The sequence below is a fragment of the Gorilla gorilla genome, chromosome 2 (assembly GCF_029281585.2).
Source record: "Gorilla gorilla gorilla isolate KB3781 chromosome 2, NHGRI_mGorGor1-v2.1_pri, whole genome shotgun sequence".
In the NCBI taxonomy this organism is placed as follows: domain Eukaryota; kingdom Metazoa; phylum Chordata; class Mammalia; order Primates; family Hominidae; genus Gorilla; species Gorilla gorilla.
In genome coordinates this window covers 129,334,855-129,623,212 of record NC_086017.1, presented here as the reverse complement: position 1 = coordinate 129,623,212, position 288,358 = coordinate 129,334,855, and the positions used below count along the sequence as shown (strand labels likewise).

General features: G+C 38.5%; 3 long non-coding RNA genes across 4 annotated transcripts; 1 reads left to right on the top strand and 2 right to left on the bottom strand.

The window, feature by feature from the left end:
- Window positions 1-63,522: 63,522 nt before the first annotated feature.
- LOC129532756 (uncharacterized) lies at window positions 63,523-254,574 on the top strand. The gene is made up of 5 exons (XR_010132698.1): window positions 63,523-63,581; window positions 80,539-80,624; window positions 101,847-101,927; window positions 212,020-212,124; window positions 254,293-254,574. It is a non-coding gene; the product is annotated as an uncharacterized lncRNA (long non-coding RNA).
- Window positions 118,174-122,547, bottom strand: LOC129532755 (uncharacterized). Its single transcript, XR_008678667.2, has 3 exons — window positions 122,373-122,547; window positions 120,274-120,427; window positions 118,174-118,365 (listed from the first exon to the last, which is right to left on the bottom strand). It is a non-coding gene; the product is annotated as an uncharacterized lncRNA (long non-coding RNA).
- On the bottom strand, window positions 249,716-274,214 carry LOC109026186 (uncharacterized). 2 transcript variants are annotated; one of them, XR_008678666.2, is made up of 5 exons: window positions 273,977-274,214; window positions 271,278-271,462; window positions 269,202-269,468; window positions 266,407-266,469; window positions 249,716-249,820 (listed from the first exon to the last, which is right to left on the bottom strand). It is a non-coding gene; the product is annotated as an uncharacterized lncRNA (long non-coding RNA). The 2 variants fall into 2 exon arrangements; XR_002005149.4 differs by lacking the exon at window positions 249,716-249,820 and adding an exon at window positions 255,504-256,136.
- Between the last annotated feature and the right edge of the window lie 14,144 nt (window positions 274,215-288,358).

The following is a 288,358-nucleotide window of genomic DNA, read 5'->3' as shown; positions in this document are numbered from 1 at the left end:
AACACAGTACATTAGAAATTATGGCTACTTTTTATGCAACTCCTCCTAGAAATAAAAAGATTATCTTTATAATAAAGGAGCTATCTTGAAGATAGTGTTTTTTAATTTTTAAACTTAAATTTATTTTTATAGTTTTAAGGCAAAAAACAAAAGAGCTCTTTCTGCGGAGAGCTGCATGAAAAACTGTTTCTCCATTTCTCTAAAGCCCTTTCACACTGAACATTTCTAATCTTTCACTACAAGTGCATTCTTTCTGAGAGATGGCTCATCTCTTGGACTATTTGTCTGGGAGATTTGTGAGAGATTTCTGCTGCTGACTGAGGCAAAAATTTGCTTTTGAGCTTTTTCCCACTCCCCATGTAAATACCAATTTTCTGTCACTTTGTGAATTATGTTTCATCTCTCTCTCTCTCTCTCTCTCTACCATAGTGATATACATGCCACATAGATAAGTTCTTCAAACCTTTACATTCCAGGTCAAAAATTATCCTTGGCCCATATGGTTGTTTCCTTCTTTCCTGTGTTTGAAAATAAAGCATAATGTAAAGGGGATCATTTGGGAAGTAGACCCAGTGTCTGGTGTCATTATAGACAAAATATCAACCTAGGTCTTCATCTATTTCATTAGGGAGTGTGACATTAATTTTGTGTGTCAATCTGACCAGGCTGTGGAGTGCTGAGACGTTTGGTTAAACATTACTCTGGATGTGCCTGTGAGGGTGTTTCTGGATGAGATTAACATTTGAGTCACTAGACTGAGTAAAGCACATTTCCCCCACCCCGTGTTAGGTAGGCCTCACCCAATCTGTTGAAGGCCAGAATATAACAAAAGTCTGAATGAGGAAGAATTTGCTCTCTCTGCCCATCTTTGAGTTGGGACATGGGTTTTGTCTTGCCTTTAGATTCTGACTTGGCCTGGGATGTCTACCATAAGCTCCCCTGGTTCTCAGGCTTTCGGGCTCAGGTTGGAAGTGTACCATTGGTTCTCCTGGGTCTTCAGCTTGCCAGCTGCAGAGCTGGGGACTTCCTAGCCTCCATAATTGCGTGAGTCAATTCCTTATAGTAAATTTCTCTCTCTGTCTATCAATCAATGTAACATATATCTATAATTCGTATCTACATTCTTTTGGTTCTGCTTCTGGAGAACCCCCATACAGGAAGCATATTTTAGAAAGTCACAGAAAGCATTATTGGTTCATTTTGATGAACTCATTTTGATGAATCAATTCAGTTCATCGGCTATTTATTAAGCATCTGCTAGATTCAAAGCAATGAAATGTGCTAAGTGCTGCAAGGACCATAAAGATAAAGGAGTGTCCAGCTTTACAGCAAGTTTTTAAACTTGCTCTTAAATTATCATAAGGCAGGGGGTTTTAATAGCCTTGAAAGGGATGCTACCCAAATGTTTGGAAGTTTTGGTGGAAGGGAAAGAGACTTTGGTTATGTAGTGTGGGGAAAGCTTTATAAATTAGGAGGCAGCACAAGTAAAACTCAGTTCTCTAATGTCACTCAATTTCCCAACTATTGTCCTTCTTCTCTTATTTATAAGCAAACAACCCTGAACTCCCCTGGTTGGTATTGCAGGACATGTTAAAATCATGAAGATACTATTCTTAATAGATTTAATACTCATTCAATCAAATAACATAGCATCAAAAGAAACAGAGCAAAAACTATCAATGGGAAGTAGACTGAAACATATTAGTACAAGTAGACTTTAAATAGCTTTCCCCTCAGTGCATCAACAAATTAAGTGGACAAATGAGTAAGTAAAAATGCAGAAGAGCTAGAAAGCATAATTAACAACGTAGCTCTAACTGATATAGCTACATCAATCTACAGTGCACCATACCCTGAAAATAGAGAAACAATCTTCTTAACAAGTACTGTGAAACATTTACAAAAGTAGAATTATATTAGGCCCTAAAGAAACATTCCAAAAATTTTTAAAACTATAGAAAGCCATCTCAGAATCTAACACAATAACATTAAAGATTAATTAACAAACCAGAAAACAAAGATTTCTGACATTAGTAAACTAAAATCTCTTTCTTAAACCCTTTTTAGGTTAAAAATGAACTCAAAACTGAAAGTGGAGAATATCCAGAAAATTAACATAATAAAGAAATTGTGTATCAGAATATGAGGAATGTAATTAAAGCTAAACTCATCAAATTAAAAGAAAGCAGTCTTAAATATTTATAGTAATGCTGTCTATGAAAGTAGAAAAACTGAAAATACTAAAAACCACTAAGTAAAACAGAAGAAAAGAACTAACAAAATAAGTTCAGAAATTAAGAAAGTCCTAAGTGGAAGAATTGCATGAGCCCAGGAGTTTGAGACCAACCTAGGCAATATAGTGAGATGCTGTCTCTACAAAAAATAAAAAAGAAAAAATTAGCAGGGCATGATGGTGCGCACCTGTACTCCCAACTACTCAGGAGGCTGAGGTGGAAGGATTGCTTGAACCCAGGAGCTGCCGTGGGCTGCGATTGTGCCACTGCACTCCACCACTGCACTCCAGCGTGGGTGACAGAGTGAGACCCTATCTCAGAAAAAAAAAAAAAAGGAAGAAAAATAAATTAAGAAAGTCATAAACAGAAAAACAATGGAACTAATAAATTCAAGAACTGTATTATAAATAAAAACATTAAAAATAACAATCAACTAACCTGATAAAGATACGCAGTAAAGAAAATACCATTTGCGAATATTTCCTTAAGGAAATACAAAAGCAGGTTCTGCAAAGAGTGATGCTGCAGGTTCAGTTTCTAGGGTCTGTTTTTTTGCGATGTTCATTACTATGGTTTCTTGTTTTGACTTGCAGCCTTTACATTGTCTTCCTTTCAAATAGGTGACACTATTTCCTCTTGTGAATGAAGAGATTGGTTGTTCATGCAGCACAGGAATTGAATTGTGGATCTTAGTCCCTGGGGGCTTCAGGAACCATTGTCTACACTCTCCTCCTGCCTGTTCCTCACCTCTAACACTCCATGGTGAGGGTGACATAGTGAGAAGGCCCTGGATTAGGGATCATGCTACCTGAGTTATATTAATAATTACATTTCTGCTATGAATTTGGGTATTCTCAGGCCAAAGCCTCTTGGAATCCCTGTTTTCTCTTCTGCAAGACAATGAGTTTGGATTTGATAATTTCTTCTGAAGTCTCTTACAGAGATAATATTTTGGATGCAATATCTTTTGATTGTTGGTGTCCTGTTCTCCATAACTTCTGTAGTTACTAATACTTGGTTGCCCTGCCCTCTACTGTCTTCCACCTAGGGTAGTGTCATGTCATCAGCTGGAGTATGCAGTGACTTCAGATTTTTTTGGCAACTTTGCCAATACTAGTTCTCAAAATTTCAGCAATTCATTTTCTCCTTGAACATCTGTACCAAAATATTTTTTATTTGGTTTTGTTGTGGTGATTGACAGTTCAATAAGAACTAAGCCAAACTCTTAAGCACTTCCTTTTCAAACCAGGAAATATATATATATATAATTTTTTTTTTATTGAATCCTACTTTAGTCAGTCCATTTTCATCCAAGTTCAGAGCTACCGGGATTGATCAGAACGGCCATCCATTCCAGATTGTGTTTTTGCCATATCTAAAGGAAGGTATTAAATATATTATGTATTTGGGGTTTTCTCAAAGGTAGTTTACAGAGAGTAGATACGCTACCAAAAGGTTTATAAAAACAAAATAACCATGACCAAAAAAAAAAAAAACCCAACCTTCCACAGCACCTCTTCTCTCATATCCATAAAAATGTTGGGTAATTTTTGGAGGAGGCAAATTTTGCTGACATTGATCTACAAAGGAAGTAGTTCTTTACAAGGCCAGAATATGCAGTAATACGTAACAGCTCTTCCCCACCGCCCCCCTCCCCATCAGGTCTGCTTACTTGGATACTTATTCATCTGCCTGTACTAAGCAGCCTGCAACCCTGTCCTATTATTATTACTGATGCTAATCAGTCTCTACTGAGCACAGGTCAGAACCAGGACAGAATGCTAGCTCCAGTCTGTAAGGCATCACCTTTTGTGAGCCATTAATGAGTGTTCATGAATTTTAAAAAAGCAGAAAAAAGAAAGGAGAACTCAGTTTGCATTTGGAGAGTGAGATAGTAAATAGAGAATAGAAAATAATTTACATACATAAAAAAAGAAATTATAAAATTCATTCAAACTTACATGCTGAAATTTTCCTTTCTTGTTCTTCCTGACTGGATGCAATGTCAGGGAGTGAGTGATGAACTAGGCTTTGGGGTGAGGCTGTTGTTTGCTCAGTGTTGGAATTGCACTTTCCTTTTTCTTTTACTACCTGTGTAAGTGCAGCCACATAGCTACTTAGTGTGAGTGAAGAGGGGATGGGGAGACTCCTCCAATCAGTAATGTCCTGAGATTGTTGGTATTGAGTTTTCCTCCTGAGTGACACAAGTTAAGTGGCTCTTGACAGGAATTTTCTTCTTGATGACAATTGACTTCTGATTGCCTGGACATCTCACAGCCATTGGCAGGAGAGACTGGCACCTGCAAGGAGAAGCTCAGAGTGTCTCCAGCTCCATTGCAAGCTTTCCCCACTGGGATGCTCTTACACTGCCTCCATGAGGGGCCAGGTGGCAGCAAAGGAGAAATGTTACAAAAGAGGCAGGCCTGTTTGCTGTGGACCTTTGATCCAATCAGCTTGGCAACTCTGGAAATTCCTGATATGTTAATTGGCTTATCAGCATCATTATCATCATTATCCTTATTATTATACTTTGGGATGGGCCTGTATAATCCCAAAGATATACAGATGGAAAGTGAAAATGTTTTTAATCATCTGAAGAGTTTGCTTGCGGGTCACTAAACATGAGAATGACTGATGAATCATGCTTCATTCTGCCCATTTTCATCCAAATTTAGAGCTATTATGTTTAATAAATAAACATGAGAATAACTGATTCAAATGTCTGAGTGTTATGCAAAGTAGGTTTTAGATACAGATTTCTAGACTGTTGACTAACTGGGGAGAAGGAGCAGGGCTCTGAAGACTGATTTCCTTGACGCTTCTTGGCTAGGATAGAAAAGCAGAGATTAGACCATCGGGAACATCGGAGACCCTCTTTGCTTTACTTTTTTGGACAAGACAATGAAAATATTTACTTATAATGTGTACTTTACTTTCAAGGAAAACTTGAGGCAGCCCAAATTGAAACATGCAAAATAGTAGAGTTAAAATGTAGACAGAGAACTCAGAAATTTAGATGAAGAACAGAAGGAATTTTACTAGAATAGTTAATGCAATTGAACACCAAACTTGGTTCTGATCAAAAGTCAACAATAATAGTAGCTATAAAGATATTAATAATAGTTACAATTACCTTGTAGCAAGTGTTTTTATGCATTATTTCTAATCTTTGCAACAACTTCACAGACAATAACAAAAAATCCAGAGGCTCAGAAAAGACAAATAATTTGACAAGAGCCACAGACACGGTAAGTGATGGAGCCAAGATTCAGATTCAGAACTCCCTGAGTTCAAAGCCCATATGTGATAAAACATATCTTTGCAGGACATATTCCTGGCCTCTACAGGGCAAGTTACTGAGATATAAGATGCCTGACAGCCCTAGTAAAGGCCCAGTATTGGAAAGAATTACGCAGTCCTACAGCCACTCATCAGTGAGTTGCCTTGGAATGTTGATTGTGTGTTTGTCAGAGGAGGATTTTTGCTATGCATACTGGTTCAATTTCTGAAAAGCCCCTTAGGAAACGAGCTTCCAGGGTCCATATTTCTATTGCAGAAACTGTTAGAGCCACCTAAAATATAGCCTTTTTTGTTTTGTTTTGTTTAACCACTCCATAAAGGAAGTCTCAGTTGCTCTGTACTAAGATGGGAAGAAAGGCTCATAGTTTGACTCTGGCACAAAGACCTGAGCAAAAGGAAGCTGACCCTGGCCACCTGATGCCACCATCCAGATGGCATGGCAGACTCAAGCTCCTCATGCTAGAAACTAGGATTATGGTTAACTAGGAGTCTGGGACTCTTGGTGGCATCTTTTTTTGTGAACAAAAATATACATAAACGGTAAGTATATTTGTAGCCATAAGAGTCTCTACTCTGTAATAACCATGTTAATGTTCTCATAAAAAGATATGGGGCAAGAGCAAAGTGACAGAAAGGCTGATTAGCATTTTATGACAGAATTAAGCTGCATGACAAATAACTCGCTGGTTTTATGCCCTAGCAAATTCTACTTTCAAATGCTGGAGGTGCTGGGATGTTTTTGTTCGTTTGTTTGTTTTTTATATTTAACCATGAAGCCATTCAGAGCAATTTGTAGGAAAATGGAATACAATAGTAATAGTAAATATGATTAGTGCTAATATTTATTAATAATCTCTTTTAACATTTCTGTAAAAATTACTCTTTTTTTTTTTTTGCTACTGGATTTCCAAACATATATTGGTTTAGAAGTGGAGGAAGATGTTCAGACCACTACTTGTCAATCTTTTCATGTGATACATTTTCCAAAATTCAACAATTTTGGCATTAGTTCTCCCTACCTGTGGGGAAACCACACTGAGGCCATTAATTCTGTGAGTGTTAAAGGGGAAGTGACTTCTACTTTGTCCAAAGTACCAGATTCTAGATTGAGAACTCCCTCTATACTTGCAGTTTTGTTACAGATAAAGAAAGGGGGCTGGGCATGGTGGCTCACGCCTGTAAACCCAGCACTCTGGGAGGCCAAGGCAGGTGGATCACATGAGGTTGGGAGTTCGAGACCAGCCTGACCAACATGGAGAAACCCCATCTCTACTAAAAATGCAAAATTAGCCGGGTGTGGTGGCATGCACCTGTAATCCCAGCTACTCGGGAGGCTGAGGCAGGAGAATCGCTTGAACCCGGGAGGCGGCGGAGGTTGCGGTGAGCCGAGATCGCGCCATTGCATTCCCACCTGGGCAACAAGAGTGAAACTCCATCTATTAAAAAAAAAAAAAGAATGGGGAAAGGTGGAAAGAGGCAGAAGAGACACCTTGCTCAATTCAACGAAGCATTAGTTATTGTTGCTTGGAAATGATTCAACAGCTGGTTTTCTCATCTACAGATGAGAAACAGCGGGTTTCCTTAATTGCTGGTGCTGGTGGTAGATGATAATATTCGTTCTCATTTACTTCATTAAGAGTATAATATTAATATATCAAAATTACCAACACAAAGTAAAAAGATGAAAAAGAAAAATAAAGAAATGTGCTGGGCAGCTGGAGATGCAAGAAGACAATCTAGTCCCTGACCTCCAACAATTCAATCCATTTGGAAAGCCAAGATGATTGAATGAAACTATTAATGAGCAATGCAGGGTGATATAATAAAGTGCTTTAGGATGTGGATAAAAATTATGTAGTCACTGTGGTCTTGATTGCATCTGTAATTTAGATTGATAACATTTTATACATTCTAACTACTGACAAACATTTGTTGGATTGAGAGTCAAGGGATGCTAGTCTGGTTGCCACTTTGTATGACTTTGAATAACCTACTTAACATATATGAATATATATGTAATAATAGATTATAATATATAAATGTATGTTTTATTAAAATATTTAATTATATATATATTTCTGGATAAGACAAAGAAGATCAGATGATCTTCAAAGATCCTTTCTGTTCTAAAATTTTATGAGTTAATGATTCTGGCTACTATCACTAAGATGATTTCAGTTTTTTCCATAAAGCCTGGGAGGTTCAGAGACTTGCAAAGTGCTTCTCCTCCAAAGTAACAGTGTCTGTCAATCTTTTCTGATAAGTAGGGTTCTGGGGCTCCAGTCCTAAGGGGTTTTAGAGCCTGGCCTGGATAAGGGTGGGGGCTGGAATGGCCCTTTGTTTCAGAGTGTACAGTGAAGGCACCATCCCAGGGCAACATTGGAATGAAGAGTCTAGGAGTTTGGTCAGCCGTAGTATCGATTTGCAGGGACTAGACAGAGATAAAAACTAAGTGAGGGGCAAACTCAGAGACAGCAAAACTGAGATGAGAGTCAGAAACAGAATCTGAAGAGATGATCTGAGCTTGAAAGTATAAGCACAGGGTGAAGAGGAAGCTATTAATTTAAGGACAGATGACAGATTCTCCTTCACAGGCTCACTATATAGCAGCCGTCTTCACCCACTACTTCATATGAACTTGGCTTTCTCCTGTAAGGGTAAGCCCATGAATTCCTTTATGTTCTCTTGCCTTATCTCTTCCGTGGGCAAAGGCAGGCCTTTGAAATGGTAGTTGGCTAGGGCTGAGGATATAGCTTTGGTATGAAAACTTCTCAACTGTCCACTGCAGGTCTCTTTTTTTACTCAATTCACCCTCCATTCTACTATTAGCATAGTGATTTTTCTACAGTATATTATCTCTGACCTTGCCACTCCTCTGCATGGGAACCTTGATAGCTATCTTTGTCAGAACTTAAAACTTTGAGATCTTCTACAATATGGCTTCAGCTTGCTTTTTCCACTGTATTGGTCACTTCTACCATAATTATGCCTCTTGATGTTTCTCAAATATACACTATCTTTCCCCACTATCGTGCCTTCATTCATGATGATTCTCTTTCCTGGAATACCTTTTCCCTGTCAAAATTCTACCTAAGCTCCAATCCAATCTCAGTTTACTATTAGAAACCTCTTCAGAACATCTTCCATCAGATATAATCTTTCTGTCCTTTGAATTTCCATGGCCAATTTCCCCCTCTTTTTTGAGTTTATTATTTCTACCTTATATTTTGCTTATTTCTATACTTATCATCCCTGTACTATGAGGTCGTGGCCTCTTTTGGGGAGGAACCACGTGTCCCCAGCACCTCACATAGTGTCTGATACATGATGAGCATTGATGAGCAGACTTAGTTGTCTGCTGAGATCCTGATACAGGCTGGGGAAGTGGGTAGACATTAAAAAAAAAAAAAAGACAAAAAAAATCATGTAAAATCAAGAAGTGTTTCTACTCTTTTTACTTGGCATTATACATTCATTTATGCAACATACATCCCCTCTCCATCCCGCTGCCAAACATGCTATTGTTGCCTATGAAACATAAAGCAGTATAGGATAATGGATTTTATGATTTTTTTTACAATTATGAAACATATGCAAACAAGTGCAAGCCTATCTTGAATTGTTAATACTTTAATTGGAATAACTCATTTAAACTGCCTAAGCAATTGTATTAAAATCCATGTGCCCATTTCAAGCAAATTTCTGGAATGCAAGGGTTTCAAATGGATAAAAATATACCCTCCTTTCTTCTCTTTCTCCTCCAGGGAGATACTCCATTTTATTTTTTCAGCATAAATAAACCAACTTGTTTAAGTTAACCTCATAACTCTCGTTTTAAAGACATCTTTTTTTTTTTTTTTTTTTTTTCCCGAGATGGAGTTTCATGGGAGGCTGAGGCAGGAGAATTGCTTGAACCCGGGAGGCAGAGGTTGTGGTGAGCCGAGATCGTGCCACTGCACTCCAGCCTGGGCAGCAAGAGTGAAACTCCATCCATAGAAACAAAGAAAAAAAAAAAAAGAAAGAGATGGTTTCTTTTTGCCTAGGCTGGAGTGCAGTGGTGCTATCTTGGCTGACTGCAACCTCCGCCTCCCAGGTTTAAGTGATTCTCCTGCCTCAGCCTCCTGAGTTGCTGGGATTACAGGTGCGTGCCACCATGCCTGGCTAATTTTGTATTTTTAGTAGAGATGGGGTTTCACCATGTTGGCCAGGCTGGTCTCAAACTCCTGACCTCAGGTGATCTGCCTGCCTTGGCCTCCCAAAGTGCTGGGATTACAGGCGTGAGCCACCAAGCCCAGCCTTAAAGACATCTTTCCTTCATCTTTGTGGCTTTTATTTTTGGCCCCCATGCTGTATTCCCAAGTGTCCCAGGCAGTGTGATGTAACTATGGATAACTTCTTTAATCAGACTGGCTTCAAATCTTACTTCTGCAGGATTACTAGCCCCGTGACCCTCCACTAGTTTGTTAATCTCTCTCTGCTGTATTTCCCTATCTGTAAAATGAGGATGATGATAATTGGGTTGTGGTTGAATAATGAAGTGAGTTAATGTCTGCAAGGCACTTAGCACAGGGCCTGGTATGTAAGTATTGGCCATGAGAACTCTTGTTGATTGTTAAGCTTGGAACTGAACTAGTCTTTTAAAGGTGTTTAAACTCAAGTGCCACGTGGCTATTTTCTGGTTAAACTGAGATCCATGCTGATCTCTAGACTGCCTTTTCCAGTTTTGCCTACACAGAGCCACCTCTCTATCTTGTATCTGTGCAAGGTTTTGTTTTGTATTTTCATTCCCTGATGTACCACTATCTCCTAGTTCACACGGAGACTTCATTAGGCTCTGGCGGGTAGCTTCCTTTATTGTCTTAGCTTGAGAATAGTAATGGCTAATATCCCATGTTGTACTTTGTTAGAGGCTGAGAGGAAAATTTCCACCATAAATGGCACTGTGCTGTTGGTTAGAGGCATATTGAAACTTTTTACCTTTCCCTATTGCATTCAGGGAGAAGAGGCAGGGCCTGGTGGAGGAGCAGTTTGATTTGAAAGAGCAAATTCTAACAACAGCAGAGAGACTGAGGGAAGAGCTGTTAGGCAGCCTTCCAAACATACCATACTGTTGATTCTAACAGTAAAGGGGCTTTCTTCCTAATCACTCACTTTATATTTCCGAGCCCTCTTGACAACGGCAGTGGAGATGAAGGCTGCTATTACAGATGTGACTTGTGCATTAGAGTTAGCCAACTTGTAAACTCTTGAGATTAAAAGCAAATTAGGAAAACATGTATGTGACTTGTGCTTCTTGGGAAGCTTTTTACTCCTGTCAAGAGATAAAACTAGTAAAGTTAATGCATACTCTTTTCTTTGATTCCAGTCAAGAGTGAAACCAAAGTAGATTGGAGGCTCTTTGTACCTTTGACCCAGCACAGAGCTGAGCCCATGCTGAGCACTGAATAAATGTTAGTTGACTCCGAGATGCCTTCCCATTAGCCAGTTGGATTGTCCGATGCAGAACAATTTTCTTTCTTTTATTTATTAATAGTTCCCAAGTTGTCACCAATTCAGTGTGCATTCTGGTACAGTTTAATCAGTTTTTAAAAGATAAATGATCATTTGCTTTTTCCTGGACACAGTCCCTTTTCTTATGTAATCAAAACAGCGACAAAAAAGCAGTGGCCCTTTTTGTTAGAATATCATGTTGAGATTTCATTTCTTATTCATATTTATCACCGACGTTCAATCTTGTCTATCACTCCCCAATCCCTTTCAGCCTATTTTTCATTTCCAATGAATATTTGTGTTTTGGAATAAATTTTCCTAAGATGAGTATATCTTAGTTTGTATACAGTTGGCATTTTTTTCAAGTTCAAACTCTTCTTTTGTTTACACATTTAAAGCCTTAGGACTTTGTTTTCCCTTCCTAAGTTTTCATCATGTGCAATGTTTTCCCATTCAGTCTCGTCAGCATCACTGATTAATAATTTCTTCCTATTCCCAGATCATGTAACTCTGAGCACAATCATAGGCTCTGAGAAAGCACTTGGCAAATACTTATTAATTTATTGAGTCGTAAGTTGAAGGTGTTATTAGATTATTTCCACAGTGAAAACAGTGCAAATTTTCAGATGCAAACTATTAAGAAGGTGGTACTCTGAGAACGGTACCATCTGCCTTTATTCATTAAAATTCATAGTTATTATTCATTCTGATTCTTTTGCAATGCCATGATGCCTGCTTCTGATTTCTGGGATTAGGAAGTGTGAAAAATGAGTGAAACTTGGTGGAAAGAAAGAAGGTTTGAGATGAATCAAGGTGCACTCACAAAGAGATGAGGGGCCAGGACTAGGGTCAGTACTTCCAATCAAAAGACTGTTCAAACTAACAAACTCCACTCATTCAGATTGGCCTCAACAGCTTGGCAGAGTAGGAAAGGAATGCTTTTTTTGTTTTTGTTTGTTTGTTGTTTTTTTGGAGACAAGGTCTCTCTCTGTTGCCCAGGCTGGAGAGCAGTGGCTCAATCTCAGCTCACTGCAACCTCCGCCTCCCAGGTTCAAATGATTCTTGTGCCTCAGCCTCCTGAGTAGGTACGATTACAGGCATGTGCCACCACACCTGGCTAACTTTTGTATTTTTAGTAGAGATGGGATTTTGCCAGGTTGCCCAGGCTGGTTTTGAACTCCTGACCTCAAATGATCCACCCACTTCGGCCTCCCAAAGTGCTGGGATTACAGGCATGAACCACCCCAACTGGCCCAAAGAAGGGGTTTTAGCTGAGCGTGGTGGCTCATGCCTGTAATTCCAGCACTTTGGGAGGCCGAGACGGGTGGATCATGAGGTCAGTGGATCGAGACCATCCTGGCTAACACGGTGAAACCCCATCTCTACTAAAAATACAAAAAAATTAGCTGGGCGTGGTGGTGGGCGCCTGTAGTCCCAGCTACTTGGGAGGCTGAGGCAGGAGAATTGCTTCAACCTGGGAAATGGAGCTTGCAGTGAGCGGAGATCGCGCCACTGCATTCCAGCCTGGGTGACAGAGCGAGACTCTGTCTCAAAAGAAAAAAAAAAAAAAAAAAAAGAAGGGGTTTTAGAGCCAAACTGCTTGGATTGCTGTATCAGCTCAGTAACCTATTAGCCATATGGTCTTGGACACACAGTTAAACTTGTTTTGCTCCTCCCTTGTCTCCTTCTCTTCTTCTTCCTTCTCCTTTCTCCTTCTCCTCATTTTCTTTTTCTTAGGAGGGGTTCTTGGGACCTAGCTCATTCATAAGCAGACTATATGTGAGTTGTTGTGTGTATTTTTAAAAATAATGAGATATTTCAACCATAAAGAAAAGTACACTGATACAATAAAATTCATGGGCACTCCAGCTACTTTGTTTAATTTTAACATTTTGTATGTTTGTTTCACATATTTTTTTTTAAAAGAAATAAGACATAACATATTCAGTTTTAGTCTACTGTGTCCTCCTCCCTGATCACATTTCCTCTTCCTTCCTGAACTTTGCATTTATCTCTTTTGTAGTATCCCTTCAGGATTCTATAAAAACACGTAGTGTTGTTTTACAAGTTTTAAGCTTTGTATAAATAATATATTGTACATATTCTGCTGAAACTTGACTTTGGCCCAGCGTTTCTGAAATTTGTCTTTATGCATGTAATTGTAATTCATTCATGTTACCAGTTGCATAGTATTCCATCAAACCTTAATATGTCATTGCATGCTGCTGGTGCTGTACACTTGCTGCTTATAGTTTTACTTTTTTAATCATTACAAATTTGTGCTATTATAAGTGTTTCTGAATATACAGGTATGTATACTTGTTTAACAGTTTCTCTGAGACATACACCTAGAAGTAATGTTGCTAAGTTGAAGGTATGAATATTTTTAACTTTATTAGATTTTGCCAAACTTTTTAAAGTGATTGTACCAGTTTGTACTTCTACCAATTATGTAAGAAGTTGTTATTGGTCCGCAACAGTTGATAATAGTAAGAATTTTAAGGTTTTACCTGTCTGATAGTTGTTAAATGGGATACCATTATTGTTTTAACTTTCAATTCCCTGAATACCAACAAGGCTGAGCACTTACTCATATCTTTATATATCTTTTGCCTTGCCTTTTTATGAATTATCTATTGATATAAACAATGTGCAATGGATTTTTTTAGTGTAATGTGTTCATCTGTCTTTTCAGTTCTATTCCTTCTATAATTTTCTATATTAAAACTTTTTAAAGCACACAATATAGCATAACTCAGATACATTTATTGTGATTAATAAGGTAATTGGTTTTATTTCTTCCATCTTATTTTTTATTCTGCTTTCTCTATGCTTTTTTCTTTTTTACTGCCTTATGTTGGTTATTATTTTTATTCATTTTTCTTCATTTACCATTTGAAATTCATGCCTTCTGCTTTCATCTTTTAAAGATCAGCCTTAACATTTTAACTTGCATGTTTGGCTTAACAAGGTCTTGATTGTGTTCTTCTAAAGTCTTCTTGTGTTCTCCTGAACAACAGAAGAAGCTTAGAATGTGTTTTTTCTCTTTTGTACATTTTTATTGTTGAATATTTAAGATTTGCCTGGATTAATAGTTATCAATTATCATCATTACTGTTGATTTTATAGTTAATTACTATCTAGATTCACCACACTTTAAACAATTTTATTTGATTATCATTTTTTCATATGTTTTAGCCCTTTTTTTGGGTTAAAAATTCTTTCTAAAGTCCATTTTTTATGACTTTTTGAGCAAGTGTCTGTTAGTGAAAACTCTGCGACTGACTTTCCTTGAAGCGGTCTTTATTTCAGTCTGACTCGTGTAATGGTCTAGATTTGTAAAGAATTAAAGGTTGACCACTGTTTACTTTCAGGACTTCAAAGATATTATTCTTTTGTCTTCTTTTTCTATGGATGCTGTTGAGAAATCTATAGTTAATCTAATTATTATTCCTTAGTAGGTGGCCTGGATTTTCTCTCTGGATACTTTTAGATCTTCACTTTGGTGTTTTGGAGCTCTGTAATGGGTTTCTAGGTTTGGATTTATATTTACTTATTTTGCCCATAAAATTGTATATTCTGAATTACAGCTTTGTTCAATACTTGTAAATCCTCTGCTGTTATCTTTTCAGCTAATGCATCTTCCAAACTTCTATTTTCATTTTTTGGAACTCCTATTAGACATATATTGGGCCTACTTATTCTATCTTACATATTCTTTGACACTGTTTCACATTTTTCATCTCTTCAATTTCTCTAAAAATTCTGGGTAATTTTCTCTCAAATATTTCCTTTTTTATTTTTAATCTTTAATTTTTGTGATTTCATAGTAGATGTATATACTTATGGACTACATGAGATGTTTTGATACAGGAATGCAATGTGACATAAGCACATCATGGAGAACGGGATATCCATCTCCTCAAGCATTTATCCTTTGAGTTACAAACAATCCCATTACACCTCTAAGTTATTTTAAAAGGTACAATTATTATTGACTATAGTCACCCAATTGTGTTATCAAATAGTAGATCTTATTCATTCTTCCTGATTTTTTTATTCCCATTAACCATTCCCACCTCCCTCACATCCTTTTATGTCTATTAATTATCTCTTTAGTTATGTCTAATCTGTTTAACCTGAGTTTAATTTTCTATTTTTTATTAACTGTTTTTAAAACACACAAACAATATAGAGAATACTGTAGTGAATGATTAGGAACTTACCATTAAGCTTCGGAAATAAAAACCTTATATCTTTTGTTGATTTTGTTTCATTTACTTCACTGAATTTTTATTAAAGAATGATGTTTCACTGTGTTCTTTTGAAACTTTTCTGTTACTCATTTGTAGTGTCTTGCTCATTTTTATAATTTCTATTCCTTTTATGATTAGCCATTTAAAATATTTATTCTGCAATTTTCCTGACAGTTTTATTATTGGAAAGTTTTAGGAGTTGAATACTACTATTTGTTTTATATGCCAACTCTTGTTTACTGAGGAGATTTTCCTGATGTGTTTTACAATTTTGGATTATAAGCTAATTTAGCAGTGCATTTTCTGTTTGAATCATGGGCATCCCGAGTTGAGGGTGTGCCTCCCCTAGAAAGTTTATTTGTTTGTTTTTTCCAGGTATCCCAGAGGCATTGACAGGCCAGAACCCATTTTTATAATTCCTAGAGATTGATAGTGATAAATGCACATTCTACACAGAGTGTACTCTCTATTCACAGAGACACATTCCTAGTTGCAAGCTCCTAAAGTTAACTTTCTTTCTATCAGTGCCCAGAACATGTCAAAAAATTTTTTTTCCTGTTATTTTCCTTTGCTAGTAAATAGTTTTTTATTTTTGTTTACTTTTTCACTGAATTTATAGCCCTGTGAGATTTCTGGTTTGGTGAGGTGTCTTAATTCCAACTCTGTTTGTTATTTCATCTCCTGGTCCTGTCCGGGCATAAAATTCAAGGACCCTACATTATGCAAACCAGGAACCCTCCCCATGTTCAGGCTACTGCGGCTTCCACTCTTGGGCTAACTCCACATACTCACTCCTCTGGATTCAGATCCCTCTTTGTTTTTGGTCTCTGGAGTTGTCTTTCAGTTTGTCAGATGCTTTGCGCTTTAGCAGGTGTTTATATTATTTTAGCCCATATTTCAATGTGGTTTTTGGTAGGAAGGTTTATTTGGTTTTCTGGTTTCCCAAACAAAACTCCCACTGAAGTTCTTTAAGGTATTTCTTTTTATTTTTAAAATTTCAGTAATAATACATACTTTGCAGCTTCGTATAAGAACTGAAAATAGTATGTGCAAACTATCTCTCTGTGTCTGGCAATGTCTAGCACATAGTAAATATTTGACTAAATAGTTGTTACTAATTTTATTTTTTGTTAGCACATGAATAAAACATGAAAAAATAAGCCATGAAGGAATATTTTGGATTACTTATTATCATTAAGGAAACACTTCTGGGAATTTTCTGTGGAGTAATAACTTGGATCAGGGCCCAAGTTTTGATTAGATTTTATAAAACATTTGTTGAAGGCCTACTGTGGGCTTAGGTCTCTGCTGTATTCTATGGGTTCCTCAGTTCTAGTGTGGGAGATAGTGCCATCCTGCTTTTCTTGAAAAAAATTCCTCAAGTTTACGCTGAATCACAAAGCCAATATTAGGGACACCAAAGGATTTAACTTCATCATCTCCCTATTATTTTATCTTTTAGCCATCTGGCAGCTGTATCATCCCCCACTCACTTCACACTTCCTTTTGCCAATTCAATAAAAAAATTGAGTATTTATAATGCCTGCTATGTACACATTGTTCACGGCATTCTGAGAAATATAGATGTAGTATAAGAGCATGTTCTTATCCTTAGATTACTTAGAATCTGTTTAGAAACATAAGGTATCCGAAATTATAAACAAGAACAACAACAAAAGTCTGTGTAATAACTTCCCAGGATTAGCTATGTAAATAATAATGCTCTGGGATTTCAGAGAAGGGAAAAAGGCAAACCTAGGTTTGTGAGTAGAGCTTGAGTGAATTTACTTATGCAGGAAAGGAAGAGAGAGATCATATTACGAAAGCTAAGAAAATACCATGAGCAAAGGCACAGAGGAAGGCACCATGATGCCAGAGAAAAGAGCTAAGAACCTGGTGATAGAATACTTAAGAGTTCTGGCTGAGTGACCTTCTGTGTCCTAATCTTCTGTATGAGAAGTTCATCTTCTTTGTCACTGGGACTGTCTCGGGGTGGGACATACCAAATGTTTTGGGTGATACATCAGTTAAGATAAGAGAGAGAAAACCCAATTCAGCTTAAGAAAAAAAAAATATATTGTTTACTGAACTGAAAAGATAGAGGGTCACTTTTCATAGGTGTTTTGATCCAGAGACTCATAAAATTCCACCTGGATCTGGTTGTCCTCCATCCCTCAGCTCTTCTCTCCTTCATAGTTGGTTTCAATATCAGCTTCCATATGATGGCTGCTAGTACCACCAGGACTCCATCTTCTGAGGTTCAAATGTAGCAGAAAAAAGATCACCTCTTTCTTTCAGCAGATCCAACCATGTAGAAGAGCATCTCATTAGTCCTCATTGGGTTACTCACGTATCCCAAGGGAATGTGACACTCGGTAGGCAGGCCTCAGTCGTGAACTAGAGATGGAGTTAACTCTACTTGGAGCACATGGATTGAGAGAAGAAGAGGGACTAGATGAAATATTTCCCAGATGAAATATTATATTTGATTACTTAAAAAAGATGTAATTGGGTTCTGGCAGCCAAAATGGCAGAATCCACTGTGAGAGAAGAGAAGTTAATATATGGACAGATATTAAAGCCAGATGGGTCATTTCACATCTTGGGCAAAAGTCTCAGTCTTTGGACAACTTGGTATTCATATCTGTAATGGTGCCTACCAATAGGATTACTTGGAGGACCAAGAGACCTAATGAGTGGGAAAATGCTTTGTAAATTACAAAGTAGTATAAAATCATAAGGTGTCTGCATGTTACCTGAATAAAAATAAACATATAAGAAAATGAGGGGATTTGGCTGGACTTTGAAGGGATATGGGTGGACTGAGGCCATGCTAAATAAATGTTTTTTGAGGGGGTTTCTGGGGAGTCACTAAATATTTTCTATGTAAAAGACAGTGCTATATTTATGTCCCATGGTTAATCTCCTTAAACTTTGACCTGTTCTCCTTTCTAGAACCTCTGTGCACACTCTCCTCTTTCTCCCCATGCACAGATTTCTTTTTTTTTCATGAGAGTATGCCCTAAACAATCATTAGGGGTCTAAACAATCTTTATAATTGCCCCAATTTCTCATAGCATCTTGGAATGAGTAAAGGACAGGAAGGGAATAGCCCTAGGTTTCCAAATTCCTGTATTCTTTTCTTGTTGAAGTTGAAGATGCTGACAATGGCGCCTATATTATTTTACGAAAAGCGGATTTTGTCCCGTCCTCTTCCTGGCTTTCTCTGCCCTATCTCTTCTTTGTATTGTCTGGATTATCAAGTATTTCTAGATATTCAGGGGGCTTAAACGGAATTATCTGCTTGACAACCGTTAACAAAATCAGGAAATCAGGTTATTTCTTTGAACAGTTTTCAGAGGAAACAAACCCGTGAGCCAGGTACTTCAGACCCTGAAGTCAGACAAGTTGGATATGTATTTTTTTCTGTCTTCAAACGTAAGACAAAAGTTGGGATGATTCCATTGAAACAATATTTTTTCTCTGTGCTGTTAATATTTTATATTGTTATGCAGCTCTGCCTGTGGCCATTCTGATACTTTTTCTCAGTCTACAGTAGTGCTTCCTTCATTTTGCATCCTGTGTCCTCTGCTCTTTTAACCATCCCTTCCTCTCATCCAGATCAGCTCTTTATTCTGGTGAGAAGGGAAAGAATTCCACCTTTTCTACTCAAGAGTTAAGAAAAGCTGAAGGGCTGGCTTTGAGTGGTGAACACGTTTAAATCACAGGATGAGTTTTCAGGCTGATTCTAAGCCTCTGGTTTGGAAAACAAACACAACAGAATAATTCTTCACAACTGAAACAACATATGGATTTTTAAATGGAAAACTTTGCTTCAATTTTGCTTTATATGGCTAAATACTTGATTATATTGATGATACAAAATATTGCTGGTGTCCACTGACTCCCAAAACACTAACACTGATTGGCTCCATGAAGACAGAGCATGGCCCCTCACTCATGGCTGATGTAGGCAAATGGAATATTAAGAAAGAAAATGGCACTGATCTATGGGTCTTAACATTGAGGTAAAGATCAAAATGCAATCAGAGTTTCCTGACTGCTGAGGTGGTGGCTTTAATCATGTGAGTTGGCAAATTAAAGCAATATACATGTATTGCCTCAGACAGACAGATAGATAGATAAATTTTTGCCAAATTTCTATCCTAAGACCATCCACTTGCCTAGTACGTAGAAAGCTCATTGTTGATGCCCATCAGGCTTTCTTGCTAGAATTCTGAAAGTTCCTTGTTGGGCTTGGGGTCCCTTGAAGAGAAGAAAGCTAGGGATTTTATTGGTCCTCTACCACCTAGACCACAGACTTTGCTTTCTCAGTGATGTGGTTTGGCTGTGTCCCTACCCAAATCTCATCTTGAATTGTAGCCCCCATAATTCCCATGTGTTGTGGGAGAGACCCCAGTGGGAGATAATTGAATCACAGGGGCAGTTTCCTCATACTGTTCTCGTGGTAGTGAATAAGTCTCATGAGATCTGATGGTTTTATAAGGGAAAACCCCCTTTGCTTGGCTCTCATTCTCTCTTGTCTGCCGCCATGTAAGATGTGCCTTTAGCCTTCCATCATGATTGTGAGGCCTCCCCAGCTACATGGAACTGTGAGCCCACGAAACCTCTTTTTCTTTATAAATTACCCAGACTCGGGTATGTCTTTATCAGCAGCATGAAAATGGAATTAATATACTCAGGTTTTCCTTTCTGTAGTTTCAGTTACCCACAGTCAACTGTGATGTGAAAATAGGTGAGCACAGATACTTTGAGAGAGGCAGAGAGAAGGAAAGAGAGAGGGAGACCACATTCACACAAATTTTATTATAGTATATTGTTATAATTGTTTTATTATTAGTTGCTGTTGGTAATCACTGACTCACTCATTCCACCCCTTCTCAGCTCCTGGAAACCACCATTCTACTTCCTGACTCTATGATTTTGACTACTCTAGGCACTTCATATAAGTGGAATCATACAATATTTATCCTTTTATGGCTGACTTAATTCACTTAGTATAATGTCCTCAAAGTTCTTTCATGTTGTTGCATGTGTCAGAATTTCTATCCTTCTTAAGGCTGAGTAACATTCCACTGTCTTAGGAGAATTTTGATTGCAAGAAGCAGAAACTAGCCTAAGAAAAAGAAAATTTATTTTGAGCTTGATCATACCAGGCATTCAATGATAGAAAACAGAGGCCACAAGAACACTGAGTCTAGACTGTTCTAGCATATCATGGAGGGTACTTCCTTTGTCTCTCATCTAACTGGACTCTTTCTGTCTCATTGTTTTAGAACTCCATATACAGGTCAAAAAGTCTGCGTGCTTTGGCTTACCCTGGGGTGGGGCATCCATTGGTTCAAATGTCTGAGGAAAGGTCAAACAGGTTACGGACATTTAAGTAAGGGCAGCTTCTCTGAAGTAAATTTCCTGATTACAGGCACCTTTGATGAAACCGGTAATCATCCAGATTTTACTATCAGGTGCCTAGTTTGCAGAGTTGTTAAGATTAAATTACTATATACATACAAAATTCTTAGAATCCAACACATAGTAAAAGCTCAGGGCCACTCACTTTCTTTGTGCCTTGGGCAAGTTAGTTCCTTCTTTCAGATCTCAGTGTTCCATTATCTGTAAATGAGGGTTTTAGACTAGGTCCTTTCTAGTTCTACCATAGAGCATGGTCTCACCTGAAGATCAGTGGATGGACTAAGTGACCAGGGGTTTCTTTGTTTCTTCCTTATCTTATTCAACTTCCTAGAGTAGGCTCCATTGCTGGGCTGCTCATTAAGTTTTTTTTCTTTTTACTGGTGTGAATAATTAATTGCCACTATCATTAAGACTCCTAGCAACCAAGTTCTGTCCCACATCTCCTGTGGTGCAGCATGTACTTCCTGGGCAGATGAAGAAATAACAGTGTGTGAGAAATCTGTTAGCAATTAGTATGGCCAACTGGACTTCCTCAGGAGGATACACAGCATCCCTCTTCAAGAACAAGGATTCTGCTCCTCCACACCAAAGAGAACCAACTGATGTGTTCAATATTTAATAAGTGAACTGAAGCTCTAATGAGGTGGAGGCATTATACATGGACAGTTGTCTCCTGAGGGATTAGTGGGGCAAGCCTCCTCCTGAGATCGCATCAACTGTGATCAACTGTGCCATTATGATTTAACCAGAGGCCTTGCCTCCTCCAGCAGGGGGGAGTTCACAGCTCATTTTTCACCTGTCTGGCATCGTCTAGGATTTGCTCACCTCTCCAGTCTTAGTTCTAGAGTCTGAGCATGAAAGATGCAGCAGGAACCATTACCCTTTCTCCATGGTTGTTAACCTCTCTGTGTGAACTTAGTAATTCTCTCTCAGTGGGGAGTAAAAAATTCCATGTGGGTCAATGAGCACAGGGAAGTTAGGTTATTAAAAAACTTCAAAACCCTAGTAATGGTTTGGGGATGGGAACCACACAGGGTCATGGATAACTGGTGAGATTTCAGAAATTAGAATTTGAAGGGCAATGGCCATTCAAATGATATGGGTCAGCTTGCCTTACTGTAACTTGGTCACTTGACATCTTTTCCTACAGGGAGGGCTATGAGTTCCAGGGACATATTATTATACCTGCCACTTTCTACCTGCCTGTAAAGGCAAGTAAACATGCTGACTCTAGAACATTAAAACTTGAGGGACGCTGAGAAGGGGTCATGTGGCCCTTTCTAATTTTTCTTTTTCTTGGTTTTGTTCCATGTTCTATCTGTACTCTCCATGTTCTATCTGTACTGTCATGTCCAATTCTCTCAACTGCCTTTGTCTTTTTTTCTTCTTTTTAACCTTGGACTCAATCACTAAAGTCTCAAGACACATTTTACTATCGTACTAGCAATTGTCATTAAGAAACCATGACCTATTTTTCTGAGAGTTATAGCAGACAGTTGATTCTCTTGACATCAGAAATGGTGGGTATGAGAAAAAGGAATATTTTCTAAGCAAGTTTGAAGGATCACCTTTCTATGACTGATAGCTTCTGTCCAAGTCTTGAGGATTTTACATGAAATGCTTCATGCCAGTAATAGGAGTGGTAATGAAGAATATTCATGTGTGTGCAGTCAGGGCTGGTGGAAAGGAGGGTAGTTTGTGGACAGTGGGGGTGAAGGGATAGTGGAGTTTAAAGGTTGCTTATAAGCGTGGGAATTACTTAAGATAATAAACCTTTGTTATTGAAAGTTTGGGATTGAAAAGGGAATAATAAAGCAGTACTCAAAAATGTACTAAAATGAATTTGATGCAAATGAGATGCAGAGAGTGCCCTGGATGTGTTGGAAGAGGATGTCAGATAATTGGAAAGCGTACATTCTGGCCTATGCATGGCCAGTGCCAATCTCTTCAAGAATTCTCTGGAGCCTCTGATGCAAAACCATTTTAAGTTGAACAAGGACATTTTCTTTTCCTGTCAGTTAGAGAGTTGTGAAATTTTATCTATTTTGGTATTTGTTCTATTGGGAAATGGACAAGTTCTGGAAAGAAATCAGGAACAAGCCTTGGCAGACACTCCATACTCATCCTGGGTTCAGCCAACTCACCTTATTCCAGCAACGCCTGGCATGAGAGAAGATGTGATGGTTTATGTAATAAGGAGAAGGGAGGTATGTCTAGCAAAGACCAAACTCAGGGCACCCAGTCCACCCAGAATCCTAACCTTTGCTCTGTGAATGAGAAGATGATTTCTTCAACAAAAGAGAGCATTGGGTGCACAGAGGCAAGCTGTTCAACCCCTCTACTCCTACTAGACCATTCTCTTTCTCCAGCTCCTTCCTGGTACTGCCCCATTAGCCCTGTGGAAAAGGTACACCTAATCAGACTGGTCAGATTTCTAAACTTCTGCTCGCAGTAGGCAGGGCTTAAGCCGTGCAGCTATGCACTCTTCTCTCTTCTTCTCCTTCCTGCCATGAAGCTAGTTGGTAAATGGAGTTTGTCCTTTTCATGGGGCATTCCATCTCTTTCTGTCTCTGCACACATGCCATTGAGACAAGATCATCCATGTTTTCAGGTAGAAGTGTTTAGATTTTAGACATGAGGACAAAGATTTTAGACATGAGGAGACTTCACTGGGCCCTAGTGCTCAGCCTCATGGTTCAGCCCTGTTTTTGCAGAAGGCTTGTTTTGCAGCACCAGGCTCTTACCATTACAATGCTTCTTATCTGTCTGCTGATCCTTAGGATCCTTTGAACCCTCCCAAGGGCTGGTGGGTACAGGTGTTTGGCAAAGCAGAATCTTTCACGTAGCCCCCTTATTCTTCCTATAGGCCTGGCAAAATCACAATCCTACTCCTATTACCAAAGGACAGAAATGTTGTGAAATTTTCGTTCTCCAAAAGGATTAAGTCACCCTAACCTGAAATTAGAGAGGTTGAAGTATGGTTGGGTTTTAGATATGATAATGTGCTATGCTAATGTTTATCTGGACAGAGATAATAAGCTGAATGGTAAAGCCGTGGGAATAGATTTGCGAGGGGAACAAAAAAGGTATCTGAGACTCAGAGGAAGGCTTGCGGTGCTGACTAGGGTGGTTGTGGACCAAGAAGAAGGAAAGCCTGGCTGAGGGAGATTTTATTGGCAGTGTCCAGGGTGGCTGCAGTCATGATTTGTTTGTACAGAGAAATGGAAGGTAAGTTTTACTGTAGAGGAGAGAATGTTCTTTTCTGATGACCAAAGAACCTGGGCCCCAAAGGAAAAGCTAGAAGAAGAAAGAAATAAGGAAGGGAAACTGGAAAAAAGATCTGTTTGGGTGTCTGAATCTTTAATAAACCAAGATCCCTCCCACTAAAAATAAAGTGCTTTGTGCACTTTAATCTTTAGGGAGCAATTAGTTAATATGTACAGAGTCAGGGATGTGTTATCCAAAATAGTGGAGCAGCTTGCTGGGGTGAAGGATGGAAACCCCAGGAGCATGGTGTCGGGGAGTGAAAAACATACTTTTGGTGAGATTTCAGAAGATAACTTGAACTGCAACCACTGAGTGGTGGAAAGAATCTTAAATGGTTTATGGGTTCAAATTGTGACTATGCCAATGACTAACAATATGACCTTAGGAAGGTTTCATTCCCTCTGTGTTAATTAGTTCCTTGTCACTAAATGAAGAGCTGGTCCCATAACTGCTAAGGTTCCTTTCAGCTCTTCCTGTGCTCTTGTAATGTATGATTAGGAACTGTCCTGGGCTATGCTTTATCACAGGTATTCTGTGTCCACTAAGCACGCTATAGGCCCTTTTTTTCTATTGTCAGTTCAGAAACATTTTTGCCCCTTCTGAACACTCACAATGTTAAATTAAATAAGCAAGAGGCCATTGACCTGAGGCTGTCTTCATACTTTGAGCCCTACTGAAAAAAAGAAAGAAAAAAGCAACCTAACATGGTACATAAACAAACTGAAAACCTAATCATGGAGTATAAAAAACAACCACATCTCAGCCAATCACAAGCAGCAGCTAAGCTTCGGCCAATCACAGGATGCCAGTTGATCAGACCATGTCCAAATAAGGCAAACTCTGAGCTGTAACCTTTCAAGCTATTTCTGTACTTCTATGTTCTGTCTATAAATACTCACTGCCCACATTGCAGGGTGGAGCTCTCTGAACTTCTTCTGGCTCTAAGTGCTGCCCAATCCATGAATTGTTCTTTGCTTAAATAAACTTTGTTAAATTTAATTTGCCAAAAGCTTTTCTCCTAACAACAGCAACTGCTTGCTCCCTCTGCCCTGATCCATGATTCAATTTTTTTACAATTACGTTTCCCATATTCTCTTCTCAGCAGATTGTGTGTCTGATTTGGCTAATGATATCTACTTATATAGGACTTGGATGCCTAAAAGAAAAAAATAGCATGCGTTTCTGAGGCAGCTATGGGCAGGTGTATAGGCTATACCAAAGGGCAGGCATAGGGCCATGCCAGTGGCTTCTGCACATTCTCCTGAGAATCACCTTCTTCACTGCTGCAGGCAGCTGAGATCATTAGCAGTGACTTCCCTGTGATTCTTGTATTTCTAGATTTTCTGAGAGCCAGCAGCAGTCTCCTTGACCTTTGAAACCGCAAACTTTTAGAGCAGTTGTGTAAATTTCTAATTCTTTATATTAAATCTCTTCCTGCTTGAAATATCTAGGGTAGCTTCTGATTTTTTGACTGTGTTATTCAGGGTTCTCCACAATAACAAAACACATAGGATATGTGTTTGTGTGTGTGTGTGTATACAATAAAAAAAGGTTTTATTATAAAAAGCTCATGCAATTATGGAGGCTGGTGAGTCCAAAATCTGGTAGGCTGGAGACCCATAAAAGTCGGTGGTGTAGTTCCTTTCTACAGGCCGGTGGCCTGGAGACCTAGGAGAGCTGATGGTGCAGGTAAAGTCTGAAGGCAGTTTGCTGGTAGGCCTCTAGTTTGGGCAGGATAGTCTTATGGTTCTAGTCAGAACTTTAACATAATATAGATGAGGCCCACTCACATTATAAAGGGCAATCTGCCTCTCAAAATTCACTAATTTAAGTGTTAATATAATCCCCAAATACCTTAATTAATCATCATATTGACCAAGCTCTCGTTAATAAGGTTTTTAGTATCAGTGTAGATTCCAGGAAATACAACCTTAAATATGTTATACAGAATTGGTTATTTGACTTAGTTAGACTTAAAAATGGAAATGACTTCATCACCAGGAAAAATTGGAATACTGGTCATCTATGGCATGTAGTGATAAAATTTAGTCAAAGTTTCATTTACATTTGCCCACAATTAAGTGTCTATTTGACATAAAGCTTTGGGAGACAAAGTGGCTATTGTAATAGAATATTATGGAGGAATTGATTAATTGTAGGACTTTGGGATGGATGCTTCTTGGTGCCCTGGGGAGAATAATGAAGGCATGTGATTTCTAGGATTAGAGTCAGACATTTGGATGGATTCTGCTGAATACTTGGACCTTGAACACCAAATAATTCTGAACTCCTTTGTTAGAAAAATGAGTCCCAGTTTCATCCATGTCCCCACAAGGGACATGAACTCATCATTTTTTATGGCTGCATAGTATTCCATGGTGTATATTTGCCACATTTTCTTAATCCAGTCTATCATTGTTGGACATTTGGGTTGGTTCCAAGTCTTTGCTATTGTGAATAGTGCTGCAATAAACATACGTGTGCATGTGTCTTTATAGCAGCATGATTTATAGTCCTTTAACTATCGCAAGAACAAAAAACCAAACACCACATATTCTCACTCATAGGTGGGAATTGAACAATGAGAACACATGGACACAGGAAGGAGAACATCACACTCTGGGGACTGTTGTGGGATGGGGGGAGGGGGGACGGATAGCTTTAGGAGATATACATAATGCTAAATGACGAGTTAATGGGTGCAGCACACCAGCATGGCACATGTATACATATGTAACTAACCTGCACATTGTGCACATGTACCCTAAAACTTAAAGTACAATAATAATAAAATAAAAAAAAGAAAATTGGAAAAAAAAAAGAAAAAGAAAAATGAGTCCCTTCTTCCATCTAGCAGGCGGTTTGTCTCCTCATTCTTAAAAACACTACAATAAAATTACCCAAAGCAATTAGGAGAAACAAATTATCCTCAAGGCTCACTCCCACCATCTCTCATTGCCTCCAGGCCCAAACTAATATAGGATCTCAACAGACTCCAGGTATAAGATAACACAGTCTAAACTTGGAGGAGACAGCATATTCATTGAAAGAAGATTTTACCAATAGATTCTAAGGGTGTTGGACCAAAAAGTAAATAACACAGTATTGGATTGGCCTGAATTTATCAAAATTAGATTCAAAGTTTTATCAGAAACAAATGATATCAATTCAAATAATTACTCATTTGGTGGACTTAAACCTGGATTCAACTGTGGATTAGGTTAAATAAAGTTGAGAAGCCAGGCTTTCCTATGTAAAATGTAGAGGAATGAACCTGAAGCCTTTGCAAGAGAGAAATGTTGGATAAAGTTTATCACACATGACCCGCTTCCTCACTTTGTTAGGAGAGCCTGGATAACATTCTTTCCACTGAGGCATGGAGCAAGGCATTGGTGAGGGGGAACACTGCTGTCTTTGGAAAAACTCTTAAATGGCTGTCCTCTACAGGCTGAGAGTGGTGTTGGGAAAAGCCATGATTGAAATGGGCTCCTGTAAACAAATGGAGATTTGTCATCCTGGGATAAAAGAGGACAAATAGTAATGCCTAATCACCAAAGACAAGGGATGTATAGTTATAATCATGAGATACAAGTCCAGAACAATAATCAGAATGATTTTGCCTGCAAGGATATGGGGAGATAAGTAGTTAGTCTTGTTACCCTTAGGACTGAAATAGATGGGCAGCCTAATAGAGCCTTATTTCATCTGAATAATTGAAAAACTGTAAGTCTGGTGAGCAAAGGGCCCCAACTTATGTCACAAAAATAGTGATTTAAGTTCTCTCATACAATATTCAGACTGGAACTAGTTCACAGACCCAAAGATGCTTGAATGAAGGAAAGGCAGTCTTCCCTGGAGGAAGAACTCAACAGTGCTTCCACAAATAGTACATTGTAAGTAATTGTCCTAGCCTTCCCAAAAGGCTTGTGTAGCCATTTTCTAAGGCTTTTACACTCTTGGAAAGTGAAAGAACACTTTTTTTTTTTTTTTTTTTGTAATTCCTAGACTTTAGCTCTGAACTGATGATACATTTTGGGAAGTCATATTTTACCAATTGCCCCAGTGATTAGAAAATATTCTAGATGCCTTCATCAGCACATGTGTGTAAGAGGGTAGAACTATCTCACGTGAAAAGTGTAGGCTCATCACCTTAGAGCAGTTATAGAAGTTCAGTGGTCTGGGGTGTTGAGTTATCCCCTCTAAAGTCTTAGTAAAGTTACTGAATTTTGGATCGCTGATCACTTAGAAAGAAGTACAACACTGGCTGACTTCTTTGAATACCATAATTCAATGTGATGTTTTGACTCATTTACCTAATAACCCATAAGGCTGTCAGTTTTAATTAGAGCCCAGAGCAAGAGAAGGCTATACAACATGAACAACAAGGTACTCTGTGACTTGAACATTATAAAATCAGGTGTAGCAAAATGTTTGTGACATACAGGAATATTTCCTTGAATCCCAGGAAAATGCTGATTAAAGAATCCTGGTATACACCTCTATGGTTATAAAGTAAAGTCATACCCTGGTGAAAGCAGCTCTAAGCTTGCTAACAGGCCTGGTAGAGACAAATCCCTGACTACTGGACAATATGTGGTCATACAACCTGAACTACCCATCATCTACTGAGTATTATGTATTTAACCAAACCATAAAGTTAGCATGTGCAGCACATTCCATAATCATGTGGAAATGGTATGTATGAGATTGGGTTTGAGTAAGTCCTGAAGGAAGGAGTTTCTTGAGAAAGCGGTTTAGACTCTAATGGCATCTACTTCTGTATTTCTGCATCCCCCTGATCCCACACCTGTGGCATCATGGGAAGCTATTTATGATTATTTGACTAGAGAAGAAAAAAAACTGGGTCCTCTGATTTATAGATGATTCTGCATGATGTTCTGGTACCAGACAGGAATGGATTGCTGCTGCATTGCAGAGGTAGCTCTAGAGGACAGTAAGAAAGAGAATACCACCTACTTACCTATGGGAAGAATTATAAGAGGTAGCCAGAAGTATAGATCGATATTGGGAAGTGGCAAATACTTTGGCTGGATGGTCAGGGGTTTCATGAGTTTCAGATTGGAGGTGTTGGGACAGGGAACTCAGAGAAAGAGGTATGTAGATGGACCTTTTGGAATGGGTGTAGAGTTAAGGATAATTGTTACCAGGGGGACTGCTTACCTAAGGGGATCTGCTGCAGAGAAGACTCTCAATAATCACAGAGGCTAGATGACTTATTCTGTGGATGGTTTCAGCTTCTTTATCCAGCCACTCCATAATCTGCTCATCAAAAAAGTGGCCATGTTAACAAGAATGAATGTTATTCATGAGCTCAACAACATGGAGTTCTTCTCACCGAGGCTGATCTGACTGCCACTGCTGAGTGCCTGGCATGTCAACATGTCAACGGCAGAGACCAAAGCTGAGCTCTCAATATGGCAACATTCCCCAGGAGGACCAGCCAGCCACCTGGTGGCAAGTTGATTACATTGGACTCCTTCCATCATTGAGGGGGCAGCAATTTTTTTTCTTCCTGGAATAGATGCATAATATGGACTTGGGTCTGCCTTCTTTGCTGGCAATGCTTCTGCCAGTACCACCATCTGTAGGCTTATTGAATGCATTATTCACTGTCTTGGTATCACACAAAATATTTTTATTCCGACCAAAGGATTTTATTTTGTAGCCTAAATAAAAAGAAAGTTACAGAAAGTGTCACACTCATGGGATTCACTGATCTTATAGTGTCCATCATTCACTCAGAAACAGGATGCAGTAAACATTCAAAATTAGGAACACATATATGATACCATGTATCTCATTGTAAATAAAATATATGGGTCTAGAAAGCCAATTTTTGCATTCTGGCCCCACAACTAGAGTCTTAGTTGCTACATGAGAAACCCTTTCACCAGGGTTCTACATTAGTCCTTACTGAAAGTTGAGACAACAGTTTGGCCTTTTAGGAGTTTCTCATACCACTGAACCAAGAAATAGAGAAGAGTTACTGTATCACTGGTGATTGATTCTGATTATGAATGGGAAGTAGGGTTGCTATCGCATAAAGGAGATAAGGTGGAGCCTAGGGAATTTGTGTTGGGAGCCTAGGGGATTTATTGGTATGCATTCCTTATGCAGGAAGTTAGTGGAAGCATACAGCAACCCACTACAGGCACCTTCAGGAGTAGAGATTTGAGTTATTCCAACAGATAAAAAGCTATGACTGGGTTAGATGCTGACTGATTGATTGTAAAGGAAACAGAGTGGGTTGTAGAAGAAAGAAGTTTAAAGTCTAAGTATGGCCTTGTAACTGCTTGCAAAAATGAGGACCATGTTAACTATGTATTGTTTCTTGCATATGTACGTACATCTTCTTATCTTCTCTTTTCCATACAGAAGTTTGTTAGTTGTAATTAACTTGTAATTTAATTTTTAGTTTACTGATTATCAAAGAAGGACTGTGACTAAACTAGAAGGAGAATTAACACTACCCAGAGATGGCTACAGTTCTGAAGGGAAACTTTGAGTCTCCACCTTTCCAAGAGTGGGTGAGTGCATCTACATTTATATAAGAGCAGACACATCATATTAGGCAGACTCATTAATTTGTTGCTGGTGTTGGTTAGAAGCTAAATATGTGTTGCAAGGATTTTGTGGGTTTAAACGGGAAAAGGGGTGGATTGTGCTGGGTTATCCATTATCAAATCAGCTGAGAACTGCATTTCTCATCATTTCTTGTCAGTATAATTCCAGGTCATATTCTGCCAATGAGAGGCACTCTCGTGAGATTCGCAGAGGTAGAAATGGGGAAGCCATTATTCCCTGACTGCAGCTGTGGGCAGGGGCATAGACACAACAGTTGCAGACATAGGGTTGAGCTAGTACTTCTGGCCATCCTCCTGGGAATCACCCAGGTGGTGCTGCAGGCAGCTGTGGCCACTGGTGACGGCTTTTCTATGAATCATGCTGTTCTGTGTTTTCCAAAAGATGGCAGTAGCCTCCTTGACCTTCACTCTCTCATTCCTAATGAAAATTGTGTTTTCTCCTAATTTACTTAAGAAATCCCTTCCTATTTACAATACCTTGAGTGGCTTCTGTTTTCCAGATCAAACCCTGGTATGCTAAACCCAAGTTTTCCTCTCTCTCCTACCAAGAAAATCTTGAAACCAAGAATGAGATAGGTAAAGCAAGGCTGTCTCTCTAGACAGTTGTTAATAAATGAAGCCATTTTTGAAGAGTCTGAAACCTCTTCAGGAATGTCTGAAATTAGAAACAGTTGATTGTCCTCATTGGAGGAGTTTCCATCCAGAGGGGTAAGGTTCCTGTGGATGTCTTTGTATAACATTAAAGATTAGAAATCCTTAAGTACACCAGCCACTATATTTAGAATAAATTAAAAATAGAGTAACTGCACAATTATGTGTTTTTTTCTCTCTGTCTTAATTCCTTCCTCCCAGCATATATAAGCACACAAACTTTTCATATTGCTGTGTTGGTTAATAACACACAAATTTATTTTTAAAACATTATTGATATTTCCTAATTTTTGTCATCTTAATTTTTTTTCTCAGTAGTGAATATAAAAGGTATGCCTATTCTTGATATGGGTACAGTGGCACATGCCTGTAGTCCCAGATACTCAGGGGGGCTGAGGCAGGAGGATCACTTGAGCCCAGGAATTTGAGTCCAGCCCAGGCAACAACATAGTGAGACCTTGTCTATAAAAAGAAAAAAACAAAAACAGTATGCCTATTCTGAAGAACAGATGTTTGAAATCTTTTGCCTGTAAAAAAGTTTTCCCATATTAAAATGGTTGAGATCTGCTGCCTTCAAGTCCAAAATACCCATGCAGTTTTCCTCCCATTCTTGAGCTTGGTTTGGAAAGAGCATGGCACTTATAGACAGAAAGGCTGGAGTTGAGTTGTGTTTCTTGCTTCTTGCTGACTATAAATGTCAGGCCTCTGAGCCCAAGCTAAGCCATCATATCCCCTGTGACCTGCACGCACACATCCCGATGGCCAGTTCCTGCCTTAACTGATGACATTCCACCACAAAAGAAATGAAAATGGCCTGTTCCTGCCTTAACTGATAACATTATCTTATGAAATTCCTTCTCCTGGCTCATCCTGGCTCAAAAGCTCCCATACTGAGCACCTTGTGACCCCCATTCCTGCCCGCCAGAGAACAACCCCCATTTGACTGTAATTTTCCTTTACCTACCCAAATCTTGTAAAACGGCCCCACCCCTATCTCCCTTCGCTGACTCTCTTTTCGGACTCAGCCCGCCTGCACCCAGGTAAATAAACAGCCTTGTTGCTCACACACAGCCTGTTTAGTGGTCTCTTCACACGGATGCACGTAAAATTTGGTGCCGTGACTCGTCTTCACATGGACACATGTGAAAATAAAATCTTGGATAAGTCACTTTTTCTTTCTTTCTCAGTGACCTCTTCTGTTCAGTAGTAAAGAAAATAGTTGTTAGAAGTTGTAACATTACAAAAAAAAAAAAAATTAAAACATCAGGTAATGTGAAAGAAAGTGTTATAACACAGTCAGCTGATCCTAAAAAGTTCTGAGCCATTCATACAAATACCACCAGCACATATGTAAATCTACCATCAACACAAGCATACCTTTGGCCCACCACCGTAGACTAAAAAAAAATAAAAAATAAAAATAAAAAAATGTATCTCGGGCAGATTGTGTACCCCTTATTGATCTATTTGCCTTTTTAAAATAACTGATTCCTTATCCAGTCCCTGTTGTACTAAAGTTATTTTGCTTATATCCTGAGCTAGTACAAAGGGATAATTTATCATAAGGATATGGAGAACATCTTATAAATCCCAAGGACAGGGAAACAGTTAGGCTTTAACTAGGACCTTGAACTAGGAAGGGAATATTTTCTCTTTCTGAAAGCCTCTTTGTTTTCCTCTCAGACCTGCTTCTGTGGTCCACATGATGGCGTATGGTTTGTCATAGCTCCTCAGTTTATATGTTACTGTTCTAGCAACTGACCTGCAAAGAGGTAGACTCTCTTAGCCTCAATTTCAAACTCCGAGTTGTAAAAATCGAATGAAAACTTATTGGGTCAAATGTCCATCTCTGGTCCAAAAAAATGTGGCCAAAATGACCAGTTCATGGGGTATAAGCAAGGCTGCTGGACACCCACTCCAATGAGTGATTCCCAGTAAAGATAGCCAGTGTAAGAGCAAGACCCCAAAGTTCTACATATTCAAAGGATCTTTGAGTGGAAGATCACCCAAAGGGTAGAGAGACATAGAGGTATTTCCTGAAACACCAAGTCCTGGTACCTTACAGGCTAAGCTTTGTATTATGTACTTGCACACTTACTCATCTATTTATGTATTTATGCAGAGATTGCCCAGTGTCAGGCACTCTTGTGGGATACCATCATGAGCTACATATAAACTCTGCCTTACAGGGTTTGTAACTTCACTCTCACTCATTTAATTTTAAGCCACACAGTAATGCCATGTTTTAGGCATTTTCATTCCTATTTCATAAGCAAGGATATGGAGAAGCCAGCTTTTCTGGTATGACAGCAAGACCTTTTTTGTTCCACCATAGATGATGATAATTAACCTGATATTTTGTATACTAACTTTTGATGTACTAATTATAAATCATTTTTGTCACTGCATCACATAATAGATTCTCCTAGGCAATTCTTTTCAGAATTATTTTAGTTACTGAATATGTTTGAAAGCAATTAAAGTGTACTTTAAAAAAGTATCCCATAACTGGGCTGGCCTTCTCCCAAGTTATTTAAAATTAGTGAGGTCATTACTAATACAACCAACTACATTAATAAATCCATGACTATTCTTGTATATCTATTACATCTAGCAAGCTCTAAGCTAAAATCAGATTTTAATATTTTATAGATGGGACAGGATTTTAGCTCCTAATTACTCATTTGCCATGTTCTCTTGTGCTGGGAGAAAGAAGGTTTGTGTACTGTAGTGTTCAGTTGTCAAGATAGAGAAGGAAAGCAACAATAATGGCAGAGTTGTGATGTCATATGTAAGCTGGGAGTCCATACGTATTGTTTCAGGTACTGTTATTTGTTAACTTTTCATGCATATCTCATTCAATTCTCACCAACTCCAATGAAGGATTATTATCCACATTTTACAAATTGGGAATTTATTGTTCAGAAAGGTTCATACATTTGGTTAAGATCAAGGAGCCACAACATGTAGCCAGATCTTTATCACTACAGTGCTCGTGATCTCTCCACTACCCAGTTCTGACCCTAAGACCCGCAGTTTTAGTGTAGCCTGTAAAGAAGATGAGACTCCAGCAGCCAAGCCAAGAATTTGTAAAAGGCTTCCCTCTGATCCAGAGTTGCCTTAATCCTGTATCTGACTATTTCTATAATGGACACTTCTTCACTGAGGAGTTTCTAGACTTAGTTAACTTACATGGCAGAATGTTAGGACTCTCTTAGAACCCAACTTGAACTACCTAAAGCAAAAATAAGTCTCTTGAAAGACAGATTTCATGAACTCTCAGAAACCTGAGGACCTGCTGACTGGAGCTAGGACTACACTCTCCATATCTTTTCTCTGCATCAGTCATGGAGTTTACTTCTTTGCAACTTCCCAGGCAAAGAAGAAAGGGGGCTGGATATGGAATGAAGTTTCTCTCTTCCAACTCTAGTTTTATAAGTCTTTCAGAAGGCTTTCGGTGGGTCTCAAGTCCTCATCTTGGCTTGAGCAATGGACTGGGGCCAGGGGGTGGAGAGTTGACGTGTCTAGATCCTGTATCCATGCCCATGGCTAGGAGGGGAGACTCTATTGTCAGAGGGAGGGGAAATGGGTGGTGGGTAGGAAAAGTGGACATTCACTGTGAGAACTAAGAAGGGAAAGCTGTGTGTTCTTCCAGCTTCCAAGGAGTTGTCTTTGGGTCAGGGAGAACATGATTAACAGGTCACGTACCTAATCCCCACTGTGTGGGACACATTACAGTTTTCTTAAATACTGAGTCAGAGACCAGACCTTCAGCATTCACCTGAATCCATGCTTTCTGGAGTTTGGCTCTACCCTTTTCCCAATCTATATTCTCTCTCCAAAGACCTCGAAGTGTTCTTAAATTATTTTTTAAAAACTACAATTAAAACAAATCTGTTTATCTCCAAAGCTTGTTAGTTCATTATGGATTCAGAGAATAGTTTTCTGATTTATTTCCTCTGTTTGGGCTTCTTCTGCCCTGCTAGTGGAATTTGAATCTAATCTTTGTGATCAATTATAATTAATTAGGCAGTATTCTTCCGCAGTAAATGGTGACTATAGAATGGTTATGGCGATCTGTGTGTTTCACTCTGAGCTGTAAGTAGAGATGTGTTTGCTAGATTGCTGTTAATTAATCGTTTAGTTTGTCAAAACAACACAATGGGCTTAAAAATACATTTTGATAGTGCTGCTGCTGACTGCTACTTGTGAATCTCTGCTGGCACCAAGAAAAAAGAATGATGAGAAGGACAAAGCTTCCTTACAAAGTTGCTGATGTTGGTGTGTAAATCCTTGTCACTTGCTGGGAATATGTGTGGCTCTGAGACTATATATTTATTTTTAGGACATATGTGCACGTGAATATAACTGATAACTCACGAGGACAAATTTACCATCTATAATTTATTTCAAATGGATGAAACTGGCAAGTTGCGAAATGGCTGTTCTTCAAAGCCCTGGATGATATTCATAGATTAATACAAAGACTTCATTTTAACCAGTAGTGTCAGCCTTCTCTCCAATCAAACTTGTAGCTATAATGCTAAACAATGACCCCAAAATGCTCTATTTTATATATTTCTTTCAGTCACATTCAGCTTTGAGAGTGGAAGTGCAAGAAATAGCCCCAGTACTGGCAGAAGTGAGGAGAGGTCAAGGAAGAGGCTCTAGGCTTGGGCATGGCTCAAACTGGATTATTGGATAAGAGAATAATGGCATTAAGTAGATTGCTTTCTCAACTCTACAAGAGGAAAAACGGCTGCTCCTGAGTGTCAAAGCAAAGAAGTGAAACTTATGCCCCCTGTCTGCTTTGGACAGGTGTGTTTTGAGAAGCAGAGGGGAGGTTTTCATAGGCCATTATCAAAGTGGTACAAGTCTGTGGGGGTGCAGGGCTAGAGAACTTCAGGAACCTGCAACTGGAAATGGACATGACTCACATCATTTCACTTTAGGGAACATGGGATGGAAAGCTACTCGGTAGTGGGGAAGAACTATGCTCATTAGCTCATTTTTTGATTCAACTTGGCCAATCAGCTTTTTAAATACAGGATAGGTGTGTCCTACAGAAAATCTCTGAGATATAATGAAAGCTTGATGTTTGGGGAAGCAAATATCCTCCTCATCCAATTCCAGGATTCTCTGATGTCCAGTGATCCCTGATCCTGCCAGGGGAAGCGGAGAAGTTATTTGCTTGTTTGTATTAGTTTGTTTCATTTAAAAATTTTGAATATTTCAGTCTTAGCTTTATCTCGGATTGCATGATGATAAACATTGTCTCTACTTCTAGAAATTTCATTCTCTGCTGAGGGAGTGTGGAGTAGTGGTTAAAAGCCTGGACTCCTGTGCCAAATCACTTTGATATAAATCAAATTGTCTTGGCTTTGAAACTTGTTCATTGAGTGCAGAATATTTTAACCCTCTATACTTATTTTCATGCTACTCTAAAATACATTTTTTACAATAATGCCTATTACCTAGTTTTGTTCTGAAGATTTAAAACAAAATGTGGAAGGCTTAGACAAGGTTTTGGTATGTAGCCAGTACTGTATGCATCAGCTAGAGAAGCAATACGTCAGAGTGATTAAGAGGGCAGACCCTACTAGTCAGACTATATAGATTTGAATAACAATCCTGTCACCTACCTACTGTGTGGCCATGGGAATGTCATCTAACCTCTCTGTGCATCATGTGTGTCATTTGAAAATAAGAATAATAATGCTAGCTACATCTGAGAGTTGTGAGAATTAAATACATGAACATACTTATATGTAACACTTAGACCACTGCCTCAGGTATAGTAAGCCTATATGTGTTTATCTATGGTGATGACTAAATAAATATGGGAAGAATTCCTTGGGTTCCCAAGATTGTGTCAGAGGTGGCATGATAATGGTGAAAAGCCTTCGTTCTGGAAATGACTGCTCTCTACCTTAGTTTCCTTATCTGTGAAATGGGGATTAGAATAGAATAAAAATTACAGGTAAGTGGTGAGGATTAAATGAGGTAACACAAAGAGGGTGATTGGCACCTAGCTGGAAAATGAATGCTAGCTAATTTAATTTATTGCTGGCATAATTACTGTGAAGGCAGCCACCTGTTCTTTGTACCCACAAGGGAGTCCTGAGAGTCTTCAAGTAGCTCTAAAGCTTACCATACCTAAGGGTCCTCCCATGTTCCAATACCAGAGCATGGCTGTCTCTTCATCTCACCTAGCAAAGGTCTTCTTGGGCCCTCCTCTCAAGTTTTCCATGCTGTTTCTTGCACATGGATATTTGGGACTATGTTTTTTTTTTTGAAATTAAAAAAATACTTCCATTGGTCAAAACAATTTAGGGATGCTAGAAGACATATGGACTGCTAAAAAGAGTAAAAATAACAGTAACTACTAAGCACTTACTGTGTGTCAAAAGCTGCAGATATGTTCTTTTTCAAAATAACAACCTTACTGAGATATAATTTAAATACTATGAATGTCACACTTTTAAGGTCTACAATTCAGTGGATTTTGGTATATTCACATAATTGTGCAAAAATCCCTATATCTAACTTTAGAACATTTCATCACCCCTAAATAAACTCTGTATCAATTGGCAGTTACTTTCATTCTTCCCTCCCCTAATCCCCTGGCAACCACTAATCTATTTTCTGTCCATATATATTTTTCCATTCTGAACATTTTATACAAATGAAATCATATAATATGTGGCTCTTTGTGTCTGGAATTTTTCTCTTAGCATAATGTTCTCAAGTTTATCCATGTTGCAGCATGAATCAGACCTTTATCCCTTTTTATTATGGAATCATCTTCCATTGCATGTGTATATCATACCTTGTGTATCCATTCATAAGTTGGTGGACATTTGAGTTCTTTCCACTTTCTGGCTATTATATATATATTGCTGCTATGAACATTTGTGTACAAGTTTTGTGTGGGCATATGTTTTCATTTCTCTTGGGTATAAACCTAGGAGTGGAATCACAGAGTTGTACGGTGACTCTATGTATATAATCTTTTGAGAAACTCCCAGGAGGTGCTCTTTTACCTACATTATCTTACTCAACTGTGGCAATGCTCCTCATTTTACACATGAGAAAGCTGAAGCTCAACAAGTTTAAATAACTTGCCCACATTTGCAGAGTAAGTGGGTGGTGGGGCTAGAGTCCAATCTTTAAAGAATCACTACAAACTCCTGGTGTCTCCAGAAAACTGTTCAGGTCTCTCAGAAATTTTTTACTGTATTCATTCTAAAGGAAATTTGAGGCCAGTGGTTTTCAAAGACAAAGGATATTGGTAATGGACAGGATGTACAATAACATAACCCAATCCCAGGTAAACTGATTGTGAGAAAAATTAAACCTGAGTGAGTGGAGTTGTGGAAACTAATTTGCGGTGATATCCATGTGGTTAGGTTATTATTTGGAAAATGACCAGCAGAACATAAATGGCTCAATGCCAGCATTGGCTTGAGGAGTTTAGTGTAGAATCTGGGCATGAACACTTTGGTGGTTAAATATGTTGGAAATAACTTTTCCCAGTTAGTGTTTATCTTGTAGCTTTCTTTAAGGTGTCTTTTGATGAAAAGTTTTTTTAAATTTTAATGTATTCAGATTTATAAATCTTTACTCCAGGGCACAGATGTCGGAGCCAGACTGCCTGGACTCAAATCTCAGAATCTGCATTTGTTAGCTGTGTGACTTTGGGTAAGTTAATTTAGGTCCCATCCCTTCAGTTTTGTCATCTGCAAAATGAGGATATTAATGATGTCAACTTTAATGGTTTACAGGGAGAATTACATATGTGCATGTAAAGTAATGAGAATGATGCTTGGCCTATAGGAAATACTATATGGAGGCGATACAGAATCAAATTATTTTATTCTTTATGGTTTTTATTTTAGAGTTCTGTGTAAGAAAACCTTCTTATGTGGAAGTCATAAAATTATTCTCTCTCTGGCAGTTTCTAATCCACTGTTTAATTTACCCTTACTTAGAGGATTTTTCATCTAGTGGTTGTTTTTCAGTCTCTTGTTTTCCTTCTTGTTTTCAAGTTTATCTTCTATTTCTAAGGACTTAATAAAATGTAAGTAATTTACGTTCCACATTTAAAAGATATCTGAAGTGTTTGTTACTGTGTTTGTGGGCAGATCCTTGTGTATTTCCTCTAGTCCTAAGTCAAGGAGCCTTTTCTTTTGTTTTTTCCTCTGTTGTGAACTTTTTATTTATGTTGGGAATTTTTCTATAAGAATTCTTTTAGGCTTGGGTTGAAATTGCGTTCTTCCAGGTAGGATTATAGTTATCCACCCAAGGACCTGAAGTGTCTACCAATCTGGGATCACTTTAAATCGTATTATCTGAGTAAGGTTTTTCAGATAACATGAATATGGACCAAAACACCATGAGGACTGGCTTGTTGTTACAAATTATCAGGTAATGTTTCTTCACCTCTATCTAGTGCCAAAATTTTGAGGATTTGTAATTCTTGTTATCCCCTTCTGTGTAGCAGGGGTTATTTCTCATTCATCCTCTCTCTGAGGGGAGCCTTCAAGGGCTTGGGATTTTATCCTCTGTTCTCTACACCCAGAACTCATATTGCTGATACACAGAAACATAGAGTCTTTAGGGTTCAAATGAAGCCATTAAGGAAAATCTAGTTGTGGTGCTTATTTTTTTCCCCATGATTTGGGTTTCATTTCAACTTTTGGAAACTGTGGATCCTTTTGTGCCAGTTCGGCAGTGTCTCTAAAAATGCATTTCTATACATTTTGTTATCCCTTGTTTTAGTTGCTTCTATCAGTAGCAGTTATTCAGGGTATTTAACTTACAATATTTCCAGAAATAGATGCCTCTTATCCTTTCTCCTCTCCTTCCTCCTCTCCTTGTTCTTTCTTTCCCTCCCTTCTTTTCTCCCCTCTTTTGCCTCCCCTCCTCCTTTCTTTTCACTTTCCCTCTCCTCCCTTTTTAGCTTGCCTATAATGGTTCAGCAAAACAACTCTTACCCTAGAAAAAGGAGATATAAAGAATAAAGGCCTTTTGTATAGGTGAGGGGACTTAACTATCTAGCACCAATTTTTTGCAGCCTTTATTTACTGAATTATGTGTGAATAATGTTCTAACTCCTCTTAGCAAAGAACAGTGTTTTATTCATTATTATATCCACAATGAACTGAAAAATTATCTTAAGCCAATACACACAAACTTTCCTTTAGGGTATGTATAAAAATATGTCTCATTTACAGGAATATAAGCTGCATTAGTTAACCCTGTCTTTATCCTTAAGCCTTTTGACCATATTCAGTTCCACCCCCACAGGCCAGACTTTGATCTATCTAATCTTTGATACTGCAAAGATTCCTAGTCAATTCTGAAGCCTGTTTTGTTAGAATTATTATAAATCTGTTATTTAAAAGTCCTAACATGTTTTATTATGAAATCTCTACATTGGCTCCTACCTGCTGATCCACTTTCATCTCTTCTTTGGGAATCAGGGATGATCATGATGGTCTAGTCTAGTTTGAACTTCAGTGGTTGAATTGTAGTGTTTGTAACCCTATGTTGTGGGTTTCCCACAGAAAGACTATCTTGGTAGTGTTGAGATGTTATCATCCAGAAAGAACGGACTGATCTGATTTTCAGAAACCATTCAGATAAATTTAGCCTGGAACTAGCACATGAAGTTTGTATGTCATATATTCACTAACATTTATAAAACACCCACTATGTACCAGGGATTGAGATTCTGTACTAGCGACTGGCAATTTAATTATGAATCAGACAAATTCCTTGGCTTCAAGGTATTATTGGTTTAATAGGAGTGGCATGTAGGCCTCTCTGATACTCTGTTAGAAGAGATACCATCTCACCATCTCCCTTCTCCTCCACAAGACACCCAAACTGTAGAGGAATGATTGGTTTAATATGAAATATTTATAAATGTGATGCTAGTAGTGCAGCTCTGGTCCTAGAATAGTTTTGCATTTTTAATCTCAAGACCTAGAGGTACATTTTGATATTTATTCAATATCTCTCTTAAACACTAAGAATGATCTTGGAAAATTCTATTAAATGTTTTGTTCCATACTATTTTCTAACCCTCCAAACTCAGTCTCCTACTCTTTTTTCTTTTTTTTTTTTTTGAGACGGAGTCTCACACTGTCACAGGGGCTGGTGTGCAGTGGCGCAATCTTGGCTCACTGCAACCTCTGCCTCCCGGGTTCAGGAGATTCTCCTGCCTCAGCCTCCCGAGTAGCTAGGATTACAGGAGCCTGCCACCATGCCCGGCTCGGCTAATTTTTTCTATTTTTAGTAGAGACGGGGTTTCACTATGTTGGCCAGGCTAGTCTTGAACTCCTGACCTCGTTATCCACCCGCCTCGGCCTCCCGAAGTGCTGGGATTACAGGTGTGAGCTGCCGCGCCCGGCGTCTCTTACTCTTTTATGTTCCAGACCCTCTATCTTGCCTATCCTCATATGCTGCATTGTTTATTTAGTTCTCCCTCTCTCCCTTTTATGCATACAACTCCTCTGGTAATTACAATTATTATCCTGATTGATTTTCTTGTGATAACCCTTCTAAGCAGCTTTGGCTCTTTCTGTTCAGAGAGTGAGGCTGGGAGAAAAAGCTAAGTAGGTAAAGGGGAAATTTGTGAATACCAACATGTTAAGTTTTATCTCAAGGTATCTGCTTATATGAGTTATCAAAAATGCCAGTTTCAAGAAGCTAGTAAGGAGCATCTTGAGACTAGAGTTAGTATGTTGGCCAACAAGGCAGGAGGGAAGGAAGTCTGAATTGTTACCAGGGAGAAGGGATGCCAGTTCTGGAAGGGTGGTCTGAAAGAAGGAAGGCAAGGACCGAAGGGGCATAACTGATACATAGTAGGCATAGAGAACCCAGAAAAAGAGAGACAAGATGAAGGAATTGTCTGCATGTGGAAATCACATGGTTATGGACTCTACATTTCTTTTTATTTCGAGAAACGGCTGACTTTTTCTATAGCATGGCTTATGTCATTTAAAATGCATCTTAGTTCCTGACCCTGGTGGCTTAAGTCATCTAGCATGAAGCAGATAAATTTCACCATCTTGTTCACATAATGGAAATCTGATGGGGTGCAGGCTTCAAATAGCTTAAATTTTACTATGTAAAATGAACTTTGCAGCAAACTGACATAACCTCAAATAGGTCATGTTTTGGTGGTGGTGGGCTATGAACTTGAAGCCATCCTTTTCTTTTTCTTTTCTTGTTTTTTTTGAGACAGAGTTTCACTCTTGTTGCCCAGGCTGGAGTGCAATGGTGCGATCTTGGCTCACCGCAACCTCTGCCTCCTGGGTTCAAGTGATTCTCCTGCCTCAGCCTCCCTGGTAGCTGGGATTACCAGCTTGCGCCACCATGCCCGGCTAATTTTGTATTTTTTATAGAGACGGGTTTCTCCATGTTGGTCAGGCTGGTCTCGAACTCCCCACCTCAGGTGATCCACCCGCCTCAGCCTCCCAAAGTGCTGGGATTACAGGTGTGAGCCACTGTGCCTGGCCAAAGCCATCCTTTTCTATATTTTATCACAAGATTGTTTTGACATTTTCATCAGTTTGGACCTATATTGGATCCTACCAGATGCATGAAATTCCCCCAGAATGTTAGGCCCCTCCCCTTGATTAGGTGATAAGGGTTTCCTCAGGGTCCTTTAAGAAGAATTTCTGCAGTATGTGCTTGCTGTTAATATTGATTGGACCCTGGAGGACTCATTTGTCATTTTAATTGTTTCATTCCCTCAAAATATGAAGAAACCACATTACCTCCGTGTTCTCTGGTCATCAGTCGAATGATGTTGACTTCTCTGTCAGCCCCAATATTTGAGGATATTGCATGTCAACTGAGAATTCAGTGTCCTATGATAGGTCTTTAGCTGAGATCACATGAGAATTTCTAGAAAATGTTTTGAAGAAAAGTAGTAAATGGGTTTAGAACAATTAGGGAGCCACATGTAAAACATAGAAATCATCCTTTGTATATCGTCTCATGTCTTGCACCAAAATAAATATGAGACAAATTAATAATTGTACATGTGATAAACAAAAAAGAAACTTGAAACAGAGGAAATATTTATTGAATTTCTGCATTGGAAAACATTTGCTAACCTTACAGTTGTCAAAAGTAATCACATACAAAAATATCAGTAGATTTAACTAGATAAAAATGTTAAAATGTATGTACACCAAAATACATAATATAGAGAAATAAAGGTTTGCTACCAAGTGCAACAAATATATACATAAAAGGTAATATTTAAATATATAAATAATAAAAGATAAATGATAAGAGAAATATAAAAAAGGGTAAAAAAGTATGACTAAAAAATCATGAGAGTAAAGTTAGTAGTGGCTATTAAAATTTGAATAAACCAAATGTTAACTATTACTAATTACCACAAAATTATACCTTAAAACAAATATGAAGTTCTACATTTGCCTATCAAATTAGGGAAGACTTAACAAACAGTAATACATAATACTAGAGAGAACATGGTATAATAAAAAACATTCCATATGACATATAAACCTAATAATAATTGATACACATTTCTGAAAGCCAATTTGAAAATATGTACTAAGATCCTTTGAGGTGATTTTATACTTTGCTCCAATAATTGCATTTTATGTGCTTTATCCTACAGAAATAGTAAATTTTAAAAACAAAAGATTACGGTTTTGGGAAGATGGAGTAGATACATTTTTTCCTATTCCTCTTGCTAAGTACAATGAAAAATCATGGACATTATATATAAAACCAAGAAGACTATTATAGGTAAACGAAGAATGCAGACTTTCTAGGGACCTCTGGACTCCAGGAATGTCATGGTGATGTGTTCTGTGGGTTCTGCTTTTGCTCTACGTATCTCAGACTTGGAACTGAAGACACCAGTAACTAGAACGACCAAAAGGCACAGACCAAAAAATCCTAATGAAAGCCTACTCTCATAAGCTAAAGGACTAAAAAAGGGTCAACCTACCAAGACAGAAAATTTTTAGGTACGGTTTCACTCAAGCCAAACACCACAGAAAAAACTGTGGTCCCAACCCCACCCATGCCAGCAAAGGCCAAATGGGAAGCCTAAACATCCACCCCTCGTCAGGAAGGCAGTCCACCTTCTCCTGTCACCCCCTACCAGGGCGAATACAGAGAAGATGAAGTAAGAATCTGGGTTGGTAACCAACTCCCCTTGCCCAACCTGTGATGTCAGTGGAGACCACATGTAGATTCAGGAGTTCCACTTCCACTTGACACTAACAAAGCACCCTTCCCATTTCCAACTAGGGTGGTATCATAGAGATTAGGACTGTTATAATTGCCCATTGCTAACAAGGTCACCCCCCTGTGGTGTCAGTGGAGTCTACATGAGGAGCATTAACAAGGACTTTTATCGCTCCCAGCCAGGGTCATATCAAGAAAGGCCTAGTGGGAAAACAGAACTCTCAGTTCTGCCCAGAGGTAATGAGGAACCCATCCACCTAAGGGTCACTAAAGGCTGAGTGGGGTACCTAGACTTCTAACCTGGCAGTAACAAGGTGAAATCTATCCCTTCCCCTGCCACAGCAGTGCCAAAGAAAGCTAGCTAAAAGAGAAGTTTTATGTAAGATCCAAAGTTTCATAATACGAGATACACGATACACCAAGCTTCAACATAATAATCAATTATCATACCAAGAACTAGGAAAATCTGAACTTAATGAAAAGATGATGCATAGATACTACTGCGAAGATGACAGAGATGTTAGAGTTGTTTGACAAAGACTTTAAAGTGGCCATAGTAAAAGTGCTTCAAAAATAATTAGAATAAACTTAAAACAAATGAAAAAATATGAAGTATCAACAACGAAATAGAGTTAAAGCAAAGAAATAGAAAATACTAAGAAGAACTAAATGAAAAATTTAGGAATGGAAAATACAATAACTGAAACAAAAATCTCAATGGACAGGCTCCACAGAAGAACGGAGGCTACAAAGGAAGGAATCAGTGAATTTGACGATAGAACACTATAAATAAGTTAATCTCACCAACAGTGTGAAAATATCTTAAAAAATGAACAGTGCCTAAAAGACCTGCCAGGTTACAACAAAATTTCTAATATTTGTATTTTTAGAATCGTGGAAAGAGAGAAAAAAGGTTGGGACTGGAAACATTCTCAGAGAAATAATGGCTGAAATTTCCTAAATTTGGTAAAAGACTAACCTACAGATTCAAGAAGCAGAGTGACTCTAAAATAGGATAAACCCAAAGAAGTCTACACCAATACATATCATAGTCAAATTTCTGAAAATGGAAACAAAGGAAAAATCTTGAAAACAGTTAGAGAAAAATGACACTTTACTTATGGGGGAAAAAACTATTTGAAAGACACCAGATTTCCTACTGGAAAACATGAAGGCCAGAGGAAGTGGCATTATATTTTTTTCAAGCACTGGTAGAAGAGACTTGTCATCTCAGAATTCTATATTCAATGAATATATTCTGCAAGAATGAAGGGGGAATCAAGACATTTTCAAATAAAGAAAATAGAGAATTCATTACCAAAATACCTAGTTTATAAGAATAGCTAAGAGAAGCTCTCTACAAAGAAAGAAAATGATTAAAGAAGGCATCTTTGAATGTCAGAAATGAAGAAAGAACAATGGAAAGAGGAAAAATATGGGCAAATATAATAAACTTTCTCCTTTTGGGTTTTCTGGATTATGATTGACAATTGAAGCAAAAATTATAACATTGATATAATCCTAAATATATAGGGAGAAAGTATTTAAATCAATTATACTATAAATAGGGAGAGTAAAGGGACATTATGAGAGGTAAGATTCCTAAACTTCATTTGAACTGATAAATTGTCAGCACCAGTAGACTGTGATTTTTTTATATGTGTGTGTGTGTGTGTGTGTGTGTGTGTATGTGTGTGTGTATGTGTGTGTGTATGTGTATATATATATATATATAAAATGTCATACCACTAATAAAGCTATACAAAGAGATATACCCGCAAACACTATATGTAAATCAAATGGAATTCTAAAAAATGTTTGAGTAACCCACAGAAAGACGGGAAAAAGAAAACAGAAAGAAATGAAAAATAGAAAAAACAAAACACATACACAAAAATGGAAAACTTAAGTCTTGACATATGAATCATCACATTAAATGTAAATGGTCTAAATGTATCAATTAAAAGACAGAGATTGGTTGAGTGGATTAAGAAACCACATGCTGTCTATACAAGTACCACTTGAAATATAATCATATAGGTGGATCAAAAGTCAAAGGATGAAAAATATATATCATACAAACTTCAATACAGGACTAAATTAATTGACTATATTAACATCAAACAATTGTTATGTAATGATAAAAAGGTCCATCTACCAAGAAGACTAGGCAATCCTTGATGTGTGTGCACCAAATAATATAACTGAAGAATATGTGAAACACAAATTAGGAGAACTGGAAAGATAAACAGACAAATTGACAATTATAGTTGGAGACTTTCAGATCCTTCTCTCAACAATCGAGAGAACAAGTAGACAGAAAATCAGCAAAGATATAGAACTCAATAATACCATCAATCATTAGGATATAATTGGCATTTATAGAATACTTTAACCTGTGAAAGTAGAATAAACATTATTTTCAAATGCCTGTGGAACATATAGCAATATAGAATTATCCTGGACCACAAAACAAACTTCAATACATTTTAAAGAATTAAAACCACACGGAGTGTGTTCTGTGATCATAATGGAATCCAGGTAGATATAAATAACATGAAAATAATAACATTTTTTAAACACTTGGAGACTAGACAAAATACTCTCATTTGTCAAAGAGCAAATCTCATGGCAATTAAAAAAATGAACTTCATGAAAGTGAAAATAGAGCACATCAAAATATATAAGAGAGCTGAAGCAGTGCCGAGAGGTAAATTTACATCTCTAAATGCTTAGATTAGAAAAGAAGAAACATCTCAAATCAACCTAAGCTTCCACTTCAATAACCTAGAAAAAGAAGAGCAAAATAAACCCAAATTAAGCAGAAGGAGAGAAATATAAATGTAAAAGCAGAAATCAATGAATCAATGTTTAACCAATGAAGATTAAAACAGAAAAACAATAAAGAAAATAAATGAAACAAAAGCTATTTAAAAATCTATAAAATTGACAAACTTCTAGAAATACCGAAAAAAGAGAAAAGACACAAATTACCAATATAAGGAATGAATATCACTAGAGACTCTGCAGACATCAAAAGGATAATAAAGGAATACTATGAACAATTTTTCAAATAAATTTGACAACTTAGATGAAAATGGACCAATTCCTTGAGAAGTACAAACTACAACAATTCACCTAATATGAAATAGATAATTTTAATAGCCCTGAAACTCTTAAAGAAATTAAATGCATAATTTAAAGACTCTAAATAAAGAAATCTCCAGACCCATATTATTTCACTGGAGCAATCTACGCCAATTCTGAAATAACACCAATTCTATAATATCTACACAATCTCTTCCAGGAAATAAAATGGGAGGAAACACTTCATGATTTCTTAAAAAACAGAAACTACCTTATAACTTAGCAGTTGTACTCTTGGGCATACTTCTAAGATTAATGAAAACTTATGCTGACAAAAATTCCTGTGCTTGAATGTTCATATCAGCTTTATTTGAAATAGCTCCAAACTGGAAACAATCTAAATGTACTTCAGTGATACATGATTAAATTAACTATAGTAAATCTATTTCATGGAATACTGCTTAGCAACATAAAAGTACAAACTATTGATGTATATGACATTTAGATGAATCTCCAGATAATTATGCTATGTGGAAGAAGCCAATCAGAAAATGTTACATACTGTATAATTTATTCTTAAAGTGATGGCATTATATAAATGGAAAACAGATTAGTGATTTCCAGGGATTAAGGAGGGTATATATGGGGTGAGGGTGGAAGTGGAAAGGAAATGTGTGTGGCTATAAAAAGAAAACATGAGGGATCCTTGTGGTGATGGAAATGTACAGTATCTTGATTATATCAATATCCTGGTTGTGATACTGTACTGCAGTTCTGCAAGATATTATATTTGGGGACACTGGGCAAAAGGCACACAAAGTCTCCTTGTATTATTCCTTATAACTGTCTGTGAATCTACAATTATCACAAAATAAAAAGTTTAATAAAAAAGCAAGTACTCTTTATTACTGTATGATTTATAATAGAAAAAATTGAAGTAATCCAAATGTCCAAAAATGAGGAATGTTAAAGTAAATTATAAGAATAACACAGAACATTATGCAACTTCTTAAAATGATTTCAATATGTTACAGAATATTTCAGCTATAATGTGAAGTGAAAAAGCAGTATACAAAATTGCTTATACCTTATGATCTCAATCATGTTTAACAATTGCATTGGAAAAACTGGAAGACATAGTATTAGTGTATGAATAGAAAAAATAGATTAGTGTAATAAAATAGAAAGTAAAGGATCTGTTCCATATACACAAGGAAATTTAGAATATGATAAAGATGTTATCTCAAATTACTGGGGCAAAGATGAACTTTTAAATAATTGATGCTGGGACTACCTGTAGCCACTGTGAAAAAGATAATATTAGACCCATACCTCACAATGTACATAAGAACAAACTCCAAATGGATTAGAGATTTGTTATGATCAGTTTTGGGTGTCAACTTGACTAGATTAAAGGATATTTAGATAGCTGGTAAAGCACTGATTATTCTCAATGCTTCAGTAGGCACTGAACGCATCCCTCTCCTGCTGGACAGGAAACCCAGGTGCTTTGGCATTTGACAGAAAGATTGGTCTGCTCTAGATGTGTGTCTGTGAGGGTATTTCTGAAGGAGATTGGCATTTGTGCCAGTGGACTGAATGGGGTAAAATCTAGCCTCAGTGTGGACAGTAACCATCCAATCAGCTGTGGACCCAGATGGAAAAACAAGGAGGAGAAAGGGCTAATTCTCGCTCTCTCTTCCAGAGCCAGGATGCCCGCTCCTCCTGCCCTTTTATAGGTCAACTCCACATTCTCTGACTTATGGACTCTGGGACTTGCACAAGGGTTCTCCGGCCTTTGGCCTCAGACTCAGAATTACACCAGTGGCTTCTCTGGTTCCAATGCCTTTGAGCATGGACTGAGCCACTCTGCTGGCTTCCCTGGTTCTCCAGCTTGCAGGTGACATGTTATGGACTTCTCAGCCTCCATAATCAAATGAGCCAATTTCCCTAATAAATCCCTTGTCATATATATCTCTTTCTCTAAATATATCCTATCATTTCTGCCTCTCTGGAGAACTCTGACTAAAACAGAATCTAAACACAAAAAAATAACCATGCAAGTGTTAGAAGAAAATATAGACAAATTCCTTTATAATCTTGGTGTGCAAAAGGGATTTCTAACTATCTCTCAAAATTCAGCGGCCAGAAAATAAGACTGATCAATTTGTCTACATAAAATTGTAAAAATGCATGTCAGAACACTAAAAACAAAGCTAAAAGACACATTGCATGCCTGTACCAAAACATCTCATGTATCTCATAAATACACATGTCTACTATGTACCCACAAAAATTAGAAATGAGAAAAATTTAAACAATCAAAGTTAAAAGACAACTGATTGGGTAAAAACATTTACAACACATACCATGGACATAAGTTAATATTCCCAGTATATGAAGATCTTTTAAAACTTGACAAAGGGGAAAAAATAGAAAAATGGGAAAATGCATAAACAGATAACTCACCAAAAAGTATATATATCTCCTAATCATATAAATATGTTCAAACTCATTAATAGAGAAATGCAAATTAAAACAATAGTGATTTATTATTCTTGGATATGTATGTATATATATCCACACACACACACACACACACACATATATATACACACACATAATAAAGTCCTTTGTCTCTAATCTATGGGTTTCATGTCCTCTATCAGCAGCCATTAAACTGTGGAACTGTGGTACCTAAATGCCCATATATAGGATAGTGGTTAAATAAATTATGACACATCTGTCAAGAACTGTGAAGTGTCTGAAATTTTACCCTATCTGCAAGTCAAAACACTGTCACAGTTTTGTAGAATCTAACAGAAGGCATGAGACTCCTAGGTCAGAGATGAAGGAAAGTTTATTACCTAGAGTAAATGTAGCCAAAGTATGCCATTTTTGGCACCAGTTTTATCAGCCCCAATTCCCACAGGGTAAAGCAAATAGTGGCAGATACACCTTCATATAATCTGTCTGTACAATGATTAACTTCCTGTACGATTGAGGAATTCTGAGATTAGAGAGTGCGTATCTTTGATATTAGACAGTAAACATGCCTGCCCTTTGTTCTGAGGAAGATGCTATCTCTATATTTCAAGACTGTTGGCTATACAAATATGCCTGAAAAGATAGTCTGGAACAAAGGGCAGTCAGTGTCTTGCTCAAAAGATGTGAAGAAATGCAAACATCCCCAACAATATCCATACAATGAAGCACTATATAGCTGTTTAAAAAAGGGAAATTATCTATAAATTGATTTTTGTAGAACATATGGTTAGTTGAACTCAGCAAAGTGAAAAAAACCCCAAAGTAACGATAACATCCAAACAAAACAAAACAATACAAATACACACAAACAAAAACACAAAAACCAGCCAGTTTACTACTTTTAATATTAGGAAGAAGACGACTTAACAAAATACTCATACCTGTGCATTTGTGCACACACACACATACACGCACCCCTACACACTCTAAAACAAACAAAACCATAGGAAAGTGGAGGTAGAAATTATTAATAGTTACCTACAGGGAGTGGATTGGAAAAGGGTTATAAAGAAAGGACTAATGGAAATGAGACAGTAGGGATAAAGCACTTTCCTGAATATACCTTTTTGTTTAGCTTTGACATACCATGGTAATATTTCACATTTCCACTCACCCTCCCCACAAATAATTAAAATCAACCAGGATGTGGGAAAATTACAAAATAAATACATCGACAAATGAACTTAGCTGTATTACAAACAAATAATATAACCACAGTGGATGGGATGGGAAGGAAAATAAGTAACTTTGGAAAGTAGTATTTTGACTGGATACTATAAGGCTAAAGACAAAAAAATCGTACACAAATACTATACTCTAGTAAATCTGTTTTTCATGTGGAGGAGGAGACATGTTTTAGCAATTTTGTGACTATTTTATATGTGTGCTAAGACTGAACAAATTAGTGACTATATTGTAGTTAATGAGAGCCAGTATCATCTTACTGTTGGAGAAAGAAGTAACAAATAAGGAACGGGCAAGGGCCTGAAGCTAGAACAGAATGGACATTATGGTGTCACATTAGAGTATGTAGCTCACACATACAGTATGCTTAATATATATGGGGACAGATATAAAAATAAATATTCATAGGTGTGTATGCACAAGTTATTGTACATTCATGCATTTCTAAGCTCTGTCTGCTGAGAGGGTCTAAGATTAATCTGCTCTCTACCCACTGCAAACTTTCATAGGCACAGGACAACCAACACTATGATGCTAGTTTTCTAAATGCCATTTTTCAATAAAAGAAACCAGAGTTCAGCAAATGAGCATTTGATTCCAGGGAAGGGTCAGGGAAAATAGAAGATGAGCGTTGTAGTACCAGAACTGTTTGAAAAGTGATGGAAAGCATGTCCGAAGAACACAGGCGCCAACCTCAAGGAACTCCCACTGGCCAAAGCTGAAAAAATTTGGCTGATAAAATAAATGATAGTATGGGATTATAACTCATAGAATAAAATAAATATGGAATCATATTGATATAAACCTATAATTCAATACATAAATAAATGTGAGATAAGTGGCAGCCCTTCCTTACAGAGGAATTCCAATTAATAAATATAGAAGGAATGAGGAAGTTTTAAAATTAAATAACCATTAGGCACATATCACAGTAATAATTGTTGCAGACGAAATCTACTGATAGTTGCCACCATCAGTGTGTGAGGTTTGAGAGGAAACACGATGTTAGTAGTCTTAAAGTATCTTATCCAAGATATTTATCAATTACAAAGTTGGGGATAGTAATTTTACAGGGAAAACAGGTATCACCTTAACCTAAGTGATCAAGGTTGCCATTACAAGTAATAAGACTATTAATATCATGTATCCCCTGAAATGATGCACCAAGCAGGATCCAGCATCATTTCTGTGGTACTATCATCAAAAAAGGCATAATTTCAATCTAATCATTAGAAAAGGCTAGAGAATCCAAATTGAGAAGCCTTCTGATGAAAAGTATAAGGCCAAGAAAGATAAATAAAGATTGAAGAACTGTCACAGATTGGATGAGACTAAGGAGATACAATAACTAAATGAAGTGTAGCATCCTGGAATAGTATAAGGGCAGTAGAGAAAAAACTGGAGAAATTCAAATAAGGTCTATAGTTGTACTGATGATATTGTACCAATGTTAACTTCCTGATTTTGATAATTGCACTAAGGTTATGTAAATTTTTGACATTAGGGAAAACTGGGTGAAGGGTATACATAAACACTTCCTACTATTTTTGCAGGTTTTATATAAGACGATAGTTATTTCAAAACAAAATAAAAAAATCTGGATCAAAATAAAACAATGTTGACAATATTATCCTTTATGTAATAATTCATTTATTTATTACACTTTTAAACTAGTTTCCAAATTTTGCATTGTTTTATAGTTTATTTGAAAATATGAAATATTTTTAAACAAACTAAAAGTTAAGACTACAACAGACAACCATACCATCCAAATTCAATGATATTAATATTTTGCCATACTTACATCAGTATTTTTATGGGTATAAAATGTTACAGAGACATTAGAATACTTTTTTCTTGATCTTGTTCATCTTCCTCCTTCTCCTTTCTAGAGGCAAAGATTACTCTAAAATAGGATATATACACATATATATCCTATATAGACACACATTTGACTACAAGTAATGCTTAAAATTGTTCAGTGTGTTTTAAAATATATAAATATTATAGTATACATATTCATCTACAACTTTTTTCACTCAATATTATGTTTTCAGGATTTATTCATGTTCCGTTCATTTTAAATTCTACGTAGTATTTCTCTGCATAGGTATAACAATGCATTTAACCCTTTGCCATTGAAAGAACTTATTTTCTTTCCTGTCTCCCCTTTTTGCAATTACAATGTTGTAATTACATCATGGGCATAATTCCCTGTGAGCATGTGTGAGTTTCTGTAATAAACTTTGTAGAAATATAAATTCTGGGTTGTAGGTTGTGTGCATCTTCAATATTATATGTTGCCAAATTTCTTTCCAAAGTGGTTAAACCAATTTGTACTTCCACCGGCAGTATATGAATTCCTATTTTTCCACATGCTTGCCAATACTTCTATCATTAGACTTTTAAAATTTGCCAATCTGATGAGTGTGAAATGATATTTCATTTTTGTTTTAATTTGCATTTTCCTGCTTAGTAATGAGGTTGAACATCTAATTTTGTTTGATTCATGGTCATTCGCGTTTCTCATTCTTAAAATTACTTTTTCATTACCAACTAACTTTTTATGATAACTTTGTATGTACTAGTAAAAAAAGAAATGAACCAAGCATAGAAAATTGACTGTATCACAAATGATACAGTGTTTGATTGTATTGACTGAGATATAATGTCCACGGTCTTGGAGTGCTGCATTTTGTTCCAGATATCTGTCTAAAAAGTGCTAAATGGAATAATGAAGAATCTTGAAATAATGAAATATGAGAAATGATTGCAGTACTAAGGGACGATTTTCCAAAAGTGTCTTATGAGGAATGTGACATCTGTTTTTTAAAAATTTGACAGGCTCTCCGGAGTCAGAGGATATGTATGTATTAATGTTGTTTCAGAAGTGCCAAGGCCCATGGTAGAAATTTCAAGGAAAAACATTTGAACTCAAGATCACAGAGATTTTTTTTTTGACCACTAAATTTATTCTGGGATGGAATTAGTTACCTGATCCCTGAACTTGTTCCAGCTGAGGTTTACAGGCCCATGTATTGGGAATGTAGTTAGATTCATCTGTAGGGGAGGAACCTAAATGAAATAATCTCTATTCCAACTAAAAAGTCTATGTTTTTACATAGTAACCAATTGATAGAATGAAGTTCTAGGAAATCCAGAAATGAGTCATTTTTAGTGTTCACAATTATGATGGCTCAGTTATAACATTGCTTGAGGTAATGGTGAGTCAGTCTTTGATTTTTCTAAAATTTCTCAGTAAAACAAATATGCCTTAATTGGCTAAACCAAACTGGAATGTTAACTCTGAATTCAAACTTGATTTTCTTCATGGCACTTTAACTTCATCCCATCCTCACTCCTACTGCAAGTGGCCCTCTGCCTTTCTGGTCCTGTGATTCCTGTAGCAAGATAATGTATATATGATTATGGGCATACCCACTAATACCATTATATCTTTTGTACCAAGAAATATGGAAGCCCAGGTTGGTGAATAAAAGACCCTTTAGGGAAAGGAGAACATTTCTATCATTAGGCAGACTGTAATGGAGTTGTTTTTGAGCAACCAAGGGGTCCTTTATAAATGGATTTGGGGGGCAACAAAAAGAATTTTAGTTAGAGGGAGAATTTTCTGTTAGATTTTCAGAAGATCTTAATGAGTGTTAAGGTGAGTTGAGGAATCTTTTATGAAGATATTTGGTGAGAGAAACTTACTCTATGTGATGGTGATGGCTTAGATATTGTTCTCCTTGAAACCTGCTCTTTGGTGAAATGACCTCTGAGATGTCTCATCAAGGCCTCATCATTCTAAGTGGCCTCTAACACTTGAAGCTCTTAATTTTCTAAGGATCACAAGTGCTTTCCCTCTAGGCCGCCCCATTTGGAATTTTAACTAAAGGGCCCAAGTCCAGTGCACTGACTCTTGGGATATTTATTGTTTACGAAGTTGGCCATGAAGTCCCATATGCCCCTAAATGTGCTGCTGCGCTATTAGATCATGTTTTCTCCTGTTATTTTCTCTTCCTGACCAGATGGAGGCTGGTCCAAGTTGTTTATTGGTCCGCTAGAATTATCTTATGCATTGGGCTTTGGCAATGATGCCTGGTACCCTTGTCTCAGATAGATATTTGAAAGCCATTTCTTACTTATTTTTCCTCTCTGGCCAGGACGCTGAGAGGAAAAGCCAGGTCAGAAGAAATTGTCAAGCAATTTCTATCCCTTTCCCAACTGTGACCCTCACAAAATTGCTCCACCCTTCATATTTCTATATGTCTCTGAGAGAGCAGTGAACTTGTTTACAAAACACACAATTCTAGTCCAACCTCTTTCTTTTACGGCTGAGGAAATGAGAGCCCAAAGAGGCTGAGTGACTTGCCCAAGACCACACAGTACAACAGCAGTGCAGCCAAAACTAGAATTAATTTGAATGCCACTCTTCCATTAGAAAAATCTTTCCCATAGATTCCTGAGGGGAAGCTCTCTCCTTAGCCTTCTAGATAGGCCTAGATAAATTAGGATGCTGCTGTGAGCAAGGTTTAGACTAAGGAGGTCAGTGCCCACTCCCAAGGGGCTCCTGAAAATGAGTAGATGTTAAGGATTTTGCAGATATATTCTGGGTTTAGGGCACATAGTAGTTGAAGGGAAAATCCCAGAGAAAAGAAAAGAAATAAGAACCAGCTGGTAAGAAATGTAGATGATCAGGAATGCCATCATCACCAGGAGGAGTGGTAAATTAAAAGGATTGAGTGAGGAAAAAAAAAATAACTTGAAAATTTATGTAAATACAGTGAATCAAAAGATGGCTTTGAGAAAAACATTAACATAATTATGATTCTGAGAGTGTAAGATTTTGGCTAGATCATTAATTTGGTTTCACTGGCAGCAGTAAGTGAAGAAGCTAGGAGGAAGTTTGCTGAATAAATGTGCCTGGAGTTGACTGGAAAGTATGTATCTGCTCTGCCTTGTTCTGTAGCACACACATGCTCTCTTTCTTTCTTTCCTGTAAGGAGACACTTGTATGTCAGACACTGTAGGCTCAGAAAGACCTAGAAGGCACCAAAACTTGAGGATCTGCCTGTTTTCTCCTAAAAAACCCAGGAGACATTTTTTTTTCTTTTGCCGTTTATAATGATTGCAAATGTTCAAAGAAAGCAGTTAATAAACATGAAAGGATCCACAGAAAGGACACTAGGAAACAGAGAAGTCAGAGAGATGACTGCAGAGAATAATGTTAAGCAGCAGCAGCAGTGGCTATCTGGGAAAGGATTACCTTCTGGATTTCTGAGATGATTGTGTCCTGGATGTATATTGGACCAGAGTCTGATTTTAAATATTCTGTCCTGATTTTAGACCATAGCAAACAATAGAAAGCCTTGCCTTTTGGATGCCACCTGATAAGATTGGGAGGAGTGTAAGAAAGACACTGCTATCCAACAGTGCTTCCCATGGTGGATCGATAGAATGTCAGAATGGAGAGGGAATTAAAAAGGATCCTGACCTGTGTTCCTCAACAGGGGTCATAGGCATTTGAGGCAATGTAGTTTTTCCCTGCTTATCATAATGACCCAAAATTGTTCCACCCTTCATATTTCTATATGTCCCTGAGAGAGCAGTGAACCTGTTTGCAAAACACACAATTCTAGTCCAAACTCTTTCTTTTATAGCTGAGGAAATGAAAGCCCAGAGAGGCTGAGTGACTTGCCCAAGACCACACAGTACAACAGCAATGTAGCCAAAACTAGAATTTATATCCACTGCTTCTCCCACACGTGGAGCTGTACCCGCAACTATGCTCATCATTTCACTAACAGAGAGTCATTCTTTTGGGATTCGGTTTTTAATTTCTAGCAATCTTCACCAATGTCAAATAGTTCTAGGAAGTATGAAACTTGAAAAGATCAGGACAAAGAAATGTTGAAAGGAAAGGAGAGAATGGAACAAGAGGTAAGTTGAGTTCTTCTCAGGTAGGACAACAGAGAATGGAAGGCCTGGAATGGCCGCTGCTGGGGTGTGTGGGGTTATTCGGATGCAGGCTGCATTCATAAATGATGTACCACAGCCAGGTGAACATGTGGCTATAATGCATTGAGCCTGGCTATCAGACACAGCTCGAGAAGTCAGTCTCTTGACTTCAGTTTATAGTCATACCTCATAGAATTTATATCACGAATTCATCTTTGAGGCAGCGTTTTTCTGGCACTCTTGTTCAGTCTGAACGTATTTCTGGCTTCTCAAACTCAGCCCACTTATGTTCAGGATTCCAGCCTGGCTCTTCAATAAATCCCTTCTTCACCTGAGACAGTTTGGAGCAAGCACTCGGAGGAGCAAGGCTTGACATTCAGCCAGAGCCATGGCTGAGTTTCAGCCCTGTTGCTTCCTAAGTTGCTATGAGTTTGGGCACCTCTTAACCTTTCTGGGGTCTGTTTCCTTCTCTGTAGAATGAGGTAGTGGGAGGATTTCCAAAAGTGAGTGTGTAGTGTAGTTGGCACCTGGTCAGCACTAAACGTTGTCATCTACTCCTCCCTGCCTAATCATAAATGATCTTCTCGAATAAAATTCACTTTCCATTTTTAAAAATCCTATAGCTTTTCCAGTCTTCTCAGCCAGTTTTCCTGTTGTTCTTTAAGTGCATGCAAAGAGCCATTTTGTTTCATATTACAGAATCTTCAGCAGCTTACATACATATTCAAGTGCATTCGAAGGAGCTCAGTTTGTCACCGAGCGTCCTGGTTTTTCTATTGCCACTAATTCTACAAGATACATTTGCACAGGTTGCTCAGAGACCATTAAAGCTCCTTAAAGCCCTGCAATCACATGTAATAAGTGTTTGGTTATACCTTCCCAAATTTACAGGACACTGCAACCAAATTACTCAGCTTGTCCAGTATGAATTCCTTATGAGGCTCTGCTCTGCGTAAAACGGAGACCAAGTCCTTTCTTTATGCCCCTTTCCTCACAGAAGTCATAGTCCATTATGGGGCAGCCTGGAGGGATCTATTACTTTCAGTGAAAGGGAGTTCTTCCACAAGGTTTTCCTTAAGGACTTGAGTTTTCGATATACACCTCTGCTTGTGAGAAGGGCCACTGATGAGCATCTGTGTTGTGACAGCGTGATTATGCATGTTGTGAATAAACATACTTGTGTACGTGTGTGCTGTCACAGCAATGAGCAGCATCCAATAAATACCGGGTTAAGAGTATGCCAGCATCTTCCTAACAGCTGGCACTGCTGAAAAACTCGCCTGCCTTATTAACACTCCACTTATCTGGAATCTGCTCACTGAGCAGAAACAACTTCATAAATTTTTGCAATTTGCATTCCACCTCACTGTTGCTCATTACCGTTGACCTCATCCCTTCTCTGCTAGAAAGGACCGGCCTCTCATGGCCCCGCCTGCTAGATGTCCGTTACCTCTGCCTGTCGACATCAAAGGCAGAATCAGGGTTAAGGCTTGTTGATGCTTCCAGGGCTGTGAAAGAATAATGGCATTTCCCCCACTTCATTTGGGAGAAAGTGACATTCCCAGAGTCCCTTCTTCCTCTTGTCCATTTGTAACCTCTTCTTTCTGAGGAACATTAAAATGGAGAGGTCCAAACTTTCTTCCAAATGGGAGGAAAAGAAAAAAGCAGGCAGCAGTTTGGTTGTCCAAGAAAATATTCTAATCCCCTCTCAGTGTCTTTCAGAGATTAGTCAATTGTGTTCACAATGCATGCCATTTTCTCACTTAATCATTCTAATCTAGTTCCCCAGCCTTTTAACCTTTCTCTCCTTTGCCCTGGCTCTTTTATTCCATGTGGTGTTTTCAGCTGTTTCATTAGCCACAGTTCACAACTCATAGCATCCAGCTAAATATATTGTCAGGCCAGGTACCTTTCCTTATTGGCCTGTGTAGTAGGGGGAAGCTGATTCCTTTTCCCTGCTTCTATCTGCTCCTCTCTCCTCAGTAAAACGTCCTTATTATCCTTGATTGAAAATGGTGGTTTGCCTGCTGTCTCAGGTGTCTCTGAAACAGCCCCCGTCCCAGGGTGCCAGATCCTGAACCCCTGTGGACTACAGAGGCAGCTCCTGAATGCAGTAGAACCTCTGAGCAGTGGCTTCATTAAAAATCATATCACGGGCTCAGTTTTATATTTTCCCCTCCCTGACTTGATGAAAACGAAACAAGAAGAGGTGGGGAGGGGGGAGGGAGGAAGGAAGGAGGAGAGGTAGAAGTGAATTGTTTAATAGAGACAGTCTGAATATTTAATATGCTGATTTTATTGAATAAAAGGTGAAAAAGTGGTTCTTGTTTGTTGCTTGCCTGTCAAACCATGGCAAACAAGCATTCTTTTCCCTGACTGGAGCTTTTTATTACTGTATGGATTCTAGAGTGTAATTATGCCCTATATCTGAGCTGCATTATACACACAATTACAATTCCCCAGCTGAACTATTTATTTTTTACCAGAGGAGATATTTGTTTAGTTTCCTTGGAGGCTTTTTTTTGGGTGATGGCTCTCATTGTCTTGCCCTTCATCAAGACGGAATGTCCAGGAGCAGCCCCTTGCTTTGAGCTCCTAGCTCATCTGTTGATAGCTTGGATGAACTTCCTAGCCACATTTATTAACGCTGTTGGAGACAAATGCTGGGCAAAAGAAATTTTAGGGCTATAAATGTTTAAGAATGTTTACACTGTTTTCAGAGCTTTCATGGGAAGGACTTTTTATTCTAGCTATTATCATCTTATGAAATCTGATTTGAAATCATTTAAGAAAATAGCTTTCTCTAGATACAGCCTGCCTGCCTAGCAGTTCATAAAGAAAGAGCCTACAGCTAAATAGAATTCACGTCAACAAACATTTGTTGAAAACCTTACCATAAGCCAGGCACTGTATGGGCAAGAGGGCACAGAGATGAAGAAGACTCAGTCTTTATCTGGGAAGATCTTATAGTTCATCCTGAGAAACAGGTCTGTAATTAATTCTGAGAAATGTAACAAGTACTGCAATATTGGTTCATTCAATCATTTTAATTTTCGCTGATATCATACAATGTCCAAACACTGAGCAGGGGATGTAGATATATTGGGGAAAACAGGTAAGGTCTTCACCTCTCAGATGTGGTCTCATTATAGAAGGGTGATGGAGGACCAGACAGATAATATTAAAGTAAGCAGATAAATAATGAAGACAATTTTTGATACTTATGATTACCGTGAAAAATAAAACAGGAAAATGTGATTGAGAACGTGTGGAGGTGGAAAAGGAAGAGATGGGGGTGCTTACCTCAGAATAAGTGTACAGTAAATGTTAGCTCTTTTGTCTCTGAGCAGGTATCATTTGAGCTGAGATCTAAGTGGTGAGAGAGTTTGTCATGGATATACTAGAGAATGTCTTGGGGAAAGAGCTCTCTGGATAGACAGAACAGTAAGTGCAAGAGCTCTGAGGCAGGCACGGCAAGAAGAATGTGTGTGGTGGGCCCATAGTGAGGGAGAGAGCGGAGGGAGATGAGGATGAGTAGGTAGTTGGGACTGGGTCGTTTATATCCTGCCCGCTGTGGAAAAGAGTTTTGGGTTTTATTTTAATTTCAGTGAGAAGTCACTGGATACATCTGATGGGATTGTAGTAAGGAGCTCCACACTTCTTTAGCCTACACTCAGACACAACTTTCCAAACCAGACCAATCAGATGTTTTCTTCCTGGAGCAAAAGGAGAAAGTGAATAAAAATGACTACGATCCCTCACTTTTCCTAGCACAAGTCTTATGAGGGTCTCTGCTTAGCATCAGGTATCTTATTTATCATCTTGCACTATCTTGGGTCCTGCCATTTTCAAGACTGGTTTTCCAGTCTTCTGTTGATTCTGTGAATCTCAGAATTACTTCTAACAAATTCTTTTTGGACTGAGTTAACCAGGCTTTGTTGAAACCAGAGGACTCAAACTGAGACAAGGAGATGTGTAGTGCCTTCCTACCTCTTATGTGGGCTGGCAAGGCAAGACACGTAGATCCCTCTCAAGCTCACTGCATCAGCCTTGAAGGTGATGACAAAGCATCCCAGATTCTGGCTGTAGCATATCCAAAGGCATTGTTTTCTGGTGTTTCATGCTTTAGTATTTTTTCTGTGTCTTTATTATTATTTTAGTGGAGATTGGAGAAAAGCTAGATGAAGAATTTTAAACTTTGGGTCAAATTTACCTGCATGTAGTGATCAAATTAGCCAGGAAATTATTAAATTTCACTTATTTCTGCACTATTTGAGATCAAGTTGTCTCAGGTAAAATTTTGGTCTACCTCCCAAAACTTGCCTTACCCAATGGAGTTGGGCTACAAAATTGAATCATTGAGACATTTTAGAGAATCCTGACTGAAGGCAATTCTGATGTGGCTAGAGGAGAAAAGAAACATCTTCAAAGATCAGATTTTCATTTTCTGTCTGTCTTGTCTCTTAACTTTTATCTCCACCCCATTCCTTTGTTAGGTCTCTGGATTCAAACATTAATGGCTGCTTCCTAATGATTTTCTAATTGTTTTATGTATTTTTCATTTCTGTAAAAATATGTCCAGGTGGTCCCAGAATAATGTTTTCATTGCTGTATCTTTAAAGCTCAATACTTATTTGTAAATAATTTGTTAATTTACTCTTTCTATGTCTAGATACCCACTCTTCTCTTTCTTGGAGTCTCTCAAATATTTCTTTCTTTCTTCTTAGTCTCAAATTGATAATAACCTTTTTGAAATATGATTACTTTAAAAATTATTAAATTAAGATTTAAGTACATTTTTTCCACTTGAATATCTTCCCTAATATTTTTCTTTAAGATGACATGACATACATTTGCAAATAGGTTCTCATCATTTCTCTTATTAATTTCCCTATTTAGTTTGTCAATAAATGCACACCGTGGAGTCCAAAGACAAATACTCCATGAATCTTTGGTGCTCCAAGTGTCTTTTTTCTTGGGGATTATTTTTAGTCAAATTTGTGTCAAAATAATAGACAAGAAGGAAAAAATGAATATAATTAGCTGTGGGAGTATGTCTACTATGAAGGTCATGACATTAATGAGAATTTTAGAAGTGTTGTAGAGACAAGTAAGGGCTTTTGGGGGGTGTTTTTTTTTTCTGCCGCACCTTTAAAACCGTTATTTTGAAGGCTGAATTTATTTATTTTTTAACCAAAGGTAATTAACTTGTTCAAAAATCCCAAACCACGAAGAAATAATCTAAAGCTGTGCAAAAGATGTTTAGACCAGCAACAAAGACTATGTCAATGGGTGGTGCTAGGTAAGAAGATAGGAGTTAGAATACAGGTTGATAAGTGATATTATAATGGGTTAAGCACAAGATGCATTGGTAGAGAAGGAATTTCTACTCCAGTCTTGTACAGGGAGTGGTTCCCAAAGGAAGGGGTTTGAAGGAGACCTGAAGGAAAAGTAAGAGCCAAGCAGAAGCACACTGGAAATTTCTAGGCAGAGGTAACTGTTTACCTATGAAGGCCTACAGAAGAGTTCATGATGCTTCTTAGTACCCCCGGTATGGCTGGAGCAGGGCCCAGTGAGGCATGGTGATGGGGAGGGAACTGGTGGTATGATATGCATAAGGCTATCATCATGTGAAATGTAGATTTCTTGCTTTCTCTTCCCCAGCCATCATTCTGGCTATAATTCCTGGCTTCTCATCATTCTAGAGTAAATGCAAATTTCTTGACAAAGCTGGGGACAAGACTAAATGAGGGAGCATATATGTGGTACAGAGGATAGTATGGGTGTGGTAGGGAAAATTGCATGATTCTTTCTTTCACCCAAGATTTTCTCTCCTGTTCTCCTGAGCTGTAAATAGGATGAACTATCACACCTATGATTAAGTCACATTACATCACAAAGGAATTTTGCAGATGTGATTAAGGCTACCATCAGTTAACTTTGAGTTTATCAAAAGGAAAATTTTCTGAGGGAGCCATGTATAATCATAGCAATCATTTAAAAGCAAAGCATTTTCACTGGCTAGTAGCAGAGGAAGTCAAAAAGAATCTAAGTGTGAGAAAGAGTCAGTGTACCATTGGTGGCTTGATGATGGAGGTCCCCAAGTGTCAAGGAATGGAGGGAAGTCTCTAGAAGCTGAGAACAGACTGTGACTGATGGCTAGAGAAGAAATGGAGACCTTCATCTCCCAGTCTCTAAGAACTGAATTCTGCCAACAACCTGAATTAGCTTAGAAGTGGTTTCTTCCCAAAGGTCTCCAGATAAAAACCCAGTGTGGCCAACATCTTGATTTTAGCAGAGGACTTAAGCAGAGAACCAAGGTGAGCCCACCTAGATTTCTGACCTACAGAACTGTAAGACAATAAATGGGTGTATGTTTGTGGTAATTTTTTAAGTAAGCTAATAAAATGGGATTAAATATTTGGTCCACTTTGGGTTTAGACCCAAATTCAAGTCTTTAGTTTTCCACTCACCATTTCTATGATTATGGGAAAGTTACTTAACTTCTCTGAGTTTCAGATTCCTCATCCATAAAAAGAAATATAATAGCAGTAGTATTTGCCTTATAGAAGTAGTAGGAAGACCAACTGAGGAAATATACAGAAAGTGCTTACCTCAGAATAAGTGTACAGTAAGTGTTTGCTGTTTTTAATATAGTTTTTATTACTACCATTTCTATTGTGTAAAATACCTAGCAGAGTGTCCGGCACATAGTAGGTGCTTAAGCGGTGCTACAGCCTTTCAGCTTTGCCTCATCTTCCCTCAGTTTCTTGGCAGCCCCCAGTTCTAACTGCCTTCTTCCTGCCTATCTCCTCCACTTTGTGAATATTGATTTTGAGACTGGAAGGGAAACATTTATCATTCTTAATTGCAATAAAATCATTACAATGGTGTTAAACATTCAAATAGAAATTAAGTTCCACTGCATAATGCAAAGACAACTATTAATCTGCGCCAGTAGCCAAACCCAGGAAAAGTGATATGGATAAAATGGATGTGATGTATTAATAACATCATGATGCTAGGGAAGGAACTTCGATCTGAGCAAAATACTTATACTTTATAGGCAAGTCTTTCTGTTTGTAAATGGAGAATCAGCAGATAAATTCCTGCAGCAAAATAGCAGAGTAAAAAGAAAACTTAAAAAAAAATAAAGAAGGCATTTAATTCCCAAGTAATTATCAACATTGCCTGTGGAAGATAAAATTGCAACACTGTTATATAAAGATTTATGTTCATTCTCATACAAATTAGCAAGGAAACTGATTAGTTGACATCTTCTCTGCTCCTCTATTCCTGACTGAATATGATCTCAGCCCTAGGGACTGGCAGGCCAGGCTTTCAACCAGGGTCAGATGTAGGTTTTGTAGGGCCTGCAGCTGAGACCATTTTTGGAGGTCTCTTTAAAAAGAAGACAAAATTACAAATTCAAAAGTTAGATAGAAAAGTAAAGACTTACTCATCCTAAACGAGAATAGAAAACACACCAATGATAAATTGTTTAAAAGATAATAAATATCACAATCATCACAAAGTTCATAAAATGCCTTATTATTATAAATACTACTACATCCCTATAATACTCCATCCCTACATATTTGGTTACATGCTCTTCGATCATCTCTTTATATGACAATAATTTTATAATATAGTTTTCTATGGAGAAAATTCCATTTTCCTCCAGCATGATTGACAGAAATCCATTTCTAATTGTTTAAAAAAGAGTTTTCTGCTTCAGAACTTTGTGTTGAGAAGGCAACATCTATAACTTCCTCTGCAGGAATTTGCTTGGAAAGAGCTCCTTGCCCTAGGGCAAGCCTTAGAGAATCCCATTCTTTTGATCTCTCTTGGCTTAGCTTCCAGGGCTGCTGCTAGAGCAACTGGTTTGCTTCTAAGGTACTCAGTGTCCCATCCTTTTGCCAACACCTCTCTTCTAGGTTTCAAAGAGCAGCACGTTTTTAATTTATTATTATTATTTTATTTTTCCATAAGTTATGGAAAAACTATGGAAAAATACCACCTGTATGGGGTACAGGTGGTATTTGGTTACATGAGTAAGTTCTTTAGTGGTAATTTGTGGGATTTTGATGCAACCATCACCTGAGCAGTATGCAGTATACCCTGCACCATATTTGTAGTCTTTTATCCCTTGCCCCCTTCCCACTCTTGGCCCCAAGTCCCCAAAGTTTATTGTATTATTCTTATGCCTTTGCCTCCTCATAGCTTAGCTCCCACATGTCGGTGAGAACATACAATGTTTGGTTTTCCATTCCTGAGTTATATCACTTAGAATAACAGTCTCCAATCTCATCTAGGTCACTGCAAATGCTGTTAATTCATTCCTTTTTATGGCTGCATAGTATTCCATCATATATATACACCACAGTTTCTTTATCCACTCATTGATTGATAGGCATCTGGGTTGGTTCCACGATTTTGCAGTTGTGAATTGTGCTGCTATAAACATGCGTATGCAAGTATCTTTTTAGTATAATGACTTCTTTTCCTCTGGGTAGATACCCAGTAGTGGAATTGCTGGATCAAATAGTAGTTCTACTTTTAGTTCTTTAAGGACTCTCCACTCTGTTTTCCATAGTGGCTGTACTAGCTTACATTCCCACCAGCAGGGTAGAAGTGTTCCCTTTTCACTCCATCTATGCCAAAATCTACTGTTTTTTTTTTAAATTTTTTGATTATGGCTATTCTTGCAGGAGTAAAGTGGTATCCCATTGTGGTTTTGATTTGTATTTCCATGATCATTAGTGATGTTGAGCATTTTTTCATTTGTTTATTGGCCATTTGTATATCCTCTTTTGTGAACTATCTATTCATGTCCTTAGCCCACTTTTGGATGGAATTGTTTGTTTTTCTGTTACCAATTAGTTTGAGTTCATTGTAGATTCTGGATATTAGTCTTTTGTCGGATGTATAGATTGTGAAGACTTTCTCCCACTTTGTGGGTTGTCTTTATACTCTGCTGACTGTTCCTTCTGCCGTGCAAAAGCTCTTTAATTAGGTCCAAGATATTTTGTTTTTATTGCGTTTGCTTTTGGGTTCATGGTCATGAAATCCTTGCCTAAGCCAATGTCTAGAAGGGTTTTTTCCAAAGTTATTTCTAGAATTTTTATAGTTTCAGGTCTTAGGTTTAAGTCCTTAATCCGTCTTGAGTTGATTTTTGTATAAAGTGAGAGATGAGGATCCAGTTTCGTTCTCCTACATGTGGCTAGCCAGTTATCCCAGCACCATTTGTTGAAAAGGGTGTCCTTTCCCCACTTTATGTTTTTGTTTACTTTGTCGAAGATCAGTTGGCTTCAGTATTTCGCTTTATTTCTGGGTTCTTTATTCTGTTCCATTGGTCTATGTACCGATTTTTATACCAGTACCACGCTGTTTTGGTGACTATGACCTTATAGTATAGTTTGAAATCAGGTAGTGTGATGCCTCCAGATTTGTTCTTTTTGCTTACTGTTGCTTTGGCTATGCAGGCTCCTTTTGGGTTCCATATGAATTTTTGAATTGTGTTTTCTAATTCTGTGAAGAATGATGTTAGTATTCTGTTGCGGATTTCGTATGAATTTGTACATTGCTCTTGGCAGTCTGGTCATTTTCGCATATTGATTCTACCCATCCATGAACATGGGATGTGTTTCCATTTGTTTGTTTCATCTATGACGTCTTTCAGCAGTGTTTTGTAGTTTACCTTGTGGAGGTATTTTGACTGCTTTGTTAAGTATATTCCTAAGTATTTTATTTTATTGCAGCTATTGTATAAGGGGTTGAATTCTTGATTTGATTCTCTGCTTGGTCACTGTTGGTGTATAGAAGAGCTGTTGATTTGTGTACATTAATCTTGTATCTGGAAACTGTGCTGAATTATTTTATTAGTTCTAGGAGCCTTCTGGAGGAGACTTTAGGATTTTTGAGGTAAAGAATCATATCATCAGCAAACAGTGACAGTTCGACTTCCTCTTTCCTGATTTGGGTGCCCTTTATTTCTTTCTCTTGTCTGATTGCTCTGGCTAGGACTTCCAGTACTATGTTGAAGAGGAGTGGAGAGAGTGGGCATCCTTATCTTGTTCCAGTTCTCAGAGGGAATGCTTTCAACTTTTCCCCATTCAGTATTATGTTGGCTGTGGGTTTATCATAGATGGCTTTTATTACATTAAGTTATGTCCTTTGTATGCCAATTTTGCTAAGAATTTTAATCACAAAGGGATGCTGAGTTTTGTCAAATGCTGCTTCTGCATCTATTGAGATAATCATGTGAATTTGTTTTTAATTCTGTTTATGTGGTGTATCACATTTATTGACTTGTGTATGTTAAACAATCTCTGCATCCCTGGTGTGAAACCCACTTGATCATGGTGGATTATCTTTTTGATATGTTGTTGGATTTGGTTAGCTAGTATTTTGTTAAGGATTTTAGCATCTATGTTTATCAAGGATATCTATCTGGATTTTTTCTTTTTTTGGTTACGTCCTTTCCCATTCTTGGTATTAGGCTGATGCTGGTTTCATAGAATGAATTAGGGTGGGTTCCTTCTTTTTTTATCTTGTGCAATAGTATCAATAGCGTTGCTCCTAATTCTTCTTTGAATGTCTGGTAGAGTTCTGCTGTGAATCCGTCTGGTCCTGGATTTTTTTTTGTTGGTAATTTTCAAATTACCATTTCAATCTCACTGCTTGTTATTGGTCTGATCAGGGTATCTAATTCTTCCTGATTTAAGCTAGGAGGGTTGTATTTTTCCAGGAATTTATCCATCTCTTCTAGGTTTTCTACTTTATGTGCATAAAGTTGTTCATAGTAGCCTTGAATGACCTTTTGTATTTCAGTGGTATCAGTTGTAGTATTTCCTGTTTCAATCCTTAGTGAGGTTATTTGGATTTTCCCTCTTCTTTTCTTGGTTAATCTTGCTAATGTTCTATCACTTTTATTTATCTTTGCAATGAACCAGCTTTTTGTTTCATTTATCTTTTGTATTTTTTTTTGTTTGTTTCAATTTCGTTTAGTTCTGCTCTGATCTTCGTTATTTCCTTTCTTCTGCTGAGTTTGGCTTTGGTTTGTTCTTGTTTGTCTAGTTCCTTGAGATGTGTGACCTTGTCAGTTTATGCTCTTTCAGTCTTTTTGATCTAGGCGTTTAGGGCTCTTTCCACTTCTGATGGATCCCTGTGGTGCCAGGCAGGGATGGGCTGCTTGGGGACCCAGTGAGCTCCCAGGGTCTTTCTGCCGCTTCCTCTACCCCTGTATTTTGCTTGGCTCTCTAATTTGACTCAGCTCCAGGTAAAGTTGGGAACGTCTCTCGCAAACAGACCTTCAGCTTCTCCAGTGGGGGTGTGTGTTCGCAGTTGGGGAACTCACAGTATTTGGGGTGTCTCACCAGACCTGCATCCACAGTTGGGGCACTCACAGTATTTGGGGTGTCTCACTGGTCCTGCAGGAACAGTCTGCTTCCTTCAGAGGATCTGTGGGTCCTCTTGTGATTGCTGGCTTGTTCTTGCAGTAGATCTGGAGCTAACATTCACAATCCAAGCCTCCGCATGCTGCTCTGTCCAGAGCTGCAATGTAATCCTGCCTCCTGTCTGCCATGATCCTCTGAATCAGTTCCACCAGAGGAGGAGCTCCAACTCGGTGGGGCTTCCAGCATCTCTTTTAGATCCTTCTTCTTGGAAGCAATTTTTGCTGAGGGCTGGGTGGATATGGAGGTACTGCTGGAAGTGGGGCCCCAGGTGACCATAAGAGGTGGCCTTGAGGCTGAAGCAGGGCTGCTAAGGCTCCTGCTTCTTCCTTGTGTCTCTGGAGCAGAACCTCAACAGCCTTGGAAGGGGCCAGGCAAATGAAGGGTATTAAGCATCATTAATTTGATGGTAAATTCATCTCTTCTCTCAGTCTATCCTCAATCAACCTTTCCAACTTACCAAACTTTACTAACAGCTGTTCCCCAAAGATGCCTGTATCTTTTCCACTTCTGGCCCTGAACCATTCCAGTATCTCTACCTGGATTTTCTTTCCACAACATTTATCTACTGAGATCCTGCAAAGCCTAGCTCAAATGTTACTTCTCCATGAAACCTTTTCTGATTCTCCTTACCAGATAAAATCTTACCTATGTCTGAACCCCTTTAGCACCTATTGTCCTCAGAGTTTACAGGGACTTTTCCAGAATTGCTTGTATATAGCTAACATATGTATTTATGGAAAATGTGTAAGAAATTTCTCCAGCTAAATAAAAAGACACCCCAAACAAATAAACAATGTCAGTTTCAGCTATAGTGAGAATAAGAGTTTCGAGAGAAAAGAGCTGTGTTTGGTAGACACTGCCAACAGGCTCCTGTGTGGGTCCCTATGGAAGTTAGATCAAAGTAGTTGAATGATGAGTAGCAGTTAGCCAGATAAAGCAGAGGAAGTGTCCCTGGCAAAGGAATGGCATATACAAAGGTCCTGAGGTAGAAAAGATCTTGTTGCATTCCAGAAACTTAAGGAAAGCTTATTAGATCATGAGCATCTGTATGGTAGTTATTTGTTTCTATGACTGTCTCCTCTATTCCTGTAAATTCTTAGAAGATGGGGATGATTTTCTAAGCATTTCTGCGTCTCCTATTCCTTTAGAGTGCCTATCATATACTCATTAAATGTTTGCTCAACTGCCTCAAGCCTCATTTGTAAAATGAAGGAAAGTAGAAGGCCTATGTTGAAACACACAGAATGATCAAACTAATTTTTTATATCTCATTGATTCTAAGATGCTCATATCTTCACAATTTAACACCTCTGAAATCGTTACACTTGATAACACCTTACATCTGCATTTGGCATTTTTTTCTTTCTTAGTAGTACATAAAACAACGGTGTGTTTTATAATCAATGGTGTGTTATATTCAATGAAATGTGGTAGATGTCTTCATATGGCTAAATCATTGTTAATTTGAAGAAATAGGTGAGTGATTTTTGTAAGTTTTAATGTTTCAGACTGATTTTTCAAATCATTAATTTGAAAAAGTCTTACTCTGGACTAATAGAATTGTAAGAGTAGAAGAAAGTTACAGGAAGCTGGCTCCACTTTCCATCCCCTCTAGGGTGTAGTGAAGACTCATTATTTTGTCCATCCTGAAGTACCTCACGTCCTTCCCACTTCTGAGAACTTCTGCCTTCTCTGTGGCACTGTCTCTTCACCCTCTGTTGCCTTCAGTAGTTACTGTGGGAGGCAATGTTAATACAGTGGGACTCTACTCCCTGGTCATATATGATCGGTCCAGATTGCAGCTAACACAAGCATAGTTTCTTCCAAAGGAATCTGGATTTTTGACAACCCAAAAACATTGCAGCAGTTAACATTTTGGGTACCTGTCATGTAAGGTATAAAATTTGTAAAGCTTTGGTGTTCACATTCTGCCATGGAAACTGAGACGCACAGGAGGCCTCTCTGTGGCCAGAGAAGAGAGGCAGACATACAGTAATGGGAGAGACACACACAGGAAGGCGCTGGGGTCCTGTCTGTATTCTTATCTCTGGACTTCATAAGACAACAAGTAACCTTATGGTATAATAAATTATCCCTTGGCTTAAGTGCCTTGTAATTGCAACCACATGGCAACAAACTATAACCAAATGAGGCCCAACTGGTATATACAGCATTCCCAGAAAGTGATCATTCAGTACCTGCTTGAATGTCTCCAATGATAGATAACATCATCTCCCAAGGACTCCATTCCAGTGTAGGAAAGTGATGAATTCTTGGCAATTCTATTCATATTGAGATGAAATAGCTTCATATGAACTCTACAAATTGTTGCAAGTCATTCAATTGCCTGTACAAATTGAATGACTATTCTGCCTCCTACTTTATAGCTCCTCAACCTTAATAATGACTATCCCATCCTCTAACCTTCTTTATCTAGGACAGACATCCTAGGTTTATCAAATTAGGTCTGTTTTGTTGTTGTTGTTGCTCATTTATGAGAGCAGGAGAATGAAAGTGTTAAAACAAGAAAAATAACAATAGCAACAAAAAACATAACTGTCAAAGTGCATTTATTTTGTGCCAGGCACTGTGCTATGCTACATGCTTTATGTATATTAGTTCACGGAATCCTCACAACAAACTTGTGAGATAAAAATAGTTACTTTTCCAAATATGCTGAGAAGGAAACTGAGGCTTAGGAAGATTAATTTACCCAACATCACCCAGCTAGTAAGCAGCACAGCTTGCATTTGAACTTGAGATTTATCATGTCATAAGTGACTTAGCATTGCCTAGATCTGCTTTAGTAAAAGAAAAAAATCTTCAAAGAGGTTCTTTGAAATTCTGTAGCATGAGACTGAAAAGTGGTTTCAGCAAAACAGCACATTATGTAATGAATTTACCCCTTAGAATCACCCATTCCCTTGGGGAAAATGTCCTCAAGATGTGACAGAATCTGCCAGTCCCAGAATAGACCCATCTGTTATCTTGGGTCCCCCGGACAAGATTTTCATGGAAGACATCCTTCTCATCTGTGTGAGACATTGCTGAACAGAATTTTTACATTTGTTAATCACCCTCAAGATGCTAAGTGTTGAGCAAACCAACTATAAAGAGGCAGCTACTAAGTTAAGAACATGAACACACATATGTTTTATCAAAAGAAAAAAAAAGGTTCTGCTGATTCTCCTTTCTCCTAGTATTTTAGTCCATTTAGTGTTGCTATAAAGGAATACCTGAGCCTGGGTAATTTATAGAGAAAAAAATTTATTTGGCTAATTATTTGATTTTTAGAAAGTTCATGGGCTCAAGATTGGGTATCTGATTCTGGTGAGGGCCTCAGGATGCTTCTACTCATGGTGGAAGGTGACGGGGAGCTGGTGTGTACAGAGGTCCGGATCACATGGTGGTGGTAGGAGGGGTCGGTGGTTAGAGTGGAGAGGTGCCAATTGAATTTTCACTTCAGTTCAGTCACCAGCTCTTCCAGGAACTAAGAGTGAGAGAACTCACTCAACACCAAAGGAGGGCATTAATCCGTTAATGAGGGATCTGCCCCCATGACCCAAACACCTCCCACTGGGTCTCACTTCCAACATTGGGGTTTCAACATACGATTTGGAAGAGGCAAACATCCAAACCACAGCACCTAGGATAAACATATTTAGGAGGTAAAGTATAGTGAAGGCCAGACAAGAAAAATACGGAGAGGATTACTACAGAGAGAGAGCATGGCAATTTTTATTTATTTATTCATTCATTTTATATATATATATATATATTTTAACTCTTATCACCCAGGCTGGAGTGCAGTGGTGTGATCTAGGCTCCCTGCAACCTGTGCCTCTAGGTTCAAGTAATTCTCCTGCCTCAGCCTCACAAGTAGCTGGGATTACAGGCACCTGCCACCGTGCCTGGCTAATTTTTTATATTTTTAGTAGACATGTGGTTTCAACATGTTTGTCAGACCAGTCTCAAACTCCTGACCTCAGGTGATCTGCCTCGGCCTCCCAAAGTGCTGGGATTACAGACGTGAGCCACCATGCCCAGCTGGCAATTTTTAACATTTATCTTCATGTCACTCTGGGTTATAACAACAGTTGCTGTTTTGGGAGTGCTTGTATCCTAGGTCAGGTTTACGAAAGCAAACCCTAAGATAAAGATTCATGTCAAATATGTTCTTAAGTCAGCAATCTCAGGAAAAGACAGAAAGAGAGTAGGGGAAGAGTGCAGGGAGCTCCGGAGCACACATACCCCTTCTGAGTTAGTGTCAACCACAGGCAAAAGGAGCTGGGCTTGCACTCTTCCAGTCAGGCATTGACTACAGCCATCTCTGTGAGGACTTACATCTCTGGGCTGTCTGTGCTTAGGTCAATGCAGCTCCAGTAGCCCAAAGGCGGTTCTCAGAGAAAGATTGTTGGTGTCAGCCTTTAAAGCTGAAGCACAAAAAAGGTGGGAGACAGGTGCATAGAACAAGTAAGAGGTGTCCAAGGGCATCTGGGTGGAGTACCTACCATGTTTATGGCAACTCATCATGTATCATACACTGTGCAGACTTCTTAGTTAATTTATACTACAATCTAGTGAGGTGGGGTAATTGTCTCCATTTTATAGGTACAAACAGTTTTTAAGCAGTTAGGTAACATTGTCTAAGCTTGCATAGTTAGTAAGTGGCAGAGTTGAGATTTGACCTTGCGTTTCTCCTACACCAAAGCTCATGACCTTCCCACTGTATCCCATGTTACCTCTCTCTAGGTAGCTTCTGCTACCCACAATGCTGACCCTCAGCTAACTTTCAATTCAGTCAGCAACACTCCTTGAGCACCTACTATGTGTCTGATGATCTGTTCGACATCATAGATGTAAAGATGAACCAGATTTAATCCTGCCCTTGGGAGATTACTCTCTTGCAGAGAACAGAACTAAATAGTATAAGTTGTAAAAATACTACTATTAGTTTATGAATTAAGTACTTTAAGACTGTGGAAGGGGGAATAATTAATATTGCTAAAGGCAGGTGCAGGAGACAAGGAATCCTTGCAAGAGAAACTGGTATTGGAGTCATGCTTTTCCATGTGAGAACGATTTAAGCAAGTCAAACTACTGTTCTCAGGACCTGCTAGGAAGTAACTTGTAACATGGATATGGAGGGCAACAACTTGGAGTGATGATGCCACTTTTACATATGTTCTAAGGTGCCGAAAATTTGACTCTGACCTCTTTCAAATTTATATCTTAACTCATCTTCATCAAACACTCAGCAAGCAGGTTTTTTTTCACCTCTAGTCATGGTCTTACCTGTTTATTCCAATTCACAATGGTGCTTTTTCTGATGAGGTTGTCTGTGAGCACTGAATATGAGGCCTGAAACAAATGAATGAGTAATTAAGCAAGATCAGAGTCAAGTTCAAGGACCAACGACAAGAGCGATGGTGGTATAGGAAGCTAACTGTAAGTGGGATTGCGATTGATCAAAGGATAAATGAAGGAGGTGGTTCAAGAAAGAGGAAGAGTTGGTAAAGATCTTTTCTGAGCCCTCTTTCTCGTATTTCAAGGAGAATAGAGTATCCTTAGGACACACATCCCAGTTTATCTCTTTCTTTAATCAATTGGTCAATCAGCCAACTCTGTTACCTGTCCTCTCCTTAGTCAACACTTATGGAAGGAAATATGATTATCATTGAAGCTTAGAATTAATGAAAATTGTGTAGTGTTAAAGGCTATTTTCTCGGATTCTAAGTATAGGGAGCAAGTCTCAGCTCTCTGGAATTCCTAGGTGTCTTTATTATAATAATTCCAGTGGCTGAGGAGAAGGGGTTCTACTGGGTAGTAGAAAAGATTAAAAAAAAAAAGAATTATAAGGAAAAAGGGACATTAAGAAAACTTTTATTTCTTCCTCCTGTCTCCAGGCAGTATCATGCTAAAATGGCATGATAAGTGTGGTTTTTGAGAACTTTAACTTGAAGCCATTTACAGGAAATCCTTGTCTGAGGGCTGTTGCTTCCTCTCAGTGGTAGTTAAGCAGATCCACAATACATTCTATCCTTTACAGCAGGAGGATGGGGCACATACACACAAGTGTTTCTGATTAGATTTATAACGACATAAGTGGCATACATTTCATTATCTTTACCAAGCAAATTAAAGCTCACATCATGGAAAAATAATTAGCAAATTTCTTACTGATGCTTCTGTTGTCAAATCTATGCTTTCTATTCTGAAGTTAAGTACTGGGGGCTAAGGAGGCCTTTGTCCTTATTAAAAACATTATTGCAGAGTAGTGTTTAAAGATCTGGCTGCTTGGTGGGAAATGGAAAATGTGTAAAATTCACATATGCCTGTGTCCCACCCAACCTCATTCAAACTCTTACTTAAGTATGATGTTAGTTTTTGCAATAGAAATACAAGAAAAAACAAACTAATTAATTTGATTATTGCTCCTTCCCATTAAGGACTTTAGCAGACAACCTGAATACTAAAATATCATGAATATACACAGTCACAGTTGAAATTTAAGATATCCTTATATAAGGGATGCTGCTGACTACAAAACAGTAAAATACTGGCTACCTTATGCCGATAGTTATTTATAAAAAATATCTGGAGGTTTTTTATTTGAGATTTTACAAAGAGACTTTATTCCAGAAACACTGGCATATAGAGGCAAAATTATACAATTTACTATATAGAGTTACCTTGAGGATACTGTTGTAGATTACATGACTCATATTCAGAGACTCCTTTGTGGGGAGGTATACATTCCCACTGTGCTGAACACAGGTATGGTCATGTGACTTGCCAGGGTTGTCAAGATGAATGATGTATGTCACTTCTGAGTAGAAGCTTTATGAGCTGGAAAATGTGGCTTACCATAAATTTTTTTTCCTCGATATGACTCCCAGCGATGTTGCAGATGAAGGCTACACTGTTGGCCTGAGACTGGGAGCAGCACTATGGTCAATCTGTGAGGGACAGATAACATAAACAAGAGATAAACCTTTGTCATGAGATTTGTGATAATTTGTTACCATAGCATAATTAGCCTATCTTGACTAATACCTTAGTCACTTAGTATTGCACAAAGTACAAATACATTTATCATGTCATAGGGCAATCTGAATTGTCCAAAGCTTTCACACCCAGGAAATGGGAACCCCTTTAGCCTAGGAGTATACAGGGAGAATCTCTACTAAACTGATATGGCTAAGATAACATTTGTCATGGGCTTTATATATATATATTTTGTTTTTAATTTATTGATCCTCTTCTTCTGTGTCCTCTGCATTTTTTTTTTCTGTAGTGGTCTGACCACTCTTGACTGATCACTCAAGACACTTGATATTAATTGCATTGAACACTAATATAACATTTGCATTGTTATAGCTCTCAGCTCATATTTTAAGTAGAGTCTTTTTCAAGTCTCCCTATAGTCCTGGCTAACTCTTTTTATATGCATAACATTTCTCTGCACCAGTTTTTTTCTTTCTTGCCTCTAAAGACACTATAAAATGGCCAGCTTCAATTATGTAATTATTCCTCCATAAATAATTTTCCTCTTTATTTGTATGGAGATGCAACTTTCTTCTTTATCTTTCTGTATTTTGTCACAGAGAGGTAGTGCAATATACAATATTCTTCTCTTTTTGACTAGAACAAAGAGTACCAGGTTAAGTTTGACCTACAGAAGGATTCTTGCACTGGTCAGAGGGTACTATATTGCTTCCTGAATAAGCTTTCTCTCAGGTTTGGTCTTTTAGTCCTCTTACTATTTAAATATTTTATGCTCAGTCTCTGATGAATTGCACTTAAAGCACTAAATAACATGTGTAACAGAAATATTTCTCAGGTCAGTTAAAGAAAACGTAGTCACTTAGCAAATACTACACAGCAGCTGCTACTTCTCAGATCTGTCTGTCTTCAACTTTTTTTCTTCAAAGTTTAAATTTTATTAAGATTTTGTAAAATTAGTGTGCCCATTTTTTCAAAACATCAGCTCAGAAAAGTGTGGTTTGTGAAACAAAGACTTTCAAAATTCAAAATCCAGTTCTTTCACTTTATTTAGCAAGCATGTTTGGAACTACAGCGTACAGGGTGACTGCAGGAGAATCTCTACTAAACCGACTTTTGATTAAGTGTTGAATGGTGCTGAGTCGAGAATATTATTGTTCACCAAAATGCATCCTAGAAAACATCAAAGGCAGGCATAAACTTCAGGTTTTAATACTAATTAGAGGCATCTGTTTCCCAGGTGTGAGGTGTCTATCTCTGAAAAGAGGGAGATAGTAAAGCAGAGAAAAAATGCGCTAGAGCACTGATGAGCCAATAAATGATTGAGTGGATTTGAGAAGGAGAACAAAACAAGCGAGATAAAATAAGATGTTGTGGTGAATATGAAGAGCTTGGAGAACAGCTCTAGCTTGCTTCTGTGTATGGGGCTGAAAATAATACAGATGTGCCTGCTGCACTGCCTAATTTTTTATTCAAATTCTTTTTTTTCTTGTGTTTTTGGTTAGGGCTATAAAATGATCTTTAGTTTGAAAAATGTACTTTTCTCTGAAATTTATGAACCTCAGGAGGGCTGATGAATCTATGCACTTATCTGTGCTTTGCTAAGTCTATGTCTTCATTATTCATTCAGCACTTATGAAGAACCTTAAAGACAGGAAGCACAAATCTCATACTTTTCTTTCCCAAAAGTTGAAGCAGATCAAAGTGGCTTTTGACATACTGCAAAATAGCACTTGATTTGGGAGAGAGCTCAAACATCTGAATATTTTCCCAGGTTTACTGAAGTGTTTTGCTTTAGTGTGCATAGACATAATAAGGTGGCATAATACGCAGGTGATTTGGGATCTGCAGACCTAGGTTCTAGTCCTCATCCTGCCTCTTCTAGCTGTGTGACTTTAGGAAATTCAGCTAGTCTCTCCAGTCATTGATATCATTATATGAAAAATAAAGCTTTACTAATATTACCTTTAAGGTTTTTCCCATGTCAGTGGTTTTATTACAAAACTCATAATTCAATTCAATTCTCTAAAGCTTTTTTTTGGCACTATGTATTAGGCACTAGAGATAAGACAAATATAAGATATCATGTTCTCAGATAGCTCACAGTGGGAAAAGTACAAGAGATGAATGTCCCAGATACTGTGTCACTGTGTCAGAGGGGCTGATTAATCCTATGCAGGAGGGTTGGGGAAGATCTGTCAATAAAGGTGACACTAGAGCACAATTCTGAAGGATAGATAAGAGTTAGTATGCAGACCAGGACAAGGACATTTGATATCATTATGCAGCTCAGCAGTCTTCAGCTTGGATGTTTCTAAGTCTTTCCTACTCTGGCATTCTGGCATTACCTTTCCTATAACACTGAGCTCCTACTTCCATTTTCTGTAGAGGTCCATCAGGCTTTTGACAGAAATCAATCTCTCTCTCTCTGTCTCTCTGTCTCTCTGTCTCTCTCTCTCTGTGCATGTGTGTTAGGTAGGGGGCATTTATTCTTTTCTGAGTTATTCCACACTGAGGGATGCTTAGATGTTTTTTCAAAAGCGGTAATCTTAGCTCTCAGCTTCTGAAGCTACTACCTTTGCCTACCTAACCTCATCTTTCCCCCTTCTTCTATTTACCCGAACATCACTAATACAAGATCATTACACAGAGACAACTGTTACTGAAGGCTTAGGAAAAGTAGAGGGCAATTATAGATTGAGAGAGAAGGCCACTTTAGAGTCATTGTCCTTATAGAAATACGCATCACAAGGAATTTTCCACCGGCCTTTGCTTCCAATTAGAAGAACTTCTCTAATCTCTCTTTATGTCTCCACCATTCTCCCTTATAAATCCCCAAATTTCTAATGCTTGGTTAGGCAGAACCATTCAGCCTCTTTTTGCATTTTCACCTTCGGGCTATGCTCAGGTAGCCTGACTTTCCTTACTAAACCACTCACTTTTAAGACTTGCTAGGTGTTTTCTTTAACGAATTGGTAAAACAAAGACCAGTTTGGGAGGGCACGTTTAACTCTACAACTCATTAGTTAAAACCATAATCTAAAATAAGATTTACTTATAGCCAAATAGATATTTTCCCTCTTATGTTAAAGAGTTGTAGTGAGATAGTTCATGGCTCTGTGGGGGTCCTGTCCCACAAAGCCTTCAGAGACCCAGACTGTTTCTGTCTTATTGCTTCATTGAACATGACCTATATTCTCAAGGTCAATCCAGGGTCCAACACAGCACCTGAATTCCAGCTGTTACCTCTGAATTCCAACATGAAAATGAAAGAAGAAGGGGCAATGAGTAAGACACAGCTTTCTCTGAAGGAAGGTTCATGGAAGTCGCCAAGCCATCGGCTGGAATTCCTTACTTAAATCTCCTTTGCCAGAATTTAGTCCCATGGTTACACAATGACACATAGCCACAAAGGAGGCTGGGAAATGGAGCCTTTATTTGGCTCACTTGCCCAGTTAAAACAAGAGTATTCTACTGATACAGAAGAGGGGAGGAATGCATATTAAGAGACATTCAGACATCACAGTCACAATTTCTTTTCTAGTAGAGAAAAGAAAGGTTTTGCCATGTTGGCCAGGCTGGTCTCAAACTCCTGACCTCAAGTGACTCGCCTGCCTCAGTCTCCCAAAGTGCTGGCATTACAGGCGTGAGCCACCGTGCCCGGCCCAGATTCCTTTCAAAAGATGGGTATCAAAAGTAGACATAGAGTTGTAAAAAGGGCCTCAACAAACCTTTAATCTGTATTTATTCACTTGTCAAATATGAGCCTTCTCTGTTACCATCGTTGGGATTAGAGTTCAGTTTTGTAAAGAACATGAATGAATCATCTTTTTTTTGTCATTTTGACAAGTCTAATTTTTTTCTGCTGTTATTTTTTGTGCTGTGTGATTCTAATAATCTATTCTGTCTTTTAAAAACTTAGTTTTGTACTGTTTCCCTTCAAGCTCTTTTTAATGAGAGTATTAAATCTGAACAAGAGCTTAATTGTAAGGAGTTTAATAGAGTAAGTATCATAATAGCATTAATAAGGCCATTCTGTGAGAACCTGCTGTATGTATTTGGTATTTGCTTAGATATAATCATTCATTCATTCTTTTATTCATTCAGGAGATGTATACTGAGTACCTACATTTCTTCTTACTGATTACAGTACCTGTCAGTGCTTGAAAACTTAAAAGTGTCAAGAGAGACATGGCTTCTGATCTCATGGAGCTTACTTTCTAGTGAAAGAGAGATAACTACAAACAAAAATTAATTATTTACCTGTTTGAAAAGAACCTCTGAAGAAATGAAAAAGGATTCTGAAATAGCAACGGACGTGGAGGCCTACCCTAGTGTGGGTGATCTTGGGATAGGGCTCTCTGAAAAGGTGGCATTGAGACAAGCTCAAAGGATGAGACAAAAACAAGCCCATGAGGAACTTGAGGAAGAGCAATCCAGGCAGAGGGAACAGCAAATACAAAGCCTTTAAGGTGGGGAAGAAATTGACATGGTGGAGATACTGGAGAGGATAGTAATGTTAGTGTGCTGGCTTGGTCAGTAGGCTCTCCTATAAAGCTTGCTTTTAAAATGCAAATTAGTTCTAACAGGATTGACGGGCAACAGTTTGAGCATAACACGATTTTGTTTATGTGTGATTTTGTCTGAGAGGAGCACCAGGTGGATGAAAAATACTGCGCCCAGCTGAACTGAGTAGGAATATACCAAATGCACATATGCATGCCTCCGACATCCACCAGCTACCTTGGTTCACTGTCTGCGTGAGTCACACCTACCCATCCACCTAGTGTCATGACTTTCCTTCTGATTTCAGATAATCCTCTTTCCACAACTTGATAATGCACAAACTGCAAATCTTCTGGTACGCACTTCTGCAAGCAAACTTGAAGTCTTTCTGAGGTAAAGTGCCATATTTATTGTAGTATCTTTGTATTTCTTAACCATTTAAAACAGTGCCACCATTTTTATTAGGTTCCTACTGCTTTTGAAATGTGCCACAGATGAAATTTTTGAGTGCTGCTCCCCTAGCCCCATTCTTCCCATAGTGCTATGGTTTTAATTACATGATTTTGCGTAGTGCAGTGATTTTTAGGAATGCACATGTTGCATTATGGCAGAACTGACTGCACTGGGGAGGTTATCTTTACACATAGCCTTATCATCTATGTAAAAAAACTTAGATTTTTTTTTTCTTTTTCCCTAACTGTCATGGGAAGCCCCCAAACAATTTTAAGCAGGGAACTAACCTGACCTGATCTGTGTGGTGGTGTGGTTTATAGTAAGGGCTAGGGGTTGAAGCAGTGAGACTAATTGAGAGATCATTATAATAGCCCAGGTGAAAGGCTATATTGATTTGAACTAGGATGAAAGCATTGAAGTTGGAGAGGGATGTTTAGAATTAAGCTACAGTTTGGTTTGCTGTCTGGATGTTTGCCAACTCTTACTTAAAGACCAACACAAATTTCTAACAGCTGGACAAACTCTGGCTCAAACCGCTAAAATCTCTGGCTCAAACCACTCAAATCCCTGGTTAATGTGGCCCCATATAAAAAAAAGACCCTCTCTATTTATGAGGGAATCTAGGCCATTTAGCCTTTTTCTGCTCCAGCACTGCTATACAATGCAAGATCACTTTCAAGAAATGAGAGCGCCCTTGAAGGTATCTTTTGTAATCAAAAATGCTAATTTATTTTCATTAATTTCTATTCCTTTCTTTTAAGCTACACTTAGGATTAATAAAATAAATTACAAGATACAATGACTTGAATCCTAGGATGCTTAAGGAATTAACTGAAACAAAACCCTCTGAAAACTCTGTGAGGCTTGCTGAGGGGCCCATCATACCCAGATGACATAAACCAAGCGGCATATGTTTCTATCTAGAAATACAGGAATAATAGGAAGATTAATTTTCAAAGTCTGAGAGGGATTACAGGGTAATGGGGGAAAATCCAAATGACTCTTAAAAGAACTAATCTTGTCAAACCAATCTAACTTTTTTCAACAACAGCATGAAAGTTATAATGTGGCTTGGTGCTATAGTGCTTTTGATTAGATATTTGAATGGCATTTTCCTCAACAGTCTGGGCAAAGTGATTTTGAACATTTTCTCCCTCGGGGGTACCTGGATCAGAAGGAGGCCTAGACTCACAGAGTTGCTGATGAGTGCAATCACCAGATGGGAGGGTTTGGTCCTGAATAAATCGAGAGCAAACTGTAGGTATTGAGGATCCATTTCGTGAGTGAGAGTGGGGCAGGCCAGTCTGAACTGTGAACATCCACGACTGTTGAATATTATTAAGTCAATGAAGAGTAGAGATGGAGGTCACCACTGGGTCCTACAGCACACCAGTCACTCCACTGGCTTTACTGAAAGTTGAAGGCTGGCCTGGGGTGTGAGGAGAGTGGGGAACAGGAAGTCAAGGCCTGAAGACTCAGTGCTCCTTGGGATTGGCATGTTATCCTCTGTCCAAAGGAGCAGAGAACATGTCCTGGAGAATCAGATGAATAGAAGGTAGGCTATAACTTGTGGTGATCTTGACAGACATATAAGCTATCTTAGTCTGTTCAGGCTGTGTTTTAGTCTGTTTGTGTTACTGATATAGGAGTTAAGAAGAAATTACTTAGGCAGATAGTAAGGGTATGGGAGTCCTCGGTAAGGCTTTACTTTTTAACAAAAAGCAGTCCCAAATCATTTTCTAAAAAAAAAAGCAGCCTGTAAAGTTGAGCTGTAGACATAGACCCAGCCAGCTGGGAGCTCACACAGGTGAATGGTGGCAGTAACTAGGGACTAGACATATTCAAGATGGTGGCTAAGCCTTCCCTTCCCTGCCAGCCATGTGTACAGTAAGAAGCAGACAAGATGGTGCTGGCCAAGGGTAAAGTTCATTTGCATAATAAGATTAGGGTGGGGCAACCAGCCTTCCCCAAGTGCTATGTAAACATCATACCTGATTGAACAAATCTGTGAGCCCTATGTAAATCAGACACCACCTCCTCAAGCTGGAGTATAAAATCTGGTGCATCCAACACCTGCCAGTCTTTTCTACTCAGAAGACCCCTTTGTCTCTCTAGAGAGAGAGCTGTTTTTGTTTCTCTTGTTTTCTGCCTATTAATCCTCCACTCCTAAACTTCTTGTATGTGTCCATGTCCTAAATTTTTCTGTTGTGAGACAGCAAACTCCAGGTATATACCCCAGACAATGTAGCTGCTTCATTACTACAAAGGAATGCTTGAGACTAGGTAATTTATAAAGAAAAAGAGGTTTATTTGGCTTGCAGTTCTGTAGGCTGTACAAGAAGCATGGTGCCAGCATCTACATCTGGTGAGGGCCTCAGGCTGCTTCCACTCGTGGGAGAAGGGGAAGGGGAGCATCACATGGTGAGAGAGGAAGGGGGGAGGTGCCAGGCGTTTTAACAAGCAGTTCTCCAGAAACTAAGGATGAGGACTCACTCCCTCCCATGAGAATGGTCCCAAGCCATTCAGGAGGGACCCACTTCCGTGATCCAAATACCTCTCACCAGGCTTCACCTCCAACACTGTGGATCAAATTTCAACATGAGACTTGGCGGGGCCAAAAAAAAAACATATCTAAACCACAGCAGACTGCTATAAAAAGTACCTTGGACTGAACAATTTTTAAACAACAGAAATGTATTGCTCATAGTTCTGGGGGCTGGAAAGTGCCAGATTTAGGGTGCTGGCAGATTCTATGTCTAGTAACGGTCTGTTCCTAATGAACAGCATCTTCTACATGTCCTCACACTGTGGAAGGGCAAGACAGCTCTCTGGAGCCTCTTTTATAAGGGGACTAGTCACATTCATGAAGGTGGAGCCCTCATGACCTAACCACTTCCCCAAAGCTCCACCTTAATGATTAGGTTTTAACATATGAATTTTAGGGAGACACAAACCATTCAGACCATAGCATATGATAAACTCCTTCTCCCAACTCCCACAATGTAGTAGAAATTAATCAATCACAAAGTCAGAAAGGATAATAAACTACCCTAATGCATAATTAATTTTTGTACAAATTTAGATATTGTTAATTTAATTTCATGTGACTCTTAATGAACAAAAGATGTTTAAAAGTTTGCAGTATCCCAGTTGAACATCAATGCAAATATCCTCAATAAAATACTGACAAACCAAATCTAGCAGCACATCAAAAAACTTATCCACCATAATCAAGTCGGCTTCATCCCTGGGATGCAAGGCTGGTTCAATATATGCCAATCAATAAATGTAATCCATCATATAAACAGAACCAAAGACAAAAACCACATCATTATCTCAATAGATGCAGAAAAGGCCTTTGATAAAATTCAATATCCCTTCGTGTTAAAAACTCTCAATAAACTAGGTATTGATGGAACATATCTCAAAATAATAAGAGCTATCTATGACAAACCCACAGCCAATATCATATAGAATGGGCAAAAGCTGGAAGCTTTCCCTTTGAAAACCAGTACAAGACAAAGATGCCCTCTCTCACCACTTCTATTTAACATAGTATTGGAAGTTCTGGCCAGGGCAATCAGGCAAGAGAAAGAAATAAAGGTATTCAAATAGGAAGAGAGGAAGTCAAGTTGTTTCTGTTTGCAGATGACATGATTTTATATTTAGAAAACCCCATCATCTCAGTCCAAAAACTCCTTAAACTGATAAGCAAATTCAGCAAAGTCTCAGTATACAAAATCAATGTGCAAAAATCACAAGCATTCCTATACACCAACAATAGGCAAGCAGAGAGCCAAATCATGAATGAACTCCCATTCACAATTGCTACAAAGAGAGTAAAATAGCCAGGAATACAGCTAACAAAAGATGTGAAAGACCTCTTCAAGGAGAACTACCAACCACTGCTCAAGGAAATAAGAGAGGACACAAACAAATGGAAAGACATTCAATCCTCATAGACAGGAAGAATCAATATCGTGACAATGGCCATACTGCCCAAAGTAATTTATAGATATAATGCTATTTCCATCAAACTACCATTGACATTCTTCACAGAATTAGAAAAAAATATTTTAAATTTCATATGGAATCAAAGACGACCCGGTATAGCCAAGGCAATCTAAAGCAAAAAGAACAAAGCTGGAGGCATCATGCTACCTGGCTTCAAACTGTACTACAAGGCTACATTAACCAAAACAGCATAGTACTGGTACCAAAACAGACATATGGACCAAAGGAGCAGAACAGAGACCTCAGAAATAGCACCACACATCTACAACCATCTGATCTTCGACAAACCTGACAAAAACAAGCAATGGGGAAAGGATCTCCTATTCAGTAAATGGTGCTGGGGAAACTGGGTAGCCATATGCAGAAAACTGAAACTGGACCCCTTCCTTACACCTTATTAAAAAATTAAGATGCATTAACGACCTAGATGTAAAACCCAAAACCATAAAAACCCTAGAAGAAAACCTAGGCAATACCATTCAGGACATAGACATGGGCAAAGACTTCATGACAAAAAAGCAAAAAGCAATTGCAACAAAAGCCAAAATTGACAAATGGGATCTAACTAAATGAAAGAGCTTCTGCACAGCAAAAGCAACTAGCATCAGAGGGAACAGGAGAAAATTTCTGCAATCTACCCATCTGACAAAGGTCTAATATCCAGAATTTAGAAGGAGCTTAAACATATTCACAAGAAAAAAGAACCCCATCAAAAAGTGGGCAAAGGATATGAACAGAGACTTCTCAAAAGAAGACATAATGTGGCCAACAAACATATGACAAACAGCTCAACATCACAGATCACCAGAGAAATGCAAATCAAAACCACAATGAGATACCATCTCATGCCAGTCAGAATGGCAACTAAAATTCAGGAAACAGTAATTGCTGCTGAGGGTGTGGAGAAATAGGAATGCTTTTACACTGTTGGTGGGAATGTAAAGTAGTTCAACCATTGTGGAAGACAGTATGGTGATTCCTCAAGGATCTAGAAACAGAAATATCATTTGACCCAGCAATCCCATTACTGGGTATATAACCAAAGGAACAGAAATCATTCTACTATAAAGACACATGCACGTGTATGTTTATTACAGCACTATTTACAATAGCAAAGACATGGAACCAGCCCAAATGCCCATCAGTGATAGATTAGATAAAGAAAATATGGTACATATACACCATGGAATGCTATGCAGCCATAAAAAGGAATGAGATTATGTCCTTTGCAGGGACATGGATGAAGCTGGAAGCCATCATCCTCAGCAAACTAATACAGGAACAGAAAACCAAACACCACATGTTCTCAGTTATAAGTGGGAGTTGAACATTGAGAACACATGGACACAGAGCAGGAACAACAAATACCAGGGCCTTTTGGGGTTTGGAGGGTGAAGGGAGGGTACTTAGAGGACAGGTCAATAGGTGCAACAAACCACCCTGGCACACGTATACCTATGTAACAAACCTGCACGTTCTGCAGAAGTATCCTGTTTTTTTCTTTTTTTTTTTTTTTTTAAGAAATAAAGTTAAAAAAAAGAAAAAAGATTAAAAAGAAGAGTTTGTATTCTCTAGCAGGGTAAAATAAGGAAAACACCTTCATTTGTTCATCTCATCTTTTTTATGGTTTAAGTTTGTAATTTTGATTATAATACCTGCTTATTTTTAAATCAACCTTAGTAACAATATTATATAATCTGCAAGATAAATATGCTTTTCATAAAAAAGCCTTTGGTTGAGTAAATTTAGTAATAAGGACTACAATTTATTGAACACTTATTAGGTGCTGGGCTCTATGTCAAGTCTGTTTTATTCATTATCTAATTTAATCTTCTTTTTTTGATTAAGAACATGGAAACTGAGGGTCAGAGAGGGTCTGTTTCATACCTAAATTCCCAGAGTTAGAAAATGCCTGTTGTTGAGTGATTCTTCCATGAGTTTACCAAAGCACTAAAAGAAACAAAGAAAAAGCCATCCCTCTAAATACTGAGAATGGTTTCGAAAGTGGTACTATTCAAGTACTACAGGTATTCTCTACCATTTTTTCGAGGAAAAGATACATTCAATGTCAGAGTTTGTGGGTTTTTTTTCTTTTTCTTGAGGACAGATGTAGCTTAGGGTAGATGTGATATTGTCAGCACTTTTTGAAATATTGTTTGGCTGTTCTCATTCTAAATTTTTAGGGGGAGTCAGAGGCTTGCTGGTTTGGTCTCAGGAGTGGTCTGCACTGTGAAAATGTGTAAGGACACTCCTGCAGGGCAGTTCCCCAGGTGACCTTGGAACGACCCGGTTCTGTCCCTTCTCACTGGTAGTTCTCAAGAATAACCGTTGAATGTGCTGGGAATGCCACATCCTGCAATAAGGAGGGGCCAGCTGGGACAGCCTGATCCCTCATAGAAATGAGATGTCTTTCTATGCTCTAGTTCAGTGAATTATGATGTCCCTGGATACAAAACCTAGAGCAGTCTGTTTTCTGGAGGATCTCAGCTATAATGCAAGTGGGGTACTTGTAGGCAAACCTTTATCCACTCTGGGCAGCTTTTCTGAGGCTTGGGGGACTGGTTTTCCCTGAATCCTAGGCTTCTGTTGTCACTGTCATGCCTATCTGTAAGTGATAAACTCACTTCATGTAACTTGTGTGTGGGTGTTCTGTTTCATTGGATTTAGACACGTTAGTAACCAGCACACAGTGAGCCTGTTTCATAAATCCTTGTAGCCTGTGTCTCTGATCAGGTTCAGATCAGTGATAGTAAGCACCACACTTGGATCTCCATCACTGCACCCACCAGCTCCTGTCTATCCCACCAGAGCAGCTCTCATCTGTCCATCTCCAGTAAGGCTGTTAAGAGGAAGCATTGACTGCTTACTGGTATCATTATTTCCTGCCAAGATGAAGTAGAAAAAAATGGGGACAATTATTATTTGCTTGACTCTTTTATCTTTTTGATAGAGACAGGGTTTATTACCCCTTAGGAAACCAAATATTCCTTCAAGCAGGTCTTGCTGAATAATGCAGAATTGTTTTTTATTTTAAAGCTATCAACTGTCTTTTATATTAAAAACTGTTTATTTTAAAGCAATTTATTCTTAGTTTAAAAGTATATCAAAACCAGATATTAGCTCTATGATTTTAGTTCCTGCAATACATGATCAATCACTTCCTGCCCTCAAACATGGAGAGATGATCCTAACACATTTTTCCAAAACAGGAACCTCTCTGCTTTTATTTTTCACCATTCTATCCTTATCAAGTGGTTATAGTTACAAAGAGCTCCAAGAATTATCTTTCAGTTAGCAGAGCTGGGGTTTGAACTTGGGTGTGGCTAATGTCAAATCCCATGTTCTTAACTATTATCCTCTTCTGCCTGTCAGGGTGATGCCTATTTTCTAGGCCGCTTAGATTTTAAATTTTAGAACTAAAAGTTAAAGCTTTTACTCACTAATAAAAGTAGAAAAAAATTTTTAAACATTATATGGATGTCTACTTTTATAAAACCTTTATAAATTTATTATAATATTTGCACACACACACACACACACACACATATATGTATCTATATTCAAATGTAGAGGTTCTTTCCCACCACTCCCAGAAAAGGAAAAAAATTATATGGACGTGCAAGTGTGTATATGTGTGTGTGTAAGTTAATTAATAAACCCTTTACCTGGCAGGACTTTCAAAAACAACAAAATTTTTTTGTAAAAGAGCAGTTAGAAAGATTTGTTTAATGAATCAGAGATTTGTTCAAAGTTGACAATATCTTTGAAGAATTTTTTTTCTAAATATCTTTAATGTGAAAGCAAGGGAATCTCAAGATTTGGGTTCTTGCCTGGCTATGCCAGCAACTAGCTGGAAGACTTTAGGTGAATCACTTTACCTTTAAATAGGACAGGAAATTTTGAGAGTTACATTATGATGCTTTCAAGGTAACGTTGATCTCTAAGCATCCACAGATTTGTGAAAATAATTCTCCCTACCCTAAAACATATAAAGAAAGTCTTCTCTTTAAAGAAACCTGTTATGATAGAAGCAAACTGAAATTCATTGACGTACTGTAACAAAAGAGAGTACCACATAGAACAACTTTGAAATGGTGAAATGTTAGGGAAGTAATGTTTTTTGTGGTTTATCGGTTGAGGTCAGAAAGTTCTTAGGGTAGAATATGAGAAGTGAGTGAGTCTTTGAATTGATTTCTAAAGCCAAGTGTCTATGTCAGTGAGGTAAGGTTCTGGACAAACAAATAAGTATTATGTGAATTACAAGATATTCTGAGGTGGCAACTGTAAAACCCATGGGTGCCTTTGTTCCCATTTTCACCTATCCTACAGTATTAGTGTGAATTCTCCAGAGAAACAGAAACAGTAAGATATTATTTATTTCTGTATATAAGGAGACTGATTATAGGGAATTGTCTTACATGATTATGGAGGCTGAGAAGTCCCAAGATTTGCAGTTGGCAAACTGGGGACCAGGAGAGAGTCCAAAGACAGGAGAAGACTGATGTTTCTGCTTGAAGACAGTCAGGCAGAGAAAGAGAATTCTCTCTTACTCTACCTTTTTGTCCATTTGGGCCTTCAACAGACTGGATGAAGCCCACCCACATGGGAAGTGGAGTTGGGGGGGCAATCTGCTTTACTCATTTTATGGATTCAAATGTTAATCTCATCCAGAAACACTCTCATAGAGACACCTAGAATGCTTACTTAGATTGTCTGGGGATTTCGTGACCCAGTCAAGTTGACACATAAAATTAACCACCATGTGTACCATTTTGTAATTAACTGTACTTTTCTCTGTGACTTCTTGAAGACATAAATTGTGACTTGCTAATAACTAGGATTCTAAAACAGAGCAAAGGACCTGGCCTATATGTACTGTGTGTTTAATGCATGTTTAGAAAAGAGTTAATGAGCACATCAATGGAAGAAATGGGAAACAGTGGTCTGGTATAGATTAGGTTGGGGATAGGTGAGTATGGGAGTTGGGTAGAGGGTGGTTTTCCACCTCGTAGCAATTTGATTTTATTATCTTTTAAGAGAGAGAAAACCTTTCAAAACGGCTTCATTTACTGTTGCTTATTTGAATAGATGTGACATTCCAAAGCTGGTATTTCTTAATAGCTGTGATTAACATATCTAAATACCTCTCCAATGACTTCTGAAGCATTTTTCTTTTGTTTGAAGTTTTATTACAATTTAGACTGGTAGTTTTGACGAGCCAGGCTGGTAGTTTTATTCTTATTCTTCTTTCTGATTGAAATATCATTGTGTAAATGGATATCCCAGGGATGGGGGGGGGGTACCCTCTCCCTCAAGGATGAGAATCTGCTCAGTATTCCTATAGTTGAGAAAACACATTTTGAAATACAATTATAATTTAAAAAATCTTCTTATGTCCTATTAGAAAAAATCAAAGTCTACTCAGGTCTACTGTTAAGCATAAATTAAGTTTAATTTGCTTGCCCAACCTTTTACTCATGCATCCAGCTGAGGGAAACTTCAGATCAGCCCAGACCTTGTCACAAGTGCTAAATTAAAAGTCTGAGTTAATAAAGCTGTCTTAATTGGCCTGACAGAACTAGCAATATGACCTTATCACCCAGCTACACCTCTCTAATCCTGGATTTAAATGCCTGTGAAGGACAGATAGTAACTAGCAAATTTTTGTTTTCTTAAAAACATACCACATGCACGGTTATAACATTCAACGCCTCAGCTCACAACTTTATCCACCAATCTAGAGTATGTTCTGAAGCTAGTTAAATTAACTCAGCTATCAAAATGCTAAGTTTGATAGCTCATTTATCTTTCTGTCTCACAACTCGACATTACAATACAGTGGTGATTGATCTTGCATCTTCCAGGTACCATATAGTATAAAAACTAAGAGAAGATTAATTAAAAGCTGTCTTACCCAGACAGGTTTTTAAATAAGTTTTAGATTTACACTATATATCAGCTGAAGCAGAAAGAGATTCTAAGACCAGGAGCTCTGCAACACCAATTGGATTTTTCTTTTATGTAGAATATGTATGCAGTGATCCTGATGACCATTATTATTCTTACACATGCGTTGAATACCAACGTGAGACAGAAAGGCCCTGTGACAAGTGTCCTCGCATTGTCTCTATTCTAACGCAGCATAACACACATCGCACAGAGAGCATGTTGCGCCACCATCACTACTGATGATTTCTTTGAATTAGGAAGTTTGAGGCCTGGCGCGGTGGCTCACGCCTATAATCCCAGCACTTTGGGAGGCCGAGGTGGGCGGATCACAAGGTCAGCAGATAGAGACCATCCTGGCTAACACAGTGAAACCCCATCTCTACTAAAAATACAAAAACAAAATTAGCCGGGCGTGGTGGCGGGCGCCTGTAGTCCCAGCTACTCGGGAAGCTGACGTGGGAGAACCCGGGAGGCGGAGATTGCGGTGAGCCGAGATCACGCCGCTGCACTCCAGCCTGGGTGACAGAGCAAGACTCCGTCTCAAAAAAAAAAAAAAAAAAAAAAAAGGAGTTTGAGGGATTTTAAGTGGATATGGAGGAAAATGATGTCTAAACCCAGGACTTGGAAAGAGAAAACTCACAAATATTTGTATTTAACATTTATGGAGTGTTTTTTATGAACTGCGGATAGGTATCTGACTTTGCAAATAAAAATTGCAGGTACTATTTATCGAAGTACTGTGTCACATGACTTATTTTCATTATCTTTAAGTTTTACAATTTTAAAAGATTAAGTGTTATTATACCTATTTTGTAGATGATGAAACCAATGTCCTGAAGTCTGAAGTTCCCTGGCTACAGCCTACTGGCTAGTAATCAGCAGAGTGGGGATTTATGTTCTAGGTTGGCTTACTTGGTTCCAAGGCCACTGCACTATGTTGCTTTCCAGCTCCCTGCAGAACAGCAAGTACACTTTCATATACACCATAGAGAATTTTTGAAAGCCTAATAAACTATTCGATTTATTATAGGATGCTTGAGTTTACCTTTATGAGACTTTATTCACAAGAAATTGTTGCTCCCAAGAGATATGCCACATCTCAAATCAGTTTTCCTCTCTAATATCCAGGAGGTTCTTTGTGGACTTTAGACCCCCAAATTATTTAATAGTCTTAATGGGTAGAATTTTCTGGTTTTCATCTAAATGATTTAAGTTCCTTGTCAAGAAAATCGCAAAGTTCTATTTTTTCTGCATTTAAGACAAATAACTGAGCTGTCCTTTCAAAGTTTTAAGCTTATAATCCTAAAGATTGCTATACATTAGCTGTAAAGGAAACACTATTATATGGCCATCTCTTTCCTTTACAGTTACAAAGCACTCATCATATGCCATAAATGACTGTACTTACAATGTCTATAGGTTTTGATTGTTTAGAAGAAGGGAAGACTTCTTTAGTTTTTAATCCAGATGTAAAGGAAAGGAAAATAAAATGTATTGAACTCCTAATGAGTAGTAAGCAATGTTGCTGACAGTCTAATTAATGTCAAATAACTAACTCAATTTATCAAGCATGTACTGAATATCTTCTGAATTTCAGGAATTGTGCTAGGCACTTTTGTGAATGCAAAGTTGTTTAAGATACAGCTCTTTTCATGAAGGATCTCCCCATGTAGTATGAGATAAGATTATATCCACACACAAAACAAATAGGTAAAATGGACACTCAGGAAATGATCTATGAGAAAATAATTTTCTTCAATAGCCTGGACATTTGCTTTATTGGCGGATTCTGAAGTTAGAATCAGGATAAGGTCCATGAGAGATAGTGAATCCTGGGCTCTCCTCAGACTAGGATTTCTCCTCAGGAGCAACACTTGCCAAGGGCTGAGATGCACGGAGGGAGCAGGGACAACCTCAAGATGTTCTCTGAGATGGGAAAACCGTCCTTGAGTTTCCTGTTTAGACACGAGGGTGTGCCTGTACGTATAGCTGTTCCTCCCTATGAGATTCCTCTCCCCAATTATTCAATCTAATATTAATGTAATCAAGCAGTAACCTAGGTACTGCTGTAAAGGGACTTTGCAGATGTGATTAGAGTCCCAAGTCAGTTGACCTTAAGGTACAGAGATTATCTGGGTGGGCCTGACCCGAACAAGTAACACCTGTAAAATGAGAGTGTTTTCTGGCTAGGAGCAAAACAGCAAGTCAAAGAGATATAAGCACAAGAAGGATTTGATGCACTGTTGCTGGGTGGAAGATGGAGGGAGCCATGTGACAAGAAATGGAGAGGGCCCCAGAGGCTGTGAATGGCCTCCAGCTGGCAACCAGCAAGGAAATGGGGAACTCAATACTGCAATCCCAAGGAACTTGGATTCTGCCCACAACATAAACGAGCTTGAAAGCAATTGTTCCTGAGTGTCCAGACAGCCCAGCCCAGCTGATACTTTGATTCTAGGACTGTGATACCTTGAGCAGAGAACCCAGTAGATCCTGCCTGGATTTCTGGTGTATAGAACTGTGAGCTAATAATTGAGTATTGCTTTAAGTCTCTAGGTTTATTGTAATTTGTTATGCAGCAATAGAAAACTGATGCACCATCAAAACCCATAGAAGGTGAACAACAAAGAAACCGCTCTGGTCTGCGCTCAGGAACTATTTATTCTCCAATGAATGGGAAAACTGAAGCCTTATTTTATATGCTGGTTAACATGGAGTGAAAAAACGATCCTGTGCTCTAGGGTCTCACAACCTGGATTTAAATCCTGGCCCTGCCATTTATGAACTATGCTACCTGGGATAACTCTATTCAGTCTTTTTGGTTGCATTTGCAAAATAGACTTAATACTATTTATGGAGCAGGGGTATCATGCAGATGAAGTGAGATAATATATGAAATATAGTAAGTACTCAATAAGCATGATACTTGTTTGGTTTAATAAGAGATTTACAGCATTTCTTTTAAAATTGTATAGCTTTGTGGAAATTCTCCTCATTAGAGTACTGATAGCTAAAGTAGTGACCTCAATATCTTAACCTTCTCAAACTTAATGGGAATAGGTAGCCCAATGTAACCACTCTAAAATTTCCAACAACAACAGGAAAAGCTACTCATTTCCCTGTTGTTGAGGATACTTCTTGCAACTGTTTTAATCTCCATATTTACCAGGTGCTAGTAGTCCGGCTTTGCTATTGTTCCTGAATTCATGTCTGAGTTGATCTCCTGTTGGGTGGTGATAAGGGCTTATAAAGTGTATATTTGTAGAAAGAACTATGTCTTGAATCATCATAATCAGCAGGTATCAGTAGAATGTATCTTAACACAGCTTGAAAACTGAGGAGGACTATTGGAGAAAAATTTTTGTTCATGTCTACCCTGGAACTTCCTTAAATAGTGATCCTAAAAGTGAGATCCATCACACTCATTTATAATATAAAATCTTGGGTCCACCCCAGACCTACTGAATTAGAAATCCTGGGGGTATGGCACAGCAATCTGTGTTTTAAAAATTCCTTTTTGTGATACATTTTAGTCTTCAGAACCCTGCCCTAAGAGATTGGGGTGACTCTTAGCGTCTCCTGGAAATTTGAAGTGGAATTTTCATTTTTGCAAAATGACGAACACAACCACAGAGAATTAATAAGAAAGATTATGAATGATCCAATTCTATAAGAGACTGAACACAATCTTAGTTGATATGCCTCCTAAATTTTTCAGGTATATTACAATTTTGTGAAATGAATCACTGTGCAAATGTATCGAGACTAGTTTTTTTTAAAGAAAATATTAGGTGGCAAATTCTTTTGTAGAGTTAAAACTGATTTATCTGTTTTATAAGCAGGTTTTTATGTATTGAATTTTCTTAGGAGAAGGCAGATTGTATCTGGTAGTTTTATGCATTGGAAATACTTCTGAAGAAATATTCGATTAGTTGATATGGGAGTCAAAATATGTTAGGTTGTAGAAAGCTGAGACAATTGCCATTTTTACTATAAATGCTTTTAAAATGGAATTTGATACTCTTTCCATAGTGTAATTTTCAAGGCCTTTTCTTTTTTTTTCTGAAGGTAGTATACAGAAGGGTGAAGCAGCATGGTGTACTGGGAAGAATGGGTCAGTGCACTCGGCTCTCCCACCTTTCACCTATCTGACCTTAGAAAAGTTCCTTACTCATGGAGATGAAGAATCAGGTTGTGGTCTAGCTTCTGTGGGTCAGTGTTTCTCAAACTCAAGCGTGCAGCAAAATCACTTGGAGGGCTGATCCAAATACAGATTGTCTGGGAACAGGGCCTGGTAACAGATGCAGCAGCCCTTTGCTAGTGACCCTGCTTTAGTAGCTAATAGTCCAATTTTGAGTCGGGCTGAAAAAAAAACGGCTGGTTCCTATGTTTCATGACCCACCTATAGGAATATTGCAGAAGGCTAACTCACAGATTGGTTAAAAAAACCACTTAAGGAGGTCATCCCTATGTTTAAGGAAGAGACTGCCTTCCTTCTGAATGAGAGCAGGTGATGCTAGGAAGACATCCTTTGTAATACTTTGTTTTTCAAGGTCCATGGACTAAATGCACCCACAGTAACATTTAAAACAATATTTTAGTACAAAAGATTTGTGTCTTTAAAATAGATATGTAATTGTTTCAAAAATAAATCGACAATACAGCATAATATGATTTCTAAAGCTTGACTTATACATTGAAATTTAACATTTAGAAATTATTTTGAATTGAGAGATTCTAGTTTATTAAAATAAAATTACAAAGAAAAAAGTAGAGAAGTAGAATGTCTGCTCCAAGACAGAAAGCAAAAAAATATTTTTAGCCATTGTAATATAAAAGAGTAGCTTCTGTGTATAGGAGCTTCTGCTTTTCTATCTTTTACAAAATAGTATCAAGTATATTAATAAGCAATTATAATAGCTAATGTTGATTGCTCACTATGTACTAGGCACTGTTCTAAGTACTTTATATTTACTAATTTAATATTTTTGGCATAATTCTGTTTTACTTATTTACTTTTAATTGACAAATAAAAATTGTGTGTATATAGATATATGGTATACAACATGATGTTTTAAAAATGTGTAAATTGTAGAATGGCTAAATCAAGTTAATTAAAATATCTGTTACCTTATATGTTATCATTTATTTGTGCAATTCATTTAATCTTCACAAGAACCCATCCATGTAAGTACTACTATTATTGTTTGGACAATGAGGCTTGAGTTACTTACCCAAGATCTGACATTGCAAGAGCTGCAAATGTCAGATCCAGGTTTCAAATGCAGACGTCTTTCCTGAAAGTGGGGGTTGTAAGCCCTTGTGCAACACTGGCTCCTGTGTGGCTTCTGCTCTGGTGTTCAGTGCTGAGTCTCTCTGTGGCTTGACCAGGTGAGAGATCCTCTATCTCCAGACAACCAGGACAACTCACACAGAGCCCAATCTTCCTGGCCTGTGCTCTCACACCAGACCTTTCCCACTGCACTCCCACCCACCTACTAACAATACCTAACATCTGCACTGTGCTTACCACATCATCTTATTTAACTGACTGCTTTCTCCTTGGTACATTCTTCCCTGCTAGGAAACTTCACCCCAAATCTGTGTGCACACCAGGCTTCCTGCCCCATGGGGTCCAGGTCAAAGAAAAAGGAACCTTTACACCTGTCCTTGCTCTGCTACTCCTGAGCCTTCTCACTTTACTCCTGCTGTTACTCACTCCACCATTCCAGTGTTTACCAGCTTCTCTTTCTGAGTCTTGTTATCTGTTCCAACTTTCAGATGGGCCTTCTGGACACGAAGACACAAGTCAGTACTCCTCATTTGCCTATTGATCCTTGGTAAAGACTTTGGATTTACCTACTGACTCCTTTTATTCTGGGCCATTTCAGGCAAATATACACACTGAACACAATTCTGGCCTATTATGGTGCCAAGCAGTGGTGGCAGAAAGGGTCGGGTGGGGAGATGAGATGGAAATTTAGAGTCTCATGCAAACAAAGTTATTAATAATTTCACATCACCTCTTTACTGCCCAAGTACTTGAGCATTTTATTGGTGGCTTTGCCATGGTCCATGGGTATATTTTACACAGAACATGAACTTTAGAAAGATCAAGTTACTGTCATGGCTCCCAGTGCCCTTCAGTTCACATGTATTCTAGCATGCATACAGTGTGGCTGAGGCTGCCTCTTATTTTATATAAATATAAATATATATCTATTTTAATTAATGGAAAGTAAAAACAATCTAACATCACAATGGAAATCATGTTTTATTGAATTAATTTTTCCTGTAGGCGTTCTCTGGCAGATGGAACAAAGCTGGCCTAGCAGAGACACGGCAGCATTTTCTGAAACCCTTTAAGTCAGGAACTCACGAAATGTGGAAGAGGAAATGATCGACAAATTACTTCCAAAGTTCCAATCTCCTTTGTTTGTTCAGGTCATTCAGAATATCATTATCACATTAATGGAATTTTCTTATTTCTATTTGCAGGTCCTTTTGTATGCACATTGTAATCTGATTTGAAAGGAAGAAGGAAGAAACCCTTCTTCATTTTCATGTTTTCTGAAAGCCTAGTTCACTTGCCAGATGTGTTGAGTGAACAGATTTATAGGCTATCATGAAAGAGATGTCCTTCACACTTTCATTTCTCTTCCCCCTGATTTTCTGACTTCTATTTCTTTAATTCTTATGTTATCATTTAGCTGTTACTTATCCATGTTATGATTTAAGCTTAGGCTGGAAAATTCTATAGGTCCCTGTAGTGATAGCAGAGTAGGAAGTAAAAGCTAAACCTCAGTTGCTGAGTATTTGCAGATAACTCAGGCAAAAGATAGCTTTAATTTTAACTGTATTTAAGTGTGTGCCTTCTCGCTCTATCCAAGTAGTTAAATTGACTGTAAGGATAGTCCCAGGTTCACTGCAAAAGAACTTAATTCTTCATTTGATTTTACCCAGAGAGAACGTTTTTATAGCTTTGTGATTCAGGGATGATAATTTCATTCGCAAATGCTGTGTTTTAAGCAGTAAACAAATAGTACTTTTCAGACCCCAAAGATAAGTTTAGTTGGGGCTCAAATCATACGGTGCTAAATCTGGAGCCTGATTTCAAACAGGTTGACTGTGTTTCTTTATGGTGCAATATGCCTGTGTCAGGAAGTGGACATTTTATTTTGTGCTAGCAATGATAAGAAGGTGCAACAACCTTAACAAGAGTTGATCAAGGGTCCCAATCAAATCCTGTGTCTGCAGTCTTAGAGAATTACAGCTCATATAACAGATCTGATAGAAAATCTTTTCATTTCTATGAATTTCACTAAATCAGAGAATTTCTTTGCCACTTTATTTGGTTTCCTTCCTCCCATAAGTAATTACTCTTTATTTTAAGTGACAGAATCACTTTAATTTTGCATTTTTTCATCTTTATGTAGACCTCGGCCAAGATTAATCTGTCCAGAATATTCTGGGTACTTGGCTCTTCTGTTTCAGGATTGTAAATGGGATACAGCAGGCAGCTTGCCCTTCTCCTGCCTTCTAGGTTTATTTGAATGTAAATGTTATTTAAAAAAAGGGTGTGTCCTAGTACCTTTTCAGTCTTTACCGAAGACAGCGTTCAGGATTGCTACCTATACACAAACTCATATTGCCCTGTTGGAGCTTGGGAAATCTTTGATGCTGTGATTTTAAAAGTGCAACAAAAAAATTCTTTCATCGTTAATTCCTCTTCTCATCCATTTTCTCCATTCTCCACATCCCTCCTCTCATAATTTGTAATCTCTTCCCTCTTCTCATTAGTTTCTTATTTGACCACCTCTTTGCTCTTTCTTATTAAAAACCACTTTCTTTTCTGTATACTTTCCCTGTCTCTCAGGTTAGTGCTTCTTCTCTTTGGGCCCCAACTTCTAATTCCCACGTTTCCTCTAGTGTGTTTCTCTCTTTCACTGAAAAAGAAACTGGGTTGGTTTTACTTTTACCGTTTAGAGTGAACCGATTTTAACTCTTCACTTAAAATCCGTGCCCTGCCCCTACCCAGCAAGCAGATAAATTTGCCATTTGACCAGACTCTTGTTTTTTGTATACACATCACACGTGAACTAAGGGTGTGTGTGTGTGTGTGTGTGTGTGTGTGTGCGCGTGTATTGGGGGAATAGAAGGTAAGGAGAGAAAGTAGCCTGAGGTTGATCACATCATATTCTCAGGGCACCAAGTAAAAGGGTCCGAGTTCTTGAGGTAGTTACTAGCCCTAGTCTAACATGTTTATTTTGCTGTTGGGGGTAAAATAACATTAAAAGAAAAACTTCAGATGACTTAAATTTAACAGAGTTTAATTGAGTAAAGAACAATTTGCAAATCAGTCAGCTCCCAGAACCATAAAAAGTTTTAAGTGACTCCAGGGTTGCTACAGGGTTGGATAACATTTATGGACAAAAAAAATAACAGAAATAGCTGGATTGGTTTTTGCCTTACTTGAACAGGTGTTTGCCTTATTTGAACACGATTTTAACAGTTGGCAGCCTGTGATTGGCTGAAACTTGGCTGCTGTGATGGGCTGAGGCTTGGTTACTTGTGATAAGAGTAGGTTACAGACTATTTACATATCACATTATGTAACAGTTCATTATATACTGAGAAAACTTTGGCCATACTTAAATATGTAGAGGTGCTGCTTTAGGCCAAACTTAATTCAATTTAATAATGGCAAAGAGAAGGCACTTTAGCATTTTCTTTGTATGTTCTCTGCTTTTCATTTCAATCTATCTTCTTACTCCTAATTAAGCCATTGAGATACTCCATTAAAAGCAGGGACTGAGGCCAGGCGTAATGGCTCATGCCTGTAATCCCAGCACTTTGGGAGGCTAAGGTGGGAGGATAGTTTGAGGCTGGGAGTTTGAGACCAGTGAGACCTCATCTCTACAAAAATTAAAAAATTAGCCGGGTGCAGTTGCCCATGCATCTATGGTCTCAGCTACTTGGGAGGCAGAGGAGGGAGAATTGCTTGACTCTAGGTGGTCCAGGTTGTAGTAAGCCATGGTCACACCACTGCACTCCAGCCTGGGTAGCGACAGAGTAAGACCTTGTCTCAAAAAGAAAGAAAGAAAGAAAAAATGGCATGGGCTAAACCTTTGCCTAATGTTGCAGTTTGTGTACTTCTGAAGGTACTGGAGGCAGAGAGACATTCTTGGATATCACACTTGATGACTTTACTTCCTGAGGGTTTGATTTTAGAGGGGGACCCTGCCATTTTCCTTCCCTTTTCCTGTGCACCCAAATCTGTCTGTCACATAGCTTCACTCTTATGTCTTCATAGGATTTGAAGGAAAAATACTATAGTGACTTTCCTTAGAACTTCATTTTAGAGATGAGGATACTGACTTACACAAAAATCAGGTAATTTATTTAAGGTTATTCAGGAAATTGATAATAATTATGGGGACTGTATTTTTCAGTCCAAAACTGAGACCCATAATCTGACAATAATACTCATAATAACAGGAGTAGTGACAACAACAAACACAGCAACAATAATCATTGCTGTTAGTTGAACATACACATTGCCAGGCATTACGTAAGGTACATATCATCTTATTTGATCCTTTCAACAACGCTCTATGTGGTCATTTTTTATTCTAACTCTATATATAATGGAGGCACAGACAGAAATCCACTTTATGCATAATAATGGAGCAAAGGTAAGTTGTAAACTGGACTCTTTCTAGTTCTAAAACTTGTGCCTCACACAGCGGTGTGCTGGAGCCATCTTGTACTGGCTCATGAGTGATGATTGTTAGCATCTCTTCCAAACTCAGTGTTCAGTGACATCAGGTTAGTTGCTTGAAACTGGCCACCATAGAAGTATTTATACCATGGAAATTGGCCAAGGCTAAATATTAGGGCATGGCTTTCTTTGCCAGAGAGTTGATTGTTAAACATTTACTGACACACCACTGCTTACATGTGTTTTTACAATATTGTTCTTTTATCAATGAAATGAGATTTTTAAATATCATGATTCTCCTAGAAAATCTGGATCATGTGATTACTATAGTGGTGTTAGGGGAAAAAGCTGAACTAAAATTCAGATGTCTGTACCCTCCTGATTAAATGCTCTTTTTGACTTTTCTTGCTGGAATTTATTTTCTTTTATAATCTTAAGCCCACAAGTTATGTTTTAGACAAGGGCTATTTGGTTAAAGAATAGAAACTTACTCAATCCAATGTAAAGTGAAAAGAGAAAATATGTTGAGAAGGTCCAGCGGCACTGTGGATCTCCATCCCACAGAGTCCTGTAGCAGGAAGTGTGTCCTCCTGAGGGAGTGGAACATATAAACTGGAAAGTCAGTTCTGAGCACCTTGGCCTCATTGCTCTTGAACTTTCTAGTTTCATGTTGTTGCATCTCTTTGCATGTCCGTGTTGGCAGACCAGCTATTTCTGCTTCAGAGTGATATAGCCAACATCCTGATTCATTGGTATTCTCATTCCAAGCAAGTGCCACTAGGCTTACTGTTTTGAGCTCCCATTTTCCATTTTCCAGGAGAAAGACACTTAAGCCCAACAAGGGTCAGTTGTCCAATCAGCATGGATAGATGGTGAAAACAGAACATCTTAAAAGCAAGGCTGTGGATAGAGGTTTCTTCGAGAAGGCAGGAGTGGCTGGGAAATATTCCTTGTTTTTAGTACAATGACTGGAAAGGGGGAGGTATGAAATACAGAGGAAGAAAAGCTAGATTGTAAGGAATTTGAGGGAAAAATCTGGGTCTTATTTCTAAATATATGACACCTCACCCTGTGTTTGGCATTCCAAAGACACTGAAAATAAAGTTCACAGGTAGCTCTTGTGGATGATTTTCCAAATAGTAAAAAAAAATTTAAAAAAAGTCTCCATAGGGAATTTTTATAATTTTATGTTGCCTCAGTACCCTAATTTTCTCATATCAGAAGCAAGGCTCAGTCACCCTGGACACAGCTTCCAGCTGTACACCACAGCCACTGGCTGGCTCAAGCCAGTGGCTGGAAAGAAGAACTTAGAGGCATCTCTTCTGCCTAGCAGGTGGGGCTGTCTGCTTTCCTGCTTCCTTTAAATGAACCACTAGGCATCTGCCCTCAAACTTAAAGTGACCCACAGTCTAATTCCTTATAAATACTGCTAGTCATTGCATGCTTCACTCTCTCTCTTTTTCTTTCTCCTTCTCTCTCAGCCTGACTCTTCATTCCTGCCTTGTGTGACCCAGGGATGGAGGACTGCCCTCCCAACTCATTATCCTCTTTGCCCAGGAGCTGTAAGTAAAAATCTTTCAACTTGTTTCCTGTTCTGGTGGTGTACTGAATTTATATTTTCCATCTGAAGAAATAGGGACTACCCTAGACCAGGTTTTCTTCAGGATGCTGGGAAGAACACAGGGTTGGGCTCCCAGTGCTGGAGCAATGGTCAGGCAGGCATAAACTGGACATGGGTCAGACGAGAGCCACAGGGATGTCTGCCAGTGTGAGAAACTATCTGGTCACAAGTTGAACAACTAGCCATTAGACTGTCTGCCAGGCAAAAGAGAGATCCTGTGAAAGGCACACTGTAAACGCCCAAGTTCAGCTCCCCTTTATTTCCCATTAAGGCAGCATTGCTCACAGCTCTGATACTGGAACCCCTATTTAGCTGAGGGCTCTGAAAACTATTTCTTCAAAAGAGAAAATAGAAGGCTAGTAAATAATTCTATAAACAAAACCATTCTAGCGGTCAATACAGATTATTACCAATGAGATCCATACGGGTCATCAAAGGGATTATGATGTCATTTTCAACACCCAGCTGTAACCTTCAGTTGGAAGTCCAGTTCAACATAAAAGTTTAACATTTTCAAGTCCCCTCCCACACTGCTTTACCCCCTTACAAGGTTATGACTAAAAGCAGAACCATTTCAAATAATCATTTTATGAAATTACATGAAAATAGAAGAAATCACGTCCAAATTGAGGAAAATGACCATGTTTTTCATATTCCATCTTCAGAAAATAGCTTTTAAAATAAGTGGTATACCATCCTTACTTTTTTCTAGTTAATGAGGAGCAAAATATGTGCCCTCAGGATCAGGAGCCCTAGAGTTCAAATGATCAATGCAATTGTAAAAAATTCTTACCCTGCATGTTGAACTTAAAATCTCGTAAGAAAAGATTTTATTTATGCTATTAGAATGTTACTGCCTAAAGCCTTCACTTTTCCAGAAAGTATTGTTGAGATTTAAAATAATTGCAATAAAAACCAGTCTACATTTTTCAAAGTTTGAAGAATGGTGGCTTGGTCTGAGAATTTGAATTTATTTTTTACTCTTTTCATTCTATGAATTTATTGATACTTTACCTTTAAAATGCAATGCGTATAATTCAACTGTTAATTTTGCAAGAACTGATTTTTTACTTTGAGCACATCTACTCGCAGCACATCTCGCTTTTAACTTCCATGTAACATAACCTTTTCTGCTTAAGCAACTCCTCTAGTGACATTATCACCATCTCACTAAGTTTATTCTTATATGGAATTGCAGCCTGCTAGGAACTAGAGGAGGTACGTTCTGGTTGACTTGTTTTAAGATCAAATAAAACAATCAATTACTCTATTCTTTCTAACTTATCTTCCTCTTCCTCTTTCTCTCATTTCCACCTTTTCCTTGCCAGGTGTGAGACAGATGGTCATGCAGTGGAGAATAAACAAGGACCCTTTAATCCAGCTGGTGCTCTGCTTGTCTCACTTGTGGTGTTGCGTGTATTTAGCTACCAGTGGGAATCCAGGGGACTGTGTGGTAAGGATGAGTGGGGTCATATGCTGGGCTGACTTTTTTCCCAGGACACAGTGGAATGGCCATGCAAGTTGTTAAAATACTAAAATATTTTTGCACTAGTTGATAAATAACAACTGGTTAGGGCCTCTTAACACTAAGCTGTTCCCTTCACCCACCACCCTGGATTCCTGTGTCCCAACTTGGGGATATTTGGACCTGCTTTCCCACATCCAGCTGGATTGATACCTGGTACAAAAAGAAGCCTTAGGACTTCTTTTACTACTTTTTAAAACCACTTGTATCTATTTGTTTTTATCCTATATGCAACCCAACTAATTCTTATATATGTTAGAATAGTAGTTTAGTCCTATAGGTATTCCTATAAAGGAATACCTGAGACTGGGTAATTTATAAAGAAAAGAGGTTTGTTTGGCTCACAGTTCTGCAGGCTGTACAAGCATGGCACCAACATCTGCTCAGCTTCTTGTCAGGCCTCAGGAAGCTTTTACTCTTGGCAGAAGGCGAAGGTGGGGCAGGCATGTCACATGGTGAGAGAGGAAAAAAGAGAAGGGGGATACCAAGCTCTTTTAAACAACCAGCTCTTGCCTGAACTAATAGAGTGAAAACTCATTTATTACCACAGGGAAAGCACCAAGCCACTCATGAACGATCCACCCCATGACACTAACCCTCCCGCCAGGCCCCACTTCCAACATTGAGGATCACATTTCAACAAGAGATTTAGAAGGGACAAATATCCATATTGTATAAGCAGTCAAAAGCACAATTTCTGGTGTTATGAAATCTCTCTCTCTATATATATGTCTGTGTGTCTGTGTGTATGTACACACATAGACACAGTATACATATATGTAAATCTCAGCCTAGCTATGGACCAAGTTCCTTAATTTTCTTATTTTATTTTTATTTTTTTGAGGTGGAATCTCACTCTGTCGCCCATGCTGGAGTGCAGTGGCTCTATCTTGGCTCACTGCAGTCTCCGCCTCCTGGGTTCACACCATTCTCCTGCCTCAGCTTCCCGAGTAGCTGGGACTACAGGCGCCCGCCACCACGCCCAGCTAATTGTTTTTTTTGTATTTTTAGTAGAGACGGGGTTTCACCGTGTTAGCCAGGATGGTCTCGATCTCCTGACCTCGTGATCTGCCCGCTTTGGCCTCCCAAAGTGCTGGGATTACAGGCGTGAGCCACCATGCCCGGCCCAAGTTCCTTAATTTTCTTGAACTTCAATATCTTCAATTATAAAACGTAGAATATAATAATGTTTGTCTTGCAGAGTTGTTGGGATGATTAAGTGAAATAATATATGTAAAGTGTTGGCAATGTTCCTGGCAATAAGCAAATTTAACATTAATTATGACTATCATTGTTTTCATGCTGCTTCATGCTCGAAGGTAGCCCTGTGAAATGTGTTCATATCTATCCAGCTGCCCAGAAATCAAGGTTGAGATTGTCAACATTAAGCATTCTTCCTTACTCTGAAATCTAATTCAAAACTTACTAGAGTTTAGTTCAATATCTAATATATTTTACTTATTGAAATTGTTTTCTTATTTTATAAAGTTTTCGTTGCAACAATTCCTGAAACTTCTGCCCTTCAATGCCTCATTACACTTACACAACTCCTCTTCACACATTCTCTTTTCTTCTGTGTGCTTATTGCGAGCCATGCCCACTCCCACTTCCCTCTTATTGTTTACCTATTTTCTCCCTCCTGGAATTCTCTTTCCATTAATTCTAATGTTTATGATTTAAGGCCACTGTAAATTCCTGTCTCCTCTGGAAAAGCCTCCCCAAATATCCAGTCTCAATAATGCCTTCTCTTTTGGCCTTTAGCAGAATTTATAGCTTTGGATCCCCACTTTAAAACCAATTCACTCCATTGTTTCCAGTGAGTCTTTTCTTTACAACTAGCTTGTACATGTCTTGAAGGCACGGACCTGAGTTTAGGCTGTCATAGGAAGTATCATAATGGGGTTTTAATGGCCAAGCATTTTTTTGAGAGGTCACAAGGAGTATGGGCTTTCCAAAATGTAAAAGCACTTTAGACAGAGAAAGGAAAAATATTTCTTATAAGTTGATAAGCAAAGCAGAGCATGTTAAAACAAAACAAAACAAAAACCCCTTCTTGGAATTAGAAAGGATGGAGAAAGATGGCTGAATAGAAGGCTTCACCAATTGTCCCCAGCCCGGTCCCCGCAAGGACACCAAGTAAACAACTATCTACATGGAAGAAACACTTTCATAAAAACAGAAAACCTGGTGAGCATTCATAGTACCTGATTTTTAACTTTTTAACTTCATATCACTGGAAGATGCACTGAAAAGGTGGAAAGAGCAGTCTGGAATCCTCATGGACACCACTCCTCCCCACCCTCTGCAATCCCCATTGCGGAGTCTTGGTGCAGAGAACGTCTTTGAGCACTGAGGGAGGAAGAACACAGCAATTATGAGGCATTAAACTCAGTGCTATCCTGTTAGAGCAGAAGCAAAAACGCAAACAAACTCAGCTGATGCCTGCCCACGGAGGGAGCTTTGGAACCAGCCCTAGCCAGAGGGGAATTGTAAATCTGAGTGATTTGTTGGAGCTTGAGTGCCTGCAAACCTTGCCACAGAGGGCTCCAGTGCACTGTGTCTCCAAGTAAACGTGAAAGGCTAGCCCATAAGGACTGCAACTCTTAGGCAAGTCCTAGTACTGAACCAGGCCCCGAGGCAGTGGACAGTGGACAGCGGGGAAGGGGATGCGACCTACTGAGACACCAGCTGGGACAGCAAAGAGAGTGCTGGCATCTCCCCTCCTCTAACCGTAGGCTGCAGAACTTGAGGGTCCAAAAGAGACAAATTTTTTTCTGCTTCAGGAGAGGAGGGGGAAGAGTGGGGAGGACTTTGTCTTGCATCTTGGATACCAGCTCAGCCACAGCAGGATAGGGCACCAGGTAGAGTCGTGAGGCCCCATTCTAGGCTCTAGATTCCAGATGAGATTTTTAGACACATCCTGGGCCAGAAGGGAACCAACTGCCTTGAAGGAAAGGACCCAGTCCTGGCAGCATTCATCATCTGCTAACTGAAGAGCCCTGGGGCCCTGAATAACCAGCAATGATACTGAGGTAGTATGTTGAGGGCCTTGAGTGAGCCTCTGAGACTTGCTGGCTTCGGATGAGACTCAGTACATTACCCATATGTATAAAATATTATTAGAGCTGAAGAGAGAGATAGGACCACATACAATAATAGTAGGAGACTTCAAGACCCAACTTTCACCATTAGATGGATCTCCCAGACAGAAAGTCAACAAACATCAGACTGCACTAAAGACCACATGGATCTAATAGATATTTACAGAACGTTTCATCCAAGACCTGCAGAATACACATCCTTTTTCTCAGCATGTAAATCATTCTCAAGGATAGACCATATGTTAGGTCACAAAACAAGTCTTTAAACATTAAAAAAAATTGAAATAATATCAAGCATCTTCTCTGACCACAATGAAATAAAAGTAGAAATGAATAAGAAGAGGAATTTTGGAAACTATACAAATACATGGAAATTAAAGAATATGCTCTTGAATGACCAGTGTGTCAATGAAGAAATTAAGATGCAAATTAAAAAATTTCTTGAAACAATTGATAATGGAAACACAACATACCAAAACCTATGGGATGCAGCAAAAGCAGCATTAAGAGATAAGTTTATAGCCATAAGTGTCTACATTTTAGGAAGAAAAACTCCAAATGAACAATCTAACAATGCATCTTAAAGAACTAGAAAAGAAAGAGTAAACCAAACTCAGAATGAGTAGAGGAAACGAAAGAAAAAAGATCAGGGCAGAAATAAATGCAACTGAAATAAAAAAATCCAGAGGACAATGAAACAAAAAGTTTGTCTGTAGAAAAGTTAAACAAAAGTGACAAACCTTTAGCCAGACTAAGAAAAAAAGAGAGAAGTTACAAATAAATAAAATCAGAAATGAAAAAGGAGGCATTCCAATTCATAGTGGCTACTATGAGCAACTGTATGAAAATAAGTTGGAAAATCTAGAAGAAATGGACAAATTCCTAGATACATACAACTTTCCAAGGTTGAACTTGGAAGAAATCCAAAAGCTGAACAGACCAATCACAAATAATGAGATTGAAGCCACAGTAAAAAGTCTCCCAGTAAAGAAAAGCCTGGGACCTCATGGCTTTGCTGCTGAATTCTACCAAACATTTAAAGAACTAATAGCAATTCAATTCAAACTATTCCAAAAAATAGAGGAGGGAATACTTCCAAACTCATTCTACGAGGCTAATATTACTCTGATACTAAACCAGACAAAGACACATCAACAAAAGAAAATGATAGCTCAATATCTGCATGAATATTAATACAAAAATTCTCAACAAAATACTAGCAAACCAAATTCAACGATGTATTAGAAAGATTAGTCATCATGACAAAGGGGGATTTCTCCCAGGGATGCAAGGATGGCTCAACTTATGCAAATCAATGAATGTGATACATCATATCAACAGAATGAAGGATAAAAATAACATGATCGTTTCAATTGATGCTAGAAAAAGCATTTCATAAAATTAGACATCCCTTCATAATAAAATTCCTCAAAAAACTGGAGATGGAAGGAACCTATCTCAACATAATAAAAGCCATATACAATAGAACCATAGTTAGTATCATACTGAATGGGGAAAAAGTGAAAACCTTTCCTCTAAAACCTGGAACATTACAAGGATGCCCACCGTCAGCACTGTTATTCAACATAGTACTGAAAGTCCTAGCTAAAGCAATCAGACAAGAGAAGAAAATAAAGTGCATCCAAACTGGAAAGGAAGAAGTCAAATTATCGTTGTTTACAGATGATATTGTTTTATTTGGAAAAACCTAAAGACTCCATAAGAAAACTACTAGAATTGATAAATTTAGTAAAGTTGCAGGATGCAATATCAACATACAAAAATCAGTAGCATTTCTATATGCCAATAGTGAACTATGTAAAAAAGAAAGTTAAAAAGTAATCCCAGTTACAGTAGTCACAAATAAAATTAAATACCTGGGAACTAACCAGAAAAGCTAAATATCTCTGTAATGAAAACTATGAAACACGTATGAAAGAAATTAAAGAGGACACCAAAAAATGGAAAAATATTCTATGTTCATGGATTGGAAGAATAAATATTGTTAAAATGTCCATAATACCCAAAGTAATATGCAGATTCAATGTAATCCCTATGAAAATCCAATGACATTCTTCACAGATATAGAAAAAATATCTTAAAATGTATATGGAACCACAAAAGACCCAGAATAGCCAAAACTATCCTAAGTCAAAAGAAAAAATTGGAGGAATCCCATTACCTGACCTCAAATTATACTACAGAGCTATAGTAACCCAAACAGCATGGTACTGACAAAAAAACAGACACATAAACCAATGGGACAGAATAGAGAATGTAGAAACAAGTCCACACACCTACAGTGAACTCATTTTTAACAAAGGTGCCAAGAACATACACTGAGGAAAAGACAAGTCTTTTCAATAAATGGGAAAACTGAATTGATATGCAGAAGAATGAAACTAGACCCCTATTGCTTGCCATATACAGAAACCAAATCAAATCAAAATGGACTAAAGACTTAAATCTGGCCAGGTGTGGTGGCTCACACCTGCCATCCCCGCACTTCAGGAGGCCAAGGTGGGTGGATCACCTGAGGTCAGGAGTTTGAGACCAGCCTGGCCAACATGATGAAGCCCCATCTCTACTAAAAATACAAAAAATTAGCCGAGCATGGTGGTGGACACCTGTAATCCCAGCTACTCGGGAGGCTGAGGCAGGAGAACCACTTGAACCCAGGAGGCAGAGGTTGCAGTGAGCCAAGATTGTGCCATTGCACTCCAGCCTAGGCAACATGTGTGAAACTGTCTCAAAAAAAAAAAAAAAAAAAAAAGACTTAAATCTAAGACCTCAGTGTCTCTTTAGGTCATCTCCAGAGGGAAAGAAATCAGAAATATTCCCTGAATATTACCAAATGCATGTCTTACAATTAAGTCTTCTCAGACTTAATGGACTTGATATGGGTCTAGTGTCCATCCCTGAGCCAGTCACTGTGGCCAGGGGGATAGAATGTGCTGATTGGCTTAATCTAATTCATGTGCTATCCTCTGATATCTTGGGTTGGAGTCAGGTTCACTGAAAATACACAGGCTAGGATTGGGGAGTACAGATCCTTAAGCAAAGGAAACTCTTGTTGTCACAAGAAAGGAGTATATGCTGACAGGAATGTGTCCTACAGCTATTGGTTCCTTCTTTATTGCATACTATTTACATCCCATCTCAGAATGGACAAATCTTTGTATTGGTACTTTTTACTCTAACAGTAGAGAATTTTCATTATTTCATGACCACCCAGAATTTGGACTTTAGTTGCAAAACTTCATAAACTATGTTTCTGTGTTCTTAATTTGCTACTATGTAGATTGCACAACATCAAAATGAAGGGTGCTTGAGCACAAGGCAAGAGACCTTGTCTATCTGCTTCTCTGTTTTGTCCCCAGTACTTAGTAGTTTTTCAATAAGTACTTATAGACAAAATAGAGATTTCCTCTCCTTCAGTGCACTTCCTGCAAAAGGTGTGATTCTTATTACCCAGGAATGTGTCCTTTGTTTCTCAGCTGTTCTGGGAGGAGGTGGTAGTAGTAAGAGCTTTGTAGACAGCCTTGATCTTTGTTGGGAAGAATATACTTCTAGGGAATGCTACTTGAAGAGTGCCTGCTTTATGTGAAAGTTACTGACTATAGGTTACTTTATATGTCTTACACATAACAGATATTTCCCTTTCTTGTAGCTTCTCTGGGGTTTCATTATTTAACTTGCTCATGCCCATTGACCGTGAGCTGCTATTAGCTGGGCCCTAATATCCATTGGTACAAAGAATAGTTTTGTAGTGGCACTAATGGTTTTTCTAGATTTGACGGAAGGAAGAAAATGAGACTTTGCACTTCTGAACCTATTGCCAGTAGATAACCAGTGTTTATATACAGATTTTGTGTGTGTGTGTGTGTCATTCTTACTGTTTTATATAATTTTCTTCCAGGTAACAATCATAGGGCAATAAAGGAGTATTGGAAGAGGGTTGCAGTTTTTATCCAAAGGCTAGAAATTTATGGATGTTTCTTTGATTTTTGATTGTGTGGACCCTACAATTGGCAAACCCAGAATGAGCCATAAAGTGGCAAACTGAGGTCTCTTTTCTTGATGTGTAGCATCCCTTACCTGGATATGGCACATCATGGTTCACAGGACTCTCATACATCATTGCACTTGTTCCTTCAATCCTTATTAGTAGTCGTGTGAGGTAGACAGGGCAGGGATTATTAGGCTCATTTTACCCAATGAGGAAACTGAGATTTAGACAGAAGTTGCATGATTTATTGAAACTTCACAGTTAATGGTATACAGAACTGGATCCAATTCAGGCTTCTAGCCAGGTTTCCTAGCCTAGAAGCTTTTCCAGATTAGGTGTCCCATCTTTAGAGTTAATTGTAAGCGCCCGAAGGAAGGGCCTTGTTGACATTCACTCTGCAGTTCTTATGGAATCACCCTTAGCTGTCTATGCATCCACACTGGAGTCTCAGCTTCCACACTGAATTTGAAGCAACTGGAATTTTCACTGGGAGGTTCTGCATGGTGCCAGGAAAGACCCACTTTTTCTTCATCATGATCACCTGCAGCGTACATTTTTGAACTGACTGTCTTCTATATCTGTTCATAAGCCGGGTGCACTCTTCCTTTCTTTGTGGGACCTTTAGGCCTCCTTTTATCATGAGGCTGACTTGAATGAAAGAGGTGAGTAGCAATACATATTTACACTCTGCAGTCTAAGGGGTTTCCCAGCTTACCAACATCCAGGGAAATAGGTTGATTCATTTAGTTTTATATTTTTTAATCAGTATGAAAGTATTAAAAAATACATTACTGAAAATTTAGAAAATTGACTATTTTTCCTTATACATATTGTCAGAGTATTAATAAGCATACATGCATATTGTATTTTACTTTCCATTTAATTTTTTTATAAGTATTTTTACACATTTCAACACAGTCATCATTGAGCACCTACTATGTGTGAGGTGCTGATCTAGGCTGTTTTTAATGGTCTTTTTAGTCGATAAACTATAATTTACTCAACCATTCATCTATACATGTACATTGTTTCTGATTTTTCCACTATTGTGAATGGAAGGGCAATGCACATATTTGGAGATACATCTTTTTCTATACTTTTATTAAGATAGATTTTAGTAAGTGGAGTTACTGGGTCAAAGAGCGTGAATATTTTCATGACCATTAGTACTTATTGTAAATTGCTTTCCAGAGCTAGTTTTCAAATTTACAGTGCTATCAGTATTGTATAAAAATATCAACTTCACTGGACCCTCAAGAGCATCTGATTTTATCATTTTAAAAAATGCTAAGAGGCAAAGAATGGTGTCATGTTTTTTCTTTTTTTTTTAACTCGCATTTTGTTGCTTAACTTGGGAAGGCTGAACATTTTTTGCATATTGTGTTTTTTAGTTTATATGTGAATTGCCTATTTTCTTTTTAGGGTACTAGATTTATAAACGGTGTCATTGCAGGTTAAATTAAATAGCCGAAGCAGCCACGTTCTTGAAAATGACCAGCCCTCTCATGTGACAATTTTGTTTCCTTCCCTTGTCCTCACCTTATTGCAGGCTAATAGAACAGTGACATTGTTGCATCTATTTCCACAAAGATGTTAATGGTCCCTTTTCCCTCTGCTTTGACAAAGCAGCTGTGAAGGAGCCAGGATGCCAGGCATGCAGGAACTGCCGCAGGAAAAAAACCCACGGTGGTAGGAAATTACCCTAATAGGGTGAAAATTAAGAAACGACCCATGGCATAGCCTGTTTCCAGGATACAGGCGGTATTTTCACGCCTTAGCAATTATTCTCTTAGAATCAATTTGGTGGTTCTTTTTTTAAAAAAATAGATTTGAACTTGAAGAGGGTTAAAGAGAAAAGGATAAAATCTTGGAAAATATTTAATTTTGTTTAATAAAGAAATCATTCTTGTCTTCGCTATTCAATAGAAAATGTAGCTCTTTTAAACTTTTCCTTGGTATTTCTTATTTTGTGCAAAAACAAGTAGTATCATTTTAGCTTATACATGTTGGAGCTCAGGTAGAGGTAGACACCTGCAGAAGGAAAGAATCAAAGCCTTTTTATTGTTCATTTGCAGAAAAAGTACAAGGGCTGTCAGGCCACTGATTGGTGGTGATGTTTTGGTGCCCAAGAGGTAGCTGTCCTGGGGTTGGAGAGGTAGAGTGGAGGATGCTAAATAGCCACTGCTTCAGCAATTGAGGAGCAGGCGTGTGTGCAGCCACCTGCTTCTGTGTCAGGAGTGCAGAGCCTGAGTCTCTTAATGCTTTTCCTCCTCATGCGCCAGTCGCTTTCTTACACATCTACCCTTAAAACTTCTGTAGAAAGGGCCATTCAGTTGTCTCTATTTCAGTAACCCTCTTTTTTGCTTTGAGTTATAAGTCTTGGATTGACTAAGGAATCTGACAAGCACTGAAAAACTATTCTTTTTTATGGAGAAAGTTCATTATTGTCTGTTATCTCATTTTCATTCCATGCACCTTTTTTTTTGGCACATGATAAATCTGAGTTAAACATGGAAACAATTTTCATTTAAGGGTATGGCCTGTGTTTGGTTAGCTAAAGGTGTAGATATTTAGCAGAGGAAAGCAACAACTAGTACTACGTGGCAAACTCTTGGAGGCAAGGTCATGCTTTGCTCAACTCTGGACTCTGCATTCTTGGCACAGAGGAGACACTCAGCACCTGTTTATTGAACTGGAGTAAGTACCACAAAAAGCAGCTTCCCTTTTACTCTCTGAAACTTCCCTCTGAGGACAAGTAGATTGCCATTAGTGTATTCAATAGGCTCAATTTAATTTTAATGAATTCATAGAAATTCTGCCCATTCATAGCATCATCAGTTTCAGAGTTTGAAGAGATCTTGGAGCTCAGTGTCTCTACACTTCCCTCTATAATTGTCAGGACTCAGCTACAAAAGTGACTAAAAATCTAGAAACAATGGGTAGAACTAATAAGCTGGGATTTAATAGAGATTCAGTCAGCACTCTGTAAACAATTTTTGAACATATTCTGTGTGAAAAGCTAGTTGAGAATGAGATTTCAAAAGCCCTTGATCTCAGTTTCTTAAACATAAACAATAGGGATAGATTTAAAGTCTGTCTTCAATTTTACAAAAGAAAACAATCAATAGCATGTATTCATTCATTTATTCATGTACTCAATTATAATTCATTCATTGGCAAAGCCAATATAGGCACGGTAGATGATGAAAAAGACATGACTAAGTGGAAAAGACCTAAGGGTTTTTGTCAACCAACCCAGCTTGAATGCTTCCGGGGTGGGTCATGTATTTTAAAATAGCTCCCTAAAAGCTTCTTGTTAAATATATTTTTATTTTTTTAATTTTTAATTTTTGTAAGTACATAGTAGGTGTACATATTTATGGGGTACATAAGATGTTTTGGTATAGACATGCCATGTGAAATAAGCACATCATGGAGAATGGGGTATCCATCCCTTGAGCATTTTTTTTAGTTACAAACAAGTTACATTCTTTAAGTTATTTTAAAATATACAATTAAGTTATTATTGACTATAGTCACCCTGTTGTGCTAGCAACATCTTTCTAATTCAATCTTTCTAATCATTTTTTGGTACCCATTAATCGTCTCCACCTCCCATATACTGGTCCTAGTTCTATCATGTGAAAACTATAGAGAAATTATAATTTCTTTCCACATTATAACTTTGTGAATACTTGTCTGAAATCCCTGCTTATCTTTAAAAACTTAGTTGAGTATCGCCTCCCCTACGAAGCCTCTGTAAAGCCCCTCAGAGAGTTGTTTCTTCTGCTATTTTAGATCAAACTGGAGTCCTAAAACTTGCTGTGTGTTAGAACATCCTAGGGAACAATAAAAATAAAGATTCTGGAGCTGCACTCCAGTATATAAATAAAGCTCCTCAGACAGTCCTGAGACAGTTGGTTTGCAAGCTATCATTTGTTAACTACTGCACAGAGGAGATAAACTTGCATTTATTCAGCAGTTACTAGGTGCTTTACTGTTTTCTTGTTTAGTTATCACATCCACACATTTTTATTTTGCCTTAAGTATCTTCATTACCACTTACTGAATTATAATTTAATTATATTACCTATTTATATTCCCCATCATACTGAAAAGTATTAATTTATTTTTGATGTTTCTAAGGCCTTACCACAATGCATGGCACATAATAGGATCTCCATCAATGATTGTGCAATGAATGAGTGAATGAAAAATAAAATTAAATAATAAAATAAAATAGCTTAAGTGTCAGAGAAAAGCTTAACATTTGTACCACAGTGAGGTAGGAAAATTAAGCTTTTTAGAAAAGCTCTAGGGTATGTCTTCATCACTGCATCTAGGTTTGTGGGCAAGAGGAATTGGAGCATCACCCTGGGAGCTGAATCATTTGGCTAAGAGTCGTAGCGTGGCCACCAAATAATTGCTGAAGCCCAAAGTCCTCACATGTGAAGAGAAAGGATTGGCCTATAGAATCTTATAATTTGTTGGCTTCCTTCCAGTGCCACAATTTACTTAGAGTCCCTAATGTTAGCCTCTGGACCAGGCTAAAGAGGAGGATGATTTATATCTATATCTATATCTATATCTATAGCATCTGTATCTATCTATCTATCTATCTATCTATCTATCTATCTATCTATAGATATCTATCTAGCTATATATATATCTATATATATATTCTATCTATCTATCTATCAATCATCAGCTATATATCTATCTCCCGGTCTAGAGATAGAGGCTCTTGGTGGGGAATTAGTTAATTAGTAAGGTATTGGCCAATGTGTCTAATGGGCTCATACCATAGCTGGAGAAGTGAAGGGTATTCAAAAACTCTTCTTTCTTCTCTTATTCAAGTAGAAGAAGTAGGAAGAAAGAAGTGGATTGGTCAACTGAATTAGAGCTTTCTGAGATCTTTCAAGTTCTTTAGTTGACCAATCCACTCTTTTTTTTTTTTGAAATAGGATCTCACTCTGTTGCCCAGGCTGGAGTACAGTGGTGTGATCATGGCTCTCTGTAACCTTGAACTCTTGGGCTCAAGTGATCCTCCCGCCTTAGCCTCCCAAGTAGCTACCATGTCCGGCTAATTTTAATTTTTTTTTTTTTGTAGAAATGGGATCTCTCTATCTTGCCCAGGCTGATCTCAAACTCCTGGCCTCAAGTGATCCTCCCAACTTAGCCTCCAAAGCACTGGGATTACAGGCTAGATCTTCTTTATCATCTGTCAGCTATCAGTTCAATAAATATTCACCAAAGTAATTTTATTGAAGGGACATTGAGGCCCTTAATTTCTAAGACTTGTTTTGAACAGTTTGAAACAGTTACCATCTAATGACTCTGCTATTTTCCCAGAGCCCTGAGTGGCTGTTTAACTTTCAAGCCATGTAGAACCAGTGAGAGCTCCCAACAGAAAAGGGAATTAACTGTTTGGTGTGTTTTAATAAATGAGTGAGCAAAGATCATGTGAATCAATTATCAATTTGGCTAACTTTCTTGCAGGGCTTGTGTGGAAGAATTAAATGCAAACAGACTGCATGTTTACCCAAGAAGACTGCACCTTGAAGTGGACATTAGGATTCTCAAATGCAGTTTTTGTAATGCACTGGTACCTTTTCTCCTCCTTTTCTTACTTTTGTCAAGACTATGTGTTGGAAATGAAGGTGAAAATCACAGAATAGAATAGAATAGAATAGAATAGAACAGAAGAATAGAATAGAATAGAATCAGACATAGCACACTGAGGACCTATTCCTTTAATAAGTACATTTGAGACCATTACAATATCTTTCTGTTGGTCCAAAGGCCACTACCATAGCCTCAGTTTCCAAGGACACTTGAGTGAAAAAGATATGGCACCAAAAAGCTAAAATTGTCTTGTTTTACCTCGAGGGTGTTCACTGTTTGAGAATAACTGGAAAAGGGGTTGTAAAATAAGCTTGGATTCTGGTTCTTGCCCCTTTCTTCCTCTTCTACCTTCCTTATCCTCATTTTTTTGCTTTCTGACAGGAAGCACAACTATGTATAGGTTCATGGCCGATAAGCATTGTTTCTTCAAGAAAACAGTGTTGGGAGAGAGGCCCCTGGATCTGTGAAAGGACACAAACCCCTGGCCAGCTACATTTCCAGAACCAACATCTTCCTCTGTTCCCCTTCTCTACCTTGGGGCATCTCCATGTTGGCACTCAACACAGATTTGTATTCTTATGTCTATTACTACTATTCTTTGACCACAGGATTGGGCACGTAATAGCAACTCAATTATTGCCATTGAATGACTGAATAAATAGCCTCTTATGAGCTTATGAGCTTGGTTCTGGAAATGTAGCTGGACAGGGGTTTCTGCCCTTCCTTTATCACAGGTTCATGCGTGTCTCTGCTAACCCCACCTTCTTAGAGAAACAATGCCTTTCAGCCATGAACCTATAGACAATTATGCATCCCTGTCAGAAAACAAAGAATGAGGATAAGGAAAATAGAAAAGGGGAAAAAGAGGGAAGAACCAGAATTCAAGTTGATAATGAAAGTGATAAACATTTATTTATTATTTATTTATTTATTTATTTATTTATTTATTTATTTATTTATTTATTCGAGATGGAGTCTCGCTCTGGCGCCCAGGCTAGAGTGCAGGGGCATGATCTCGGCTCACTGCCAGCTCTGCCTCCTGGGTTCACACCAATCTCCTGCCTCAGCCTCCCGAGTAGCTGGGACTACAGGCACCCGTCACTATGCCCAGCTAATTTTTTGTATTTTTAGTAGAGACGGGGTTTCACCATGTTAGCCAGGATGGTCTCGATCTCCTGACGTTGTGATCTGCCCACCTCAGCCTCCCAAAGTGCTGGGATTACAGGTGTGAGCCACCGTGCCCAGCCAACATTCATTTATTTTTAAAAATTTTTAACTGTTGCACATTTTCTGGTACTCAGAAATTTCTGGGCTTTGTTGTGAAGCACAGGCTTTCAATGGACTGTCCAGTTGAATTTTAAAAGTCCAAAGAACGAGTGGTTCATTTTGTTATGATTGAGTCAAATAAACTGGAAGGCTAGAAGCTTACTGGGCCCAAAGAGGACCAGCTGATCCTAATAAAAAGTAAGAATTGAAGTGCTGGGGATATGTCACATTCTTTATATCTTGAAGAAGTTAAGTACAGATAACCCAAACTCACAACGTCATAGTAAACAGTGGAGATGCTAGGCAGGGCTGGCTCTGGACAGTAGGAAGAGTTGAGGTTTGTCAGTCTCTGTCCTCTTGTCAGCATCCTCTGTGCTTCAGGTGACCATTCCTCCAGGTCTCCAAGGTCATCACAATAATGCATAGGTGGCCCGAGGCTTCTGTTTCCCAGATCTTTCCCATCCCGCCTGTCAACATTTGTGTCTGTCTTTCTAGGCCCTGCTGAGTTGACCAATTTGCTTGTGTTTGATGAATGAAAATGTAGTAAGAATTGAAGGTTTGGTATTTCACTTCCTAGGTTTATTTGCATCTTAACTAGGTATGCATGGACTCTTAGTTTATCTCAAAACAAGTGTATCACTGATACTTGGATTTCCAACCAGTCAGGTAAGTGAGGTAGACATTTTCCTCAGGTTTGCATTCCAAATGTCAGCCTTCAAATCATGTGACTCTCCCTTCTATAGACAGACATTTCTTTCTCTTCTCCCACTTCTGCTGCTTCTTCTTTTCCTTCCACCTCCTCTTCAGCTTTCTCCTTGCATTCCTTTTTCTTCGAATTCTTCTTTTTAAAGATCTAAAGTAGAAGTAGACCCCAGAGTCAGAAATTGTATTCACTATAGCATTGTGGTTAAAGGAAAGCTTTCACAGTGTCTGTGACCTTCGAACTATGCTGGAAAATGGAAGGAGTCATGAGTCTCCTCACGGCAGAGGGAAACTGAGTCTGAGTGCCTTGAGATTTAGATTTGGCTCTTTCAAATCCCTACCGCCTTTGCACCTTAGTAAACTGAGAATGTCCCTGGATTTCTGTGCTTCCTAACATGCAAAGTAATTATGTGGGGATTATGGGTCACTGTGCCTCTTCTCTGTGGAAGACAGAACCAGAATAGGGCTAAATGCAGCAATAGACATAAAGTTAGCACAAGAGAAGAACCTCATCATCAGTGAGATCTGAATGATTGTGAGTTGTAATAATGGCATAACCATTTTGGTAGCTATTTACAAACAGTCACCTTCATTTTTTATCATAAGTTACAATTGTGACAAGAAGGCAGGAGCCTTGGTTGGGCTTGAGAAACTTTAGAGGCTCAAGACATTCAAAGATGTTATTATTCTGCTAAACAATAAATGGCATTCTCCAGATCTGTACTGTTCAGTATGGTAGCCACGAGCCACAGTGGTTGCTGAACATCTATCTGAAGTGTGGCTAGCTTAAATTGAAATGTACTGTAAGTGTAAAGTATATAGGGTTTTGAAGGCTTTGTACAAAAAAGAAAATTTCAAGCACATTGGTATTTTATATGGATCATATTAGTATGTAACGTATAATATCTTTGATATATTGGGTTAAAGTATATTATTAAAATTATATTTAGTTGTTTCTTTTTGATTCTTAAAAGTGTGGTCACTAGAAAACTTAGGCATCTATGGCTTGCATTTGTGGCTGGCATTATATTTCTATTAGACAGTAGTGGTGTGGATCATACGAATTTTCAGTATACACATTTCTTTTAAACATTGAAAAGATATTAAGTCACATATTATATTCATTCATTTTATTAGATGAGTTTCACCAGTGGCCCTTAGGTTTGCCTTATCAGTACAAGGGCTGTGGTGACAACGCCTCTTGGGTGTCACTTCTTGGAAATAACACCTTTTGGGTGTGCATTTTGGGCGTATGCTCAGGAGCATCTGATGGGGCTCTCTCATCTAGGGAGAAGCAAGTAAATGTTAAAAGACAAGTTTTTGCCTGTGGATAAAATATCTTCTCTCTTTTTGAGGAGAACATCTTATTCTGTATACTATGAAAAAAGTTACATCCTTAAGGAAAATGACAGGAGTTCTTTAGATTGCCAGTTATAAATCGGAGAGTCTTGTCTTGAGACAATTCAGATCCTCATTTCTATTCAGGATTTCTTTTCTGCTATAGATCATTTGATTTGGTTTGGATCTGTGTCCCCACCCAAATCTCATGTTGAAATATAATTCCCAGTGCTGAAGGTGGGGCCTGGTGGGAGGTGATTGAATCATGAGGGCGATTTCTGATGGTTTAGCACCATCCCCCAGTGCTGTTCTAATAATAGAGTTCTCATGAGATCTTGTTGTTTAAAAGTGTGTAGCACCTCCCAATCCCTCTCTTCCTCCTGCTCCTGGCCATGTGAAGTGCCAGCTCTCCCTTCGCCTTCTGCCATGAGTGTAAGTTTCCTGAGACTTCCCTAGAAGCCCAAGAGATGCTCCATGCTTCCTCTACAGCCCACAGAACTGCGAGCTAATTAAACCTCTTTTCTTTATAAATTACCCATCTCACGTATTTCTTCATAGCAGTACAAGAACAGACTAATACATCATTCAGATTATTTTACTTGCCTAGATAGCCAATTAGGCTACAAAAGCCATGGCATAATCTTTGTATATTCCTTAAGATTGGATATGGCTGTGACAATACAATTCAACAAATAGGGGCTTTAAAAAGATAGAAGTTTACTTCTCCTCTATATAAAGCAGGGCTGTACAGAGTCCTGAGGTAGTATAGTGGCTTTGTTCCACTGTGTCTCAGGGACCTGGGCTCCTTCAGGCTCCATACTCTGTCAATCCAAGTTGTGGCTCTCTCTCTCTTTTCTAATCCAAGATGACATCTTCTACATCGCAGTAGGTGGGGAAAAGAAAGGAACAAAACAAGAGGGGCAACATTTGTACAATGGCTGTTTCTTAAAGAGTTAGAAAAACTTCCACATGACAATTGCACATAAATCTTATTGGCCAGACTTCAGAGTGAGTGGTCATGTGCCTAGCTAAAAATTCTGTGACTATACAAGAAAGATGGAATAGATATTGTGGGACAATAGTCTTTGCCCATTGCGTTTTTACACATTGTGGGCATTACTGTATGAATTATGTCTTATATTATTTAGAGCTCTGCAACATAGTTACTTCACATAGCTTTGTGTAGAAAAGCTGGAATGCCCGCTTTATGTTTCTACTCTGGTTTATGCTCTTCACAGGAAAGTATTTGGCCCTGATCCTTAAGCAAAGACAAGTTATTTCTGGAGAATAGCTGTCATATGTAATAGGATATAATGATAACAGTACTTTAAATTTGGGAAGGGATGAAGCCATTAACCTGTTAACCTGAGTTTGTGCACTCTGGACACCAGAATCTTGACTCTAATAGTCAGGTAGGGTCTGCCTGATCTCTATTAATATTTAGAGGGGGCCTATTACCTTTCGAATTAATGAATATGACAAAAGGATTTTCTAAGTATGCCTGAACTCACCCTTTAGAATAAGGAATAAATGTAGCTGGTAAAATTACTGGTTTAAGCCTAGGTCAGGCAAGCTTAGGCACATCTTTTTGAATGATGAGACTGGCATGCCATATGTCTTCTGTAGGCATGGAGGTCTGAGGGTCTGAGAAAGGGGCACTGAATATGTATGTATCCATCCCTGCTGTCAGCACTTCGCCACATGTTTGCTGGCCAGGGGCTTTGTGCAGCTGCCAGGAAGGAGTTCCGTATTAGAAGCCACCAAGGTTTCAGAGGAACCTTATATTTTTCTTATATTTGATTTCCTGGAGCAATTGCTTTTCTGTATACATCTGTTGCTATAATCAATTTCCTATAATTTCATAAACATCTCCAAAATTTGAACTTTCTTTTCAATGGGAGTAACTCGGGAGTTTCTTTCTACAGCTTCTTCAAAAGGACTCTAAACTTTTTTACTGAACACTTTGTTAAAGGACCAGCTTTTACTTTCCCACTTGGCAAGGTGATTTTCTTTTATAAATTATTGCATTAAAGCTTTGAAGAAAAAACATTTGTTTAATGTTATATAAGGTATATTTATAGCTTCTTTAAAAGGTCCCCAATTTAACAAATTTGTGTGACTTCACAAGCTTTACACATATTTTCTCAGATACTTCTCATAATACATGTTAAGAAAATGAGTGGGTTTTGAGTCAAACTAATTTTGGTTTGAATGCTACCTATTTTTGTTAGCTTTGCCACAATTACTAGCTGTGTGTCCTTGGTCAAGTCACTTAACTGTTCTGAGTCTAAGCTGTAAAATCACTTTCCTAAGCTTTATCACGCGGGGTTATTGTGAAGATGGAAATAATCTATGTAAAGCCCTTAATGTAATGTCCTGTATTTAAAAGAACTTCAATAATCTCTATGGTTATCATTTTAGACATCAGATCCTAGTCTACATAACATTGCAGATTTTTCCAGTTTGCACACTCTCAGGTTCCAAAGGGATATTATTTATTGTGAGTTAAAAGCCTTTCCTTTCTTTCCTGCTCTTTTCTATTCTTTATTACTTTCTCCTTAATTTCTTTTCTCCCCTTCCCTTTCTTCCTTTTATCCCCCAAATATCCCATTTCCTGTGATCTCATTCCTAGGGTAAAATATTTCTATTAATCTTGCCTCAGTAGTTCAGTATTTTCCTTATCATCATATCCCTTTGGTGATTACAGGGTAGGACTCCATAACCGGATTTCAAATATTAAGAATGTCGAATCATCATTTCGTTTCCAGTCAGCTGTAATGGTCAGTTTACATTTTATAACTTCATAGTGTAGGGGTTAACCTGAGTGAAGCCAGGCTAGGGTTTTCTCCTGCTGTTGACAAGATCAGATCCTGAGCCTCTTGCACTCTCCTGCTTCTTGTTTCTTTGCCTTGGGGGTGGGGAAAGCAACTGGCAAGTCAAGGCAATGGATGGAGCAGGGTAGGTGTAAAGAGCGAGAGCCCAGGCTCTGCTGAGTCCTGTTGCTAGGCAACCGCATGCAGGAAGCAGACACATGCATATGCCTGCTAGCATCCTGTTGTCTTAGCAACGGAACATTTGGGTGAAGGGCTCGGGGAGGAGGGGGACTGGGTTCAAAATACTCAAAGTTCCCAGCATCTTAGGATATCCCTTCGCCTGAACCCCCATGTCTTCATTGTCTTAATTTTCCCACATTCACTGAAGCAGAAGGCTCCATCCTTTTTAAAAATTTAGTTAATCACCCAAAATTTGTATGAGGGCTTTCCTCAGAGCTCTACATTACCCAAGTCACATCGAGGTTCATTAGAGCCCATCCACCTCCAAGTCCTCTGGTGCTCTGCGTGGCAGGGCCTATTCTATGGAATTTTAAAATGATCCCCTGCTCTAAGCACAGCCCTGTGGGACAGAAGTTAAACGTTCACTTGTATGGAAATTTAAATTCTCGGGTTTTAGTATGTGAAATGATTCTAAGTCATTATCATCAGCTCCAAGGCTGTCACTTCTGAGCCTTTCAGTCAGTAATAAAGACGAAGGAAAATGAAAGAGAGCAGGATGGCCTCCTTTTTCTTACTGGTCTATACGTGATGTTCAGGAATTATGGCATTCTGTTCTGTCTGTTTGCCTATCAGTCTTTCCCACTTGACCATTCTCCTCTAAGTGTTGGGGCTATGTCTTTTTCATCTCTGGATTCTTCTTTTCTGCCACAGTTCCTGGCACATAGTAGGTGAATTTATTTAATAGATTACCTGGGAACCCATACAATGTAAAAATACTTCAAAACTATGCAGTGTGGTGCATAAATATTAGTTACTATTTCTGCATGCCTGGCTCTAATATTGTGCCCTTTGATCACTAGATTAGACTGTCTTATTCCTGAGACCACCTCCTGCCTTTGGACCCCAAGGTTAATTACTAAATCCCTGTCTTGTTTTCCAAAATCTTATGCCCTGTTTTGAATACCTGTAGTGCCTAATTTCTTATGGTTGAAACCTTAGATTTTTTTTTTTTTCTGTATTCCCCAGAGACCTTATAAACCAGCCCTACAGCTGAGGTGCTGTCTCTAGCCTTCAGATTTTCCCAATACTTCATATTAGCTATTCTGCATTTTGCTTTATTCTAAAACCTCCGCCATCTTGTTCCACCATTCCACTGGTATATCTGTAATCACAGGATCTCTCTCAGGTGATTTGCTTGTCTTGGCTCCCACCTGTTGTCTATTACTGCATCTTCCATGAATGCTTACTACCCACCTGGGGAAGCACTTAATTTTAGATCTTTCTTCACTGCAGCTAATTCTTCTATTTTGGGATGTGTCTGGTGTGATCAGAGTACTTTCTAGTCACCTTCTCTAATATGATCACAGTAAACTTGGCCGTGAAGCCTGCCTGTTATCCCATGTTATTTCTATTGCCCTTCACAAGGGATTGCACACTCACTATGGAAAAAAAAAACCCACCAAACTGTCCTACAAAATGATCTAATTAAGAAATTAACTATTTACTGACTTGTGCTATCATTTAATTTTTAATAGGAAACATATGCACTGAAGTAGGAAAAAAACAAAAATTTTAAAACCCTATTCAATGTCCAGTGTAGGGTTAAGCACACAGTATCCAATTAGAAAATGTTTAAAATTAAATTGAATTCGGTTTTAATATTTACGAGGGAGTTACAACTTTCTTTTGCTAAGCCTTTGAATTTCTTCCAATGAAGAAGTTACCATAATGTGACCCAGTGTCTCAATGAAATTAGTAGGATCTGAAATAGCAGAGGAGAGACCAGTTCTCTTTAAGTGGTGTGTTGACTTTACACCAGCTTTACATTTGATTCTATATGCCCTGAATTGGGGGGCATCTTCAATGTATTTGGAATTTTTAAATCTGGCAGGCCAGAAATCCAATGGCCCATTTAAGGAAAATTTTAATCTAGAAAACTGAAATTCGTATAAACCATAATCAAGCCAAATAACAGAGATCTTCTGATTCAACCTTTAAAAGATATCCCTATCTTATCTATCTATCTATCATCTATCCAGTGGTAAGAAATTTATTTCTTCACTGGAGTCAATAAAGAAAAAAAGACACACTATGTGCCAGCATGCCATTGACCCACTGATAACCGAAGTCTCTAAGAGCGGGAGACAAAGCCTGCCACAGCCTCTGCCAGGAAATCCTATTGCTCACTTCTGCACTTCCTTCTCTCTTCTCATTATTCCACTGGGATAGATTCTCACTGGAGGTTTTTGTAATCCTCCTTCTAGAGATTCAGCAGCTATGCCCCCTCCCACCAACCTTGTTTGTAGCACATATTAGCTCAGAGGTAAGTGCAAAGTTTGCATCTTATACCTAATCACATCCCCCAAAGGTGGCAAGAGGTGGGGCAATGCAGAGTCAGAGCAGGAGAGACATCAATGCTGCCTACGTAAGGATTGGTCTGGGGACAATCAGAGGGAGGGAGGTTTTTCTCCTTAACATTGTGCCAACCTTAATTCTCTGTCTAGAGGACTTTATTTTGCAGAAATTCATTTGAAAGAAGGAGGTAGAACAGCTCTGATATTGCTTGTCATGAACCTCACTCTGTTGAAATATAACAAAGGCTCTTCTCATCTGGATGCTCAGGTACATACAAAGGTGGTGATTCCAAAGAATTAGAGCAAACAAGCTGGAGCTGGAATCTGTCCTGTTATAAAAAATCTGTTCCGCCCAATTACGAGAATGTATGGGTCAAGGTTACAGCCAATGCCTGCAAATCACCACCGTGTGTTTCATTGAAGAAAGTGCCCTGCTCAACCTCAAATTCTTATCTTTCAAATGATGAAGAAAATGTCACCTTATGACATCATCAAAATCTTCTTTCTGTAATTGAAATGGAATTAAAAGTGATTTCCTTGGTTTACAGCAATAGCTATAAAATAAACCAAGCTGTCTCTTTGTTTGTTCTTCAGAAAAGTGAAACACTTGAGTTACAAGGAATAATCAGAGACTAATGCCAAGACATCCCTGAGAGTCCTCCAGAATGATGGAGAACCACATTCCATCTCTCTAAATTGGGAGCATATTGTAGCTTTGCAGCATAGCAATAGGAGGTATCTTTCTGGGTCATGGCTTGATGTTGCAGAAGTGGCAGTGGAGCCTCCAAAATCCCTGCCTTCCTCATCCCTTCCAGCTCCACAGGGCTCTGGAGAGGCAGACAAGGTTCTGCAATGCTCACCTCAAAAACAGTGCTGTAGGAAGCACTTGGCGGGGTACTGCAGTCATAAACACTCCGGGATTCCAAGATCCTGACAGATGCCTATGTCGCCAAAACTCAAATTTTATATTTGGCCTCATGTGATACTCTTTTTTATGATGCATATATGATATGGAATAACTGCTGCTATGGAATCACCCAGAATAAAAGTGACCCTCTTGGAAATGCCTCCATGTATGTGTGAGTGAGTGAGTGACAAGCTGTGACTTGTACTGTCTACTCTGTGTAGCACCTGGGAAATGTGTCCACCTTGCTCCTTGTCACAGTCTGACTGTGGCTACACTACGCGTCGGTGATCACTGTCCATCGGGCAGAAACTCTCTCCTGATTCTTGCATGAAAAAAACACTAGTTCATTCATCACTCATCAATCATTTTCTTCTGTGACTCATCATCTGAAAGTTTCATTCCTCAGTCCCCCTTTCTGAGGCTGGTAAATAGCATGTCATTCCAGCAAAAGGCGGAGGGGGCGGCAGCCCATCTGGACCCTCAAGTTTGATTTCATATTTATGAAACAGCTTAAATGTCAGTTTGAGTGAAAAACGACACCTTCTCCAGCTTCTCACATTAGTGCCTCTGGCTGCTTGGCTGCTGCTGAACGTTTCTTTCTTTTTTTTTTTTTTTAAAGGCAACTCGTGGCTTCCCTGCTTGGCTCCTTTAAGGCAGGAATGGAAAGAAGAGGCATGAATGGATGGATGGATGGATGGATGGATGGACGGATGGACGGTCGAATGGATGGATGCAAAGATAGATGGATGAGACCACAATTAAATATTCTCACCAGAGAGGAGAAAGAAAGAAATTGGAGAAAATGAAACAAAAATCAAATAGAAGAAATATTTTGGTTTTATACGGAGTTTTGATCAATTGAGAGGATCTTGAGACATTCTTGTGTTATTTGCCCTCTATGTTTTAGGTTGAAAAAGTAAACATAAAAATTTGGAAAATAAAGATTTCAAGAGATAAGTCATCTGTGATTTCACCACTCTAACAATTGGTATGACCATTTAGATATGTTTCCTCCAACTCATTTTTAATGCACATGTAGTTTCTAAACTTCAAATTAAAATGTGTATATGTGGAACCTGGGACTCTATAACAGCTCAGGATTTTAGGAAAATCTTATTTTGGACCCAAGGAAGGCTGCTTTCCCTGGGAAAAATGCAAGTAAGGTAACCAGTGAATGCCTTCAAGGCAGTTTCTGTATGCCTCCTGGGAGTTTAAGACAGCCTCGTTAATGAGGAGTTTTCCTGTTGCTGGAAGGCTGGGGAATTTTTGCAGCATAGAAAATGACCTTGTGATGATGCATGTGGATTTGCTTGTTCAGGTGCACACCTCTTACATGGGGTTTTTGTGTCCCCTGAACTCACTGATAGAAAGGGAGTAAGAGGGCTCACCTCACTGCTGTTAGCCTCAGTAGCTCTATCAGGATGAACGAACTGCCTTTCTTCAGCCATGCACTTGGGGGAAGCCTCAACAGGGAAGAGAAGTACTCCTGTCTTTTCTTAGACACATGCACCTTGAGAAATAGAAAAAGGGTTAGCTGCCTTTATGGGAGATTTTAAGAACTTCCTAATGGAAGGGAGACTAGAGCAACAAAGTTAAGGAGCAAGTGGAGCACAGGGAAGGCAGTGGGTCTGGCGGCAGTGATATGAGTGACTAGAAGAATACAGGGACCCTTCTGGTAGTAGAGAAAACACAGCCTTGGTCAAAGGGAGTGCAGCCTTACTGAACCCTCTCCCCTTTGTAGTGATGGCTTCTGGAAGAGCCAGACAAGAGGTACTAGCTCTGAGAGGTAGTGGGAGGCCTCTCCCTGCAGGGCTGCCCTACTGGGAGTCAGAGGTCCGTGCTGTCTTGCCAGTTCCATTGTACCAGACACAGCCATAGCAGGTAGGAATAGTGCCAGGGGTGCAGGCAGATCCAGTGGTAGGCACTGGGTCACAAATCGTTGATGAAACAGTACTAAATTTTGGTCTTCAGAGGTTTTTTGTTTAGAGGCATTTGGATGGGAAGGAAGGAGACACTTCACCACGTTTAGACATAGAGCTGTCTTTGTCTTTACTAGAAAGAAGTCACCATTGTCCTGCAGGGACAAGGTGAGTGGGAAGGAAGGAAACTTCGCCTCAGCTCATGGGCTGGTGGTAAGATCCTTCAATACCAGAACTTTTAGAACTGTTCATATGCACCTTTAGATTGGGGTTCCAAACTAGTGAAGTAACTAACTAGAGGAAAAATGCTTTTCTTTATAATCTCTGTTTATCCTTCTATGTTTTGTTTTACCCTTTTACTTAGATTTGAAGTTGTTTAAGTACTGTTTTTTCTCATTAAAATTATATTTAAACATTTACCCAATTGCCACCTAGTCTTAGTCATTAATTTTAATGGCTATTATTTTGAAAAAAAATTACTTTATGGATATGCCTAGTTTTACTTAATTACTTCCCAATTGTGGGCCACTTGGGTTGCTTCTAATTTTTGCTATTAAAAATTATGCTATGGTGAATATTTCATAGTTTATCCTACTCTGCCACCACCACATTTTGAATTTTTTCTTTGGGCTGTATTCCCAGAAATTAAATATTTGGGTCAAAGAGTGTGAATGAACGTTCTTGGTCTCTTGCTATATATAAGATGAAGGGCCACACACACACACACACACACAAATGAGCCCAGGAAGAAAACTGGCTCCTGGAAGTTTTGTGGTGGAAAGAAAAAAAAAGCATTATTAGAGGCAGAATGTTTGCTTGGGAAAGGTCTGCACAAAGGGAGAGAGAGAGAAAGAGAAAGTGCACCTGGCTTATAAAACCCAAGGACAAGCAGAAAGTAGAGTGTAGCAGTTTCGATGAATGAGAGACAGCCATGCACTTCTGCTGTTCTGCACTGAGACACAGAGGGATCCAGTCCCCAGGAGGAGGCAGCACTGAGGCAGGAGTCGTGAAGGAAAAATAAATATAAAACTAAGGGAAATCGGCTGGGTGTGGTGGCTCACGCCTGTAATCCCAGCACTTTGGGAGGCGGAGGAGGGCAGATCATGAGGTCAGGAGATCGAGACCATCCTGGCTAACACGGTGAAACCTTGTCTCTACTAAAAAAATACAAAAAAATTAGCTGGGCGTGGTGATGGGCGCCTGTAGTCCCAGCTACTTGGGAGGCTGAGGCAGGAGAATGGCGTGAACCCAGGAGGCGGAGCTTGCAGTGATCCATGATCGTGCTACTGCACTCCAGCCGGGTCGACAGAGCGAGACTCCGTCTCAAAAAAAAAACAAAAAACAAAAAACAAAAAAACTAAAGGAAATCAGTAAATCCAGGGAGGGTCAGCTTTCAGGAGTAATTCAGAGACTCCTGTATTTTGATTGATTTGTAAGGGCATGAATGGACAACTTATTTATATATCATTTTTTTCTGATTATGAAAATAAAATCTGTTCTGCAGGAAACTTAGAAAATATAGAAAAATGTAAGCAAGAAAATAGAAATATCACAATTGTTGTGCCAGAAATAACTGCTGTTAAGAATTTTACTTATTTCTTTTCTGATCTATGTGCACACACATATACACACAACACAAACACACAAATGGAATTATACTGTATATAGAGTGTTGTGGATTATTATAACATAGATATAGTAGAATGTATTTAAACTTCTCATATTGTTGGGATTTATGTTATTTTTATAAATTATACCTAGCAATAAGAATATGCTTTTACATTTTTAAAAATTTTTTAAAAAAAATTTGTTTAGACCACATTCCTTGATTTTAAATGATTGGGTCAAAGGATAAGGGCAACTTTAAAGCTCTGTCACATTTAGGCCGATAGTAGTATGAGTACAGGGGTGGGTATTATCTCACTCTTGCCAACAAAAGCTTTTGTTTTGTTTTTAAGTCTTTGACAGGGGCTTCCTTTGAAGTCAGGGGATACCAATTTCCTCCTCACCCTCTACTTCTCTCCCCTGGCCTTGATGCTGAAATTAATTTTTTTTTCAGGTAACAAAAAAGAACCTTCAAGGATATCCAGGGCTAGAAAAAAAGCTAGCTATAGCACAAATATGTGCTAGAATAGGACTGAAGAGCAGTGGATTATGAAGCTCAGAGGAGGTTGGTTTTGTCAGTACCTTGAATTATTCAAGAGCATCAAATGACAAAGAAAAGAAGCTATCAAGACTTCTTGATCTTGTTATATTATGAGAGAGAGAGAGAGTCAACTTTGGTCTAGAAAAGAAGTGTGCCTCAAATTCATTTTGGAAATGGATGGAATATAAAACAAAAAATATCAATAATTATCCTTGTATTTTATGTAAACTCAAAATCCTCTGGCTAACTAGCATTTTTATTAGGAGGCCCAGATATTGGAAAATTTAACCATCATAATCTACCATGGCAATTATATTTAGGTTTATATATTAGGTTTATAACACTAGTCAGCGTTATGCCTTCTATTTTCATTTTATAATTTTTGTTTATAAGTCTAATATCAAGGGAGTGCTTTTTTCTGAAATTGGCTGACTTTTTCATATACAGATGATAGGTTATTTTATTCATATAGTCTCGTTTGAGAAATAGTTCTCTAGAACTTCGATGTAGAACACACACACACACACACTCTCTCTCTCTCTCTCTCTCTCTCTCTCTCTCCCCCTCTCTCTCACACTTTCTGAAAGCAGCCAAGCATGACAGAGCTGGGGTTACTAATATGGGTCTCTTCTCGCTTTTCTTAATTGTTCTCAATCACCCTAGTTTCATCTCTAGACTGAATATAATTTTTATTTTATATTTATGCGATCTAATCTTACAGTCACGCTTCCCTTTGGACTACCACATGGTTTTGTGTCTTCCGGCTAAATCTGGCTTTTTTCAGCTGCCTTAGGACCACGATAGTAAGCCATTCAGACGTGAGTTATCAGCTAAGTTGCTGATAACTGTTCTTCCTGTCCTGTGGTAAAGGCATGACAGATATTCAGAGCAGGGACAGCGCAAAGTGAGGCTTCCCACCCTGTTAAAAAATATCCCCTCTTATATTCCACTAATGACAGATTCATTTAAGTTCATGGTTCTTAATCTTGTTTAGTTGGCAAAACACCTGGAGGAAGTAGTGTTCTCAGAAGAACTCCATGAAATATTGATATACTTAATTCCATTTGCAAACTAAGGACACTTAACCAGCGGAAAATACAACTGTATCATAAACTGCAATATGAAATCACTTCCATAATCACACAGGCCAAGGAACTAAGGATGATTCTAAGTTTTTCTGTTAATATTAACATAGTACTTAATAATTTGGTCATTTGCTAAGACTCACCAACAGCAAAACTGTAGCAGTAAAATAAATTTAAGAAAACTGTTTTTCCATGGAACAAACAAATCGAGAAAATTCATTTCACTGAAATCTTTTTTTTCATTGTGAATTCAGATATAAGCAGCTACCATTATTTGCTTTCAGCAACAAAATACCTCAGATTAGCATTGCTTGAGAACTACTAACTTGTTCTATTACCCTCTCCTTTTAAAATGGGAACATCCCCTTGGAGGTTAAGCTGGGCTCCAGTAACATCTTAGTGTGAATTACTTTAATCAGATAATCACCTAATGTCTGTTATCTATTTACTTTTCTTTAATGTACAATTGTGGTTTTCAAACTTATACATTTTAGCTGCAGGTTCCTTAGCTTCAAATATATAACTGCTTTTCCAATCATTCAGAAAACCCCAAGTTCATCTCAGAGACTTTCTCTACTTCACCTCCTACACCTTTATTTATTTAAATTAGTATTTCATGCCTTATAACAAATTATTCAACACTTGGTAGTTTATAATGACACCAGTCATTTATTTTTCTCATAAACCTAAAATTTGAGCAGGGCTTCGAAGGAAAGACATATCTCTGCTCCATGTGGAGTCAGTTGTGGCAGCTCAACTAAGGGCTGGAATATCCACTTTGGACCTGATTCACTCACATAGCTGGTGAGCCAGTGAAGGCTGTTGGCTGTGAGCAGTGCTGTGCTGGATCTGGCATATACTGATTCACAAAGCCGACTGTGTGCATCTATTTCTCAAATTCATTTCCAGTGGTATCATGTTTGTAGTTTGAAATTAGTCACGGTGGAGGTATTTATTGATTTAGTTATTTATTGAGACAGAGTCTTGCTGTGTCACCCAGGCTGGAGTGCAGTGGTGCGATCTTGGCTCACTGCAACCTCCGCCTCTCGGGTTCATGCCATTCTCCTGCCTCAGCCTCCTGAGTAGCTGGGACTACAGGTGCCCGCCACCACGCCTGGCTAATTTTTGTGTTTTTAGTAAAGATGGAGTTTCATCATATTGGCCAGGCTGGTCTTGAACTCCTGACCTTGTGATCCATCCTCCTCAGCCTCCCAAAGTGCTGGGATTACAGGTGTGAGCCACTGCGCCCAGCCTGAGATATTTGTTTACACTATGGGAATTGGCAAATGCTACCAATCAGAGTTTCCAGCCCCACTCTACCTCCTAACACACACAATCTCACCGACAAGAGATGGTGGTTCAACATTTAATAGCATATCACTAGTGGGATCTTGGCTAGGGTTGAGAGCCAGGGCCTCAGAATTGCTCCTTGTCTCTTTCTTTTCTTTTTTCATTTTTTTGATGGGGTTTTACCATGTTGGCCATGCTAGTCTTGAACTCCTGACCTCAAGTAATCCACCTACCTTGGCCTCCCAAATTTTTGAGATTATAGGCGTGAACCTCCGCATCCAGCCCTTCTGGGCCTTTCTATGTGGCCTCTCCACAGCAAGATGACTGGGTTCCAAGGACGAGCAACCTTGACAGAGGGCTCATTGGCCAGAAGCTGTATCATCTTGTATGGCCCAGTCTCAGAAGTCATAGCGTGTCCTGTATGTTGTACTCTATTAGTTCAGATAGTCACAGACGTTTCCAGGTTCAAGGAAGAGGACATAAACTCTACCTCTTGATGGGAGAATGGTAAATTATGGATAGGCATGTGAAACCAAAAATTTTGTGTGGCCATTTTTGGAAAATACATACGATCTGCTACAGCATTTTATCCAATCAGTTAGGCATGAGTTTTTTTGCTCAACACGCTTTAGAAATCTGTAAGGATAATTTGTGTAGGTGAAGAAAGGTCATGGGATGATAAAAATTGTCATGAGCTGTATGAGTAAAGTGGAGGAGGTGGCAAGGGACAAATACATTCACACGTGGGGGAAAGACTGCTCAGTTTGGAGTAATAAATTTGTCTTAGTAATTACAGAGTACTAAAGCTAGCTAGGTATATTATGGCAAAATTATAGATGACCCCAGTGTTTGTTTCCTATTACTGTGTAATAAGTTACTACAAACTCAGTGGTTTAAAACAACATAAATTTATTATCTCATGGTTTCTGTAGGTAAAGGTCCAGCATGTTTTAACTGCGTCCTCTGTTCAGGCTCTCTCAAGGGTGAAATCAAGGTCTTTATCTGGAGACAACGACCTGTTTCTAAGCTCCCTCCCACATTTGGCAGAATTGCTTTCGTTCTAGTTGTAGGACTAAGGTTCCCATTGTCTTGCTAGCTGCTGGTTGGGGCCATTCTCAGCTCCTGAGGCTGCTCTGAGGTCCTTGCCATTTGTCTCTCTCCATCTCAGCAACAGGAAACGTCCCTCAAGTTGACACTCTCTGACCTCCCGTGCTGAGACCAGCTGAAGAGGCCTCCCTCTCTTTAAAGGCTCATGTGATTAGGTCAGGTCCACCAGGAAAATATCTTTTTTAAAGTTAACGGTGCCATCTAACATAACCCAGTCAAGGAGCAAAAATCCATCAAGTCCACAGTCCTGAGGATTATTTTGGTAGTGTGGATGGGAAACCTTGGGGACCATTTTAGAATTCTGCCTACCCCAACCTGGAATGATACACTGAAGATCCTGCCTTCCTGAGGGGTTAAGGAAACTTGTTTGGCAGTGTGCTGCCCTGGTGACTTTTAGCGTGTCATTTAAATTATCCAAGGCTGTTTCTTCATTTGCAAAAAAAGAGATAATAACAATATTACTAATGTTTCTATCCTATAGGGTTGTCATGGAGCTCCAGTGAGTTAGTGAATATAACAGGGTTTTGGAAAATGTAGTGTTTTGTTGATTTTTGTGTTGAAGAAGCTCAACTTGTCAGAATCCTGTTCTTCCATTCAGTCTCAATTCAAATTCTATGTACTCCAGTTTTCTTCATCTTTTTAGAAATCCCACCATTCCTTGATTTCACCTAACATTTTATCTGGCAGTCTTTTCTTACGCTATTTTTGTATATTTTTCAATTAGTGTAGACATATTTTCTTTTTTGGCCCATGAGTTCACTGGGGGCCTTTGCATTACTCACAGAACATGTGAAAAGCCTAGCATAATGCCTACATAATGACAGGGGCTCTTCAAATATTAGACTGAAGAATGAATGAAGATGAAAGTGCTGGGATAGCAAATAGCTGCAACATGATCTTTGGCCTAACACGTGGTTTCAGATTGCCACCAGAGTGGGAGCTCTGTGAAGGTAGCACACATGCCTCTCTCTAGCCTTGGCACTATGTCTGTCTGTTGTAGCCTAATAAATAGGCAATAAATGAGTGAACAACTACTGGCTCTGTTATGGCTATAATGGAAAAAGGCTCTTTCTGATCCAATTCCACGGCCTTGTACTGTCATATCCTGTTCTCTCTCACCGATGTAAATAGGAACTGAAACTCTTATATGAAAGATATAGTAGGAATTATAATCATAGCTCTAGTGGCTGACCACACCTCCATATTTTGACCTCAAAAGATCAAAAAGCCTGGGTTCCAGTGACAATGCCATCAAACCCACAACTGTCTCCATTCCTGAATACTGACATGGTCTTTATTCATAGGAGCTCAGTCTTTCAGCAGGCAGCAACCTCAGACAGCTTTGCAGTAAGCTTCACTTCCCACAGACTCAGGACTAGCTTTTTGTCCTGGACAATCTGGATAAAAATGCCACAAGGAGACAGTGTCAAAAAGGAAACTGAAAAATCACAGTCCTGCATTGTCTATAATAAGTGTAAATCCAGTAAAGGTGGCGGTGAAGTGATAAAAATAGCAGGGTTATTATGTTCATCTTTAATGCATTTAATATAACAATAGATTATTTCATTGTCATTAAATGAAGGGAAAGTAGGAGGATCTAATTCTATCCCTAGATTCCTTAATAAGTACTTCATTGTCAGTGAAATAATTTGCATTGTTCAATCCCCAAATAAGAGAAAAGAATATACAGTGGCATATACATTCACAGGGAATGGAGAACTGTCAGTGGACTTTAGGCCCCAGTGCATAGTTAAACTGCACACAGGAAGAAGGTTGGAGATGAACTGCTATTTGTTCTGAAATGAAGTGCTTCACTGTGGTGGAATCAGGGAGGTAGTGTTTTGGTGATATGGAGTTGACAAATGCTGCACTCTATCCACCTCCTCATACCCCCATGAACATGTGATTTTGTGGCGGAATTTGGAGATGAGATTTTCTACTGTATAGGCTGCTTGTCAGGATGAATGAAGACCGTGTTAGCGAGACTGCATTAACTTCTATGGCCTGTAGGAGGAGCGTTTGCTCTAGATGAACCACCTGCAGGCTCAAGGCTGGACCGCTTTCCCAGCTGACGTCTGCTCTGGGCATGGCAGAGTGCAGTCCTGTAAAATCTGCACTCAGGGAATGCCTAATCGAAGAGCCCCGACACAGATCTTCTCATGCTAGATCCACAAATCCTCAGTATGTGCTAATCAGCCATTAATGTTCTATTGATAGGCAGAGACAAAACAGACTCACAGGAATGGTTACATTGCTGCTCAAGTTCATAGCCTGAAATTTTTTTTTCCTTGCTTCATTTTCCCTTTTTCTTCCTTGAAGTCCTTAGAGATTATAACTTAAGGGGTTTAAGAAATCATCAGGGATCACGGGTTTGTCGAATGACTGAAAGAAATAAATTATTTGAGATCCACGTAAATTTAATTTCTAATTTTTGAGAGATTGTACTTATCATGATTAAAAACATTATATTCGTTCTATGGAACAGAATTCTGCACTGTCCAATATGGTAACCGCCAGCCACATGTGACTGTTTAAAGTTAACTTTAAATGAATCAAAATGAAAGAAAATTAAAAATTCCCTTTCTTGGTTACACTAGGCATATTTCAAGGGCCCAAAGGCTACATGTAACTAGTGGCTACCGTGTTGGAAAATGTGGATGGAGAACATTTCCATCATTACAGAAAGTATTATTGGACAGCACTGGGATAGATAAAAGAAAGTTAAGTATGGGCTGAAGAGAAAAGGAGGGAAATTTAATGTGGGGAGGTAAAGGTCCAGACAATGGTCTAGGCCAGCTGAGAGAGAAAAGTGAGAGAGACAGGGAATTTCTCAGTCAAATGGACACACACAGAGGGATGATAAAAGTCATATAGACTGGCATGACTACAGATTGCAGTACACAGAGACTAAGAAGGAGGCTTTCAGAAAGATGGTCAAATATATAGAGCGCTATGATTCTATAGAAAACAGTTTTTAAAACCATGCTCCATTTTTTTGTTGGTTTCAGAGAGAGGGCTCCAGCCCAGGCAGGAGTGCAGTGGTGTGATCATAACTCACTGCAGCCTTGAACTCCTGGGCTCAAGAAATCCTCCCATCTCAGCCTCCCGAGTAGCTGGGACTACAGGGACAAACCACCATGAGATGGGGTTTCACTATGTTGCTCAGGCTGGTCTCCAACTTCTGGCCTCAAGTAATCCTCTTACCTCAGCCTCTGAAAGCACTGGGATGAGCCACCCTGCTCAGCCCCAGGCTGCATTTTTACAATTACAGCAAAGTATGTATTGGTAATATTACCTCTTGGTACTTTTCATGCTGTCAAGATGAAAATAAATTGAGAGTTTCTCTTGGCTCATAGACTAAAGATTATCTGTACCTAATCTATGCAATGCCAACTCAATTTGTTGGAAATTTTAAAGTCTTTAGATAGTTATTTTGTTCATACAGGATGAAACCATTAGTTTGACTTATGCCTGCTGAGTTAACAAATTATCTTTGTGCCATGTAAGTGCATTTGAAGAGTCAGAAGACTAGAAGTGACTAAGAGGATAGGTTTGAATATGAACTGTATTAGGTTAATATTTATCTTATATTGAAAAATAGTAGGAATTTGGATTTTATAGATCCACTTGATGATAATTCTAACATTGATTGCTCTGTCAAACTTTTTTCTTAGCTAACTAATACTTGTTGTTGTTTTTGCAATACTATATAACCATTCCTTTTGATCTATTGTTTGGTGTCTATTGAGAAAGAGAAAATTGTTTTTGCTATTGTAGTCTATATCATGTTTCTTTGAACTCTAAAGACCGCAGTGGGAATAATAACATTGAGGGTTGGGGCGTCCATCTAGCCCTTAGCTTTTCCTTGTAATCTTTGTTATACTTACTGAAGTCATATGACAGGTAAGCCCAGCAGACCTGAACGTTTTAACTTTTACTTCTTTTTTAATGCCCAGTCCACAATTTTATAGCACTAGCAATTTGATTTTATTATTATTTTTCCTGGCATGATTAGGCAGTGAATAATTGATTCATGATAACATACCCTCCACCCCCAATTCTGATAATGATAGTTAGAATGCAGTTTTATTAATTTACAGCTGGAGGAAAACCTGGCCTGAGACCATGAGCTTACTCAGAAAAATGCATGACAGTTCAGAAGTTTTCTTGGTGAATATAGAATCAGAGCTGATGTCCTCAAGGGACAATGCTGTCAAGCCTTGGTAGCTTGATGAATTGTCTCTCTCCTCCCGAGAGATGTTGCTGTCTGAAGAGCCAGAACATTTCCAGTCTGAGCACCCTCATGCCGGAGCAGAGCAGGAGAGAGACAAACCCCCGCTCCTCAGCTCTCCTCTCTGATGGCCATTGTCACTTGCCTTTGTTGTTGCATCTGTCCTTCCCTTTTTCATTTAGCATCCTTTTGTAACAGTTTACAGTTGACAAGTTTACAGATTACTTTTAATTAATTACAGTTTAGGTTGGCTATCTTCTAGTGACATTTAAGGAAACATTATAAACTCATTTGGCAGTACATCTCCACATCAACTTGTAGAATACATTTTTTTCCTGGGGAAGTTTTGTTTTTGTTTTTGTTTTTGAGTTTTTTTTGACAGCTTTTTCGTTCATTCACTTATTTTCTCATTTAGTATTTATTAATACCTACTCTTGCTAGACATCAAGAGAAGCTCTTAGATTATAAAGATGAAGACTCTTCTGATTTTTCACTGCTCATACTCTGGTTTAGAAATTGACTCATAAGCAATTCCACTGTTAACAAGTTTTATAGTAGAGATAGGTACCAAATGTTTGGGGAACATGAGGGAGGAATTGGCTGAGTGTCTTGGGGAGTACATGCTTGTAAACTTCATTTGCTGTGAAATGTCTTCTTTGATCTTGTGTTTATTCCTCTATTTTGGGATTAACAACAATGAAAGTGATATTGTATCTTGAGCACTTATCACATGATTGATGCTATCTCTAGCAATAAATAAATGCTATCTAATTTAATCTTCATAACAGCTCCCTGGAAGAAGATATGATATCTATTTTATGGAGGAGAAAACCAGTATTCAGACTGGATAGGTACTTGCCCATGGTCACCCAGCTAGAAATGCGTAGAGTGGGGCTTGTATCCTGATTCTGATGACGATGCCCATGTTTATCTCACCATATCACATGACACTCACCAGCCATTAGCCTTCTCATTGTGAACTCTAGCAGCTGGAATTGTAGGATAAGGTGTGTGTGATTGGCTGGAGGGTCCCCATCCATTTGGCTTGAATAAGTAGATTACCTAAAGCTGAAACCCTCCATTTTTAGACACTGTGTAGGGAGGCAGACACATTTGAATTGTGTTGTGAAAATCAGATGATGAAAATTGAAATAAATATGTTGAAATGATGGGGAATGGCAATTTTAAGAGAGGTATAAGAAACAAGATAGGTTTAATAAATGTTGAAAGCATTTGTGAGGTCCTCAGAAGGACAGTGTGTTTGTTGGGTGAGTAGAGGCAGGACTGGAGACAAAGTTGCCTACCACAAATGCGTCTGTCCTGGCTGAGACCATCATGGCCCCAGTTCTCTCATCTCAATTAGAGGCTCACTCTGTCTGCTTTCTTAATTCATAACCAACTAGTTTTTCTGCTTTCTTAAATTCATAACCAACTAGTTTGATTTGATCACTGAAGCTAACACAGTGGGTTTGGGCTTCCTGCAAAGCAATTGAGATGCCTAATGTGAGGAACTTTTAGTTGCATTTAAAGGACATATCTTAGAAGAGTGTTGTAGGCCTTTGTAGGACTCACCAGAGAATCTCTTACTTCCTCTGAGCCTGGATTTCCTCATGAGTAAATATTTGCTGTTTTGCATCCCTTCCATGGTAATTCTTGCTTGCTGCTTCCAGAAGCTAATGCCTTATTTCCTTCTCTTTATCTTTTTGGGTCTGGCTCTGTTGCCCAGGCTGGAGTGCAGTAGCACAGTCACAGCTCATGGCAGCTGCAACCTCCCAGGCTCAAGCAATCCTCCCACATCAGCCTCGTGGGTAGCTGGGACTACAGGCACATACTACCACGCCCAGGTAATTTATTGTTTTTTATAGGGACAGGGTTTCATCATGTTTCCCAGGCTGATCTTGAACTCCTGGGATCAAGTGATTTTCCCACGTCAGCCTCCCAAAGTGATGAGATTGCAGGTATGAGCCACTGCACTGAACCTTTAGATCATTAAAAAGTCAGGAAACAACAGGCGCTGGAGAGGATGTGGAGAAATAGGAACACTTTTACACTGTTGGTGGGACTGTAAACTAGTTCAACCACTGTGGAAGTCAGTGTGGTGATTCCTCAGGGATCTAGAACTAGAAATACCATTTGACCCAGCCATCCCATTACTGGGTATATACCCAAGGGAATATAAATCATGCTGCTATAAAGACACATGCACACGTATGTTTATTGCGGCACTATTCACAATAGCAAAGACTTGGAACCAACCCAAATGTCCAAGAATGATAGACTGGATTAAGAAAATGTGGCATATATGCACCATGGAATACTATGCAGCCATAAAGAATGATGAGTTCATGTCCTTTGTAGGGACATGGATGAAGCTGGAAACCATCATTCTCAGCAAACTATCACAAGGACAAAAAACCAAACACCGCATGTTCTTACTTATAGGTGGGAATTGAACAATGAGAATACTTGCACACAGGAAGGGAAACATCACACACCGGGGCCTGTTGTGGGGTGGGGGGAGGGGGGAGGGATAGCATTAAGAGATATACCTAATGTAAATGATGAGTTAATGGGTGCAGCACACCAACATGGCACATGTATACATATGTAACAAACCTGCACGTTGTGCACATGTACCCTAGAACTTAAAGTATAATAAAAACATATATATATAAATGTTATTGTTATGATTATTATTATTATTTTTGAGACAGGGTCTCACTCTGTTGCTCAGGCTGGAGTGCAATGGCACAATCATAGCACACTGCAGCCTTGAACTCCTGGGCTCAAGCTATCCTCTCACTTCAGCAGCCCAAGTAGCTGGGACTACAAGCACCACCATACCTGGGTAAATTTTATTTTTATTTTTATTTTTTTGTACAGATAGTATCTCACTCTGTTGCCCAGGCTGGTCTCAAACTCCTGGCCTCAAATGATTCTTCCACTTCGTCCTTCCAAAGTGTTGGGATTACATGTGTGAGCCACAATGCCTGGCCTCCTTTGTCTTTCTCTAATGTCCTCTGCTATCCTTTCTAGTCCCTTGGCCATCTTCTGCCACAAATGGGAAGTGAAGCACATGGGTAACAGCTTCCCTGGTGCTGCCTCCAAGGAAAGATTCCACTATCTGCAGGGCAAGATTGGAAAAGCAACAGAAGGCACCCAGCATTTCTTTCCCTTCTACCTTCCACTGCAGGCTTTGGGGGACCAGGGGAAAGGGAAGGGACCTCATTCACAGGAGTACTTGCCAGGAGGGCATGGAGCAGGGGGTTCCTATTCTTTGACAGGCACACATACACACCCCTGCCACCCTCAACATATACACACAGGGACTGGGGGCACCGTATCTGTATTTCAGAGTTCGCTGGGAAGACCAGTGCCCTGTGTTCAACACAGAGGGGAGAGACACAACATAGCAGTCTGACTGTCCCACCATGCCTTCTGTTCCTCACAAAAGAAAAACATGAACACAGAGACTAAAGAATTCCACTATATTACTCCTTCACTATGCTGCGTCTTCAGTGAGAATTTGGTGAAAACTTGGATGGGTTTGTGGGTGGAGCCTAGTGCGTAGATTGAAGAAAATGTAAGTTCTACTCCCCACTTTGCCTTTTACTAGCTATGAGACCTCGGCCATTTGTATCATTTCTTCCCACCTTAACGTCCCCTTCTGTCAAATGAAAATGGTATTTTTTTTTTTTTTTTTTGCCTAGACCTGGTGAAGCTAGCTTTAGATAACAGGTTGAAAAGCACATTGCAAATTCTAATGCACGAAACAAATACAACATAGCAAATTAAAGAATTATTAGTCCTCTATCCACTCCTGTTTAGTAGGAACCACTCCTGTAGGAAGGATGCAAAGAAAGTTTGCTTCTCCTTTTCTGGGCATGAACTGATGTCTGCAAAGAAAGTAGAAAATATGTGTTTGAGAAACATTTGCCTAACTTTGGGGCTCAGTGAGAGTTTATTAATTCTAATAATTCCTTACATTTGGGAGGTGGCATCGTGGTTAAGAGCATGGGCCTCCAAATCAGACATCCTAGGTTCAGATCTTGGCTCTTACGTGGCCTTAGGCACATCTCATGATCACTCCATGCCTCAGTTTTTCCATTTGTAAAGTATGAAGATTATAGTAATAATAGCCCCTCATAGAATTGTTGTAAGGGTTAGGTGAATTAATATATGTAAGTTATTACATATATTAATTAAATTACATATATTAGTTAAAAGGCTGCCTGTTACATATTAGCTTTCAAAATTATTACTATTTTGTCACTTGCACCTTTCCCAAGAATGTTTATGTATTGTATGTTTTATTGTCATCATCTCAGCAACCTTGAGCTGCAGCAGCTGCATTTTACGGGTAAGAAAACTGATTGTTGCAGCCATAGGCTTCAAGCTGACACCATTAATAAATGAGAGCATTGAAGCTAGTGTCCAGGGTGCTTTCCAATACGCTTTGACTATTGTCCTCTTGGATCCTGAAGCTAGGAAAAAACTGAAGACTTAAATGACAGTGAACCTATTTAGCAGGTAATCATGACAAACTTATTGCCTAGCTAAGAATAGAGATGCTGGATTTATAATCAAAATTTTTAAGTGGTCTTAAGACCTTCATTAAGTCATTAAATGTGTGAAATTATCTTTTATATAGGTTGCAGTTTTAGATTTAATGGTAATAATCCTAATTTTTTTTTTTTTACAAAAAACAATATTAGTCTTATTATTTAAAATTTGTACCCCACCTATTTCCAAGATGCAGAATCCAATTGAAATATGAGTTTCCAAAGCTATTTAGAGATTAAAAAAGAGAAAAGTTCCCCGAAGTCAATGCTAAGCAACCCTCTTTTTTCTGTGGAAGCTAATCCAAGACAAGTACATATATTTACATGTAATTTTTATTTCATTCAGAATGAAAATAGGTTTATTAGCTCCCTCAGGGGAAAATGTATATTTTTATAACTTAGATTACCTGTATTATTGAATGTGAAAATGTCAGTGAAATAAATGGCACTGAGTTTTAGCCATTAAAATGTTAATTAGGGGCATATCTAAGTTCATTCTGAAATTGGCTAAAGAGTGGGAACTTAACCTAGATAGGCTGCGTATGACTAAGGGATTGGGGAGGCGGTCACTCATTAGATTTAAATAAAATGTGATAGGTAGACCCTCCCAAGGTGTCAGGAAACAGCTGGTAAGTCTCAAGGGACACTGAGTCTGGCTAAAAGTTTCCATTGTTTCCTAATGCAAGAGTAGACATTTGTACATTATTTCATTTTTACTTTCTGACAAATATACATACTATGCAGCCATAAAAAGTGATGAATTCATGTCCTTTGTAGGGACATGGATGAAGCTGGAAACCATCATTCTCAGCAAACTATGGCAAAGACAGAAAACCAAACACTGCATGTTCTCAGTCATAGGTGGGAAATGAACAATGAGAGCACTTGGACACAGGAAGGGGAACATCACACTCTAGGGACTGTTGTGGGGTGGGGAGAGTGGGGAGGGATAGCATTAGGAGATACACCTAATGTAAATGATGAGTTAATGGGTGCAGCACACCAACATGGCACATGTATACATATGTAACAAACCTGCACATTGTGCACATGTACCCTAGAACTTAAAGTATAATAATAAAAAAAAGAAAAATAAATAAATAAATATATATTCACCCAAAGAGACCTTTTTTAAAAAAATTCTAAAATCAAACCTAAGCAGACATTTGTGGAAAGAGAATTTATATAAAGAACTATAACACAGTGGACAGCATCTTCAAAGACAGCCCTTTAAAAAACATTAAAATCCTTGTTAAAGAGAGAATGGTTATTTCAACTTTCTATAGAGGCAGAGGCATAATATTAAATTCTAACTCAGTAAGGATTTTTTTTTCTTCTTTCTTTTTTTGAGAAAGCCATGAGAATGAGCTAAGCTGGTACACAGTTACTATGGTTTCTGATAATTTAGCTTAAGGTACAGTGGCACCAGAGAATCTAGAATAGGGTCAAAAACTCCCATGCCTGTTGGGGCCTGATCAATAACAGTGCTGAGTGAACGAGGCAGGGCAGTAGCAATGGCAATCAGGACATTGTGAGCCCTGTCTGAACAAGGCAGTGACTTCTTAGCTCCAGCACCAGGGGAGAATGTGGACCAGTTTCCTCAGATCTGCTCTTTCAAGAAAAGTAACAAATCCAGGTTATACACAAAATCTCCTTATTTTTGAATATTGGCAACTAATTCATATTTTTAAAAATTCCTAAGTGGCATGTGAAAAAATTATATATTCATGAGGGTTATTTATTGGAGCATTGTTTGTGCTGGCAAGTTGAAAACAGCTTAAATATTTGTTAATAAGGGACAAGTGAAATAAATCATGGCATATCCATTCAATGAACTATTATGCTGGTATCAAAAACAAAATGAAAAAAATGAGATCTTTATGTCCTTATACGGAAATCTCAAAGGCATTGTCAACTGGAAAAATCAAAGTGCAGGGGTGTATGCTGTAAGCTTCATTGTGTTAAAAAAAAAAAAAAAAAAGGAAAAGATAATATGGTGTGTAGGTAGGTGTGTGTGATATGTCTGCTCAGGCTGCCATAACAGAATACCATGGACTGGGTGGCTTTTACAAGATAAATTTATTTTCTCACAATTATAGAACTGGAAGTTCCATGATTAAAGTGCCAGCCAATTCTGTTTCTGGTGAGGGCTCTCTTCTGGGCTTGCAGATGGTCACCTTCTCCCTGTGTCCTCACATGGCCTTCCCTCTGTGCTCCTGCAGCATGAGTGAGCTCTGGTGTCTCTTTCTCTTTTTGTAAGAACCCAGTCCTATCTGTTTAGGGCCCCATCTTTGTGACTTCATTTAACTTTAATTACAGGTACCTCCCTGAATGCCCTATTTCTGAACACCATCACACATCACATTGTGGGTTAGGGCCTCAATATATAAATTTTGGGGGGAAGGATGAAATTCAGGCCATAACTATATATATACATATATATACACACACACACACACATATATATATACACCCATATATATATATATATACACACCCATATATATATATACACACTCATACATATTACATGTATATAGTATAGATATTACATATATAAACAAAACAAATATCTATGCCTATATATACACACACACATATATTTGCTTTGTTTTGTTAGTAAATACACAGAATATATTTAGAATGGTAAACTAAAATTAATAACATTTCTGACTAGTGGTGTGGAACTGAGATACACGTAACAATGCATTCTTTTATGTGCTCCTCCTCTTAGAGGAGCCAGCACCACTCTTTCATCGTTTAAGTTTAAGAACTGGACTCACCGTCTTACCCAGAGGGAAGGCCAACCCCCTCCTTCACATGCAGTTGCTGCAGGGATGCCTGCTTCTACAGACGATATTAGTTTTCAGAAAAGAGCTTTGGATATTTAAGTGCTTGTGTAACTGCTTGCTTGAGACCACAAAGTTCTGCCCCATATAACATGTAACATAAAAGAATACCAAACACTAAAAACAAAGGAATTGTGACTTACTGAATTAATCATCCAGATTCAGTTCCGTATCATTTATCAATGAAGAAACAGACGTATTTGTGCAGCATATTAAACGTTCAGCTTGAGTCTCTCCCTCTACCTAGGCAGAAAACTCATTCCTCGAATGAAAGGAATTCTATTTTTTCTTCCACCTCATCCTCCAACCCCTCCCCTGTCCACCATGATACCACCAAATTCAAGGAAACATTAGGAATGTTTCCTAATAACTTTAGCATATGCTTTCTCTGATTCATAGGTTGGGAAATCCAACTTGTTAAGCAGCTTCTACCCCCGTAGGTGTGGGGTGGAAGTGGTGGTTGAAACAGTTACTATTAATGTACTTCCTGCAAAACACTCTGATGCTCTTTTAGGTGCATGTCTTCAGATTTCCTGGAAGCCAGAAAAGTGCTGATGACAATTGCTTATCCACCCACAAGCCTGAATACAGGTATCCAGTAGGATAATGAACTCCCAGTAACAATAAAAACAATCTGTCTTTTTGACCAGTCTCAGCCAGGATAATTTGTTGCAAGTTTCACTGTCCTCTTTTTTCCTTCACTTCACTCACTTCTGCTCCCAAATGCTTCCTGTTGCTCCCAAATGCTGTTAAACATGACACATACCATGCTGGTGCCAGGGTTGGCTCCCATCCTGTGTGATTGTGTAGTTTGGGCACTGGTGAACTAAAGAGGCACTTTTTATGTAGACTCTAACAGTGTCTTGAGCAGCAGAGGCCACTCAAGAGGAGGCATCTCTATGTGGAAAAGCTGCATCTGGATCCCCAGAAGCTAGGCAGCCAAGGGCCTGGGTTCTCAAATGAAGGTGAGCACTGGGGTCATTTCATTGTCTCTACTTTTTGGGAGCTCATGGAAACCCTTTCCCCTTGAAGAAGGGAAGCAGCTGCCCTCTTTCTTCCCCTACTCTATCCAGTCACTTAGAAGGTAAGCTTCCTCCCTCCTCCTTTCTATAGTAGCTCAACTTTCTACCGTAGTTCAACTCTCTTGAAATGTCCTTGTCCCCTGTTGGGTTCCACTCACCTTACCTCCGTCTATTCCTATTGGCTCTGGTGGGGAGTGGCATTTAATTTAAACCAGTTCCAGTTTGGAAACTGATAAAAAACTGGGGAGATCAGAACAATATTTATAGTTTAGTCTATGATATGTTCATTTATTAGTTTTGATCGTTGTACCATGTTTATGTAAGATACTAACATTAGGGAAAACTGGATGAAGGGTATACGAGAACTGTGCTCTCTCACAATTATTCAGTAAGTCAGAAGTTATTTCAAAATAAAAGGTTGTTTTTTTTTTTAAATGATATCTGGTGAAGTGAATGTACGAGCATGTTCTAAAAATCTTTCCCAACCCAGGCCTCACTTTGTCAGCTGCCTCCATATTTAGGTGGTTCTTTGAGCAACACCCTGTGCATGTTGGTAGGTGGCACACATCCTCTCCTCACCACCCACCTATAGACTGGTCATGCTTATGCTAATTCTCGCCTGCCTATACAGAAAGGGCCCTGGGATGAATCAAGGTAAGATGGATTCTAAAATCTGAAGTGGAACTGGTTGCAGGGAAGCAAGAACAATTACATATTGAATTACAACTTCAGTGCATTTGAATTGAGAATATGAATAGAATATAAGAAATCGAGCCATTTTTATACTACTTTTCCTATTGTTACCTTACAGTAGGTTTTTAATTCTAATAAGACAGTTCTCCTGGGTGTCCTTGGGAACGTGTCCACTGGCAGCAAGAAGGCAAAGGAGACTCTTCTAGATTTCTCTTCAAGGGCATGGATCAAAGGAATCCATAAGGGAGCAATTGTTACTTTATCTGGCCACCATCCATGCCACATGCCTGGACTCCTCTCAGAAATTCCAAGAGTAGGTCCTTGGGGTGTTGCTTAACTGTAGTCTCTTTACAGTTACAAAGGCCCAAGTGATTTGGCTTATTCTTATGTTTTCAGCCACCTGTGATATTCCCAGTTATCAAGCTCCAGCCACACTGGATTTCGTCTGTTCTTAAATTCCCTTCTATAAAGTTTTTTTACTTGGCCTTTTTTGGAAAACTATTCTATTAGGTCTTCTCATGCTACCTTCTTATTCTACAGGTTTCGCTTACATTTCACCTCCACAGGAGGTGTTTTCTAACCAGCTAACTAAAGTAATCATCCTGTTACTTTATCACATTATCTTCCTTTTTCCTTACTAATGCTTATCATTGTCTATAATTATTGTTTACCCATTTGTGCACTTGTTTATCATCTGGCTAGCATATAAATTTTACGAGAGCAAGAATTTTGCTTATTCGCCTCTATACTTCAAACATCTGGAGCAGAGCCTAGAAAAGAAGCATTTACTGAATTAAAGCATGGAGAAAAATGTCTTTCCATTGTCTCTGCAACTTGCTAGGTAAAGAAGAGGAGCTCTGGCCACTCCTGGAGTTGCGGAGGGACCTCTTGTGTGTCCCAAGGAGTCTGATTGCACATTCAGTCCACAAAGGAGACTCCATAGCCCTTTGATCAGTGGCAGGAAGAAGGGCATTGTGCAGACCACCCTGAACCCCTGGGGCTGTTTTCCTCTCTTAGAAAGGCAAGACTGGAGAACATTTGTTCTCTCAGAGTGAAGGGACATAGTTACTTCCTCCTTCCCTTTCTCTCTCTTCCACAGATATTTCTCATGCATTAGAACTTAGCTCAATTCTCAGTCCACAGTTTAAACCATGAACAAGACAGGCACAATCCCCAATCCACCTGTACTTATAGACCAACAAAGCTCATAGACAAGAGGCAATTACGATTTGGTGAAAGAGGCACTCTGAGAGGAGCTGGACTTGGGGATTCTCCTGCTCACCTGGATTCACATCAGATAAAGAAGAGGGTGAGGAAACATGCAGGGAGCACAAGCTGGATACTCAAAGGACGCAAATAATCCAGGATGTATTATGTTTCACTAGGCAGCTCTCATGCTGGGTTCAGTTACAAATAATTAATTTAACACCTACTATGCCTGCCACCTCCACATATTTATTTTACTTGCCTGGCACCTGAAGGAAATTTTAGGATATCACTAGAGCAACTGGGCTTGGAATCCAGGGACTAGGGTTCAGATAGTCACTTTGATATGTAACAGCCTTCAGACTGTGTTTCTATTCCCAGGCTCCTGGTAATGTATACTCAGCAATCTACCCGAAAACCTAGGTCAGCAGGCAACTCTTATGTATGACAAAGTTTAAAACAATCTCATTAGACTTCAAGCAACATAATTTAGTAATGAAGCTTTTCCTGTTTACTGTTTATTCCCAGCAAGCCTGGTACATAGTAGGTATTCAGGAAATACCTGTTGACTGTTAAGTTGTTTTGAGACAATCAATGAGCCTAAAAACTCATTAAACTTCAATTTCCTCATGTATAAAATGGGGGCAGTAATAGATGCCTTAAAAAGTTGGTAGGAATATAAATAAAATAACACTGGAGGGATCATATGTTATAATCCCTGGCTCATGTAACCTTTATTAAGTAAAGGTTAGTTGAATCTGGATCCATGTGAGGAGTTAGGAGTAGACACATTGGTGTATACTGTGATTAATGTGGATTCTAACCTTTCTATTGTGCTCTTCTGGCTACATAGACTGGAAAGCAAAAATCTACCTCCTCAGTCTCCTTTGCAGGTTGGTTTTGTGATTCAGTTCCATGAATCTGATACCCTTGTTAGAGATGTAAATTAGGAACTGAGTTAAGTAGGCAGAGAAGCAGTGTGGGAGGCGTCCACTTTTACTAGTGTCCTTAGTAGCAGACACAACATGGTCCTAGAACTGGCAGATATGGTGGCATCTTCCTGGTGGCCTCCTGTGTAAGTCAGGAGCAGCAGTGCCCTTGGCTAACTGCATCCACAGTGTAGCTTTGGGATTATTCCAAATCAAAGCACATGGTCTTTATTTCAGCAGCTTCTCCACACAAAATAATTCTCTGAGCCACTTAATGCAGTATGTATTTATTTTGTAGGACTGCCATAAAAACATCGCCATAAATTGTATCACTTAAAACAACAAAAATTCTCGTCTCACAGTACTAGAGGCTAGAAGTTCAAGATCAAGGTGTCAGTAGGGCCATGCTCCCTTTGAAGGCTCTAGCAAGAATTTTCTCTTGCCCCTCCCTGGCTTTTGGTGCTTGCTAGCAATCCCTGGTATTCCTTGGCTTGTAGCTGCATCGCTCCAAGCTTTGCCTCTGTTGTCACATAACCTTCTTTCCCATGTGTGTTTCTGTCTTCACTTTTTAAAAGGATCCCAGTCACTGAATTTAGGGCCCATTCTAATAGAGTGTGATCTTTTATAAACAACTAGATACATATTCAAAGACCTTGTTTCTAAATCAAATCACATTCTGGGGTTTTTGGGTGGACATGAATTTTGGAAGGACACTATTTAACCGAGCGCACAGTGTCATAATTTCATGTTATTCAAACTATCTGGAGTGAATTCTCTTCTCTGACACGAAACCTTGCGGATTTAGGTGAAATCTGAGGTTGCTGGCCATCTCTGACATTGTAGGATTCACCTCTTAATGTGAGATGTTTGATCTGTGTTGCGCTTGGCAACTTCAGGCTTGGACACCCGCAACCATGCAGAACACTTCATTGAAGGAGGGTTTCACTTACTTACTGCCATTTATAATCGTTCACTTTTGCATGGGAGAAGCAGCAAACTTCTTATCTGGAAGCCTATAGAACCGTTTGCTTAGGCTTACTTGTCACTTTGTCCTTTTTCTCAACCCTCCTTGTGCACAGCTGTGACAGCCTGCTTTTTAAACAAATGTTTTTATTTCCATAGGTTATTGGGGAAGAGATGGTGTTTGGTTACATGAGTAAGTTCTTTAGTGGTAAGGTTTGTAAGGTTTTGGTGCACCCATCACCCAAGCAGTATACACTGCACTCTGTTTGTAGTCTTTTATCCCTCACCCCCTTTCCCACCCTTTCCTCCTGAGTCCCAAAAGCCCATTGTGTCATTCTTATGCCTTTGCATCCTCATAGCTTAGCTTCCACTCATGAGTGAGAATATACAATGTTTGGTTTTCCATTCCTGAGTTACTTCACTTAGAATAATAGTCTCCAATCTCATCCAGGTTGCTGCGAATGCCATTAATTCATTCCCTTTTATGGCTGAGTAGTATTCCATCATATGTATGTGTGTGTGTTTGTGTGCGTGTGTGTGTGTGTGTATATATATATATATAAATATATATCACAGTTTCTTTATCACTCATTGATTAATGGGCATTTCTGTTGGTTCCACATTTCCCCAATTGTGAATTGTGCTTCTATAAACGTGTGTGCAAGCATCTTTTTCATATAATGACTTCTTTTCCTCTGGGTAGATACCCAGTAGTGGGATTGCTGGAACAAATGGTAGTTCCACTTTTGCTACTTTAAGGAATCTCCACACTGTTTCTAGTAGTGGTTTTACAAGTTTACATTCCCATCAGCAGTGTAGAAGTGTTCCCTGTTCACCACATCCATGCCAGCAACTATGATTTCTGGATTTTTTGATTATGGTCATTCTTTTAGTAGTAAGGTGGTATTGCATTGTGGTTTTTATTTGCATTTCCCTAATCATTAGCGATGTTGAGTGTTTTTTCATATGTTTGTTGGCCATTTGTATGTCTTCTTTTGAGAATTGTCTATTCATGTCTTTTGCTCACTTTTTGATGGGATTATTTGCTTTTTTGTTGCTAATTTATTTTAGTTCCTTGTAGATTCTGGATATTAGTCCTTTGTCAGATATATAGATTGTAAAGATTTTCTACCACTCTGGGTTGTCTGTTTACTCTGCTGACTGTTCCTTTTGCCATGCGAAAGCTCTTTTGTTTAATTAAGTCTCAGCTATTTATCTTTGTTTTTATTTCATTTGCTTTTGGATTCTTGGTCATGAAATCCTTACCTAAGCCAAGGTCTAGAAGGGTTTTTCTGATGTTATCTTCTAGAATTTTTATAGTTTCAAGTCTTAAATTTAAGACCTTAATCCATCTTGAGTTGATTTTTATATAAGGTGAGAAATGAGGATCCAGTTTTATTCTCCTACATGTGGCTAGCCAATTATCCCAGCACCATTTGTTGAATAGAGTGTCCTTGCCTCACTTTGTGTTTTTGTTTGCTTTGTCAAAGATCAGTTGGCTGTAAGTATTTGGGTTTATTTCTGGGTTCTCTATTCTTGATCTGTGTCCCATTGATCTATGTGCCTATTTTATACAAGTACCATGCTGTTTTGGTGACTGTGGCCTTATAATATAGTTTGAAGTCAGATAGTGTGATGCCTCTAGATTTGTTCTTTTTGCTTAGTCTTGCTTTGGATATGTGGCTCTTTTTTGGTTCAATATGAATTTTGGGATTGTTTTTTCTAATTCTATAAAGAATGATGGTGGTATTTTGATGGGGATTGCATTGAATTTGTAGATTGCTTTTGGCAGTATGGTCATTTTCACAATATTGATTCTACTCATCCATGAGCATGGAATGTGTTTCCCTTTGTGTTGTCTATGATTTCTTTCAGCATTGTTTTGTAGTTTTCCTTGTAGAGGTCTTTCATCTCCTTGGTTAGGTATATTCCTAGTTTTTTTTTTTTCAGCTATTATAAAAGGGGTTGAGTTCTTAATTTAATTCTCAGCTTGATTGCTGTTAGTGTATAGGAGAGCTACTAATTTGCCTACTTTTTTTTTTTTTTTTGAGATGGAGTTTTGCCCTGTTTCCCAGGTGCAGTGGCATGATCTTGGCTCACTGCAACTTCCACTTCCTGGGTGCAAGTGATTCTCCTACCTCAGCTTCCAGAGTAGCTGGAACTACAGGCACATGCCACCACACCCAGCTAATTTTTGTATTTTTAGTAGACATGGGGTTTTACCAGGCTGGTCTTGAAGTCTTGGCCTCAGGTGATCCATCCACCTTGGACTCCTAAAGTGCTGAGATTATAGGCATGAGCCACTGCACCTCACCAATGTACATTAATTTTGTGTGAGGAAACTTTGCCGAATTCTTTTATCATATCTAGGAGCTTTTTGAAGGAGTTTTTAGGGTTTTCTAGGTATACAATCATGTCATCAGCAAACAGCGACAGTATGACTTCCTCTTTAATGACGTGGATGCCCTTTCTTTCTTTCTCTTGTCTGATTGCTATGGCTAGGACTTCCAGTACTATGTTGAATAGAAGTGGTGAGAGTGGGCATCATTGTCTTGTTCTGGTTCTCAGAGGGAATGCTACCAACTTTTCCCCATTCAGTATTATGTTGGCTGTGGGTTTGTCATAGATGGCTTTTATTATGTTGAGGTATGTCCCTTGTATGCCAATTTTGCTGAGAGTTTTAATCATAAATGGGTGCTGGATTTCATTGAATGCTTTTTCTGCATCTATTGAAATGATCATGTGATTTTTGTTTTTAATTATGTTTATGTGGTACATCACATTTATTGACTTGCATATGTTAAACCATCCCCGCATCCCTGGTATGAAACCCGCTTGATCATGTTGGATCATTTTTTTGATATGTTGTTGGTTTCAGTTAGCTAGTATTTTGTTAATGATTTTTGCATCTATGATTATCAGGCATATTGGTCTGTAGTTTTCTTTTTTGGTTATGTCCTTTCCTAGTTTTTTTTATTAGGGTGATACTGGCTTCATAGAATGAATTAGGGAGGATTTCTTCTTTCTCTATCTTGTGGAATAGTGTCAACAGGATTGGTACCAATTCTTCTTTGAATGTCTGGTAGAATTTAGCTGTGAATTCATCTGGTCCTGGACTTTTTTTGTTGCTGTTGGTATTTTTGTTATTACCATTTCAATCTCGCTGCTTGTTATTTGTCTGTTCAGGGTATCTAATTCTTCCTGATTTAAGCTAGGAGGGTTGTATTTTTTCAGGAATTTACCCATCTCCTCTAGATTTTCTAGTTTATGCAAGTAAAGTGGCCATAGTAGCCTTGAATGATCTTTTGTATTTCTGTGGCATCAGTTGTAATATCTCCTGTTTCATTTCTAATTGAGCTTATTTGGATTTTCTCTCTTCTTTTCTTGCTTAATCTTGCTAATGGTCTATCATTTTTCTTTATCTTTTCAAAGAACCAGCTTTTTGTTTCATTTCTCTTTTTGTATTTTTTGTTTGTTTGTTTCAATTTCACTTAGTTCTGCCCTGATCTTGGTTATTTCCTTTCTTCTGCTTGGTTTGGGTTTGGCTTGTTCTTATTTCTCCAGTTCCCTGAGGTGTGATGTTAGATTGTCTGTGCTCTTTCAGACTTTTCAATATATTGGTTTAGGGCTATGAACTTTCCTCTTAGCTCTGCCTTTGCTGTATCCCAGAGGTTTTGATATGTTGTGTCACTATTGTTCAGTTTGAAGAATTTCTTAATTTGCATCTTGATTTCATTGTTGACCCAATCATCATTCAGGAGCAGGTTGTTTAATTTTCATGTATTTGCATGGTTTTGAAGCTTCCCTTTGGAGTTGATTTCCAGTTGTATTCAACTGTGCTCTGAGAGAGGGCTTGATAATATTTCAGTTTTCTTAAGTGTATTGATGCTTGTTTTGTGGGCTATCATATGGTCTATCTTGGAGAAAGTTCCATGCACTGATGAATAGAGTGTGTATTCTGCAGTTTTTGGGTAGAATGTTTTGTAAATATCTGTTAGGTCCATTTATTCCATGGTACAGTTTAAATCCATGGTTTCTTTGTTGACTTTCTGTCTTGATGACTTACCTAGTGCTGTTGGTGGAGTATTGAAGTCCCCTACTATTATTGTGCTGCTGTCTATCTCATTTCTTAGGTCTAGTAGTAATAATTTTATAAATTTGGGAGCTCCAATGTTAGGTGCACATATATTTAGGATTGTGATGTTTTCCTGTGGCACAAGACCTTTTATCATTATATAATGTCCCTCTTTGTCTTTTTTTACCACTGTTGCTTTAAAGTTTGTTTTGTCTGATATAGGAATGGCTGCTCCTGCTGCTTTTGGTGTCCATTTGCATAAAATGTCTTTTTTTCCACCCCGTTACCTTAAGTTTATGTGAGTCCTTATGTGTTAGGTGAGTCTCTTGAAGGTGGCAGGTAGTTAGTTGGTGAATTCTTATCCATTCTGCAATTCTCTACCTTTTAAGTAGACCATTTAGGCCATTTGCATTCAATGTTAGTATTGAGATGTGAGGTACTATTCCATTCATTGTGCTATTTGTTGCCAGTATACCTTGTTTTTTGTTTTTTTTTAATTTGTATTTTTGTCCTGTGAGATTTATGCTTTAAAGAGGTTGTATTTTGATGTGTTTCCAGCATTTGTTTCGAGGTTTAGAGCTTGTATTTAGAGCAGTTATTGTAGTGCTGGCTTAGTAGCAAATTCTCTCAGTATTTATTTGAAAAAGACTATGTCTTTCCTTCGTTTATGAAGTTTAGTTTTGCTGGATACAGAATTCTTGGCTGATAATTGCTTTGTTTAAGGAGGCTGAAGATAGAACTCCAATCCCTTCCACCTTGTAAGGTTTCTGCTGAGAAATCTGTTGTTAATCTGATAGGTTTTCATTGATAGGTTATCCGGTGCTTTTGCCTCTCAGCTCTTAAGATTCCTTCCTTCGTCTTAACTTTAGATAACCTGATGACAATGTGCGTAGGTGATGATTTTTTTGTGATGAAATTCCTAGGTGTTCTTTGAGTTCATGTATTCAGATATCTAGGTCTCTAGCAAGGCTGGGGAAGTTTTCCTCTGTTATTCCCCCAGAACTTGTCCAAACTTTAGATTTATCTTCCTCAAGAACACTGATTATTCTTAGGTTTGGTAATTTAACATAATCCTAGATTTTTGGAGGCTTTGTTCGTATTTGCTTATTCCTTTTTCTTTGTCTTTGTTTAATTGGATTAATTAGAAAACCTTGTCTTCAAGCTCTGAAATTCTTTCTTCTGCTTGTTCAATTCTATTGCTGAGATTTTTCAGAGCATTTTGCTTTTCTGTAAGTGTGTCCATTGTTTCCTGAAGTTTTGGTTGTTTTTTTATTTATGCTATCTATTTCACTGAAGATTTCTCCCCTCACTTATTTTTTTTAATTCCCTTATGTTGGGCTTTGCCTTTCTCTGGTGCCTCCTTGATTAGCTTAATATCTGACCTTCTGAATTCTTTCTCATGTAAATTAGGGATTTTGTCTTGGTTTGGATCCATTGCTGGTGAGCTAGTGTGAATTTTTGGGGGTGTTAAAGAACCTTGTTTTGTCATATTATCAGAGTTAGCTTTCTGTCTTTTTCTCATTTGGGTAGACTCTGTCAGAGGGAAGGTCTAGGGCTCAAGGCTGTTGTTCAGATTTTTTTGTCCCATGGTGTGTTCCTTTGATGTAGTGCTCTCCCCCTTTTCCTAGGCATGTGGCTCCCTGAGAGCTGAGCTGTAGTGATTATTATATCTCTTCAGGATCTAGCCACCCAGCAGGTCTACCAGGCTCTGGGCTGATACTGGGGATGGTCTGCACAGAGTCCTGTGATCTGAACCATCTGTGGGTCTTTCAGCTGTGGATATCAGCACCTGCTCTGGTGGAGGTGTCAGAGGGGTGAAATGGACTCTGTAAGGGCCCTTAGTTTTGGTTGTTTAATGCACTATTTTTGTGCTGGTTGGCCTCCTGCCAGGAGGTGGTGCTTTAAATAGTGTATCAGCTGTGTTAGTATGGGGAGGATCAGGTTGTGGGCAGGGCCCTAGAACTCCCAAGAGTATATGCCCTTTTTCTTCAGCTACCAGGGTGGGTAGGAAAGAACCATCAGATGGTGGCAGAGCTAGGCATGTTGGAGCTCAGACTCTTGGGTGGGTCTGCTGCACCTCCTGTGGGGGATGGGGGATGGTGTCCAGGTCAATAGAGTTATGTTCCTAGGAGGATTATGGCTGCCTTTACTATGGCATGCAAGTTGTCAAGGAAGTGGAGGGAAGCCAGCAGTCACAGACCTCACCCAGGTCTCACAAAACCCAGAAGGCCACTCTCACTCCCATTGTGCCTCCCCACAACAGCACTGAATCTGTTTCTAGGCAGAGGGCGAGCAGGGCTGAGAACTTGCCCTAGGCTACAAGCCTCCCAGCTGCAAAAGCAAGTAGGGGGTTCATGCTTCTTTGCCCATGGAGTCTGCATGCTAGATTCACACCCTTCCCCAAGTCCTAGCCAGGAGACTTCTCTTTCAGTTGGAATTGTTACAAAGTTCAGCTGGAGGTTTCCTTCTCCCTGTGGCCTTTTCCCAGTTCCTCTAGCAGCCCTCCCCAGGTAGCCCTGTGAAACAAGTCAGAAATGGCTTCCGTGGGAACCCAGAGAGCCCACACGGCTCTTCCCACTGCTTCCTCTACCCCTCCCTTTCACTTATCTCTGTAAATTGACTCAGCTCCAGGTAAGGTCAGAGTCTTCTCCCATGGTTTAGACCTTCAGGTTTCCCAGTGAGGATGTGTGTTTGGGGGCAGATGATCTCCCTTTCTCATTTCCACAGTTTGGGTATTCACTGTATTTAGGATGTCTCCTGGGTCCTGCAGGAGCAATCCACTTCCTTCAGAGGGTCTGTGGGTTCTCTCAGCTTTCCTGAATTATTCTGTGGTAGTTCTGGAGCAAAAGTTCACTGTGCTAGACTCCACTTGCTTCTCTGTCCATCCAAGTGGGAGCTGCATTCTAGTCCTCTCCCAAACTGCTCTTTTATGACATGTCTCTTCCAAACATAACAGACACAGCCTGCTTTGATAGACTAAGTCTTTTCATACCCAAACAGTCCTTCACTGTTGATTCTAATCTCAGCAAAAGGGGCTTGTCTAAAGAATTAATGCAAAATTAGGTCCATAGGGAGCATTTTATTGCAAAATTAATGAAGTGATTAGGACTAGGAGATGGCTACTAAGAAAGGGTTGAGGAAGGAGCTGGAAATTTCTTTATAATACACACACTGAATATTATATATTTTTATATATTCTGAAATCTATTATCTATCTATCTATCTATCTATCTATCTATCTATCTATCTATCTCTCTATCTATCTATCTATCTATATCTATTTTTCTGTATTGCTTTTCTATTGCTACCATGGCAAATTCCCACAAATTTGGTGGCTTAAAGCACACCCACTTATTCTACCACATTTCTATAGGTCAGAAGCCTAAGTACAGAGTAACTCAACTGGATCTGCTGCTCAGAGACTCACAAGGCAGAAATCAGGGTGTTGGTTGGGCTCTGGGGAAGACCCCACTTCCAAATTTACTCAAGTTCCTGGCAGACTTCACTTCCCTGTGGTTATAGGACTGAGGCCACCGTTTCCTTGGCATGTGTCTTTCTTCATCTTCAAGCCAATAAGGACACATCAAATCCTCCTTGTTCCTTAGCACCTCTGACTTCTCTTTCTGCTATGAACTGGAGAAAGATCTCTGCTTTTCAGGGTACATGTGCTTAGATTAAGTCCATTCACATAATCCAAGATAATCTTCCTATCTTAAAGTCAATTCATTGTAGCCTGCACTACAACTTCAAAGTCCCTTTCTGCCATGTAGCATAATATATTAATGGAAGTAACACCTGTAGATGAAGGTCACAAGGGCCAAAATTCTGCCTACAACAACACATTGTGTAGAAAACCCAAATCTAAGAAAAACTGAAGCTAAATATTTTTCTCAGGGTTACACAGCTGGATAAAGGCAGAACTGTGGTTTCATTCATTCTTTCCACAAATGCTTATTGAGTGCCTGTGATGTACCAGGAACTGTTACAGATGCAAACGATCTAGCAGCATATTGAATAGACAAAAATTCTTGCTCTCATAAAGTCTATATCCAGTGAAATTTGTTTATCACCTGCCTATTATGCTGTCCTGACTCTATGCTTTGTGTCTCTTCTCATGGAATTTTCCAGTTCCATATAGCCCCAAGCTCAGGACTATCCCTCTTCCTGAACCAGTGGTGCCTAGAATTGAGACAGAACACTAACCAGACAAACTTTCTGTGAGAGGGGCTAGTCCTGGGCACTCTAGCAGGCTGCCGGTTATAGCTATACCCTATCCCAGTGCAGATCTAATCCAAAGTACTGGCTTCCATACATCTCTCATCCTACCTGGTATCCCAGACTTCCTGTAGGAGGTGATAACCTGCATAGCTCCTTTTCCTGGAGACTGGATATTTCCCTTGGATCTTGCCCTCCCTCCCACAAGTACCATTTAGGGGTACTGCTGTGTGTTGCCATCCTTTCCCAGGAACCCCCAGCAAGGATGGATATTCCTGACCCCTACTTTGCCTGATGGACCAGACCATATTTATCTTTCCTTCTTGTCTGACTTGCAAGCGATGAGCTCTGCCTCTAAGCACTGATGTGGGGCATTTAGCCAGATATCCAGGCACAGCCTTTGATAGAATAGCTCCCATTTCTTTCAGCCCAGGGCTCAGGGACTAATAAGTGCCACCCAAGCAAGCCCATTCTCATTATGACAGGTGCTTTTAGGGGAATGGCTTATGTAGAGGCATAGGTCTGGGAACACATGAAGGATGCTGTATTAATTTGTTTGCATTGCTATAAAGGAATACATGAGACTGGGTAATTTATTTTTAAAAAGATGTTTATTTTAGCTCCTGGTTCTGCAGGCTGTACAGGATGCCTGGCACCAGCATCTGCTCCTGATGAGGGCCGCAGGAAGCTTTTAATCATGGTGAAAAGAAAGGGGAGCCAGCATGTCACATGTCCGGAGAGTAGCAAGAGAGAAGGGGGAGGTGCCACACTCTTTTAAACAATCAACCTGCCATGAACTACCAGTGCGAGAACTCACTCATTACCATGGGGATGGCACTAAGCCATTCATGAGGGATCCATCTCGATGACCTTAACACCTCCCACCAGCCCCACCTCCAACATGGGAGGTTACATTTCAGCATGAGATTTGGAGGGACAAACATCTAAGCTATATCAGATGCTAAGTAAGCAAGTTTGTTTAGCTCACACAAAACATGGTAAAACATGAAGAGAGAAGAAAATGAAAATGTGAAAGTTTAGGATAGAATCCATTTCTATTTTCCCATTGTTTAGACATGGCCAATTTTGATAAGTTGCTGAATGATTTATTTAATTTTCTGAAATAAAACCTGAGTAGCAGAGAGGTTTTTGTAAAATTGGAGATAATGAATCCTGTTAATATTACCTTCCTGGTATCTCTCATATTGCACCCTTGCTAGTCCTCCTCAACTGCCGTATCAGCATATCTGAACCCCATTGTGCTGGATAAAATGCTAAATATTACCCAACTGTATCTTGATCTGATCTCATTTCTTCTCCCCCAGTTTTTTTCCCTATTTGGTCAGCAGTGTTTATCAGTTGAGGGAAAAATGGTATCACAGAAGACAAACAAGAGTTGAGTAGCCAAATCTGCAGAGAAAGTGAGTCAAATTATTGGCTTTCGATGATCAAAAGCCAGGCTTTGTGCATAAGTAAGAATATGTGTTCACTGCAGTCTTTCCTGCTCTACCACTTCTGCCCTTGCCTATGGAAAGCTTCCACAGACTGAGGAAGGCAACATGTTTCAAGGAAGCTAGGAAGGAGTAGGCATTGTGGAATACTCAATGTTCCTCAATAGAAATACTAAGTTGCTTTTGGAGATCTGAGGTGGAAGTGACCTGCGTCTCAAGTTGCAGGCAGATTCTGAGAAGATGAAAGTTGTGCAGAGCTCCTGAGTCTCCCAGTCATGGGAGCAATACAGTGATGAGGCTGTGTCAGGTGTCTCGGCTGATGAGTCTGATGCAGTCTTGCTAAATTTCCTGGTTGTCTGGATGGTCAAGAGAACAGTCAAATACTTCCCAGATACCTCAGAGCACTGCAGGAGCTGAATATGAGACCTGTGATGATTTAAACAATTAGTGTGCAATAGTCCTGTGCAAGGATAATGAGTGGAGGGCACCTTCCAGGAATGTGAGTACCTCATATGCTAGTGGCCACATAGGTCATAAGGAATGATAACCAATTGTCTTCTCCTTCCCTCTCTTGGAGTTAAGTAACCCCAGGAACACAGACACCCTATCTGTGAAGGGTGAGAGAAGGCCCTGTGTGTTAATCTGAGTTCTCCAGAGAAGCAGAACCCGGATTAACAGATATTATATATTAAAATATATATATATATATATAAAAATCCATGGTTCTTTGATATATAGATAAATACATAAATAAATATATAATATAGTATATAAAAATATAAAATCAAATGAGATTGTTGGGTCAATGAATCGGTATTTCTGGTTCTAAATCTTTAAGGAATTGCCACACTCTCTTCCACAATGATTGAACTAATTTACATTGACACCAATGGTGTAAAAGCATTCCTATTTCTCCACAGCCTTGCCAGCATCTGTTGTTTCTTGACTTTTTAATAATTGCCATTCTGACTGGCATGAACTAACACAGGAACAGAAAACTAAACACCGCATGTTCTCACTTATAAGTGGGAACCGAACAATGAGAACACGTGGACACAGGGAGGGGAACAACACACACTTGGGACTGTGGCAGTATGGGGGAGGGAGAGCATCAGGATAAGTAGCTAATGTATGTGGGGCTTAATACCTAGGTGATGGGTTGATAGGTGTAGCAAACCCTGATGGCACAGTTTACCTATATAACAAATCTGCTTGTCCTTTACATTATCCCTTACAGGGATACAGTTCAGTATCCCTGAACTGAAAATTAAATTAAATTAAAAAAAGAAAGAAAAGTGGAAAAATAGTAAATTTCTTTATATATATATGTACATATATATTTATAATTTTTTGTGTGCTTTCATATCAAACTCTATTCTATCTCCTTCAAAGTTCCCCAATACCTTTGAGATAGACAGGACGGGTATTTGTACGCCAATCATAAAACTGAAGAAGTATGCTCAGAAAGGCTGAGCAGCTGGCCAAAACCACATAAGTGCATATATGTGCATGTGTGTGTGTGTGTATATATACAAAATAGTAAATCTCTATTATAGTAATGGTAATAGTATATATATAGTATATATATACACACACACATATATGTATATACATATATATACACACACATATATGTATATACATATATATACACCACACACACATACACACACACATATATATATATATATATATATATATATATATATATATGAGAGAGAGAGAGAGAGAGATTTACTATAGAGAGAGAGATTTACTCCACATGGTTGTGGAGTCAGAGAAGTCCAAGATCTGCAGCTGGCAAGCTAGAGACCTAGGAGAGCTGACAGTAGAGTTCCAGTCTCAGTCCAAAGGCTTGAGAACTAGAAGATTCAATGGGTAAATTCCAGTCTGAGCCTGAGTCTGAAGGCAGAAGAAGACCCATGCCCCTGCTTGAAGATAGACAGAGAGAGAATTATTTCTTACTCAGTCTTTTATTCTATTCAGGCTTTCAATGGATTGTATAAGGACTGCCCATGCTGGGGAGGGCAATCAGCTTTACTCAGTCTACTGATTCTAACGTTAATCTCATCCAGATACACCCTCACAGACACACCCAAATTAATGTTTAATCAAATATCTGGTCATGTCATGGCCCAGCCAAGTTGGCACATTAAAATTAACCATCATGCCCTGAGTGGATTGAGATTACACAAACTGACAGAAAATAGATTACTGTCACCATGCGGAAAGGGTGCACAGGATAAAAATTGAGTTAAAGTATTAAAAAATTGAGCTATATTTCTTGCAGATCTGAGTCAATAACCTGAGTTCACTTACCTGTTCTTCAAACTACTTTTCTAAGGCCCACTTGAAAGCTATGTTTTTCCTGAAGACTTTCTAAACTTTCATAAAAGTAAATGTTCTCCTCTTCCTCTTCCATGATACTGCCTCTCTCTACAGGTATTGTGGCTTCTTGTAGCCATCTCTGTATCCCACAAAGCACCCAGCACATAATCTTGCACAAGACAGGAGCTCAGTAAATGCCTTTAAATAAACAAATAATCTGAAGAACTCTTATTTTAAGATATTTTAAAGATCTTAAGAAAGAAGTTAGAGGGTGAGGGAAGGAAGCACAGGAAGATGAGTGTCTATTGGGAAGAAGACTGGGGCCCCAGATCTTAGTCTGAGAGCCACCACTAAGCACCTATGTGGTCTTGGCCACTTGCTCAGCCTTTCTGAGCATGTTTCCTCAGTTTTATGATTGGCATACGAACACTTGTCCTGCCTATCTCAAAGACACTCAGAGCTTTGAAGGAGATAGAATAGAGTTTGATATGAAAGCTTACGAAAAAATTATAAAAAGGCTCTAAACTGTATGGTTGATTTTTTGTTGTTGTTTTTGGTGTGGTTTCATAGGCATATGTGCAGTGTCCATAGATTATCAGTTCCTTGAGATCGGGAACCCTGGGCCTTGAATATTCCTCTTAGTTCCAAAAACAAGACTGTGGCCAGGGTTTTGATGCCTATCTGCCCACCTGAGTATGCACTGCTGTGAGGGTTTGTTGAGTTTAAAAGGGACTAATGATCCACAAACCTCAAGAACTGTGTCTTGTCATTACATAAGTAAGAAAACTGCTGAGGGTGATGGCTTCCAGCTCCATCCATGTGTCTGCAAAGGACATGATCTTGTTTCTTTTTATGGCTGCATTGTATACCATGGTGTGTATGTACCACATTTTCTTTATTCAGTCTATCACTGATGAGCATTTGCATTGATTCCATGCCTTTGCCATCGTAAATTATGCTTCAGTGAACATACGTGTGCATGTATCTTTGTAACAGAATGATTTATATTCCTTTGGGTATATACCCAGAAATGGGGTTGTTGGGTCAATCAAATGATATTCCTTGTTCTAGATCTTTGAGGAATTGCCACACTGTCATCCACAATGGTTGAACTAATTTACATTGACACCAACCATGTAAAAGTGTTCCTGTTTGTCCACAGCCTCACGAGAGTCTGTTGTTTCTTGACTTTTCAGTAATCATCATTCTGACTGGCTTTCTGACACAGGAACAGAAAGCCAAACACTGCATATTCTCACTTATAAGTGGGAGCTGAAAAATGAGAACACATGGACACAGGGAGGAGAACAGCACACACTGGGGGGCCTGTGGTAGTGTGTGTGGGGGGGTAGAGCATCAGGATAAATAGCTAATGTATGTGGGGCTTAATACCTAGGTGGTGGGTTGATAGGTGCAGCAAACCATGATGGCCCACGTTTACCTATGTAACAAACCTGCACATCCTGCACATGTATCCCGGAACTTAAAATAAAATTAAATAAAATTCAAAAAAAGAAAGAAAACTGCAAAACTAGTTTAGTGAAAGGAAGTAAAAGTGGAAACTACTCCATAGGGCCTCTGGAAAAGGCAAGGTATAGAACATTCACTGTGTGCAAGGTCCTGTCCTGAGTGCTGGTGGGACAAAAAGATGCATTAAGAATCCAGGCCGGGTGCGGTGGCTCACGCCTGTAATCCCAGCACTTTGGGAGGCCGAGGCGGGTGGATCACGAGGTCAGGAGATCGAGACCATCCTGGCTAGCACGGTGAAACCCCATCTCTACTAAAAATACAAAAAATTAGACGGGCACGGTGGCGGGCGCCTGTAGTCCCAGCTACTCGGGAGGCTGAGGCAGGAGAATGGCATGAACCCGGGAGGTGGAGCTTGCAGTGAGCGGAGATCGTGCCACTGCACTCCAGCCTGGGCGACAGAGCGAGACTCCATCTCAAAAAAAAAAAAAAAATTCCAAACCTTGCTATTTCTGCAGCAGTTGAGCACCTGCAGCATGCTGGGCAGTGTGCTTTTCCTATGTTAATGTAAGTAGCTCTCACAACATCCCTATGTAGTAAGGGTTGTTATCCTTGTTTTGCAAGTGAGGACACTTGGAAAGTGACAGAGTTGAAATAACTTATCCAGCAAATGCCTTGTAAAACTGGGATTCAAACTGTTGTCTCAGTTCAAAGCACTTGCTTTTTCCATTATATTATATGAAGTATAAATCAGGTTTATAATTTAGAATTTTGCACAAGCCTCAATTTTTTTTCCTTAAAATGAAGAATAATAGAAAAAAAAAGAGAAGGCATTCTGAGAGATGAATTCTGTTAAATGACATGCTTAGAAATTACTGTGCTATGGAGTACTAGTTCATTGTCAGACTGTAGTTTTTAATTTTCCATGAAGACTGCTTTCATTTATAATCAATTTGTCCTAATATACTTTCCTCTCTCTTTAGTGAATATTGCCAAATATTTGCAACAATCCCCCAGATATTTTGCACTAACCAAGAACTTGGTTGTTCTTATCATTTTAAATGATTAAATTAAAATTAATCCCCAAAGGGTTAGGACTCTGAAAACAAAACATACCATTTTGTTGGTTTGGGGCACATAAATGAATCTACATAGAAAAGAAGAGGTCAAATTAATATAATTGTCATGACCCCTACTCTCCATGGACTTGGGCTTGGGGGTTTGGGCAGCATGCAGCCTGCTTAAAAAAGGCTCCTTGCCTTTGGGTAAGAAAAAAGAATTAGGAACTGGGAAAAGAAAGTAATACAAAAGAAGGAAGAAAAAAATGAGTTTTAGGAAAAGGAGGAAAGGTAATTGGTAATCCTAACTTTAAATCGTCAAACATTTTGGGAGCTACAGAATGTTTAATAAAAATATGTTTCCTGAAATATAAAGTTTATATAACATCACATGAATATGTCATTCAATTTACAAGTATTTTATGAGCCTCTTGTCAGTGTCCAGTAATGTTTTTATTCTGGTAAACATTACTTATTTTCTTTTTCCTGGTGATCGCTCAAAATTAACTGATATTTAATTGAGCCAGCCAGTGAATTCACAAACATTTAAGGAGCACACACACTATATAAAACACTGTTTTGAGTGCTGAGGAGAGAAAACGCTGCATTAAGAATCTCATCCTGGTCCTCATGGAGTTACTAGTTTTACAAAGGATCTAACAATTATGCAAGGTAGGTGCATACCAGTCATAAAATGTATTGGTGTCTCAAAGGAGAGATTATTATTTGTGGAATCTGGTGAAACTTCCTGCAGGAGGTGATATTAAATCATTATTTATGGAACACTAGCAGGGGGGTACTTTCTGGGTAAAGATCATGTAGATCTGGAAAGTAAAGAGCATGTGTGAGAACCCAAGATTTGTTTGGCTGGAGGAAATGATGATTGAAGGCAGTAGTCAGAGAGAAACAGGGAAAGGCTGGCTGTGGTCTGATTGCAGAGTGTTTTTAATGCCAGGGATAGCAGTCAGAGTTTGATCAGAAAAGGAGAACCATTACAAATATTATAGAATAATGATGTATTACAGGAAATAGACCTTACATAATTGTGGGAGGAGCTGGAGAATTTTGGCTTTCTATTGTTGTGTAACAAACCATCTCAAAAGTTAGCTGTTTAAAAAGACAACCATTTTACCTGCTTATGATTCCGTGAGTTGTCTGGGGCTCAGCTGGGTGGTTCTTCTGTGGGTCTTACTGGGATCTCTTACATGGCTGTAGTCAGATTGTGGCTAGATGGCAATGTCCAGATGGTTTCACTCACTTATCTTTTGTTTAACAGGGATGTCTGGGAGGCTGTGAATCCATCCTTCCCCCTAACCCCTTTATCTTTCTACTTTGGTCTTTCATGTGTCTAGTTTAGATGCTTTACATAGTGGCTGGATGTCAAGAGCAAGCATTTCAACAGAATAAGCCTTCATGTTCAAATGCACGTCAAGGCTTGCTATGTCCCATTCATTGGTCAGGCCTAGAGTCAGTGTAGAAGAAGATCACACAAGGACATGAATACTGAGAGGTGTGATTCCCTGGGGGCCATCATAGTAATCATCTACTACACTATGCTAAGGGATTAGAAAATTTTTCAGAAAGTAATAGAGAGCTATTAAAATTTTTGTAGAGGAAAGTGATGTAATTGTATTAGTCTTTAGGAAGATTAATTTGTTAATATTGTTACAGGATGGTGTGAAGAAACACATGAGGCAAAGAGATCAATTAAAGATTATTACAAATAGTCAAGGTGAAAGGAATGAGGGGTGGGAATGTGGTATGTCAGTCAACTGCTTAAATTCTTTCAGATCCATTCCTCTCTCTTCCCCTAATTAAAGGGAGTTAATTATTGCAGTCTGTGTTTCCCAGGCTCCACATTAGGTGTCAGCTGGCTTCCTGCTGGTATGGCCAATGAGAGGCTCTGGTGGAAGGATGGAGGGAGGAGAAAGAAGCCAGGGTAATTCTCTTTCACTCCCTGTCCCTCAGGTGATGCTTCTGGCAGCAGTGATAAATTCGGCTCCAGCTTTGGTAATCCTATCTTCCATTTTCTTTCTGCAGGGTAGGGCAGGTAGAATTTACTGTCAAACTAATTTCTGGTTTGCCTCTTTATCCCTTGTTTGGTTTCTTGGTTCTTCTCTCATCTTTGCAGGTAAACTTCTATGTTTAAATTCCTCTATTTTAAGTAATCAGTTTCTGTTTTTATTGTTCAAACCTGGCTGATAAAATTCATGGCTGAAATCTGGAATAGTAAAGAGGAAGCAAGAAAGTAACACACAGGACTTGGTAAATAATTGAAGGGTTGTGTGTTTTTTAATAGGAGATATTAAACGTAAGTTGGAGTTTTGAAATCTGGGTAACTGAAAGAATGGTAGTATTGATACAGGAGGGGGACAGGGAAGTGCTGGGTAGAGAAAGGTGGGTTCATGGCTACGGCTCCACCCTCAGCCCTGTGCCCACGGACCTAGGTGAGGACAGTCACTACTGCCTTTGCGTCCAAATGTTGTATTTCCCAAGACCACCCTGGCTTGCCCCATCCTGTGCCTTTAAAAACCCTGGGACCCTAGGGGGCACATACACAAGTGGCTGGATGTTGAGAGGAACACACCAGCAGAAGAAGACACAAGGGGCTGGATGTCAAGAGGAACGCACCGGTGTAAGAGCACACTGACAGGCACCAGCCAGCTGTCAGACCATCAACTGGTAGAACAGCGCGGAGTTTTACCAGGGTGGCCAGAGGAGAGCCCAGCCTCTGAGTGGCCTGACTCCCGTGGAAAACCACCTTTCTGCTCCATCTCCCTTCTGCTGAGAGCTACTTCCACTCAATAAAACCTTGCACTCATTCTCCAAGCCCACATGTGATCCAATTCTTCTGGTACACCAAGGTAAGAAACCTCAGGATACAGAAAGCCCTCTGTCCTTGTGATAAGGCAGGGGGTCTAATTGAGCTGACTAACACATGTGGCCTACAGACAGCAAAACTAAAAGAGCACCTGTAACACCCACCCACTGGGGCTTCAAGAGCTGTAAACATTCACCCCTAGACACTGCCATGGGATTGGAGCCCCGCAGCCTGCCTGTCTGTATGCTCCCCCTAGAGGTTTGAGCAGTGGGGCACTGAAGAAGTGAGCCACACCCCCATCACACACCCTGTGAGGGGAACAAGGGAACTTTTCCCATTTCAGTATAAGTAAAGAAATAGAACAATGAGGAGGAGAAGCAACCTTTGAGGAAAAAGCAATGAGTTCAGTTTTGGACATATCAGATGTTTTGGATGGTGGGTTATTCAGATGATAATGAACACTAGGCAGTTGGGAGAGAGGTCAGCAGCACGAGTTTAGATTTTGGTACCATATGAATATAAGTGGTTGTTGAAGTTATGAAAGCTTATGAGATTGCCAGGAGAATAGGTAGGAAAAACAGAATTTAGGAATTACTGATATACAGGGAGGATGAGAGTGAATAAGAGCCAAAGAAGAAGAGTTTGGGGAGATAGAAGTAGAATAACAAAATGTATCATTACAAAGCGAATGAGAGAATTTGAGAAAGATGGAGGTGTTTTAGTTTTCTACGGCTGCCATAACAAATTATCACAAACTTAGTTACAGGAAAGGGGTCCCGATCCACATGCCAAGAGAGGGTTCTTGGATCTCATGCAAGAAAAATTTCCAGGCAAGTCCATATAGTAAAGTGAAAGCAAGTTTATTAGGAAAGCAAAGGAATAAAATAATGGCTACTCCATAGACAGAGCAGCCCCAAGGGCTGCTGGTTGCCCATTTTTATGGCTATTTCTTGATGATATGCTAAACAAGGGGTGGATTATTCGTTCCTCCCCTTTTTAGACCATATAGGGTAACTTCCTGACGTTGTCATGGCATTTGTAAACTGTCATGGTGCTGGTGAGAGTGTAGCAGTGAGGACGACCAGAGGTTATTCTCATTGCCCTTTTGGTTTTGGTGTGTTTTAGCCAGCTTCTTTACTGCAACCTGTTTTATCAGCAAAGTCTTTATGTCCTGTATCTTGTGCTGACCTCCTATCTCATCTTGTGATTTACAATACCTTAACCATCTGGGAAGGCAGCTCAGTTAGTCCCAGCCTCATTTTACCCAGCCCCTACTTAAGATAGAGTTGCTCTGGTTTACACACCTTTGACATTTCCCCACTCCCTTTTACAGGAGAACCCTCAATCCTAAGGGTTGCAGAGGCACAAAGATCCATCTTCTGTAAATTCTTCAGGCTGAATAGGGGCAATTATATTCCTGCCTAACTGTGAGGGTCTCTTGTGTTAAGGGTAGAAAGGAGATCAGTCAGAAAGCATCAGTATGGCAAGGGCCATTCATAACTCTGAGTTTAACAAAAGGTGATACCTGGAAGATTAATAAGTGTTTAGTTTAATACAACATTGAGTAAGCTTATCCTCATTCCTACACAAAGGGTACAACAGCAATATATTCCACAACAGTAATGCAAAATAAGCAAAATTATTCCAAGTAAACTAAATTAGAAGACTGTCCATGAACAGAGCAAATGTTGAAACCAAGCTTATAAGGGGTTCCTATATGATTCCAATATGTGCCTAGGATTAGAATACTGATCCAGATGTTTACAATAGCCACCCCTCTTGTTTTTTCTGAGTAGAACTCAGAGATCACTGGTTGGTTCACAGGAATAAGCAAGATTGGCCTAAATTGCAGAAACAAACTTAACAACAACTGTTGAGACTAGAATTTAGTAACAAGTGTACCATAGCTCTTGAAACATAACTTTTCTCTCTCTAGTTTCCCATTTTTACTAAAGACAAATAATGGTAAGACTGATTTGCTTTATTATACTTGGCCTGATTATTTGTATAAAGTGCAGCAAGAAGACTTATTTTTTCACATAAGCTCTTTTTAAATTGGCTTTGATGGAACTCTGTTCCATAGAAAGAATCTTAGATAAGACTTTTTTAGAGCTGAGCCCTGCCATGGGTTTCTACCCTCAAATACCTATGACTTGAGTAAATTCCTCTCTTCTCGGGGTCCCAAGGTAACTTGGGGCTCCTGGGCCTATGAGAAACTAACATTCTTTACACACCACAGGTTAGAAACCCTGTACGGGGACTGTGGCGACAAGGTGTGAGGCATTTCCCCAAGGGGCTTTTATTGGCTTTACAGGTCAGGTTTGATTCCTTACAGGAAAGCATGCCATTCCAGTCAAAGCCTTGGTACAATGACCAATTTCTCCAGTTATGTCCTGTTGCAAAAGAACACAGATTCTTATTGCACTTATGCAAATAACTGTATTGCCATAAATTAAGAATATTCACAAATAGTTGCCAAATTTCAGAGAAATCAGTTAGAGAGAAGCAAATATGCTCCAAATTTTGTTCACAGCAGTATACTTTACTCAATTGTTAAAATCTGTAAATAGCTCAAAAAAAAAAAGTTTTCTTGACCCTTTAAAGTAAACAAAGGATCGGCAACGTTTTAAGAAAAAAGTTAAGATTACCTTAGTCTTCTATTGGTTCAGTCAATTCAGTTAACTCCTGTTCTGCTTGATATTCATGAACATTCCAGCTCTCTATGAGAGGTTTTTCCTCTATTTTCCTCTATTCTGATTTCACAATTTCCAAAGTTATACAAAACCTGCATTTAAGTGCACCTCTTAAAGTCCTACAGTTGATTATAAAACCACCTTCTAAAGTGGACCAAAATGAGAGAATTTTTTATAAATGACAAAATGTCTTAGGACAGCCACAGTTAAAAACATGATTGGCCAATGAATTTGGTTACGTATCTGGCACACAATGATCTTATGTAACAATTATAATTATTGGGCCGGGCGCAGTGGCTCATGCCTGTAATCCCAGCACTTTGGGAGGCCGAGGCGGGCAGATCATGAGGTCAGGTGATCGAGACCATTCTGGCTAACATGGTGAAACCCTGTCTCTACTAAAAATGCAAAAAAAATTAGCCGGGTTTGGTGTCGGGCACCTGTAGTCCCAGCTACTTGGGAGGCTGAGGCAGGAGAATGATGTGAACCTGGGAGGCAGAGCTTGCAGTGAGCAGAGATCGAGCCACTGCACTCCTGGGAGTGCAGAGCCTGGGAGACAGAGCAAGACTCCATCTCAGGAAAAAAAAAATTATAATTATTAATAACATACACTAAATCATATCAGGATTACAGGAGTTTTCCATAATTTTGGAACACATAATAACACATTTATACAAATACAGCCCAAAGAAAACCAAACACCATTTCATATTTGACAATGCTTCTGTATGATTTTTTATAACAAGCCAAATTTCACCTTTACATTAGTGTACTATTAATGTTAAAACCAACTGTTAATAAAACTTTATAGGTAAATGCATTCAATCTTAATCAGGTTGACCATAAGATAAGATTTTCATAAACCTCTTATAACCCTTTACAGATTTTGTTAAAGAGCAGATCATAAGCAGGTCTTTGTTCTAAGAAAAACCTGTTGTTATTCCAATGTTTAATTTACAGAAAAACTAAATAATACCCCTTTATCTTTAGCTAATATGTTCACACACAGAATTTCTTTTACAATTAATTTTTTACAAAACTTCCACAACTTGTTTAAGCCTCTAGCTTTATTCTAACTTAAAACAATCCTTTAGCTCTTTAGGCAGAAAAAAAAAGAAAAAAAGAAAAAGAAAAACAAAAAATAAAATCCACATTCCCATGGCTTTTTATAATCTTTTACCAAAAACACATTTCACTTTCTTTACACACCTTGCATGTAAAACTGTTTCTTCAGTAGTCTCAAATACATGTTAGAATGTTAACTTTTAGCAACTTTTACTTTTTGTGAAAAACCTGGCTAGTAAGCAACTTTAATTATGTACCAGGTGTGGAGCCCAGGACCCAGACAGAAGTGCAGATAAGGTCTGACTTTCTAGCATAGCTAGGGGGCGTGGCTAACTCCACATACTCATGTCCCCAGGCCTTATCTAGACTCTAATGCTCCAAATTAGGTAAACTGAACAATTTTCAAAAGTCGAGGAAGCAGTTTATGACCTTGAAGCATTTTGCAAACATAATATATGACCTCCGTAATTTAGACCAAATGTTTACATTTTAAAAGATATTTTTATTTCACCAGTGACCTTTAAAACTATATTTCCCAAAGATTACTTAAGTCACATGAACTAAAAGGCATTACACTTTTTACTTTTCTAACAAAATATTTGATTTAAGCTTTTATTATTTTTAAGTCAACTAGTTAACGCTCTTTCATATATACACATCACACACACAACACATTGTATAAATACACAGACAGAAGAAGATAAAGGGCTCCTCCTCTAAGCTGGGAATTGAACCCTGAACCCAGGCCACCATCGTGAAAAGAGAAAGCATGGCCACATAGTTACAAGGCCAAGCTCCGAAGGACATACAAGACAAGAGTTAAACCTCATCCAGTTTTTTCAGGGGCCTGCAATGAAATTTATAACTGACCAGTTTGCTGGGCCATCTTAAAAATCGGGCTTACAGGTGTCCTCATCCTGTATTCTATCCCAAGGTATCCCTTTTGATGACAGAACAATTCAGAAAGACACACAAAGCACACCAAATTCACTACAGCTTAAGACTAGTCCCACAAATCCTTCTTTCCATGAATCAAAACTTCAGACAGGAGATAAACAGTGATTTTTATAATTCATTCAACTGGTTTGCACAGAGGAAGAAAGGATGGGTTTGCCTGAGGCAGGATAGGAAAGAAGAAGTGCTCTGGGAGGCCAGAGAAAGACCCACCCATTGCAGTGACACTGAAAAGTTCAGGCAGACACTTTTCTGATGTGAAGGGATCTTTTCCAGCAGTCCCATCAGGTCTCAAGTTTTTCCTTTTAGGCAAGAAAAAGCTCCCCATGTCCCATGATTCTGTACTTGCCTAATCCTGTCACCCACAGCCCCCAGCAAAGAGTATAAGACAGATTAATTCAAAGAGAATAGCAGTTAACATCTTGTCGTGTCAAACCAGTCCTTAGACAAAAGGGACTTACCAAGAGGGGCCTTTAACCCCCTAAATCTTAGAAGGGACACTAAGTCTTCTAAGTTGGGCCTCTAACCCAATATCTGTCAAGTGTCCTTTGCTTTTTACTAAGAGGGGCCTGTAACCTACTCTGTCTTAGGAGAGACTCTAACTCCTCTAAATCGGGCCTCCAGCCCAATCCCATCTTTTACCTGGGTATATGCACCCCACTTACCCAAAGTCATCCAATTAGTGCTGCAGCCTATTTCCTGTGTATCAGGGGTCTCCTCAGTATTGCCCCTCCATGATTCACCAGAAAGATGTTATTGAACCCCATCACTTACCCAAAGTTAGCCTTTGGGTCGGGGGTTTCCACACTATAGTTCCTTCTGTGGTCACCAGAAAGATGTTACTGGACCCTACCACTTACCCAAAGTTAGCCTTTGGGTCAGGGGTTTCCACACTATAGTCCCTTCCGTGGTCACCAGAAAGATGTTACAAGAAAGGGGTCCTGATCCAGACTCCAAGAAATGGTTCTTGGATCTCATGCGAGAAAGAATTCAGGGCATGTCCACAGAATAAAGTGAAAGCAAATTTATTAGGAAAGTAAAGGAATAAAATAATGGCTATTCCATAGACAGAGCGGCCCCAAGGACTGCTGGTTGCCCATTTTCATGACTATTTGTTGATAATATGCTAAACAAGGGGCAGATTATTCATTACTTCCTTTTTTAGACCATACGGGTAACTTCCTGATGTTGCCATGGCATTTGTAAACTGTCATGGGGCTGGTGGGAATGTAGCAGTGAGGATGAAGAAAGGTTATTCTCATTGTCATTTTGGTTTTGGTGGGTTTAAGCCAGCTTCTTTACTGCAACCTGTTTTCTCAGCAAGGTCTCTATGACCTTATCTTGTGCTGACCTCTTGTCTCATCCTGTGACTTAGAATGTCTTAACCATCTGGGAATGCAGCCCAGTAGGTCTCAGCCTCATTTTACCCAGCCCCTACTTAAGATAGAGTTGCTCTGGTTTACATGTCTCTGACAACTTGGGGCTTAAACAACAGGCATTTATTTAATCTTCAGTTAAGTCATAATTCTGTCATGGGTGTCATCTGCCTAAACTCAAGATATCACCAAGTTGCTTTTTTTTTTTTTGAGGCTCTGGAGAAGAGTCTTCTTCATTGCTCCTTAGAGTTGGCACAATTCACTTTCTTGTGGTTGTGGGGCCAAGGTCCCATTTCCTTGCTGGCTGTTGCCAGAGAATCCTTCCCAGATTCTAGAGGCTGACTGCATTTTTTGGTTGTGGTTTCTTCTCCATTTTCAAAGCCAGCAACCCTGGGATTAGTTTGTGTCACATTTCAAATCTCTCTTTTTTCTTCAATCATATCTCTGTTACTGATGCTAGACTTAAAAGGGCTCATGTGATTACATTGTACCCACCTGGATTATCCATGAATCCCTCTAACTCATGAGCTACAACCTCAATCACATCTGCCAAGTCTCTTTTTCCATGTAATGTAACATATTCACAGGACCCAGGGATTAAGACTTGGGCATATTTGGGGAGTTGTTATTCTTCCTACCACAGAAGATAAATCCTTACTGTCATGCAATTCAAAGGCCAAATAGAATGAGAAACAAAATAATTTAGGATTTGGTGATTTGGAGTCCATAGGTGCTCTCTGGAATAAATACTTCCATGAATTGATGAGAGAAGAGGACAGCTTGCTGGGCTGAATGGAGCATGAGGGTAGACAGGAGGTGAAATGCAGTAGGCAGAGCTGTGGGGTACTTGTGAGGTTATATATATATATATATATATATATATAAAATTATGCTCAGCACAGTGACTTGCAGGTAGCCAGAACTCAGTCCTTGTTTACCAAGTGCATACCTCTCTCTCTAGTAGTTTCATGATAAAGTGAAGGAACACAGGTGCATACTTAGAGACTAAAGGAAATCCCTAGAGAAATAGAAATAAAAGCATGGGTAGAGGAGGGGGCTATTGAACAATAGCTATTGGGGTTATTTAGGAGGCAGAAATGCATGGGCCCAAGTCAAGTTGAAGGATTAATCTTAAAAAAGAGAAGAAATCTTTATACTGAATGCAAGAAGGAAGAAGAGGATATACAAAAACTAGCATTTAAAAGTAAAAAGGAGAGGAAGTGGTGTCTTAGGCTACCTAGGTTGCTAAAACAGAATACCTGAGGCTTGATAATTTATAAAGGAAAGGGGTTTATTTGGATCACAGTTCTGTAGGCTGTACAAGAAGCATGGGCACCAGCATTTGCTTCTGGTGAGATCTTCAGGCTGCTTCCACTCATGGTGGAGGGGGAAGGGGAACCAGCATGCAGAGAACACATGGCAAGGGAGAAGAAGTGAGAGAGAGCAGAGGAAGGTGCTAGGCTCTTTTTAACAACCAGCTCTTGATTTGGGGAGGGGGTGATCTCTCATGGGAATTAATAGAGCAAGAACTTGCTCATTACCTGGAGGAAGACAACAAGTTATTCATGAGAGATCTTTCCCTATGACTCAAACACCTCCCACATCAGGGATCAGATTTCAACATGAGACTTGGTAGGGCCAAATAAACCAAATCCAAGCCATAGCAGATGGAGATGACTATGTCAGAGACACCTCAATCTTTGAAGGAGGATATGTGCTTCTTTGCATGTGTCCATGAGGTTTGTGATGGGTGGGACTGAGGAGATAGTAACTTGAACTGAAAAACTACCAGAACTTTATTTTTTTTCTCCTGCAAATTGACTTCATTTTTTTTCCTAATTCTCCATCACATAGCTGGCAGAAGGTCACCAACTCACACCTCTCAAGTTTTCAACTTTTTCACTCAAAAACCAGGTCAGACTGACTAACTCCTAATTCTAAATTTTTCGGAAGAATTAATTTGACAGGCTTATTTTGTTTCAGATGTCCCTTTTAAATTCAATTAACCATGACTGAGAGGAGCCCAAATCTGAGAGCAGAGAAGGAGGTGACAGGTACTTCAGTGGGGTGAGGTACTGACAGGATAGCTTTACTGAGTACAATGAAACCACAAGCATAGCAGCAGGAGTGGATGAATGGCTCATGGCTGTAATAACAGCATGAACTGTGGTTAGATTATTACTAGAGCTGGGGTTCAGGGGTTTATTCTAAGGGTTACTATGGATCAGTGAACAGAAGAAAGCATGAAAGGCTGTTATTAAAAGGACTGTTTCTATGTCAAACTTTATTTTTTTAAAAAGAAAGGATAACAAAACAAACAAACAAAAACCACAAAAATACCATGGAAAGGAGGAGTTTGAATGAAGAATATGGAAAAGGGAAGGCAGTCATTTGGAGCTAGGCATTGTGCCAGTTTTGGCTAACCTCCATGACCACAGCAGACATCTTCTTTCTTGTAGTGGGTAGTATTCACCCAGGATATTCCAACTGGGACGAGGATAGAATGTTCCAGAAGCTTAAAGCCTTCCTGACGTGAAGCTTTCTTCCAGGAATTTAGTGACAGTATAATGTTGAATAGAAGTGGTGGAAGTGGGAATCTTTGTCTTATTCCAGTTCTTAGAGGAAAAGCTTTCATCTGTTCACCATTGAGCATGATATTTGCCAGGGACTTTTGATACATAGTCTTTATTATGATGAGGTAGTTTTTTCTTCAGTTTTTACCATAAAAGGGGGTGTTAAATCCAAAAGTTCCAAACAGATTAAAATAATGCCAGGACTTAGTGTGGTTTTGCTCAATTATTTTCTTTCCTTCAAGTAACATGATTATCATTGTTATTAAATCAATTGTATCACGTGTGAAGAAGCCAATTTCCAGAAACTAAATTGCCTCGTGTGTTTTTTCCAGATCTAAGTCATTGAAGACCGAAGTTCTGAAGGTAGTACCAAAAAGGCAGTTTTAAATACATAAATCGTTCATTTAGATGTGTAGACAAGATAATTGAAGGCACATGCACTCTGCACAGTTACTATGTTCCATTTTCATGGGGCATGTATCAGATCTACTTGAATATTGAGGGCATATCATTGTGGGTACACCTGTTACATTCATCTTTAGAAACATAGTCACAAATGGGTTGAAGCTCTTTCATGAATGAAGGGCAAGGAAGAAGCTCTTATTTTAGAAGTAATACCACTTAAATATTTATGATGAGTTTCAAATCACTGAGAATATTACTTCTTAATGAGAACATCAATAGGCCCACAGCTAGAATGAGGTGAAAGCTGCTGCTAGTCTTCTAATGCATCAGTTTAAATGGTCCCACTGATACAAGCCCACACTCGACTTTCTTTGTTATGCATTACCAAGAAGACGAAATAAATCTCAGCATGAAATTCGCTGGAGCAATATAATTCACCTCAATGGTATCTCTGCTATCCTGCATTTCATTTTTTTCCTAAAAGTCTGCTACATCAACCCACACTGATCGTTTTTGACTAGAAAGTCTATAATTTAATGGATTTAACTTCTTCTCATAGAAAATTGTTCAACTGGAAACTTTTTTGTGCCTAACATTTTACTCTCAATTGCTAAAGACATTGCCTACCAGTGTTATAATCATATATGAATTCAAAGCCAATTTAAGATCAAGTATCCATCTGTTTATAGGTATGTTGTTAAGTATATATAGTTTGCCTTAAGTTGATAAGATTCATCCTTAAATAGAGTCCTGCCCATCATTTTTTCTTGTCATAATAACTTAAAGTTTTATTTACTGAAGCCCATACAATTGACATTTAAAAGAAATAAGGACATTACACTTTCCTCCTTTTCTGACATTATCTAGAGCAGTGCTATTCATTAGTACTTTCTGTGGTGAGAGAAATGTTCTATATTTGTGCTGTCTAACATCTAACATGGTAGCCATGAGCCACATGTGGCCACTGAGCACTTAAAATGTGGCTAGCATGTCTAAGGAACTGAGTTTCTAATTTTATTTAATTTTAATTCATTTAAATTTAAATTTAAATTGCTACGTGTGACTCTTATCTCCCATATTGGCCAGAACAGATGTAGAATATTTTCATCATTGCAGAAAGTTCTATTGGACAATTCTGTTCAAGAGATATAAAATTTTTCAAGAGTAGGGAGCAGGTAGTCTTCTCTGTAACTCTCAGCTCCTAATGTACTATGGAGAATGCAACTGCACTTGATAAACACATACTGCTTGATCAACTTCTTTATAGGAAAGCCTACTTCTCATTTCTGGCCTTTGAATCATTATAAAATCTACCTTTTCTATATTTTTTCTATATTTTTCTTTCTCAGTTCTTAGCCAGCAATTAGAGCTAGTTACAACCACACAGTATGATGCCTTTGCTGGTTTTCTCTGCCACACTCCTGATAGATGTAGGTAACTAAAAAACAAAAACAAAAACAACAGATTGTGTTTCTCTGCTATATTTATCAAATAGGATATAATATTTTAATCAGAGTACATAAATGAGAGTAAGATTTAAAGAAAATCTAATATAGGTATAGTGAAGTACCTCTCAGTAAACTTTATATGTGATGGATCATGGCATAATCTAATTCTAGTTTTTTTTCAGGGTATGGTAATTGGAATGAAATTCCCCTGAATTGGTATGGGTTTCACAATTCTGTGTGCTTCAGTTATTCAAGAAATCTTGGTATTTAAAATCTCCGAAGACAGCTTGACTAGCCTGTTATTTGTTCAGCACACATGGTTTTCTCTCTGGAAACAGTTGAAATGTACTTTTCTCCACACAGAACAGGGAGTTTGAAGGAAATGAAAGCAAATCATGGTCTTCTGCTATGGTTATGTGGACCTATAGACAAGATTCAATCATTGTTCTTCTTTATAACCGTACTATGTACTGTAAAGCAGTATTGAAAAATTAACATTTATTCTTCTCACTCACATATCTTTTGAAAAGATGTGCGTCTTTAAAAAGAGGCCATTCTAGATCAGAGATCACCCTCAGAAACTACAAATTTATCAAAGGTAGATGAAAGTCAATGAGAATAACTTTCTATCCACTATCCAGTGGTTTAGAGCAAGAACTCTAAAAAGTCTGAATTTGAATCCCATATTAGTAAAAGTGTAACCTTGGGAAAATTACTTATTGCCTCTGTGCCTCAGTTTGGTCATCATTAAAATGAGGCTATTAATAATGCATAATAATAGCTCACATGACAAAAGGCTTATCGTTAGTGCTCAAAAACCCATTATTATTACTACTATATTATTATTATTACCTTACTGGCTACACTTGAAAAGGCTATCCTTAGAACACATTAATTAGACAGAGTCAGATAAATTGCCAACTAAGAGTGGACCGTTAGGCTGTTTAACACAGACTAGAGAAGTAACATTACTGCAATAAGCAAGGATAGATAATCAGTGAAATCCTTTTTATGAGAGAAATATTTCTGTGTGTCCAGGTCATGTCTTCCAATGCCTTCTCAGTGTAATTCTTTGTTGTGGAAAACTTTTCTGTTGTGCATTCCATCTGTGGGTGCTCATTTCTACCTTTCCTCCCAACTGCATTTCCTTAATCAGGGATTGAGCTGAAGATTTGCACTAGGAAGTCTGAGGTGGAAGGACAAAGATGACCTGTGATGTTGAGGGAGAACAAAGGCCAAGACAAAGATGCAGGTTATTTCAGGTCTGGCCCCCTAGCTTCTGCATTTCTTTATTTTTCATATCCAGGGTTACATAAACACATCAGGCATCTTAGACTTATCCCTAGCTCCAGGTGAAGGAGAAATGAAAATCTCTCCAGATTCACCTTGTAAGGCCTTGACAGGAGGTGCTAACCACCTTGCTAATCTAACCCTCATGATATGCCTCCAATTTGGAAAGTAAATTTCTGGTTAGTTGCTTTTACCACAGAGCCTCTTCTTCCTTTCTCTCTTAATTAGAGTTTTGGCCTTGATTTCTTAAATGCCTTGCTGACGTGAAGCTTTCTTCCAGGAATTTAGTGACAATATAATGTTGAATAGAAGTGGTGGAAGTGGGAATCCTTGTCTTGTTCCAGTTCTTAGAGGAAAAGCTTTCATCTGTTCACCATTAAGCATGATACTTGCCATGGACTTTTCATATATGCTCTTTATTATAATGAGATAGTTTTTCTTCAGTTTTTACCATAAAAGGGGGTGTTGCGTTTTGTAAAAATCCTTTTTTTGCATCAATTGAGATGCTCATGTGTTTTTTTCCTTTATTCTGTTTATGTGGGATATTATACTGATTAATATTTGTGTGTGAACCATCCTTGCATTGCAGGAATAAATCACAATTTGTCATGGTAGATAATCCTTTTAGCGTATTGTTGAGACCTGTTTGCTAGTACTTTGTTGAAGAATCATACCATTTTTGATATGGGAAAGACTGTTCTCCTATTACATATGAGGAAACTAAAACTTTAGGAGAGAAAGTGGTCTGCCCAAAGTTGTATATCTGGATGTTATTGTCAAGGTAGAGTATAAAACCTAAAATTTCTGAATACCCCTCAGGTGCTTTTTTAAATATTGTTTTGAGTTTTGAGTGATCCACAGGCTGCTTTGTATTTTCTAATTTAATTGGCTTTGGGGTGGGGATGAGTACCTAGGCAATGAGATTTTTTCAGCTGTAACCAGTATTAATCACCTCTGACATAGACATGATAACTGTGGAGAAAGACCTGAGTACTACATAAGTCAGTTGTAGATCAATAACATGGAGACACACTACCCTCAGTTATGAAGTGCAGCCTTGAGGCATAGCATTGTGGAGGGGTTACATGGAGATGGCTGTGAGCATCGTAGACTTTCAGGCTGTCAAACTGGAAGAAACCTAGGCCAAATGTTTTATCCAATGAGAAAAATAAGACACCGTCATGAGGGTATAATTGGATGGATTCATTTTAATGACAGGGCAGTGTTCCTGGCCAAGTATGTTATTATCAGGTGGCAGGGGAAAATTACTAGTGCTGATGAGACAACTATTCAAAAGGCAGCACACTTTCCACTTTCATGCTGAAGGAAATCCAAGCTTGCTGGCTAATGGCTATGCTCACCGTAGGGAAATTGTCAGGGGCAAATCAGTGCAACAAAACCTACATTTCTGCATTAGTTTATCTAAAGGTCACTGTAGTCTTTAATCCTCTACAAAGTTTTCCAAAGATGTCTTACAAAATTTCCTTAAAGAAATTTTTGTGAAATCATGACCCTGTCAAAGAAGTATCTTTACCTGCTGCTTTATTTTATCATAATTTTTTTTCTTTGAGGTGGAGTCTTGCTCTGTCGCCCAGGCTGGAGTGCAGTGGTGCGATATCGGCTCACTGCAACCTCCACCTCCCGGATTTAAGCCGTTCTCCTGCCTCAGCCTCCCGAGTAGCTGAGTAGCTGGGACTACAGGTGCGCGCCACCACCCTCAGCTAATTTCTATATTTTTAATAGAGAGGGGGTTTTACCATGTTGGCCAGATTGGTCTTGATCTCTTGACCTTGTGATCCAGCCGCCTCAACTTCCCAAAGTGCTGGGATTATAGGCGTGAGCCACCACACCCAGCCTATTTTATCAGAAATTTTAAGGAAGATGAAAACTTCATACAGTAGAACTTTATGATGGACTTATAAAATTTTATTTTATAGGCTGCCATTTTGCCTTGTTCAGTTGATTTACATATACTGTAGAAAGCTTTATACAATATAGTGTACAGATGTGCCACTTATAAATGATTAAATAGTGTGCTTCTGATCATTCATACAAAGAAGTTGGGTACCAGGCCTCAGTTAAGAACAGAAACCAACTTTATAAGATTGCTTTTATGGGAAAAGTAAACTGAACATACTTCTCTTAGGCTTACAGGATCTGATTCAGTCAACAATCTGGTAATCAACCTAGTGAAACTACTATACAATGCCTCTCTTAGTTTTTAATAAGAAACAGGAAATATATATGTGTATACATTTCCTCCCCACTCCCCATAATATTTTCTGCTTATGTTTGAGATCCTTAGGAAAGCAAGCCTCAAGTCTTGCATTTACCAGTGAATCCAGTGACACATATTAACTGAGCATGTATTATGAATTCTATTTTGGGAGGAAGAAGACAGGTTAGAGATAAAGGTGCTTCCATTCTATAAAGGCAGAAAAGACAATTTTTTAAAATACAAGGGAGAATATGATTAACATGAAAGGAATACAATTGCAGTCCAGAGATTAAGGAACTTCAGAGTACCGTTTTTGACTGCCTTTCTAGAATAAATAGTGTATAAATAAGGCTTTGAAATACTTCAGTGGGTAGATATAGGGCAGGACATTCCAGATTGAGAAAACAGCACTAAAAGAAGGTGGTAGGAAAGGATGAGATGAGTTTGGGGAATAGTGAGTAACCCCATTTGCTAGAACATAGGGTTCACGTGGGTCAGTAAAAGATATCAGTGTAAAAAATAGGACTTTGAAAACTAAAGTCAAGCTATAGGAAGATTAAGGAGGGCCCAGTGTGTGAGGTGAATTTGTAGGAAGAGAGAAGGTAGTGGCAGGGAGGCAGCAATTCTTTAGAAAGTCATGAATAGGAGGAGAAGAGAGAGAAGGATGGATAGGGAGAGAAGGATGGATAGGAGATACCTTGCAAAGCCACAACATTAGTTAGCCAGACTGGTTCAGTCATCTGGGAGACGTGTGTTGTCAGTGGTAGGATCCTGGCAAAGTGAATCCTCCACCCAGGGCTCCGGCTTTCTTGGAGGCAGTTCCTGAGCACATCTACATTCAGAGCTGAGCACAAGGAAAGAAACTCTTCCCCTTGAACCTGAACTCTTTGAAATTGGTCTGCACTACAATGGGTTGCTTCTCAGAGCAATCTCTTAAAACTGGGTATCTGCCAACTTTAAATGGAGCTCAGGCCTTAAAAGGCTCCAAGTTACAGCAAAGGTTGTACCCATGTTGTCTGCATTGAGTTTAATGTACCCTGAGAGCCCTTCCAGCTCTGTGGATGAGATGGCACCAAATCAATACAGGGTTCCGCCTGTATTCTAAACTATGAACCAAGTCTGGAGATATGAGCTTTGTAACCCCAAATGTCCTAATTACCTGCATTGACTTGCTAGGCAGTTGCAGGTTATTTACTTATTATTGAAACCTTCATTTCAGATGGAGAAGACCATTCGAAGACAGTGAAATATTTCACAGTAGGTCTGTTTAGGGATCCTGACTCAGCCTGATTCCTATGGAAAGTTCTACGTGTTAGGCTTCTAGGAAAACAAATCAGTTGCACTAGCCTCTGTCATCTTTTCAATAGCTGTTTTTGCTTCCAAAGTAGATTTTTCAGAATGCCTAATGAAGAGCTCAGGTAAAAATTATGGGGTTGTGTGACTATTCTTGATTTTCCCCCAGCTTATTTTTCATTTTGTTTTCACCTTCAGGGTAGGCCTACTGATGTCCCAGGGCATAGAAGTAAGAGAACTTCCCCCTACCTTTGTCTCCCAAGAGTGTTGGCTGAGCCAGGCTTCTACCTGATCATAATGGAGAATAGCTCAGCTGTCACGGCCAACTGCCCTGGCTGACAGGGAATGAAAATTCAAAGACAATTCTGAAAACAGCAAAGAGGGTTGTGGAAGGTTCTCAGTGGCAGCAGCTGTTTCTTCAGGAGAAATGAAGGGACCACTCCTTTAACAGGGGCTGTAAAATATGTCCCAACTCCCATATTTTCATTTTTCCTGCTGTCTCTGCAAAATAGGATTGCACAGGAGCTTATAATGTGAAAGGAGGAAGCCAGTGACTTTCCAGTGTACCAGAGGAAATGACAAATTTTTCTTTCTCTTCTCAAATCTGGACAATCCTCAAATAACCTTAGCTTTATAAAGTACTTATAATGCACAAGTTATCTGGTATGTAACAAACTATTCCCCATGCAAAACAAAGGAACATGGACTTCAGTGCAGAGTGAGGAACTTTATAATATGATAAATCTTTTAATGGTGATGGTTGTTTGATGAGTTAATGAGGGAGGTAGGGGAATCTTGAAAACGTCTTTACTCAAGCATCTCAGATAGATAAAAAGCCGTCTTAATATCCATTTCCTGAAATTCAAGGATATATACCACGGTTGGCAAACTATGGCATAAAAAGGCAGCCTTGGGCCAGCTGCCTTTTTTTGTGTGTATATAGTGTAAAGTTGTAATAGAACACAGCTATGCCCATATCTACATATAGTCCATAGCTGCTTTTGAACTACAATGGCAGAGTTGGACAGTTGCAACAGGGAACTTATGGTTCACAAGTCCAGTATGTACAGAATATGGTCCCCCAGTAATAACTGTAACAATAACTTGCACTGTATAATACTTTATCACTATCTAAGGACTTTCTTGTCCATTATCTCATTTGGCATCTACACCAACTCTATGAGATAGGCAGAGAAAATATCATTCCTATTTCACAGATAAGGAAACTAAGCCACAAAGGGATATCTTCACACTACCTGGGTACTGACTGGTGAAGAACCAGTGATGTCTAGAGAAGACCTTTAGGGGCTGTAAAAATTGAAGAGATAATGGTCCATTATGATAGGTGGGAATATTCACCCCCATTCTTCACTCTTTCCTATATCTACAGCCTATGTCATGTAACTTGACAGTTTGTCTCTCAAAAGGTGAAGTGTACTGTCCTATCTCTTGAATTTGGGCTTGGCACTTTGACTTGCTTTGTCCAATGAGATGTTAGTAGGGAAAATTCTAGCAAGGATTTGAACTGTGCTTGTACACTGCAGCGTGCCCTCTTTTCCATGTCTGTCAGTGCCAAGAGTAGAATACTCAGTATAGGAAGCTGCCGGACAGTTCTCTGGGTAACTTTGAATCAACTCGTATCTCTTCCCTGAGCTAGATGGATGGTCCAAACAAGAGAAAAGTGTATGTAGCAGTGCCACCTGGCTGTCTCTCAGTCCTATTCTAAGAAGTAGAGCTGCTCCACCCACCCTAACCCGAAGCAGAGCTTCTTAGCTGAGTCCAGCCTAGATGAGACAAAACCTGACGGACCTATAGGTCACTGATGTTTTAAATCACTGAGTTTTGAGCTGCTTTGTTATATGGTATTTTTGTAGCAATGCTAACTGTTCCAGAGCACACTGAACTGTAGCACAAGTATAACAAACTCTATTCTAGTTTCTGTAAAGCAGCTTCACTGTGCACTGATTACCAACTTGTCTGAGCCCAGTGAGACGGAGCACACTCATATGCAGTAAGTAGATGAGGTGGATTTTCACTTACAGTTAGGCAACAAGGGGCAACAGAAGCCCAGGATTCATTGTGAGCCAGTCCCCCAAGGTTCAGAAAGCTTCCTGGGGTGGCTGGAGTCTCATCTGCACATGCCTCACTTGCACCACAGATGAGGGGCCCTCAAAAGGTAGCCTGCCCTGGGTTACATACCTTGGGGTCACACGACACACCTGGCTAAAGCATTGAAGGACATCCTATTATTAGGGGGTGACTGGAACAGAGCCCAGCCTGTTCCAGCCAGTTTCTCCTGCTGATTTTATCTTTTAAAAAATAGCAAATATTATTAATCAGTCTACCAAACACATTCTCATTTGTTTCTCTGTTTTGTTGGGTACTTGTTGCTCACTGAAGTCTGCCATTTGGATCATACAGTATTGCTCCATTGTCTACTCTCCTAGCATGAATGAGAGATTTAACAGCTCTGATTACACATAGTCATGAGAAAAGGCTCCTATGGCAAGCACAAGCCCCTCAAAAGCTGTATTATGGCTGCTCCAGTCTCCAGTTGATTTTCAGGACAAATCCACTCACTTGTCCTCTTATTAAGGACCTGCATTTTTTTCAGAACAGAGGCAGAAAGACTATTTCGACACCTCCCATCGAAAAGCAAATTCCTTTCTGGATTGGACATTTTGTATTAGTGTTGTCCCTTTTATTTGTTTCAATGGAGCCTAGGAGACCAGAGGATGCAGAAATTCCCCAGCTTGCAAATATACTCATTTCCTCAGCTTTCTTTTTGTTTCCCTCCCTACCCTTCACCCCTTTCTGTTCTTGTTTACTTTTTATCCCACAGCTTATAAATATCCAAGGCTTAAAAGAAGGGTTTTCTTGGCATGAAGTCAATTCAGACAGTAAGTGCAACATCTTGGAGAGTAATCAGGAAGGACTGGAGGCTTTGGAACCTCTGAGAAGCAGAAGAAAAAGCTGCTCACCCCTCCCTCTCCCACAAGTCCCTCCTTCCTCTCCTGGGATCCTGTAGAGCCCGACTCATTCATCAACATGTCTTTCTCTCTTTAAAAAATAAATCAACAAAACAGGAGAGGACTTTAGAAAGCCTTTGTAAAAACTACTTAAAGAAACAGGCTCTTTTTATTCCAGTCCACGCTCTTGAAACCAAGAACCTGTCTACACACTTAATTATCTAGATAATTGAGGTCCAAACCACATTCTGACCTGACATATTCAAATAACTTTAAGTCAAAATATTTGGGAGTGAAGGAGTTTCAAAAAGTCTTCCTTTCTTTGAGGCGACCACATTAGCCTACCAGGGCTGCTGCCAAGACTCAACTGTGGAAACTTACCTTGCTTTAGTTATCTAAGGTAGGAGGGTAACTGTTTTACTCTTGAATAAAGTAAAGTGGTTAAGGAGAGAAAGTCTTCTCTCGGCTGTTTGTAAACCGAAGCCAGCTCAGAAGATTTTGGCAAGTGATTCCCATCAGTCCCAGCTCTGACCCATTTCTTACCTGCTAGCTTCTGTATAATTCACAGGATTTAGAATCAGGACAACAATCATTGGATATACCTGATCCTTAGTTTTCTTCTTCCTCCAAAAGTAGGCGATCATGCAGGCTCTTTTCTCTTGTCCTTTGTGTTTATCCATGTTGAGTCCTCTTAACATGGAACCTCTGAAGCTGCATGCATTCTGGAAACAGTAATTTCTTTGCCACTGATAGCAAGGAAAATTGTGTGGCTATCATCCTTATCAGCTGTGTGGCCGCTGCTGCTGGTGGTGGTGGTAAGGTACAGCAGGTTTCTCGTTTTTGATTAAGGGCAGCTTTGCAGGTCACAATGTGGGGAGGCTAGAGGAAGGGACTACATGTGGCATAATAGGTACTCTGTGCGGTCACCAAAACTTCTGCAGCTGAGGACTAGCTCAAGGAAAATGAGATTTGAGATAATTCCCCACAGTGGTACTCAAGATGGATTGGAACAAGAAAGACTAAGGCAGACAGGATGGCTGGGGGCAGTTACTACAATTTAGGCCAATGTTTCCCAGGGTGAATTTCAGGTAATGCTACAACCACAGGGGTTCCATGATCAAATATTTTATCTCACCCCTGGAAATTCACAGTGCACAGGAGCACATTAAAATCTCTGGGAGGTTCTGCAGCAAAGACTTTAACACAATGTTTCCCAAACATATTTGACTGCAGAAAGATTCCTGTATGTAGCACCTATTACCTATGTGTGGTGTCAGGTCTTCACAGAGAAATAGGAGAAAGGGATAGCAGCCAAGGGGTGAAGGTGCATAGTTCTGAGGTCGAAATATCTCCGTGGTAAACTATAGCTGCTCTTGCCATGGAGGGGTAAAATGAGTAATAATGTGAGATAACGATGTTAATTTATTCCACTATTATAGCCATTTTACTATATATATGTATCTTGCAACATGCTGTGTACCTTAAACATATGTGATACAAGTTATTAAAAATAAATTAATAAATACCACTCTGGTTTCAAGTCTGGGAAGGAAGAGTGTGGGTCAAATACTGGCAGTAATAAGGGAAATCGAGGTGGTGAAGGTATTGTCAATTTTTGACACACTAGAGTTTGATCGGGATGTGAGTGACTGAATATGCTCCACATTTCAGTCTTTTATATCCACTCCATTAGTCCAAATTAAAAATAACAAACCAGGGCCCAGGCCCAATTTATTCAGAGGTTCATAATGTTGCTTGGACAGGAAAGACTCCCTATGGAATATTTTAATTGGCTCAGCCAAAATTTCTACTCTACTATATTTTATTCCATTTCCAATTTAGTAGTCTGACAGAATCATAGTAAGTCAAATATTATAATTAAAAAAGAGAGAGAGGATTGCCAATTTTCCCCTCAGCTGGGACAGATATTAGATTTTTTTTTTTACTTCAACTAGGAAAGCTTTACTAACCCACTTCCAGAGGCCTCTGGGTCATGCCTGCCTGGGGCAGATTCACACACTGGCACCTAGGGTGTGCCCCCCCTCCCCACCGTTATTCTCATCACTGCTGTTTGTAGTTAGCAGAACCTGCCAGAAAACATGGCAGAGTTGTACAGACTTTGCCTACTTCATGCTTAACTTTTTCCTACCTCAGAGAGGGTCCTTCTTGCTGCCTCACAATTCTTTATTATTTCTGTTTGGGCCATTCCAGATTTCCCCTCACACTCCAGCCCTTCTCTAGCAGGTGGTCTCACCATCTCACCTTCTCACTGAGAAGACCAAGCAAATCAAACATAAAGCCCCAATAGCTACCTGGATCCCTTTCTTCACATATGCTTGCCTCTACAAACACATTTTAATTCTTCCCTCTAAGCCTCTCTCTAGCAACTTCAGTTTCTGCCTCTTCATGCAGTCCTTCCCCAGTGCTGTGTTATGGGCCAGCTTCCTCCTGTGTGACCTTGGGTAAGTTACTTCACCACTCCCAACCTCAGTTTTCATAATAATGCCTATCTTGAAGGATGCTATAAGAATTGAGTGGTGATAAAAACAAACACTCTGCCCTGTGTCTGACCCATACAAGATACTTAAGAAACAGCATTGTTATGCTTACTACTTACTACAGTTCCCTTTAAAAAAATCAACTTAATTGGGGCATAATTGACATAAAATGAATGTAAAATTTTGATCATAACATTTGATGAGGTTTTGTAAGTATATGTACCCTGGCAACCACCACCCCAATCAAAACAGAACATTTCCATCACTCCGGAGAAAACTTTCATGTCCATTTACAATCAATTCCCTCCACCCGCTGCTCAAATAAACACCTGATCTGATCCTATCATTTTAGATTTACGTTACATGTTCTAGAACTTCATATAATTGAAATTATTCAGTAGGTACTTTTCATGTCTAGTTTCTTTTGCTCAGCATTATTTAAAAAAATTCTTCCAGGCTGAATGTCACAGTAGTTCATTCTTTGTGTTGCTAAGAAGCATTTTATTGTATGAATGCATACAATTTTTTTTGTATAAATACATACAATGTATTTATGCTTTCACCTTTGATGGATATTTGAGATTTTTCTGCTTTTTGGCAATTGTCAATAAAGCTGTTATAAACAGTCATCTAAAAGAGTTTCTATGAACATATATAGACATATAATATATATTTTTTTCTCTTGGAAAAATACTTAAGAATAGAATTACTGGGTCATATATTTTATATATGTTTAACTTTTTAAGAAGTTGCTAAGCTGGTTTTGAAAGTGGCTGTGCCACCTTATACTCCAAATGGTAATGTATGAAAGTCCCGGTTGTTTCACAACCATGTTACATTTAGCATTATCAATTGTTAATTTTCTCCATTCAAATGACACAGTATTTCACTGGGCTCTTAATTTGCATTTCCCTGGTGACTAGTAATGTTGAGCCTCTCTTCATGTGCTTACTGGTCATTTGCATACCTTCTATTGAGAATTGGCTGGTAATTTTTTTCTCCCATTTTTATAAATTGGCTTGCTTATCTCATTATTGAGTTAGAAGAATTTTCTTTAATATGTTGTAACACATATTTTTTGGTAGATATTTGTATTGCAAATATTTTCTCCCAGTCTATGGCTTACCTTTTCATTTCTTTTTTCAAGCCTTATTGAGGCATAATTGTCAAAAATTGTACATATTTAAGGTGTACAACTTGATGTTTTGAAAATTGTACACCTTGTGAAACGATTATCGCAATCAAACAATTAACGTTTATCATCTCACATAGTTATCATTTTCTTTATATCTTTTTTTTTACCGAAGTGAGGACACTAAAGTTCTACCCTCTTAGCAAATTTCAAGTGTGCCATATAGTGTTGTTAACTACAGTCATGATGTTGTATATTAACTTTTCATTTCTTCGCAGTATCTTTGGAAAAACAGTTTTAAATTTTGATGCAGTCCAGTTTAACTTTTTTTTTTCTTTTCTGGTTGGTGATTTTAAGTATCCTATCTAAGAAATCTTTACCTACCCCACAGTGTGAGGATTTGCTGTCTATGATCTGTTTCAATTTTAATTTAATATTTATTGAAAGGTAGGAGTTGAGTTTCACTTTTTCCCCATTTGGCTCTATTTGTTTGCATTTATTCCAACATCATTTGTTGGAAACACTGGCTTTTCCCTTGGAAACTTTGTCAAAAATCATTTGATGTGTGTGTGTGTCTGTGTGTATGTGTGTGCATGTGCATGTGTGCTATAGGTTCTACTGATGTTCCATGCTGGTACTATTCTGTTTTGAATACTGTACCTTTACAGTAAGTTTCAGAATTAGATAGTATATGTTCTCTAATTTTGTTCTTTTTTTTTCGATATTATCTAGGCTATTCTAGGTCCTTTCTGTTTCCATATAAGTTTTCAAATCAGCTTGCTAATTTCTACCAAAATGCCTAATAGGACTTTGATTGGAATTGAATCTACCAATCAATTTGGGAACAGTGGACATCTTAATATTGAGTTCTCTAATCCATGAATGTAGTATATATAAATCTCTATTTAAATTTTCTTTATTTTTTTCTCAGAAATATTATGTAATTTTCAGAATCAAGATTTTGTACATCTGTTGTTAAATGTATTCCTAAGAATTTCATATTTTAGAGACAGGACTAGATTGCAGCTCCAGATAGAACACCATGCGGAGGCTTGCACTGTGAATTTTAGCTCCAGATTGACTACAAGAACAAACCGGCAATCCCGAAAGGACCCACAGACCCTCTGAAGGAAGTGGACTGCTCCTGCAGGACCTGGGAGATACCTCAAATACTGTGAGTGCCCCAACTGCGGAAGTGGGAAAGGGAGACCCTCCTCTCCTGAACACACACCCTAACTGGAGAAACTGAAGGTCCGTTTGTGGGAGAAGTTTTCGACTTTACCTGGAGCTGAGTCAATTTAGAGAGCCGAACAAAATAAAGGGGTAGAGGAAGCCGTAGAAAGGCCCTGGGAGCTCTCTTGGTCCCCAAGCAGCCCATTCCTGTCTGGCACCAAAGGAATCCATCAGGAGGGCGGCAAGAGGAGCATCAGGTAAAACTCCACAGGGAGCCGGACGCGGTGGCTGATGCCTGTAATCCCAGCACTGGGAGGCCGAGGCTGGCAGATCACGAGGTCAGGATATCGAGACCATCCTGGCTAACATGGTGAAACCCCGTCTCTACTAAAAATACAAAAAATTGGCCGGGCGTGGTGGCGGATGCCTATGGTCCCAGCTACTCGGGAGGCTGAGGCAGGAGAATGGCGTGAACCCGGGAGGCGGAGCTTGCAGTGAGGCGAGATCGCGCCACTGCACTCCAGCCTGGGCACAGAGCGAGACTTCGTCTCAAACAAACAAACAAACAAACAAAAAAACCCACAGGGAGAAGGAAATCGCTACTTGTAACAATTTGAATCTGGTGAGAATCTCCTGGCTAGAACACTGCCGGTGGGGCGGCGGGGAATGAAAATCCGTTGTGCAGACTCCACGGGCCGGATGGGGAAGAACCAAGTTCTTTTCTTTTGCAGCTGGGAGACAGGTAGCCTGGGGCAAGTTTTTAAGCTTGTTTCACCATCCACCTGGAAACAGACTCAGGGCTGTTGGGGTAGGGTATAGTTGGAGTGAGATTGACCCTTCAGTTTGCATAGGAGCTGGGTGAGGCCTATGACTGCTGGCTTTCCCCCACTTCCCTGATAACCTGCATGACTCAGCAGAGGCAGCCATAATCCTCCTAGGCACACAACTCCAGTGACCTGGGCATCTCATTCCCATCACCCATAGCAGCTGCAGCAAGACCCACCCAAGGAGAGTCTGAGATCAGACATGCCTAGCCCTGCCCCTACCTAATGGTCCTTCCTTACCAACCCTGGTAGCAGAAGACAAAAGATGTATAATCTTGGGAGTTCTAGGGCCCCATCCACTGCCAGTCCCTCTCCATATTACTACAGCTGTTTCTCTCTGGAAAGTGGCACCTCCGGGCAGGAGGCCAACCCACACAAAAATAGAGTATTAAACCACCAAAGCTAAGGACCCTCATGGAGTCCATTGCACCGCCTGCCACCTCCACCAGAACAGGCGCTGGTATCCACTGCTGAGAGACCCATAGACGGTTCACATCACAGGACCAGCCCCGAGCTGGGTAAACTCACTGGTGGCTAGACCCAGAGGAGTGACAACAATCACTGCAGTTCAGCTCACAGGATGCCACATCCATAGGAAAAGGGAGAGAGTACTAAATCGAGGGAACGTACTGTGAGACAAAAGAATCTGAACAATAGCCTTCAGCCCTAGACCTTCCCTCTGACAGAGCCTACACAAACGAGAAGGAACCAGAAAACCATCCCTAGTAATATGACAATACCATGCCTGGTAATATGACTCCAGAAAAATCACACTAGTTTACCAGCAATGGATCCAAACCAAGAAAAAAATCCCTGATTTACCTGAAAAAGAATTCAGGAGGTTAGTTATTAAGCTAATCAGGGAGACACTGGAGAAAGGTGAAGCCCAATGCTAGGAAATCCAAAAAATGATACAAGAAGTGAAGGGGGAAATATTCAAGAAAATAGATAGCTTAAGGAAAAAGCAATAAAAAATTCAGGAAACTTTGGATGAACTTTTAGAAAAGTGAAATGCTCCCAAAAGTCTTAGCAATAGAATTGAAAAGGTAGAAGAAAGAAAGAGCTCAGAGACAGGTCTTCAAATTTCAGAGCTCAAAGACAGGTCTTCAGATTAACCCAACCCAACAAAGACAAAGAAAAAAGAATAAGAATATATGAACAAAGCCTCCAAGAAGTCTGGGCTTATGTTAAATGCCCAAACCTAAGAATAATCAGTGTTCTTGAGGAAGAAGAGAATTCTAAAAGGTTGGAAAGCATATTTGGGGGAATAATCAATGAAAACTTCCCTTGCCTTGCTAAAGACCTAGACATCCAAATACAAGAAGCACAAAGAACATCTGTGAAATTCATTGCTAAAAGATCATTGCCTAGGCACATTGTCATCAGGTTATCCAAAGTTAAGACGAAGGAAAGAATCTTAAGAGCTGTGAGACAGAAGAGTAAAACCTATCGGATTAACAGCAGATTTCTCAGCAGAAACCCTACAAGCCAGAAGAGATTGGTGACTTATCTTCAGCTTCCTCAAACAAAACAATTATCAGCCAAGAATTTTGTATCCAGCAAAACTAAGCGTTATGAAGGAAAGATACAGTATTTTTCAGACAAACAAATGCTGAGAGAATTCACCATTATCAACCACCACTACAAGAACTGTTAAAAGGAACTCTATCTCGAAAAAAATCCTGGAAATACATCAAAAGAGAACCTCTTTAAAGCATATCACACAGGACCTATAAAACAAAAATACAAGTTAAAAAGCAAAAATAGAAAACAAAAAATCAAAGTACACAGGCAACAAAGAGCAGATGAATCCAATGGTACCTCACATTTCAAAACTAACATTGAATGTAAATGGCCTAAATGCTCTCTCTTAATGAACCACAGAATGGATAAGAACTCAACAACCAACTACCTGCTGCCTTCAGGAGACTCACCTAACACATAAGAACTCACATAAACTTAAAGTAAAGTTGTGGAAAAAGACATTTCATGCAAAGGGACACCAAAAGTGAGCAGGAGTAGCTATTCTTGTATCAGACAAAACAAACTAAAGCAACAGCAGTTAAAAGAGACAGAAAGTGATATTATGTAATGATAAAAGGCCTTGTCCAACAGGAAAATGTTACAGTCCTAAACATATATGCACCTAACACTGGAGCTCCCAAATTTATAAAACAATTATTAATGGACCTAAGAAATGAGATAGAGAGCAACACAATAATAGTGGGGGACTTTAATACTTCACTGAAAACACTAGACAGGCCATCAAGACAGAAAGCCAACAAAGAAAACATGGATTTAAACTATACCCTGGAACAAATGGACTTAACAGATACATACCAACCATTTCATCCAACAACCACATAATACATATTCCATTCAATAGCACATGGAACTTTCTCCAGGATAGACCATATGATAAACCACAAAGCAAGCCTTAATACATTTAAGAAAATTGAAATTAGATCGAGCACTTTCTCAGAGCACAGTGGAATAAAACTGGAAGTCAGCTCCAAAAGGAACCTTCAAAACCATGCAAATACATGGACATTACATAACCTGCTTATGAATGAGCATTGGGTCAAAAATGAAATGAAGATGGAAATTTAAAAATTATTCAAACTTAATGACAATAATGACACAACATATCCAAACCTCTGGGATACAGCAAAGGCAGTGCTAAGAGGAAAGTTCATAGCCCTGAACACGTACATCAAAAAGTCTGAAAGAGTACAAACTGACATTCTAAGGTCACACCTCAAGGAATTAGAGAAACAAGAACAAACTAAACTCAAACCCAGTGGAAGAAAGGAAATGACCAAGATCAGAGCAGAACTAAATGAAATTAAAACAAAAATTACAAAAGATAAATGAAACCAAAAGCAGATTCCTTGAAATGATAAATAAAATTGATAGACCATTTGCAAGATTAAGCAAGAAAAGAAGAGAGAAACTCCAAATAACCTCATTAAGAAACGAAACAGGAAATATTACAACTGACACCACTGAAATACAAAAGATCATTCGATGCTACAGTGAACACCTTTATGCACATAAACTAGAAAACCTAAAAGAAATGGATAAATTCCTGGAAAAATACAAACCTCCCAGCTTAAATGAGGAAGAATTAGATATGCTGAACAGACCAGTAAGGAGCAGTGAGATTGAAATGGTAATTTAAAAATTACCAACAAATGGCTGGGTGTGGTGGCTCACGCCTGTAATCCCAGCACTTTGGGAGGCCAAGGCGGGCAGATCACAAGGTCAGGAGATTGAGACCACGGTGAAACCCCGTCTCTACTAAAAAATACAAAAATTAGCCAGGCGTGGTGGCGGGTGCCTGTAGTCCCAGCTACTCAGGAGGCTGAGGCAGGAGAATGGCGTGAACCTGGGAGGCGGAGCTTGCAGTGAGCTAAGATCATGCCACTGCACTCCAGCCTGGGCAACAGAGTAAGACTCCATCTCAAAAAAAAAAAAAAAGAAAAAGAAAAAGAAAAAGAAAATTACCAACAAATAAAAGTCAAGGACCAGATGAATTCACAGCAGAATTTTACTAGACATTCAAGGAAGAATTGGTACCAATCATTTTGACACTATTCCAAAACGCCGAGAAAGAAGGAACCCTCCCTAAATTGTTCCATGAAGCCAGTATTGCCCTAATACCAAAACTAGGACAGGACATAACCAAAAAAGAAAGCTATACACCAAAATCTCTCATAAATGTAGATGCAAAACCTTAACAAAATACTAGCTAACTGAATCCAATAACATATCAAAAAGATAATCCACCATGATAAGGCGGGTTTCATATCAGGGATGCAGTGATGGTTTAACATGCACAAGTCAATGAATATGATACACCACATAAACAGAATTAAAAACAAAAAATTATGTGATCATTTCAATAGATGCAGAAAAAGCATTCGACAAAATCCAGCATCTCTTCCTCCTAGCAAAATCAGCATACAAGGGACATACCTTAATGTAATAAAAGCCACCTATGACAAACCCACAGCCAACATAATACTGAATGGGGAAAAGTTGAAAGCATTCCCTCTAAGAATTGGCACAAGACAAGGATGCCCACTCTCATCAGACAAGATGAGAAAAATATAGACAGTCAGACAAGAGAAAAAAATAAGGAGCATCCAAATTGTTAAAGAGAAATTCAAACTGTTACTGTTGTCTGACAATATGATCGTTTACGTGGAAAACCCTAAAGACTCCTCCAGAAAACTCCTAGAACTGATAAAATAATTCAGCAAAGTTTCCAGATAGAAGACTGATGAACACAAATCAGTAGCTCTTCTATACACCAACAGCAACCAAGCGGAGAATCACATCAAGAACTCAACCCCTTTTACAATAGCTACCAAAAAAAAAAAGAAAACAAACTTAGATTATACCTAACCAGGGAATCAAAAGACCTCTACAAGGAAAACTACAAAAACAATGCTAAAATAAATCACAGATGACACAAACAAATGGAAACACATCCCATGCTCATGGATGAGTAGAATCAATATTGTGAAAATGACCATACTGCCAAAAGCAATCTACAAATTCAATACAATCTTCATCAAAATACCACCATCATTCTTCACAGAATTAGAAAAAACAATCATAAAATTAATATGGAACCAAAAAAGAGCCCACATAGGCAAAGCAAGACTAAGGAAAAAGAACAAATCTGGAGGCATCACACTACCTGATTTCAAACTATACTAAAAGGCCATAGTCACCAAAACAGCATGGTATGGGTATAAAAATACGCACATAGACCAATGGAACAGAATAGAGAACCCAGAAAGAAACCCAAATACTTACAGCCAACTGATCTTTGACAAAGCAAACAAAAATATAAAGTGGGGAAAGAACACCCTTTTCAACAAATAATGCTGGGATAATTGGCTAGCCACATGTAGGAGAATGAAAATGGATCCTCATCTCTCACTTCATACAAAAATCAACTCAAGATGGATTAAGGACTTACACCTAAGACCTGAAACTATAAAAATTCTAAAAGAATTTATACATCAGAATAACCCTTCTAGGCATTGGCTTAGGTAAGGATTTCATGACCAAGAACTCAAAAGCAAATGCAGTAAAAACAAAGATAAATAGCTGGGACCTAATTAAACTAAGGAGCTTTTACATGGCAAAAGAAACAGTTAGAAGAGTAAATAGAAAACCCACAGAGTGCGAGACAATCTTCACAATCTATACCTCTAACAAAGGACTAATATCCAGAATCTACAACGAACTCAAATCAATAAGAAAAAAACAAACAATCCCATCAAAATGTGGGCTAAGGACAGTTCTCCAAAGAAGATATGCAAATGGCCAAGAAACATATGAAAAAATGCTCAACATCACTAATGATCAGGGAAATGCAAATCAAAACCACAATATGATACTACCTTACTCCTGCAAGAATGGCCATAATAAAAAAATCATAAAACAGTAGATGCTGGTATAGATGCTGTGAACAGGGAACACTTCTACACTGCTGGTGGGAATGTAAACTAGTACAGCCACTGTGGAAAACAGTGTGAAGATTCCTTAAAAAACTAAAAGTAGAACTACTATTTGATCCAACATTCCCACTATGGGGTATCTACCCCCGAGGAAAAGAAATCATTTTTCAAAAAAGATACTTGCACATGCATGTTTATAGCAGCACAATTCACAATTGCAAAAATGTGGAACCAACCCAAATTGCCATCAATCAACGAGTGGATAAAGAAACTGTGATATATATATATATATTCCTTCATATATATATATGTATATACATTCCTTCATATATATATATTCCTTCATATATATATATTCCTTCATATATATATTCCTTCATATATATATTCCTTCATATATATATTCCTTCATATATATATACACACACATATATACACACACACATATATATATACACACACATATATATATGAAGGAATACTACTCAGCCATAAAAAGGAATGAATTAACAGCATTTGCAGTGACCTGGTTGAGGTTGGAGACTATTATTCTAAGTGAAGTAACTCAGGAATGGAAAACCAAACATTGTACATTCCTACTGATATGTGGGAGCTAAGCTATGAGGACACAAAGGCATTAGAATGATGGACTAGACTTTGGGGACATGAGGGGAAGAGTGGGAGAGGGGTGAGGGATAAAAGACTACAAATGTGGTGTAGTGTATGCAACTCGGGTGATGGGTCCACCAAAATCTCACAAATCACCACTAAAGAAATTACTCATGTAACCAAATACCACTTGTACCCCAATAACTTATGGAAAAAAAAGGATTTCATATTTTATGATGCTATTACACATATTGTCTTTTGAAAATTTTGGTTTCCAGTTGTTTTTTCTAGTATGTAGAAATGCAATTAATTTTTATTCATTGACCTCATTTCCTGTGACCATGCAAATTTTATTTATTGAGTCTAGGTATTTTCACGTATAGAGTCCTTATGATTTCCCATGTAAATAGTCATGCTGTCTACAAATAAAAACAGATTTACTCCTTTTTCTTCCAATATTTACTCCTTTTAATTTTTTTCTTGCATGTTACTGCCTCAGCCCCTAGAAGGATATTAAATAGAAGTTGTTAGAATGAATATACACCCATTGCCCTAATATTTTAGTTGTATGTATGCTAGAGCTACACCTTACAAAATTGTTGCTTTTGCTTTAATCTGTAAGTTGTTTAAAAAAATTAAGAAAAGAAAAATTTCTCACAGCTACTCACATACTTATTTTCATGTCTTCATTTTCTGCAAATATGGGTTCCCATCTAGTATCACTTCCATTTAATCTGTAGACTATTCTTTAGCATTTCTTGAATGCTAGTCTGTGGGCAACAGATTATCTCAGAGTTTTGTTTAAAAGAAAATGTCTTCATTTTATTCTCATCTTGAAAGGAAATATTTGCTGGCTGGATACAGAATTCTGGGCTGACTATTGTTTTTTATCTTTTTCTTTCAGCATTTGAAAGACATCATTCCTTATGGCTAATGGCTAGTGTATGTTCTTTCTTTCTACTCAGCTGTCTGCTGAGTACTAATGTCTTAACAGAATGCTAAGGCAGCCTAGATCTGGCTGGTCTAGAACTCTAATACTAGTCTCCCACTTCTGCTTGACTTCTAAGATCTCTGTTCTGCTCTCAGCCCCATAGTAATTACTTTCTTGTAAGACTCCTGTAGTGTTTTCTTGCATAATAGCAGTTCAGCCCTTAGCCAAGGTCTCATGGGTGGGGAGGCCCACATTAGGTTCTGGATCTCCCTTCTGCACAGGTACCTCCTATTGACTATGGTGCTCTTCAGGTTCCATCCTCTTCTGCATCTCCAAACTGATGTGTAACTTCTCAGCTCAGGCAGAGTGCTGTATATACTGCACACCAGCCCCAGCTCCACCTGTTTTGGAAATTGTCCACAGGTGAAAAGCAGGGTGAGGTAGTAGGTGGTACACATGGTTCTCACCTTGTGAGCTTCCCTTTTTTCCAATGGCTAAAAATAGTTTCTTTTAGTATTATCCTTAGTTTTGTAGCAATTTATGATGTGCTGGAGCCAGATCATTTCAGCTTGTGAGAAGCAACTTTAAAAATTTTAGGAATATTGCCAGACAGTTTTTAAATCATTGGTAGGTCGAAATCAATCCAACAGGGAATATGTATATCATGAAAAAAGGCAAATGTTACAAATTAAGACTTTTTTTTTTTTTTAATTGGAGAACTGATTGTTAAACATTACCAGCACACCACTGTTTAATGATGGTAGGGCTGGTCAGGTACTAATTGTTCCATCATTGCTGGAAGATGAAGTTTCATTTTCTCTTAATTCACTTATTTCTTAATCTCTTTTCAATTTGACTTTAATTGCCTCCAATCTGCTATAAAAGACTGTTTTATCCCTGAACTTTTCTGCATTTTTTTTGATGCTTCTCATAACTGGACCTATATTTGGTGATCTTTCTTTTGACCTTGGCTACTGTAAATATACATTAAAATTGATTTTTTTTCTATCTCACTAACTGTGCCTTCTGTGTTGTATTTAATGACTTATTTTTTTTCTGTTCTTTAAGTGTGGGTTCTCTGTATCATTCAGTTTCTCCTTCAGATAGCTGGATGGTGAAGAAAGGGGGTTCTGCCATGTAATGAAATTTGAGGTATGTGGAAAAATAACATGCTTCCCCTTTCTTGCCTCTTCACATACTTTTGTTGGTCTGGTACACCCTTTTGTGATTTTCTATTTTCAGTTTACTCTGTCTACCTATGTTCCACCCTACTCTACCTGCTGAAAAGATTTGTGTCAATGACTCCTCTGATCTTCCACTGAAGACAAATTGAAAGACTTGAAGCTGAGAAATCAAGGGAAATAGAGATGACAACAAGAAGGGAAAGTGTCCTAAAAGTATTTGTTTACCTGTCAATTTTGTCATCTCCGTTCTCCTTTTGATTGCTTATGTCTTCTACAAATTCTAGTTTATGCACAATATATTAATATTGGATTTTGTCAATTGAAACCAAATTCTCAATTCTACTTTTAACACATCCTCTATGAGCCTTCTCTGACTACCCTTGCTCTGTAATATTCCATTTCTTCAGCATAATTAGTAATTTTCTAGTCTTTCCCAAACCAGACATGAAGTTATGTTATTCAATATCTTCAGTTCAACTAATGGCTACTTAAATGCAAGTATCATTTTCTCTTTCTTTCTTTCTTTTTTTTTTTCTGCCCAGTGTCTAGTAATTTTTAGAAACTCAACCCATCCATGGTGATGGCTTGATTTCAGAATCCATTTAAATATAAATATTCTTTGCAGGAAACTCAATTTAATTTTTTTCCTCTGCAAATTAACTTATCCTGTTGACTTCACAGTACATCATCAACACAATTAATCACTTCTTTTAGAAGAAAAAAATTTAATTACTTAAACATCAATCCGTGGATTTAGTAAAATGGTGAATCCAATACATTTAACAAGCAAAATAATTTGATGTGCTCTAGTTATTTATTATAGTTGATCAAATGTGTTTCATCTACCGTGATGTGATTGGATGATTGTCACTAACCTCCAAGAACCCCTAGTATCTCTCTTCTAACTTGTTGTGGAGACTATAGGGTATCTAATAAAGCATCTGTGACTGCATTTCCTCTGTTTAGGATATTCCCCTTGCTCTCTATTCACTCTCTCTTCCTGGAACTTTCTCATTCTGGCTTGATTTCTCTTCTTTATAACTTGTTTTCACATAACTGAAATTCTCACTCTCAATATAGCTGCTTATGTAGAGTAATCAAGTACACTTGGCCTTCCATTTTAATACTACTTACATGATGCCAGTAAGCTACTCAAGTAACAGGCACAGTCAATAAAACAAAATTACCATAATTTTAAGACACAAGAATGACACATTAAAGACTGGTTTCATTATGAGACTTGTCAGAGAAGTCACAGAAGTTGAGGACCATTTATACTACCTTTTAAAATATCTAGTCTGAAAGACATCAATTTACACATAAGAAAACCAAAGCTCAGGGAACTGGAAATGACCTGCCCCAGTTCATGTAGTTAGTTATTTTTAAAGCTGGAAACAGAATCCTGGTCTGATCCCTATTCAATAGCTCTCTCCACTATCACAAATATTTTAGGTTAATTTCTTCTCTATTCTCTTTTGTCCTATTTACCTGCCTTGGAAACCAAACAAATATTCTTTTTTCATTGTTTCTTGACTTCTCATCTTCTCCAACTAGTGCCCTATTTATCTGTTACTCTTGACAGAAAAGAAATGCTACAGCAAATTGGCTGTACTAGCCCTCTTATTTTCCTCATTTCCGGTTCTCTCTTCAATCTACTCTCATTTATCTTCATTCTACCCCATCTCTATCCCCAAGTTTCATATTAGTGTCACCAATTACCTCCACATTGCCAAATTCATTGTCACTTCTCTCTTCACATTTTACTGAACTGTCAGCATTATTCAATATGAAAGACTGTTGTCTTTCGGATTCCTTGAATCAACAAACTCTGATTTTCCTTCTCCCCTTACAGAATGTCATTTCTCATTTTTTTCTTGTTTTCTTTTTGCCTTAACTGATCTCTATATGTTAAAGTGTAATTCAACCAGTTGCCAAAATTTCAAAAAAGAAGCTATGAAAAGCACTGATTTGAAAATCTGACAAAGATATTACAAAAAATATTAAATTACAGTCAAATGGACCTCATGAACATAGAAGAAAACATTCTTAACAAAATATTAGGAAATAAAATACAACAGCACATGAAATGGATAACACCAAATAGAGCTTACCTCTAGAATGTAAGTTTGGTTTAATATTAAAAATTTAATGTGATTCATCATACTAATAGAATGAAGGAGAAAAGACATGATCATCTTGACAGAAAAAGTTATTTTACAAAATTCACACCCATTTATTGATGAAAGCTCTTAGCACTCTAGGAATAGAAGGGTTTTCCTTGTTCTGATAAAAGTCATCTACAGCCCAGGTGCAGTGGCTCATGCCTGTAATCCCAGCACTTTGAGAGGTGGATCACGAGGCCAGGAGATCGAGACCATCTTGGCCAATGTGGTGAAACCCTGTCTCTACTAAAATACAAAAAATTCCCCAGGTGTGGTGGTGCATGCCTGTAGTCTCAGCTACTCAGCAGGCTGAGGCAGGGGAATTGCTTGAACCCGGGAGGCAGAGATTGAAGTGAACTGAGACAGCACCACTGCACTCCAGCCTGGTGACAGAGTGAGACTCTGTCTAAAAAAAACACAAAGTCATCTGTGAAGAACAAGTAGCCGGTAGTTAACATCATTCCTAATGGTGAAATACTGAATGCTTTCTCCCAAAACCGCAAGCAAGGCAAGGACGTCCACTTTCACTACTTCTATCAACATTTTATCAGAACTCTTAGCCAGTGCCATAACAAAAGACAAGGAAATAAAATACATACATATAAAAATGAAGTAAATATGTCTTTATTCAGATGACATGATTGTCAAGGTAGAAAAGTATAATAGACCTTCAAAAGAAACAGGTAGAGCTAATATGTGAATTTAGCAATGTCTCAAGATACAAGCTCAATATATAAGAATCAACTGCACTTCTCATATTTAACTGCATAAAAAAGAAAAAAATAAATTCAAATTTTAATAAAGCAAAAAAGCATAACATAGGAATAAGTTTAACAAAACCATGTAGGATTTCTACATCAAAAATTAAAAGAAAAATTAGAGAAATGGATTGAGAGATATACCATGTATATTTATTAGAATATATACCACTGCTAATATACTAATTCTCCTCCAAATAATTTATAGATTCAATGCTATCTCAATAACAATGCTACCAGGATTTTAAAAAAGATATTAATAGGCTGATCTAACATTCTTATGGAAATGCACAAGAGCTAGAATATCAAAAACGATCTTGAAGAAGAACAAATTTTGGGGACCTAACCAGGCTTTAAGATTTGCTATTGAGATACAGTAATCAAGAAAGCATGGTACTAGCAAGAGTAGGTCAATGGAAGAGATTAAGAAGTCCAGAATTAGACTCATACTGATATAATTGTGTTTGATTTTCTACAGTCACCAATGCCATATAGTAGGGAAAAGAAAATATTTTCAACAAAATGTGCTATAAAAACTGGATATCTCTACAGAAAATAAAATAAACCTTGATCTGCACCTCACAACAATAACTTGAGGTAAATCTTAGACCTAAACATAAAGACTAAAAGAATAAAGATTCTAGGAGACAGCGCAATAGAATGTCCTTAGGACTTTGAGACTAGGCAAAAGTTTCCTAGAAAGGACACAGAAAATTGTAACCATAAAAGAGATCATGGCAATTTGGTATTATCAAAATTAAATGTTTCTGCTCATCAAAAGACACTATTAGTAAAATTAATAGGCAAACCATAGATCTGCATAAAATATTCACAGAACATACATCTGACAAAGGACTGATATTCAGTATATATAAAGAAATTAGGTTATTCAATAATAAAACTACAACCCCATGTTAAAATAGGTAGTTAAATGGATACTTTGCAAAGAAAATTATACAGATGACCAATAAATACATGAAAAAACACTCAACATTAGAATCATCAGGGAAATGCAAATTAAAATCACAATGAGATATGCTAAACACCCACCAGAATGGCTAAAATTAAAATTATTGACAACACCAAGTGTTGACAAGGATATAAAACAACTGGAAATCTCATACATTGTTGATTGAAAGGTAACATGGTATTATTACCTTGTAAAAGTGTCTGGCAATTTTCTAACAACAGATACCTATCCCATGACTCGGGAATTCTGCTTCTACCAAAGAGAAATAAAAACATGTCCAGGAAACAATTATATGAGAACGTTCATATCAAGTTTATTCATAATAGGTAAAAGTGGAAACAGCTAAATTAATCCATCAACAACCAAAATGGCTAAACAAACCCAAGTATAGTCACATATGTAATACTGCTTAACACAGAAAAGGAAAAACCACTCGAACCACTCGTATACATGACATGGGTGAATCTCAAAAATGTAGTAAAATTTAGTAAAAAAAGCCTACCACAAAAGAGCATGTACAGTTTGACTACACTTATATAAAGTTCTAGAACATGCAAAACTAATCTGTGTGGCAAAGAATTTAGAATATTGGGAGCCTTGGGGGAGAGGTGTGGGGATTTGCTGGGAAAGCACATGAGAAAACTTTCTAGATGATGGTAATGTTTTGTATCTTGGTTAGAGTTAGGGCAGTGGTTATCAATTTTGCCCACCCCCCTCCCTCCACCCAGGTTATTTTTGGTAAAGTGTAGAGACAATTTAGAGGCCAGGAATGCTGCTAAACATTCTACGTTGCCCAAAGATAGCCCTTCACAACAAAGAATTATTTAAGGTTCAGAATAGTGTTGAGGTTTTAAAACCCTGAGTTAGGGTTACATATTTGCATGCATTTCTCAAAACTCTTTAAGTTGAGTGTTTTTTGTTTTTGTTTTTGCATTTAACTCTATGAAAAGTTTCCTATAGAAAACAAAGAACCAAAACAAAACACTGATTGTAGTTAATAATATGCATACTGTAGTGGGGAAATGGGGGTAATGTGGTCTTTCACTCCAAGAGCATCAAAAGATAACATGGATTGATGCATGGATAGTGGGATGGATAAATGAATAGCTATTTGATAAAATATATATAGTAAAATTTTAATTGTACAGTCAACATGATGAGTATATAAGTATTCATTATTCAATTCTCTCTTTTCTGTAAGTTTGAAAATTTTCATAATAAGATGTCATCCTTGATTTCTTCTTTTAACTCACCCATCCATATTACCTCCATCAGTATGTCCTGCCTGCCTACACTGTCATCAAAATGTATTTTTAACCAGTTCCATTTTATCTATTTCTACTCAGTCTAAACTACCAACAACCCTCTCAACAAGGCAATAGCAGTATTCTGCTAACTAGTCTGTCTCTCTCTGCTGCCTCTCATGCTTCTTTATAATGCATGCTTCACCCCAAAGCCAGAGCAACCTTCTTAAAACAGAGCTGATATATAACACTCCCTGATTCAAATCTTCTGAACTAACAGTTTGCTGTCCTACTGCCTTACCATGCCATACAAGGGTCTCCTGGATCCAACACTTGCCTTCTTCTTGAACTCTTCTCTCTGTCACCTACTATGTCACAATTATCTAGATCATCTAATCAACTTGTGTTGATTTGACGTATCACACTTTTTCCCACATCATGCATTTACTCTACCTGTTTCCACTGCATGTGATACCTTTTTCCTGGCTCTTGACATGGAAAACTCTTTTTCAGGTTACAGTTAACATACTACTTCTTCTTTTTCCATCTACAATATATGCCTCCCTATCAATCCCTTTCCCATTGCCTGTTTTACTTCCTTTGTAACAGCTACTTGAATTTATCTTATTTGTGTGTTCCAGTTAGATTTTAAAGTTCCGGAAGGCAGGGACCTTATCTGTCATTACAATATCACCAGGCCCAGAGTAGTGTCTGACATGTTAAGTACAAAATAAATGTTTGCTTAATGAATGAATGGATGATATGTTTAGAAAGTTGATAGAGTGACAGATATATTCGTTTGTTCAGTGTCCTAGAAACAACCACATGCTGGAGAATGGAATTCCATAAGGTACTCTGTTAGATAAAGGAAGTGCCATGTAAGAGGCTTACAGAAGAATATGAAACAGACGATCGATCATAGAGCTTGTTCCTCAGGCATACATGCCTCTGGGCTCAGCACACTATTTTGATTTTCCATTGACTTGGCTCAGAAATAGAGGGTTAGTTAAATGAATTATGGAATGTCTTTCTGAAGATGGAATCTTTGCACATAGTAAAAATCATGTTGTAGAGAAATATTTACTGACACAAACAAAAGTTCATGATATATTGTCAACTGAAAAAAGTGGGCTTCAGGAAAATGTGCTCAATATTATCTCCAGACCACTAAGCGCCTTGAACCACCTCTTACCTTTCTTAACAACACTCTTCCAAGATTGTTAAGAGATTATTTTCCTTTCCCGAGATCTTTGAGGGCAGGTACCTTTGGTAACTCTTGAAATCAGAGGAACTTGGTGTTTTTGTAAGTCCTAACTAGAGAAAGGCCTTGAAGGTGTAACTCTTAGGATATTTACATAATGTTAAGTGCCAATAAGATACTAAGGAGATGATGAAACTGATCAAGGCATTTATGTTGTGTTGTATTGTATTCTATGCTATGAAGGAGTTTAATTCTAGCTGGTTTCCAGAATGGACTTCTGTGATATAATGAGGGAGCTGGAGTGCTCCACTCTGAAAGCAATGTGGATGGAGTCGTCTGCTATCTGAGTGTTCCTAAGTTTTTCTCCCTTACCTTTAATATGTAAATTATAGTAACACGAGAATCCCTCCTGTGTGACTGCAATAATCCATTCTGTGTTCACCTCTCTCTGAGGTTCCCTGGAGGAATACTATATCAGTTTCCTGAGGCTGCCATAACAATGTACTGAACTGTGTGTAGCTTAAAGCAAAAGGCATATTTATTGTCTTACAGTTCTGGAGGCCACAAATCCAAAATCAAGATGTTGGGCAGATTGGCCTTTTCTGAGGGCTACGAGGGAGAATCTTTTCCATGCCTCTCACGTAGCTTCTGACAGTCTCAGGTGTTCATTGATTTGTACATGTCATTCTCCCTGTATCCTCACATTGTCTTCCTTCGGTGAATGTCTGTCACTGGGTCCAAATTTCCCTTTTTATAGGAACATGACTCACATTGTATTAAGGTTCAATATGAGGTCCTAATTGTATTAGGACTTAATTCTAACTTATTCATCTGCAAAGACACTATTTTGGAATAGGGTTGCATTCATAGTTAGTATGGATTAAGATTTCAACTTTCCTTTTTGGGGGCAACACACTTCAACCCATAACAAATGCCATTCTGGGTGTGGCTGTGCTCTGCTCATGCCAGCCCTCTGTCTGGCTTCATCCCAGTTGTCTCCACATCACAGCTTCTTCATGCGGTGACAGCTCACTCCTATCTGTCAGTGAAAGGCTGTCATTTAACAGTATCTTAATAAAGATGCGAGGATGATATAAGTAAAATATATGACAGAGAAAGGAAACTTGAAACTGGATATTAGATACATCAGCTCTTCAAGCCTGGTGTCCACAACCTCTTACTGGGTTCTGGCCATCTCTATCTTATCCTTTGGTCCACTGCCAGATTGTAGGATCTTATCAACTTTCTTATGGTGGTTTTCTACATTTCAGTTATTTCTTCACCCCAGTCTGGGGCTTCCACCAGAGGAAACACAAAATAAATAAATATTAAAATAAACATCTCAGAAATACACTTTTTCACAGTTAAAACTCTGTGATATTATTTAAAAGATGGCTTAAAAACAAAGTGCAGCATCTTCATTTGGCTACAGGCCTTTCTAGTTAAGAGTGGGTAGGTATTTGCCTTAGAGCTGCTTGACTAAAAACCATCACCAAAATGATCTTGCCCAGAACAAAGAGAGGGCATTCTATATCAACCTATTTTAAGCAGAAATCATCACAGTGTTTTGTAAAAGCATCATCATTTTTTCTTACTATGACTGTGTCATGGAGTGGGTAGGGTCTCCTAGAGGAATTTGGATGAGATCTGCACATTAAAATATTTTGTTTATTATATGAAGTGGTAATTTTTTAAAAAAATACATCCTTATAAACAGTGTGTAGGCATATAAGTTACTAGAAAAAGAATTGTTCAACCAAGGGATATGGGGTACAGGGCATCGAAGCATGGGCTACAGTCCACACTTTGCCCCACCGATATATGACTGTGCTCCACATTAAGTCCACCTTGTCACTGACACTTCAAGATAGTGGCAGATTAAAAATCTCTTAATGAGCACATGAATGAGAGTAGAGGGGTCACTCTACTGGGCTAAGGGAGTAAGAGAAGCCATCGCAAAGAATCCAATATTTGAACAAGGTCATGAAGCTGAGATTTACAAATTTGTGCCCTTGGGCTGGATATAGCCAACAACATGTTGATCCAACCTTCTCAGGAGATTTCACAGAGCAATACAGATGACTTCTCTAAAAATTGGAAAGCTCTGTTAACACATTAAACCTGCTTACTTGAAAGCAACAATAGTCTAGATCTCTGTCCCTTTAGAAAGGATATGGGATCTTCAGTTCTCTGAAGTCCCCACCAATCCCTTTTGTGTTCTCAGCATGCAGGTGCAATTAGTTACTCCTTGTCATTCATTAATCTTGATCTGATTTCTTTTTGAAATAGATAAATATTTCTTTGTCCCTTGGTTCTACCAGAGGTGGAAATGTAAAAGATAGGCTCGGATAGTAATATGATTTTTCTTATAAAATCAGTTTTACTTAATCATATTGTTACCTGTCAGAACCCAATAAAAATTTCATTTTTTAAAGTCTCTGTTATTAAAAAAAAGACTTAGTAGGGCTTATTAGGCAGAGAAGGGCAATGGGGTGGATTAGCAGAAAATGTATTCCAGTCAGAAGAAACTAAATAAGCATAGTCCCAGAGTTATAAAAATGTAAATGAAGTCCAAGAAGCTGTGACTATTCCTTGTCATGTCCAGGAATTCTGCCAAAACTAGGATGTTGACCTTTTAACTGGGGTGGTGGAGAGGGATGAAAGGGTGGGATTAGAGATAGTGCCCGAGTGTAGGAAGACTGTAAGGTGGCCTGAATGACTTGCTGAGCAGTTGGGGATCTGTGAGATTCCTAGTAATAGAATTGATGAAACTAGGTGATCAATTGTATAATGGTTGTTCAGAAAGAGAATGGACAAATGAGTATTGGCTTTTTGTAGTCCTTCATGACATAGCATATATTGAGGACTGAGAACTGAAACAAAACTTTATCAGTTCAGTGTAGGCCAAACAAATTTTTCATGCCATGCAGGTCACCACAGCAGCCACGTGACGTGTGAAGTGTGGTAACAATTTGGAAGGGAAAGTTAATTAGATTGGTTTTATTTTGTTTATTCGCTGGTTTTCTGGGGACCTCTTTGGGGTCAAAGTAGATACTAGACATAGCTTTCTAGCATTTTCTTTCTTGGCCCAAATGAGTGTCAACATAATGCCAATTAACATGAAATGTGTCAACATGGACACAGCACGTTTTAAAGCTTAGCTGGCTCCTGACCTGGGGTAGTGCTGACTTCCACTTAGCTTTAGGAACCTTATGCTTTTTAGCATGTCCTGGTTAGATATCAACATCTTTAGACCGGTTTTAGACTACTGGGAACAGTAGAACTGATTCCTAACGCAAAATCAACGTCTTTGAGCACTGACTAAAAAAAAAAAATTGTTAATACTTTAGTAGCCATTTCATTCATTTAGCACTTTGGATTTGGCGACTTTTTAAAAATAATTTTATTTCACTTTCATCTCAAGCAAGGCTGTGATATAGAAAGGAGGTTAGAATTATTATCTGTATTCTGTATTTTATATGTAGAAAAGTTGAGGGTAAAAAAGATGAAGTACTTTGCCCAAAACTATAGTAATTGACAAATCTAACCCAGAATGCAGGCTTTATGGATTCTGATCCATTAGACTTCACCTGTTCAATATTTAGTATATTCTATCCCTTAAGACGCTATGTTTTTAAAGAGGCAATTTTTGAAAAAGAATTTTAGCATTATATCAGTAAAGATTTTTTTAGTGTCAAATAACAGAAAATATAACTCAAAGTGGCTTTAATAAAATGGGAATTTTCTTGACATACATTTCTAGGGTAATCTGGGATTCAGTTGTGGCTTCATCCAGGATGCTTCATTTTTCTTTATCCCTGGCTTTTTTTTTTTTTTTTTTTTGAGATAGAGTCTTGCTCTGTCACCCAGGCTGGAGTGCAGTGGCACCATCTTGGCTCACTGCAACCTCTGCCTCCTGGGTTCAAGTGATTCTTCTGCCTCAGTCTCCCAAGTAGCTGGGAATACAGGCACCCACCACCACACCCGGCTAATTTTTATATTTTTAGTAGAGACAGGGTTTCACTGTGTTGGCCAGGCTGGTATCAAACTCCTGCCCTCAAGTGTTTTGCCCATCTCGGCCTCCCAAAGTGCTGGGATTACAGGGTGTGAGCCATCACACCTGGTCCTGCCTTGTCTTTCTATTGTGTTGACTTTATTTTCAAGTTTCCCAAAGTAGGTAGATATCTGGCAGTAACTCTGACCCTTCAATGTTGCCGTGTTTGGGTCCAGTGGACCTGAGAGAACAAATCTTCCTGGCAGCTCCTGAATAAGCCCTAGGATTCATCCTGATTGGACCAGCTTGGGCCATGTGCCTATCTCAGAACCAGTCACTGACCAGTCCCTGTGATGTGCTGATGTATTAAACTGAGTAACAGGCTTCACCTCTGGAAGTAGGAATGGAACCACACATGCACTCAAAGTGGGTGTAGGGTAGTTCTCCAAAAAAAGTCGAAGGTGATAGTTCCAGAGAAGACAGGAAATAGATGCTGGGTGGCCAAAGCAACAAATGTCTTCCACAAGGAGCCACCCAAATCCCTGGGTTTGTTCTCTAGTTGATTGAGGAAATGAAACATTTTATTGAAAACTAAGGCCCTTGTCTACCACATAGCAGTCATCATCACACTGCGTCACTATAATGCAGGGAGACACACAGCTAGATTGTGGGGAACGTAAAGTTAGCTTCATTGCACCATAGTGCCCCATTCTGAATCCAAGTTTTCTAAACTAAGGCCACTGAGTAAATTGGACTTGGGTGGTAGTTTCTGTGCTGGCTTTCAATTAGCTTCTAGTTTAGTCCTAACTTTCAGCCTTTCTCTCTTTCTCCAGCTTTATGCTTGTCACACTGCACCTGTATCCACAGATTTCCTACCTACCTGGTGCTCTTATATTCCTGTGGTTTTCTAGGGGCTCCATCTTCTCCATGGTTTGCTCTTCCTATTTTTGGATCCCTGATGAGATCATTCCTAATTATTCTTCATGACTCTGTTTGTTACCTGCTCTGTGAGCTTTTCTGATCCTAACCCTTCAGGCTGAAATGGTGTTCTCACAAGACCGTATATATTTTTTAAATAATGTACTTATTATATTGCATTGTACTACCTTTTCTAAAATTAATTTTTAACTGACAAATGGTAATTATATATATTTATGAGGTATAATGTGATGTTTTGATCTATGTGTAGAATTTAGAAAAATTTAATCAAGTTAATTAAAATGTCTATCAGCTCACCAACTTATCGTAGTAATTCTTGACTTCCTTATCTACCTTCTTCCACCTGAGCTCCTTTATGGCCACAACTTGATCTAGTTGCCTTGTAACTAGTAACCACCCCAAGATTGACTCACAGTAGGTTCTTATATATTTACTAAATTGGTGATAGACAAATGAAAATGTGAGCAAATCATCTGAATAATAATTAAAGGGCATCAACTTCACTCATAGGCCTGTATCATTTACTACCCTTTCTAATATCAAAGTACAGAGACAGAGGAAATGCTCTGAGGACACTCACCCAAAGCCAGCGTAGGAAAAAGCAGCAGATATCAATCATTGAGGATTGACTTCCCAGGATCAGACCTGTGGGAGACAATACTTTGCAGAGAACTTGCCACTTGCCATCTTTTCAATGTCAGTAAGAGCTGAAGAAATAGGATTGGAAGACTCACAGATCTGTGGCTCAATTAATGATCGTGGCTGCTCATTATGGTGAAAAACCTGTGCCTACGCTGTGTCAGGAGCTACCTACATCAGAGTGTTTTTATTAACTACCTCCTTTTTTTGGATAAGACTGCCAAGAGATGTGGTGTTGTCATCTAACAGGAGATCACTAGTGAAGGCAGCTGCTACCTAGCAAGCCATTTTCAGAATGTTGTGACCAACTTGTAGTATCTCAGAATCACAGGATGAGCAGAATGTATATAGCTGGAAGTCAAGCACCAAAAATAATTGCACAGTGCTGGAAAAAAAATGGCCTATGAGAAAAAGTTAGAGTAACTAGCTTATTTCACTTGGAGAAGAAAAATATGGGGAAATGTATTACATTAACAAGCTTCAATTCCACAACGGGTAACTCTAGGGGGGGGAGGAATTTAAAGTTGTAGATGTTGAAGGATTTTTCTTCCTGTCCTCTGTTCACTTCCTGCTTTATTTCTCCTCTGCAATATGTTGATGAAAGGTAATAATGTGGTGAATTCAGAAAATGTATGAGAATAAATATTTTGGACATTTGCAGCATTATTGCATTGTCTTGCAACTATTTCCTTCACTTTCCCCTCCCAAAAGAAAAAAAAAAAACAAAACAGAAAGGAGTAACTATACCATCTGCAAAAGCTCTTTTCTCTTTTACAGCCATCCTGTTGCCATCTGCTAAAATCCTCAGCCCACCTGCATAGTGAACAGCATTCATTGTTTTCCAGAAATGTGCAAGAACCACAGTCTCCCCCAAGACTGAAGGTAGGAGGAAGGGGACATTTTACAGCAGCTTCAAGTGAGCTTTGCACCCTGCAACTTACCTGGATTGCTTTGTTAATCTACTGTGTGCTCAACCGAGTTTATTGTCTGAGCAGGGGATGGTTCTTGGATAAAACAGAATCTTAGTGTTTGTTTCTTTTGAAATTTCTGAAGCCTGCAGAGACTCAGAGGTGCTGTTCCTAATGTTGAGAAGAGTTTAGAGGTTACTGTTGGAATAACAGTAAGGACTTTTTATTTCTTTCTTTTTTTTTTTTTTTTTTGCCATAAAGAATCTTCTTTGCTTCCAATTAGAGAATGTTTTTCAGCCAAATTTTGGCATATTCTTTGAAATAATGGCTGAAGTTTAGTTTTCCTTGATGATATTAAGCAAGTGCTTGTGATGTTCTGAAAGGGAATTGGCTAACATTTCTCAATGCTATTGTCATTTTGTGCAGGAAAATTCTTCCTTTTGGAAAACTGTGACGTATGTTGCAGGAATGTTTTCCTTCCCTGGCGACCATTCTTTCAATGCCATTGGTGTTTCCTACCATTGTAGCAACTCCAAGGCCCTCATATATTTCCAAACAGCCCCAAGAGGGCTATTTCACCTTCTGTTGAGAACTATTGAGCCTGTCTCTTTTCTTCACCTTTTTCTATTCAGGAAGAGAGAAGAGGTCTAGCTACTGCTTCCTGCTAGGGTGAAAAGATTCTGGTTTGTGTAGCTCCAAACTATGTAATCAGGGCCATAAAATACCAGGAAGGGCCTAAGAGTATGAAAAATTGAGAGGGCATCTGTACAGGCACTTCTTCAGGTTAGCATTTCTCTCTCTCTCTGTCATCCATCCATGCATACTATGGTTCTTAAGTCTGAAACTAAAGTTTATAACAATTTAAGTGAAGCAGAAAGCAGTTCAGAGGAAAAAGAAAGTTTAATTTAAACAACCAGTTATCATTAACCAGTTTGAAATACTCATAGTTATTGTTTTCAATTGGCCTATGTGTACATATTTTCCTGACAAGTTCATTTGGCAATTATATTATTGGACGTCAGTTGACAATGCCTATGACTAGTTTAGGGTACCATTTTCATTATGTATTTATATATCAGTTATTCAGTCATTCATTTATTTATTTATCTTTTGTGGGTATCATCCTGTGTTAATAACAATCCACTATTCAAGTGGGATTGTTTTTAAATCAGCCTTATACATCAGCATATTCTACGCATAGATTCATCAGATTCAGCCTGCCTCTCTCAACTAGTTTATCACTTTCCTTATGAGAAAGAGCTTATGCTGACTTCTATTTCCCCTTCCTGAAACAACATTGCCTTCATAAAAAGGAAAATAATGACTTGGTACAGCAGGCCATTTCAAGGCTGCATCTACATAGGAGATGGGTTTTGTCATTCAATGGCTGATTGCTAGGCAATCAGTCATACAGCACAGACTTAAGCTAGTTCAGTTGGCTTAGCACCTAGAATAATTGCTTATTTGGTAACGCATCTATTGTGTGGCAATCAGCAAACATGGATTGACCATCATAGTGATCAACCTAATGAACCATATTGTTTCCTTTCCATCCAGAACTGTTCATTTGTGATTAACAGTTGTGATTTGTGATTCAAAGCTATTTGTAATCAATAACTATAAACTCATTTGGCTATATGCTTATATACTGTGTACTGTGTTGAATAGTGAGCATACAAAGATAAAGGGAGCAGGTGCTGTGGAAAGACAAGTTTAGGAGTCAGAGAGATAAGGCTTAAAATCACACCAGCTCTGTGGACAAGCCATTTAACCTCTTTGAGCTGTAGTTGATGGACTGCTGTTAGAATTAACTGCACAGCATATACTGCGCAGGGCCCAAGAGTATGCATAATTGTCATATCCATTATTTTAAATGAGATGTAGCCTTCCGTCCTTGATGAGATTTAATTATTCATTGTAATTATGTAATAAAATAAATTCTAGGTACACAGCATGTCTTATCATAATTTTAAATTCTTAAAAAAATCTAAATTTCAGTATTTAGCATATATATTCTATGTGAGCTACTGCATCTCCACATTTTTGTATCTAGACTTTTTCCTTGATATATGAAGATAAATTATAAGTGCCAAGCAGACCAAACATGACCCTGCCACAGCTCTATTCAGAACATTATCTCACAATTGTTCCAAATACTCGGGGACTGAGTCATCTAATGTAGCTTACAGGAAAACAAGCTATGTGTTACTGTAGGCGACCTTAATGATGTGGAGTTATTTAAGAATCCGGTGTTGACCACTTCCAGTTGAAAGTGCATGAGCAAATTAGGAAGACAATATAATTACATATACTAAAATTAGGTTAACATAGACACTCTAATGGCTCAGTATGACCACAGACCCGGGCTTCAATATCAGAGTGCTGTCCCTCTATGTACGTACAATATCAGGAAGCACAGTATCAGAGTGCTGTCCCTCTATGTATGTATACATAATTTTACACACATACATATATTCAAGGTGTACCTCACAAGTAAAACTTTATAGTAGATTTTATAAGGGTCTGATGTAGAATGGTCATTATTTGGTTATACAGTTCCTTTCTACCATGAAAGGGAAAAACCATCTCTTGAAGTCAGGAACACATCTTATTATGTAATGTTTTGCAACAAACCATCTTAATGACTTATAAAAACAACGATATCTATTCAGCTTGAAATTCTTCAGCTTGAGTAGGGCTCGGTAGGGATAGCTTGCTTATTGCCCACTCCAGCTTAGCTGTGGTAGCTCAAGGATTTGTGCTGGAATCATCTAAAGCTAGAGTGGATCTCAAGTGGGTGTGATTTTTGTCTCATCTCCAGGGAATATTTGGCAATGTCTGGAATAACTTTTGGTTGTCACAATTTGGGGGAAGGGTGCTACTGACATCTGGTAAGTAAAGGCCAGGGATACTGTTAAACATCTTATAATGCACAGTGACCACCCCACTCCGTCACCACACACCCTCTCCCCCACCCAAAGAATTGTCCCTCCCAGAATGTCAATCATGCCAAGGTAGAGAAGCCCTGATATAAAGGCTTATTCACTTAGCTATCTGGTGGTTGCATCTATCCATTCATGGATATCCATATCCATGAAGAGAGCTTCAGCTCCTCTTCATATGGACCTCTCTAATGTGGCCTCTCCATTGTCCATGTGAACAGGCTTTCTCACAGCATGGCAGCTGGCTTCCAAGTGCGGGAATGTCCTGATTGAGAGAGCCAGACAGAAGCTGAATTCCTTATGTAATTTAGCCTCAGAAGTCACATAGCATGTTTTATAGAGTAGCCGCAAACTCTTGCTCATATTTGCACGTGTGTGGGGGGTGGGCACATGGACACTGCCACTCCATGGAAAGAGTGTCAATAAACCATGTTATAAAAGGCAGGCCGGGTGCAGTGGCTCATACCTGTAAGCCCAGCACTTTGGGAGGGCAAGGTGGGAGGACTGCTTGAGACCAAGAGTTCAAGACCGGCCTGGGCAACATGACAAGACCTCATCTCTACAGAAAGAAAAAGAAGAGACAGGCTTGATGGTGTGCACTTGTAGTCCTAGCTGCTCAGGAGACTGAGGCAGAAGGATTGCTTGAGCCCAGGGGTTGGAAGCTGCAGTGAACCATGATCATACCACTGCATTCCAGCCTGGGTGACAGACCAAGATTCTGTCACAAAAATCAAAAAAATGAAAGAGCAGAAAATAAAATTTACCAGAGGGACCATGTCTCATTCTTCTTTGTATTTCAGTACCTCAGCAATCAATGAAAGGTAACAGATGCTCAAGCTGTGCATTTTTTATTGTATTATATTAAGTAAACTTAATATATGAAATACATGATAAACAATGAGGAGATTTGGCATTACATATAACAATTTCCCACAGAATACCTTTAAATAGTGACTTGCTCCACTTCATTATAAAGTATGATTTAATTATGAAAATTTTAATGGCATATTTGTTCATCTGGTTGTTCATTAATTCAGTATTCACTGAGCACACACTGTAGGCAAAAAAGTGTGCTAGGTGCTGGAATACCAAAGATGGATCCGACATACAATTGTCTTCAAGTTGCTCACAGTCTAGTGGGGAAGGTAAGCAACATATATAAATCATTTTAATTCAGGACAGACCTCATTAGAGGTACAAATAAAGTGTTCTGGTGCTATAAGAAAACATGTAGCTTTTTTTTTTTAAATGGAAAGTGAAGATTTTATTAAGGTTGTTCACTCTAATGAATACTAAATCTTTTTACTTCCTCACTCCACACTTCTATAATTGTGAGAGGAAATTGGCAGAATTTCATCCAATTTTATAATATTCGATACAAGCAGTCACCTAAAACACAACGGAGAGCCATCTGCTGTGCAGCTGTTAAGTTTGTCTGTCTCAGTCACAGTCATTTATTGCTATGGGAAGGCATATCTCTTCACAAGAATATGGTGAATCTCCTTGATGCAATCCTAGGACATTCCAGTCTGGGTGATAGAGAAAAGTAGAAAAGTCACAGACATCCATAGGCTGCCTCAGGAAAATGGACCTGTTTTATAACTTAGTAGCAGTACTGCTTACATACCTTATGGAATTACGAGGATCCTCAAGGTTATTCCTGAAAGTCTGTGTGAATTGGTGCCTCTCAAACTTCAAATTCCAAAAGGTAGAATTTTGGCCTTATGTTAAATTCACTAGTTCTTGGAAAATTGTTAATCAGGTTTATCCCATCTAAAACATTCATATACTTAAAATACCATTCTAAAATATATGTGGTATTTGGAGGAACAATTAATGGTATTTCAGAGAATGCTTATGACATTTTATTAGATTCTACATTTATAATTCAGAGAGAAGAGGAAGTTTCAGAGCAAGGAGACCAATTGGGAAGCTGTTATGTAATCGAGGAAAGAGAGAGTGATCTGGCTTAGAGTAATAGCAGAAAGAATCGTAATAGCTAATACTTATTGATTATTTGCCATGTGACAGGGGCTATGTATGGCTTCATGAGAATCGTCTGTATTTATAGACACAACAATCATTTGAGATAGGTACTATTATTTTCCCATTTTACAGGTAAAGAAATTGAGGCTTACTAAGCAGTAACCAGTAAAACTGGAATTTAAGTCTACCTGAGCCTTTTTCTTCAGTCCATGGTTTTAGTCACTATGCATATTGTATGTGATATAAGGAAAAAGGTGGATAGACCCAAGGAGGAAGAATTAAGATGATTTAGTAATAGGATTGGGTTTAGGGAAAAAAGAAGAGTGAGTCCTCCAGGATAACACTCAGGTCATAGCTTGGATTTGGCCAGCTGGATGGATGCATGTGCAGTTCTCCTGAGTTGGAAACACAAGAACACTGAGATTGGCTACTGACAAGCTTAGTTTTGGATGTTCATAAAAATGAGGTTCCTGAGGGACATCTATATGTAGATGATGGCAGGCAATTGGATTTGTGGCTTGAAATTCAGGGAATAGATTAATATAGAAGATAGATGTTTGAAAGTCATCGGCTTTGATATGAAACACTGGAAGTGAAGGCAAAAGTCCAGTAAGAATGTGAAGCCTGGGAAGAGAAGGTTGTTCATTACAAAGTGTAATGAATATAATATAGCCAAAAGTTGCTCATAATCTAGATATGGAGACAAACAAAGATATGTGAAACAGCTTGAGAATAATTACCAGACAGAATGCAAAGGAGGGCAACATGCCTTTCAGAATTAGAAAAGACAGAACAGAATTGGAATAGGGTTCATCTGGAAGGCTTCCTGGAGCTTGGATTTGAGCTGAGTTTCCATGAGCATGCAATAATGTGGAGGAGAAATTGGGGAATAAATGGGGGCAGAGGCCTGTGGTGGGGGCAAAGAAACCACTCCCTATGCCTCTGCCCTTCACTTTTTGTGCATGGGAGGAGACATCTACCTCACTTGCAGCTCGGCCTGTAAGGCTGTTGTCTTTGCATCTGCTGCGGAGATTGGAGTCCATGGGACATTCAGTGGGGAAGAGAATATGGGTATAAAGTAGAGAGAACAAAGACAAGTTGAGACCCATAAACAGCATGTGGTTCTCACCGCCTCTGACCTTGAGTATCCACAGGAAAAGATGGTGCCTTTTGTTATGGAGCTGAATGTCTGCCTGGCCCAGGGGTCAGAGAAGGTAAAGGAGAGTTCAGAGTATTGTAGAACAGCAGCACAGCCAGCTGCTGCTCCACACCCAGGACGTGAGTCAGCAGGTAAATGACACCATGTGTGAGCTACGAAATAAATGGCTGCTGCAGCACTTCCGCTCTCCCAATCTTGTACTACAAGCTCTCATGGCCCAATCTATCCAGAAACCTACAGGTCAGGAAATTCTGGGAAATGTAGTTAATCCTACCCAAATGGACACATTACAGGCTTCCAAACCATGAATAAAGACAACCAGGTGTAAATGAACAAACAAGATTTGAAGAAATCCAGCAGTTTGGTTTAGCTCAGAGCTTCTCAAACATTCATGTGTACCAGAAATACCTGGATGTTAAAACATGGAATTTCTGATTGAGTAGGTCTAGGGTGTCACCCACCCAAGCCTAGGCATTTCTAACAAGTTCCCAAGTGATGCTTATACTGTTGGTGTGGAGACTGCACTTTGAGAATCACTGAAACACAGAGGCCTCATTAAGTTTTAGTGAGAAGTAGGAGTGGAGAAGAAAATATTGCAAAGGAATAGTTAAGAAAAGCTACTGAATACTAGACAACTTCTGAGTGAAATCTGATGTGACAGGATGTCATTATAAGTGACTAAAGAGGAAGTTGACAGGCAAAGATGGTGTTTGCAGCAGGATGTGCTGTTTCTGTGTGGGAGAGGCTGTCTTGAGTACAGCTTGGAAGTGAGGAAATAAATTGCAAGATAGTTTACCGTAATCTAGTGATACAGATCCAGAACAGGGAGGTAAGTGACTGTGGAAACAGAGAGAAAGGATACAGTGAAAAAACTACTTTGGATACAGCTTCAAATTTCCTCATCCGTACTTTCCCCAATTAGTACAGACTCATGTCTCTTCTCTTTATATCATCAGAGACAGCCTTTAAATTTTGTCTTTTATAATTTTTTATATTATCTTACCAACACCAGTGCATTGCAGGACATTTGGAAATCAGAAAAATATAAAGAGTAAAATAAAAATTTTCCCTAAGCCATATAATCATTACCAAATGTAAGGTTTAATTCTCTTCATTCTTTTCTCTTCTGCATGTGTGAATTCATACATTTTATTTTATTAATACTTGAACCTGGCAGACTTTCCTCTTAGCCACACTGGGTTTGATCTTAACTGGACAACTAGGAGGATATGTTACTAGAGTCCAGCTGAGGTCGCTGGATGGCCCTCAGTGTTTCCATCACTTTCATCTCCCTTGGATGAGCACCACCTTCCCTTTTAAGAAAATTCACTGGAGTAACATCAATGTTGGGCTGCCAGCAGCTTGCTGTGGGTTTCAGATTGATGTTTCCTCAGACATCAAGTGAGGGATGAGGGTGATTAGATCAAGTGGCTAAGATAAACTTCTAGAAAGGTGAGATATCACCAGTGGAGCCAAGTCCTCAAACATAGAGGACATAAGGGACCTCCATCCCCATAAAGTCCATAGCCACTTCTATGCAAGTAGCAGTGAGCTATTTTTACATCTATTTCCCAGATAGAATGTGAAGACAGGAGTCAAGTTTTCAAAACAAATAACTCAACTTGAATTATTTTTACATAAAAATAAATTTAAAATATAATGCTGAAAATCTGACATTTCTAACTTGAACTTTCTTTGTCAAAAACCTCTGTTTTTCAATTTCAACTTTTAAATCGATCGCCTATTTTATTCTCTGTCTTAAATCATGTGTCCAAGGCAAATTTTATTTCACTTTGCGTTTTTGTTTGGTTTGCATTTGCTTTGATTCATGCTCTATAATTATTACTGATTTGTAGAATTTTCTATCAGTCCTCCTATCAAGGGTTGGACCATTTTTCTGATAGGCAGCCCGAGATCTCTGATCTCCGAATCAGTTCATGAAACTGGACATGAAACACATGTATATCCTCAGAGTAGACAACAACCACTTAGCGAGATATTAAACCAAACAGAGGATTTTGTTCTCAGTGATTTGTCTTCATGTCAAGGCATATCTTGTAATGTGTGTGTGTGTTGTGTGTGTATGATACCAAGAGAAAAAGCCATCCTTTTTTGGCTGTGAGGTTTCAGAACAGGAAAAGGAGTTCCCAAAGAGAGATTTCAGAACAGGAAAAGGAGTAAACACTTGATAGTAGGCAATGAAAAGGTGAGAGGGTGGTAAGGTAATAGGAGCAGTGAGTATAGAAAATTCATTTGAAAAGCTGGAAATGTGACAGAGGAGGAGGGCAGAGAAAGAGAAAGAGAGAGAAAGAGAGAGAAAATTAGGAGAGAAAAGGGAGAGAGAGAGAGATAGACACAAACAGAAAGAAGAGAGACAGAAAAGTAGGAGAGGAGGGAAAGAGAGTTAGATGTAGAGAGAGAAAGAAAGAAAAGAGAAAAGGAGGTGGACATTAGGCTGAGATATTTTCAGGACTGGAGAAGCTTGTGTGTGTGTGTGGTTAAAGGGCAAGACACAATAAGGAGTAAAATATGAATGGTGGGTAATTTAGGGATCCAAGTCCCAAGGGAAACACTGGAGCGCCCAGGCAGAAATATGAGGCATAGAAGGGAAACTCTTTGCCATATACAGAAAGAAAACAAACCAGCATTAATTAAATACTTACTACATGCCACGCCCTTTGCATATTTCTCTCATTTAAAATGCTAACTCCTGAATAAGCATTACCCTGATTTTGCAAGTCAGGAAACCAGACTCAGATTAAGTCAGTCATGCATGCCCACATAGCCAATGGGTGGCAAAGCTGGTATTAGAATTCAGCCTTGTCTGATTCAAAATGGAAGCTCTTTTCCCTATGCCAGTCTATCCTTTAAAACTATATCCAATGCAGGACAAAGAGAGATGGGTATCTCTGCCAGGACAGAGAGAAAGGGTTTGTCATGTAGTGGGATCACCATTTCAGGAGAAGCTGAGGAAGCCCCTGGGAGTGGTTACGGGTACAGCACTTCAACAGATAAGCTGCTATGGGGAGTTGGCCAGCCCCTGGAGTGGGTGAATTAGTCCAACTCTAGCAATGGTTCTCATGCTACTCTTCGGTATTAACAGGGAAACAAATGGAGTAGGTGAGGATGGTGACCCAAGCAGAGGGACATGTCCAAAGGTAGGTGTCCAGGTGTTAAAGGAAGCAGAGCCTGAGGTTGAAGCTGAGCACTGGTTCTGGTGAGTGAGAAAAGATAAAGGCTGAGTGATAGAACTTTCTGATGAAAGGAGAGAGCAAGTTCAGGAGGCGTGAGGACAGTTGACCAGGTCTTTCATGATTTAGCGGCTTGTCTGTCTCACCTCACCTCCTACCACCTATCTTTCGGGGTTGAGCCTCTGGCCAGAACAGACATCTTTTGGCAGTTTTTCCAAAGAACAACGTTCTCTATGTTCCATTCCTTGACATGTTCTATTTCCTCTACCTGGAATGTTTCCCCTGCCCCTCCTGCTTCTTTCTTTGGCTTTTTTCTGTTAAATCTTTAGGTTTCAGGTTAGGCAAAAGTTCATCCAACACTTTTAAAGACACCCTTGGACTGGGGTGAGTGCTTTCTGTTGCATGTTGGTCTTTCTTCATCATGCATTTATCATTGTACTGCAATTGTTCAGTGAGTTGTCTATCTTGCTGCTCTAGATAGAAAGTGTCATAAAGACAAAGGCCATGTCAATTGTTGTTTCCTTTGGCACTGGGTGCTTGGTGTAGTTCCTGGTACATGTTAGGGGTACCATAAACATTTGTTGAAGGAGTGAATGGGTAAATTACATAATAAATTACTTAAAAATGTATTTTATTCTGCCTCTTATTTTTCTCTTAATAAAATTGTTGCTCTTGGTATTGTTTAATGTGGGGAAAAGAAAGAGAGATCAGACTGTTACTGCGTCTATGTAGAAAGAAGTAGACATAAGAAACTCCATTTTGTTCTGTACTAAGAGAAATTCCTGTGCCTTGAGATGCTGTTAATCTGTAACCCTAGCCCCAACTCTGTGCTTGCAGAGACATGTGCTGTGTTGACTCAAGGCTTAATGGATTTAGGGCTGTGCAGGATGTGCTTTGTTAAAAATGTGTTTGAAGGCAGTATGCTTGGTAAAAGTCATCGCCATTCTCTAATCTCGAGTACCCAGGGACGCAATGCACTGCGGAAGGCCTCAGGGACCTCTGCCCAAGAAAGCCTGGGTATTGTCCAAGGTTTCTCCCCATGTGATAGCCTGAGATATGGCCTCGTGGGAAGGGAAAGACCTGACTGTCCCCCAGCCCAACACCCGTAAAGGGTCTGTGCTGAGGAGGATTAGTGAAAGAGGAAGGCCTCTTTGCAGTTGAGATAAGAGGAAGGCATCTGTCTCCTGCTCGTCCCTGGGAATGGAATGTCTAGGTGTAAAACCCGATCATACATTCTATTTACTGAGATAGGAGAAAACCGCCCTATGGCTGGAGGTGAGACATGCTGGCGGCAATACTGCTCTTTAATGCACCGAGATGTTTGTGTAAAGTCAAACATAAATCTGGCCTAGGTGCACATCAAGGCACAGCACCTTTCCTTAAACTTATTTATGACACAGAGATCTTTGCTCACATATTTTCCTGCTGACCCTCTCCCCACCATTGCCCTATAGTCCTGCCACATTCCCCTCCCCGAGATGGTAGAGATAGTGATCAATAAATACTGAGGGAACTCAGAGACCAGCACCGGCACAGGTCCTCAGTATGCTGAGCGCCGGTCCCCTGGGCCCATTGTTCTTTGTCTATACTTTGTCTCTGTGTCTTATTTCTTTTCTCAGTCTCTCATCCCACCTGACGAGAAACACCCACAGGTGTGGAGGGGCTGGCCTCCTTCAGTTTAATCTCTAAATTTTTCCTATGGAAAAGTACTTAGTTAGCATCTCCATGAAGGATACTGTCAGCATTACATCACCATTTGGCATCTTCTCAGATGTTTTATACGTTTTCACTTGGGCAACATGAACTCACATGTCCGAAATAGAGCTCATCTTATTCTAAAAACTTCTTCCTCCCCTGACTTTCCTATTCATATTTGCGGTAACACTACTCAACTGGTTACCTAGTCATACCCATCTCCTGCCTCCCCATTGCCTGACCACTAATCTTTATTCTTTACAAAGTTTTCCTAGTGGTTCCCATTACTATTGTCAGGACCTTATTATTACACACTTAGATTGTATGTGCAAGTCTACTATTTTAACAAATGGTGATAGGGCAACTGGATATCCACATGTAAAAGCAGACAGTTGTATCCCTACCTTACACCACGTATGTAACAATGTTAACTCTAAAAGGATTGTAGACCGAAATTTAAGAGCTAAAATTATAAAACTCCTAGAAGAAAGGTAAGCATAGATGCTTGAGACAGACAATAAAAGCAAAAGAAACAGAAGAAAAAATAGTTAAAATTTTACTTTTCACCTCAAGAAAGTAAAAATACAATCCACAGAATGAGAGTAAATATTTGCAAATCAGATACCTGATAAGGGACTTACATCTAGAATACGTAACTAAGTTGTAAATAACTCTTACAATTCAGTAATTAATAAAAAGACAACACAAGGATCTGAATAGACATTTCTCCAAGGAAGATGTACAGAGGGACAATAAGCACATGAATGGATACTCAACATTATTAGTCATTAGGGAAATGCAATGAGATACCACTTCACACCTACCTGCGAAGATGGCTATATTCAGAAAAGCAGACAATTGCAAGTGTTTTCAAGGATGTGGAGAAATTAAAACCCTCATACTTTGCTGGTAGAAATGCAATATGGTGTAGCTACTTTGGAACACAGTTTCACCATTCCTCAAAATGCTAAAGAAAGCTATCATATGACCAAGCAATATCCTATGTATATACTCAAAAGAAATAAAAACATATGTCCATATGAAAACTTGTGCAAAAATGTTCATGGCAGCATTATTTATAGTTGTCTAAAAGTGGAATCAACTTAAAATGTCAATCAACTGATGAATAGATAAATAAATTGTGGTATATGCATGTTATGGGTTATTATTAGGAAATAAAAAGAGATAAAATATTGATACATGCTACAACATAGATGACTCTCAGAAACATTATGCTAAGTGAAAGAAGCCAGTCATAAAAGACTATATGTCGTGTGATTCCATTTATATGAAATGTCCAGAATATGCAAATTTATAGAGACGTTAAGTCTCTTGATTATTGGTTGCAAGGGCTGATGAGGTAGGGAAGAATTAGATTGGCTGCTAATGAGTACAAGATTTCTTTTAGGGAGAAACAAAAATATTCTAAATTTAGATTGTGATGATGGTTGCGCAATATCTGAATATACTAACAATCATCAAATTGTAGACTTTAAGTTGGTGAATTTTATGTTCTGTGAATTATATCGAGTAAAGCTGTTTTTTAAAAAGTCTCCTAACTCATTCTCTTTATCTTTTTCACTTCAAATTAATCCAGTTCACTGCCACAAGTTAGTCCATCATTTTACTCATTCACATTTTTGCTCAACACCCATCATTGCTGTCTATTGACTCTAAAGTCCAAATTTCTTCACTTAGCATTCTAGGTCTCTCACGTTCCAATCTCAGTGTACCTTTTTGACACCCGAGACTGCCTTTCTATATAAACGCTGCTTCAGCGAGATTGGCTTACTCTCTGTCTCTGTCCCTCTGTACATACTGGTACCCTTAACTATAATGCTCCGTTTTTCTTTTTTTAATCTAAATCTTACTCTTCTGTCAAGTTCTGTCCCTTTGGTGACAATTTCCTTGGCTTGTGCAGTTCTCAGCAATTTCTCTCTCCCGTGATTCAGCACTACTCGTTTTGCACTTAACATTATACCTCTGTGATGAGTAGGGAGGAAACTTATATTCTAAATTATTTAGTAACAAAGGTGAGAGAATCAACATACACTTATTCAGAACCCTTCCCAGAAATAATCCATTTTATGTTTTCATTTGGAGACAATTTGCTAACAACTTTAAGGTGCCAGGAAGTGACAATCCTAAAGTATAATGTATTTAAGCGTAATTTAAAACAGACTGCATTCTTGAAAACTGAACAATATCGTACAATAATATTCTAATTGACAAGAGCACTTATGACTGATAATAGATACCAGAAAAGATGAGTTAGAAAGAAAAACCTAGTAGTCTAATTTCTGGGCAGTCTAACCCTGATCTTTTATTCTTTATACAAAATTCTGTTAGTATGGAGAAAGAAATAGCCTTGGCCATGAAGACTGCAGCAATTCAATAAGAACATTTACATCTTTTCTAATAATATCTTAGTCTGAGGAAATGCCTCAAAAATCATAATTTCTGGGCAAGGCATGACAAGAAAATTGTCTTCAATAGGCAAGAAATACAATCATAATATTAACAATAATGATTAACATTTAATTCTTATTATCCAGGTTTGTATTTGCATGCATTTTCTCATGTAATCCTCAAAATAAACCTCTGAGCTATAAACATACTATTATTATTATTTTATATAACTTGACTGCGTTAGTTCAGATTAGGTTTGAATGCAATAGAAGAAAACCTTGAAATAACAAGTAATTTTGAATCTTATTTCTGTATCATGTAACTATGCAGAGATGCTAGTCCAGGGTTTGGACGGCAGAGTGTGGCTCTGTTCTAAGTCCATAAAGACCAAGATTCTTACCAGTTCACCATTCTGACATCTACTGGGTGTGACCATTAGCCTCATTGTTTCTGGAGGGATCTGTGTTTTAGGCAACAGCGTTAAGGAAAGGATGAGTAACAAGGGGCAAAGAGTACACCTGGAAGGTTACTCTTCAGGAAGTTATGAGAAATTGCTCATAAGACATTTTCATTTAAACTGGGCAGAATTAGTCATATAGGACATATAAAGGAATTAGTTGCAAGGAAAGCTAGGAATACTACATTGTCCGTATTTTGGGTGGCAATGTGCCAAACTAAAAATTCTGTTTTTGTAGAAAAAGGTGAGACTGGATACCAAGAAGTTCAGGATGACCTGAAGTTCTTACTATATTCTCTAATGTCATAAACAACTAAGTGGTGAAGATGGACTCAAATCTTATCTGTCTCTTTTAAAGCCCATGTGTCTGAAGGTAACTCCTAAGTTCCTAGGGTTTTCATGGAGAGATGTTTAATTTGGGAAGAGAGGCCAAGGTGCATAGTAGGCACTGACGATCTTAGCTAAATATACTTCTTAGTAAACCGTGAGGCTGCTTTCTTTGAACAAAGGCTTTAGGCAGCTCATGAACTCAAAAGGGATGGGGCAGGGGTGGGATTGAAATCCCCCAAATTCCTATGCAGGTCAGAGAATGAGATCCATCATGGCTTATATCTTTCTCTTGTTATTAGTCTGATTTAGAGCTAGAGACTAAATAATGGATATACATTTTTCGTGTTCCATTATCATTTGTGGTGAATTACATAACTATTGGTTTTATTTATTTATTTTTTTTTAAGACGGAGTCTCGCTCTGTTGCCAGGCTGGAGTGCAGTGACACGATCTTGGCTCACTGCAACCTCCACCTCCCGGGTTCAAGCTATTCTCTTGCCTCAGTCTCCAGAGTAGCTGGGACTACAGGCGTGCGCCACCACGCCCACTAATTTTGAGTAGAGATTGGTTTTCACCATGTTGGCCAGGATGGTCTCGATCTCTTGACCTTGTGGTTTGCCCACAAATGCTGGGATTGGAACTTGACAGAAAATTAAGAAGTAGATTAAAAAAAGAAAAATGGAGCATTATAATTAAGGGTATTTGCCTCCCCAAATGCTGGAATTATAGGCATGAGCCACCAGGCCCAGCCTGGTTTTCTAATTATTATTAGTAAACACAATCGTACTGCTCAATTTCATGCCAAACAAACTGTTCTGCATAGAGACAAACAATGTAATTTCTTATAACTGGAAACTTATATATTATTAAGTCTCACAACAAGAAAAAAATTCCAACTTTAGCTTTATAGAACTGTAGAAGGTGTTTTAAAGACTAGTTTTTTTGAAACTAGTCTTTAACAATAATGATTCCTCTTTAAGTAAAAACTGCAAATTTTAACTTGGTGTTCACCTTATCCTGTTACATGTGCAATTACCTGGTACTTTCTTTTGTTTCTCTGTTCCTTTCCATTTTAAGGTGATTTTTAACCTCCAGGTTAAGAAAGTTGGCTTGGAAATAAGACTCACTATTTCCTAGCTGTGTCTTTAAATAAGTCACTAAGTCTAAAAGCCTCCTATTGTTTACTTTTAACTACAATGAATATAGTGCACACTTCTTAGTGCTATTGTAAGAATTAAATAAGAATATACTTTGTAAAGCGATTGTACAAGTTATCAATTATTTTTAATTATGATTATTTTTTTCTGATGCTCTTTCATCTGCTTTTATATCCCTCCCCTATCTATGAAAGAGTGATTTTCTAACCGTAGATTTCTCCTACAAAGGATCCTCTTACTGTCTAGCAAACCAGAACACTTACTGACCAGCTTGGTGACAGTATGTGCTGATTAGGATGCGTCATTCTGCTCTGTCAGTCTTTTTGCACTGTGTGGCAAGAACAAAGACTTTGACATCACCAGGACCTGGGTTTGATATCTGGCCCTATATCTTATTAGTTGTGTCACCTCAGGTGTGTTCTTATACATTTTGAGTTATTTTTTTAACTTCATCTATTAAACAAGAATGATAATTGTACCTAATTTTCAAGGTCATAGGGAAAATTAAAGATAATGAATATAATTTCATATTACTGGTACCTAGTTGTAAATATTGTGGAAATACAAAGTCAAATAATATGGCAATAGGTTGCCATAGAAGAATGTTCCAAATTAGAATCCATCCAGGCTAAAGAGAAAGTCTCAGCTTCTCTTGCAAATACTACGGAAATTTGGCATTCATTGGAACTGTCAGCAAGGCTAACAGGAGGGAAACATGTTTTCAGCTTGTTCTTGAAGCTTCCTAGATCCCTGCTTATTTGACTTTACCATTCTTCTCTCTAGAGACTGGGAAGACATTAATCCTGCCTGTAGAAATCCCTTTTTAGTCTACATGTCATAAAATGTGTGAGATTATCTATGATTGGATATACATAGAGACTATGTGTTGTAAAGGAGTGAGTATTGGACTGGGAATTAGTGTATTTGGATTTCTGTTAACAGCAAACTGTGTAACATTAGATAGGGCCATCATCTCTCTGAGGCTCCATTTCTTTGTGTTGAAACTGAAAGGCAGAATCAAAGTTTCTTCAGTATTCAAAATTCTAAAGGCATTCAAATAAAATAGTGATGTTTAGTTAAGTAATTAAGATTTTTAGTTCATGAAAATTATTTCCTAAATCATTGTGTTTTCTTGTGTAGACACTTATTCTACAATATTTGTTGAGAGGTCATAACTAGGTTTCAGGGCTTACCAGACTGTTCTTTAACTGGTACTGACAGATTTCATTTCTACATGGGCAACTTCTTTGACTAACTCCCTTGCAGTCCAGACTTCAACTTTTTATAAGTCATCACAAAACACTACAAAAAACCTTACAGAAATATGCACCACCATTCACCAAACCCAAATCCTAAATGCCTCAACCCGGTTAACATTTATTTTCCTCTTTTCTTATCCATTCATTCATTTGTTCATACATTCACTCACTTTCAAAAAAATCTATTGGATGGCTACCATATAATTATGTTCAAGGTGTTCTGTGAGCACTGGCATTTCTGTCTTTGTGGGGGTTATAGACCAGCAAAGAGCAGATAAGGCATGAATATAATTATCTGATTAAATCTCTAGTGCTTCAGAGGCAGTGCAACTTAACGGTCAGTGAGTCAGATCTGGCATCAAATCAGGAGTGGAGTGTGTGATCTGGGGCAAATTGTATCACCTTTCTGAGTCTGAATGTCTTAATCTGTTAAACAGAAAGGAATCATAGAACTTTCCTCACTGGTTGTTGTGAGGATTAAATTAAATAATGTAGAAAAAATGGTTGGTATAGTCCCCAGAACACTGGGGACTTTGAGTATTGAATATTGAGTATTTGCTCAATAAATAGCACTTATCAGTATACTCTAGTAATTTGTAAACTTGATGAAACACTTATTTGAATTTTGTGCAGAATAAGATGAATGCATGAAAGCCACAGAGTGAGTTAATGAGATAATAGATTTTTTTACTCATTACATGTACAGGCACTTTAATTAAATATCTGAAGTAGCCACTTAAATACTTATTCTACATTTGACTGAATTTTTCATACAAATTGACAAGCTGATTTGAAATTTAATAGAGAAATATACAAGACTTGGTGTGGCCAAAACAATTCCAAAAAAGAACAAGCTTGGAGGGCTAAATTCAGATTTATTATAGAGCTACAGTAATCAAAACAATGCAGTGTTGGCATCAAGAGAGACAAAACGATCAATGGAAAACAATACTGAATCTATAAATAGACCCACACATATATGGACAACTTATTTTTGACAAAGGCTTAGGTAAAAAGGCAATTCACTGGAGGAAGGATAGTCTTTTCAACTGATGGTGTTGGAACAATTGGATATTCATGTGCAAAAATATAAACTTATTATAAATGAATCATAGACATAAGCATAAAATCTGAAACATAAAAGTTTTAAGAGAAAAAATAAGATAAAATCTTTGTGATCTTGTGTTAAGCAAGAATTTCTTAGATTTGATACCAATTCACAATCTCTAAAAGAAAAAATAACTTAAACTTCATCAAAATTAAAAGTTTCTACTCTTTATACAAGTAAGAAAATTAAAAGACAAGCACAGACTGGTATAAAATATTTACACATCATACATCTGACAAAGGAATGGTACCGAGGCTATATATTTTTGAAACCTCTCAAAACTTAGTAATAATATATGAAGAACCAAATTTTAAAATGTACACAGATTTAAAGTTATTTTACCAAAGAAGTTAAAAGAGTGGCAAATAAGCGCATATAAAATTTTTTTTAACATTTTTAGTCATTAGGGAAATTAAAACCACTACATACCTATTAGAAAGGCTAAAATAAAAAATTTTAAAATAATCAAGTTTTGGTAAAAATGTGAAGAAAATGGAATTCTCACACCCTGCTGGTGAGAATGTAAAATGGTGGAATTAATTTAGAAAAACAGTTTGGCAATTTCATAAAAAGTTAAATATTACTTACCATATGGCCCAGCCATTCTACTCTTACATATATACCCAAGAGAAATAAAAGCCTATATTTTTACAAAGGCTTGCACACAAATGTTCGTAGTGGTTTTATTTGTAATCAGCGAAACTGGAAACAATCTAAAGGTCCATTCAACAAGTGAATACACAGATGAATATGGTATACCCATACAATAGAATACCACTCAGCAGTTAAAAGGAATGAACTGTTGATACATTGCAGGGTTCATCCCGCAGACCCTGACTCAATAACGGATGAATACTGTACACTGACACAGATATTCTGCCTGTCAGTTTAGCTAAGGGTCCGGACCCCTCACAGACACCAAAGAAGGTGCTGTAAAGAGTAGCAGCCATGGCCCTGTTTGGCCAGAGAAGATTGCATTTATTCAGTATAGATTAAGTGATAACGGTCTTGAGTAAACACCACTAGAGGGTAATTGACCTGGTTGCCAACCCCCCCAAGTAGAGAGCAATTATGTACCTGCGTCAAAGGTTGGTCTTAGGACCACATGACTAAACAAGCTATTTAGATAAACTATTCTACATTCCTTTGTGTCTGCACCTTTAGCTATTAAGTGGATTCAGCTGCCTTCAGCCAAACACTTTATGCAAACCTCCAGGCCTTCCAAGACGGTTTGTGTTTATTTCCTGTAATTTTACAATTTCTCCCACCATCTTGACTGAACACCCACAATACATAAAACAACATGAATGATCCTCAAAATAATTAGGCTGAGTGAAACAAGCCAGACAAAAAAATAGTACAGTCTATATGATTCCATTTGCATAATTCTAAAAAAATGCAAACAAAATGATAATAACCAAAAGCAAAACAATATTTCACTGGGGCTTGGGGTGGCTCTGAGATGGGGCAGAAAAGAGGAATTACAAAGGAATTCAAGGAGTTTCTTGGTGATGATGGATATGCATATTATCTGAATTGTGACGATAGTTTCACATAGTTTTAACGCATGTTAAAACTTATAAAATCATCGGCTTTCAAAATGTGTATGTTTATTTTACTTCAACGAATCTTTTCAAAAAGTTCTATTTCCAGTGTGAAAAGAAAATAAATCTTGGGACCCTAGACTCACAAAGCCAAAGTGTCAGAGACTTTTAAACGAGAGCAACTCTACCTTGTATAGAGGCTGGGTAAAATAGGGCTGAGACCTACTGAGCTGCATTCCCAGGAGGTTAGGCATTCTAAGTCACAGGGTGAAATAGGAGGTCAGCACAAGATACAGGTCATAAAGACCTTGCTGATAAAACAGGCTGCAGAAAAGAAGCTGGCTAAAACCCAAAACCAAGATGGCCACAAGAGTAACCTCTGGTTGTCCTCACTGTTCATCATATGCTAATTATAGTGCATTAGCATGCTAAAAGACACTCCCACCAGCACCTTGACAGTTTACAAACACCATGGCAATGTCAGGATTTACCCTATATGGTTTAAAATTCCTGGAACCCTCAGTTCCAGGAATTGCCCACCCCTTTTCCATGAATAATCCTCCCCTTGTTTGGCATATAATCAAGAAATAACCGTAAAAATGGCAACCAGCAGCCCTTGGGGCTGCTCTACCTGTGGAATAGCCATACTTTTATTCCTTTACTTTCTTAATAAACTTGCTTTCACTTTAGTCTCTGGACTTGCCTCAAATTCTTTCTTGCGCGAGATCCAAGAACCCTGTCTTGGGGTCTGGATCGGACTGCTTTCCAGTAACAAAAGGGAAAAGGCAAGCTGGGAACTGGGTCATGCAAACCTGCCTCCCATTTTGTTTCCTAAATAAGATGGCTACAAAGATGGAAAACTACATACCTCCCTCATGTTTTGCCCAAAAGGAAATTCCTTGTGGGCCCCAAGATCTTTACCCTAAAGCATTTCTGTTAAAGTTCACCATGGCAATGTAAATTGATAGCTTATCTTCACAAAACTGAAAGTCCTCCCTCTGCCTACCTGTGCAAAATGCATATCTTATTGTTTCTTCTGGCCTATTGACTATGTTATCTTGTGTAAAAATGCAGATTCACTGAGCCAGATAAAGGCATGAATGACTGTTTTCCCCTGCTCCCTTCTCACATGAAAATTAAGTATTTTTCAATATCCCACCCTTTTCCCTTTAAGTACTGAAGCCCTCAAAATCATCTTTGGAGAAACGCATAGACCTGTCTCCTGGGCATGCAACCTTAGCTTTGGCAAAGAAACCTCCTTAAATGATTGAGACTTGCCTTGGTATTTTCCTTGACTGACACCAGTTGGATGAGGTTTTTTTCTTCATAAATAGATATTAAAAGTTATCAAATACTTTTTGCTAAGTTTTTTTGAGATGATCATATGCTTTATCTCCTTCATTTTGTTTACATGATGAATGACAAAGAAATGTCCCTTTTTGAAATGGTTATTTTTGTTATTGCATTTTACCTCATTTAGTAGGTGATACGTACTTTCTTACTATTTTTTAGTGGTTATCTTACATATTACATATTTTCTCAATTTATTGATGTCTAATGCAAATCAGGACTTTCATCTCTTTCTGCAAAATGCAAGAACTTACAAGCTTTGTTTTACCTTTGTTCTCCTTTCCAACCTATATGCTTTGGTTTCAAGTATTTTAATTCTCTATGAGTAAAACTCACAGGCATTACTCATATTTTGGCCAATAAGTAGATTTGTCCATATATTCCTTTCTTTTAGTATTTCCTTTAGTGAACAAGTAATGTTGACAATTCTCTTAGTTTTTATTTGTGTGAACATGTCTGAGATGGTTTGGCTATGTCCTCAGCCAAAGTCTCGTCTTGAATTGTAATCCCCATAAATCCCACGTGTAAGGGGAGAGACTAGGCGGAGGTAGTTGAATCATGGGGGCAGTTTCCCCCACACTGTTCTTATAATAGTGAGTGAGTTCTCATAAGATGTGATGGTTTTATAAGTGTTTGGTAGTTCCTGCTGCATTCTGTTGCCTTGTGAAGAAGGTGCTTTGCTTCCCCTTTGCCTTCTGCCATGATTGTAAGTTTCCTGAGACCTCCCCAGCCATGCAGAACTGCCTTTCCTTTCTAAATTACCCAGTCTTGGGCAGTTCTTTATAGCAGGGTGAGAATGGACTAATGCATGTCTTTATTTCATTTTCATTTTACTTGTTATGCAATTCTTGCTTTGCAATTATTTTTTTCAGAAATTTGAAGATACATTTTTTTTTCCATTGAGAAGTCAGATTTTATATTACTGTTACTTTTTGAAAGTATTTTGTCATTTTTCTCTAGCTACTTTTAAGAATTTATCTTTATCTTTGGGTTTTAGCAATTTTACCATGCTGTGTGTAGGTGTAATTTTCTTATTTATTCTACTAACTATTTATATTGCTTCATGCATCTGTCGTTTAATATTTCTCATTTGTTTTGGAAAATTCTTAGCCATTATCATTTCAAATATTGCTTTTGCATATTCTCTCTCTCCTTCTAGGATTTTAATTATACTCAATCAATATTTTCTCTCTGTATTTTCTCTATTTTGCATAATTTCTCCTATATTTCCCATCTTCTTCTGTTTCTTACTTCATTCAGGATATTTTCTTCTGAGCTAACTTCCAGTTGATTAATTCTCTAATCAGTTGTATCAGATTTACTATTAAACTAATCTATTAATTTTTAGTATAAGCCAATTTCTTAAATACATGTCTCTATTTATGTCTCCTTTTGGTTCTGTTTCTCTGAAGAGCCCTGACGCATAAGCTTCTAGTTTCTGGCCTTATAATTGATTATTGTTTTGCTAGCTCTCAGATAGTTTGAAAAAGATGATTTTAATAATTTGTCCAGTTTTTAAAGTTGCTATTTCTCTTGGGTGTTTCATCTCAACTACCTAGGCCATCTTATCAGAGATAGAAGTTTTATTTCACTCTATTTTTTTTTTCTTAGACATCTGAGTTTCAGTTCTTCAAACCTTTCCTCCTGTAAAAGATTTTACCCCTAGAAGTAATTTTTAAGATACGCTATGGGAAATGTGAGAAACTAAATGTAGGAGAGAGTCTTGGTTTTCTACCTAACAAATATATTCCTTTTCTTGCTAATAAGACCTCAATTTTACTCTTGCAGCAATGTACTCACCCCAAGGCGATGAGATCTTAATTAACATAAGCCAAATAGAACAATCCTATTTCCTCTGACAGATAACCTAGATTTAGTCAATAGGATACATGAAGAAGTCTTCTGGGAAACTAGAATTATCCCTCATTCTTTACTACCACCATTAAAATACAGAGCCACGTGAGCTTATACCCTTTATGCTCCAATCCACTTTCTTGCTTTTTGAGATACTGTTTTGTGAGGTTGGGGTACAAGAGTTGCTGAAGCTAGCTTGTAATAATGAGGCGGGAAATCAACAACACATGAATGTCAATAGAGCAGAAAAGCCGCTTAAACCAAAGTTCTTGTTGACATTGTGAATCTGCTGTACCAACCCTTAAATCCCCCAACCCTGGATTTCTTGATTTTTAAGATAATGAATCCTCATTATTGTCACTTTTAATCAGAAATTCTGTTACTTGCAGCAAAACATAAGCAATGGATAACAGTAAACTTCAAATTTCAATATTAATGTTTTTAAGGTACGTATATTACCTCTCTGTCTGGGCCAGTCACCCACATTTTGTGCAGACATCCTATGGCAGAGCTCTGAAGGTTTCTATTCTCAAGAAACAAGTCTGTCTTTGTTCCTTCACACTTACTGAACTTTCCTTTCTCTTCTGTCCATTCTCTCTCTGTCTTCAATTCTAAAACTGTCAACTTAGTTCTCTCCTGAGTTGAGTACCATTATACTTCTGTCAAATTCTGGGCAAATGTCTCCCTTGTATGTCAAGGAGGTTTTATTCCTTCCACTCTGGATGAGTACACTGTCCCTCTTCAAATATCTCAGAGGCATCTGATCTTTTGACTGAAACAGGGCCTTACTGTAGTAACTAGCCACACTGACCTCCTTTAACTTTGAGACCTGAGAGAGGAAAGGATTCTGCATGTAGGAATGATTTCCGCTGTTATTCCTGCTGCTCCTATGTGAGAAATACTGAAGATATGAATAAAAATGCTTAAGATTGCATAACAGAGTGAAATTAGGTGTATGTTCACTCTTTTGTTTACATCTACTAGGCAGGGCTTTGCTTTTGCTTAAAAAAAGACAGTAAAGCTGCCTTTTATTCTGAGTTTTTTCACGTAGTGGGGTAGGAGAGCTGGGGCTGAAGGGAGCACAGCTGTGGGGTTGTGATTCTTTCACTTTCAGAGTGAGAAACCCTCATTCCCTGAATGAGCTTTGTACATTGATTTTTAAACAGTGCATGAGGACTCCTCAGTTGACCCTGTGAAGAAGCCTGGGGGAGAATTCAAGATGTGGACAGTGACTGCTGGCACCAGCCCAGATACAAGAGGGACAATTTACTTCAATATGTGTAGGGAATGTTCCTCAAATTATCTTGTTAAAAATCTGTCATTCTCCCTCTTGGGCTGACAGTTGATAAAGAGTTTAATGAATATGCATTTTGATAGACAGACAACCTCTTCTTCATTTGCTGGATTTGTCCTTCATCAGATGAAGTCTAGACAAAGGACCCTTGTCATCATTCTGTGTCTGTTTGGCCAGAGAAGCAATCTGAATTAATGTTCCAGCTGACCCATCTACAGAGGCCGTAGGCCAGACTCTGTAGATAGGAGAGAAGGATGCTGGCTATTAGCATTTAGAGTTTCCTGATACACACTTCTGGGCTGCGGGGCTGGCCTTAGGCAGATTTGTTAAGTAGGTAGCGTATTATCCCCAACACATGTGTGGAGTATCCACTTAAAATTCTGAGGCAGAACTCCTGATCTGTCCCTAGATCTGCTCCTCTCTCAGTGTTCTGATTTCACTTAGTGGCTACTTCATTCTTCTAGTAGCTCAGGCTAAACACTTTGCTATAGTCCTTGACTCCACTCTTTCTCTCCCACGCCACATCTAACCTACCAGAAAATTCTATTGGCTCTATGTTCAAATGTATTCAGAATGTGACTGCTATTACTCTGGTCTGAGCAATCACGTCTGCCTTGATTAGTTTAAAGTCATCCTGAATTACCTTCCTGCTTCCACCCTTGCCCTAGTTCAAACTATTCCCAAAGCAACAGATTTGCACTTAAAAATACAAGTCAACACAGGTTGCTCCTTTGTTCAATCCTCCAGTTACCTCTCCAAGCTCATCTCTTACCATCCTCCTGCTCGCTCTGCCTCAGCACTGTAGCCTTCTTACTGTTCCTCCAACAGTCTCAAAGTTCTGTCTTCCCAGGATATTTGCATGTGTTCCCTTTGCTTGGAATGCTCTTCTCATAGATATCACCAGATATCACCACCCCCTTGATCTTTTCTCTTATGTCACCTTCCAACTGATGCCTTTCCTGACCTGTTATCTAAAATTTACTTCCCTCAGTATCATCCTCCTTTCTGCTTAATTTTTCCCCGTAGCACTTACCATCTTATAATGTTTTACTAATTTATTGTTTGTTGCTGTGTTCTTCCAGTAGAATATATGGTTGATGAGGTGGTTTTGATATAGATAGGAGACAGGGAAATACTGGGTATAAGAGAGGGGTTCCCTGGCAAAGGCCCCAACCTCGAGCCTGGCAACCTGCAGCCCTAAATGGGAACCGGCATTTCTGTTTTTTGTGCCCAAAAGTTGCGTTTTGGCCTGCCACACACCCCTGTCCTGTACCCATATAAATACCAAACCCCAGGTTCCATTAGTAGACAAACAGAAGAGCAGAAGAGCAGCAGAATGGCATGGCGGAGAAGGAGAGAAGAGGCTGGGGACAGTCAGAGAGGAGACTGGCCACTGGATGGCCAAACTCCAGGGGAAGATTATCTTCCCACTCCATCCCTTTTCCAGTTCCCCATCCTTCCTGCTGAGAGCCACCTCCACCACTCAATAAAACTCCCACATTCATCCTTCAAGTCTGCATGCAACCTGATTCTTCCTGGTCTCCGGACAAGAACCCAGGTACCAAGAGGGCACTGAGCTGGTTAACACTTAAGCCATCTGCAGATGGCAGAGCTAAAAGAGCACTGTAGCATGTCCACTGGGGCTTAAGGAGTCATAGGCACCCACCCCTAAACTCAACCTGGCTCTTGCACTTGCCCGTCTGCATGCTCCCCCTCCTGTAAGGGGTTTGAGCATGCACAGCAGCCGAACAGACAAGCCACACCCCTGTTGCACTTCCTGCAAGTGGGGTTGGGGAACTCTCCAGTTTCAGTTTCATCTGTTTTATTCACTGAGATATCATCTGCATCTACAATAGTGTGTGGAACATAAATAAAATGTTCTGATGTTCTTAAGCAGGGGTCAATATACAATGACCCATGGGCCAGCCTCCTGTTTTTGTAACTAAATGTGTATTGGAATATAGTCACACCCATTATTTTACAATTGTTTATGGCTTCTTTTGAGCTACAATGGCAGAAACTGTGTAGTCTACAGGCCTAAAGTATTTACCATTTGACTCTTTAATAAAATGTTTGCCAAATCCTGTTCTTAAGGATTTTACAGTGTAGTAAGGGCAAGAGGACTAGTAACTTTTGGAAAACAGTTCTCCATGGGTATCAAATTTCTGCATGTCTCTTGAGCAGAGGCACTGATTGTCTTTTTTCAGATATATCTTTTTAAGGAAGTTTGTATGGCCAACAGCCTTGGAAGAGAAAGATAATATGTCCCTCCAAAGGAAAGGGCAAGGGTGCTTACTGACCATTATAAAACCTTCAGGTTCCTTAGGCTCAGGATTTCTCTTCTGTAGTATAACCCACTGTGTGTGCAGATCTCACATGACCTTCTGCGTCATCTTACAGGAACTGGGGCTTTGGGAACCAGTATAAGAAAATGCTGATGTTCTGATTACTGCTTTTGTGGTGAGGGAATAACACTTTGTCTCTAACCTGTGAATCTCTTGCCTTTTGCCAATATCTGACAAACTGTGGCAGGCTAACTTCCTGGCTTACAAGCTGGGTAAAATCTTTGACTTTTCACCATTCTTGACAGTACCTTAAAAATATAGGGAGAATGCAAACTGGTGGATGTTCAACCCTCAGGTTTGACTGGGGAGGAAAGACTTGATAAAGGGCGTTTTATAGGAGACAAGGGAATGCAGAAGACAAAGCAAGTTAAAAGAAAGCAGGCAAGTTGATAGAACATGTTCCCTGAGGATATAGGAGGAAAGAGGCCCAAGAGTATATGTAGGGGAATAGCTGTAGTTACAAAAGAGGGCCATTTATTCCACCCTTAATGGAGGCTTGAAGAGAAAAAGATGAGTGAGGCTGGGCATGGTGGCTCATGCATGTAATCCCAGCACTTTGGGAGGCCAAGGTGGGTGGATCACCAGAGGTCGGGAGTTCAAGATCAGCCTGACCAACATAAAAAAACCCTGTCTCTACTAAAAACACAAAATTAGCTGGTCGTGGTGGCGCATGCCTGTAATCCCAGCTATGAGGGAGGCTGAGGCAGGAGAATCGCTTGAACCCAGGAGGTAGAAGTTGTGGTGAGCCGAGATCGCGCCATTGCACTCCAGCCTGGGCAACAAGAGCGAAACTCCGTCTCAAAAAAAAAAAAAAAAAAAAAAGGATGGGTGGACCGGATACTAAAGGGAAGATTAAGACTTAAGTAAGCAGGCAGGAAAAGAGGATATTTCAGGAAAAGAACTAAGGAAGATGGAGACAGGGATGGTTCCAAGTTCTCTGGGGCTTTAAATAGCACACTAAAACATGTGAAGTTTGTTTATTTTATAGGTGACATAGAATTGCCAGAGCCTTGAAAATAGAAGACAAAGCAAAATGGTATTTTAGAAAGATTAGTCTAGCCAATGTTCAAGATGGTTTGAGGTGAGCAGAGTCTAGAATGGAGAGATTAGGTAGGAGATATTTTAAAAATATATGGTATATACCTAAGTATTTTTGGCAGGTTAAAATCATAAAGAATACAAAATAAACGCATAAAAAACTGTGTATCCACAACCCACCTGAAGAAATAAGACATTATAAATACAATTGAAATCCTCTGTGTACCCCTCTTTAGGCATAGTGTCCTTCTTTTCCCCCAGTGCTTGTCCCCTGCTGAGTAACTGTTATCACAATTGTGGTATTTATGAATTACACACTTTAAAAAAATACTTTTACAGTCTGGGTGCAGTGGCTCATGCCTGTAATCTGAGCACTTTGGAAGGCCGAGACAGGAGGACTGCTTGAGCCCAAAAGTTTGAGACCAGCCTGGGCAACATAGTGAAACCTCCTCTCTACAAAAAATACAAAACGTAGCCAGGTATGGTGGCATGCACCTGTAGTCCCAGCTACTTGGGAGGCTGAGATGGGAGGATCATCTGGCCTGGGGAGGTGGAGGCTGCAGTGAGCTGTGATCATGCCATTGTACTCCAGCTTGGGAAACAGAGTGAGACCCTATCTCAAAAAAATAAATAAATAAATAAATAAATAAATAAAAACTTTTAGTAAATTGTTTTACTAAACAATGATATTATCATTTGCATGTTTAAAAATATTTATCAAAAGAATATCGTGTTAAATACATTATAGTAATGTTGCGAGGTTTTTTTGCAAGTTTTTTCTTTTATTATTATACTTTAAGTTCTAGGGTACATGTGCACAACCTGCAGGTTTGTTACATAGGTATACATGTGCCATGTTGGTTTGCTGCACTCATCAACTCATCATTTATATTAGGTATTTCTCCTAATGCTATCCCTCCCCCAGTTCCCAACCCCCAACCAGGCCCTGGTGTGTGATGTTCCCCTCCCTGTGTCCAAGTGTTCTCATTGTTCAGTTCCCACCTATGAGAGAGAACATGCGGTGTTTGGTTTTCTGTCTTGGTGATAGTTTGCTGAGAATGATGGTTTCCAGCTTCATCCATGTCCCTGCAAAGGACATAAACTCGTACGTTTTTATGGCTGCATAGTATTCCATGGTGTGTATGTGCCACATTTTCTTTATCCATTCTATCATTGATGGACATTTAGGTTGGTTCCAAGTCTTTGCTATTGTGAATAGTGCTGCAATAAACATACATGTGCATGTGTCTTTATAGTAGCATGATTTATAATCCTCTGGGTATATACCCAGTAATGGGATCACTGGGTCAAATGGTATTTCTAGTTCTAGATCCTTAAGGAATCGCCACACTGCCTTCTGCAGTGGTTGAACTAACTTACACTCCCACCAACAGTGTAAAAGCATTCCTATTTCTCCACATCCTCTCCAGCATTTGTTGTTTTCTGACTTTTTAATGATCACCATCCTAACTGGTGTGAGATGGTATCTCATTGTGGTTTTGATTTGCATTTTTCTGATGACCAACGATGATGAGCATTTTTTCATGTGTCTGTTGGCTGCATAAATGTCTTCTTTTGAGAAGTGTCTGTTCATATCCTTTGCCCACTTTTTGATGGGGTTGTTTTTTTCTTGTAAATTTGTTTAAGTTCTTTGTAGATTCTGGATATTACCACTTTTTTTCTTGTAAATTTGTTTAAGTTCTTTGTAGATTCTGCATATTAGTCAGATGGGTAGACTGCAAAATTTTTCTCCCATTCTGTAGGTTGCCTGTTCACTCTGATGGTAGTTTCTTTTGCCGTGCAGGAACTCTTGAGTTTAATTAGATCCCATTTGTCTATTTTGGCTTTTGTTGCCATTGCTTTTGGTGTTTTAGACATGAAATCCTTGCCCATGCCTATGTCCTGAATGGTATTGCCTAGGTTTTCTTCTAGGGTTTTTATGGTTTTAGGTCTAACATTTAAGTCTTTAATCCATCTTGAATTAATTTTTGTATAAGGTGTAAGGAAGGGATGCAGTTTCAGCTTTCTACAATGGCTAGCCAGTTTTCCCAGCACCATTTATTAAATAGGGATTCCTTTCCCTATTTCTTGTTTTTGTCAGTTTTGTCAAAAATCAGATGGTTGTAGATGTGTGGTATTATTTCTGAGGCCTCTGTTCTGTTCCATTGGTCTATACATCTGTTATGGTACCAGTAACATGCTGCTTTGGTTACTGTAGCCTTGTAGTATAGTTTGAAGTCAGGTAGCATGATGCCTCCAGCTTTGTTCTTTTGGCTTAGAATTGTCTTGTCTATGTGAGCTCTTTTTTGGTTCCATATGAACTTTAAAGTACTTTTTTCCAATTCTGTGAAGAAAGTCATTGGAAGCTTGATGAGGATGGCATTGAATCTATAAATTACCTTGGGCAGTATGGCCATTTTCATGATATTGATTCTTCCTATCCAGGAGCATGGAATTTTCTTCTATTTGTTTGTGTCCTCTTTTATTTCATTGAGCAGTGGTTTGTAGTTCTCCTTGAAGAGGTCCTTCACATCCCTTGTAAGTTGGATTCCTAGGTATTTATTCTCTTTGCAGCTATTGTGAATGGGAGTTCACTCATGATTTGGCTCTCTGTTTGTCTGTTATTTGTGTATAGGAATGCTTGTGATTTTGGCACCTTGATTTTGTATCCTGAGACTTTGCTGGAGTTGCTTATCAGCTTAAGGAGTTTTTGGGCTGAGATGATGGGGTTTTCTAAATAGACAATCATGTCATCTGCAAGCAGGGACAATTTGACTTCCTCTTTTTCTAATTGAATACACTTCATTTCTTTCTCTTCCCTGATTTCCCTGGCCAGAACTTCCAACACTATGTTGAATAGGAGTGGTGAGAGAGGGCATCCTTGTCTTGTATCAGTTTTCAAAGGGAATGCATCTAGTTTTTGCCCATTCAGTATGATATTGGCTGTGGGTTTGTCATAGATAGCTCTTATTATTTTGAGATACGTTTCATCAGTACCTAATTTATTGAGAGTTTTTAGCAAGAAGGGGTGTTGAATTTTGTCGACGGCCTTTTCTGCACCTATTAAGGTAATCATGTTGTTTTTGTAGTTGGTTCTGTTTATGTGATAGATTATGTTTATTTATTTGCATATGTTGAACCAGCCTTGCATCCCAGGGATGAAGCCAACTTGAGCATGGTGAATAAGCTTTTTGATGTGCTGCTGGATTCGGTTTGCCGGTATTTTACTGAGGATTTTTGCATCAATGTTCATCAGGGATATGGGTCTAAAACTCTCTTTTTTGTTGTGCCTTTGCCAGGCTTTGGTATCAGGATGATGCTGGCCTCATAAAATGAGTTAGGAATGATTCCTTCTTTTTCTATTGAGTGGAATAGTTTCAGAAGGAATGGTACCAGCTCCTCTTTGTACCTCTGGTAGAATTCAGCTGTGAATTCGTCTGGTCCTGGACTTTTTTTGGTTGGTAGGCTATTAATTATTGCCTCAATTTCAGAGTCTCTTACTGGTCTATTCAAAGATTCAACTTCTTCCTGGTTTAGTCTTGGGAGGGTGTGTGTGTCGTGGAATTTATCCATTTCTTCTAGATTTTCTAGTTTATTTGCCTAGAGGTGTTTATAGTATTCTCTGATGGTAGTTTGTATTTCTGTGGGGTCAGTGGTGATTCTCGTTTATCATTTTTTATTGTGTCTATTTGATTCTTCTCTTTTCTTCTGTATTAGTCTTGCTAGCAGTCTATCAATTTTGTTGATCTTTTCAAAAAACTAGTTCCTGGATTCATTGGTTTTTTGAAGGGTTTTTTGTGTCTCTATCTCCTTCAGTTTGGCTCCGATCTTAGTTATTTCTTGCCTTCTGCTAGCTTTTGAATTTGTTTGCCCTTGCTTCTCTAGTTCTTTTAATGGTGATGTGAGGGTGTCAATTTTAGATCTTTCCTGCTTTCTCTTGTGGGCATTTAGTGCTACAAATTTCCCTCTACACGCTGCTTTAAATGTGTCCCAGAGATTCTGATATGTTGTGTCTTTGTTCTCTTTGGTTTCAAAGAACATCTTTATTTCTGTCTTCATTTCTTTATTTACCCAGTAGTCATTCAGGAGCAGGTTGTTCAGTTTCCATGCAGTTGTGTGGTTTTGAGTGAGTTTATTCGTCCTGAGTTCGAATTTGATTGCACTGTGATCTGAGAGACAGTTTGTTGTGATTTCTATTCTTTTACATTTGCTGAGGAGTGCTTTACTTCCAATTATATGGTTAATTTTAGAATAAGTGCAGTGTGGTGCTGAGAAGAATGTATATTCTGATGATTGATGATTTGGGGTGGAGAGTTCTGTAGATGTCTATTAGGTCTGCTTGGTGCAGAGCTGAGTTCAAGTCCTGGATATCCTTGTTAACCTTCTGTCTCATTGATCTGTCTAATGTTGACAGTGGGGTGTTAAAATCTCCCATTATTATTTTGTGGGAGTCTAAGTCTGTTTGTAGGTCTCTAAGGACTTGTTTTATGAATATGGGTGCTCCTGTATTGGGTGCCTATATATTTAGGATAATTAGCTCTTCTTGTTGAATTGATACCTTTACCATTATGCAATGGCCTTCTTTGTCTCTTTTGATCTCTGTTGGTTTAAAGTCTGTTTTATCAGAGACTAGGATTGCCACCCCTACTTTTTTCTTGCTTTCCATTTGCTTGGTAGCTCTTCTTCCATCCCTTTATTTTGAAGCTATGTGTGTCTCTGCATGTGAGATGGGTCTCCTGATACAGCACACTGATGGGTCTTGACTCTTTATCCAATTTGTCAGTCTGTGTCTTTTAATTGGGGCATTTAGCCCATTCCATTTGCGTTTAAGGTTAATATTGTTATGTGTGAATTTGATCCTGTCATTATGAAGTTAGCTGATTATTTTGGCCATTAATTGATGCAGTTTCTTCATAGCATCGATGGTCTTTACTATTTGGCATATTTTTGCAGTGGCTGGTACTGGTTGTTCCTTTCCATGTTTAGTGCTTCCTTCAGGAGTTCTTGTAAGTCAGGCCTGGTGGTGACAAAATCTCTCAGCATTTGCTTGTCTATAAAGGATTTTATTTCTCCTTCACTTATGAAGCTTAGTTTGACTGGATATGAGATTCTGAGTTGAAAATTCTTTTCTTTAAGAATGTTGAATATTGGCCCCCACTCTCTTTTGGCTTGTAGGGTTTCTGCCAAGAGATCCACTGTTAGTCTGATGGGCTTCCCTTTGTGGGTAACCCGACCTTCCTCTCTGGCTGCCCTTAACATTTTTTCCTTCATTCCAATCTTGATGAATCTGACAATAATGTGTCTTGGAGTTGCTCTTCTCAAGGAGTATCTTTGTGGTGTTCTCTGTATTTCCTGAATTTGAATGTGGGCCTGTCTTGCTAGGTTGGGGAAGTTCTCTTGGATAATATCCTGAAGAGTGTTTTCCAACTTGGTTCCATTCTCCCCATCACTTTCAGGTACACCAATCAAACATAGTTTTGGTCTTTTCACATAGTCCCGTGTTTCTTGGAGGCTTTGTTCATTTCTTTTTACTCTTTTTCCTCTAAACTTGTCTTCTTGTTTTATTTCATGAATTTGATCTTCAGTCATTGATATTCCTTCTTCCACTTGATCAAATCGGCTACTGAAGCTTGTGCATGCATCACGAAGTTCTCGTGCCATGGTTTTCAGCTCCATCAGGCCATTTAACGTCTTCTCTACACTGTTTATTCTAGTTAGCCATTCATCTAACATTTTGTCAAGGTTTTTAGCTTCCTTGTGATGGGTTAGAACATGCTCCTTTAGCTTGGAGGAGTTTGTTATTACGAACCTTCTGAAGCCTACTTCTGTCAACTCATCAAAGTCATTCTCCATTCAGCTTTGTTCCATTGCTGGTGAGGAGCTGTGATTCTTTTGAGGAGAAGTGGTGCTCTGGTTTTTAGAATTTTCAGCTCTTCTGCTCTGGTTTCTCCCCATCTTTGTGGTTTTATCTACCTTTGGTCTTTGATGTTGGTGACCTACAGATGGGGTTTTGGTGTGGATGTCCTTTTTTCGATGTTGATGCTATTCCTTTCTAATTGTTAGTTTCCCTTCTAACAGTCAGGACCCTCAGCTGCAGGTCTGTTGGAGTTTGCTGGAGGTCCACTCCAGACCCTGTTTGCCTGGATATCAACAGCGGAGGCTGCAGAACAGCAAATATTGCAGAACAGGAAATATTGTTGCCTGGTCCTTCCTCTGGAAGCTTCATCCCAGAGGGGAAGCTGCCTATATGAGGTGTCTGTTGGCCACTACTGGGAGGTGTCTCCCAGTTAGGCTACATGGGGATCAAGGACCCACTTGAGGAGGCAGTCTGTCTGTTCTCAGAGCTCAAACATCATGCCAGGAGAACCACTGCTTTCTTCAGAGCTGTCAGGCAGGGACGTTTAAGTCTGCAGAAGTTTCTGCTGCCTTTTGTTCAGCTATGCCCTGCCCACAGAGGTGGAGTCTATATAGGCAGTAGGCCTTGCTGAGCTATGGTGTGCTCTGCCCAGTTCAAGCTTCCTGGCTACTTTGTTTACCTACTCAAGCCTCAGCAATGGCGGATGCCTCTCCCCCTGCCAGGCTGCCGCCTCGCAGGTAGATCTCAGACCTCGCAGGTCGATCTCAGACTAGCAGTGAGCAAGGCTCCGTTGGCATTGAACCTACAGAGCTAGGCATGGGAGAAAATCTCCTGGTCTGCCGGTTGCTAAGACTGTGAGAAAAGTGCAGTATTTGGGTGGAAGTGTCCTGTTTTTCCAGGTACAGTCTGTCATGGCTTCTCTTGTCTAGGAAAAGGAAATCCTCCAACCCCTTGTGCTTCCTGGGTAAGGCAATGCCCCGCCCTGCTTCAGCTCATCCGCCATGGGCTGCACCCACTGTCCAACCAGTCCCAATTAGATGAACCAGGTACCTCAGTTGGAAATGCAGATATCACCCATCTTCTGAGTTGATCACACTGGGATCTGCAGACCAGAGCTGTTCCTATTCAGCCATCTTGGAATGGGATCAAAGTTGCTGTTTTAACTCTTTTTTTTTTTTAATTGAGATGGAGCCTTGCTCTGTTGCCTAGGCTGGAGTGCAGTGGCACTGGTGTGAACATAGCTCACTACAACCTCCACCTCCTGGTTTCAAGCGATTCTCCTGCCTCAACCTCCCTAGTTGCTGGAATTACAGGTGCCTGCCATCATTTGCAGCTAATTTTTGTATTTTAAGTAGAGGTGGGGTTTTGCCATGTTGGCCAGGCAGATCTCAAACTCCTGATCTCAGGTGATCTGCCCACTTTGGCCTCCCCAAGTGCTGGGATTACTGGCTTGAGCCACCGCATCTGGTCTTAGCTCATATTTCATTGTGAAAATCATGCATGTTAATATATAGAGATTAAGTTTATTCATTTTCTAATGTTGTATACTATTTCACTCTATACATATACCAGAATTCATTTATCAGTTCTCTCGTTGATGCACACATACATGTTTTCCTGGTTTTTGCTCTTCCAATCAATGCTTTAGTGAAAATTCTTGTCATTTTTTTTTTTGCATGTGTCTGAGAATTCTTAAGGGCATATACTTAGGAATAAAATTTTTGGGTTATAAGTTATCTAAATAGGAAGAATACTGGAATAATCTAGATAATAAGTACCTGGATCATCTAGTAGATCTGGATAATGGGAAAGAACAAAAGATTAGTAAGAAATATTGGATAACAATTGAGTTTTCACAGGATGCGAGGAGAGATAAAGAAGTAAGATTTAAGAATGACACTGAGGTTATACGGCAGGGAATGGCTCAGAAAATGATGCTACCTCAGACAGAAATGAGAATGTATTGTAGGGGCAAAAAGGTTCCTCACCCATTGCAAGGGTCATGCCTGATATTCCCATAACAAAAAACAGGCTAGCAAGTGAATAGCATAACAAATTTATTTTACGAAGTTTTGTATGACATGGGAGCCTTCAGAAATGAAGACCCAAAGACCCAGGGAAAACTGTGTTTTGTCTGATGAAAGAAGAGGTTGGTTGTAGGGAAACACAATGCAAAAAAAAAAAAAAGTATTACCTAGTGATAATAAAACTGGGGTGAACTTAGCAAAGCCTCTTTGTTTAGATTTCTTTTGGCCTTTCTGTGTGGTATTCCTTTTCCCTGGGTATGGGGTAGGATCTTTCTGGAATGAGGGTCTTATGACCCACTTTCAGGAGTGATAGAGCAGAAAGTGACCTCTAGGTTTTGTGGCTTTCTTTGAGGGGAGTAGAATTGCAGTTTCTATGACCTGCTGTGGGAAAGAGGAATTCTGGTTTCTATGTTTCACTTTGGAGGAGAGGCCAGGAGACAGAAGGGCAGGAGAAGGACAGAATGACCTTGCTTCTGAGACCCTCCAATGGTCTTAAGTTCATAGTACTCAGTATGTTAAGGCACCATACTTCAGGGTATTGTGTACTGAGCCCTGATATGATGGAAAAGTGCTTACCTGAGGAAATATATTTAAGGTATGTCTGTGGGGTGGTGATGGGAATTGCAATTTAGACAATTTAGAATTCCAGCAAATTATTTAATATTTTAAATGAAATCTTGAGAGAAACAAATAGTATCAGAGATGTAAATTATATACTGTTTTCATGGACGTTGTGGTTGAGACAATTTAAAATGAGGGGACCTAAATAAGAGAAGGTTGGCAGAACAAGAAAAGGTCAAGAGAGCAGTGCCAGCAGAGTTCTGGGGCAGACGACATTATTGCCCACTATTATTCAAGTTGGTTTCCTTCTAGGAGAGTCCTCACCCATTGCCATGTGACTTTGTGTGCCTCCTGTGGGAGGAGTATGCTTCCCAGCCTCATAGATTTTGGGTTTGGATGCAGGATATACTTTGGCTAATTAAAGGCACGAGAGCAAAGGTGAGGAATGAAATAGCTAAACAGAAAAGTGGGAGCTGCTTCTTTGCTTAGATCCCAGAGAAGAAGACACAAGGGCAGGGCCCCAGCTTTCAGCAGAGCTACAACCAACCTGCAGTCTAGTCAAGCAAATTTGCAAGTAGTTAAGAATTGAGTGGTTAAAGTTAACATTGATTATGGCCTAATTGCTTAAGAATTCTAGTGGTAAAACAAAGAAGTGAGAAGTGTGGTAGAAACCTCCAAAGCTCACCCATATCCAATTCTCTTCTTTTTCCCCAGAGAGAATCTTTGACCATGGAGGTGCTTTTGCCAGTAAAATTTCTGCAAATGTGACATGTATCAGTGTTGGGCAGAGCTTGTGTGCAAATCTCCATCCTTCTCTACCCCTCTTGTGCTAGCCATGGAGGATGTATGCATTAGATGTACAATTATAGTATGGTTGTATAAAGAATATAAAGGGTACAATTATACATCTAATGCATACATCCTCCCCTAGCCATGGAGGATGTATGCATTAGATGGGATTTTGAGTTGCCACATAGAGATATTTGTTCTGGAGAGTCACCTGCCCTGTGGTACACCTAATATGAGCACTAAATGAAGCCTTGTTGTTTCCTCTGAGATGGTGATGTTATTGCAGCAAAGCCTAGCATATCTTGACCAGATGGCATGTTATGTTGAAGCAGCAACATGATTCAGTGAAACTAAGATTGTTTGAGGATAAAAACAAAAACCCCTAAAGAAAAGGAAAAGATGTCAGAAGGGGTAAACAAATGAAGTAAGATAGCAGAAGAAAGGAGACGGGATAGAAAAGTAGATTAATAGGAAAAATGAAAGTCATCTCTTCCTCAAGGTTATGAGTGGATTCCCATGGTATAGGGCAATCTATTTATTTTGGTGAGGGTTGTGAATTTTCCTAAAGAGTTGAGCTAAGAAGATGAAAATTTTACCAAAAGGAACATTTTTACTTAAAAATAACAAAATTCTCATTGAAGGTGAAGGAGAATTTATTGCCCATGGAGCATATCACAGAAAAGGTGACATTGGCCTCAAGGACAATTGGATCCATGGTCTGTGATGTTGTCAGGGCCCTGTCTCTACCTCTGTGTCACTTCTCAGCTTTTCTCACATATTGAGTTTATTTTTTCTTAATATAGACAAGTTTTTTTCCCCCATATGACAGGAAACATGGCCACTTGCAGCCCTGAACTCATTGCCCAGCAGTTCTGCCATCAAAGAGGAAAAATATGATTTCTGCTCCTTTAATCCAGAAATGTCCTGAAGCAGAAATCTGCATGGTTATGCATCTATCCCAGGCCAATCTCAGTTGCCAGACAGTTGGACAATGTAGGGGAAAAAGGATTTCTTACCTATTGCAGAAACCGTAATGCTCATGGCTAAGACTGGTGTAATAAAAGACAGATTAACAAGAGAAGAGCATGTACATTTATTTGTTGTACATGACATGGGAAACTTCAGAAAAGAAGACCCGAAGAAACAGAGAAAACTGTGGATTTTTATTAAAGGACAAAAGCGTTAGCTCTAGTGGTAATAAACTGGCAGGGATATAGCAAGGCCTGTCTGTTCAGTTTCTTCTTGGTGTCTCTGTGTCTTCAGAGATAAGGACTTTCCTTTCCTTCAGGTACAGGGTGGGCACCTGTCACAAGAGGGTCTTCAGGGGAGAAGGCAGGGAGAAAGTCAGAAAGTGACCTTTCTAGGTTTTATGGCCTGTTTCAGGAAAAAAGGGTGAGAGAGCATTGAGAGTGGCCTTTCTGCTTCTACTGTTTTCTCAATATCCAGGGTGCCGTATTTTGGGATAGAATTTTGTGCACCTCATCATTAATTTTATTGGCTCAGCTTGGTTCACATACTCATTTTAATGCCAAAGAGTACAAAATCTATTGCCAGAAGAGATGGAATAGGTCCTGGGCAAGGAAATACAATGATAGCTACAGGAATATTAGAGTAATCGGTGTAGTAGAGTTCTCTACATTTTGCAATACAGCTTGATTGCTTAATGGGTGGTCATCAATTCCACAGAAAGCCCCAAATTCTACATTTTGAAATATTTATTCAAATATCATATAATCAGAAACTTGGACTTCAGTTAACGAAATGGCAGAAACTTATTGACCAACAATGACAGGAAATAACAGGGATAATAGGGAAGAATGGCCAGTCAAGTACTTAATAGCACAGCTATCTTCATTTCTTAGCTAGAATAATGTTATCTATACGATATAATGTCAGAAACACTTGGCAAGGCCTTGTTGCAAAGTTTGTCCTCAAACAGCATCTTTCTGATGCCTTCATAAACTCTTTGAGGAAGTCACTGTAACCCCTTAAAATAACACAAATACCCTGAAGAGGCGAGATAGGACATAACATCTGTTGAATATCTACTGGACACATTATCAGTGTTATTGCTATTACTCCTGAGAGGTAAGTAATACATATGCTCATTTAGTAGATGAATCTGAAGATGAGAAGTTTCCTAACTTCCCCAAGTTTAAACAGAGTCCAAACCAAGTTTAGCTAATCTAGGATTGAAAACCAGGTCTGTCTGCGTACAAAATTCTTTCCAGCCTGTTTCCAGTTATTAACATTTTATTATGAACTAATTCATCAGTTTTTTTTTTTGTTTTTTTTTTTTGAGACAGAGTTTCACTCTTGTTGCCCAGGCTGGAGTGTAATGGTGTGATCTCGGCTCACGGCAACGTCTGCCTCCAGTGTTCATGCCATTCTCCTGCCTCGGCCTCCTGAGTAGCTGGGATTACAGGCATATGCCACCACACCCAGCTAATTTTGTATTTTTAGTAGACAGGGTTTCTCCATGTTGGTCAGATTGTTCTGGAACTCCTGACCTCAGGTGATCTGCCTGCCTCGGCCTCCCAAAGTGCTGGGATTACAGGTATGAGCCACCACCACACCTGGCCTCATCAGATATTTTAAAAGATTATGCAAACTTCTTTTGGAATAACTTAGGTAAACAAATATCAATCTTTCCCATTTGATTTCCCCTGGCCTTGGATCAGCTGAGACAAAATGTAAATGTGGGATTTTAAATGATACATGTTGCCAGGGAAAGGGATTCTAGGAAAAGAAGTGTAGATAATTTGTGCCTTACCATGCTAATGCTTGTGGCAGTTCTCAGTTAAGTGGTATCCAGGTGGGCTACTGATGCCAGCTGGGTTATTGTGAAGGAACAGTGGGGGTTAGAGAGAACCTGGGGCTACCTAAGGAAAAGTGAACTTCTGAGAAGCCAATTAAGAGGGGAGGACCTTTAGCTAGCCTATTAGGGGAGGCATTTAGTGAAAGAACCAAGAGGAGAGACAGCTCATCATAGAGATACTAAGGGAAACTCAGAGATTGGAGGCTGAGCTTAGTAGTGCCATATAGGAGGCTGCATCTCCAGGACAGAGAAAAATCTATTCAGATTTTCTCTGGGCAGATTCTGGGACATACCAGCTAATGATGAAATTTGGGAACCTGGGAATAAATCTGAGATGGCACAGAAAGAAGAGATCTGGCGGCCCATAGAGGGAAGATTGTTGATTTCTTTGGTTCAAAAGGGATCTAAAGGAAACAGCCTCACTGAGCACAAAGTATAGTGTCCTTGAGTAGGAGCCTACTGCTGGGAAGAAAATGTCATGAAATAGAGAGGCTGGTTTGTGTTTAAATGAATGCCAAGATAAATTAGAAACATGACACCATCCACCTAAGGCATATAATCTTTATATGGTTAACACAGAGATCCTAACTCAATGCTGTAAACATAATTTATGCACCTGAGCTGATTATACTTTCGAACACTGCTGGGAAGGATGGAAGCTGTGAATCTCATAGTTGTTGTCTTCAGAGGAGTAATCTGCACACCATGACTTCAATATTTCTGCGATCCAAAATGCCAACAGAGCCATGTTGAGGAAAACCTCTGTTGAGTTTGTTATATAACAAATAAATTTTGCAGGGAGGAAAGTAGACAGATGTCTCTAGACCCTAGTTACTGCCCTGGGAGGGAATGCAGGCTTCCCTGACATCTTACAGAGAGGGACCCTGGTCAATCCGGTGCAATAGGAGGGTATTGTGTTGCCTGGATAGAAGGAGAGATGCAAAGAGAAAAACGAAATTTAAAAAGAGGGTTAAAGGACATAATTTTCTCCAGGGTTTGACTTGGTAAGAAGTTCCATAGGGTCAGCACAGGTCAGGTAGCTGTGAATATTTCCTTGGCCATGGCTGTAAGATGACTCTTCAAATACTATAGTTCATGTAAGACCCATCAGAGTAAAACCATGACTATTAAAATGAGGGGAATGAACGGCATAAGTGAGGAAGAATTTAAAAGGAAAGAACAGGTACAGCACTGCCCAGGGTCAGACTATTTCCTCAGAGCAGACAAAGAAACTTATGCAAAATTTATGACGGACTTAGATCTAGGACAGTGCATGCTTTGAAACTCCAATCTATTTAAATGATGATAAATGTCACAGCTGTCCTCCTTTATGGAATGATTTGCCCAGTAGAAGAGAAAGATTTCAAACTGTCTTTTCCAAAGAGGGGATAAAAATCACTTAAAATTGGTCATTCAGACTGTCTCATGAGTCTTTTGAGCTGCAGGAAGTTATATTCCTTTAAAGAGAACCTACAAATAAATGATTATATAACTATAAATTAATGGTCCATTTAGTCCTGATTTTGGTTATAATTAAAATAGGATATTCTCTTGTTATGCCAACCACAAAAGTTTAGTGGTAAACTCTCTATTTTCAATAACCCATCATTTAGTTGTCCCTTTGTTGTTTTAGTAAAATGACTTGGAACCCAGCAGTCATACCTTATTCTATTTCACATGGTACTGAAATTCGCAACTTGTGTAAAGAAATACATTGCTTCAATTGTCTGGACACTCTCAAGAATGAAGATTCACACCCCTAGGATCTAGTGAGCAGCTAGATATTTCACCCTTCTACAAAGTTCAATATTGTATTTTTGCCCACTTGAGCTTCCTCCTTTAGACCGACTGCTGTTGGGGTGAAGGCAAAACAAAGAAGCACGTCTAAAAGATACCTCAGGAAGTGTTTTTCCCTGTTCAACTGTGGCTATTTATGTATTGCTCCAAGGTGGATGTAACTAGAAGATTTAGTTCTTTAGATTACATATGCATCATTCCAAGTGGTAAGAACAGACATGTTTTTACATAAAAAAGCAAAGAACAAAATAGTATGCATTTTAATACTGGCATTTGTATGAAACTTTTTATGTACACATATCTTTATGAATGCACAGACAGTCTCTGAAAACATATTCAAGGAACTTATAAAGAGCTGTGCTATTAGGGAGGCCGACTGGTGGCTAGAGGAAAAGGCAGGGATAGGGAGAGATTTACTTTTCACCATGAACACTTTTATAACCTTTCAAGGTTGTGCCATGTGCTTGTATTGTCTATCAAAATGATAACCAACCAACAAGCAAGGAGAACAAAACAAAGTGGTGGGATTGACCTTTCTAGGACATTGGGGTTCTTATAGTTGGCTGATATAGAATTTGATTATTGAAGCCTTTGAAGTATTAATACTTCTTTCCTGCACTTTGTTGAGATTGGTGACCCATCATGAGCTTACTTGCTATTTTGTTCTCTTTATGTCTGAGGGCCATTGGAAAAGGAGTGCAGACTAAATTCTTCTTATAATACCCAAAGTCTGTAGATCAAGAGTTTTCTGTCAAACTACAAAGATGCTCACACCACAGAAACCCTATTAGCATGTAGGCATAAGTATAGAGTATGATTGATGCATGCTATACAGTGGCAGGGAATTTAACTTTTCCTCAGTTGACAGGATTTGGGATAATCCTAGTGAAGGAAAGGAAAAAGGAGCTTAAAAACATAAAACAAGAGTACAGATCTGGCAGGGGGCAGGGGCTTGAAGAAACCTAAGAGTTATAGGGCTGTATTTTTTAGACATATTTTGGTTACAAGTGGCAAAAATACTATTTGAATTATTCTAGGCAAAAAGTGAACTTTATTAGGATACTGAAGGGCATCCCCACATTCTGAGAAGGTAGGGGCACGATATTATTGAGAATCTCTCTCAAATCCTATCTCTTCTCTCAATTTCTCACTGCATTCCTGCTTTATTCTTTCAGATCTGCTTCATCGACATGGCAGGGAACGTGGCTGCACACAGAGGACTCATTTTTGCAGCTTCCCTACCAGAGAGAGAGAGACACCCTTTTTACCCGAGTTCTGAGTTGAAATATCCTAGAAGAGAACTCTGATTGGCCTGGCTTGGGTCACATGCCTGTCCTTGAGTTGATCAACTGTGATTAGTTATAAGTGTACTCATTAGTAACTTCCCCTGGAACCTTAGATTTGATGTGGGGTAAGACTTCCAAAAACAAACAAAAAAATAAAACAGAAGAATGCTATTTCTGGAGAAAAGAATCTGAAAAATAGATTAACAATATAAAGGCAGCACAAGTAGCAAAGAGTTAATAAGCTGTAATTTCAGGAGCACTCCCTTATCGTCTCATAATTCCTTGGACTACCTCCAATAGTTAAGAATCTTAGTAATAACACTGAAAAAGGCAACTTGTGAAACTCACTTGAGTTTAAATGACTGGTAGGCCATCTCTTTTCTGAGATCAGAACCTTTTGTTTGCAGAGGGAGAAAGAAATAGGATGGAGAAGGCAGACTTAGAGTGTCTGGAGGAAGTAGGATGCAGGAATTCAATGCCACTGCCACTCCTTTGTCGTTTCTTGGTACCAATTTCTCCCTGTCAAGCTGGTAGCGTTACTGAGGTATCAATACCACCAATAGGGCCATAGAGGTTGCATATCTCCATCACTCACATTATACCCTATAGATTTCTAGAATGTTTTACAATGTCATTGTGAATGGTGGCTTCTGGAGTTAAATAATGGGGCAGTCTACATTGATTATCAAATGTGCATACTTGCTTCATTTCAAAAGCTTTATTTTATTCTTATTATGTATAATACATACATCTGTGGGGATTAGTCCTAAAATATCAAAATAAAAATATTCCATTAAATGACACTATATTTATTTCCCATACTTGAGTTGGCAAACTAAAGCCTATAGGCCAAATCTAGCCTGCTACTGGTTATTATAAATAATGTTTTATTGGAATGTAGCCAACTCATTTTTTTTTTTACCTATTGTCTACGGCTACTTTCATGCTACAGTGACAGATATCGGTAGTTATGACAGAAACCATAGGGTTCACAAAACCTAAAATACTTATTATCTGGCCCTTTACAGGAAAATTTGCTAATCTGTGGACTGGAGCCTACACTAAATAGAAATTTTTCATTGATCTGGGAAACACGACGCTTCACAGTATTAGTAATTTTATTACAAATGAAATTATCTGCAAGTAAACAAAAGGTGGCAATGATTCTGTTGGGATCATGAAAAATTAAAGATCATGGAAGGGTGCTGAGAGATTATGGAGCCCAGCTCTTGTCTTTACAAGTAGGGAAACTGAGGCCCAGGGAAACTAGTGACCTTGTTCAAAGTCACATATCAAGTCCAATTTAAGTCTTGACTGACGTTCTTCCATGACAACGTTTGAAATAGCTCCACATTCTCTTCTGTGTGTACTTTATCATTTTTAAAACTAATTTTCCTCCATTTTCAAGTTTTTAACTTGCACAAGTCCTCCAGTCAGTAGTATTGGTGTGTTCACCTTGATTTTAAGTATTTCATTACTGTGACTGCACCACAGTATCCATAATATGCTCATATTAATTATTCTCAACTTACCCACTCTTTCTGTTCTTTTTCTTAATAACTCCATATGCCTTTTCCCTATGTGATGAGTTCTTTATGAATGGCAGTTTCAGATTGGCTGCTGGGTATTCCCTGTACTTTTTCTTTATTGAGCCGTCCCCTACCAGATGTTCTCACATTCCTCTTTTATTCCAGAAAGTCACCTTGGATGATGTTGATACCAGGAAGCCTGGGCTTTTGAGAGATAAAGTTCAGAATACAGTAATTAAGCAACATTGTCCAGTGATTATGTCTTTCCTGCACTAGCAACCTTGATGTGGGCATTCATTGTCTCCTCCCTCATGTCACCCAGCAAACACTCAGCTGAAATACATGAACTGAGTTTGCCCCCAGGTACTTGGCAATTTAGGATATCAGAGATTCTATATAAATCAGAAATGGAAAGGCTAGCAGTGGAGTATTTTGGCAGGACAGTGTGTCCTAGCACAGGAAAGGATGCAATAGTATGAGCAAGATATCTGTTCAGTTGCAAGCAAAAGGCTTTCAGGGAGTCACGTTCGCTTACAACATGAAATAATACAAAAGTAACAATAGATCAGAAATCTGAAGACCTAGATTTTGTGTAATTAATTTGCTGTGTGACCTTAGGTGAGCTGGTTAGTCTCTGTGGACCTAAGTTTCCTTATCTATAAAATGAGAAGGTTGAGCAACAATAAATTCAATGCACCTTCTACTTAGTGACTATATTTTCTGAGCCCCAAATTAGGACATATGCTCTGACAAGTGCAATTACACTTATGGGGACAATGAGACAGGAGATTTGAAATACGGATTATCCTAGAAAATGTGGAACATATGGCTGCTATATTTCCAGTTATAAAATTCTTTGAGATTTAAGGCCCTCTTATTGCTTTTGTGTATTTAAGAACTTTCTAAAATTTATGGGTTGTTAATGATGCTGGCCACAAATTCTATTAATTTTTATGTCTCATGCTTTCTCAGCCTTTACATTGTCACTATATTCTTTACATTCCAAAGCAAATTCCTTTATGCTCTATTCACTCATTCAAAAAATACTTAAAATTCCTCTTATGTGCTCCACTAGGATTGCTGGATACAGTTATCCAAGTTGTTTCCCGCACTAGGTGTCCAGACCATAGGACGAGGAGAGGTAAAATGTGGTCCACACTCTGCCCACCAAGCCCAGGCCAAGTTCCCCCTGAGGAAGTGGCAAAACAACATCATATGTGCTAGTGGTCTTCCTAAGTTAAGCACTGGACATATAATAGGGCTACAAGATAAACACAAACTCTACCTTCTTAAAAATAATAAGTTAAGTGGGAAAAATAGATATTAAATAAATAATTACAGAAAATTGGTAAGTACTTAGTACTGAGAGGGATGAGCAAATTATTAAGAGAACACATATGAAGGAACAAGTAATTCTTATCGAGCAGAAGGTGCAGGTGGGGAATGGAGAGAGGAAAAAAATTTCAGGGGGAGTTATTATTTGGTATCTTCTTGGCATATCACTTGATCCCAAGAAGAAGGAGAACTGGTATAGATTAATTATGTTCAGGTATATTTATTAGAACAGGTTTTCTAGAGAATGGAGCTTTGGTTTCCAGTATAAAAAAGTTAAACCTTTAGTAAGTTAAATAGCCCTATTTCTCTTCTTCCATAGGTCGTGGAGACAAGTCAGGGCCTGTGGCCTTCCTGCTTAAGAAAAGTGATCTTTTACCCCAATTCTCACTCTTCCTTTTCTCTTGGACTTTTAGAAAGACATCTAGAAATTAGAATGAAGTCTCACCAAAAAGTCCATTACCGTGTCCAGGGGAAATGATTGAGTTCAAGGCAGTCCTTCTCAAGTTAGCCAACACAGGGCTTCAGCTTGGGGTTCAAACTCAAAACCAAGTTATAAACTGTTCTTTTGCTTGGCCTTAATGTATGTAGTAATAGTTCCCTTAGCAACCGTGCAAAGTAGTAGGTGACTAATAAGGGCAGAATTCTAGGGTTCAGGAACCTATCCTCAATATCATCCTGTTACTAATAATTACATTTAAGCTGAATTTTAAAAGACAAGGGATGAGTAGGAGTTTGCCTGGCAAACAAGTTGTGGAAGGGTATTATATGTGAAAGGAACAATATGTGCAATTACTTGAATTAGTAAATGATATTGCATATTTGGGAAACAGGAACAAAGGATGGGCTGAACAGCTAGATTGGGAATATTAAGAGACATACTGCTCAACTAGAAAGTGTAGGTTTTATCCTGTGGGCAATTGACAGAACTAATGGAAGTTAGCAAGTGACAGAATGCCATCTTTACATCTCTTACAGTGTGATGGGCAGATTGGAATAGAGAAAAGACTGGAAACCAGTTAGAGGTAGAGGGTCTTGAACAGGGCAACAGAATGAGAATAGTGAGAAGAAACCTGATTCAAGAGACAGGACCTTTTGGGCGTGACCAGGAGGAAGAGGAGGCAACATGGATGCTAGGATGCTGCATGCTGATATCAACAATATTGTGTGTTAGGGGTAAATTTGGTTGGTGAAAGTGGGGGTTGGGGATGAGGGATAATGGTTACATAAAAGGATTTAGAAATACTTCTGTGGGAGGTTGATTTGATTTTCTGAGGTAGAGCAGGGTGAGATTTGATGGACAATTGCTATTTGATGTAAAAACAAAGAACCATTCTGCTCTGCCTCTCAGTTCAACTGTTCCCATCTATTCCTCTAATGAAAACTGTATAAGCATGCATTTGTAGTGGACAATTACTGCTAGGTGGACAGGGTCAGGGACTAGCACTGCAGAGAATGTATTGTAATCAGACCAACAAAGCTCTGTTACTAGAGACAATTTGCTAGGATGTGCAAATAGTTTACTCATTTAGAAACTTAGTAACAGAGCTTGACCCAAAGCAGGGAAAGAGGTGTTAGACTAACAAAAATAAAAAATATGACAATAAGTGTATTGTTTCAGGCACTTGATGCACATTAATTTTATTTAATCCTTACAATAGCACCATGAAGGGAATATTATTTTCCTTGTTTTATAGAGAAGGAAACTGGAACACAGAGATATAAAGTAACTTACCCAAGGACTATTATTACCATGTGGCAGAGGAATTACAAAACCAGGTCTCCCTGGTTCCTTGCTCTCTTCAGCATAAGATACCTCCTCTTTAGGCTACTTAAGAGTGAAGACAATTAGCAGCATCATTTGCATTTAAATAATATATTTGCTAAGCACAACTGATTCTTATCTATTTGTTAATGAACTGCTGGATTCTATAAAACCTTTGTGGCTTCCAGGGCCTTTTTCTCTTTACTCTCTCCCCAGTTAGTTTTCTCTTTCACAAAGTCTAGGACACATTAAGGTGATTTCAGTTCTGGTGAAATCAGTTTACCCATGGTAGGTATTTGTCAACTTTTCAGGCTCAACTCAAGATACACCTCTTGCTTTTTTGGCTGCTGAAATTTTAACATCAATATCCTATTATTTAGGGTCATGCTTCATCTCATTGGCATATAGTTAGTAGGTGCTTAATAAATACTTGCTGACTAAAAAGGAAGTAATGGGCTTTCAGCTCCTGGGCTTATGCAATTTTGCCCCAAAATATATTCAAATGATCTCTCATCTTCTATGCTTTCTCTCCACTATTGCTGCTATATTCACCAATATCCAAAACTGAATATGAATAAAATCAATTATATTCATTTCTCTCCTAAACAGTCATCCTTTGTCATCCCCCACCCTTGGTTACTGGTATCGTCATTATCCTAGCCAATCTGTCTCATTTCCAATTTCTCGTCTTCTTCCTCAAGAGATTCTACCATAGATATATTGCTTGAATCAAATCCCCTCTTTCCACTGCCATCATACTTATTAAAAGAAGTCTCTATCGTCACTTGCTGAGTGATTGCAGTAGCTTCCTAGTTGGTCTTTCTTCATCCAATATATTCCCTCTTCAATAGATTTGGCACAAAGTTGGTTCTATCTTCCCCTGCTTAAAAATCTTGAATATTTGACTCCTATACATGATGTTCAAAGGCCTCCACAATATGGCACCTACTGATCTTTCTAGTCTCACCTTGGTTGCCTCCCTTCACAACCTGCTCAACAGCCACACTAGCCACTCTTCTGTCCCCTTAATGTCCCCATCACTTTCCTACCTCTGAACCTGTGCTCATGTGTGCGGAGCTTTCTCCCTAGCACAAGAAGTCACAAGTGGGACATGAACGATTCTACTGTCCCACTTGGGTCCAAGGGAGAGACTGCTAATAGGTCACAGCATCACAGCACAGTACCCCAGCAGGCCTGGACTCAGCCTCAGACTCCTCAGACAGGGGATCCCAATTCTCTCACAATGAACAGAACCTGGCATTAAGTTTATCTGGCCCTTGTAGGGCTTTTACCTTTTACTAACTACCAAATCCAAATCATCTGTCAAGGTCCAGGTGAAATGACATCTCTGTCATGACAGCATCCCTATATTCCTGCTTAAATTAATTATGTTCCCCTGGATCTTCTCTTGACCTTTACTATATGGATTTTATTTGTTTGTTTGTTGTGTTTTTTGATTTGCATAGTAATTATTTATGTATAAATTGATCCTCTATTAGAATCTATGTGTCCTGAGGGTGAAGTTGATGTCAGATTTACATTTGAGTGTTCTACAGCTGTAACTACAGTGTATGGGATTAATGTTTGTCAAATGAAGCGGCTTCTCACACACTGTGCCTTTATTAAGGTAATACGCAAGTGCGCTGTATTATCTGTACTATAATTTACTCTCCTTGAGAGCAGGGATCAAGCCTGTTCATCTGTGAATCACCCACAGCCCTGAGAACTTAGTAAGTTGTTATTGGTAGTTCTGTGAATAGCTTTCCTTATTCTCTGTCAACAATCATATTGTGTTCACTTAATATCCTTCAACTGGCAGATTTCTATAAAATATTCTGTTTCTTGGGCTTATTACTTCTGATTGACCTTCTCTCCAAATTAGGGCAAACTATCAAGGATTTACTGAATTTTAAAACCTTGAAAGTAGCACCTCAGCAAAAAGTCAGCAGAGAGGAAAGCAGCAGCATGGTAGGGGTTGGAGAGAATGCAAAGGGGTGACTGTCTCAGAGGGGAGGGACATAAAAAGGAAAGAGAGAGATGAGGACAGGAAAGGGAAAGAGAAAGGCAACCCTGAAAGGAGGCAAGGAGACAGAGAGAAGGGGGAGGTGGGAAATATCGAATGAGAGGGGCAGACAGGACAGAAGAAAACAAAACTGGAACTTGATAACATATGCCACTATTACAAACAAATTTGGCTGCTGAAAATAACTTCTATGAGGTTTAAAAAAATGTTGGTATAATTTTTTTTTCAGGTATGAGGATGATGAAATGGCAGTAAAAGCAATTTTATTATTTTAACTTACAATAGAATATGAGTGAGAAAACAGAGAGATTTTAAAGAGAAATGAAAATGAAAAGGTCACAACAAGAGAGGAGAAAGAAAGAGTAAATAGCAGGAGGGGGCATGGAAAGTGAATGAATATATTGGGAAACGTAGGAGAGAGCAAGGGAAGGGAGCTGCCAGCAAGGAGACAATAAATTAACATGTTTGTTTGAATACAGGGGCTCCTTTGTGAAGCTGAGAGCTCACATCTGCCTTTGATCAGCCACATGGCAGCCTGGGATCAGATCAGAAAGCAAATGAGATGACAAAGTGGATGAAACCACAGTGAGTTTAATATCCAGGAGGGAGTGAGGGAGGCAGAGAACAAGGGAAGTAGAGAGGGCTGCCTCATCAGGCCAAAAGCCTGCCTGAGTTTTATGCCAAGTAGGGGAGGGCCTGGCAGTTGTCCCACTGCCCTCTGTGGCCTTCAGAAGTACAGCAAGGCAGTGGCATCAGTGTGGAGAATGCTTCAGGAAGACTCTTGGGCTCACATTTCCTGAAAGCAGACCTTGCTTTGCTGATGCAGCCCAGGAGCTGATGGTAGAGAATTTGCTTAGCTCCAGGGACTTTCTGAATTGGCATTTCTTTACCCCAAGACAGGCCAGAACAAAAGATGAAATCGTTATTTCAAAAGGATTTTTTTCTTTTCGTATTTCCCTTCCCCTTTTTAGAGCACTTTTTTTTTATTGCTGAATTGCCAAAAAGGCTGCTTAATATGTAAACATGACCATATTCTACTCATGAGTTTCTTTGCAGATTTCTAGATTGTTTGGAACAAGAGCCCTATAATCATAAAGCAACTGTTGGGAAGATTTCTTAACTATATTTAGGGCATTGGAGAGTGGCAAAAGGATCCATAAACTTCGGTATACATAAATTATAAAAATAGCTAACATGTTTTGAGAGCCTAGCATGGGCCACGCACTGGCTTACATTATCTTATTTAACTCCTGAGGGAACTGGGGCTCAGAGATGTGGAATAACCTGCTCAAGGATATAGGGCTAGGAAGGGGTAGAAGCAGGATTACAGTCTAGATTTTCCCACTGTCTGCCTGCATTTCTGAGCATGATTCTATGGGTGAATTTTAAAAAAATTACTAGAAAAGAGTTGTGTTTGAGGTAGGTGACAGTTTAAGGCACTTAAATCTGAGAAAACGCACTAGCTCAAATTATTTCCTTTTTTTTTTTTTTTTTTTTTTTTGAGACGGAGTTTTGCTCTGTTACCCAGGCTGGAGTGCAGTGGCACGATCTTGGCTCACTGCAACCTCTGCCTCCCGGACTCAAGCGATTCTCCTGCCTCAGCCTCCTGAGTAGCTGGGACTGCAGGTGCACACCACCATGCCTGGCTAATTTTGTATATTTTTAGTAGAGATGGGGTTTCACCATGTTGGCCAGGCTGGTCTCCAACTCCTGATCTCAGGTGATCCACCCGCCTTGGCCTCCCAAAGTGTTCAGATTACAGGTATAAGACACCGCTCCCAGCCCTCAAAGTATGTCTTCTTCCAAAGAGGATGCTTGTTGTTTGAACCATAGCATTACATTTAGTTGTATGCACAGTCTGGAGGTGAGGCTCACCATTTCATCTGATTTTAAAGTCAGCTGGGTGAAGAAAGTCAGGAGAGTTCAGTGTGCAGAGAGCCGCATCTTGGGAAATAGAAGGAAGCTCCAACAGAAATCATAGACACTGTTCCTATCTCAATGATTATTTAATTTAATGGGGGTATTTAAAGTGCACATGAATAAAAGATGTAAACGCACAGAGGAATCAAGATATAAGCACATTCAAATGAACATCAAAGAGAACTTCTCCTTCATGCCCATTTCAAAGAGGTTAGAGTCTGGGGAGGAAGGCTGGGGAAGGGTACCTTTCCAAGCCTTTGCCACATTGCGGGAGTGGATACATGTGCACATGTACCTTGAGGGAGAGGAGAGAATAGAAAAACAATAAATCTAATTAAGAAAACAAACATAAGAAAAGAGAGGGGAAAGTGTTTATCAATCGTCTCCGTGTAAGAGCCACAGATTATTCCTCTGGAGGTTAAGTGTTGCACCTGATTTTAGTTTTAAGATCTGAAAGTCACAAAGAGTCAGGAGGATGGAAGCCAGGTGCAGAGGGTAGGGGCACTCTGTAAGGTTCCATGCCAAATGGCTCCAAGGACAGCTCAGGATATCCTTCTGTGGGACATTAGTGATTAGTGCGTCCTACACAAGAGATAGGAGGGACTATCTTTAGAGGAAGACAGTGAACTGGTAAAAGACAAACCCACTTATAGTCATAAAGCTTTATGATGGCGATGGAAAATAACTCTGTCCAACCTCATGTGATATCACTGTGCCATTCAATGACCAGAAATAAAATGAGACAAATCCAATGAAACACTAGAGCAGCCTCTGTTCTAAGTAACATTTACTATATGAATTGTGAAAGGTAATAAAATGAAATAAATAATGGAGATTGGGATGGGTAGGTGATTGCAGAGAACTCTCTGGATGTGAATTATGAAAGGGGTGTTAAAGGGAATCAGGAAAGGGAGTCTTGGAAGAAGGAAAATCCAGAGAGGCAATGATTACGGGAGAAGGAAGAGCCAGGTTGCACTTCATAGACAGTATTGCTTTAAGTAGAAAACCATGAGAAATGAGATTATCGAGGAAAGGGACTTAAGCCCACCATTCTTGGAAGCTCTAGCAGAACCGGAAACTCAGCAGTGAAGTTCCAAATGTAGTCATGGAGCAGGAATTGAGTCCTGGTTCTTAGAGGAAAATCAGAAATACAGGATACGTGGAGTGAAGGGATGGGATAATTTTAGGGTCCAAATGCAAATAAAGGCTCATTAAGTAACTAGGCTTGAACATTCTTTTGTAGAACGAATGTCTATTTTTCTCATTACTTTTTATGTAATAAAAAAGGAGAAATTGTGCTTAAAGAAAAAAGCCAGGGTCTCAAGATATTATACATCCAATTATAATTTAAAATTGCACATGAAGGAAATGTGTTTTTTAAAATAAAAATGACAAACATTAGGCAAATATGTTGTTCTCATGTCAGTGAAGATATTTCTTTCCAACTTCCAGGGTGGACCAGTGTTGAAGGGTGTGAGTTCTGAAATTAGAAAGCCTGAGTCTAAATTCAGATTCCTTTTCTAATTGGCTGATGATTAGAAAGCTACTTAACCACTTTAAACCTACATACCTTATCTGTAACATGTAGATAGTAAATATGAACCTCATTGTATTATCGTGATAATTATATAAAATAATTCATTTGCTAGCATTGTTTCAGCCTATAGTAAAAGAATTAAAAGTATTAAGTATTTTTATCACTATTCTAATCTGGTATTGGCTTAACATGCAGGTCTCTTTAATTATTTTCTTGGATTCCATATTTAGATGTTTCATGAAAATATCTGAAGAAATGTTTTGTAAAGTTTGTCATATAATAATAAATATAAATTTGTGTTTGACTTACAATTTCTTAAAGAGCAATTTATTTCAAAATGGGTTGCTAAATAAAAATACATACTTGAACACATTTACATTTTGTAATTCAGTGATCAACCATAGTTAAATATGTAACAGCCCCATATTTTAACCTACTAGAAATCAAATATTAATGAAGACCAAACCCTCTACCCCATCTAGTTAGGCCATGTTCCATATTTAAAAACTGCATACCTGATAACCTTATATATACACTTTTCAGAATAACCTTGAAAACACGGAAGCTTGAACTGAATGTGCTTTTCAAAATAAATGGACTCAAATGCAGGTGTTGGCATCTGTGTCACTCTGCTTTAGGGATCAACACACAGGCCGGTCAATTGATCCTCTACCATCTCTTATTTTTGATCCTTCTGCCATTATTTAAATCTGGCCAGAGCTCCTCTCCAGTTCTAAATCTTTACTCTCAGAAGCAAATTGCCCTTTCAGTACTTGGTCTATTGTATTATTTGTGACTGCTTTGGGACTTTTAGGGATAAAGTTTTTAATCCTTGTAGCATCACATGTTTGTTCTTTCAGAAAGATTTATTTTTTGCTTAAGTTTGTGGGTTTCCTGCTGATGTCAGGTTGAGCATTCATACATACATATTCAGCATTTTGTCCCTATTCGAGTTGGTACTAAGAGTCCTGGGTGTTTGCACTTTCCATTATGATGGCTATTGTGATCAGGATCACTGACATCAGCACATTATCACACTGATGTTTCATGGTCATTCATTCAGAATCAGGCATGTGCTATCGCTGTGGGAAAGACCCAGACACATAGGCTATAGTCCCTGTTTTAAAAGATACTCTAGCTTAACTGAAGAAATAGGACACATAAATGTCAAAATTTAAGTAACAGCCCAAGATATTAGAAGCATTTTGGGGCTGAGTTTGCAAGGCCCACATATGTGGAAAAATTCTTTCAGGCTTATCATTAGCAGAGCTGATACGGGATAGTAGTGTCAATTAGGAAAGCTACATAACTGAGGCAGGATCAAGTGACTATAGTTTCTCTCCTTCTGACTGAGAAACATAAAGCCAGTCCTTTGGTGTGTGCATAGTATATTTCTGAGAATATGTTTAGAGATCTGATGAGCAGAAGTACTGCGTATTTCATGGTTGATCTTTGGTTCTCAGAGGGTTGCAAAATATTATAAAATTGTTAATTTTACCTTGTCTTCTAGGCATAATTTTCATTGAAATATTTTCAGCATTTTGTATAAAAAACCCACACACTTTTCTTCTTTCATTGGCTTTACTCTCCACTGATGACATTTAATCTAATAAGCATCCAATTGATATTAAAGAGACACTGCTTTCAACGTATCTTATGATTTATATATTTGTCTCAGTATTTTAATTAACTTTATGAGAATAAAGATTACATGTATTTTTGAATAAAGATTCAATATGTGTATTGAAAAAAGATTCAATATGTGTATTTCATATTTTCCATGCATTTTTGTAAATTGCACATTTTTAAACCCCTTTTCAGGTAACATCAGGAAGCATACTATGTAAGACAGATACAAAGGGGAGCTGCTGTATGGGTGAGTATGGGTTGGGGCTACCTGGAACTCTGGTGCTAGGATGCCTTCTCTGTTCTTCACCTTAATGATGGCTCCCAAGAAACCCTAGATTTTTGTAGAATAGAGTACAAGTATTAGAATATGTCATTGCAGTTTTTTCCAAACTTTATTGTGTAGACATAGACATGACACTGCCAAAACAGGACTGTTAGTGGATAAGCATCACTTCTATGTTGATATTTTAAAATGCTTATTTCTCAACTAATTAAGAAAAGTCCATAATTAATATATAAAGAGGGTTAAAAACCAATATAAATTTTTAAAGTACATCTGGCCAACATAATTTTATTTTTTCCTATTAGAAAGTATCATTAGAATAGTGTAAATTTCAGTAAGCATTGATCTGATCATCTCCATTTGCATATTACCTTACAGAAGGCCAGATATGTTATGAGAGAAACAGAAATGCCATGCTTAGGTATCATTGATTGTCATTGCTCTGATTTTAATTGCTCTTTATTTCTATTTTCATTCTATTTGTGAGTATATTTTTTAGACTCATACTGGAACTTCTATGATTCTCTTAATCTCGGTTCTTTTTGGACTTTGCATGTGCTGAATCATGTTTATGCTAAGAAAAAGGGGTATAAAAATGTGCTATGTTTTGCAACAATATAGGCCTAAATGCTTATCAGAATTTCTCTTAGTGTTCATCGTGGAGAAGACAGTGTTATGTGTTACAAAACAGATAACATAAAATTGACCATCTTAAAGTAACAATTTAGTGATATTTAGTACATTCACAATGTTTTGCAACCACCACATCTATCTAGTGTCAAAACATTTTCAGCACCCACAAAAGAAATCTTGTATTCATTAAGCAGTTGCTTCCCATATTCTTCTCCCTCTGTTCTCTGGTAACCACCAATCTGCTTTCTGTTTCTATGAATTTGCCTATTTGAGATATTTCATATACATGAAATTCTACAATGTGTGGTCTTTCATGACTGGCTCTTTTTACTTCAAATATTTTTGAGGTTCATCTATGTTGTAGCATGTATCGGTATTTCATTTCTTATAAATGAATAGTATTCTATTCTATGTATATGCCACAATTTGTTTATCTATTTGTCCATTGATGAACATTTGGGTTGTTTTCACTTTCTGGTCATTTTGAATAGTGCTGCTATGAATATGAGTATATATGTATTTGTTTGAGTATCAGTTTTCAGTTCTTTTGAATATGTACCTAGAAGTAGAATTGCTAGATCTATGCTAAATCTATGGTAATTTGAGAAATCGTCAAACTGTTTTCCATAGTGGCTGAAACATTTTACATTCCCACCAGCAGGGTACATGGTTCCCATATTCTCCACATCCTGGCCAACATTTAATTCCCATTAAAAAAGTTATAGCCATCATAGACGGTATAAAGTGATACTCACTTTTGTATTATCAGCTTAGCTTCTTTTGTGTTTCCCCAAAGTATTCTATACAATTTTTAAGCACATTTGTATTGATGTTTCTTCAAAATATGTACCAAGTAAATATTGTCATGCCTGTGAGTGGCCATCCTACAGAACAGAGCTAGCTAGGAAGGGATCAGAGATAGAAGTTCATCTAAACATGAGTGGTTTGGATGATCCTAAATGTTTAGGCAGGCAAGGAATCAAAGCAAGCAATATAGTAGAGGGTGTGGTAGGTAGAATTCTAAGATGTCCTCCAAGATTCCTTTTCACTGTTGTATGTGCCTTGTACAACCACCTTCCCTTGAGTGTGGATGGGAACTGTGAATGTGATAAGATAGTCATTCCTGTGATTATATTACCTTGTAGACTATGTAGAAATTATCTATATAGTCTTCTTACTAGAGATAGAGATATATTCCGACTAGAGAGTCTCCTACTGGCTTTGAAGAAAGAAGCTGCCATGTTGTGGGAGGTCCACATGGGTAGGACCTGAAGGTGACCTCTAGGAGCTGAGAGCAACTCCCATCAGATGGTCAGCAAGAAAATGGGAACCACAGTCCTACACCACAAGGGACTGAATTCTGCTAACAATCTGAATGAGCTTGGCAGAGAACCCAGAGCTCCAAATGAGAGCTGAATCTGGCTGATACCTTGATTTAAACTGTATGAGACTCTGAGCAGAGAACCTATTTAAGCCCACCCAAATTTCACCTATAGACATATTGGGTACTATTTCAAACCGTTAAGTTTGTGCTAATTTGTTATACAACAATGGAAAATTAATACAAGGAGCTATCTAAAATACTTAATAATTAGAATAATGTGGGCACTGGCCTATCTCAACAGATGCTGGTCACAAGCAATGGTGACATAGCACTGTGACTAGCTATGTCACTAGTCACTAGGTGACTAGCTGTCACCCCAAGACTGATAACACAGGCTTCATCAGCAGAGCCCACCAGAGGAGAAAGCTCTGGCTAGGCTATCAGTTCACACACTGTGTTCACTTTGCTTCTGAATAAATCTAGCCTGGTGTGGCCCTCTTTGCAGGGGGATGGTCTGTATTTTGTCTAGCATAGTAAGGCAGGGCCTCTAGAAGCATGGTATGTATGTTTTTCAGGGCATGATATGAAATGTCCCCAGAGCCCTGCCACTTAATCTAATCTTTAACCTGAGCTTTATCTTCCCCAAACCTTGGAACACCTACAAACATAGTGGCAAAAATATTAGACTCAAATGTTTTGTCTCTCAACCATGTCCTGCTTTTAGAGTCATGTGACTGTAATAGAGCAAAACTGCCCAAATGATAGAACACAGGAAAGAACAACAACAAAAGTATTTGTAGATGTAGCTCACTTCACCACTTACTCCTTGAGCTATGCTGTCTTCTGAATTGGGTTCTTGAGCTGTCTCTTTTCATCCACTTTTAAATCTTTGATCACTGTGATATATTTGAATAGTTTCCATTCAAATTATTTTCTTCTTGCTCGTGCTTAACATGGGAAGCTGTGTCTATACTTCCCACTTGCTCTAACACAGTGCCCATCAATTCTCAGAGTTCTTTGATGATAAAGAAAAATTTCCTCAGGCATGAAGATGAAAAAAAGGGCAAGTTCAGACTTCTCTAAAGTAACACTAAATACAAAGAAAGAGAAAAAAGAAAGAAAGAGAAAGAGAAAAGAAAGAAAAAATCTATGAGATTCTAAGAAAGAAAAGTGATTTATGATTTTTATAAATTTCAAGTGGTTGTTTATGTATGAAAGGACTAGGCAGATATCCCTAAACATGCAGGAACTTGAGGACTATATTATTATTTTGTAAAATGTAGTTGATGAAATAGAGCCAATTGAAATATAAATTTTTTTAAACTTAGAAATGGGAGAGTTATGGTGAGGGTATTGGTATGAATGCTAAATCCATACTAATACAAAACTAAGAGAAAACTGGCAAATATTTCAGAACAGAAGGCAAATGATATATAACTTGATGTTATTAAAATAACATAATAAAATCTGGAGATGGGGCAGGATAGGTGTGTGGGTGGGAGTGCTAATTTCCTCATTTTTCAGAACAAGCAATCAATCACTATTGACTAAATTTGACACATTTAGTTAAAAAAGAACCATTATGACTCCAACTTCTTAATATTCCTCTAATTATTTCTTTCTTAAATTTATTTTATCTTTTTAGAAACAATATTTCCTATCTTAAGAATATTTATATAAAATCCAGCAGTTTTTCCTATATCTTTTTTAAGCTCATTTTAAAATACAAATGAAAAAGCAACATATTATGGTATGATACGATTTTTGTAAAATTATTTCTGCATTAATTTATCTATATATCTATCCCTCACCCATCTTTACATTCACTCTTCTCTCTGTGTCTGAAATGAAGTTTACCTAATATTAAAAATGATAATTACTGGATGATACGTTAAGTGTAAATCTTAAAATTCTTATCTGAACTGTGCTTAACTTCTTTAAAAGGTGTATATATCATTTTATGATAAATATTATTAATCTAAACAAAGAAGAAAAGGAAACTTACAAAGTGCTATCTCAGTTGTAATACAGCTATTTACTCAGTTAAAGGATACAACTTTACATAACATTCTAGAGTAGTCTTTACTTTTAAATCACAAATATTATTTTTTAAGGGACAGGAAATTAAGTTTAATTCCTATATTTGGCAAAAGAGAGAGACGATTTTGCTATGAAGGGCAAATCTATGATGCAAATGTTGTCCCTGCCCTTAGAATTTACTACATTCAATTTCTGTGATAGACACTCATACTTTAATGCGTGGGGATACAGAGTTCAGCTTATAGAGAACTTTGAAAGACTTCATAATTCACCTGCATAACTGATGCAACAGTGCCTAAGATATTTTGGGCACTTCATGCATATTTGTTACTTGCAATTCAGAAAAATTAATGACTAGCATAAAGTCTTCCATATTTGAAACTGCAAACATGCCAGGCGTGGTGGCTCATGCCTGTAATCCCAGCACTTTGGGAGGCTGAGGTGGGCGGATCACTTGAGGCCAGCTGAAGACCAGCCTGGCCAACATGGCAAAACCCTGTCTCTACTAAAAATACAAAAATTAGCCAGATGTGGTGGTATGTGCCCATAGTCCAGGCTACTTGGGAGGCTGAGTCAGGAGTATCACTTGAGCCTGGGAGGCAGAGGTTGCATTGAGCCCAGATTGTGCCACTGCACTCCAGCCCATAGAGCCAGACCTAGTCTCCAAAAAACAAAACAAACAAATAACAACAAAAAAGTAAACATATCAAATCGCCTCTTCTTCTCTCAAGTTAATATTCTTTCAGTTTTTATCTACATTCATTCTATTCATGAATATACCTTGTGTTAGGCATCTACTGCTGAGTAGTAAATTGCCCCAAAATTTAGCAGCTTAAAATAATAGCATTTATTATCTCACACATTTTCTGAGAGTCAGGAATCTGGGAATGACTTTGCTGCATGGTTCTGCCTCAGCATCTTTCATGACATTGCAGTCAGGCTGTCTGCCATCGCTGCAGCCTCTGAAGGGGCTGTTGTGTCCACTCTGAGCTCACTCATGTGGCTGCTGTCAGCAGTCTTCAGTGCTGCCCCATATTAGTCTCTCTATGAAAAAGATCAAGAAATGGCTTTCCTCAGAATGAGTGATAAGAGGAAGAGTGGGGAAGAGAGAGAGAGAGAGAGAAAGACAGAGTATAGGCAAGTCAGAAAGTGCACCCAAGCCAGCAGCTGCAGTCTTTTTATAACCCAGTCTCAGATTTTTCCTCCATCACATCATCTATATTCTGTTTGCTAAAAGTGAATCATTAAGTCCAGTCTATATTTAATAAGTGGATTAAGAATCACTTTTTAGAAACTATTTTTTTTGTGGGTACATAGTAGGTGTATATATTTATGGCGTAATGAGATTGTTTGATACAGGCCTCCAAGATTCCTTATTTCAGTGTGAAATAAGCACATCATGGAGAATGGGATATCCATCCCCTCAAGCATTTATCCTTTGAGTTACAAACAATCCAATTATACTGTTTAAGTTATTTTAAAATATACAATTATGTTATTATTGACTATAGTCACCATATTGTGCTATCAAGTAGTACATCTTATTCACTCTTTCTATTTGTGTGTGTGTGTGTGTGTGTGCCTGTTAGCCATCCCTACCTCCCCTCAGCTCCCTCACTGCCTTTCCCAGCCTATGGCAACCATCCTTCTACTCTCTATTTCCATAAGTTCAATTGTTTTGATTTTTAGATCCCACAAATAAGTGAGAACATGTGATGTTTGTCTTTCTGTGCCTGCCTTATTTCATTTAACCAGTTCAACCATGTTGTTGCAAATGACTGGATCTTATTCTTTTTTTATGGCTGAATAGTACCCTAACTCTATTTTGTGTATGTCCCACATTTTCTTTATCCATTCATCTGTTGATGGATACTTAGGTTGCTTCTAAATCTTAGCTATTGTAAACAGTGCTGCAATAAACATAGGAGTATAGATATATTTTCAATATACTGATATCCTTTCTTTTGCATATATACTCAGTAAAGGCGTTGCTGGATCATATGGTAGCTCAATTTTTAGTTTGTTGAGGACCCTCCAAACTGACTTCCATAGTGGTTGTACTAATTTACATTTCCACCAACAGTGTAAGGGTTCCTTTTTCTCCACATCCTCACCAGCATTTTTTATTGCCTGTCTTTTGATTATAAGCCAAGATTCACTTTTCAAAGGGAGGGATATCAGAGAATTTGTGGACATATCATTAAAATAACAATATTTGCCTAATCCTTCAAAACTTCTCCCTCACTTTTTCATTTCTTTGTTTCTGTCCCTTCCTCTCTATGAAACTATTCTGGAAGATTCCTATTAATGTTCTTCTTAATTGTTCAAAGTCCTTTACCTACAATCATAATTTTTCATCTGTCTGAAGCACTAACTGCTTTCCAAATACTTGGCTCATCATTTCTAAGAGATTGCCAACTCCCTGAAAAAGTGGATAATTTCCTAAACAATGTTGTCTCCCAGACAGTATCTAGTAGAAAGAATGTTCTAAAACTCTTTAATATGAATAAATATGCCCAGTTGACCTTGAGAATACTCTTAGTTTATATTAGCTCTGTTCAAAAATAAGTCAAATTATGTCACATCTGTACTCAAATATGCAATGGTTCCCATCTCACTCAGAGTAAAAGCCAAAAAAGTTCTTACAGTGGCTCCAGAGTGAAACCATGCCCTAAAGAGTTAAATAAACCAATGAGTAACAGAAATTCCTGAGTTTGCAGGATGACTGATAAGAAAAACAAAACCAAAAAGAAACAAAAACAAACAAACAAACAAAAACAAAAACAAAAAAACAGGGTCAGGATTTCAAGAGCAGCCTGGCCAACATGATGAAACCTCGTCTCTACTAAAAATACAAAAAAAAGTAGCGAGGCATGGTAGCGGGCACCAGTAATCCCAGCTACTCGGGAGGCTGAGGCAGGAGAATCACTGGAGCCCGGGAGGCAGAGGTTTCAGTGAGCCGAGATCGCGCCACTGCTCACCAGCCTGGGTGACAGAGCAAGACTCCATCTCAAAAAATAAACAAAACAAAGCAAAGCAAAAATAAAAAAAGAAAAGAAAGGAAAAAAAACCAACTTGCTGAAACACTGAATCTCCTTCTGCTTGTGAGATTAAAAAAACTGGCTGAAATCCTTTGGAACCAATGTGGCCTACTGGAGTCTGTGCAGAGCGAGCTTGCTGATGTCACAGCCCAAATTTACACCATGTTTTCTACTAACTCCCCCTGAATTTGCACATGCAACCCAGAAGTAGCATGAGGAGATAACTGCACGTGCCCAAGGCCTTTCCTGAGCTCTCCTTTCCTTCCACCAGTCACTTACTAATCTCAAAATCCACTCCCTGAACCTTTTCTAGTTAAAATATACTGCCTTGAAGCCAGCATAGGGAGATTTGAGCTTGGCTCCTATCTCCTTGAGAGTTGACTTTCAATACACAGTGTTTCTTTTCTCAAAACCCGGTGTCATATCATTGGCTTCTAGTGCATATGGCAGCAAGCTCCTTTTGCTCAATAACAAGAGGCCCTCTATTATCTGCACCCCACCCCCTCACCTCACACACCTTGTATCCGACTGCCTCACTCACTCTCAATTCCATTCATTCTGCATCTCCTGTTATTCTCGAACACTTCAAACATTCTCTTGCTTCAGGGCTTTTGTAGAAGCTGTTTCCTCTGCCTAGGACACTCTCCCTATGTAGCCACTGACTCATTCCCTCCCTTGCTTTACATCTTTGCTCAAATGATATCTTCTCAATGAGATCCTCCTATACAGCATTTAAGATTGACCTTCCAATAGAATTGGGAGAAAATTGGAATGTCACTCTCCTTCTAGAGCCTATAAAATCTATGAGATTCTTTTTCAGAACAAAGCTTGCATTGTGACACTGCCTGACACCCACGGCATAGGAGACATGTTGCAAACACTCTTAATAAAAGGCTTATCAAACAAACAACAAAAAAAGAATTGACCTTACCATTCCATTATTCTCTTCCTCCTTTCATCCTTTATTTTTCTATATAGCACTTATCACCAAAGAACATACTATATGTTTTACTTTTTAATTCTGCTTTTATGATTTCCTCACTGGAAGGTTACTCTCTACTATATCCTCAGTGCCTGGAAGAGTGCCTAGCATGTGGTTAACATTCAATAAATATGCTCTGAATTAGTTAATTCGAGTTACAGACATAATTAAAGCTGCTTTTTAGTTGGCGAGGGCAACAGCTCCATGTCACCCAAGCCTGTTGCCATCCATCTAATCCCACCGGGGCTTTTGTCGGAGAGGGTGGAGAAGCTTAGGCGGGTATGGGATGACTCCCACTCTCTTCCAAGAAGGATTTCACCCCTCCCCACATAAACTTGTTTGTTAAAGAATAGAAGAGAATTCCAGAAAGATTAAAAGGTAGAACAAGAAGAGTAGGAAATCAGTAAGAAATATCACAGCTGGGAGCTTCAGATAAAACGTACATAGGCTAAGGAGAGAATGCAGAGCAATTTCTATTTCTATTTATGCACCATCATCTCTTTACTCACTGACAGATGCTGAGTGTTCCAGATCACCCCAATTAAACCGGAAGTTCCATGATCTCCCTTGGAAGTGGCTCCACATAAATTAGATTATACAAAAATTCCCCAGAGCATGATTGTGCTTGAGCCTTGATGAGAATGTATGATTGTCTTGCTGTGCCCCACCTCAGACTAGGGAGGACTGAACCAGTACAGATAGGACTTGGTTTCCTCCTAAGGGGAAAAATGATGGGGAAATGGCCCTACATCTCTCCTTATTTGTGGGGTAATTGTGGCAGTGATGAGTAGGCTTTCAGAGGTTTCACCTGGGGAGGACTCCTGGGAATACGAGGCTCTGGTTGAGAACAGGAGGGGAGAAAAGGAATATTCAGCAAGGAAATGAATACATAAGTATATAGGCATGATTTGTAAGTGAAATGAGCTTTGAAAAATATCTGCTAGAAGGATTAGAACCTGTTTTTATGTTATTCGTTTCTCTGTATGACACAAACAACCATATTTGACATCAAGAGATCCGTTCAAGTGAGACTTTAGGTAAGAAATAGAAATCAATCATTGAAAGCCTGAATTCTGAAGTACTTATTTAAAACTTTCTAAAGATTTTCAAAATTGCTGTAAAAATTGACTACAAATTAGAGTTTTAAAAAAAAACCCAAATGTGTTTTATTAAGTAATATCTATTTACTTACTTGTCTTTGGTCTGTAATTTTCCTTGTGCCCAGTCTAACCTATTCCCATCTCCTACCTGACCAGGTTATTCTTGCTGATTTCCTTCCCCTTGACACCTGTCTTGGAGGTCAAGCCTGGACCAATTAACTTGCATTTAATTATATTCAGGAACAGTAAAGAGTATAATCGTGAAGACTGTATTCCCGGCAGTCAGACAAATCTCCATCATCCCCAACTGTGTGACTCTGAGCAAGTTATTTTTGTCCCTCAGTTGCAGTGTCTCGTCTGTATAATGGGGGTAATAATGTTGCTTACCTTACAGTGGTGGAATTTCCTTGGTGAGGGAGATGGAATGGTGAGGCTTAAATGGCACAGTGTGCTTACCATGAGAATTTATGAAATCAATACAGTTCTGTGCAACTGAGGTCCAGGAAAGTTAAATGAAAAAAAATTTAGTAGGGTCTTTGGCTCTTTATAAGCATTCAAGAATGTATTCTTTATCTTGAGGAATGTCACATTAGCCATCCAATTTTTATAAGCCTCAAAACTAGTCTCCTTTGACATGGCCTTTTCTTTTCACCACACCGTTTTAGCTAGACATCAAATTCTACTGAGTTTTTCTTCTCAATGTCTCTGAAATCTGTCCTTTCTTTCCCTTTCAGTTAGCATAGGGATCCCTCTGGTCTTGGCTGCTGTCACCTCTCACCTGCAGTCTTCAGTAGCCACCCCCATGATTCCTGCATTCAGGCCCTCCTCCTGTCCTTTCTCTATATTAAAGGAACACAGATCTTTTTGATACTTAAGTTTGAATACATTGTTCTGATGAAAATTTTTCAATCACTTTCCATTGCTTTTAGAATAAAAAGTGAATTCCTTAATACGGTCTCCAAGGCCTTGTATCATCTACTGTCCAGCCGCATCTCATATGGCTCTCCCCTTCCTTTGAGCACCAGCTACAAGGTGGCCTTTTCTTCCTTAAACCTGCTATGGCAGGATTTCTGCATGTCATTTCACTGCTTATATTGAACAGAACTTCTCAAAGCTCTGCTTGAGAAGTTGTTTAGTTTTGGCTTCTCATATATCAGGGGCCCAAAGAGGAATATTTATCCTAGAATTTGGGGATAGTTACACCTTCAAATATTCTGCCTAGACATTCCCATTGAACTTTTATATTTGTCAGAATGAATGTCTCCTTCTTAGATGAGCATTATATTTTCACTAGAACCATGAAATCTTTAATCTGTTTGTTCTTACTCATCCCTTTGTCCACAACTTTAATAGCCTCCTGGAAAGCCTTCCTGCCTCAATCTTTAAGCCTTTTCATGAATTTCTCCTAAAATCACTTAAAAACTGCATAATTTGGGTCCTTCCATATCTTGCTCAAAGTTTTAAAGTAGCACACCATTTATCATCATTACAAATGCCAGCTTCTGACCACGTTTCATAATGAGGTATGCTATGCTTCATCTACTGCCCCTGTTCCTGCAGAGAAACAAGCCTGCCAGCTTCCCCTCCTGACTCAGAACAGTCTTCATCGCCTTGAGTTTGGGTCATGCTATTCTTGGATTTTCATCTTCCCCTCGACGCCCACTCCTTCTTCATTAAAGAAAGTCCTCAAGTATCCACAAAAGAATTCTTTAAGCCCTTCTCCCAAAATAAATGTGGTCATTTTGAAAACAAACAAAAAATGGAAAAGCTCCTGGAAAAACGAATTAATCATAACAAAAATAAACAAAATTTGACATGAGAAAGAAAATTTAAAAAGAGAAGATAATTTTGTTTAAATTAGCAAATAATACCATTTCTAATAAATGCAAATGAATTTAAAAATACAAATGTAATGAGCAATATCCAAAAATGTTAATTATCAAAATGGCCCAGGAGAAATCTGAGACCCTTTAAAGTAATTGGGAATTAAATTAATTATAGAAATGTATTTTTAAAATTTGGGGTTTCCATGTTTATATACAGACCAATTTTTTCAAAGATTTAGTGAATAGCATTTAGAAAAAGATGTAACATTATTGACTTAATGTAGTAAAATTACTAAATTCAGATACAAAAACCTCATAATGGCAGCATAAATAAAATATATCGAAACCAAATTGCTATCTGTATTTTTGTCTTTAAATAAAATCTCATTTAAATAGAGAGATAAAACGTAAATAACCAAAGAGTAAACTGAATCCTATTATACTTTTAATATAATCAAAAAATACAATATGGAATTTATCGAGAGAATATAATGGTGAATTAATATTAAGAAATGTACTAATTAGGTCAAATGACCAAAAGAGAAAAATGACTACTCATGAAATATTAAACAGGCTTCTGATTACATTCAACACTCATTCCATCACAACTCTTACAGAACATTGCTAAACATGATAAGACACAACATTATACAAGAATACCTCATTTTATTGCACTTTACATGATTATGCTTTACAGATACTGGATTTTTTTACAAATTGAAGATTTGTGGCAACTCTGTTATAAGCAAGTGTATTGGCACCATTTTTCCAAACCAGCTGTGCTCACTTCATGTCTCTGTGTCAGCAATAAAGTATTTTTTAAATAAGGTATATACATTTTTTAAAAACAGGCTATTGTACACTTAATAGACTACAGTATAGACACAATTTTCATATGTACCAGAAAAACAAAAAATTTTTATGACTCACTTTATTGCCAGGTTAACTTTATTGTGATGATCTTGAACTAAACCTACAATATCTCCAAGGTATGCTTGTACTTAGTGGCAAAACAGTAGAAATAGTCCCACCTTTAATCAAGAATGAGATAAAGTTGTTTGCTGTGAAAGTTCTTTCCAATAAAACAAGATGATATCTAGGAACAAGAGACAAAACTATTGGAACAAAAATTACAATTAGAATTATTTTGCCTAATATTTGATTTTATTCTGAGGAAAAATATCAACTTACAAGAAGTTTTGCAAAGTGACTAGATAAAAATAGTTTTATAAAAACCAATACCTTTTCTGTAAACCAGCAATAGCCCACAAAAAGTTATAAGAGAAAAATAAATCCATTCACAACAGCAAATAAGAACAATACAGTGCCTGGGAATTAGCATAATAAAATCAGTAGACTATCATGGAATAAAATAACTATGAAACATAACATATTTCTGGATGAGGGTGTCTTTATTTTGAAACAGTGAATCCTTCTCAAGATAATACATTGATTTAAAACAATATCTATAAAAATACAGTTGATTCGCGTTATTTGTGGTTGTTATGTTTTATAAATTTGCTGTGAACAATGAATTTCGCAATCCTGAATCATCACTTCTAGGGGACATACAGGATTAGGATCCTAGGAGCCTCTGGTCACAATATTTTCATCAACCTGTGAAAAGAATTATATTTCCTCTCCTTCCTGAAAGTTTGATAATTTGAGTCTATAAAACAAACTGACAATAGACATACTAACAGAAAAGAAGGCACTAAAGTTTATCAATGTGCATTAAACACAGGAGCCATACACAAAGTATGAAGCTCAAAGAAGAGCCAGATGGTTAAACATCCACTTCATAGCAAAGAGTGAAATGGAGGACTGAAGACAATTTTAGAGGCATGGTAAATAATTTTAGGAGAGATGAATGGATCAGGGAGACAGAAATTAGCTTGTAAATGATGATTCTCTTTGTAAATGAATGGGACTGGGGAATAAACAGTAGTTTGGGATGAAGTTCCTTTGGGCTTGTAGGTGTGATGGTTAATTTTCAGATTCCTCCTCTGTGATATGAATTTTAATTTTCTCTTGTTCATAAAAATTTAGGGAAGGGATTAGAGGCAATTGCGTCCTCTTTTGGTGGGAATGGTTCTTAGGTAGGTAAGGGAATTTCAGACAATATGCTGTGGTTTGGGAGAGACATTGTTGAGAGACAGGATCAGGGAAGGTCAAGCTTCTTTTGTTCAGCATATGTAAGCACTATATTTTAAGGTATTGTTTTCAGAGCCCCAACAAACCAATCAGTACATGACTTTATTTTGTGTTTCTGTTTAAAGACATCTTATTTAGCATATATTGTTGATTAATTCACATTGAACTCATGACCAACAGTGCTATAACTCAAGCCTGAGGGAAGTTTATCTAACACAACTGTTTTCTCCATATGGCACATCACAGCCTTATGCACTAAGGAACATTAGACAGCACTTCAGCACTATACTTGGGGCCATTTTAAACAGTAATATCCACAAGAAGCACAGAAATGTGAAAAAAAAAGGCATTAATTAAGACCAAAAAGGACACTTGTTTATACTATGAGAATTGAAGCAAGAAAACATTGCATCACCTAGTTCAATATGCATTTTGGGTGGCAAACTTTTTGCTGCTCTGCTCAGGTTTGTAAATGACAAAGAAAGCTCCGTAAATATTGATTTGGGGTCACAAATGTATTTTAGAGAATAGGCAAATTTGCAAATATAGAATTGCAGGTAATGAGTATCAGTTGTATTTATTAATTTTTCTTTTTGTAGAAAGACATAACAGAATAATTTTAAAATTCATCTGGAAAACAAACTGGAGGGAATACAGCTAAGAAAAGTAGGAAGATGGAGAGGGGGATTTGTCTCCTACTGGACGTTAAAATTGATTTTACAGCTAGAGCAATTTATATCCTTTGATGTAAATATCTCCAGACAGATCCATAAAACTTATAATCTTGGGATAAATTCTAGTATATTCAAAAACTTATTATTTGTCAAATAATGTATTATAAAATAATGAAGAAGCTATGTGTGAGTCAGGAATAGTTATTTTAACTTTGTTTGAAAGACTAATTTATTTTTTCTCTTATTTACATAAAAATAACGTTCACATGAATTAAAAAAGCAAATATAGAAATGTAGCAACAACAACAAAAACAGAAGAAAATATAGGTGAATAGTTAACAGATGTTCAGGCAAAAAAACTATTTTCTTAGATAAAAGCCATGGAAGAGAAATGCCAAAAAAAATTAAAAGATTCTGATAAGCATATGAAAAGATGAATAAAAATAGTACTTTTGTTTATACAAAAATGCAATTTAAAACAAATATCAAGAAGAGAAAAAATGCTATAGCTATTGTAACAGACAGTGTTGTAGCCTTAATGTGAAAAGAGCTTTTAAAAATAAATAACAGCATTGATATTCCAGTGGAAAAGAGAATCAAGGGATTTGGAACTCATGGAATAACTGAAATTGAAAAAGTGACAAAGTGTTTAATTCTACTACTAAGTACACAAACAAAGTTGAACAAAAGGATGACATTATTTACTTTCAAAATAATAAGAATAAGGAGGATAATACAGAATGTTGATGAGAGCATCAGAAGCAATAATGCCTAATCAATGAGAGATAGAACTCTGGAGCTGGTCTGCCTGACTTCAAATCTTGACACTATTATTTACTACTGTGTGGTCTTAGACAAACTACTCTGTGCCTCAGAATCTTCAGCAATAAATGGGGTTAGTAATACAGTATACTTACTTTATAGGGGAGAGTTAAATGAGTTAATCCATGTAATGAACTTAGAACAGGATCTGGGGGCACAGTCAATATGCTTTGAATATTAGCTATTTCCAAGAGGACATTCGGTTGGGAGCATAGGTTAGTAACTTTTCTCGAAAACAATTTATCAGTTTGCATCAAGAGCCTTTGAAATGCTCATACCTTTCAACCTAGTGATTCTGCTTCTTAGAAACTACTTACTCAAACTAATGAGAAATGTTGGCAAACATGTATGCAATAGATGGTCCTTGTTATTATTTACAAATGTGAATAATTGGAAACAATTCAAATACCCCCCAAATTAAAAGACTGTATGATAGAATTCATAAATTGATAAATTAAGGTTTATTAAAAAGACAGACTATCCAGCCATTAAAAACGTTTTCCAAGAATATTTAATGACATAAGCTCATTCTCACCACTTTTAAGTAAACAAAGCACAATGCAGAGTGGCATATGCTATATAATTCTGATTTCTCTGAAGACTTTGTAAAGTTGTTCTGGCATAACATTTGCTTGCTAGCATGCATCACAAACTGCATGTATTTGATTTATTGTCTAATTCTCCCAATAGAATATTATTAACTCCAGGAAGATATTCACCATGTGTATTATGTTCACTAGATGTCTTCATTTTACATTGAGCAGAACAGTGCTTATTGCATAGTAGATACTCAATGAATAATTGTTCAGTAAATGAGTGAATGAATAAATAGATAGTTTGTCAATACATTAGATAGAATCATTAAAAGATATAGAAATAACTGAAATAATAACAGAGGTGGTTTTTATATTTATGTGAAATGTTTGAATGTTCTCCTGTAAGTCCAAATTATATCTACATGAAAAAAATAATTATTAACCACACATGGACAATTATCTTTCTTTAGTATGTATCTTTCCCAACCGCAGTTGGTTTAAAATTTTCTGTATTTTCCAGTTTTCTGTGCATGTGTCATGTTTCATATTGTCCTTTTTATTTTAGGCTTACACTGTCATTTTGATTCAAGGAAAGTTAGACCAGCCATGTATACTATTTATTTTAGATACTGAACACATTCCTCCTTGATTAAATAAGAGACAGTTCTGACTGAATGTATTTGTTTTAACTAACCAAAGTTAAAGGGCTGTTGGTTGCACCAACCCACCACATCCTAATCTTTCTTACTCTATTTCATGGGTCTCAACACCTGCAAACCACAAATCCTCAAAGTGTAGGTCATCATCTGGCTGTGGCTGCTCATTTTTGCCACTTCCTCTTTTTAAAAGAACCAATCACGCCAAAGAAAAATATCTATATATGCTTTTCCACTATTTGAAAAAAAAATTGGAAATTAGAATTAGCTAAATTCCGAAGTAGGTGAAAAATGGAGTAATGGTTTGGAAAGGTTAGTGTGGGGGGAGCCACCCTCCTATTCACAATTGGAAATATCCATAACAAGGCCATTTAGCCAATACATATTTTCCTCTTTAGAACAGAAGGGGTAACCTGAATAAAAGGTTTGAATTACAAAGCAGCCTAATCCTGCGCGTTCTCTGAGCAATGACTGCTATTTGTGTCAAGAAAATAAAGAGGCAGAGAAAATGAGAGAGAGGGAATGGGAGGGAGGGTGAGAGCACATGTAAGTTATCTTTCTTGCAGGAAAGAGGGAAACACTAGAAATTAGATTTTTTTAAATTAAAAAGTTAGTGTTTTATATCTTTGGTAAGATCATTACTCACAGAAAAATCCCAGACATTTCTATGGTTTTTATAGGATTTTTTTTGCCTCTTTTCTAAAGGCAGAAAACGAACTCCAGTACCCACCATACCTGTAACCCCTTCCTGCCTTCAGCCTCCTTCCCCCAGATAGAGCATGTGGTATCGCTAATGTGCAGTAATGGTACAGCTGGAAAGGCATTTATGGTCCATTTTCTTCCGATATTATTAAAACTGCTCCATCACCGCCTGTAACGGGGGCGTCCGTATTTTCTCTCGCCTGTATCCCTGACATGACATAATGCCTGCCCTCACCAGTATGCTATAGCATAGAGGTAATTGAAACATAACTCACCCTAAATTACAGGCAATGTTCAGGCAAGGCCCCAGTGAGCTTCCTAAGGCTCATTACAAGTATAAGCTAAATATTTCTTTAAGGGGGTGGGAGAAAGAGAGAGGAAGAGGGAGGGAGGGAAGGGGGGAAGAGAGAGAGAAAGAACACTTAAGAGTAACTGAGGATGAGGCAGGTTTCTAAAAAGGGAGATTTTTCTTTCCCCCTACCGTTTTAGGTGAGCCCCCATTCGACTCAGATCAGTAGCAACCTGTTATCATTATTAGTTGAATGGCTATTTCCTAGACTACTTGAAATTGTGGGTTTGCATTCAATTCCTAGGAAACTTGGGTTCACACAATTATATTTTCTGGTCTAATTGTTACTGGAAAGGGGTCCCAATCTAGATCCCCAGAGAGGGTTCTTGGATCTTGGGCAAGAAATAATTCAAGGTGAATCCATAGAGTAAAGTGAAAACAAAATTATTAAGAAAGTAAAGGAATAAAAAATGGCTACTCCATAGGCACAGCAGCCCTGAGGGCTGCTGGTTGGCTATTTTCATGGTTATTTCTTGATTACATGCTAAACAAGGGGTGGATTATTCACGAGTTTTTTCGGAAATGGGTGGGCAATTCCCTGAAGAGGGTTCCTCTTCCTTTTAGACCATATAAGGTAACTTCCCAATGTTGCCATGGCATTTGTAAACTGCCATAGCGCTGGTGTGAGTGTCTTTTAGCATGCTAATGCGTTATAATTAGTGCACAATGAGCAGTGAGGACAATCAGAAGTTGCTTTCATCACCACCTTGGTTTTGGTGGGTTTTGGCTGGCTTCTTTACCACAACTAGTTTTATCAGCAAGGTCTTTGTGACTTGTATCTTGTGCCAACCTATGACCTCCTGTGACAGAATGCCTCACCTCCTGGGAATGCAGCCCAGTAGGCCTGAGTCTCATTTTACCCAGCTCCTATTCAAGATGGAGTTGCTCTGGTTCAAACACCTCTGAGACAATAACTCGTGAGTTAGCAGTATTTACTCCTGGAAAGGGTAATAAAAAATAAAGTAGTGGCTGACTTCCTAATGTTGTAGGACTTTCTCCTTAGTTCGGCTAAAAGCCAGGTTCTTGTCACATGGTCACGAGAGACTAGGTTCACAGACACTTTGAAGGATGAGAAAAATGGAATTTATTGGGTGAAAAGGGAAAAAAGGGAAACAGGGACTCTCAGCAAAGTGAAAGTCCTGCTAGCCAGTTTCCTGCCTCCCAGAATCCCAGGTACCACCCAGGAAGAGAAGGGACCAGGCTCCTCCCCACTGCAAATGGCATAATCTTCCCAAGGCTCCACCTCAGTGCACATTCCTCTCAGTGCGCAGATCTGTTGGAGGTTCTGCCAGGGATCCGTTCCCATCTGGTGTCTCACTCAGACTGAAAGGTACAGTGGGAAAGATAGAGTGTTCTCTATAATTCTTTCAGTTATCAAAACCTGAAATTTCAGCCATTGTCTTGAGATTGTGTATTTGGAGTAAAGAAGTCAACACACCTAATTTTGCATCAGCTACTTATTAGAAACATGGTTTACCCCAATCTCATTAGGAAAAAGGGAATGATAGTGTTCTTTGAATGAAAAGTTCATCTGCTTCCAAATCGAATGGCTTTCATTTGACTGCGTTTCATTTTCCCTTTCTCACATGAAAGGGTCCCTGTGACTCTCACACATTTGTCCTTCCTCTCAAATTTTTCCCTCCAATATTACTTTTAGGTAGCCATCTGATTCCCCTTAGTTGAGCTGCTGTCTTACCCCTGAAGCCTTAGAAGCTTATATCCGGTGCCACAAGCCTCCCCCAGGCCATGTGAAAGCCTGGCTTCTCCATGCTGGTACTAGTCCCAGCACACCATGTGGAGGGAAATGAGCAGTGTTGGGTAAGGGGAAGAGGACAGCAGAGTGCAGTCCTTACACGTGCTTCTGGAGTCTGGTCAGTGGGTTCTTCCCTCTGCACTTTTGTAGCACTTTATAAGTACAACTTGTATTTATATCATATATAAATACAACATGGAGTGTCCTAAGGAACAAAGCCAGTGTATTTCTCTCCCCCTGAGACAGCCAGTATATTCTAAGTGGTAAACACTTTGAGCAGCATACGCACAATGGTAATGTAATTGGTTATTGTCCCTGCTCTCACCCAAGGGCTCAAACTGGCTTTAAAGAAAAACAAACAAACTGATTTCAGTGTTCTCCATCAGCTTCCTGCCACTGTCCCTAGTTGCTGTGGCTGTCTTTCTCAAAATTACAGAATGGCAGTGCCTTCACTTGAGAACTCAAGATTACCTTTCACTTTCCCCATATCAGGACTGAAAAAGATTCAGAGAATCATGGAGTAGTGTTCATGACACTTAAGAGATGATGTATTCCAGTCCTCATATTTCACTCATGGTTGATCAGAGGGGAAAAAGGACCTATTCAAAGACACACAGTTAATTAGGGGCATAAGTGTGCATAGAAATAATTAGTGGTATAAGTGTAAGCAGAAAGCAGATTCTTCTTTCTCAGTTCTATGTTCTTTCTGCTACATACCAAGCTACATTTTTTTGTAGTTTGATTCTACATACTGTCCTTAAAGGGTAGAATTTTAGTGACTATGAAATTGAAGTTGGTCTATTGTCACGTCCATAAAGGAGTGTTAATGATTGATATTAGCTTAATGTGTTACCATCTTTTAAGAATTTGCCTAAGCACAATATGGAAGAATGAATTTCTAAACATAGTGTGTAATACATACTTAGAGTGAAAGAACTTTTGGGTAGCCGTAATTGAAATTAGATCACATAGTCAACCACCTACTTCCCTTGGGTTTTAATGTTGGGCTTATTGTGTGTATTGGCTGATTGATATGGATTTCTGTCATAAGATTTACGCCATTAGTGTTGGAAGGAACCAGAGAGCTCATCTAGTCTAGACGCCACTTTTTATGACTGCATTACCCAAGGTTACACAGCTTGTTAGTTGCAGAGCCAGAACTTTTACTCATGAGGGCTGACTCTTTGCACAGTTCTTGAATTCCCTGAGTCTAGGGATAAAGTGATTTGAAAACAAGGATGTATACCAAAATACTTGGATCACCTGGGATACTTTTTAAAAATATATATACTTGTGTATATTCATTCTTCAGCTCTGCTTCTGATTCTATAGGCCTAAGAGAGATATCCAGCAATTATACTTAAAGAATACAGTATATTTACATATAGTAAATACATAAATCCTAAGTGTAAATGTCATGATTTTTATGCACACACATGAGCATATATAAACATATACATCCACACATCTGTGTGACCTGTGTGCCAAAGTGAAAATAAATTAAGATATCCAGATTCTGGAAAACTCATGTTATCCTTTTCAGTCAGTAAACCCCCTTCCTCCAAGGATAACCACACTTACCTCTTTCCCCATAGATTATTTTGCCTGTTTTTGAAATTTATATAAGTGGATTTATATAATGAATACTCTTTTGTGTTTGATTTCTTCCACTCAATGTTATTTCTGTGAAATTTGACCATGTTTTATTTTTCAGTGGTTGTTCTTTTGCATTGCTACGTAGTATTCTGTTGTGTGAATGTATCATTTATTTATCCATTCTACTGTTGATGAACACCTGGGTTATGTATAGTTTTTAGTTTTTATGAATAAAGGTGCTGTGAGCATCCTTATCTATGTTTTTTTGGATATATAAAGCATTTATATCTGCTTGGTATATATTCATGAGTGGAATTGCTATGTCATTCATTAGGATATAGGGATGTTTATCTTTCAAAGTTACTGAGGTATAGTTTTTCTAAGTGATCTCACACTTAACACTCCCACTAGCAATTTAAGGGAGTCCTTGTGTTGTTCTACAATATCGCCAAACCTCGGTATTGTCAGACCTTTAAATTTTTGTCATTTGGGTAAGTGTATAGTGACTTTAATTTGCTTTCCTCTGGTGACTAAACTTGAGCACTTTATAAAATGTTTATTTTCTGAATCAAACTTTTTAAAATAAATGTATTGCCGGGCACAGTGACTCACACTTGTGATCCCAGCACTTTGGGAGGCCGAGGCGGGTGGAGCACGAGGTCAGGAGATGGAGACCATTCTGGCCAACGTGGTAAAACTCTGTCTCTACTAAAAAACAAAAATTAGCTGGGTGTGGTGGCATGCACCTGTAGTCCCAGCTACTCAGGAGGCTTAGGCAGGAGAATCACTTCAACCTGGGAGGCAGAGGTTGCCGTGAGCCGAGATCGCACCACTGCCCTCCAGCATGGGTGACAGAGCAAGATTCCATCTCAAAATAAATAAATAAATAAATACATAAATAAATAAAATAAATGTATTGTTGATTTTTTTCAGTCTATAGCTTATCTTTTTACTCTCTTCATGGTGACTTTTGATTAAAAGATCTTCATTTTAGTGAAGTCCAATCTGTTATTTTTTTATTTAAGGGTCAGTAATTTTTGAATCTCATTTAAAAAAATCTGCCTAGCCAATGGTAATGATAATAGTTTACTGTATTTTATTCTAGAATCTTGATTCTTTTTAGCTTTCTTATTTAAGTCCATGATACATCTAAAAATATTCTTGAGTGTTTGTATAGCAGAACCTACAACTTTTAAAAGCTCTCCAATAAATTTTAATGGTCATTCCTGGTTGAGAATCATTGGAAGTAAAAATATTTAGATTCAGATTTGGGATCAAATCTCATTTATGTTATTTATTAGCTTAATCATATTTTCCAAATCCCTTTTCTCATTAAAAACATCAAGAATAGTAGTATCTATATCCTAGGGTTTTTTGGAGTATGACCTGTGATAATTACTTAAAGAGACTGACATATATTAGAAGCTCATTAAATCATAGCTATTTTGATTTCATTTAAGTCCATTGCAAGCATGGGATATGCTAAGTTCATTGATGATGAAATGCAAGTATTATGATTATTTATTTAGGTTGTAGTTTGTTTGCTTTTATGTTCATTAGCTGAGATACACACATAGGTCATTCATAGTAGATAGTAGATTATTTTAAAAGGTCAACTTAGGTAAGCTTTTTAGAGGTACGATGGCCACTTTTAGACTAACAGCTTACAGAATTCAAATAAAGAAACTGGGAACTCATGGCAGCATGAAGGGCAATGAGAAAGAAACCCACAGCATTTCAACTGAGAAC